The sequence below is a fragment of the Lichenostomus cassidix genome, chromosome 12 (genome assembly GCF_008360975.1).
Source record: "Lichenostomus cassidix isolate B80296 chromosome 12, HeHo_3.0, whole genome shotgun sequence".
Taxonomy (NCBI): Eukaryota; Metazoa; Chordata; class Aves; order Passeriformes; family Meliphagidae; genus Lichenostomus; species Lichenostomus cassidix.
The window spans coordinates 13,473,762-13,751,453 of NC_139493.1; the positions used below are offsets into that span (position 1 = coordinate 13,473,762).

The 277,692-nt window shown below is 46.2% G+C and overlaps 15 protein-coding genes and 2 long non-coding RNA genes across 35 annotated transcripts in view; 10 read left to right on the plus strand and 7 right to left on the minus strand.

Annotated features, from left to right (window-relative positions):
• Positions 1–13,080: 13,080 nt before the first annotated feature.
• On the plus strand, positions 13,081–42,573 carry DCP1A (decapping mRNA 1A). 3 transcript variants are annotated; one of them, XM_085072748.1, is made up of 10 exons: positions 13,081–13,261; positions 14,222–14,262; positions 16,107–16,234; positions 23,686–23,752; positions 27,135–27,273; positions 30,705–30,824; positions 34,127–34,894; positions 35,614–35,664; positions 36,948–37,166; positions 38,637–42,573. In XM_085072748.1, the coding sequence occupies exons 1-10, from the start codon at positions 13,127–13,129 to the stop codon at positions 38,715–38,717; spliced, it is 1,749 nt and encodes a 582-aa protein (XP_084928874.1). In that variant the 5' UTR covers positions 13,081–13,126; the 3' UTR covers positions 38,718–42,573. The 3 variants fall into 3 exon arrangements, with proteins under 3 accessions (XP_084928874.1, XP_084928872.1, XP_084928875.1); XM_085072746.1 differs by having other exon boundaries at positions 34,127–34,882; positions 35,599–35,664; XM_085072749.1 differs by lacking the exon at positions 35,614–35,664 and having other exon boundaries at positions 34,127–34,882.
• Positions 42,574–52,661: 10,088 nt separating this feature from the next.
• TKT (transketolase) lies at positions 52,662–75,828 on the plus strand. Its single transcript, XM_085072750.1, has 14 exons — positions 52,662–52,900; positions 57,628–57,745; positions 59,161–59,274; positions 59,927–60,024; positions 61,630–61,821; positions 62,638–62,756; positions 63,634–63,827; positions 64,359–64,523; positions 65,096–65,252; positions 69,708–69,838; positions 70,883–70,966; positions 71,145–71,238; positions 72,837–72,959; positions 74,530–75,828. Exons 1-14 carry the CDS (start codon positions 52,794–52,796, stop codon positions 74,715–74,717), a joined length of 1,884 nt encoding a protein of 627 aa, XP_084928876.1. The 5' UTR covers positions 52,662–52,793; the 3' UTR covers positions 74,718–75,828.
• On the minus strand, positions 64,968–89,150 carry TMEM40 (transmembrane protein 40). 8 transcript variants are annotated; one of them, XR_014854753.1, is made up of 17 exons: positions 87,590–87,960; positions 87,047–87,264; positions 84,448–84,504; positions 83,708–83,847; positions 82,971–83,124; positions 81,513–81,620; positions 80,964–81,017; positions 80,072–80,107; positions 78,969–79,001; positions 78,546–78,611; positions 78,197–78,268; positions 78,042–78,116; positions 77,300–77,362; positions 76,747–76,838; positions 72,516–72,600; positions 65,976–66,353; positions 64,968–65,617 (listed from the first exon to the last, which is right to left on the minus strand). XR_014854753.1 is itself a non-coding variant. In XM_085072753.1 (15 exons), the coding sequence occupies exons 4-15, from the start codon at positions 84,494–84,496 to the stop codon at positions 76,819–76,821; spliced, it is 870 nt and encodes a 289-aa protein (XP_084928879.1). In that variant the 5' UTR covers positions 84,497–84,504; positions 87,047–87,248; positions 87,590–87,644; positions 88,000–89,150; the 3' UTR covers positions 76,648–76,818. The 8 variants fall into 8 exon arrangements, 5 of the variants coding, with proteins under 5 accessions (XP_084928879.1, XP_084928878.1, XP_084928877.1 ...); XR_014854751.1 differs by having other exon boundaries at positions 65,976–66,364; XR_014854752.1 differs by having other exon boundaries at positions 65,976–66,364; positions 72,516–72,620.
• Positions 89,151–94,656: 5,506 nt separating this feature from the next.
• BRK1 (BRICK1 subunit of SCAR/WAVE actin nucleating complex) lies at positions 94,657–95,205 on the minus strand. Its single transcript, XM_085072759.1, has 3 exons — positions 95,048–95,205; positions 94,876–94,958; positions 94,657–94,799 (listed from the first exon to the last, which is right to left on the minus strand). The coding sequence occupies exons 1-3, from the start codon at positions 95,163–95,165 to the stop codon at positions 94,773–94,775; spliced, it is 228 nt and encodes a 75-aa protein (XP_084928885.1). The 5' UTR covers positions 95,166–95,205; the 3' UTR covers positions 94,657–94,772.
• FANCD2 (FA complementation group D2) lies at positions 95,206–129,095 on the minus strand. 2 transcript variants are annotated; one of them, XM_085072758.1, is made up of 44 exons: positions 129,075–129,095; positions 127,825–127,914; positions 127,558–127,692; positions 126,866–126,933; positions 126,042–126,145; positions 125,459–125,522; positions 124,640–124,692; positions 123,614–123,692; positions 122,801–122,925; positions 121,997–122,084; positions 120,924–121,028; positions 120,171–120,271; positions 119,573–119,681; positions 119,061–119,096; positions 118,549–118,692; positions 118,157–118,291; positions 117,725–117,856; positions 117,020–117,127; positions 115,066–115,175; positions 114,501–114,561; positions 113,687–113,812; positions 112,824–112,897; positions 112,599–112,739; positions 112,062–112,162; positions 111,641–111,756; positions 110,832–110,940; positions 110,169–110,267; positions 109,118–109,218; positions 108,766–108,912; positions 107,532–107,648; positions 106,559–106,687; positions 106,255–106,370; positions 104,638–104,751; positions 103,949–104,076; positions 102,532–102,631; positions 101,683–101,805; positions 100,844–100,937; positions 100,227–100,298; positions 99,343–99,381; positions 98,823–98,897; positions 98,566–98,640; positions 95,996–96,142; positions 95,389–95,481; positions 95,206–95,301 (listed from the first exon to the last, which is right to left on the minus strand). In XM_085072758.1, the coding sequence occupies exons 2-44, from the start codon at positions 127,889–127,891 to the stop codon at positions 95,224–95,226; spliced, it is 4,338 nt and encodes a 1,445-aa protein (XP_084928884.1). In that variant the 5' UTR covers positions 127,892–127,914; positions 129,075–129,095; the 3' UTR covers positions 95,206–95,223. The 2 variants fall into 2 exon arrangements, with proteins under 2 accessions (XP_084928884.1, XP_084928883.1); XM_085072757.1 differs by lacking the exon at positions 129,075–129,095 and adding an exon at positions 128,806–128,963.
• Positions 129,096–129,274: 179 nt separating this feature from the next.
• EMC3 (ER membrane protein complex subunit 3) lies at positions 129,275–134,022 on the plus strand. The gene is made up of 8 exons (XM_085072760.1): positions 129,275–129,511; positions 129,585–129,642; positions 130,398–130,491; positions 131,059–131,163; positions 131,861–131,942; positions 132,094–132,173; positions 132,751–132,833; positions 133,775–134,022. The coding sequence occupies exons 1-8, from the start codon at positions 129,357–129,359 to the stop codon at positions 133,901–133,903; spliced, it is 786 nt and encodes a 261-aa protein (XP_084928886.1). The 5' UTR covers positions 129,275–129,356; the 3' UTR covers positions 133,904–134,022.
• Positions 134,023–137,247: 3,225 nt separating this feature from the next.
• On the minus strand, positions 137,248–167,526 carry USP4 (ubiquitin specific peptidase 4). Of its 2 annotated transcripts, XM_085072761.1 has the most exons (22): positions 167,369–167,526; positions 167,089–167,246; positions 166,719–166,849; positions 163,140–163,266; positions 162,475–162,620; positions 162,221–162,282; positions 156,826–156,969; positions 156,079–156,196; positions 154,753–154,926; positions 153,978–154,136; positions 152,928–153,152; positions 151,278–151,361; positions 150,818–150,912; positions 142,616–142,807; positions 141,992–142,080; positions 140,833–141,048; positions 140,685–140,755; positions 140,244–140,359; positions 139,622–139,771; positions 138,835–138,938; positions 137,710–137,798; positions 137,248–137,588 (listed from the first exon to the last, which is right to left on the minus strand). In XM_085072761.1, the coding sequence occupies exons 1-22, from the start codon at positions 167,473–167,475 to the stop codon at positions 137,487–137,489; spliced, it is 2,859 nt and encodes a 952-aa protein (XP_084928887.1). In that variant the 5' UTR covers positions 167,476–167,526; the 3' UTR covers positions 137,248–137,486. The 2 variants fall into 2 exon arrangements, with proteins under 2 accessions (XP_084928887.1, XP_084928888.1); XM_085072762.1 differs by lacking the exon at positions 156,826–156,969.
• Positions 167,527–171,962: 4,436 nt separating this feature from the next.
• On the minus strand, positions 171,963–172,987 carry GPX1 (glutathione peroxidase 1). The gene is made up of 2 exons (XM_085072776.1): positions 172,694–172,987; positions 171,963–172,554 (listed from the first exon to the last, which is right to left on the minus strand). The coding sequence occupies exons 1-2, from the start codon at positions 172,943–172,945 to the stop codon at positions 172,204–172,206; spliced, it is 603 nt and encodes a 200-aa protein (XP_084928902.1). The 5' UTR covers positions 172,946–172,987; the 3' UTR covers positions 171,963–172,203.
• Positions 172,988–176,455: 3,468 nt separating this feature from the next.
• RHOA (ras homolog family member A) lies at positions 176,456–200,088 on the minus strand. Of its 2 annotated transcripts, XM_085072778.1 has the most exons (6): positions 199,934–200,016; positions 192,644–192,773; positions 182,835–182,992; positions 180,002–180,122; positions 178,620–178,750; positions 176,456–177,723 (listed from the first exon to the last, which is right to left on the minus strand). In XM_085072778.1, the coding sequence occupies exons 3-6, from the start codon at positions 182,988–182,990 to the stop codon at positions 177,550–177,552; spliced, it is 582 nt and encodes a 193-aa protein (XP_084928904.1). In that variant the 5' UTR covers positions 182,991–182,992; positions 192,644–192,773; positions 199,934–200,016; the 3' UTR covers positions 176,456–177,549. The 2 variants fall into 2 exon arrangements, with proteins under 2 accessions (XP_084928904.1, XP_084928903.1); XM_085072777.1 differs by lacking the exon at positions 192,644–192,773 and having other exon boundaries at positions 199,934–200,088.
• LOC146431751 (uncharacterized) lies at positions 182,990–188,537 on the plus strand. Its single transcript, XR_014854755.1, has 3 exons — positions 182,990–184,160; positions 187,851–188,010; positions 188,404–188,537. It is a non-coding gene; the product is annotated as an uncharacterized LOC146431751 (long non-coding RNA).
• Positions 200,089–213,439: 13,351 nt separating the features above from the next.
• TEX264 (testis expressed 264, ER-phagy receptor) lies at positions 213,440–253,393 on the plus strand. 4 transcript variants are annotated; one of them, XM_085072769.1, is made up of 6 exons: positions 213,440–213,547; positions 214,501–214,568; positions 215,721–216,012; positions 221,453–221,674; positions 245,473–245,644; positions 252,554–253,393. In XM_085072769.1, exons 3-6 carry the CDS (start codon positions 215,755–215,757, stop codon positions 252,865–252,867), a joined length of 966 nt encoding a protein of 321 aa, XP_084928895.1. In that variant the 5' UTR covers positions 213,440–213,547; positions 214,501–214,568; positions 215,721–215,754; the 3' UTR covers positions 252,868–253,393. The 4 variants fall into 4 exon arrangements, with proteins under 4 accessions (XP_084928895.1, XP_084928899.1, XP_084928896.1 ...); XM_085072773.1 differs by lacking the exon at positions 213,440–213,547 and adding an exon at positions 213,759–214,099; XM_085072770.1 differs by lacking the exon at positions 213,440–213,547 and adding an exon at positions 214,116–214,396.
• On the plus strand, positions 237,027–244,279 carry LOC146431753 (uncharacterized). The gene is made up of 2 exons (XR_014854756.1): positions 237,027–243,627; positions 243,829–244,279. It is a non-coding gene; the product is annotated as an uncharacterized LOC146431753 (long non-coding RNA).
• A 2,279-nt stretch (positions 253,394–255,672) lies between the features above and the next one.
• On the plus strand, positions 255,673–266,195 carry GRM2 (glutamate metabotropic receptor 2). The gene is made up of 6 exons (XM_085072763.1): positions 255,673–255,818; positions 258,614–259,234; positions 260,985–261,822; positions 262,494–263,557; positions 264,444–264,618; positions 265,070–266,195. Exons 2-6 carry the CDS (start codon positions 258,776–258,778, stop codon positions 265,141–265,143), a joined length of 2,610 nt encoding a protein of 869 aa, XP_084928889.1. The 5' UTR covers positions 255,673–255,818; positions 258,614–258,775; the 3' UTR covers positions 265,144–266,195.
• Positions 266,124–269,756, minus strand: RRP9 (ribosomal RNA processing 9, U3 small nucleolar RNA binding protein). Its single transcript, XM_085072767.1, has 15 exons — positions 269,646–269,756; positions 269,418–269,500; positions 269,135–269,253; positions 268,981–269,054; positions 268,824–268,865; positions 268,553–268,679; positions 268,232–268,356; positions 267,914–268,006; positions 267,715–267,815; positions 267,470–267,604; positions 267,247–267,309; positions 267,025–267,170; positions 266,850–266,929; positions 266,632–266,705; positions 266,124–266,537 (listed from the first exon to the last, which is right to left on the minus strand). The coding sequence occupies exons 1-15, from the start codon at positions 269,718–269,720 to the stop codon at positions 266,432–266,434; spliced, it is 1,443 nt and encodes a 480-aa protein (XP_084928893.1). The 5' UTR covers positions 269,721–269,756; the 3' UTR covers positions 266,124–266,431.
• A 1,690-nt stretch (positions 269,757–271,446) lies between these two features.
• Positions 271,447–273,796, plus strand: NAA80 (N-alpha-acetyltransferase 80, NatH catalytic subunit). Of its 2 annotated transcripts, none has more exons than XM_085072774.1 (2): positions 271,447–271,628; positions 273,069–273,796. In XM_085072774.1, exons 1-2 carry the CDS (start codon positions 271,622–271,624, stop codon positions 273,794–273,796), a joined length of 735 nt encoding a protein of 244 aa, XP_084928900.1. In that variant the 5' UTR covers positions 271,447–271,621. The 2 variants fall into 2 exon arrangements, with proteins under 2 accessions (XP_084928900.1, XP_084928901.1); XM_085072775.1 differs by lacking the exon at positions 271,447–271,628 and adding an exon at positions 271,753–272,195.
• Positions 273,797–274,989: 1,193 nt separating this feature from the next.
• HYAL3 (hyaluronidase 3) lies at positions 274,990–276,666 on the plus strand. Of its 2 annotated transcripts, XM_085072765.1 has the most exons (3): positions 274,990–275,895; positions 276,004–276,093; positions 276,245–276,666. In XM_085072765.1, the coding sequence occupies exons 1-3, from the start codon at positions 275,002–275,004 to the stop codon at positions 276,593–276,595; spliced, it is 1,335 nt and encodes a 444-aa protein (XP_084928891.1). In that variant the 5' UTR covers positions 274,990–275,001; the 3' UTR covers positions 276,596–276,666. The 2 variants fall into 2 exon arrangements, with proteins under 2 accessions (XP_084928891.1, XP_084928892.1); XM_085072766.1 differs by lacking the exon at positions 276,004–276,093 and having other exon boundaries at positions 275,002–275,895.
• A 315-nt stretch (positions 276,667–276,981) lies between these two features.
• The window catches only part of LSMEM2 (leucine rich single-pass membrane protein 2), a 2,809-nt gene continuing 2,098 nt past the window's right edge, over positions 276,982–277,692 (plus strand). For both annotated transcript variants that reach the window (XM_085072779.1, XM_085072780.1), the window contains exon 1: positions 276,982–277,123. In XM_085072779.1, the coding sequence (XP_084928905.1) occupies positions 277,102–277,123 (22 nt within the window). In that variant the 5' untranslated portion in view covers positions 276,982–277,101. The remainder of the gene's footprint in view (positions 277,124–277,692) is intronic.

Here is a 277,692-nt window from a genome sequence, read left to right on the forward strand (position 1 = left end):
TAGCATTACTAACCCCTTCTGCCTTGAAAATTGACTACTCCTTTAAATAAATTTTAAAAAACATTTTTATAGAACCATGGGATTCTGCTTCTCCTTTGTCTTTAAGACCAGCTTAGTTTTACCATTCATATGAAAAATGTTCTGAACTGACTCACAGTCAAAGCTGCTATAGCCCAAAGATGATCTGGTCTGTGCTGCCCAGGCTTTTGCAGACCCAGATTTTTGGTCTGAAACAAGAGGACAGTGCCATGTCAGTTGACACAGCAATTTCAACCTTGTTCTTTAACACATTTTGGTCCTGGTGTGAGTTAGTTGCCATCATTATGAAAAATTTATTTTCTGTGCTGTTTACTCCTTTTATATTCTAATACTGTTGGATGAAACAGCAAAACTTCCCTACCACAAACATCTCTAAAGAAGGGGCAGGTTTTTAGTCAAGGAAGAACTAACAGACAGCAAAATTTATCATTTAGGTCTCTGCCTATTGTATATGAATATCTAAATTGATAGTTTCTTTCTTTGTACCATACACATTTCAAAAAACGAAAGCTTCATGATTTAACAAAAATTTAAAACATGGCAGAAAATTCTATATGAAATTAAAATGTAAATTATTTCTTGAAATAGAAAATTGAGGGTTTGTAATTCTTTTCTATGACCACACCATGAAATACAGTCATATACATTTAAACTAGAGTTACCAGGTCCCCAGTTTTATTACAGTTGCTTGTAATGGGGGTGTCTTCAAATTAATCTGCAGCACATTAAACTATTCAGTATACAGAGACATGGAGTTAAAATTTGGTTTCCCTGAAAAAACTAAATAGCTGCAACAAATGAACTACAATACTGTGTAGAGTAATGTTTTAACACTTGTTAAAGTGCTGAGTTTTGAAGGAAGCATATGTTGGAAAGGAGTACCCAAAAACAGGATTGTGCTTCCTCCCCAGTCAGCAAATCCCAGCATTAAAACTGACTATCAGTAATACCTAGGAAATACCTGCGCATACTTTTTGTGTACTAAGATGTCTTAGATATGCTGCCAGAACTGGTCCTAACAAAACCGAGTGAGACCCAACCATCAAATCTAGTGATCTTCCATTTCCACAATTTATAGAGTAGTATGTTTTATATATCAAAACAGAAATCATCTGATAAGATATCAGAGTAACAAAAAGCCTCTGCTTTTTTTTTTTGATTTGCTGAGAAGAATGACTATGGTACAAAGCTTCTTTTTTCAAAATAACAGCTGCTTGTACCCTGCAGGAAAGAGAAGAAATTGGGCTTTTGGATTCCAGCAGGAGTTCAGCAAAAGGGATAAAGAGCTGGCAAATTTCAGAACGCTGCCTTAACACATACCTGCAACCAGGAGATCTCCTGTTTGTAAAACAACAGCAAAAATTTGGGGGGGCAGGAAGGTGTAATGGTCTGACTTGAACTGACAAATGAGGTGTTGATTCCAGACCATATGTATTGAATTCTCCCCCAGAAACCGAAAGAACAGTCACAGAGTCCATCTGCTCTCCGTGCTGCAGAATAAAGGCTCCTTTGCTCAGAGCACTCAGTGCAGCACATGTATGAGATTCAACTTCACCTTCCTGTGATTATCTTAGTACATTCCCCAGCAAGCCTGTCTTATCCACTTGACAGCTGCCGAGTGATGTGGGCAGAGGCAGTGCTGTCCCTGAGCCAGTGGCACGTTAATGGACAGCAGCACCGCACAAGATGTGACAGGGCAGCCGAGCACAAGGTTTATCTTGCATTTCCTCCGTACACTTCCCGAGCCACTGCACAAGTGTCAGCACTTAGTGGAGCTGATTCTCCCTATCTAAGCAGCCTTGCTAAGGCTATGACAGTGATTCCTGTTTGAAACGTTATTCTGCATTCCAAACCAGGCCAAGATTGCATTAACGGAGGAAGGAAAGGATAGTCAATAACTCCTCAGAAATTATGCCACATCCTCGCTTGAGGAATGACTGGATCTAACTCACTGAGCTCTGTGATCCAAGAGAAAGATGTGACAGAAAGGTTGGTAAGCAATTGAGAATATATGCCTGTATATCCTTGCATCTCTTTTGCCATTAAATACACCAAGTAATTAGTGCTTTGTTATAAAATACGGTTGAGGCTGCCTGAACAGTCTTGTAGTTATTTAATAAATTACTCAGCAAAAGAGTGAATTTAGCCAGGCGTCCACCGGTGAGGAGACTGCTAATTAACTGATATCCAGGCAGGCAGCAATTACCCTTCTCCTCCCAGACAAGAAGAATATCTCTATTCCAAATATGTGTTGGGTAAGAAGTAAGAGCTATAAAATATGTCTCTTTCAGTAGGAAGCAATTTGGAATGGCATAGCAATCAACCTAAAGATTTCAAATTATGTGAACTAAACACAAAACGAGATAAAATAAAGAATCTGTGCTTTACAAAGGGAGTGAACTGGCTTCAGAAATAAGTTTCCAGCTGGGACCAGATTGCAAATGCCTTTATTCACTCTGCAGGAGTGGTTATTCACGCGAACAGCCCCTGCAAAGCCAGGGAAACAAACTCACAGGAGCATGTAGTCGCAACTGTGAACACGGAGCTTGCCATCTGACCTCCAAAAGCAACAGAATCTTGTGATGCCTTTGCTGAAAATACCATAGGGACATTGGAGTTGTGTTTATTTTCCTCAGATATGATTTTACTGTCATTTCATGTATTATGCTCTGGAGGAAATTAGCTGATTTAACATTAATTTATGGAGAATTTTAATTCTTACACATTTGATCAATTTTTCAGACTGGTGTCTCAGCAACAGATTTGTTGCAAACAGGATGCTGGGATTTATCAGGCTTGCACTCGTTTTGGCTTTTTGGATGTCCAACCATAAGGCAGACTTGCCATGGCCACCTGGGGCTGAGGCTCTGCTGGTGGCACCCACCCACCTGCACATCACAGAAGTGTGGGCTCACAGGCAACCAAAAGACTCTCCACAGTCAGTAGGAATCAGGAATTCCTGGAAGAGTGTCCAAACAGCTCTGCATCCTCAGTTTAATGACCCACGAGGGAAGGGATGAATTTAGATTCGAGCTGTTCTGATTGCCAGAGTTTTACATAAAGGCTGAAAAAGAAATGTAAGAAGTACAGTTGGTGGCCTAAGGGGAAAATTTCAAAAGCACATATATGATTTAAGTGCCAAGCTGCAAGAAGCAGTTAGAGCTAATATCCAAAACTGGAATCCAAGCCTAGGACAAGAGGTGACCTGGCACCCAAAGGCCAGTGGTCAGGCTAAATACCAAAGGTCAAGAGCCCACACCAGAAACCAAGATACAAGCCAAAAGTTCGGACTGAAATAGGTCCTGGATGCAAGTAAAGGTCACAAAATTAGCATTTTCAAATAGCCACACACCTCAGCTAGTGAGTAGTCAGAGAACAAATTTAGATGCTCCCTTAAAGAGTACTGGGAGCATTCCCAAGCTGACCATTAGCCACCATGGCTGTGGACTTGCTGAAAAGGTCAGCCCAGCCACCAGTCCCTAGCAGCCACCACTGAGGTCAGTCTGAGTCATCCAGATCCAGGCTAAAGCTGGGAACAGCTCCCCTGGATTACATAGATGAAACCCATGACAGACACACACACACACCCGCTAAGTTTCCCATTGCAAAAATTAAGTTATGCAGATTTGCAAAGCTCCTCTCTGGCATAAGCTTGGTGGAAATGCAACCAAAGACAGTTCCAGATGAAATATGAGAAAAAAAATGGGCCCCAAAGAGACTACAGAAGCCTCAAAAATGCCTGAACTAACAGAATATCTTGTTACAGATCTACATTTCAGTTGCCTTTTTCCTCCATTACCTTATTGCTGATAATAAGAGAAGTCTATAAACAGGCCCTGCTGCTACTGCATCCCTTTGCCTATATACAGGTAAGCAAGACATTCTCCTCTGATCATTTTACAAGGTAAACATTTCCTAGTGTTAGCTGATTTTTAATGAGAAATGGGTAACAAAGGGGTCAAAAATAATCTTCTAATGTATAAATTAAAATAATAAATTCATCTTAATGTCCCATTATATGCCTCATTAGCACATCCTCTGGAGAACACTTGATGACTTTGGGAACATTTCAAGAACCAGTACAATGTTGCTTAAAACAACAATTAAGAGAAATCTTAAGTAATAATCTCAGTGAACAGTTTGCAAATAGCCCATATACCAGAATATGTTTTTGCAAATATTAATAATTCAATTCTGACTAGAGATGCAAATAAAAAATCAACTTAGAATATAGACAATTTCTTTATCTTCCTCTCTGATTTTTTTCAAGGCTATAAAGAAGTAAGGGGGATTGAAGTAAGTTTAATAAGTTTCTTTGTTCTGCTGACATGATGGTAATAAAATACACTTCTACAATCACCTTCACTGCTATACAATTATTTTTCCCTTTCTCAAAGTGTTTGACAAAGTGCCCTTATTCTGGCACCCATGCTTTCCTGGTAAAGCCATAGTTTCAGTTACCAGCTTTCACTTGCAATGGATTTCACTGAGTCTTTAATTGTTTAAACTCAAACAAATAGTTTAAACTCAAAACAAATAGTCACCCATCAAACCTCACAGCAGTTGGCTTGGTGCCACCAAGCCAAGGACAGCAGAAGTGTGACCACTAAAGAAGCACCATGAAGTAGGCTAGAGCCTATAAAAGGAATATCTGAGGCTGGATAAATGTAAAAATCCTGATATTACACAATATTAGGGGGGATTTTCTAAAGGAACAAGAATAACCCTTTTAACTTACGCATTCCCCACAGCTCTTTGTAAGCCAACAGCATTGCCTGGCTCTCATGTCACAAAGGCTCATGAGTCACATGAAGTGCTAAATCTTAGTTTACACAGCCTACTTGGCCAGCTCCCCACTACAGCTGGAATTTAAGATCAAATCCAAAAAAACCAAACACCAAAACAGAATATGATGGGACAATCTTACCAAAACCAACATCCACGTTATTTCCAGTCAAACAGTCCCCTTCCCACACAAACATACAACAAAGACATGCCTGGTTTTGTCTCTGAAGACCTTCCCTCAGCCTGAGCTCCCCTGCTACTCCTGTGTGGACACTCTTGCTACCGAGAGCAGGAGGAAGAGCCTTTCCCTCAGCTGCTCCCTCACTCCCTTTCCATGCACTGCAGGTGTACCATCAGCTCCCCCTCTGTACCCAGCTTGCCTCCTAGACATAACCACCACCTGATTATTTACATAATAAATCCATCGTGAAAACTGAGCTGATCAGAATTTTTCTTAATCCAGAAAAAAATGCCAGTTTTATCTCAGAGTCAAAACATTTTACTGAGGCAATTTTTTGTTCTGTCTTTTGGTAGGTGGTTTTGAGTATTTTTCTGTTAGGGTAAATGGTGGACTCTGGCTACGCCTGCCCTGTAGGACAGCTCATCACTTCTGGAACTCAATTCTCCTGGTTGACAGGTCTTTCCTGTCATGGAAGTGTCAAGCTTCATAAAAATGCCCCATCTCTGTCTGAGCAGTGTCAGGTGCACACAGGGACAGGGAAAGGCCAGCATGGCAAGCTTCACCTCCCCATCCCTGATTTCTGTGCCAGCTGTCAGCAGCCACAGATTGCACTCAGGGGCAGAGGAGGAGCTGGGCAGGCAGGCAGGCAGGCACTGTGTCACTCCGGGACTGCAGAGCCCAGCTCAACCTGCCAGCTCTGGAAGGCGTCACACCAGAAGGAAAAAGCAAGAGGAGATGTGGTCCTTCAGCTGTTTGTGCATATGTGCATTGTTTACACTGCAGCTCTCAAAGTCTGTTACATTTAATTGTTTTGAAAATCACATGGTTTGTACAGATTTTAGACAAGCTAGTAATTCTGAAAATGAGAAATAGCTGCACTGACCACGAGCGTCTTGAAAGAACCCATTAGAGCCTGTCATAAAAGCTGGAACTCAAGAGGTGTTGAAATAATTATTTCAGATTATTACAATCTATTGGAGAGATGTTCATCTGCTTGCCAATCCTTACCTGACAAAATATATCACCCCTACACAAGCTCTTTATATTTAGAATTTCCATGCACTAATTCCACATGAAAAGTAATTTTATCATGATACACCATTGGGAAAAAAAATATTGTATGAATGCAATGGATTATTCCAACACACAACACGTTAGTTCTTTTTTCCTTTGAAAACACACAAAAGTAGGAAACCTAATTTGTAGATTAATTTCTTAAGTTACATTTGTCTTCAAGATGAAAATACAGTAAATGTGTGTACAGAATATTTTGTAGGAAATAGCTGACTGCCATTTTTCTTTACACACATCACTGCACCCAACCCACTCAAAACTAATTAAATAAGATGCTGCTGCTTTTGTTCTTTAATAAGTCATTACTATCAGATCACTTATTTTCCAACACCAGGGTCAAGGGACATGAGGTACTAAAATTAAAAGGCTGCAACTGCACTTCCACCACAGCCCTTCAGGCCTGAGTTTCAGCCATGTCTTAGCTAAGCTCTGCTCTAGTTTGGTTGCAAATTTCCCCAGCGCTGTGTGTGAATGCCTTCCCCTTGAAACACCCTTCCTGTGCCACCCCTCACACCTCTTATGCACAGGGCTCCCCTGAGGATCTTCATCACACAATTTTATGGCTCTTTCCTGCGTGACTGCAGCAAAGGAGCTCTCCATCAGCTGGAATGCAGTTGGAGGGAAGAAGCCAAATAAGAGGTTAGGATCTCATCCAGTTTATCTCCTTAGTCATTATGCAATTGAGCTTCCCTTTTCACCAAGTATGGTGACTCCTTCCCACCTCTCCTGGCCTGCCTCCTTCACTCCTTGCAGGAAGGCCATCCAGAGAAGGTGCAGCTGCCTCAGAATTCGGTTTCAAAGCAGAAACACATTATGGATTCTTGACTGCACTGACAGAGGCAGAATTTAGCACACATCACACATTCAACCCATGTGGTTTATGCCACTGAACACTCCTGGACAAGATACCTCCTGGAGAAAGCTGCCAAAGCAAAGAGCAAGGGATCTGTGTGCTCACAGCAGGAATTAAGGGATGCTGTGCCCAGGCTCTCACTACACCTGTGCTTGTTCCTGTTTGCAGCTCAGCCCCAGCAGGAAGATGAGACCCACAGAAGGTGTTGGCTGACACTGAGGGGCTCCAGGACACCCACCCAGCCAGAGCAGAGATCCAACCCTGCTCCCTCGTCCGGGTGACAGCACCCAACACAGCTGCTGCCCTCACCTTCCAAGGAGGTTCTGTGATCCTCCAGCATCCCATCAGCCTTTCCCTGGATGAGTGAAATATCACCAGAATGCCTACTGCTTATATTGCTCCCCAAAAAGATATTTCAGTGAAATTTACAACGATGAGTAAATACAATGTACTCATTTTATGGCTGGGAAAATGAAGGTACAGAGAGCTGCAGTGGTTTAATAACTTTTGAAATTAATGCAGGTTTACATTCCCATTCCTCTGACACTAGAAAACCCAAGAAGCATCAGAAGCAGCCCAAACCACAGGGCTTTTTTATATTCTATTTGTTTCAGTCATGTCTGAAAAGCTCTAGAAGCTATTTACTCTCTGAATGGTGTTGCATCTTCCTTATTAGTAGGGTACCACATCAAGAAAAGCCTATTGAAAAATACACATTTGCTCATAAAAAATTAATCTAACCTATTTTTGAGATGATTGCTCCAATATGTGCATATTTTTCAAGAAGATAAAATATCTTAATTATTAAAATATTAAATGAAAAATAAAATACTGTAAAATAAAAATAATATTAATAAATATATTAAAATTAAATATTTTAAAGGAATCCTGACTTGCTATTTTACAGCAAGGCTTCAGAGATAAAGCAGCATAGAGACCTACATTTTAAAATTTATGTGACAGTCTCAGTATTTAAAGGGCCAGATATATGGAGGCATCAAAAGTGGCTCAGGAACAACAGGATGCTTTAAGAAGACAAAAATGTAAGTACACAACAATGCCATAAAGCTGACACAGTATGTTTAAGGCAGATAACCCAGTAATCAAAAATCAGCTGAGCTAAAAACTAACATGATTCTATTAAAGTAGCTTTCTCAAGGCTCAGGGTTACTACTATGATGCACAATCATTCCTGATGTACTTCTCAATTCTGCACAGAGCAGGACCTTGCTAATCTAATTTTTTTTTTTAACTGTACAAGGAGACCTAGGGGAACTGGCTATTCTGTTTGTGACAGTAATTGAATACTTTTTTCCTAATGTTATTAGAGCAATAAAACAGCAACTACACACAAAATGAAATAAGCATTTGAAAATCACTGATGGTGCACTTTTGCTACTGCAATACTTTGTCCAGTGAATATTTGCAATGGAGTTCATTTTCAGCAATGAAATTAGCACAGTCTAAGATATTCAACATCAGGCCTCGAGGCTACAGCCAGATAAAATACCCCAGAAGTGGCTAAAGATGTATGTTCAAAGCCTAATGTATTACATTAAGGACATCAATCACTAAAAGCTAGGCTGCACACCTGCATCTAATGAACTTACAGAGGTTGCCATCACTGAAAGGCTTGTATTCAAAAATAAGTTGTATTTAAATTTTTCTACAAATTTGCTCAAGAAAACCACATTGTTGGATATTATGCAAAATGCAGAGTCCCAGGAATAATGTTTTCTCTCTAGTTCTGGTTTATGTCAATGATAAACTTCTCTCTTTACTCTATCAGTAACAGACTATAACTAAGGGTGAACAGGATATAATTTTTGAGCTGAATCTCTATGCCCTAGTTAAAAAAAATCATTTTACCTGTCTAATTTCACTACCTACCTTTGTCAGAGAAGAGCTGTCATATTTTGATGCAAATTCCAGCAATTTACATGTTTCAAGCTGGCAGGCAATGTCTTCCTAGAAAAACTTGCACACCCTTCCACAATCTCCTGTGAAATGGCAAACCAGGTTAGAAAGATAGAGGAGATTGGATTACCTGTCTGCACCAGATCATTGTTTCTAGGAGATAATCCATAAATGATTAATCCTTCTAATGTTATTGAGCAATGTAAGGAGGGCTGCCTGTGACCTATTTCACCCTCTTACACTGTTGTGGTGGGAGCAGCTTTACTGTATAAATTGAATTGACTATTTTCATTCTCTTGTTTTTATCGAATTGTGACTGTAATTTAATGATTCTTCCACGTTTCTTTCAATATTATTTTAGCATGTCTTAGAAGGACCATAACTGTTGGTAACACTCATATCCAAAAGGTCAGTGGACACATAAATGGCTAACTTCTTTTTTTTGTCATTTTCCTTGTACTTTAATAAGTTATTTTATTTCAGAAAGTGCTGTTGTTTTTAATGCTTTTGTGCTTCACATTTTCCAGAACATTTTTCCAATTGTATAAGGAGAAAAAAAAGAAAAATTAAAGTCATCCATTCCTTTAAAGAACCATTACTGCAATTATTTAATGACAAAGAAATTTCTAGTTAAGTTCATACTTCAGAATTGCAACAGCTGAGATAATCAGATGCTATGCAAAATAGTTCTGTGGTATCTCTATTTTACACAGAGCATGGAAACAGGAAAAAAATCCCATACCTACAGCTGGTTAAGTCATTAGTCCCAGAATGATCTTCCTAAACCTTGCCACTTCCATGTGATGATCCTGCTAAACCTGGAGTCCCTTTACACATCACCCTATCCCATCAATTTTAATTGTTTAGATTTTCACTGTTGCCCTATAGTACTGCTAACATGTAGCAACTTAGAAAACTTTCCCCCGAAGGCTGAAAAAGATTTTGAACAGCTAAAAATAAATATCTGTCACCCTGAATATGCAACAAGGTACCTGTGGCTGCAACATTAGTGCAGAAAGAGCACACTGCAAGTTGGAGCTATTAGGAAAGGCTTGCTAATCCTAAGGCTTGGTACTGCTAAGGAGCAGAACAACTACCAGGAAAGGTAACTACACTATTTGAGCAGTTTATACCACGTTTATATAAATGAGGAAAATGCTCAAGTAATGCCACCTGTGAAAATAAAAGGATTTTTTTCAAACAAAATAGCAGCACCTGCAAAATTTTAGCATCTTTGCCCCTTGTTTTTTTAACTACTTGGAGAATTAGATTGCAAAATAGAAGTTCATTAAGTTATTAAGGAAGTTATCATCAGGACAATTTGACCTATCTAGAATAATTTTTTCCCCTACACCCAAAACAAAAAGTCTGTAGAATTACAGCCATTATCACTGAAATTTTGGGTATAGCTACCAATGCAATTACTAATCAATAGCCTAGAAATTGCCTGCTATTACAATTCAAGGAAAACATCTGCAAACAAACCAACAAGTGTGTCATTCACAAAACAGCTCATGAAACCAGGAATTTCTGGCAATTGTTTCAAGTGGAAAACTGCAAAGATAAAATACAAGCTCTGTGAGTCACTCAGATTTGCAGGAGCCTAACTCAGCCTGGAGTAATAACAGAAAATGCACTGACAGGGAGCACTGGCTGCACTTCTCCCTCATCTGAACTGTAGCAATAGATCATTTGCTGAGAGTTTTCAGCCAACAAGGGAAAAACAAAGGGACTGAAGAATGAAGACGTTTTCTGTAGGAAGTTTAAAGGAGTGACTGCAGCCCAAATAAGTCTGAAAATAAATAAGTAATCTACTGCATAAAAAGAGGGTCCAGAAAAAGTTCATATAACAGAACTGCCAACACCAGAGCAACAGAGAGACACAGCCATGGTGTCACAAGCAAATGGAAGAGTAAAAGAGGATCTTTATTACTTCATCTACCTTAATATTAACACATATTAAGTAGACAACAGTACTTAGGGTAATAAATTATCATATCCTGTCCTATAAAACCTTAGCAGAGTAACTGAACTATAAAACACAATGTTCTCTTCACTTGCTGAAACACAAATGGAATCTGTCCCACTCACAGAGAAAACATGGAAAGGGCATCGTGTGCATCATCCCACTTGTGCCTGGTTTTGTGCAAGGATGAGGAACAGAGAGTGAGAGATGAACATTTCCCCAGCACAGCTCCGAGGAGGACCAGGGAGATTTGCACCACTCAACACTCACAGCACAAGCCTGAGCAGCTACAACTTTCCAGTGTACCCTGAGTCACAGCCTGACTCTGCCTGGACACACACTTTGCTGTGCTTCAAGGCTGAGGAGGCAGCTGACAGGCCATGCATCATTCCTAACACAAAACATTTTATTCCAATGCAACAACGGTGAAGACGGGCAGGGAGAATAAATTCACTGAAATGCAGAACTGGAGATAGCAGATGAAGGAGGAAAACAATCCATAACCAGAAACTATCACTTCCCTTCCTTTTTTCCCTGCTCTTTGTGTTTAACTTTTAATTCAAGATGAAGCTAAGGAATTTTCACAAATGAGAAGATCTCATACAGGAGAAAGCTTTCTTTGCTAATATGTTTTTAAATTTGAAAGATACCTTTGCTTTACAGTAATCTTGCAGAAAGGAGCAAGGTGTTTGGCACAGATGTTTAAGATGCCATTTTAAACCAGCTCTTTAAAAAGGTTTTTGTCCTTTTCTTTCTGTTTCAATTGAGTTCTTAGAATGTTGCTGCTCTATAAAATAGTTTTCAAACTTTAATTCCCTCTTATTGTCTAATATAGACTATTAGTGAATAATGAGACATTTTACATCAAAGTACTTTTTGATATCAGAAGTATTGCTGTTTACTCTTTAAGGAAAACACTACTAGCAGAATCACTGAAAACCCAAATTTTATGGATTAGATTAGGCTCTCCTGTGACTAAACTATTAGAAGAACTTAAGACAATTTATGGAGCTGTAAGACATTCCATATGACTTTTATTGGGGTTTCTTACTGATGCTTAGGCCCTGAGATTCAGGGCGTGAGTTACCAGAATGAAGTTTTGTGTCTAGATTAGTTTTTTCTAAGAAATGCTTTTTTACTTTACACTAGAACTGTTTGACACCAAAACAGGTAAACTAATGTTCTGCCCCAAAAGCTTTACAGTTCAAAAAATTATATTATACAGGAACTTGATATTTCCACTTCTTGTCAGAAACATTTTTTATGGGACCACACAACTGCTGGATCCTTGTTCACAGTTTGTGCATTAAATGTCAGCCTTTGTGGGAGAGAACTGTACTGTAAAGCTGCATTAAAATCAGAAGTTTGTCCACCTGCAACACAGTACAACATGACCTGTGGAAATACAGAGCATAGCAGACATTCTTTAAATTCTCAGGAGGGTCAGGAGCTTGCCACAAACATGGTTTTGCTTAGAAATTGACAATCCCGGTTTTTTCCTGTCAGATTGCACAAAATGCTAGAAGGATGTTTGAACCTGAGTGATCTTAACTTGGAAGTAATTCATGCCTTGGTCCTGATGAATGTTCTGTACTTTCCTGCTCCTAAAATCCACCAATAATTGAAAAAAACTGTAGGATGCTCGATGCACTGCAAGTTACTATGTTCTTGTTCCAGCAAATGCAGATATGTACCATACAGCACTTCACACATGACAATTTACTGTCCTATGTGCCTTTACTTTACCCGAGAAACGTACCTGTGCGTGTTTATTACAGCTGGGAGTAATAGTTAGTGCCCAAATTCTTCTAAAATATTGCAAATTCCATATCCCCCTGCAGGCAGTGAAATACTCCTGTACCAGAAACTGACACACATGGGAGCAAACAGCATCACAAAGTGCTGGGAAACAATTCCCGAGCCTGTGACCCAGCCCATCGCACCTCATAAGACAGCCCGCAGTAACCTCCGGAGCTTTGCACTCCTAATGGAGTAAATAAATAATAGCAAGCTGCGCAGGCCAGCCCCCAGCCCGGCCCACTGCCCACAGCCCACGGGCCCCGCCAAGCACCCGCGGCCCTGCAGCTCGAGCACCGTGGCTGCGAGGGGGCAGAGCGGGGAGCGGGAAGGGGCTGCGGGCCCCGAGCGGAGCAGAGGGGACCCGGCAAAGAGCCGGGGAGCGCCCGGCGGGGCGGGGCGGCGGGCGGAACGGTAGGGGAGGGCCGGGCGATCCGGCCGGCGGCGGGGCCCGCAGCGCCGGTGCACCAGCGCGGGTGTCGCCGTTCCGCGGGCGGGGCTGCCCGGATCCAAGATGGAGGCGGCGGGCAGAGCGGGGCAGGAGATGAGCCTGGCGGCCCTGCGGCGGCACGACCCCTTCATCACCGGCATCGCCGACGTGACCGGCCAGGTCGCGCTCTACAGCTTCAGCCCCAAGGACAACGAGTGGGTGAGTGCGGCGGGGCGGGCCCGGCCGTGCCCGCGCTCCGGCAGCCGCCTGGCCCGGCGCGTCTGCACAGGGCCCGCGCGGGGCTGCGCTCGCCCAGGGGAAGTTTGGGGCTTGAGCGAGTTTGCCCCGCTTATGCCGAGGGAGAGGAGAGAGGAGGAGAGGAAGAGGAGGAGGTGGAGGTGGAGGAGAAGGGGTAGGGAGAGGAGGAGGAAGAGGGAGCGGAGATGAGGAAGAAGAGGCAGAGGCGAGGCCGAGTGTGCGCTCGGGGAGGCGGTGCCGTTCTCCCTCGGCCCGGGAGAGCGCTGGGGCTGGAGGCTGCTTTGGCTCCTGGTGGCCATTGACTTTTTCCCTTTTTTAATCGTACTTTGTTGTTGTCGCTCGTGCCTGTTGCAGAGAGCCCTAATTCATTAAGAGGGGGATTTAAGAGATGTTGGCGTTCGTCATTACATTAAACACAGTTTCGGTTCTCCCACTGAGCTATAAAAATGGGAGTGCGGGGAACTTCTTGTCTCGTGCAGTCCTGGAGCTGCACGGACTTTCTGCGCTGGGGGTGACGAGCCCGTGGTGAGGGTTGCTCTGGAAGCTGGAGTATGAAACAGAGCCATGGTCCATAGTTATATCGTGCTGTGCTGTCCTTGGAGTAACCGTAGAACACAGCCTGGCCGACATTTGGAGACTGCCCCATCAGACTCAGCATGGGAAGGTTGTGGGACACTGTATATCACATCTCTGGAAGCATGAGCAAAATCTTTTGAAAGTGGGTTTAACTTCCTAATCTTTCTAATTAAAAAAAAAAAAAAGGTAGTTTCTGAAAATAGGAGATGGTATTTTTAGACCTGTGATGTCAAACCATATGGTAAGATAAGGATGTTGTAAGTCTCTGTAATAAAAACACTATACAAAACCTGCATAACTGTGTGAACAAGCACATCCCTGAAGTGTATTTGTTGTCTTTTGCAGGAGAAAACTGACATAGAAGGGACCTTATTTGTGTATAAAAGGTAAGTGTTGGTTTGTTGTTTTGGGTTGTTTTTTGGGGGGAGGGGGAGATACAGTGGTGGTGATGTTTGTTTTCCTTCATTAAGAAAACAAACTCCAGATGGCTTCATGCAGAGCTTTCCTACTACTCATCATTACTTGCTTGTCCAGCTGCTAACTGCTGTGTATTCATTCAAAAAGAATAAAGTCTGCACCTGGGTAAATAACTCTATCAAAAGTCCCTAAAAGTACTGCAGGGAAAGCATAAAATTGAATGCTGTGTATGTACCCACATCAAAAACTAGTTTATGGAGCTTTTTTTGTTAATCCAGTAGCATTTGTTAGTGCATTGAGTTTATTAAATGCCAGGTTGCCCTTTGTCTCCTAAAATCCGTAAAGTTGATTATGAAAACAATAGATATGAGAAATTAAATCATCTGTTCTAATTTACTCCTGGAAAATGGCATAAATTTTTGTAAATGCATGAAGTTTCCCAAAAGCTGGAGATCTCACAGTGTCTGGCTTTGGTGGCTGTTTGATTTACTCATCAAAACTGTGAAAGAAATTTCCAATTCTCTAAGACGGGTAAAAGGGATGAGGAGGAGAACCAGCACATGAAATCAATCATGAGTTCAAGGTTTAAATTACAGGCAAATAAATCTAAATGAAATAACACTTCGTTGAAGGCAAGAAATAAAAATAATGCAGGCTTAATCCATCCTGAAGCAGACTGTCATAGCTTGGTCATTACAATATTTTATCCTGGCACTATGTGGGGATTTGAGTAACCAGTTCTGTTACTTTAGCTCCCAGCTTGGAAATACTTAGTGTAGGAAAGTGAACCAAACTTTAAAAAAAAAAAAAAAGGCAACTTGTTTGAAATCATCAAGGAGTTACACTGAAAGCAAGAAGCTTTCAGTGTAACTCCTTGATGATTTCAAACAAGTTCTGTTGGGTGCATTAAGAGACTAACTTGTGAAGGTAAGGGCTGTTTACCCTGTCCTTGCAAGCTCTTGACAGATTTTTGTTGTCTGTCATTAAGTAAAGGTGGCCACGTTGTTACAGAAATCTTAATATTTACAGCTGATTGTGTCTGATTTTTAGCCTACCTTCACTGTCTGCTCTTGTTGATTATACACCTGCTTACAGGCACAGCTGAGTGCTGACAGGACATTCATGCACCAAGAGCAAACAGATCTAAAACTATCTTGAACTTTCAATGCTTGTTCAGTGTTTCCTTTTTCCACCTGGTGTCCAGCAAAAATCTAGAAAATAAAAATTGCTTCACTAAGCAATACAATTCTGAATAATTTAATATGTACTCTCAGGACACTGAGTTAAGTCCTTATTTCCAGTCTCCCTTTAAGAAGAAATTGCTGTTTATGGTTCCCCCTGTAAGTGTATTTCATGCTATTTAAGACAGCAGCTCTTTTTTATTGTCATGTCTATCTACAGTAGGGTAATGCTGCTGTGTAAATGGTTTGGTTTTTCTCCTCTAATAAAAATATTCTAAATTGCCTCAAAACTGACTTATGTCAAGTATTGAGTACATTTGCATTTTAATGGTGGACCTGCCCTAGTTTTTTTGAATAGGTTTTTCAAAGGCATGTCTTTGATTCAGCAGTTTAACAGTGTAGAACTGTAATGTTAATCCTAATCCTGCTTTGAGGTAAGTGTAGTTTGAAATTGAAATTAGGTGGCATGCCAAGAAATGGCATAGAAGAGCAACTGTGAGAGTTTCAGCACTGCTAAAGCTTCACATAATAAAGCAGTGAAAATTTGAAGATGAATTCATAACTTGGTTTCAGAAAATTATTTATGTTGATGAAGGTATTAATCGTTGGTTTTGTTTTAATTGAAACAATAGGTCAGCTTCTCCTTACCATGGTTTTACGATAGTGAATCGACTGAATATGCACAATTTGGTTGAACCAGTAAATAAAGATTTGGAGTTTCAGCTCCATGAACCTTTTCTTCTCTACAGAAATGCTAGCTGTGAGTATAACTTTCTCTAATCCAAGTAAACTTCAGGTTCAGTTTTATAACCTAGGTCACTTCTGATTCCTGTGATGTCTGTTTCAAATATAATGAAATGGGGCAGGTTCCAGTGAAATATCTCATGTTTTCTGTTTACAATGTAAAATTTACTTAAATAGCTGTGCTATTATGTTATGAATAATATAATAATAAAAAGAGGATATAATACCAAAGTGCAATATTGCTCTGATCTTTTTAATTAATGATCTGATAGGTTTAATGTAAACATGTCTCCCTCCTGTCAGAATGTCCCCATGAGTTACAGATGGGAACACTGCTTTGGCTGTGCTTTGGTGTGCCTAATAGACCAGTCAAATGTTAATCCCTTCCTCTTCTCCCCTTGGAAGGCCTCTGGAATCTATAAGAAGTAGGATAGATTCCATCATGGTGACAAAGAACAGCTTAAGATGGAAAACGTCCAATGCAGTTAGTATGTCATTAGCTATTTTCTAAGGTGCTGCAAATAAACTGCAGATGTGTTTTTGTGTCCTCTGTTAGTGTTCACTTTGTTCAAATACAAGCTTAAAACCATTGAAAATGACATATAAGCTTTTTATTCCTTATAATTTCCACACCACTAATTCCCTTACATTTTGTATTAAATTGTTCTCTTTTGGATTACTTTCCTTACACAAGCTTTTCCAAATTTTCTGTCCTCCGAAAGAGTTAGAAAGCAAATTATATGGTTGAATTGTGTTAAAGCTGTTTGCCTCTATTTGCGTAGTATTTGTGAATCTGCAAGCAAATTTGGATTTGCAGACAAATTTCAACATGTGTATGTTTTATTTGTATGGTCAGATCAGGGGATTCTTGTCCAAGTTCTCTTCAAGCGGAAGGATCTCCACTTTCGCTCAGTTGCCTGCTGGCATGAGAAACCTTTGCATTTTTGGAACTAATTCAAATCAAAGCTTTAAGCCAGTGGTTAATGGAATGTGTATCTCCAAGGGCTTCATGTCGTGTGTCTCTAATGGCTTAAGGTGAAGTTCTTCTGAGAGCCCTTAATGACTGGAAAAGGCTGGACTGCTAGTTTGTGTAAGGAAAACTGCCTCTTACACAACCCTGTGTCTTGTAGAGTGAGTTTTATTGTGTCCTTGAAGAAATCTATTGTCATCGTTAGAAACTCTTTTTGAGTAAGTTGCCCTGTTAAGGTTGCTGAATGATTGAACTGTTGATTCTGTTTCCTTAGCTTATAGATGGGGGAAGGCTCAGACTACCTGGTAAAAGCCTAAAATCATTTTTGTTAATAGTGCTGTTTGGCAGAGACAAACATACTTTATTCCTCTGTAGTCAGCAACAAATAGAGATTTGTGCTTCCCTAGGGCATGGTAGAAACAGTAGAAGATGATCAAAGCAAAGTTATGTCACCACGTATTTGGGGAAGGTTCCATGTCAACAGTATTTAAAACTGAATGTGATGCTACTGTTTTACAAACTTCATGTTTTCACTTTGTTCTGGGATTCTGTCTTGACTTAAGAAGATCATAAGGCCAAGTCTGCTCCATGCAGCAGATCATAGCTCTGACATTTCTGTATTCAGCAGCACAAGAGCTGTTGTGAGGAGGGTGAGTAACCTACTCCAGTCAGTGCAGAGCCGCTAATGACTTATGTGAGCAACTTTGTAAGCAATCTACAAACATTATTTTTGCTTGGCTGGAGGCTGTAAGAATGATTTGCCTGTCATACTAGATCATAATACTTTGATGGGGTTTTACCATTCTTTTGTAGTTTGCTTTCTTGAAATACTCTTACTATGCAATTTAATTGTTGGTTTGCTGAATATCAGAGCATACTTTTTTAAGCTGTAGACATGAGATACTTTATCCATTTGCACAGAGGCATTTTCATACTCTTTAGACCAAGACTAGGTAATTGCCGTTTTATTCTCATGGGAAATTACTGGTTTTTACGGCTCTTGGGGCAAATCCTCCCATTTTTGCAGGGTGGAGCATGAAGGAAACTTCCATGGGCAGTCTGGAAGGAGAACAGACCAAGTGATGCAGTACCTTTCTTATATCTACCTTTTGATGTTCTCTGAGCAAAATGGAAGATGCTTGGGTCGATTTGTTATTCATTATTCTGTGAGGTTCCCCCCCTTCCAATCATATCTTTTTCATATTTCAGCTTTTAACAGGGAAATCTTTCCTCCCTCCAGAATTTTTGTTCTCAAAATTATTGTGCCCCAAAACTTGCACCATTTATTTGTGAGGCATAAGACCCTAAAGCAAAAATAAGAGAGTGTGACTAAGAAGCTGTGAGACATTACCACATGCAGTAGTAAATAAAAAGGAGGTATTCTTGTTTTCATTGTTACAAAGAATTAAAGAAAGCAGATATCTCCAAACATGAACAGATCAAAAAATCGCCAAATTGAAGAGATCATTTGACTTACTGTAACATATTTTAAATTTAGAATTACTCTTAAAAAGGTAAAAATTTTGAGATTATATTTCATACTTAATGTGATATTTATAATTTCTTAGTCTGGAATGTGTATTGCCAGGTATATTTGATCCTTGTTGAAGTCTCCCTCTGGACACATGCACATTCTTCAGAGTATTTGTTCATGAAACATTGAATCCCATTGACTTTCTTTTTTTTAAATTAATCTAACCTTGTTTTCTCTTGTCTGTGTTTTGTGAAAAGTATGTTAAACTGTTTTAAAAAACACATACAGTTCTGCCAGTAACAATAATAGTCCAATCTGAAGTTCAGTACTTCCTTTCAATGTGTAATGTGAGAATCTGGAGCTTTTGGCTAATAGTTTGCTTAATAATTGAGGAAAATTAGTCAAGGTTTTAAGCAATGGCAAACTTACCTCTTAAAGTCTGCAGGAAAGATTCTTCTGAGCCTTTCTCATTTATAACTTTTCCTTTGTATCGGTGATGTTGGTCTTGATTAAAAGGGTTTTTAATCCAAGCCAGTTCACTTGGGAGGTCAGGCAGGCTGATTTCCATGGTGCTGAAAAGGCAGATGTTGAGCATAAAAGTTGGATATTAAAATAAATGGTCCTTGTTTGGTGCAGGGTTTTCGTTTGTGGTGGTGTGGGTTTTTCCTTGCTTCTTATTCCTGTCCCCAGGGTAAGAGTTAGTAATACAAAAATAATGGATTTTGGAGAGGTTTGTACATTTAAGTGGAAAATGCAGTTACAAAGTGCTGTCTTCTGGGCTTGTTGTATTATTGATGAAAACAACTTGCAGCCAGAACAGCGAGAGTGAAATAAGTTGCATTAAAACTGTTTCAAAGAGCTCCTGACTGGTTTCAAAACTGGTAAGGAAAGTCTCGTTATCACACATGTTCCATTAAGTGTAACATATCTTTGTGATTGCTGGGGCTGCCTGGCTCTCCAGCAAGCACATTAACCCAGCAGTTTAGTCAGAGATAAGAAAGGAGCCTGTTCATCATATCTTCGTAGCAGAAGAAGCAATGGAAGCTGGGGAGGGGAGGAATGATTGAAAACTGTTGAGAAGTTCTAAAAATACATCGTTTGACCTGGAAGATGGCACTTTTAACTGCAAGAGGTTTTCTTCTGTGGTTCAGTGTAAAGCAGCAGTCCCTCTCCTTCCATGTATACTGCCAGATGGCAGTTTGTTAAAAGTGTTCCTGAGCTGGGATGCTGTTTGCCACCTGCTGAATTACTCCATGCTCTTCCTTGTGGGATTGTGCTGTGAGCTGTATTTGTGAAGTGGCCTTAAATATTCAAAACAATAGGAAAGGAAGGAACTTTTTTCATTCATTGTAATAGTTGATAAATCTATGTGGCAGGCTAATATCTACACTGGGGGAATAAATATGAGGAATGACAGTGAAGATGATACTAGAGCTGACTGAGGAGAGGTGGCATTTCAGCTGACATTGCTACTAGAAGAAATACGAGCTTTAAGAGAGAGCTTTATGTCACTTTGCCTTAAACTCTATTTGAAGTGTAAAATTATGCATATATGTGCTTTTCTTTATGGGAGTGAGATCCGGTTATTTTCCGGTTGTTTTCCATGATTACATTAGAGGAGGGGGTTCAAAATACAAGTCCTTTTCTTTCAAGAGTTTGAAAGACTCCACTTCCAGTCGCTCTGCTTCATTTTAAGGCAACATCTGAATTGTTCTGGAGGCTCTGTAAAATAAAACTTTTCTCTCCCTTCTACCAGCTCTTCCAGATAGTTAAGGGAACTTTTAAACAAATCGTCTCTTTGAATGAGTTGAAGATGTATTTGCACGAATAGCTAAACTGCCTCAGGGAAGGGAGTTGACAGTATCTGGAAATCCAAAACTGGCAGTGCTGATGAGTGCATGTGCACTTCCTGTGGCACACAGTTCCATTTTAACAGTTTTGCCTTCCTGTGTCCCAAGTTTCTTGTGCTCTCTCTTACACTCAGATGGCCTTCTGCGAAGCTGATGCAGAGACAGGATCAAGGAGCTGGTCTGTACTAAAATGTAGCCAGCAGACATAAGGGAGAGGGGCCACTTGGGCTACAATGGGTTAACAAAGTTGTGGGAATGTGAGGGTGGAGACACTGCCTCTTGCTTCTTACTTAAAATGAGAGCTGAAGTGAAACTACAGCTTGGGAATGCAGCTTCAATTTTACGTTGCCAAAGAGTGAGGCTTCTGTCTCGCAGTGGCACTTGGCTATTCCCACTCTTAATCCAGATTATAGAAGAGTCCAAGACCTTCCTTTTGGTATTATTCAGCTGTTAGGCTTGAGCAGGAAGTCTTTGATAATCCTTCTGTTCTCTCAAAATCTCTTTGGTTTTCCGTTTCAACTTTAATCAGATTTTAGTGATTGATCCAGACAAGTTTGGAGAGAAGTGTTGTGTGTTTAGAAAAATATTTATGGATCATCATTTCTAACAAAAATTATGATCATCATTTCTAACAGAAATTAAATCTGTCAGAGAAGAACATAAATTAAGATAATGGATGACTTCTTTGAGTTTTATGAAACCTGATTTGTCTGGGGTGTGGGTTACTCATTACTTCAGGGGTGTCAAAATATAGTGTGAATCCAGTTGAAAAATTTGCTTCTGATAATTACAAACTGCTGTTACTTGATTAGTAAAGATGCTGCCCAGCATTCAGTGTAAAAAAGCTAGATGGAAAAAGGAGTCACTTAATTCAGTAGCTTCTGTTGGATGACTCTTGAAACAGCTGCAGTAGAAAGTTGCCATCAGACATAAATATTCAGCCAATGTTTATGCTGGCAACAGCAAAAAAAACATGTATTTAAAAGGAGAGTTGGTAAGAACCAACTCTCTCTTTGCTATAAGGATGTTCATAATTGAAGCTGCATGCATATAGAAAGTATAGTGTATATATCAGAAAATGTATATCAAGTAGTAGTAGTAATGCTGTTGGGACACACACACTTCTGGGGCAAGGGAGCTGAACTGGCAGTACATGAGTCTTCTTTCCAAGAGGAAAGTAAACATTGCAGCCTGTTGGACTGTAGATACATTCATGCTCAAGTTAGTTTGTAATCTGCTTTGTGTCTTTGTAATGTTAATGTTTTGCAGTGACTCCCTGCGATTGCTTGCCAGTAGTACAAAGTGGAAAAAGGCCTGATACTCTACACCAAACTGAGATTTGGATCTACTTGTGGTCTTGTCTAGGCCTGTTCCTGGCAGAATTGAGTGTGACTTTTATCATTTGTCCCATTAAGATATTATTATAAGTTCCTTATCTTCATTTCTTCAGCAAGTATGCTTTTGAAGCAGCTTTCTCCTCTTGGCAGTTTGTCTGATAATAAAGTCAGAGAAGGGAAAGAGCTTTTCTTCAGTGCTAAAATATGAACTGCTTCTTTAGTTCATGTAACAAACTGGAAACATTTGTAGGTTTCTATGCAGCAGAAAATCCAGTTGTATTAAACTGTAAATTTTAATAAAAGCATTTCATAAGCACTGACTACATGTATGAAATGCATTTTTATTGGCTTATATCTTTTGTGCATTGATTTCTTTGTGACTTGAAAAGCTTTGTTGCCTGTTACTTAAACTGGAACTTCTAAAGAAATAAACACCCAAATTAATACAGCTGCTATTTAATAAAAGAAAAGGAAGCCAAGAATTTCAGTTTGTCACAGGATATTTTAGAAATGAGGTGTGTGAAGAGACTTCTTGAGGATTTTGACCCAGCAAAGTACACCAGGGATAAGTTGAAGGGCCAGAGAAAGTTTGGTAAATAATTGCCTTCTTTGCCATGGCTTGACATAGTTTTGAGTGGGCTTTGATTGAGGTTTTTGAGTATTTTGAGAAGGAAAAAAATGAGTAAAGAAAGAAAAGGATTTCACTGTGAAATAAAAATCTACCTCTAACTGGAAAAAGTTGTGTAATTTTTTTAATGTTCCTTTCCTTCACTTAAAGTCATGTATTTATAATCAGTGATTTTAGCTACATATAAACATTTACATGAACTGTAGTATAAGGATGACTTTTAAAAGGTTGAAAGCATCTTTTTCAGAAATTGAATACTTTAATGGTAACACTTGTAAAGTGTCGAAGTGCTTTTGACGTTCTTGTATTTAATGCATTGACATTTCATAGGTGAACTAAGATTTGTAATAATCTGCCTTGTGGGTTGGATTCAGTACAATTCTGAGAAGAGTTGTGGAGCTCTGTGGTGTTGGTGCAGCTGTGAGGGCAGTGAGGAGCCGAGCTGTGTGTGGGTGAAGGATTGTGCTCCTTGGAAGGATTGCTGGCGAAGGAGCAGCTCAGGGCACTACTGGCAGTTTCTCCCTCTGATGGAGGCTCTTTAGCCCATGGTTGAGCTCCAACTCTGCAGACTTTCAATGGAATTTTACTTCCTCTGAAAGCCAGAATGAGGCTGAGTTTCTTGCTGAGCTGGAACCCTTTTGCTCTCATTGCTTTGTCCTTGATACCTTCAAAGAGCAGGGGTCACTAGGAGTCTAGTTTTAAGCTGTTCCATGAATGTGACAGTGTGATGGGAGCTTTGGTACTGTTTCCTTCTGGAGAGGGAACCTTCCAGAGAGGCTCTGACTGAACTGTCATACTGGAATTCACCATTTATCTTCAAATTTGACAAATTTAAAAATCTGGGCTTTTTTAAAACTTGTTCCTTGGCCTAGTTTAAAATAGTAAAATCAGTAATGCAAAAAAGGAGGTTGCAACTGTAGTGAAAAGGCATCTGCTGGTTAAAACTTCATTTTCCTGCCACTTTTATTTATAAACAGTATCAAGATTTTGTAGTTCTTGCATTTAATCTGACTGAAGTTGTATTTATGTTTGCACATGTGCTATTTCCGATTACTTTATAAATAGGAGGTGGTGACACACAATATTCCAGTGAAATTGATGGAAATTCATATGTTGCAGATTTAATGGACTACTGGGTTTTTGCTATTGATTTAAGCTCTTGTTTTCTTCTTTTTGTCTTACTCTTGCTTTTTTTTCTTGTGTTCTAGTGTCAATTTATAGTATTTGGTTTTACGACAAGAACGACTGTCACAGAATAGCAAAACTCATGGCTAAGTAAGTACTGGGGCCTTATTATTCTGCAAGCTTTTTATGCAATACAGAAAAAAACTGAACTTACTGAATGTGTGTGGGTTTTCTCACTCTCCTGAAATGGAGGAATACAACATTCTTGCTTTTACCAGGTTTTTTACTAGTGAAAATGATAGTTTTGTTTTTAAAAAAAAGACTGCAGCATTAAAATTTTCAGTTAAGTGATTAAAAAAATAGTTGAACTATTAGTTGGCATTTTCCAAAGAAAGTGGTCTTGTCACTGCAGCACAAATGATGGGCTACAGATACTTCAGAAATCTTTAAAAGTGTGATCAGGTAACAGACCAGTCTAGCCATGGCACAGCACTCTGTAAAGCACATTTTTTTTTTTGCTGGATTGCAATATTTACATTTTCTTCCAAGAGCATTAAGTTTGTTCCACAGTTTTTTGTCTTTGGGGTGGAAATTTGGATTTGCATCCTTTTGTTTAGGTGGGGATTTTCTTAATCACTGAGAGGAAAGAGTGCTGCCTTTATAGTACCTCAGTGCTTTAAAAACATAACCATAAAAGGTTTCAAGGAGATTTGCATTCTCTTCCCTGCGTTTGACTTGACCTTATTGTGCCAGACTGAGTTAACAAGATTGCAGGCCATCCATTTATATTTTGGTGGCTTATCTTTGAAAAGAAAAGTAAATTAGGCTTTGTAATCACAGACTTCACTTCTCACGTTCTCTCCCTCCCCCTGCCCTTCTGTGAGGTTGTGCCAGGTATGTTTTCAATGCTATAACTGCAGATATTCTTCAACAAACTGTCACAGCAGCTACTGTGTCCCTGAAGGAATGTGTGCCTCTTCCACTATCTGATATAATGGAAAGAAACAGCAGGCCTTGCTTAAAAAAGATTTAATCCTGGATTGCACACAGAGCATGCTCAGTGTACAGATTTGCATCAGTTGATTTTTTTTCCCCAGGAAAGGTATTTAGGTATTTGATTTACAGAAATATTTTTTGTTTCTCTCCTTTTTTTTTATAATCCTAGAATTTTCTGAAATGAAAAAATTTCATGGGAGTCATCAAACTCCTGATTTCAGAAACAGTTAATTTGTGTCAAGTTAAGACAATTGATTGAGGGATGACCTTTCTAAAAGAAGTAGGACAGAAACTGAAGCACTTCAAATATTTAGGAAAACTATTGCGTTCCAACCTATAAGTTTCTAGGGGGGATTATTTTTAGCTTAGTTTATAAGCTTGTTTTACCCTGTTTCGACAGTCAGACCCAAAGTGGCTCCTGAGATACAGGCAGCAGGCTAGAACTGGGAAAGTATCTCAGTTCTGGGGATAGAGTTTCACATTTCATTCCAGCTCCACCATCTAAATGTAACCTGCACAAGACAGAACGTGGAGTTTGAGGTATTAGACAATTACTTAGATGAGATCGTAATTTGTTATTCTTCAAAAACATAAATTTTGTAAAGGTAACAAACACTTCATAATGAATAAGAGAACCGTCATGAACTGGTTTTCAGAAATTCTTGTGAAGCATTTCTGTGAAATGGATGCACTCCTTGAAGATGTTTTGCTATGAGATCAATGAGTATTGTTTTCATGGAAGGATGTTTTATTGAAACCTTCTGGGCCAACTAATCACAGCAGAAGGAGGGTCTCAAGAGTGAAGCCTTTGCTTTGCCTGCCAGGCAGCACATGTGTGACTTCAGTTGCCCAGAATCTGCCCTTTAACTGAAGTGTTTCTTTTTTCTTATACAGTTGTGCTGGCACTTAAAATCTCAGCAAAGTATTCTGATTTTCTTACCTTGGTCTTTCTCATCACTAGTTTTGGGGTTGAGTTTGGACAGGTCCTAAGCCAGGACTGGGTGACTGTGTGAGGTGCTAGAACAAAATGTTCTCTCTGGGTGTCACCATAGAAACATTTGTGGAGTATTGAGCTGCTTCATCCAAATGAGCACTGCTGCAGTTCGTGGAAATTGTCAGGGTTACATTGGCTTCCCTATTGTGAGTTACCTTTGCAGGTGACTGCTGTTACAGAGAAGGCTGAAAATAATCAGAAGCTGGTTAAATTACCACTTGTATGATTAAAAATTCTGAAAGCAACATTGACTTGTTAAAAGCCAAATCTAACCCTTTTTCAACTAAACACAACTAAACTCCAGTGAAGTGAAGAAGCTCGGTTGCTAGAAAACTGGCAAAAAGCTTCCAAAACTTGAACTAGTTTTTTCCTCAGAAATGTTAACATAGAGGTGCATATAAATAATTACAGTCTATAAAATCTCAAGTTTGTCCTGAATCCTAACTGACCCAAAGAAACTGGAGGTTGGAATGATTGGCACTTTCTGTGATTGTTGTGATGGCACCTCTTGACTCCCCCCTCAGCCATCAGTTCCACAGCATGAGAGTTCTCAAGTGACATGCCAGCTCCAGAGCTCTGCCCTGTTTACAGTGCTTGTTTTTTCTTAACATATTTGATTAATGCAGGCTTAAAAAAGAAGGGATTACAGGCTGGTGTGTGTTTATTTCAAGAGGATAAGCTTTAGCGCATTGCACAGCCATGTATATCTTGTGAACTGCATATGGATTAGGAGTATATGCTGCTTTTACTTTTATTAATGAAATGTCCCAGGTACACATCATCTTCTTGCATTTCTTGCCTGTCCTTCAAATTGAAGGTTTTGGATACTTGAGGCAGGCAGGGGTGGAGTAGAAGTGGTGAATGAACCATAGAAACCAGAGGCCAGAGGAAATGCAGGTAATTGGAATGACTACAGGTCAGCTTGAGAAGGAAATGGTTTGCTGTTCTTTCTGGAGCCTTAGGTGGGGGTGTGAGGGGTAACTTGCTCTAAGTCCTCTTGCAGACTGACTCCAGAGACATCTGGTGTGAGCCAGCTCTCTTTCTTTCCCACTGTCTCTGTTTGTTGCATAATGGGAGGCCTCATCCTAAACGAGAACTGTTTGGTAATAGATTTTGTTAAATGACATGGCTTCAGTTGTCTAAATATGGAAAAATGCATGTTAAGAAGCAAAGAGTAAAAAATGTATCTTAGTCTATGGTATAATACATGTGCTTTTTGTGTATCACATGCTTGGATGTCCACATATTTCATTGTAAAAAATGTCTAAACATGAGAGATTTACAGAAGTAGTGTTTACTGTGGGCAAATTTTAGTACAGTGCTCTGTGAATGGGAGATGAATTGTACAGACCATTTGACAATTTGACTTGTATAAACCTTTTAGCAAATGAAAACTTGTGTAACTTTTGTCAGCTATGTGTTAGGCTTTTATTCAGGCAGAAAAATGGGTTAATGTGCTGGGAGTACATTTTTCTTTACTGCTTTTTGCAAGATGTTAACTCTAGTTAAATTTTAAATCCTGTTTCTCCTTTCCTGTTACAGAGTGGTTGAACAAGAAGCTCAGAGGTCGCAGCAAGTTTCCCAGGACAGAAAAAGTCCCAGCAGAACCAATGGCTGCAATGAAAACAGGCCCATTGACATCCTGGAAATGCTTAGTAAAGCCAAGGATGAATATGAACGAGTAAGTAAATGTCTCTTCTCTGGAAATGAGTTTTTAGCACATCAGCTGTGCTTTTTTTAAACTCTGCAATAGTTCCACCAGCCTTGTTCTCAGGCTGATGTGTTGTTCCCTCCCTCAGGAACACTGTACTAGAAAGCATTCTCTGATTTCAGGCAAGATGGACTGAATCCTGATTATGTAGTCCGACTTGAAATGTAGCAGAGTAGACCCGTTTTACAATGATTTCTCATGCTGTGAGAAAGTTTTGTCTCTGGGAGTAGCAAATAAAAATTGTACTCAACAGCATCTGTCTCTTCTTAGTCTCAAAAGATGTCTTGTGGTATTAGAGACTGTCACTCAGTACATTTGTAGACTCTATGAAGCATATTTCTTAACAGCTGTAGACTAAATGTAACAGTACTGTTCCCTTGTCTTTCTGTTCCCCAGTTTATTACTTCTGTCTTATCTACTGTTTCTCCTTCTAATAAGTTAATTCATCGCAGAAGGAAAAGTCTGTTATCCTTTGCCAATGCAAAATTTACAAGGTTACATAATGAGGAATGTTAGTTCTCTTAGGAAAGAATTACTTTATGTAGTGAGGACCAAATTCCTACGTGCAGGATGAATGTAAAGGTAATGTGTGGGAGATCCAAAAACGGAAACAAAGATTCTGAACACGCCTCTTCCCCAGTGTAATAATGCAGGAGTGTGCCATAGTAAAGCAATGTGTGAGTATTGCACTGCAGAGTCGTGGTGTGGTTTCTGTGGCTGTGCTGGTGGGAGAAGAGTGAGCACATTAGCACAGTTTTGATTCCTTCCAGGAGTTGCTTGTGCAGCAGAGTTCCTTTGAGTACTTGGGATTTGAGGCATTGTGGGATTCTAGATGGTTACAGTACAATGTGGGACGAGGAGAAAAGAGTAAACATGTGGATTAAACCTTGTATGAGCCAATTTAACCTGTCACTTTCTGATGTACCATGAGGTCAGGTCCATGTGACAAACAATGGAGTATCTTTGACCCAGGCTAGATACTAATTTCTGGAAATCAGTCATATGTTCTTTCAATGCTTCAAAATATAGATAAAAAAATTAATTTTGACTATGTGTGTTATCCAGTGCTATTTGGGGGGAAGGTGTCTCTGTATGAAGGCCAGCACTGTGGAAGTAGCACAAATGCATCAAATGCTTTTGTGAGATCACAGAAGCAAATGTCAAAACCTGCATGATTCCTCTTTCAATGGTGCATCAATTTAGACAGATTAGAAGAAATTGAAGTTTTTTTGGAAAGAAGAGAAAAAAAAAACCACACAACAGGAATGCACTGTTTTGGTAGTGCCCTCCTGGGTGGATTGAAGCCTTTTTCCCTCTTTGTCCTTGCAGTATTGGATAATACACATTTCCAGCAGAGAGCTCATAAAGTGACTTGGGATATTCCAGCTTCTCTTCTAATTTTCAGATCTTTTTCATGTGAGAGTACTGAAAAGCTTTTGCTAGGAACAAAGTTCCTAAACATGATGGATGAAGCTCTGTAGACAAGTAAAATTGTGATAAACAGGAACTGGTATGTAAATATTTTAGTGGACAGTCAACATCTGTGGTGCCAATAATACTGCAGGGAAATAGGCAGAGCATGGGCTACAGCAGAACTGCTTTAAAACTGGGGGAGTTGTATCTTCATTTCTTGTTGGGGTGTGTGTGTGTTTTTCTTGATACTTTTAGAATGCCAGTGAAACTGAATAATTACTTCATTTCCTTTTTATATGTACATGAACTGTAAATGAACCTGTTCATGGTGATCCCAGTAGAGCCTGCTGTGATTGTAGTTGTGTACAGTTGTCAGAAAAGCAGAATTGAACAGTGTTGGTCATGTTTCAATGTTGGTCATGTTTCAAGCAAACTTCCTGGGAGAACGTTCTGTTGACCAGCTTAGCTTTAGCAACAAAACCCTGGCACATTAATTTTTGAACTCCTTGTAGTGAAGGCAAGCCAGTGTTAACATGATGAAGTAACCAACTTGTTTGGAAGATGGCTTCTTGGGAGACCTTTCCTGTCTTAATTTTTGTTTAATAATTTCATGGCACTTGGTAATTATGCATGAATTTGTATTTAGGACCAGAAAGTACTTATCTGCCTGGTACATTCCAGATGGATCATACAGTAATCCTTATATGCAGCCCACATGAGATTGGCAGAGTGTCAGCATGAGAAGGGGGCAGAGGGAGTGAAAAAGAGATTTATGAAGGTCTGAGTGATTTAATCTAGGATTCCAAATCAGCTTAATCCTTCAAGTACACACTACATCAAGCCCATATGTGAAAATGAATGAACTCTGAGATTTTATTTTTTTTTTAATGAAGTGAATGAATGCTTTTTATAGTGTAGTTTTGTGTGTGTATTTCAGTAGGAGCAGGGAAACATAGTGCAGCTTATCCTCTAGTGAAAACTCTGCCTTTCCTGATTTTATAACAAAAAGGCCTCCAGCATTTCAGGCACAAAGAGTTTTGACCTTCAAGTTAGTGACTAAAAGTCAGAAAGATGGGAGAGTGTGCTTCTCTCCTCTGCCTTAAATCACAATATATATTGATTGATTTTGTATTTATTGCCTTCAGTTAGAATTTGAAAACAAAAGAATAAAGCTCAGACTGCTTTTTAATCTGTTGCTAAAAAGTTTAACTCATATTTTACTGCTTTGGATTAGATACCATAGAAATCATCATGTGTTGTGCCAATGGTTCAGTTCTACCATATGCATAAGGTACAGTTTACACATTGAAAGCTGGATTATTCTGCAGTCTCGGTTCTTTCACTGTTGATTTTGACTGTAATACAATATCTCTATTTGTTTATTTTTATGTTTATTAAGGATGAAAATCAACTCAATCTGTAATGTACTGTGTTACAGTGCGACTCTCTCGCCTGGCTTTTTCTTGGTCACAGAAAACCAAACTAACACCTGAAAATAAATGTATATGGTTGGTTAAATCTGGTAGAAATAAGTGAGTGACATGCTCTCTTTCCAGTGACTTAGAGTGATTTCTGACAGGATTTTTTTTTTCTAAGCAGTTCTAGCTTAAGTTCCTGATTTAATGAAGTGTAGCAAACTTCTCTGTTAGCAGCCAATGCAGATACAGGATGTGAAAAGCCCACCTTTTCTTTATTATAATTTATTATTGCAATATAATATAATTAATATCATTTTCTTTCTTGGTGAAAAAGTATAAAGCCAGTTTTATTTGTTTTTCTTATAATAATAAAGAGTAAAATCTTTATGACTGCATACCAAGTTCTGGATGTCTTGGTATGGTTCTTATTTCTTAAGATTTGTGAATTCCGTAGTGTCTTACAAAAATCAGTGCTTTGTACATGATCTGTATTTTGGTCCAAGTGCTCGGGTAAATGTGGACTAAAACTCACATATTTATATTAATTTTTTTCTTTTTTTTTTCCCTCAGAATCAGATTAGTGACCTAAGTATTATATCAAGTTCTGGAGTGCAACAAAATTCAAATCCTCCAAAGCCAGAAAGCACAGAGCCTTCAGAACAAAAGCCTTCATTACAAGTGCAAGAGCAGGTATGTTTCATCCAACCCTAAATGAACTTTGGATACCAACTTTGTTTTGGTACTTTTTCTTAGGATGCTTTCAGTGTTTTTTCCTCTTATTATCACTTTAAATTTAAAACTTAATGAGTTTGAAGACTTTTAAGATCCTAAATTCTGTCTTTTGACTTAGCATTTTAAAAATAAGAAGCTATGTCCACTCTGCTGTGAATATCCAGGTATGCTTAAATGGACCAACTTGGCTTCTGGAAGAAGTCAGACCTTGGTAAGGTGTGGGATGACTTGGAGAGACAGGGAAGCAAGGAAAGAGGACTGTGCCCTGGTGGTCTGGTCTTCCACTCAGGAGCTCAAACCCTGATGCTGTGTCTCAGACATTTACTGATTTGCCTGTGCTGCCTCCAAGCCTACAGCTGTGTTCCTGCACAAGGATGCTGTGGCTTCATACGAGATTTTTTAGAGATAATTTAGAAAGAAAAGTAGGTAAATTGTGCAGTAACTGAATTCCCTGTAGCACCTAAGTGCCGTGGGCCTGCTTGCAGTGCCACCCAGTGGGCACGGGACGAGCAGTGCTGGTGCTCCTTGGAAATGCCCCATGGAAAACTCTTCTCCCTGCCATGGTTCACTGGGGTGTTTCTGGTGCAATAAATCACCTTGTGAGAAATGAAACACCCTAGGAAGATGTGGGCAACCCTGCACTTAGTACTTGCAAACCAAATACTTAGTTTGGAGGAGTAGTAGTAGTTTCTAGTTCAGGTTAGGGCTGGGACTGGGCAGCAGGAATCTGGTGTAGGGGTGGGGTAATAACAGTTAATGAATTCAAATGAGGACTGGGGAGTTTGCTGGGATTATTTGCAATCACAGCCCCTCCAGCACCTCAGCAGCACCTCTGTTTCTAGGTCACTGATGGAGTGACCCCTGGCACCAGCTCTGCTTGCTGCATGCCAGGTCTGGAGACCTGGCACCAGGGTTGCCTGAGGCTTTGCTTTCAAAGCACATATTTTCTTTGGGTCACTCCATGTAGTCTGTACAAAATCAGCTGGAATGCTCCACCTGACAGTGCATGGAATTGCAGAACAGGAATCAAATAACTAGTGAAGGAAAAACTGGAAAGATAAGATTCTAACTAATTGCTCTGAGGTAATTAAAGGGAAAGTCGATTTATAGAACATGTAAAATGTCATATTTTTAATTTTGTTGAGCTATTTAATGGCTGCAGAGATACTGGAAAAAATTAATTGGGTAACAGAAGTGATAATTCTGTGAAGCCAGTTAACGGGGTTCAGATATATCTGAAATGTGTTGGTTCTGAGCCACATTTTTAGTAACATGGACAAGTGTGAGACTACTGGAAAAACATTCCATTTCAACTATAAAAGTACATTTTTCATCTAATTAAAACAGATGACCAGTGAAAGCAAAAAATAGTGTGCATATGATAAGTACAGTGAGATTCCTGAATTCCCTCCAAAATGTCACACTTGCATGTTGATTAACTTCATCTCATGCTAAAGATACCACACATTTGGGAATAAAAATAAATGCCTTCTCTATGATATTGTGCAGTTAAATTTTGTATCTTGGCAATTCAAAATTAAAATCAGTTGTATCATCAAATGCTTTTGTACCAGCAAAACTGACCCAGAACACTGGTACTGAGCCATGAATTAGCAGAGCTGGGACTATAAAGTTCAACTTACCTGAAGTCATTTCTGGAGAAACACTCTGAGCAGCAGCAGTCTGTTCCTATTAAATAGTGATCTTGTGGCCTTTTTGCAGCCATTGCTGATAAAGGTCTTCATAAATACACTGAGTTGATGATATCCTCAAAGTACACCTAAACCAAGGTAGAGAGCAAGACAAGGCAAAAGAAGTGTTGTATATTTCATGCTGGAAACTTAAGTTGATGTTTTAGACTATCCAGACTGACTTGGAGTGAGCATGGTAGAGATTTCAGTTTATTGTTTGACTGTTGTAATGTATTAATAAAGGAAAACTAGTCAATTAATCATACTAAAGTGAACAGCTGAGTTCAAAATTATTTGGAACAGTGATTTTTCTCTTAATGGAATCTTCGTGGTTGAAGGATGGGTCTCCAGAACAGTAAGATCAGTGGAAAAAAGTAAAAACAACTTTCTAGGAAAAGATTCCTAACAAAATTAACAATGTTTATAAACTGTAGAATGTGCCAGCCCCAAAATGAAAGGGTGCCAGACTTTAACTAGCCAAAATAGAATAACAGTGACAGTAGAGAGGAGTAACCTGGACAAAAGACAGTGTGACTTAAAGCTCAAGGTTTTTTTGTTGGGCTATTTGAGTGGCACCAGTACTGCTGTGCCTTGGCTGCTGTTCTCTGTGCTAGGGATTCAGAGCCAGCAGAGCAATGTCATGGTACAGTAGTTGTCATTGTGAAGTAGCATCTTTGTTTAGACATACCATCAGAATACACTGGAATTGTGCTGCAGGCCATTCAGTCTTCTGAACAGAATGTTGTATTTCAGTCCATCTGTTTTACATAACTTCTGGTCCTGTGCAACCTCAAAAAAAAAAAAAAAAAAAAGGAAAATTTTCAGATTGCTGGTGTTAATAGCTGTTTCTTTTCTCTTTAGTGAAACACATTTTAAAATATTTTCAGAAAAATATTAAGAAGATGATGTCCTTAAAATTGTATTTTTCCAGCAATGTCAGTGGTGTAGACTAGATGTATATTTTTGGTAGAGTTTAAAGGACTGGTAGATGTAACTGTGTATCTATAAACTCTTTTCAAGGAGATAAATATATATATGTTTACATTTATATAAACTCTCTTACCTATTGTAACATCTAGTGCATTTTTAATGAAAAGGATGAGGAAAACTGTCTAGGCATGTATTGCTTGTTCAGTTGTGCGGCTCCTGGTTTCTATGTTCCTTTCCCATCCTAAGGCCATTTAATTATTTCCAACTCTGTAAATACTGTTCAACGTGTATGTTTTCCCCTCTCACTTCCCCAAAGTGCCTTGGGTGGTTAGGGCTGATAGATGATGGCAGGTGCTATGTTCCTGACAGAATCCATAGCCTTCCCCCTTCCTGACTGCGAGTGTACAGACTGTCCTGAGAAGGCTGTAAAGAAAAACCATACATAGTTAGGATGTTCCTTGTAAATTAAATTAATTTCAAAATTCCTGTAAATAAGGCACACTTGATACCCAAACTGTATTTTACATGCATTTGACCTAGTTGTCTCTCATAGTTTCCTTGAATTTGTAATAGACTGTGTGAGCTGCACAGTGCTGTGTATAGCTCTTAACTGAATACTTCCCTCTCCCTTCTTTTTAGCCATTTCAGTCAAGACAGAAGCATCTGACTTTGGAGGAACTGTTTGGAACCTCTGTACAAAAGGAACAGCCTGCAGCTCCATATCCCAATCCAGAGAGAATGGAGAAGCTGCAGACAGACACATCTGCCAGAGAGCAGCACAGTTTGCTTTTGCCTTTTTCCTTTGACCAGTCACCAGTAATGCAACAATCCCTGGGGAAATCTGAAAGTCCGAGCGTTAAAACCAGTGCCAATCAGCAGGACTGTTTAACACCTATAATAATACCTCCAGCTTCAGTTTCCCAGCCTGATATGAAAAATGTTTCAAGCTATTCAGTTCGTTTAAGCCCTGTTCTTAATTCAGCCTCTACAATGGAAGCTGCCCCTGCTCAGATGCTTCCTGGCCTCAAACAAAGCAACAGTATAATGCAAGTTATGCAGCAAGCTGCCAAGCCCATATCCCCACTGGTGAATCAGCCGCCATCTGAAGTGAACCACGCTCCACAGAATCTAATGGCTGGCCAAAGCCAGCTCATAGCACCCCTGACAGCAGCAAACACAGGGACTGTCTCAAATGCCTCTCATACAAGTGTTGATCTTCTCCAGAAACTCAGGTTGACCCCACAGCATGACCAAACACAACAGCAGTCTCTCACTAAGACTCCCTTAACACCAAACATCTCTGCCTCAGTTGGCCAACTTGCAACACCAGAAAGCTTCAAAGAATCTCACAGTAAACCATCAGCCCTGAACAGCAAGATAATCTCTCCCCTTCAGGTATTCTGTGCGCTTTAATATCCATGAAGCTTTAGACTCTTTTTAAACTTCATGTATTTTTCCCTTGACAAATGTGCTGTTATGTATTAGCCATTGGAAGATAATGAAAGGCTTCCACTGTGTGATATTGATTGAATGACTAAGTTAGAAATCCAGTTCCGTTTGCTTTATGTCATTAGCATCTGCTGTCAGTGACAGACCTCGCTGTAGAGGAGCAGGTTTTTCAAACTGGTGCTGCTAGTGGGTGAATAAGTCCTACAGAATTAATCTGTGTCAGAAAAGTACTGCTCAGAGCTGGTGATCTGAGAGGGGACAGAAGGTTACAGGCTGAGCAGTGTGATGAGAGTTGATGTGGTGGAAGTCTAGCCTGTATGTTAATTGAAAATATATAATTAACAATTTCCTTTTTCTGATTATTTTGCTTTGAGTGTTTTGTACTACTTCAATTTTGACCCCCTTCTGATGGGGCTACCTGTGGGTTACGCTGAGATGGCTTTATAGGTTTGCCATCATATTGAAAGCATAAAACATAAATTCAGATTTTCCCTCTTTTTCCAGCTTCCCATCGATTATATCAGTTTTACAAAATTTATCAAATTCCGTCTAAAATCTGTTAGAATTTGCATTTTTGTGGCTTCCTTAAAAATAGAGAAGCACCACTAGAAATGGAGCTGTGGATGGTAACTTATGAATTTTGCTTTTTTTTTTTAACTTAGACTGTACAACAAAACAAGGAATCAGAAGTATTTCCACAGCCGAAAACTTTGTCTAAAGCAAGTCAAGTAAGTGGATAAGTACCTCTGCTGATTGTTCATTGGTTTTCTTAGAAAGGGGGGAAAAAAAACCAGCCGTGGTACACAGTTGGTATCTCAAGTAGTCACTGCCCACTGACCATATTGAAGGAGCTGTTAGGAAGCAGAAAGCTCTACTGGAGGAAGGGGCATTCTGTCAATGCACTGCTCTTGTACAGTCCATCTTATTGTTGGTTTAATGCGGAAGTGAGAACACAATTTTGGATTTGCAGCCCTGCACTGAACTTGCACTGTTTGAACTGTGCTTTTTTATGTTGTCAGCAAGCAGTACTAATGCCATAATATTGTGGTAAGGTCTATTAGCCTTGGCCCAACCTTAAGCACCTCAGAGGCTTAAAATGCAACCCTTGCCTTACTGTTTCTCAGTTTTCCTGAGATACGTTGTATTTTATGGAAACATCCCAAGCAGAAAAAATTGAGGATGGAGGAAATAAAGAGTAACGAGCATTTGTTACTGCAAAACTTGTAATAGCAAGTTTTAGTCATCAAAAAACAGATTTAAGATTCTTAGAACTGCCTTGAGTAACAGTTTAAAATAATGTCAATTTTTAGTTTCAGGTTGCAGTTACAAAATAACTGGTAATAGTCAAGTGTTCAATAATTGGCTTTAATTACCCTTTTGCTATGTATTCATTTTAGGACACCATCTCTATTTTAATTCTACTTTTCCCTTATGCACCCATTCCTTTTTCAGATTTCTTGCCTCATTCTTGTCAAACTTGCTCTCCATGAAAGCAATTTTAGTAACATGCCCAGATCTGATTGTAAAGGCAATAAAAAAGGCCCTACTTAAAGTAAAATGCTGTTTTAGCTACTGGCCTGCTATAAGATAAGCTCTACAGTCTATTCATGACCCAATTAGTAAATAATTACCTAATTAAAAGCATTTTATGTGGATTTGGGAATTTTAAGAAACGTGCATGATGTACAGTAAACCGTTGGTTTAAACATTGTCTTCAGGTGAAATCCCTAGCTGTGAGTCTTCACAGTTTTGACTACAAGAAAATCAGTTTGCTAGTTCTGCTGGTGTTGATGTTATACACACATTAACTTTAGAAGGCTTTGGAGGGAGAAGTACTATTGATACTAATCTTCATAGGTAGATATTTCTTAAGAGCAGCTATTCTGTAATATCTGACTGAATAATTGTGGCTACAATTTATTTCATTTTCTTCTTGCTCATGTCTCTAGCCTTTACAGCATCATTCATTCTTTCTGAACACAGTGGTTATTAATTTTCTGTTCTTTTAAAGGTTGCACCTCCACAGTTTGTTACAGCCACAACGACAGTAACGCCTTCAGTGCTCTTGTCTCCAAGTGTGTTTCAGCAATCAGCTACAAAAGCTACTGAAGTAGAGAATAAAGCTAGTTCTTCTTCGCCTTTAACACTTGGAACAACAGAAATTCAGACTACACCTCCTACTGTTCTCAGTAGGTCTCAGCTTCAAGAAGCATTGATACATCTAATAAAGGTACTGTATACAGAGCTCAGTTTCTGAGGGATGGGGTTCCAAGCACAGAAGGCAGCACTGACAAATTCTGGACCCCTATAACTCCTTTTGCCCTGAAAGATTACAAAAGATGTTCTTTTCTGTGGGAAGGGGCAGGTAACTCCACAGTGTACACAGAGTATGGCACAGCTTGCTCCTTTTGGTTGAGGTATGGAGGACTTAGAAGAACAGAGTACCTGGGATGTGTCCTTTCACATCCATATGAATTTGTAGACAAGTGAGGAGTAACTTGCACTAGTAGAAGCTGGTATGGGGGGGAGTTGATTTTGCTGTCTTTGTAAGTGTTCCACTTCCCCAAGGAAAGCTTTCCTGTTTTCAGTTTCCTGGAACCTGTCCTCATCTATACTTTTAGTATGTTTCTTTGAAATGGAAATTGCAAAGTTTTAGCTCTGCTATTTCTAGGGACTAAAAAGTTCACTTGAATCAAATCTGTGATGTTGGGAGCAGCTGTGCATTGAGATTATTTTGACCTCTAATGTCAAGGTGAAGTTGTCATGAATGACAAACACGTCTTTCTTAGCTCAGTATTCTCTTGCTCTCCATGCTGGTATTAGTAGAGCTTATACCCAAAATGCAAGTATAAAAATAACAAACAGTATCTCCCCAGTGACCAAGTTGTTAGGACCAAAAAAGGTCATTACCAGATCCCATTGTTAGGTTGCTTGATTTATCTGTTCCATTTTACATAACCTGTTCTTCTACTGGTGTGTATGGGTTTTCTAATTAAAGACTTAAACTAATCCTGGAACTGAGCTCACAGGGAGCTGACAGGGATACGTGTCTCCAGTCTTTAGAGAGAGAGAGCTGAATGAAGACTAAAATAGGCATATCCTGCAGCATGGGAGTATTCACACAGCACTCTAAGCAGGATACCAATTGCTGTTCAGATCTTGTAAAGAGAATATTGCACCCTCAAGCTAATTCATTAGGTGCCAGTTTTGTAAACTTGTCATTTGAAGGAATTAGACTCAAGAAATATCTCTAAATATTGTCCATAGATTAAACCAATTAAGTTCCCAGTCGTGCTTTGACATGAGAATTCTTGTAGAGCACACTGCAATCCCATTCAGGCTGGTCTGCCTGACAAACAACATCACATCTGACACTCAGGCAGCCTTGATTTGGGAGCCTGTATACAGAATGGGATTCTTTGTGTCTAAGACTATGGTTTGGACTCTGGAGGGAAGCAAAATGTGGCCAAGCCTGTTTGTTTGAGCATCCACAGTGGCTGGTGGTATCTTTAGCTCCTGACCAGCTTCGTGGTTCACAGCACATGTGTGTTCCAAAAGCACCTCTTGTGCAGGCACACAGCTTGTTCCCCTAACAGCTGGCACTGGAAGGAATCCGTGTCACAACTTAAGTGGCATAAAATTAAACTTTTTTTTGCATCTCTTTACTGATGTTTCTAATGTGTTTCTTTTTATCCTGCAGAATGATTCCCGTTTTCTCAGCACTATCCATGAAGTCTACTTGCAAGTCCTAACGAAGAGTACAGACAACATTAAGCTATAATTGAAGCTGAATCTACTTAAAATATGTTCATTTTAGAAACAATTAAGCCTCATCTATAAAACTAATATTTTTGTAAAAGAATATTTAGTTTTCAATGTCTTGAATTTGAACCTGTTAGGAAAGATTATTCCTTAAATACTTATGAAAGTAATGTTCTCAGAAGTGATCTAGGTTTTCACTGTGATCATCACCAGCAAACCTTTTTTTTATTGGGGAGAGGACTTAAGTTGCATTTGAGCTCTCATTAGCATTAAGTGAATGTGCAGATGTTTGCTCTGGCTCTCATTCCTGGCTGTGTTCACTGTTCAAGGGTTACAGACTCAAAACTATTTCAACCAGCAAATGCACAGTATAGTACACTATTGCACACCAGAACAAAATTCACTTGTAGAAACCTAGTTCCAGTTTGAAAGACTAAGGAAAAAATGAGAGCAAAATGCCTTGTGATTAAGCTGGCAGGTGTGGGGAAGGAAAGGTTCTGGAAGCCAGGCCATTGGAGCTAAATCTTTGACAAAAATCTGAAAATGTGATTTGCTCTATATATTGACAGTCTCTAGCTAATGCATGTAAATTCATCCTTGCAGTATTTAATTAATCTTACCTTGTTTCTGCATTGCTGACATAAAACACTTATCCAAGTGAATAAGGCCATTTTCTCTTAAAAGGCAACATTTGAAATATGCAAAATCTTCTCAGTGATTGTACCTTTTGTTTTAAGCAACAAATTGGTTGCATGTTGAAGTTCTCATTTTAAATTTATAGTTAGGAGACCACCACTGGAAGACCCTCTTCCTGTTCAACACTATATCATAAAATTTAAATATTTTGTTCCCTTTTAGTGTAAGGATGGACCACATCATAGTTGGCTTTCATTCCTCAGTTGTGTTGGAAGTGCAGTGTTGAAAACTATGCAGATGGGAAACAAATGCATACTTTTCTTCTGTTGCCCTCCCCCCAGATTACTAGTGCACACTTCATAGTCTGAAGTTTATCTAATTAAAATGTTACTGCTTTCTAGACGTGATTTTGTACGTCACTATTCACTGAGAATTTAACTGGGTACTTCCCCATTTGAAATCTGAAAATTTTGAATTCTACTTTCTTATGCTGCTGTGTTGGTTTACCTAGGGTTGTATTTATTTCTTAAAGGCATGCAAAGGTAGTTTGACTTCAGGTCCCAACCATCTCCAGCAATAGTAGTTTTAAAAGATGCTTTTTCAGTAGAAAAGAGTTGGGTTATTGAGTAAAAAGATAATCTGTAGCAAGTTATGATGCACTGCTTCAATCTTTTCCCTCAAGCACTATTGAAATATGAAGAAAAATATTGTTTGGCTCCTTACAACAAATATGTATGTATAGATATCCTAAGGATTAATTAATGTTGACATAGTCAAGGTGCATGGCCATTTCATTGGAAACTAGTAATTGAGCTTTAATTGTGACTTGTTCACAAATCCAGATGTTTTAGATACAACAAATATGTACATTTTTATGTATTTTATTTGATCTATTTTAGGTTTTCTCCTAGCTTTTTAGTGAAAAGTGTATTTTTTTTAGCACTACCTGCCTTCTGAAAAGCTCTTCTCAGCCTTTTGAGTTCAGTGTTTCCAGTTAAAATATATACTGTATTGTTAGAAAAATGTGCAAGATTCAGGGAAAGATGCTAATGTCATGTGTATTCATCAAGAAGTGTATTGGATTTAATGGTAGCATTTGAATTCAGCAATATAAACTCAGCCTTGTTAAGGAAGATAGGAGCTTCTTCCATAAAATCTGGAGTTACAATACTGTGTATGCACATAAACAGTGAGACTCAGATCAGTGGTCTAAACTAATTTTGTGTTGGGCATTTTAGGAGAAGTTTCACTAAAAGGGACAAACCAGTGAGCATTTTCTCTGAACAAAAGTAGACAGTCTAAACCAAATAGAGAGTTGCTCTTCTCTGGATTTAGCAAAGACAGAATCCATAACTTCACAGTTCTCGTGGACAGCTTCTGGTTTCTTCAAAGAAAGATTTGATAAAAGTTTGTAAGAATAGAAATGTTGGAAGCTGATAGTGCACATTGGTACTGTTTGCTAAATACAGTCATATCCAAAGATCTGTAGAAATGATAGGAAGGAGTTGTATTTTGAGTTCTTCAGCCATATACTAAAGTAATACTGCTTTGAATATCCTTAACTTGTGAGGGTTCCTGGACTGCTGGAAACAAGCAGTTCTTCTCTTTGGTTTTGTAGTGCCCTGCTAGCAATAGGTTGTTGGTTTACTTCCCTGCCCAGACTTTCAGAATGAGTTGGCAGAGAACCAGAGTTGAAATCATAGTGTCCACAGCAAACTTTACACTTTGAAGACGTGCATGTGTTTGTTCCACCTTCTGTGTGTGACCAAGTGACACAGGATCCATCCTGGGTGTCATCCCCCACTGCAGAGGTGTGACAAGTGCCAGGGGAGTGGCTTTAACAGATAAACTCCTTTAACTAAAAGCTCATTGTAAAACACAAGCTCAATTACAGTGTAAAATTTGAATATTTTTAAATTGTGGACTGTATATTTAAAAACTTCTTTTTCCCTAATTTTTTTTAATTTTTATCTAAGTTTGAAATTACCAGCTTCTTGAAGTGTTTGATTCATGTTATCTGCATGTAGGGATAACCAGTGTGTAGCAATTTGCCAGGGGCATCACAGGAAATGATTGTGACTATTTTCAAGTGATTTTTTTTTTAACTACTGTCTTAATGGGGATTTTTTTCTATTCTTTCTGGGAATCAAAAGATTATTAGTTCAGACTTCCCAAATTAATTCTTACCTAAGCATGTGTTTTGTGGCTCACGTTAAGTTACTTTAGGTTTGAGTTTGAATTTTCACATTTTCCCTAATCAGACAGTTTTAAAACATACAGGTGTGGAATTGTTCAGGAAAATCAAAATTCTCAGTTTTGTAGTTAGACTTTATCTGTTGTTACTTAACAATGCAAAGTTTATATGAAAGGTGCCTAACAGCTATTAACTTTAGAAGCAGAATATCTTTCCAAAATAAGATTTGCAGAAAGAGTGATTTAAAAAAATTGATTCATCCTGATTTAATATGAAATGTGTAATTCTGTGTATAAATACTCAATATTACATTTAAACACTGCTGGATGTATCTTTTTCGCTTGTATTTCTAATTGCTTCATTTTGGTTTATTTCTGAAACCCATTATGCCATGTGTAGTCACTGATAGAATTTCTGAAATGTTTTGGAAAGCAAGCTTGAATTTGAGACTTCTTGGTTTTTAAAAGTATTCTAAGCAAATCAGCCACCTTTTTGCCAGGTCTTTGGGTTGCTTTGTACAGCATATCTTAACAAGAGGAATGTGTGCAATATCTATCACCTCATTTTTGTCTGGCAATGTTACAAAAATGTTAAGATGCAATATCTTCTTTCAGTTCAAGTTGGAAAAATTGCAGTATCTCTGATTTGGTGGTGTATTTATTTTTATCTATTCAGTGTATGAGCATATGGTTAGTTAGGTTTTTTTATGTACATTATGTGCTTTTAGTAACTTCTGAGTTTCATCACTTCTGCGTATGCACCAGTTGTAGCCATTTGCATGTTCTTTCAATATGAAGACCACGGGGAAGGGGGGCTTCAGGAAAGATTCCTGGAAACCGGAATAGTTGTAAGTCAATAAATGTAGATACTGCATCATTAACGTTTTTGGTATGGTGTGGGATTTGTAGCACCTATGTATGTTTGCAGTTACTAAGTTATTGCATAAATGTTTAAGAATGAGCATTTTTTCATCCAAAATTTTGTATGTTTGCAAATATATTTTTGTAATAAAACTTCAAAACAAATGTTTCAGCACCTCCTAAAATATTGTGATGTTTCCTTTTATTTCTAGAGTTCTGTTAGCCTACTGAAAGGTTTAATTTTTATTTAGGGTTACTATTTCCCAGAAAAGAAACTCAAATTCCTTACTCCATTCTGGGGTTAGAACCAAATTGCATTGGTGTGCTAAGAAAATACAACCTGAGTGCTTGAAGGACAGTGGGGAAGAGCCTCTGTCACTTTGAACAGCCTTTACAAGGTCCTCTGTTGCTGTCAACAGCCTTCTGGTTTGAATTTGATAAACAAATACATTTCCTCTCACATTAAGAAATGCAGCTGCAATTTCACTGGCTTGTAAGTACAGCTCTAGCTGGGTTTAGTGCCTGTCCGTATCACTTTTTTGTGGTATCCCCTTTAATCCATCTAGATACAGCATTTGGTTCTCAATCTAGTGTTGATTTTTGATCCAAGACATTGGAAATTGCACTTGTCCTCTTACCGTATCTGATTGCTATCATGCAACTGATTGATCCAGATTTCACAAAGTAAAACAGGGAAGCTGATGAGGAAGAAAAACACAGAAATTGATCTTGAAATTAGAACAAAACCTTATGCCTAAATTCCTTAATCTTAGCTGTATGCTTATTCCTATTCTAACTACCCATAGGAGATGGTGATCACAGGGCAGATGAAATGTCAAGGGAGGCCACTGGAGAATGCCATTTGTTCCTCTAATGGTTCATATTGGACTGATTCCTGTACTATGTCCAGAAGGAGATTCTTCTAATGGAAGACTGCTATACAAAACAGGTACAGAGGTCATGGATCTACTGTTAGCTAATTGAAAAAAGTGGAAACAGCTTAGAATCAAACTTCAAATTCTGGAATGTAGATTTAAATTCTGTTTTAGGTGTGTTGCCTGTCTGGTCAACATCAATAATATTTTTGTCATTCTCAGTGCCATTAATCTGTTTGTCTTCTCTGGATCCAGGTATTCCTCTTTACTGTTACTACATTAAGTGCTCTCCTTTGGTTTGGGAATAAGGTAATACTTCCAAATTTCTATGTGTACCTCCAGCTAAAGCAGGCATGCGGACCAAAATCTCTTTGGCTTTTTCTTTCTTGATCCTGTGTGCTCTACAGTCATGCTTTTTGAAAGTGCATGAGAGCATAAAGTCAATCCCTGCTGTGATGGTGATATGTACTGAATAGAATCAGGGCATAAGCATTAGGCTTCCTAAAGCTCATCCTCTAAAATTCAAATTTTATTTGCAGGCTTGCAGAATGAAATACCACAATAAGTTGTAGCTCATGTTCGTGGGCCAAATTAATTGAAGTCAGTGGACTCATGGTTGGTAAGGGTTCAACTACACTTCCTTGTCACTACAGAAGATACTGGGGTGTGTTGATATTAACACAGAGAGTAAGAAATTGTCATTTATACAGTCTTTCTTCATTTGTTAATAGGATGCCTTGAAGTCGCTAAATAGTCTTTATTATGCCTGAGGTAAATTTCAGTTTAATTTTCTAATCAAACTATTAGAAATTATAATGTATGTTATCAAATGATATTTCCAGTGCCCAGTAGTGGAATTTTTTCACCTATCCTGAAGCAACTTCAAGTGTGAATCAGCTGGTTTCTGTCTTTTCAGATTTTGATGGAGGGATTTACTTTTGATGACCTACTAATTTAGGAGAATTGAACTTCTGTGATAGACCTGCAAGTTAAAATACAGCCATGAACTGTAAAGCTCGTCCTTGACAGTTGTGCAACAATTTTTCACTTCCTTTTCATATGACACTCCTAATTAGGATCAAAAAAGCATTGAGAAAAAAGGGCATTGAAGAGAGATTTTTATCAGTCGCTGCATTTTTGAAAGAGCACTTGCAATAAAACAAGAGGAAAAGGACCACTGAATAGAAGATTCCTGAGAAGAAAACAAGGGAAGGAATAGCAAAAGAGCTTAAGTAAATATGAAAGGGGATATTGTAGAGAGGCAAGTATGGCCGGTAAAGGTATTTCCTGAAACACAGAATAATTTAAGTTACAGTTTTATTTCTGTATTGCCTCATGTCTTCAGGTATTCTCAAAGCTCAAATGCAGATTGCCTGTAAGAACTCAAAGTATTTTGGGGCGTGTTCAAAAAATGACAGGGTAGACATGATTTCCTTGCTCTAATTCTTCAGGTCTGCTGTGGAGTTTTTTAACCTCTGGTGATGAAGCAGCACAGTGGAGTTGGCTGGTTTGCAGCAGTCCCTGATTTTTGCTTGGTGGTCTCCCACTGCAGTTTAAAATCTGCTACATAGAACAAGGCTGCTCATACCTAGCTGCCTTTTGTCTTTCATTTCAAATAGACCTTTAAAAATATTTCTACCAGAATCCATTCTTTAAAATTCAGGAAGGTTCATTTTGCAAAATCAACCTTGGGAAATAAAACCACAAAAGAGTAAGCTTTATATGCTGGCTGAAATGAAAGCACTTGCCCTTAGGCCTTTCGTGGAAACACACAGGGATGTGATGTAAATGCATAAGTTTTACTTTTTTTTCTCCTCATAAATAAGTCAAGAAGCTTTTAAGAGTATCTACAGAGCAAAGATCACCCAGTCTGTCTCCTGTATACAAAGCGCTATGTTGGTCTTATTTTAGAAAGCATATGACTTGCACATCCTGGTCTTACTTCTTGTGGTTCAGAAGAGGGGTGGGAGAGGCTTAGCAGGTTATCCAGCTTTCTCATGTAGGTTTGAGATTTATGGATGATGCTAAGTGCCTTCTCTGGTTTATGTTTTAAGCATCAAACAAATCAGCTTCCGTCCTCTGGGGACATGGTTCTCCCACGTAACAAAACTGCTGCAAAGGAAGTTTCTGTCATCTTAAACTCACCACAAGAATTGAGGTACAAGGGTGCAGTTAAATCCAGCAAGATCTGGATGTGCACCGAGTCTGTTGTGGTTTACAGCAAGCTCTGCTCCTGATGTGATCAGGATAGAAGGCACAGGGTGCCCATTATAAAGAGAGATCTCTACTTTTCAGTGGTTTATTTTTAACAGGAAAATTCTGTTACAAGAGAAGCTTTTACAGAAAACCCAAAGGTTTGGTTAGAAACACATGCAGTACTTTTAATAAGAGTTTGAAAATAAATTCATATTCTACAGATATGAAGATAGCTGTCTGAGGGAAACTGCTGTAATAAGAGACACATGCAAGTAATGTAGATTCATGATTTGTAGTGCCTGGGCCTGTGATGTAGCTTTATTTGTAACTTCTTTTTAGAAAATACACCTGATCTTATTACTGCTCCTATACCTGTTCTCGTGCAGTACATATAATTTCTTACAATTACTGATAATGTGCTCCACAGACGTCAGAGATTTTTTTTTCATTTTTCTTTTTTTCCTTAAATTCATTAGCAGCTAAATAATGTTATTACTGAAGATGAGCTGAACAATCTGTTCCATGTCTAACTGAAATCACTGTGGTTTTGCATGAAGAAGGATGTGCTGGTGGTGCATAATGGCCTGCATAATGAGAGAATGCTCTGGCATCAATCCATTTCATCCATTCTTGAATTATTTCCTTCTTGAAGGGCTTCTAATGCAGCTCTTCTTTCAAAGGACAAGAATAGTCAAAGCCTGTTGTGTTGCAGAGGTCAGGCTGAAGAAAATTCTTTTTCACTTACTTTCCTATGCATTAGAGCACAAATAAATCCTGCTTTATTTGGTCATTATAGCTCTCATATACCTTCTTTCTAAACGTGCACACCCTATGAAAGCATTGCTGTTTGGGAGATTTCTCTTCACAAGTTATCATCAATAACTTTATTCTTTTAATTTTGCCAAATTCAGTTAACTGAATACAGATTTTCATTTAAACAAAGGCTAAAGAGACTAATAAATTCTGAGCTTGTTTGAAGAGTGTTATGGAACTTGAGTTAAGAATCAAAAAGGGAAAGCAAACATGGTGAAGTAGCTGTGGAACATCTATGTATTCAGTAGGCCTTTTGAGCATAGATGCAGGCAAATGCATCAAACTCCTACTGCATAAGTAGTTCATATTTATCTTAACATAAGATGAAGAAATTACAAGTGAGATTATAAATTTAGTTTTGTAAATATTATTATTAATTGGTTATACTAAGCCAATTATTACTAAGCCCCAAAATACTGCAATGTTAGCATTACAAACTTTGATTTAAATACTGTAAGTTTCTTGCACTGTTATCAGAAATACTTCCCTAAATATCATCAAACAGCCCAAAATCAGTCACTGTGAGTTCCTTTTAACTGTGTGAGACATAAAATGCTTTGTTTTTTCTCTGGCAGGCTACATGTTAGACATAAAAAAGTCTCATTGTATAAGACTTGTCTCAAGTTATTTGGTTTAATCTGAACTTTTTTGTGTACCATGAAATTGTCATAATACTTTGGAAACTTTCCAACTTTTGGGTTGGGTCTGGTTTGTTTTTTTTTTTTAGTAAATGACATTTTTATTTAGAGTCAATATAAAAAATACTATGGTTTAAAATTATTTTTATCAAACATTTGTCTGCCTTTAACTCAAGAACTGTCTGCTCTGTTATGAAGTTTCCATACACGTTTTTCTTTTTGCAGACTACTTTGTCAGCTGAGGAGAAGGTTTTAGTTGAGTTGAACTATGAATCTATTCTGTTTGTACGTATCTTTTTCTTGTATCTTGCTCTTACTGAACTTCAAAGGTGGATGGATTTCCCTTCTGGATGTTTCTGGATCAGGTGCTGCATAAGAACCTTGCACTTTCCAGGTTGCTGGTTATAGCTGTTTGTAGTCTGCGTAGCACACACTGCTGTTCTATGGCAACTAAAGGATGTTGAGAGTGTTTTTCATGCTCCAGTGGGAACTGCAGAGCTGATCATTATTTCACAGCCTACTGAATATTCTTTTCACAAGGTGTTTACTTGAGTGTGCATTTGTGCTTATCTAAAACTACTTTCTATCACTGATGAAGGAACAGAATTTATTTGGAGTAAGATGTGACAGTAAGGATTGAATCTCAGGAAAATTTGCAGCAACAGATTCAGTCTGACAATGTACTGCATTCCCATCCACCAGGCTACAAGGATTGGAATTCCACCACAATTCTGCATTGAGTGGAATCTCACTTCTCATTTTTAAGGTACTTTGCAAATGAAATTAAACCCTGTGCCGTACATGGAAATGTTCAGGACTAGCAGGGTTACAATCCAGGACAGCAGTGACTGGCAATTCCAGTTCAGTTTGGAATCCATAGAGTGCTCAAGCTGCAAATGCACAGCCTGTTGGTCTCCTCCCACACCTCCACGCATTTTCTTTACTCGCTTGTGTTTGGATTTTGTAGTAATGAGCTCTTACTAGACTTGGGAATCTTTTGAGAACAGTTTTTAAGGCAAAATTGGGTACGTAGCCCCATTGTAGCTAATTGGCCTGAATTCCAGCACTGCTGAGTGCATGCAGCTCCTGCTGTGGTAAACAGGGTTGCATGTACTTATGTCAGCAATGCATTTTTGCAGTATCTCAGCAAATGTCAGTCATAGCTGAGCTTTCATGCTTCTGCTGCACATAATGGCCTGACACTGAAACGTGGAGGAAGGGATGGAAAAATCCAGTTATCCTGTGTATGTATTTAATAAGCTGTTTAGTCTAGTAGTTCATACTGAAGCTAACAAGATGTGATTGTATGTTCTGAAGCAAGACTGTTTGTCCATACATTTGCATCCTTGTTTTAATCACATTGTATGTGGTTTCAGAGGCAAGTCTCAGGAATGCGGAAGAAATGTTGACTGTTGTATGCAATGTATACCATGACTTCAGCTATTGCTTTACAGTCCATCACACTTGGTCAGAGTTGCAGAAATAACACGCCTCTTCAGTAGATCAAAGTGCAGGCACTGACACAAGGTGGAATTTCATCCTGTGAATGCTTGAGCTGCTGTTTTAACAACACAATACCACAGTAAGCACTCGGTGATGCAGCGCAAGGATTCAGGGAACAGAGGGGGAGTTGTGGGCAGTGATCTCCCAGTGCCATTATCTAAGCTAAGGATATCTAAAGTCTTTTTACCATTCAGACAACAATGGAGGAAAGAAAAGAAGTTGTGACCTATAGTAATACTGGACTGATCCAAATCATCCCCATTATTTTCTTACAGGAGGGAAACAAGAAAGCACTGTTATGTCCAGCCTGAGAAGGCACTTGCTAAGATTGCTGTTGCCAGTACACTTAGGAGACAGTTTGTGAGGGAGCCATCCTTACAAGGAACATTCAAGAGCACATGTTCACTGTAATCACAGAGACATGACCACAGGCCTTACTCTTCAGCCAAAGAATGGAATCAGCCTGGGCCAACAAAGTCAAAAGCACAGCTGTGATCTGGCCAGTTTATATTTTAAAGAGCTGTGAGAAAACAAAGGACATTGACAAAGGAGCAGGGAGTGAGCAAACTCTATTTTAGTTGACTGTCATCTCACTTTGCCACTACCAATGATACATGCAGAGAAGAACTGCAATAGCTTGGCAATGCTGACCTCTTAATCACACTGTATAGTCAGAAAACAGGGAGGAAAATTAATCCAGTAGAAGCAAAAACTTAGTGTAGAAATTACTTCATTGTTTTCATGATGCCTGCTTCCATTTTGATATTTTTCTCCTGTGTTTGTAAATACAACCAGCCATTCAGAAAGAGGAAGTAGCCATATCTCTAAAATAAGCTTTTTGTGTCCTGATGTGAATGTATTTAAGAAGTTTTTTGAAATTTATTTTCTGCAGCTGAAATTGGGTGCACAGCCATGTTTTCTTAATATATGTGTGGTCAATACAAAATACTGTGGAGTTTGGCATGATAAACATTATTTCACTTACACTTGGCCTCCTTTGAAGAATTTACTTTATGCACCTCTTCTAAACCACAGATTAGGGAAGACCAAATTATTCTGCCTAACCTCACTCAACTGACATGGATAACCCCATGTCAGTGAGATGATGGTTGAGCCAAATGTCAACATCTGTCTAAAGAACAGTGTTTAAACAGCAGCAGGGGATAGAAAAATTGTCATTCCCTTCCCTAGCACAGCCAGTATTTTAACAACTGCTCTCAAATCAGTAAGCACAGTACAGAGCTCAAGCTCATAAATGATGCTGTGCTGCTAAAATGGTTCTGTGGCTTCAACTGCATCAGCAGGTAGGAGATTCCAGTTGAGCAGGTCTATGGAGCACATGAGAAAGTGCAGAGGACTCCCCATCTGCACTATAAGGGAGTTTGAATTCTGCTCCAGACTAGCTCTCGTCTGTCCTGTTGGACTGAATACTCACTAATGGCTGGGATGTATTGGCTGTTTTCTTGGGCTAAATCTTCTGTTTCATCTTTATTTCAAAGGAATCCAGTTCATGAGCTCTGGGACTGCCCAGAGAAAGCCAGAGCACAGCGAGCAAGGAACAATCAGGAAACTTGATCCAGAACAGTACTCATGGCTCAAGCCGCTTTAGTCTTACCTTCTGACCATATGGCTGCAAACAGAATCAAGTGTGTTGTTGCCTTGAGAACAGCTGACAGGTTGTGGAAAGGATGCAAGCATTGACAGAAGAGGAAAAGTGCAAAGTGCTCAGAGAAGTTGGTAACCATCACTCTAGAAGATTAATCTGATTTTAAGCCTATTTGAGGCTATGGCACAGCCAGATCCCAAGCAAGATATTTGCTGGTGTGTAGCATACGTAAGGTTCAGTTAAGGATCTTTTACAGGGAACCTAGGTCGGAATTTACTGTTATTTCACCAACAGTTGGGGTAGATTTTATAGTTTAAAATCTGCAAAGGAAGAGACAAGATCAGTATTTATCTTGCAGATGCTACTTGCAACTCTTGAGATCTTTCTTACTCCCCTACTGACAATACACCTTTGGGCATCAGAACTCCAGGAGGACAAAAGTCCATATATTGTTGAACCAAAGAGGATTTTAACAGGAATATCGTGGGGAAACTGCTGTTCAGAATGGCTGTTGTTTTTCTCCACCACATCTTTCTATGCCTTGAGAGGAGACCTGCACAGTGATCCTAGAAGTTCATTAATACCCTCATTTTTGGCCCTCTGCTCTGCCACTGAAAGCTCTTGGCATTACAGCCCATGTCTTTAGATTTGAGGCTTATGTGATTTTCATCAGGCTCTTCCATATCCCTGGATTTTATTTTCCATATCATTTCAAAGTGTATTACTGAAATTAAAATATTTGGGTAACTAGTTGTGGAGGGCAAAAAAATGTAGTTTGCCTTCCCAATTATTTGAAGGTCAAATATATACTGGAGCAGAGCAAATGGCAGTTGCAGCAGTTAACCTTTGTATAGTGCTCTCCAGAACAACCTCCGCACTTTGCTACTGTCAAGTCTGGTTGTTTGGCTCTATTTTTTCCTTCCTGGCATATTTCCAGTCTAGTTTTTCTTCTGAAGATTTTTATTAAAAGGATTTTCTAAAACACAACTGATGAAACAGTTTAAGAAAGCAGTTAAGCTAAGGGAGTGGTGTCTGCCTTTATTTCTTCTCATAAATTGGTTAGTCTATGGAAAAAAAGTTTTATCTTACCTTGCTAAGAGTTTCACATGTTACTTCCTGCTGGTAGTTTGCCAAGTGAGCATAGCTGAATGCTCTGTACACGGAGCTGGTTTCCTTTGTTTCTGAAACCCAAAGTGTGCAGAGTCTTGAAGGTGTAGGTTTTTTTATGTGAGTGGTTCAGTGTCTTCTGGAACTAGATGATGATAGCATTAGTTCACTACACGTAACTGTGATACAACACAATACAGTTTCTAGGACAAACTACCAATGGACTGAACACTGAAATACAGGGGTGCAGTGCAGGAATACGAGGCTTCATGAGCAAGATCTGAAGTATTTTAGAATCATAGACTCATCAAGGTTGGAAGATACTTTTAAGATCGTCAATTCCAACCTTCACTCTAGCACTACAACATTTTTTTGTCACTGTTGTCTGATTAACCTTTTTTTTTGCTTCTAGATTTTGCCTTCTAGTGCCACATTTGTTCTAGAACAAATATTAAATATTTTACTTGCCTAGTTAAGTCTGTAGCTTTAATATCATAGTGCTCAGAATTGTTACAGAAAATGTATTGGCTGATTGATGGCTGGTGAAGTCAATATTTTATGCAAAAGTCTCTGTATTCACCACATTCTTTAACATATATTATGGAAATATGAATTATTTCCTGACAGGAAGCCACACGGGGCAAATCTGCTACTGTTTCTCCCGACAGCGTGAAGAAACTCGGTTACTGTTACACTGTGGGATGCTGTAACATTCTTCTAGAGACAGTAACAGGCTGGGGTGGAGACGCTCAGCACCAGCTTTATGGAGCAGGGGTTGACTCAAACATGTGGAGGGAGGTGAATCTGCCCCTTTACTCATCCCTAGTGAGGCACATCTGCAGTTCTGTGTCCAGTTCTGGGCTCCTCGGTACAAGAAAGACAAGGAGCCACTGGAGAGCTGCAGTGGAGGCCACGAAGGTGAGCGGTCTGGAGCATCTCTTATGAGGAGAGACTGGGGGAGCTGGGCCTGTTTATTCTGGACAATACTGAGAGGATCTCATTAGTATGTATAAACACCTCAAAGATAGGTGCCAAGAGGATGGTGCCTGATTCTTTTCAGTGGTGCCCAGCAACAGGATCAGGAGCAATGGCCGAAATTAAAACACACGAAATTCCACCTCAGCATGAGGGAGAACTTCTTGATGTCGACAGGGGCAGAGCAGCCGCCCAGGGAGGTTGTGGAGTGTCCCTCTCCGCAGACATTCCAAACCCACCCGGACCCTTTCCTGTGTCACCTGCTCTGGGTGACCCTGCCATGGCAGCGGGGTTGGACTGGGTGGTCTCCAGAGCTCCCTTCCAGCCTTGACATTCTGTGAGTCCCTGATCTGTGGCGAAAAGGGGAGCGCGGCTCCCTCGCCCTCACGCCGCCCCAGCGCGCGCCGCCTCACCCCTCACTGCAGAAATGGCGCCGGCGGGAGGAGCCGGTGCCGCCGCGGGGCCATGCAGAGCCCAGAGCGCCCCGCCCGTGGGCGGCAGCGGGGAGGTGGCCGCGCCTCTCTCCGCCCCATCCTTTTTCTCCCCGCCCCGGGTTCTTCCCTCCGCCCCCGCGCTCGGCCCCGGTGAGCCGCGCCGCCGCAGCCGTCGCGAAACCCAGCCACACACCAGGTCCAGCCGCCGCCGCCGCCGCCCGAGCCCCGCAGCCGCTGCGGCCCTCCCGCGTCGCCCACATGGAGGATTACCACAAGCCCGACCAGCAGACGCTGCAGGCGCTGAAGGACACGGCCAACCGGCTCCGCATCAGCTCCATCAAGGCCACGACCGCGGCCGGCTCCGGGTGAGTGAGGGAGGTGGGCGGGCAGTGCCCCAGCCCCGGCCGCACACCGGAGCCGCGCTCCCAGCACCACGGTGCTGGGAGGGGCCGTGCCGAGCTCCCGCTGCCCGGAGACGCTCCGGTGCCACGGGGACAGAGCCCCCGGTCCCAGGGTCCGCTTCCCGCCCGCGGAGCGGAATGCTGCGGAGCCGGCCGTGCCGGCCGCGGGAGCGCTGGGGCGGCGTGCGCGGGGCTGGGGAGCGGGCAGGGGCGATCCGAGCGGAGCCCGACAGCCGCAGGGCTGATGGATGCGGCGGTGGCACGTGTGGAAATGGCGGCCGGGGGCTCCGCGGGCAGAGCCCGCCCGGGCCGGGCCACGTCGGTCGCCGGTGCCGGCGGGTGTTGTGACTGCGAGAGAGGCCGGGAATGCTAAGTTGGTGCAGGACTGGAAACCAAAGAATTTGTGCCCGAGGCGCAAGCGGCTTCTTTTTCATTGCGTGCCCGTCAGTTGGAACTAATTCTGCACAGAATTTCAAGTGAGCCCAAGTGGGATTATCTGTGCAATGCCCGCAGTCTCCAATGGGCAGTTTATTCAGGCCTCTGGACAGGATTTAGTGTGGGCTCTGATGTGTGCAGATTCCAGGGTTATCCTTTCTTTGATCGTGTTTTACCTATGGAAAAAAATCTCTGCAAACAATCCACTCTTAGTCATGTAAAATTAAAGCCTTTTTTTCTTTTTCTGCTTGACTAATATATGAATGTTTCCATATAAAGTGCTGGCCTTTTTTTTTACATGTATCCCATCTTGTTGTAATTTCCTCCTTTCAATCTCTTTGAAACTGGCTGCAGTGTTTAAAAAAAATCTGAAGGAGTCCCTCGAATGCTGAGGTTTGTGTGAAGGAGGATGGCAATTCAAAGCTTCTTTGAATTGCCTTATAGTCCCCACCCTGTGCCTGGCATGAGCTGCCTCACATGGCTCTCAAAGCTGAACTTTACTCGTTCCGTTTGCAGAAAGCAAATGAAAGTGCTGCTGTAGTTCTTCCTGTGAAAGGGGGTGTTGGACGCGGGAAACCTCCCAGCAAGTCAGAGCAGGGCTTTTTTACAAATGCGTGTCTGGTTTGGTCCAGTCTGGAGAGAGGAGTATGGGATGCCCAACAATTGTTCTTTTAGTTACTGCTTTGCTTCAGAGTTACAGTGTACAGTAACAAGTCTGTGTGAAAGTGTAAATTTAAATCGTGCTTTGTAGAGCTTGGGCTTCTGTGTTCAGCTTCCAGTATGTATTTTAAGCAGGCCACAGGGGTGGTATGATATCAGTTGTCTTATTGACAGATAAAACTAATTCTCTGTTTTGTCTGATGTGCTGTTAAAGAATAAGGATCCTGCTACAGCCTCTGTTTCTCTTCCGTGGTCCATGAAATTTACCAGGAAAACTCATGCAGTCACTGTAGTGAAGAAGAGACAGTAAAAGTAGTTGTACACAAGCTTTTTGTTCCCTGGTTCATGTGTGCAACAATTCTTCTTGCACAAAGGCATTTCATTAATCCCTCTGGTTTATTCTGCCACTGGAGTTGTGTAGTCTGAAATTATTACACAATCTGATAACGAGCAGATTATGAAAGATGGGCTCTTGAGGGAAGATTCTGTTGACAAGTTATATATTTTCTTAATAAGATTTAGTTGCTGAGATGATGGTGTGGTAATGTGCCCAAAAGACATTCAGTCTGTTGCAGAGTTAGGCAAAGCAAGTACATTTCTAAGGCAGCTGTGCATTATGAATATGTTTTCCAAAAACTGAGACAGTATGCTTTGCTTAAATTGCTGGTGTGCACTGAGAATGGGAAAAGATGTTTGAATGCAAGTTAAATTTAAATAGAAGCTTACAGTTAATTAAAAAAGTGAAATGTCATGCTTGCTATGACTTTGTTAAACAAATAAGTGTTTCTTTAAAGGTGTAGTTTGTAAAAGCTGAAGGAAGTACTTGCAATAAAAGCACTTCAGAGAAAACGGGACCTGCGTACTACTTTAAAGGAAGTAATTCCTGTGAACTGTGGCATGTATTGCAACACAAGTGGTGCTGTGGTAGATATGACACACCAGTTCTTGCAGTCTTTACTTGTTCCACCTTTTGTTAAAGAAAATACAGCCTTTGCCTGGACAAGAGCTAAGTCAGTCTGATCCTGAAGTTGCTCAAACACATCACTTTGAGTACTTTACCAGCTGGAGTGGAAAAATTCAGTGAACTGTAAAAAAATTTTGTGTTCAAAATTACTTACGTGGGCAAAAAATATGATTAAGTTAGTCGTAAAGATTGACCATACTTGCTTTGGGGTGTGGAAGAGCTTTTTCTTTTAGATAAGTGGTGCAGGCATTTCCATTGGAATGGGTGGAGTCTCTTCTGTAGCTAATAAATTTCTGTAGTTTTGAAACAGTGTCTTGGCTTCCTAGGGTCGGATGGATACATTGTTAAAAGTGGAAGTTGCAAGAGTTTCTTAAGAGGCAGTTAAGTTTCATAACAGGTGGCGTGGTCACTTGCTGCAGATTATTTTTTCTTCAACATTTTTGGGTTTGACTCAGTGTTCCATTTTAGCTTTCTACCACTGTCCTTTCAAGTGGAAATGTGTGGCCACATGTAGATGGGACATGTATCAATTGATGCAGAGTCATAAAAAAACCCCACAAAACTAACTTGGAGTAGTCATTTTACCCTTACTTTGTGTTGATCCAGGATTTTGGTGTTCTGGTGTACTTTGGTTTGGTTTCCTACTGAAGGACTGTATTGCAACGTTAAGGCTTTTTCGTTATTTCTGATAGTAGAAATTAATTTAATTAACCTGTAGGTTTAACAAGATCTTTTTTTTTCCAATTTTCAGGTAATTTATTAAATTTTTCTACTTTTTTTTATTTCCACACGCTACCATTTTAGGTGGTTTAAAACTTTTTTAATCAAGACCAGGAGTTCATAGAAGTATGGTTAAGTATAAAGTTAATAAAATTAAAGGAATGAAAGCTTTAAACAAGCATGTAAGGCTTATTGATTAACTCAAATACATAAATATTTACTAATATGTTTGAACCATGGTTTAAAGCTAATTCTCTTGGTTCCCTGTGTGTGAGTACTTACTAAGGGATGGACACTAACCATAATTTGTATTTTGCTAGTGTTTTGCATGTTTTTATTCTCTTATTACAGTTATGTTGGGGATGTTGGGAGGGAAAGTTTATTACTATCAAAAGAAAATATTCTGATTAAAGTTCTAGTGAAAGTGTTGTCTAATCCTAACATGCATGGTAAATGTACATGTGGGAAACAAAAGTGACACTTTCATAGTCAGTTTGTCCTGTTTTACAAATAGGATGAAATATTTCAAGAATATCCTGCTGAAGATGAAAAATAAATGTTTTTAGAAAAGAAAATTAGATTAAACTGCATTTTCAACCTTCTTACTGTTTATCATCCACTTTCCCGTACTTCAGTAGCAATGGCTGATGTCAAAAATGATGCTGTTTACACCAGTAAAATCTGAAAAATATTATTTTCCACACTCAATAAAGGTTTTTAAAGAGCCTCCTTACCCTTTTTAAGCATTATGGCAAGGGAAAAGCCAAGGCTGGTACTCCCAAGTGGTCAAGTAGTGCCACCCCTTCCAGGTGCATAAGAACTACAGTGATCATTATTTAAATTACAGTAGCGTGGTTAAATAAAAGTAATTCTGTGCCCTTCTATTTCACTTCAAATTAAATATATACCTTGTCATGGAATAACTCTGTATTTGCCACTTGCAAATACCCCTTTCACATAACTTTATATTCACTTGTTGGTACCTTATGGCACAGTTGCCTCTGAAATGGGCTGGTGTACTCCTAAGGAAGATTATAGTTAAAGTATGAATTCATGCTGCTGTGAAGAATGTTCCAGATGTTATCCCAGATAGTTCAATGGGAGAGATTATCCCAGATACTTAAAAATGTTTGATAAACCAACTCGTACAATATTTCAAACTCATAAGGATGTAAATGTAGAAAATGTTTGTTCCTCTCTTAGCCAGAGATTAAGCAATTTAGTATTTTATAACGTGTATCTGGGTGTTTACTGGAGACAGTAAATTTCCATATCCAGTTTTAGTAGAGGATGAAAACAAGAATTGCATTATTGAATGCCCTTTTTAGAAAACAGAATTATTATTCTGTCAGCTCTAATGTGGTACAATGAAATGGTTCCTAAGTTATACAATTATAAATGTTCCAGAACTTTCTGCAAAAGTCAATCTTGCACTACCAATCCCTGCCTGTGCATCAGAGCCGAAACAAGTCCTGACGCCACACTTTTAATTCCTCCACTCAGTGAGTGGCTCCAGTACTGTGGAAAGCTGTCCTTGTTTCCTCTGCATTGGTGTGAATTTCTGCCGCCAGATAAATCAGTGGAGTCTGATTTCAGGCCCAGACTGATACTGCTGTGCTTCAGTCACCCCTTCAGGTGGTGGTCCTTGGCATGGAGGAGGAGGGAGAGCTCCAGAAGATAAGTCCTTGAGCTGTCAGCAGGGTCTGCCTTGAACATCCACTCCAACTAGATCTGAGGCTCCCTTTGTCTCAGAATACAAACTGGGGTAATGGCAGAGGGGTGGGTTATCAAACACTTCAGATTTGTGTATTTTAATGCTGAGGAGTTGGGGTCTGGTAAAGTTATATTTTAAAGATACAGTCCTGAGCAAACAATAACACAAGTGGTAATCTTGGGTCTTCTTGACTTGTAGCCACCCTACATCATGTTGCAGTGCAGCAGAGATTATGTCTGTGCTGTTTTTCCATACCATGAGGTACAAAGTGCAAGACCCCAGAAACGCCAGCAATGACCGGTTTGTTCTTTCAAAGGTAAATAAATAAGAACTGTTTTGCTGTCCTGTTGCAGTCTGCTAGCAAAGAGCTGCCTCTCTGTAGATGAAATTGACTTGTGGCTCACATACAGTTGCATCTGCACAAAAGGCTGTTGGAAATATTTGAGAGCCTGGAATTTGTCTGATTCAGAAAGACAAAAGATGGCTGAATTAAGTTGTTGCATAACTTAAAAATAGTTTAAAAGGGTCTGTATAATGTGTCTTGATAAGTCTTAACTTCGCTATGTTAACTTGTTTTAATGTTAAATAATAAATGTTATTAAATAATTATTATTATTTATTATTAATGTTAAATAATAAATGTTAAATAATAAGTGTTATAAATTGTCTATAAAATCCATCAGGATAAAATAAGACTTGTTTTATTTTGGCATAACTAAACCTCATTTTCTAACAAGGCAGTTGCAGCTGGCTTTTATGCTCCCTTGTTAAATGCAGCCCTGCTGTTCTGCCTGCAGCCACATCACAGTGGGCACTAACTCCTGCCAGCTTCTCAGGGAGCATTACATGAAACAGGGCAGGTTAGTGAGTAGTTTGTAGTTTGCATTCCTATAGTGCCAGTATGATATTAAAGTCAGTGCTACTTCTAAAGACAGTGTGGGTCAGAAAACACTTCAACCCCAATCTGTGCTGGCTATTAGGTGTTTCCATCCCCTTTTACATGGTGCCCTTGCAAATTACAGGGACATTTTGTTCATATGACATAAAGGCAGGTGAAGGGCCTTCAGAAAACATAATGATGTAAAACATGTCAGATGAAGTGCTCCAGTGAGGCAGATTTCACCTTTGAGTCAGAATTCCTCAGGTGGTGGCTCACAGTAGTGCTGTGTAGCCCATGGACTATGTATGTCCTTGTGCTGGATATAACTGTTGCCCTTTCTGGTGGCCATCCTGAAAGAAGGACTTGAGTGAGAAGCAAACAGTTGATGCTGAGGTGGTGAAGCACTGAGAGTCACTTCCTCATGTTTCCTTTAGTTCTCTAATTAATCAGGGTTTCTGTCCAGAGTTGCTAAATGGCTTCAAACTTCTGCATGCTCTTTTGACTCCTGATGACTCCAGGAGTGGAAGATGACTGCTCCACAAAGGTCTGAGTGTAGTAAGCTTAAAACTTTGCCCATTGTCACTCACTGCATGCAACCCTGAGTACAGATGAAGGAAGTTCTAATGAGACAACACTTGCTCATCCTTCTGGGGTGCTCTAAGGAGGGAAGTGGAGAACTTGGAAACAAGTATCAGTGTGAATGTGTGCATTGTAAAACTGTTTTATAACTCAGTGGCTTCCTAATGGGCACGAGAACCTGATTTCAGAGTTTGTCAGTGTTGTAGAGTTTTGTCTTGATACTTGGGAATTGTGAAACTTGTGCTTTTTTTAAAACTTCTGTTTTTCTCTAGGGTCATGCAGCACCAATTTTATATTCTGTTTGGGCAGAGGCTGGCTTTCTACAAGAAGCAGAATTACTGAACTTGAGGAAAATTGATTCTGTCCTAGAAGGACACCCAGTGCCAGTGAGTGCTCATAATCTTTGATACAAAATTATGTTTTCCGTGGAACAATAAGCGCATGTATTTCACAACACTTTTGGTTGCCAGCTGTACAGTACAGGAAAGATAAAGACTTCTTAGAAGGATGATGGCATTTATGGCTTCACAGCTGAATTTGAATTTGAACTGTGTTTGAATGCGCATGTAAAAATTACCTTTATTGTAGTGAAGCTCCTCTACAGTCCTGCATGCCAATGTTTTCCATTTTTAAAAAGTTTTATGTGAAGTTCCATACAGGCCTCACTTGTCCATTAAGCAGCTTTGAGGTATTTCAGGAGTTTATATCCAGTCTGGTCACCTCATTGGTCTTTCCATTCCCAGCCAGTTGTTTCAATCCATTCTTTTTTACACAAAAGCATCAATTCTTAACTGTTGCCATCTGAAGCACAGCTGAGAAATTCCATTCGCTCTCAGAGAGCCCAGTTAGCCTGTGACAGTCATCATGAAGGTAACCTGCATTGCAAGGAAATCAGGGATTCAAGGCAAGATTTAGAGGGACTTGCATATTGTTATGGCTGAGAAGCTGCATTTTGGTGTATGTTGAACCATCTTCTAGCACTGGAAATCACTTCCTCTTTTCTTAACTGTAAAATAATTGTAATCTTTTTATTCTCAGAGACAAGCATTCACTGATGTGGCTACTGGATCCCTTGGGCAGGGTCTTGGTGCTGCTTGTGGAATGGCATACACTGGCAAATTCTTTGACAGAGCCAGGTAATTCCATCTTCATATTTCATTATTATAGGCAGTGAATGGGAAAATTTTGTTAAAATAAATTAGATAGATTAATTCTCCTTTATTCTATTCTCCATTCCCAAATCTTATTTCAAATTCAGGTTTTAAATGATAGATAATTACAAAGCTGTTGCCAGTCAATCTACCAAGGGTTTAAAGGTTAGCAAGAATTAGTGTATATGTTTCTTTTGTAACCTGACAGCATTGCAAGCTGAAGTTCCTGAACAGAGAAGACAGTGAGTTGTTGGAGGAGCCTCTAACTTCCAGAGAGTAATTGATACCCACTTTGAGACTGGATGTGTTCCTTTAGATGGAAGGTGCAAGCTGGAGATGTCTGTTCGAAGTCAGGTGACAAATAATGGAGAAAGTTGGATAAGGAACTATTATGGTCAATAATAGCATAATTAAATCATAAAGTAGGGCTCCAAAATGTTATCAGAAAGGCATTCAACTCCACAGAGACAAAAATGACTGCTCCTGCCATTTGTTTTGTGCACAAGAAGATGTCTAAAGGCAAATCTGTATGAGGAGGAAAATAGCCTGATGTAGCTGATATATTTTATCTGACAGTTCTAGTCCATTTGAGCATAGGCTGCCCAGTTAATGTGTCCTACACTTCACTAGCTTGAAATCATTTCTGTGAAAGATGACTTGCTGATTTTAATTGAGTTTAGCAGATGCTACGTGTGGAAAAAATGTAACCAGTGCTTACATGACAAAAGGAAAAGGTGGTCTTGCGTGCAGCACTGGGGAGCAGCTTAAGTGCAAGGAGTTCAGATTTAGCTAAAGGCAGGTAGGAATCAGATCAAAAGTCTGTTATATTTTAATGTTTAGTAAAAAAAATAATCACTGACAGCTGTCTTGAGTATCTCATTTTATAATTATGTATTTAAAGGCTAATTTACTATTCTTTTTTTAATTTTAGTGGGTAATAAACATTTACAAAGTTCTGTCATCCAGAAAAAGAGTGGTGATAGAAGACAAATGCTGTGGCTGGATTTGGTAGAGATGAGGCAGTACTCCTGCTGAGGTTTACCTAAATAAAAGGCTTCAGGGGTTGGAGAAATAGTCTGCAAAGTCATATCGTGTTGGTTATCCTTTTCCTGAACTCTGAATTTGTTATGCAGCATGCTTTAATCCATAGCTGAGCTCATCCACAATTTAGAGTTTCCTGAAATTAATTCCTGTTGGTTGTCCTTTCAGAGGGTATATAGGAGGAAGGAGGAAGCAGAGGTAACCATCCCTGCATTGTGCAGGATCTTGCTGAGTCACAGTGACAGTGTTCAATGGGCCTGTTCAGTCAAGCCTTGCATGGGAGGCTTAAGACTTGATTTTTTTGAGACAAAGGTTTGGAAAGGAGTGCAGTATTTCTCATCTTATTTTTTAATGTGTAACAGCTCAGAACTATTTTAATTTGATTTGTCTAAGGTGATGTAACTTTATCTGAGGTGAATGCATTGAACAATGGGAATTGAGCTCGGGACAGAAAAATTAAGTGAATTCTTACTATGAATTATTAGAGGAGTTTCAATTTAATAGTGCTTACATCAAACCTAATTTATTTTCTTTTTTAATTTCTTCTAGCTATCGAGTGTACTGTCTGCTTGGAGATGGAGAGTTATCTGAAGGCTCTGTTTGGGAGGCAATGGCCTTTGCTGGCTTTTACAAGCTTGATAATCTTGTTGCTATATTTGATATTAATCGTCTTGGACAAAGTGACCCTGCTCCTCTGCAGCATCACGTTGAAATCTACCAGAAACGCTGTGAGGCCTTTGGGTATGTGAGTGGGAGAAGTTCAGGATAATCTCTCATTTGAAAATGTATGTTTTACTTGCTTCTCAGAATTGTTCAAATGAGCTTTCAACTCTAAAGGATTTCATCACCAAGGAAGATGGTCTTTCATAATGCCTGATATTGGTCGACTTTATGGCTGTAGCAGGAATATTTAAAGTGGCAGAATTTGTTGTTTTTATGGAAAAATAAGGGCTGCTTACTCAGATAAATCTGTTAGGGGTCTTAAAACTGTTTTTATCACATTAAATTCAGATTCTATAACTGTGACCACATGTCCTGTCATAGCAAGTAGATCAGAAAAAAACAGCATGAAAAGCATTACTTGTAAAAGAATTCTTCGTATATTTGCTTTCATTTAGTCTAATATTTCTATGCAGATGCAAAGTCCATGCTAAAAAATTGTCAGATACAATAGAAGCCAAATTATGCCAGAGTGTTGGGTTTTTTTAATCAACTTCTATTGTCAGTTTTCATCTTATTTCTAGACATTTGATTTACTCTTGTGATTAAAAATGGCCATTATGTCTAAAGAAATGTAGCATAACTTAGTTTTCTGTGGGCTGTGAATTTTGCTTGTAGCTGTTGATCCCTCTGACTCATTTTGCATTACAAAAAAGCAGCTGTGCTATTTTTCTATGGTCTCAAATAAATGCTAGTTCATGTTTCTGGCATACTTCGGGTCCCTTAAAAAGACACTGCACTGGAATGAAGTTAGTATTTGTTATTGTTATTGCTGACTACCAGAGAGTGTCACATGCTAAAACCCTTTAGAAACAGTTGATCTGTTTGTGTTCTTAGCTGGCATGCCATCATCGTGGATGGACACAGTGTGGAGGAGCTTTGCAAAGCCTTTGGCCAGGCCAAACATCAGCCAACAGCCATCATTGCAAAGACTTTTAAAGGCAAAGGCATATCAGGTAATAAAACAACTACTGCTTTGGATACATGTGTATATGGTGTGTACATAGTGCTGCAATAAAGGTACCTACACATCTGAGCAATAGCAAGCAGAAAATCTTTCAACCTCTGTACCTCTCACCAACATTATTGCTGAGAAAATTGGTTTGGTCCTATCAAGTGAGATGTGTGCCAGCTATGGAGTGTTGTATCCATGGAATGGAGTAAATGCACACTCAGCGTGTCAAGGGTTGCCATGATTCCCTTTAGCTACAGCTTTTATCAGCACTCTGTGAGCTTGCCTTTCTGACCAGATAAATATTAGTAACAGCAGTGAATGTCTTCATTCCTTTTCATTGAGTAAGCAAGCAAAGTTCATTGTTTGCAGTGACTTAGGGAAAAGCAGCATATCAGCCAGGGAGGTGATTTGGCTGTTAGTGCCAGGTGCACAGATAAGTCATCAGAAGCTATTAAAATAAACCTGTAAAACGTCAGGTCTTGTTTGAATTGGACACCTTGGTTAACTGTTGTTTCCAACTTAGCTGAGTTTGTTTAAATAGAACTAACTTAAAATCTCATGGCAAATGTTCACGCTGGTTTACTGGTTGCTTAGGGACCAGGTCTGTTAGGTGCCTATTTACAAACAATTTCAGTAGAAGATGCTGGGATTTTGTCACAAGTTTGGAATATATGTAATTTGATTATTCCTTTTTTTTTTTTTTGTTTAAATATGCCTGTCTTAATACAGTTGAATACAACTGTTTAAGGAATTTCTTCCTTGGAAGACAATACTAGACTGTCATACTCCACTGCATTTTTATCTGGGTAAAATCTGCAGCTAAAAACCTAAATTGTTTTTATACTTTTCTTACTTGTAATGTGATTTTAAATACACAGGTGTTGAAGATAAGGAAAGCTGGCATGGAAAGCCCCTTCCGAAAAATATGGCTGAACAAGTCATTCAGGAAATAGATGACAGAATCCAAAATAAGAAAAAGCTTTCTCCAGCCCTTCCAGAAGAGGACGCACCAATAGTAAATATTAGAAACATTAAGATGCCATCTCCACCAACTTACAAAGTGGGAGAAAAGGTATTCCCTTCTTTTTCACTGTTTGTCAGGTATTTCCAAGTGCAAGAATGTTTAACTGGATGGCAGGAGGTTTTGTGTTATCCCTTGCCACAGTTTCAACTACCCACCTCTTCTCAGTAGGCAGACACCTATTTCTGTGGTGTGGCACAGACAATCAACTCGCTGGGTATCAAAAGGGTGTATTAAAATACTAAGATTCAAATAATTCTTCTTCATTTCATGATCAATATAAATTTTTCTAAAGTACTTTATGTGCATTTGAAATTGAAGAAAATACTTGAGGTTCAGTGAATTTCCATGACTGGAAAGCAAAGTTTTAAACATTTTCCTATCTGGATTGCTGGGGAGTTGCCCGTTTCAGCATAGATGTATTTCCGAATGCTTCATTGTGAGTTTGTTTACTCTCCTGTGTGTCACTGCTCTTATATGTACTTTTGATACTGCTATCATTTGAAAACAATAAAATAGGAAGAAAACAGAGCCTCTAGAAGCAGCAAGTAACAGCAGTCCTGCTGTGTTTTCCTTTTGCAGTGGGCCACCCGCAAAGCTTACGGGGTTGCACTTGCAAAACTGGGCCACGCTAATGATCGAGTGATTGCTCTGGATGGTGACACAAAGAACTCCACCTTCTCAGAGCTCTTCAAGAAGGAGCATCCCAACCGCTTCATTGAGTGCTACATTGCTGAGCAGAACATGGTAACTGCTCCCTTGGGCTTATTCTAAGATTAGTGTAACCATGCAGTGTGAATCCCCTTAGAGTGGGGGTCTAATACCTGCTTTTCAAAGAAATGTATGCAGTAATTGTAGCAATAACCAATTTAGGAATATTGTTCTGATTTTCCTCTTGCTGAAGAAGGGCCCCTTTAGTAAATACCAGTCCAAATAACACAGGTTCATCCATTCCTGCTTAGTTATGATGATTTTCGTCTGCTGGAGATAGCAAGACCGTATCAGTTGGACTGACAATGGAAGCCTTTGATTCAGGAGAAGAAAGAGGGGTATAAGTCTTAAAAATCTGTGAATGGTTGCTTGAAGCAGATAAAGAAAATAAGCTGCCAGTAAGAATCAACAATAACAGCTGACAGTGAGAGTGAGTTGCCTCCTTCCTTGTTTGGAAACACCAGCAATTAGACGCAGGACTGAACAGAGATTTTTAATCTGCATTCAGAACGTCTTGCTAAATTTTTAATGCAAGTCCCGCTGATGATGTCCTGGAAACAACTGATAGATGAGGAATTCACTGTCCTTATCCAATCTCCCCCTTTCAGGTGAGCGTTGCAGTTGGTTGTGCCACTCGTGACAGAACCGTTGCTTTTGTCAGCACCTTTGCTACCTTCTTCACGCGGGCGTTCGACCAGATCCGCATGGCTGCCATCTCTGACAGCAACATCAACCTCTGCGGCTCTCACTGCGGGGTTTCCATCGGTAAGGGCACTCACAGCTTCCTTAGCAGCACTTCCCATCCACTTAGTGATAAGTGTCCAGCAGTCAAACACATTCTGCACTGTGGAGGCAAGCTGTGCTATAGCTGGGGTGGTGTAACAGTGGCAGCATTGATAGGAGGAAGTCCTATTTGCATATCCACTTTTGTGAGACACATCATTGTATTCAGAAAGAATGACAAAAATTTCAAGCTGTCATCTTTTTTCTTCTTTGGCCTGATGAAAATAGGACTTTTTCCTACTAGCTTTTCTACTGTACAAGTAAAGACTGATATGAAGGGATTGGACTGAAACTTAGTTTCAGGTTTAGGAGTTTATGTTCCATTTCATCTTTGCAGTTGATGTCTTCTGTGGAGAGAATAGTCATGTGATTACTGTACCTTTGTTTCCCAATCTCTAAAGTGAGAAAATAATGACACTGTTCTTGCACAGATGATCTCACCCATCAATCTCAAAAACACTTTGGAGATCACACATTTGAAATAACTAATTAAACTTATCTCAGTGTTTTTTACTACTGAAATTGTTGATGTAGTGATTAAAAAAAAAATCCAAAAACTCTTAAGTACTGATGAAACAGGAACTGTGAAGCTGTTACATAATTCAGAAAATTGAATCATAGAAACGTTTGGCTTGGAAAGGACCTTAAGGGTCATCTCATTCCAGCATCTCCCACTAGACCAGATAGCTCAAAGGCAGGACTTACCCTTGGTTGTCTTGAATCACCTCCCTGACCTGCATGTGCCTTAGTACAGCTTCTAGGAGGATCTGTTCCAGGATCTTCCCAGGCACAGGGTGGTAGTTGGTAGTTCCCAGGATCCTCTCTTTTTCTCTTTTTAAAACTGGGTGCAGTGTTTCCCTTTTTCCAGTCACCAGGGACTCTACCTGGTACTGCTGTGACTTTCCATGGAGAGTGTCTTGGCAGCTACATCAGCCAATTCCCTCGGGACTCTGGGATGCATCTCGTCAGCTCCCATAGACTCTTGTATGTTGTGGTTCCTCAGGAGGTCACTAACTTGATCTGTTGTGGTTTAATCCCAGCTGGCAACCAAGTAACATCCAGCCACTCACATGCTCCCTGTCCCTGCAGTGAAACTGGGAGGAGAGTAAGAAAAAAATATGTGAGTTAAGAACAGTTCAATAAATGAAACTAAGTAAAACATACTACCACTAATAATAATTGTAATTATAAAAACAAACTCCAAGTAAAACAAGCACAATACAATTTCTCGTCGCCCTCTGACCAATGCCAAGCCTGTCCCTGAACTGTGGTCAGCCCATTTCAGCCAACTTCCCCCCAGTTCATATGCTGAGGTCTGGAATATCCCTGTGGCTGGCTTGGGTCAGCTGTCTGGGCTATGGTCCCTCCCAGCTTTTTTTGTCCATATCCTCACTGGCAGAGCCTGAGGACACTGAAAAGTCCTTGGCTTAGGATAACACCACACAGTGACAACCAAAACATCAGTGTGTTATCAACAGTATTCTCATCCTAAATCCAAAACATACCACTGTACCAGCTAAGAGAAAAATTAACTATCCCAGCCAAACCCAGGATATCTTACAGCAGAAGGAGCTTTGCTCCCCCAGGCCCTGTCCTGCAGTCCATCCACCCAAGAGGTGTGGGAAGAGGGTTTGCCAGTGGAGACCAAGGCAGCAAAGCCAGGACATCTCAGACCAATTGGCTGAGCCCTCATCAGCAGAGCCTTCTCTGGTCTTGGCTTCCCACCATGACTGCTTGGAACACGTCAGATCATATTGGGGTTGACTTTGGTTTGAAGCAGGAAGAGAATTTTATTTTTTTAATCTGAAATGCATAGACATGACCCATGAAAACAGGAACAGACTTGCATACATACAAGAAAGAAAATGCAAGTAGACATTCATGCTTGAAAAACTAGTAGGTATTTCCAGGGAAAATGAAAGAGAGGGAGAGCTGACAGGGATAGTAAATTAAGGCTCTCCGCATACATCAGTTTTTCAGTTGATTAAATTGTTTTGGCTGGCAGTAAGGTTTGAAGAAGAGTTGGATTATTTTTTTTAAACAAAATTGTTCATTTGACCTGTAATATTGGTAAAGATTTAAAGATGCTGCATAAACATGTGTAGTCTCATCCCAAACCTCAAACTTAAATTGTTTATAGAGTATTCTGGAACAGAGACTGTAAGTAGAGTGTATCAGATAATGGCTTTTGTATGTAATTAAGGGAGGGATTCTATTACAAGCCTCTTTTCTTATTAAAAGCAGTCCTTCCACCTTCAGACTTCTAGCAAGCAGTGTGTTGGTGCAAAAGCCAATTAGGTTTGGTCTTTGCTCATTTAAGAAGATAAAACTTCTTTGGCTTCCCCGAATTGTCTCCTAGAACTACACTTCCAAGTTTCAATTTTCAGCACATGAAGTGTTCTGCTGGGAGCTGTGACTGTGAAGTGCAGACTTGGATTTATAAAGTTGTTTGAGGTACAAATCTCATTCAAGCCTCAACTTGACTTTCAAAAAAGAATTTCAACCCAAAGTTTTGCAACTTATATAAAGAGTTAAAAAGAAAGTTATTCAGAGAAATCCTTTAGCAGTTAAAAAATTCAATTTTAAATTGAAGGGTATGAATGAAGCATACTTCCTGTTAGAACTTTGAGCTTGCATGGAATTCCAAATTTGCATGGAATTCAGAATCCAGTCTGGATCTGTGGTGAAAAGTGAAGTTTTATGTATGCAGTTCTAGGTAGACCTGGGCTTCTGCTGCAATGAAATTTGGACCCATTAAATTTATGAGAAATAGCTATCACAATGACCTTCTGAACTTGTACTAAGTTCACTCATAGACCAGTAGTTACTGACGGACAAAAACATTAAATACGTTTCAAGGTCATAAGAGAGTAATGGGAAAATTTGTATTTTTCAAACTAAACATAGGAAAAGCAATCAGTGTACATGTGTCAAAAAAAGCAATATCAATTGTTTAGTCTGTTTTATATCCTAGACATTTGCTACTGTTCATATTAAGCACTTCTTTTATTAAGCTATAAATGCACCTTATGTAGACGTAATTGAGAATTATACTCTCATTCGATCTGTGATACTCCAAAACCATATAAAATGGGATTTTCATAAAGATCAGGGACCAATTTCAACTTGGTGCTAGTCTGCAAGTTACTTTGAATTGAATTGAATTGAATGGCTATGAATGCTGGTGGTATTGATACCACCACAGCAAAAGCAGGACAAGTATGAGTAACTTTCCACCTTCGATAAGATTCAGATTCAGGATATTAAAATTTTCACCTAATAATTTTATTCTTCATAATTTCGCTTTTGTTCCATGTCTTCATCATGTGGGTGCATGTTAGGAAAGGAAAATGCCCACTGGGATCCCTCTCATTCACAGTGCACACATTTAGAAACTGTGATGTTGAGAGGTCTTTTTCATGCCATGACTGAAAGCCAAGATATTCTCTCTTCTTAGTCGGTGCTTACTTTATTAGTAATGTGCAGTGGCAGAGTTCAATGATTGATCTCTTTAATGTGTTTAAAGTTCTTCAGAATTTTGTGCTGCTCTTAGGAAAATATTCTCCTCCTTCCTCGTGAACTCGTCCTTCTTGAATAACAGGTAGCGGGTGCATGTGGGAAGGCTCTTTGCCCTGCTGCTGCAGGCTGTGACATGAATGGATTCAGAACTCTGTGCATGGTTGGTTTGGAACAGCGCCATTCCCAAAGCTCCGTTACATAAGGTCACTGGGGGCGGGGGGGTGTTGTGGTGGTTGTTTCTTTAACCATGGAAAATCATGGCATCCAGCACGTGTCCTGGCTAACGATTCTTTTTCATAGATCTGCAGTTTATGCCATGAGGCGCTTGAGTTGTTAAATTAACAACACAGATGCCCTACTGCTCCCTAAAAGACCTTTTTACGGTATTAAAAAATACATACATACCCTTCATTTAAACTTGAAATGAGCTGAAGAATTTGAGAGTAGTTGTATCAATTGCACTCTCCATTTCTGATGGGACACATGCAATTCTCCTTTCCCATTTCCAGCAGTTTAAATCTGGAGGAACACTTACTAACAAGTATAAATTTTGCCTCAGTACATGTAAATCTGAAGATGCTCAAATATCTTGTGACCCTCTTTCTCTATCTGTACCCTTCCTATTTGGTTGTATTCTTTTTGTGTTGTTTTATTGTTATAGTTTATTTCCTACTTTTTCTTTTTAATCCCAGTTCTCTTTCTTTTTAGTCTCTTTCTATCCTTATTTACTGTTTAGATGGTTCCAAGTTTAAGGAGAAGATGATTCTTTTCTCAAGCAGGTAGACTTGCATGTCGTGTGTGTGCCTGATTTTATATTTTTCTCTTTTTTGCCTGGTTTACATTGAACCTCACTGCTATATTGAGTGATTGTCAAAAATGTTCACTTGTTCTTGTATAACTCTGCTTTAACTCTTTCAGGTGAGGATGGGCCGTCTCAGATGGGACTGGAGGATCTGTGCATGTTCCGGGCTATTCCAAACTCCACTGTGTTTTACCCCAGTGATGCTGTAGCCACTGAAAAAGCAGTGGAAATAGCTGCCAACACCAAGGTTTGCATCACAGTATTTCTGGGCCAGAGAATAATTCTGTCTTTTGTACTACTCTTGTTGCTTCTGGCATGTTTCTTGCATGTCTCTACCCACACAAATTCTTCCTGAGGCTCCAGCGTGGCAGTGGGATGTTTTCATTGCAAGGAAAGGTTGCAGACATTCTGTCCAACCTGGTGTGGAATGAACAGTCTGCAGTGCTGTGGGCCAAATTTGGGGAGATGTAAATGATTACACAGCAAGTGCAGTTTGAATCTATATTGACTCAAAGTATAACTCCCTTAGGTCTTTAGCAAACCTAAAAGTGCTCTCCTAGTACAATATCAAAATTGAAGCTGGACATGGAAAGATAAATTTATATTGAGGATTTTGACCATCTCCTTGATAGATACTTCCGTTGGCTGCCATGGGAGGGTTTTTTGAGAAAGGAGCAAATTATTTGAAAAATTTCAGTCTTGCTACTACAATCTTGCTGCAGAAATTTGGTGTGTAATAAATGTGATGCATGGTTTGTGGGAAAAAAGATGGGAGATGGGGAAAGGAGTGTGAAGAAGAGATTTAAGTACGAGTTTGCTACTTCTTCTGGAAAGGCTTCTGAACATTACTTGATGGAAAGCATTTTTTCTTGCTTTCAGGCCAGCATTTCTTCTTTAATTTAAAATTGACAGAGTAAAATTTGCACACATATGGTAGGGCTCTAATTAAGAGTCTAATTAACTCAAGTAGGATTCTCCATTTCCACAAGAGAGCAAAAGAGAAATAAACATCTTGCAATCAGAAAGGGAACTTTAAGTTCTTTAAGTTATCAGTGTGCTTTAAGAGGAGGTGAAGTGTTTTGTACTGTTTGGAGCAACCAGCTGCCACAAAGGATTAATGGGAATTGGTGACGTAGAGAGAGTTTACCTATAAAAGCCAGGGGTAACACAGAAGGGTGAACACCAGACAAATAGAAAAAGTCATTTTGCTGTATTTTTTCCATACAGTTTACCAACTAGAATGTCAACACCTTTCTGTTTTCCTAACTTCTAACGTTTACTTCGGAAACAGGGCATTTGTTTCATCAGAACCAGTCGTCCTGAAAACCCTGTCATTTACAACAACAATGAGGACTTCCATATTGGACAGGCAAAGGTAAATGCTGCACAAATAAATAGAATTAGAAAAAAAAAGCAGTGTTCCTTTTGTAAAAACCCTTTTCCCTCTAAAGTAATGCAATGCCAAAGATTTGATCTTTTCATTAAAGCTCTAGAACTGTAAAAAAACCCAGTAAGATTTAGTGTTAAAAATACATGGACATGTTTTCTTGCAGGTGATTTTGAAGAGTAAGGATGACCAAGTGACTGTGATTGGAGCAGCAGTCACTCTGCATGAAGCACTGGCTGCAGCAGAGCAGCTGAGAAAAGGTGGGCCTTTTTTCTTTTTTGTCACTTTACACAGAAAAAAAGATCAATACCAGTCAGCCTAACTGCTCACCCTTTGTACTGGTAAACATTAATTACACTGTTCAGACAGCTAGTCAGTCACCTTTTAGCTGATACAGTACAATACAGCATGTAGCTGGCAGCCTAATGGAGGAGGTTTTAGTTGGCTTAGCAGCATTAGTAGCCATGAAAATTGCCAAATGGATCAGATCAAGGTCTCCTTAGAATTGCTGATCCACGATAGTGCCCTGTGGGCAGAGGTTTTGGGACGATGTGTGAGAAGCAGGAGTGGCACCTGGTCTGGGTAGGCCAGCTACAGCACAATCACCTGCAAACAGGCTGGGGCGAGGTTCCAAACCACAGCCTGTCACCTGTGTGCCTGTGGGCACTCAGCCCTGGGTCAGGCTCACTGCTAGCCTGGCTTCCTTTCTATGTACGAGCTCTGAACTAGCGTGGGAGTGGCACAGTTCTGTGGCAGTGCTCAAGTCACTGACATCTCACAGCAATAATCCTTCAATGAAATAAAAGAAAGAAACCATCAAAAACCCATCTGTGAGTCAGCGGCTTGTGCCCAGGAAGAGATTACAAACAGCAGGAGATAATACAGTAATGCTGCCTGTGGCTTATGGGGAGCTTTGTGTGCAGTATCTGGGTGGACTGATATTTTGTCATGACCTTGGGTCACCAGGCATAGAACATTTTGAAAGTTGTATTTTCAGAACCACTATTATTTTCCTACATTTACCACACTTCACAATGCTCTGCTAGTCTTGAAGTGCGAGTAATCACCTCTGGAGAGATAATCCCATGGTGCAGAGGCAGTGTCTAATACCCAAAATGTATTGACAACTAAAGAGCCCTCAGTCACAAATCAGACAATAGGACCTCTTCATGTGTAGGAGTGTTCAGCCAGGCAGGATCAGAGACAACCTCACGTAATTGCTATTCTTCACAAACAATTGCCATTCATGTTCAGCTCTGATGAGCCATCTGGACCTGCCTTGTGAGGGCTGGGCAGATTCTGGGTTTGCTGCCAACCAGCCTTAAGGGTGCCCTGATAGGGCTGGGCAGTTCAGACAGGCACACCTGAGAGTGCGCAGCCCGCAATTAAAAAAAGAATTCAAAATGCCTCCAGAGCAAAGAATCAGATGGAAATTGCACTTGGCTTGACAATAAAGGTAAAATAAAGGTCTGGGAAAAAAATTACAATTGACAATCTGAATAGGGAGGATTTTCTGGTGACTGGATTCTGCTCTTACCTGGGGAAAGCCATTTAGATGACTGTTTTGCTGATGGGTGCTCCTCGTAACCTTGAGTCACTCATCCAAGCCTCCTCCATCATGTCTGTGAATGAATGAATATCACTATTCCACAAGGTACATGGAGAAAGAATACATACAAAAATTAGGGCTGGCTGGGTTCTGTGGTAGATAAGCCATAGGTACAGGTACCTGGGAGTTTGTGTGGGCAGTTCTCATAATGCCCACCATTGCCTGAAGACCACAGCCATTGCCTGTACCACTGGCATTGTCTTGCATGTTGCAATTCATTGTTGCAAATTATTTCATTTATTTATGCAGAAAAACTCTACATCCGTGTGATTGATCCCTTCACTATAAAGCCCCTGGATAAGAAGACAATACTTGAAAATGCAAGAGCAACCAAGGGGAGAATCATCACTGTTGAGGACCACTACCATGAAGGTGAGCAGGGTCTGGGAGGTCACAGCCCTCAGGAAGCTCCCAGCTTCTGACCTGACAGAGCAGTATGAGACCTGATGCTGTCATTCCATTACAGCAAAAGGGAGATTTCAGTCTTTTTTGTTGCCGTTAGGATTAGAAGGTGACACCGAGGGTTGAAAGTTTCCTAAGGTGTAATGGGTTAATCAGGACTGCCTTTCTCATTAACTTGGCCTTGTGTGCCCTTTGTGTGCTTGGTCTGAGTGAAGTCTGGATTCATTTGTGCCTAGTGAAATTGTAAATTCCTTCCGCACTGCAGGGCTTCTGCACAGTGTTCTCTGAATGTCTGTACAGCAGCTGCTCTGCAGGTGTGAAACTGCAAGAGAGACCATTGCTGCACAGGTTTCTTAAGTATTCCAGGTGTCCAAAAGCTTGGCCCCAGGTTGTTTGAAATCAAATGGTTTTGACAGTTTCCACAGTTGCTCTAGGATAAATTCCTCTCCTCTTCTCCACTATCATAGATACCTACTAACAGAAATCAGTAGACATAGTTATGAGAATATTATCCTAATTTAAGGTGAGCATCACTCCTGCCAGGTACCTGAAGTGAGCTAGTTCTACTGTAAGTGCTGGATACACCATACTTTTGTTCCAGACTATGGATGGTGATAGATCACTGAACCTCATCATTTTCTAGCTTAATGTCCAACCCTGGATGAGTATTTTACTGCAGGTTTGCAAGATGTCAGAGTCTTAACTCTGAGGTGCTGAACAGGGGCTTTGTGCTGGCATGGTGCTTTCTGGTACAGGCAGGGCAGGTGTCTGTGCATCAGAACCCTGAGTGCATTGCAGGCCCCATCACACTGATCTCACCAGCTGCATCCACACAGATGCCTCTGGCTGGAAGTTGTTTGGTTAAATCCCACCATGCCTGGAGCTGTGGGCAGCCTTGTGATCCTGAACACACTCTGGCTGAAGGGTAGCACTAAGGTGCCTCTTCTATCAGGTTTCACAGCACATGCTTTTGACACAAGTCCTGTTTTCTTCTTCCTTAATACTTCTGCTTCCAGTGTCTCTCCTGCCTCCATGCAGTTCCTGTTGCATCCTTAGTCCCTGTGACTGATAGTGAGTCAGAGCTGAGCTCTGAGCAAAGGTTGTGAATACATTACATAACCCAGAGAGATGCCCAGCAGCACGTACATGCACTGTGAAAAGACGGAGCTCTGAAGTGCTGCTGAGATTGGTTGGAATTTCAGCATGTTAAGTACACTTGTAAATGCTCTTCAGTCTAAGAGTATTTTTAAACCTGGTTCCTGGTGACTGATGCCAAGGTGGTGAGAGTTTGCTGACAGTCCTGTACCCTTGAGAGGCAGGTGTCTCCTGCAGCCTGCTTGTCCTCAGAATGCCTTTGATAGAGGGCAAGGTTTTCATTTCACAGTTGGCCAAGTCAGACACATGTGATTTGTGTTTTCCTAAGTCTGGGAATGAAGGCTGTAAGTTGCAGGGCCCTTTGCTCAGACACACACACACACAGTGTGGATGTGCAATCCATGTGGGATACCCGATCAGTGCCATGTCTGCCCTCTCTCCACAGGTGGCATTGGTGAAGCCGTGTGTGCCGCTGTGATGGGCGAGCCCGGTGTCACCGTCAGTCGCCTGGCTGTGTCCCACGTGCCCCGCAGCGGGAAGCCAGCTGAGCTGCTGAGGATGTTTGGCATTGACAAGGATGCCATCATGCAGGCGGTGAGGGCGGCCGTGTCCAAATCCAGGAACGCGGAGTAGTGCGGAGCATCTTGTGCTGTGTAACGGAAGAGCTGCGTTCGGAGAGGTCAAGGCAGGCAAAGGTGCTTTATGTAGAGAGTTCTAATAAAAATACCAGCTTAAAAAACCTTCTGGGGTTTAATCTTGTTTTCTCTGTGGCACTCGGTGTACTGAGGTAATACCTGAATGTTTTCAGTCCCTCCTCTCTGCATTGCCCCCAGCCTTTTAAAACCCAAAGGCAAGGAGGAAGTACCCAATGTGCTGGGTGATGCTGAAGTGGAATGAGATGTTCCAGGTCCTGGGGAACCAATGAGGAGATGGGGGCCAGCAGAGCCGTGGGCTCAGGTAGGACATGCTGAATGGTAGTGCAGAGAGCACAAGCTCAGTGAAAGAAGTTGAGACTCTTCATAGGAAATTGTAGCTTTGAGTGTTGGGGTGATGCTGAGATGGACTAAAAAAGGATCTGGAAGAGGAGCAGGAAATTCCATGTACCCAAGACGATGCTGATGCTCAACATGTAAGTTGCTTTTTCTTTGAGAATTGACTTTTCTCATGTGACCTGCTCGAAGTGGCTGAGCTGTTCATCTCGCATGGTGGGATGCACTAGGTGACTTTTTAAATGTTTTGCTTATTTTACCCTTAAGCAGTTTCTGTTTAAATTAAAAATTCATTGTTGACTGCAGAGTACCAAATTTGAAACATTAAGTATTGAAACAAGATTCACATCCTGACTGTTCCACAAATTGCCTTTCAGAAAGACATTAGACAGCAGAGGACACTAAAAGAGCCCTTTTCCTCAGAGCATGGTGACTGCGTATTTTCAGTTCACCCAAAAGCCATTTGCCACTAACTTGGCTACAGTGGTGTGAGCGAGACTTTATTTGCAGAATAACACAAAATATACAGTATTTTGGGATGATGAAATATTTCTACAAAGACATGTAAATACTACCATGTAAATGAGAATATAAATACTATGAAATAACTTGTATTCATCCTTCTTGCACAATTCAGCCCTTGAGGGATTGGGTGGCAGCTGTGCTGTGTTGGTGCAGGCCTGAGTGTAACTGTTGGTGTTTCTGGCAGTGCAGCTGGAACTGCAGGCAAGAGTGATCAACACTAGTGCTTCAAATTAAGTACAACAAGAAGGTAACCTTTCTAATTTTCTGAGCAAGGCTTGAAATTTTTCCTGTAAAACTCTAAGCTGTTTGAGTTTACACCTTTCAGATTTACATTTCCTTACAAGTCCATGTTTATGGCTTTTTCTGTTCAGCTGGTTGCCTTCACCATTCTGTGGGTATGAAGGCCTCATAAAATTTAACTAAAGTTTTAATACCCCCTTTTGTTGCAGTCTTCCTCTGATTGCATTAGCCCTGCATCCTTGTAATGCGTAACACATCCCTATAAAATGAAAGGAATGTCAAAGTTCCACGTTTATTTTACTCAAAGAAAGAAAAAGATTGGGGGAATGAGTCAAACAGAGCACTTTGTTTTTCCCCTGAAAAAAGATGAAATTTGCTGTTGTAAATAATCTCATTACTGCAGCACTCTGTCAGTGCATGTTACATCTCCCCAGCTCTCCTCGGGTGAAACCGCTGCCCGCCCACTGTTCCGAGTTCTGCCACAATCAATTCATCAGCCCAGCGCCAGCACTGCCAGGGCTCAGCTGGGAGAGCAGCACTGCCTCTGTCTGCTCTGGGCAGCACAGGGAGAGGGGGAGGAGGTGGCCAGAATTCCTTCAGAAACATCCAGAACCAGCACAGGACAATATTGGTCTGTTGTTGATTTTGGTACACCACAGGCAGACTAGCATGGTTTGTTACAAATGAGTGATGCACCATAACAGGGCTGCATAGGAAAGGGAAGGTGAATGTGTTTATATTTAAATGGAATTAAACACAAAGCTATATCTCAGTGTCTTCCAAGCTCTGACGAGCCACAAACCACCCTGTAAACCACTTTCAGGTTTATTTTTGAGGGAAAGGAGTGATGTTTTTCAGAGGTTTCCCATGTCAGTATTTTACATTGGTCATGTGGTTGGTAGGTTCACCTCATAAAGCAGTTCCTTTAGTACTGGAAATTTGGACAGCCAGGTTTGGGGAACTCTCCTGAAATACTCCTCCTAGGCAACTTTCCTCACACCTGTGGGATGAAGAAAAAGACAGCTGTCAGGACTGCTGTGTTCAGATTGTGCTGTATCCATGCAGCTTTCCAATATTCTTCATATTTTGGGTCCATAAACATGGATAAACACGAGCCCAGAGTCTGTCTGAAGACCCAACAAGTGAAGCCTCCCTTCACTCCTTGAGTTTATATTTAAGCTATGGAATTCTTATGCAGACACACACTACTAGGAAATAGTACCCCATACAGGGTAAAGTATTAAAAATGTGAAAATGTTCTGCCACAGGGAAAAAGTCAAGACTGATTCATTTTTAAACTCCAGCAGCTGTAATGAACTGTAGTAAAATATTCCTTTTTTTAATAAGGCAGTAAGATTGAAAAGTGTTATTTAAATGAGTTGGTCTTAATTCTTGACCAAACCAAAGTACCCAGGAAGGTCCAGGGAAGACAGATGCTGTCAGTCAAAAGAGCACTATTACCTCTTAGCCTGAATCTGTCAATCAGAGGAACAAAGCTGTCAAGGACACTCCGAATCCGGTACACTGTGAAAACAGACGTGTAAGATAAGCAACATAAAACATTTTAAAAAAAATAGGAAAATGGCAAAATCCAAACACTGACACTTGTTTAAACAAGCACACCTACAATATCATTAATAACAAAGATCAGACTGAGTCATGAGAGAACCATCCATAACCTCCCACCAGGTTAACATGAGATTACAGAGGAGACAAGTCCTTGGTTGGGGAGCCATAACTTGCCGCTTGTGGCAGCTCTCCTACGCCATCCCTAGGGATTTCCAAAATGCCCAGGTTTTACCACTTCCAGTATCTGCTGCCACCCAAGTTCTGCCCCAAGCTCCTCCTCAGTCCCAGGGGACTGCATGGCAGCCAGAATGCACAGCATCTTATCTAGTGTATCTGGGAAGACAGGCCTTGCTGCTAAAATTACTCGTTGTCATGGCAACGCAGCATTCGGCCATTGCTGCAGAAAGAGGTGACTCAGGGTCTTGTGATCATTGAGCAGGAAAAATGAGTCAACCTCTCCCTTCAGCAGCACTAAGGCTGCTTGTCTGCAGCCCCCCTGTAACTGGGAGAGGTCGGGGGAGAGTTATGTGGTGAGTTATGGAAACTTGACCCCCAGTTGGGTTTATGGCCCTGTGGTGGCTGTGTGACCTTGTCCTTAGTGCAGGGACAGAGCTGCTGCTGTAGGGACACTTACCTAGACCAAAGTATATCCCAGTGGTTTCCAGGGAAGCAAAGGTGATTAAACCAATCCCAAGAGAAATAGTCCAGTCTAAGGCAACAAAATAAACGTTAGCTTTGTTCATTTTTCTAGAATGCAACAATTTATCCTTCTATTGAATCTTGCCTTACCTTTGTGGTAGTAGTAGCAAACTAGTAAAGCTCCAATTGCAAAGCAAAGAATGACAAAATGAAAGAATTCATCTGAAATTGAGAGGGAAGATTAGATCACAACTGCAGCCATGGACCTTCCAAATCCACCTTTAGGTACAGAGTACCACACAGGGAATGAAATCAATTTCCCTGAGATGTGTCATGCACTAGGCTCAACATGAGAAGCCTTGATTTTCATCAAGAAGCCTTGATGCACTTCAACAAAGTACTCATGTTGAAAAAATAAGGGTTTTTTTGAACCAGAGGTCTTATTCTTGGACTAAGGTTCAACAGGTTTGACATCAGTTTGATTTAATAAATCAATTACCATCCTTCCGTATGCCCATCCACCGTACTGTCCACTGAGGGGGGCGAGTGCTCTCCTTCTCATATGCTACAAAAAAGAGATGTCTTTTATGGCCACAGAACTGTGAAATTAAGGAATTTAAAGTATGAATGATCTATAGATAAAGAACTCAGCAGAACATCAGTTCATAACTGGCAAGTGTCTGTCCTGTATTACTCTACTACCTAAGTGCAGCAGTCCCAACTGTAACTTTCTTTCATGGAATGACTTGCACAGGATTTCTTCTATTAAAGCAGTCCATGTTAATACCTGTTTTCAACCTTCTGCTTTTTGATTAGACAATCTCTAGGTATCAAGGAGCTTCTATTGCCCTCATCACTAAGCAAAACTAAGTCCTGAAAGAGCATCCACAAGATAAATTTTGGTTTGCATGTTTGTACTCACCATCTAAATCTGAATCTTCTCTTCTGGCAATCTCTGAAAAGCAATATAGTTTTGTTATTTCTGATGGAAAAAATACAAATACAGAGCTTCCCACAATACTCAGCACTAACAAGCATAGCAAGTAACCACCTATCTGCAACAAAAACTGGGGTGAGTAGTAGAGAGGCCAAACACTAAGTGGGAAAGTACCATGACCCTTTCTGCATCTGCCAATGTGAGGAGAATATGGCACTGCAATGGATCCCTCTGCCCTGGTGTTCTGTGTAGCTCCCTGGGGATAGGTAACTCAAAAACCTCCCCAGGGGATTATGCTGCAATTTATATCCTCTCCACTGCACAGAACAGAAGTGGCTGAGCACATGTCCTCTCAAAAGGCTGCTCCCACTGGGCTGTTTGCCTCTCCTAATTCATCCTGTGGCCTTGGCCTGGGCACAGGAGGGATGAGCTCAGTAATGCAATTAAGCCATTGGCAATTTCCTGCTATGGGCTCTTTACAAACATTCTAGGGCTATGCAGCCATGCCTGGTGGGAGGAAATCTGCCTTCAGACTGCCAGTCTGTGCAAGCCTCTTGGCTGGCACTGCTGCTCTGTTGCCTGACATCTGGCTTTCACCTGGAACCTCCTGCTGGGAATGCTGTCGAGCTAAGGCAGGAATGCATTCAGAGCCAAGCATCAGTGCTTTCAGAAATCAGGTTTCAGGTCCCTCCCAGCCTTGCATCCCTGTTCAACAGGAGACAGAGGGCTTCAGGGAATGCTGAAAACTGCCTCTAGCTTTTTTGGCAAAGACTGAACAAAAGACTTGCCCAACAGAACTGCTGGGTTTTCCCCTAAAAAGGATGGTAACTGCTTGTGAGAACCTGGCAGGCCTACAAAAATGGGTTAATCTGCTAGAACACCTTGTACAAATAATCTGCTGTCAGTCAGCCACTGCTACATCCTTGCAACAGAATGTCTGTACTGTGCTCAGCTCCAGCACCAGGCTAACTGGAAACCAAGGGATTTACAGCCAGGGAGTTATTTTTTAATGTATCAGCAGGTCAGAAAGAAGATACTGTAATTATAGTCATCCTTCTAGCAGGATGAGGTGAGCTGGAAGCACTTACCTGAATCTCTGTAGGGAACCATCTCTGCTGGTATTCCTAAAACATGACACAGAGATGAGGTGAGTTAATACCTGCAGTGAGTGTGTGTGTCTGGTGCCAGTGCCAGCCCATGCAACTCCCTGAAATCAGTGCAGGCGTGTAACAGACACAAGGAAGAGAACAACTCTAACTACTTAGAGTGGCTCTGCTGGGGACTATGCAGTCAAAAAGTGGGAAAATACTGAATTATTACCCCCCTATATTCCATCTCTCTAAGTATCTGGAATCAGGTAAAATCAGACTCCTGTGAGACAGATTAGATCTCCTAATGTCAATTTAAATGAGTTGCTCTTACATCTGGGCCGAGCTCACTTTAAGACATTAATTAAAATATTAAATCTTTAATTTTTTTACATCTGTAGCTCTATAGCTATCTCTGTCCATTGACACAGTACATTTTCGTCATCTGCATTGTACTTATTTTCCATTTTTCCTTTGGGAGGAAAGGAAAAGCCACAGGAAAAAGGTGGTCCTTACTGATGATCTTCACTCAGTGCTGTGGGCTGACTGCAGACCCTGTGAGTAGAGGCTGTGACAGATGTTTTCAGAACCCTTTTGCTGCATTTCAGTGGCAGCTGTGCAGACCCAAGCAGCAGGACTCCTCCCACAACAGCAGATTTAGCTGCTCTTCTGGCTCAACTCAAATCCCAGGGCATGGCCGAGTGTCAGCATTAGTTGAGATTCACCTTGCAAGAAATGGCTTTCCTACAGCCAAATTCTGACTTGTCATTCTTCTACACATTTTCATATACCTTTGTTCAATAGCCAAATCAAAGAATACAAAAAATTGTCCTTTTTTGGTTTATACTGGTTGCCTCTAGTAAAAGCCAATACTGTTGTCACTTTGTCCTACCTCCAAGTAACTGGCCTTCAGACTTCTGTCTTCCTAAATTTTCCTCATCACTGTCTGGATAAGAGAAAGTGTTTGTTCATCAGAGTAAAGAAAAATGTGCTAGCAGCATCAGAAACAACAGCACTGTAGTTGTTTGCTCATAATATAATACTGAGCAAACATGACTGAAGGTACAAATCAAGGCTTTGAAATGCAAGGACCACTACTGGCTGCTTTTGCCTCATGGCTCTCTTCAAAGATGGCTGAATAGGTGAAACCCAGCAAAATCTGAAGTTGGGTAAAGGGGTGTAGTCAGAATTTATTATCTTTTATTTGGGGAAGGAATATTACAGCAGACTTCTACGTTTCTGAAACCAGCTTCCACAACAGCTACTATTTTGCTGATAATGAATCAAGAACTGATGATTTTCTATGTTCTCTGTTTTGTACAATTTCTTACTTTATTCAGAGCTGTGCCGCTGCATTGCTGCACATCTCCTATGTCAATCCTTACAAGCATGCAGTTAGACTAAATTATGTATCAGGGAAAATAAAATAAATCCCCTTTACCTTGTGTATCTTCATCCATGGACTCATGGGATGACTTTTCAGACTTTTTTTCCTCTTCTGAAAATACAAAATTCCTTTCCCATCTCTTCAGGAGTTTCAATTTTTCATCTTTTCATAAAGAGAGAAAAAACATTAGCAATGACTGCATTTTCTCTCTTTTACAATTACAGGTCTCACAAGGCTTTATTAAAGGTTGCCTAACAGGAAATCAGACCCTTTGTCTAATTTCAGCTGGTTTTTGCACACAAAGGGTAGTACAAAGCATCAAATGAAAGCATCATACACACTACAGTTTAGACTTTCTTAAATGGTTGTGGCAGATACCTAAAGTTTCATATTCTGCCATTTAATTATTCATAATGTTACCCCTGTGCAAATTCCCACTCCCTGAAGCAGCAGCAGCTGCAGCTGAACGATGGAGAGGATTGCTCACCCTGCCCTGGGCTACTTCTGCCAGAGCTCCCTGTGCCAATGCCGCGGCTGCAGCTCCCTCTCGTGGCACAGCAGCACAGCCCGGTCTTGGCGAGGCACCTGCCGGGTTTGACTCGGCCCAGGATGCAAAGTGTTCCTGGCTCGTGTGGCCACACCAGCTCCACACCCAGCGCTGTGCTCAGGGCTGGGGCTCTGAGCATCACATCAGGAGGTGCAGGATTTGGGCGCAGGCAGGTAGATGGGATCCCTTCCAACCAACATTCCTACTTTGACAGATGACCAAAACTGGGCTGTGCTGAGGGCTGGGAGGTCTCTCCCCTTCAGGAACGTGTCTAATCAAGGCAGAAGCAGGAAGAGGATGTCCTTGAGGGTCCCCAGTTAAATTCAGGGTCATTTAAAGTGAGTTCTGTCATCTATTAAAGACATTTAATGACTACAGACACTGTGAAACTGCCCTTAGTTTCTTACTGAACAACCAGGCAAATAAGTTTGTTTGTATTTTGTTGCCAGGTCCAGCAACCTGAGTGCCATGCTCTATCCCTTCCTTTTGGTTTTACTGTATGTGCTGCTAGGGCCATTTGCAAAAATATTCTCAGTGGCTCAGCTCTGACTTCTTACCACTGTGAGAGCTCAGAGGGGTCATGCCTGGCTGGATAACTGTCCATGCAAAAAAGTGTCCTAGGTGCCATGAATCCAGCCATATGAAAAACCTGAAGCACCAAGTCAGAGGAAACTTTCTCAAGTCAGAGAAATTTCTTTAGCAGCATCATCCCAGGACATCCTCTCTCCCTAAACACAGGTGGTTTTTTTGCCCAGAAGCCAAGTCAAACTACAGTAAAATACTAACTTTGGCTCCTATTACCACCCTACCTAATTGCCTTTTCTGAGCAGTACTTCCAGACATTTCAGTTGTTCACTAACAATCACTTCCAAGCACATACCTGAGTTTTCAAGCTGCTGTCAAGTCCCACTGGCACTGCAGTAATTTTAACAAAAACAGCTGACAGGAAGACAAGTAGGACTCACCCTTTCCCTTGGAGCTGGGCAGCTGCCTGTACCCAGATGGGTTGGATGTCTTCAGCAAGAGGTATAGAAGAACCATTGCCCTGACCCCTTTCTTCTCTATGGCTTTTAGGCAGGCAGCACAGCCTCCAGGGAGGACATCACAACTGTCGAGGAGCTGAAAAGAATGTAAGCAAATAGCAAATAATCTTTCCAATAAAACACAGCCTGTAAAAGCACACCCTGATGTGCAAATGAGGGTATCTCACCCTGTGGGAAATGTAACCCTCTGCCCCTACTATACAAGGGGGAAACTGGGGACAAAAAGTAATGCCAGAGATGGGAAGAGAATGTAAATTCCATTCAACAACTCAGAGCAGAGCTATCAACTGGGAAAAACAGCATGGTGGGCAATAGTTAACTATTCAGAGAGCTGGAGAAATACATCTATAGGGTCTGAAAATGGACACGCAATTGCTGCAGTATCTTACAGGAAAATGTCACTAACAGTAGTCGTGCCTGGAACACAGTGATCTGAACTGGTCCTGAGGAATTTATACAAAGCCAGTTATTCTTGCACATGGAGAGCAATGAAGTAAAAAGCAGTGGCCTGAACTTTATTTATCTGAGCGCCCTGTTACACCTTTTAATATATTTCAGCATATCAGATAATGGCACTGTATGTTCTCTCTCCCCAGATTATAGTAGAAAAATAGAAAAGTATCTGCATAACAAGGATATGTGTTTCTTTAGTAACTTACATTGTTCTTTTCTTCAGTGTTCAGGACAGGTGGGTCAGTGGCGGCCAAGCATTTTACAAGTGAGTCCCAGAAGGACTGGTTCGTTTTCTCATGATTTTCCAAGTACTTGGCATCAGCAGCAAAAACCCTCTGGAAAATGTCTGTGAGGAAAACAAGCCTGTCACTGTGCAGCAGTATAGGAGGGTTGCATGGCAGTGTTCCTGTGGTGCTCCGTGTACGTGTGGTGACAGACACCAAGCTCTAACACATTGCCCAATACCAGCACACAGGAGAGAGTGGTGCTGTATTGTATAAAGCACCTCAATCTGCCACAAAACAGCAGAAAAATTCAAACAGTCCATACAAATTACTGATACCTCTGTGATGCTGCTGTCTCAGTTGGAGAAGCATGGGAAGTTCCCAAAGTATTCCTAGATATTTAACAGGTACTTATTCTGACCACGCTGTTTTACAGACAGGCACAAAGACCCCTTTGGAGCTGGATACCAGGGCAAGATTGTTCATCAGGCATTTAATGCACAGCAAAATCTCCTTTATGTATCTAAATTCCCACTTGCATGTGTGTCTAAGAGGAGCCTGTAGAAGAGCTGGGAATTGACTGCTGGTCTCTCTTTTAAAAGCAAGGAGATGGACAGGGTGTGTTTTCAGAGGAAATAAGTTTCATTGACTCATTCCCACCCTGGCAAACACTGCTGTGTAGTGTGCATGAGCCAAAGCTTTGATCTCTGTGCTCCCCTCACCTTGCTGTTCTTCAGTAAGATCTGGGATGGGGACATCCAAGTTCTCCATTGCTGAGCCTGTTTGAAAGGGGAGAAAAAGCACATTTAGAATCAGGTCACTGACCTTCCTGGTTTCTGTCTTTGATTTTCTGCAAACACAGCGTCTCTCACTGCCTTTCAGTTTTGAAATCACTTTTCTGTTTCACATCATGATTCATTTACCCTTCTGGGACCCAATTCTTGATTCCTCTGAGTGAGTCCTATTGGCCTTTGGTTATTAGGAAAGAACAAAAGCCTGATCATCATGAGTAAAGCAAAAAGAAGTCAGACTTGATCATTCACATTGTTGTTTTGTAAAGCTACCACAGTGTCTAATTAACTATTTACCACAGATGTGAGTAAACTAATAGGCCCTGTTCCATTCATGAAACAGAACAATTATCCTGTACCTCTAAGATCCTAATACTTAAAATGTATCAGCCAGAAAAAATAGCAGAAATACTTCCTAGGAAAGTCCCGCAACACTTTGAATTCTTGTCTCACAGAAGACTTTGATGCTTCAACATCTGCTCTTCTGAAGTTGCCATGAAAAGGAACCTTCTATTAACTTTAGCTTTATGAATTACAAATTTTAAAATGCTGACCCCAGACTAATTACTGGTATTTGCCACAGAAACAAGCATTCTGACATCTCCAAAATCCAACATTTCCTTTTGTTTGGATAAACTCACCACAGAAGTTTTGGGCTGCTGCTAGAATACTCTGATGGTGCACATTTTGAGGTGGCTGTGATTCTGAACTGTTGCCTCTGCCTACCATGGTCAAGGCATCTTGCACTGATGCATCTCCCCTCATGCAACACTGCAACTAACCCACAGTTGTACTGAGAGATGCAAAAGAAGGTTTTTGGGGAGCCTGAATCACAGTTTCCACTATGCAGGATGCAATAGGAAAACAGTTTCTACAGCCACACTTTTTCTTCCAACATGACTTTTGGATCCATTCAACAAAACACTTCCAATCAAGCAGTTTGAAAACTAGGTATATCTTTTAAATTTTCCAGAGAAAAACCTGTGGCAGATAATCCCTTTCCCTGACTTACATCCAGCCTTTGCTGCTGTGGCTGTGGCAGCAGCCCTGTGGGAGCTGTGAGCCTGTGAGCAGCCGATAGGGAACACAGGAAATGCATCTGTCCCCTCTGCTGGGTAAGTTGATGTTGAAATGTAGGAACCCAGCTCACCACACCCTGGACAGACTTGTTCTTGGCCACTCAATAAAGAATGTCAGTCGTATGCATTTATCTATCTCCAGCTATGGTTTTTTGCCTTTTTCAGTCTCTTTGTTGCCTTCCTGTTTGCTCAACTTAGACCTTGCAATAGTTGCATGTTTAAGCTAAATCCTTTAGGCCTCTGGACTGCACAGTAGAAATACCAGACCTAAAAGAACAAAAGTACTTTAAATACAAACACTTTTTTTTTTTACTGATTAATTCAATTTCAAAAATACTTTATAAATATCCAGATATTTCACTGTTGAGTGAAACCCAGGAGGTTTGTCTTTGGAGTTCCTAATACCTAGTGAAGGCCACTATCAGTGGCATCTTAAGGCAGATTGCTCTTCCCCTGACAGGAACCTGTCACAGCAGCTGCCCTATCCCAGCTTTGCATCATCCCAACGACAAAGAGAGCAGATGGGCACTGCCCAACCTGTCCTGCCACACTCACAGGAAGAGCAGATTCAACACTGAAGGCAGAGCAGACACTGCCATCCTCATCCTCATCTGCTAATGGCTGATTTACTTTAAAACTGCTTATTTGCTGGCCCATGTGCCCAGACTGCTCAGCTGTTCCAGCAACAGAAACACAGTTGCCTTATGCACTTTTGTATCCCGCTGTGGTAAGACCTGATTGCCACAGGAGGATGCAGGAGCAATCAGCATCTGCTCCCATCTCCCTTTCTGTGCCTCCAGCACAGCTCAGCCCAGTCAGTCACCAAGATTTACATAACCAAGGAAGCTGGGTACCTAATTTCTCTTAGACTGCGCACAATTAATTCCCCTGTGGCTCTTCTGGAAAGAAAATCAGATCTAAACAAAGGATAAGTATAGGTGCTTAATTATTGTATGTTTTAAAAGTGACTTAGTTGATTATACCTCATGAGAGATCATGATGAGAATGATGATATATAGGCATTTCAGCTTAGCCATGAGCTCACTGGGCAATGACATGAACAGCAGACCTCACCTTGCTTTCCCCACAGTAAATCAGAATTTAATTGCAGTGAGGTCTTTTTAACATGTTAGAATAAAATTTGTGCACAATCAGATTTAGAAAGTGAGGCTAACAACATCCATACACAATATTTTGTAAAGCTGATGAAATATATCTGACGGAAACTGCTCAATGAGATAACAAAAAAAATTAAAATAAAGTAAAATAAGATCATTTTGGCTTCAAGACAAAACTCAGACAATCCTAAACCTGTTCCCTTTGAAACTACTTTTACCCTTCATTTTAAGTTATATGCTGACACCTAATCTTGCTAAATTTTATTTTAAACATTGTCCCTCAATGCCCTTCTCTTAAACCAAACCAAAGCAAACCAAGTTCTTAAAGCACACCTGCAACTCTTAGGTTGGTCCTAGCAGCTGGTTCCACAGGAAGACGTCCTGGAGGGCTGTAGCTGTGGTGAAAGCTGAGTTTCTTCCAGTGAGAAAACAAAAAGTGATCCACACCAGCTCGGTTTGAAACTGTTCCTGCTCCAGTCTCCTTGAGTTGTGCCACCAGTGAGGTAACAATTCTTCTACCCTTCCGCTTGCCTTCCTGTTGTCAAATATAGCTGAAACGTGACACAGAAGCAGCAAAACTCAGACTTTTCACTCTCCTTGAACACAGGCGTGTAGAGAGACCCAGGAAGTGCATGTCACCACAGGGAGGGCAGCTCCCAGGCTCACTCTGACCAGCCCCATGGGGGTGAGCAGGGAGCAGGCACAGCCCATCCACTCCTTGCCGCAGCTCCAGCACTTCCTTCCCCTCCTGGCTTTCACAGCAAGCCCAGACACAGTGGCTGCACTGCTGCCAGCCTCACACCTGTAAGCCCAGGGGGGTTTGCTTTCTGTTTTCCAGCTCTGCCATAAACATTTACATGCAGCATTTGAAATTACCTGGTTTGTGTTTCTCTTTTCATGCCATGTGCCTCTCTGTGGTCATTGCAAAGCTCTGAAAGAAGAAAATTAGCTCATCAGAAGCCAGAAAAGTTCATGCTTGTAGTTTGAGTAAAATTAAAGCAAACAAATCTTTTTCTGTCCATAAAGTGCAAGGTTTGCTGTAAGGATTCCAGAGAGGAAAAAAATATTTAGAAGATGAGGAAGTTAAGTCAAAAAGACTCAAGTCAAGAAGAGAGGTTATAGGGAAGTCCTGTAACCCCACAGCAGCAGAACCCTTTTTTGTACAGTGGTTTGATGTCTCAGACAACAACCAACAAGCCAGCGGTGTACCAAGAGCCAGCACACAGCCCCAAAACACCCTCAAGGCTTGACCCCAAGAAGCTCCTGAACCCCTCCCCAGCACTCACCTGCAAGGCTGTATGGTGGTTCAGAATGCCAGGTCAGGGATCCTAGTGCCAGCCCTGGCTCATGCTGGTGGGTGGGTGGGAAGGCGTCGGGGCTGGGGCCTCACGTGGCCTCCCCTGACTCACAGGGTGAGCGGTGGCAGCTCCATGTCATCCTCTGGCTACTGAGGTCACACTCCAGGTGTGTGTTCCCATGTCCCCAAGATCTGGGGAAGGTAGCCAAGGGCCAATTCTGCTGGTGTGGAGAGGAGCTGGGCAGCTCCCAGCCTGCCTCAGGCACTGATGGCCCTCAGCAGCCCCAAATAGCCAGGACCCTCACTCCTGCCTGTGACTGCTCCAGCACAGCCCCTGCTCAGGCTGGAGCCCCAGGGCTGCTTGTTTGGCGTCCCCATGACATGAGTGGGGCACTGGGGATGCAGAATCCACTCTGAGGGGAGAGACCTGGGCTTGAGCAGGGACACCACAATGGAGGTTTAGAAGCCCAAGCATGCTGCCTTCATGCTCAGGTCAAGCCAGGGAGGCAGAGGTGGAATGCCTGTACAGCTGTGTCAGTGACAGGAAAAGAAAAGGTGCCCTGCCCTCCACCCCACCTGTCCCCAGCAGCCACTGAGAGTGCTGGCAAAACAAAGCCTCTGGCTCTGCTCATCCTATATCCACTGTAAGCTCATCAGTGCTCCCCTCCAGCCTTTCTCAGCCACCTCTGACACACATCACTTCTCCAGCACAATAGTTATCTGGAGCCACCCCAGGGCTATTTGCTGTTCAGGGCAGCTCTGCTTCACTGGCAGGTGATGGTTTTTGACTCAGCCAGCCTTTAGAAGGCAACATGAGAGAAGGAAAGGAGGGGGCAGACCCCTCCAGTACACCAGAGCAGAAGGCAGCAGACATTGGTCACCTGAAAATGTGTGTGAAGAGTGACAGCCAGGGTCAAAGGAGACTCCCTGGGACATTCCAATGGCACAGTGGCTATTGATTACACAAGGTGTGGTCATGTAAGTCATTTGTCAAATGTTGGTGCCCCAGGAGGGGTTGTATACCCTCCCTCTGCCCTCCTCACTTCTGCATCCTCTGATGCTTCTGGAGAGATTGAGACACAGGTAAAACAAGTTATACTTCATGTAGCAGCTGTGCATGGATCTTTCTTTTCCAGTTTATTTGGAGTTTTTGGTATTTTTTCAGAGTTGGGGTTTTTGGTATTTTTTCAGAGGAGGGAAGGATTGGGTTTTGGGCTTTTTTGTGTTCCCCTACTTTTCTACAAGGGCCTTGTCCCACCTACCCTGACATTTTTAATTACATGTAACACTGAACACTTAGCACAGGTAACCCTCTGTATATGCTGCTGGGAAGAATTTTATCTAATGAATTAGAAACCTTTATCATGTATTCCGTGTGTTTACTTGGCCTTTATTTGGGAACTGTCCTCTGAGAGATTTAGGAGAATGGTGGTTTATTCATTGTATGCTGGGAAAATTGCTTCCAGGAGGAGTTTAAAGAGGTGAGACACAGGCAGAGAAGCTCTTATGCTTGACACTAATTGGGTACAGTGTGTGTATGATTTGTCACACAGGCAGGTTGCATGAGAAATGTAGAAATACTCCAAAGTGAGTGTAGGAGGGGCCCAGTGATGGTACATGGAGTAGTAATTGCTCATTAAGTCATCACATTTCTGACAGATTAAAACATTCCCATGTCACCTCTTGCCCTACCCCGACTTTTATCCAATGCGTTGGTTAAGTTAGTCCCTCCTGTAAATTTACTTAGTTGCTACTTATTTTCCTTTAAATAAAGTCTGCTTCAACAATTGTTGTGAGCCTCGGAAGCACAGGTAACTGCGGGGGGATTATGCCTGTCAGCTGCAATTTGCAGGCTACAGGTAGTTTACAGCTACCTTTCTGGATTTAAACTAAGAGTTTTGATAGAGAAGAAAAAGCAACAAGCAGTGAGTCCAACCCACTCCCTAACCCCAGACCAGTAAGACCCTGTTATGCTGAAATCATAAGAAAGCAGCTGTTTGCCTTTGGCTGGGAGGAACCCTGAGGTTTAGCCTTGAAAGCTTTTGTGGAATCATGAGAGTGGACCATGTCATACCTTACTAAGATCTTCAATTTTTTTCTCATTCTGTACCCTTCCATGAAATTACTTGCCATAATAAATAATTCATTTTATTAGTATTTAAATTAACCCAGCAAAATTTTTGCTAAAGACAGTTAAATTTAAGAACTAGGCCTGTTTGAGCAGGCTAAATCAAAGGCCAGGATGTATCAGTCACTTCCTGGAGTATTACTGACCTCCTCAGGCACTGTTATCAACAGCTCATCAGGCTGAAGAGTGAGTGATTCCAGTACTGAGACAAGCACAAGATCCCCTCCCTTACTGGCTACAGGTAATGATGGAAATGTTCCCTCATTATGGGAGCTCCCCTTTATTACGGTCAGCACATTGCAGGCTCACAAATGGGCTCTGAGGGATGCAGCTCTGCAAGACAGGGGTGAATGGCCTCAGGGGCATTGGCTGCTGGTCCAATTTAGCTACAAGAGCAGTTTTCCAGTTACAGTCTGGCTGCTGAAGCCAAGGCCCATCAACAGGATAGATAGTGCAGCCCCAACACAAAGCACAAGGCCATAAAGAGCAGGCTGCTGGCTGCCAGAGAAGTAGGGAACAGTGAGCTGTCCTCAGCCCCCAGCCTGGCTGAGCCAAATGCTGCAGCAAGCACAGAGATCAGCATGTAGTCTGAGGATACTTTCCCCACCCACTGCCCTGACTGGAGAACTGCTTCCAGGAGCAACCTGCGAAAAAACCTGCTCTCAGTATCTACTCCTCTCTTCTTCCCAGTTCTCCCAGTTCCCTGGGGTCCCTTCTCATCTGGTCTTCTGGTCTAGCAATAAAGCTGGAAGTGCCTCACGGAAGCAGAGCCACAGGCAGGAGAGCACACATGGTCCCTGGGAAGCACAAAGAGCCCAAGGGACAATTCCCTGCTTCAGCTGATCCTCCCTCTTGATCAAAGCCCTTTTCCTCAGCGCTTTGAAGTACACAGGCAATGCCAAGGATTTCGATATTTAATCCAGACATTTTGTGAGATGGGTTGGGTCCTAGAACCCATTTTGTAACCCTCTGAGCAAGGCAGGCTGAGACTTGTCCCCCCACCGCGATGTCAGCAGTGTGCTTGCCAAGAGTTGGCAAGGCCAGGTAGCAGAAAAGCCCACAGCGATAACGAGGCACAGGTTGGTTACCTGGTGGGGTTACCTGTTGACATAGGGGCAACACAGAGAGAGTTATAGAGAAGGGCTGGAGCTAGGCCAGCAGCTCTGTGCAGCACTGAGCAAACTAGCTGGAGAATCCCCCAGCCAAGGCAAACCTCAGATCTACCACAGGTCTGACTTTGAACTCAGCAGGACTCAGTTTGATCTATCTGTTGTTTCCCCAGGATATTATTCTCAAACTTTTGATTTAGGACATACCAGTGATAATGCTCTCCCCCCCAAAAAAAGGGTTCTGTTGACTACTGGCTTCACATTTCTGTGATATGAAAACACACAGGCTGTGTCAGACTGCAGAGAAAGATGGATGGGGAAGGTGAGTGGAAAGGTGAGCTCATGGTACATCCATCCTAAAGCTTTTATGTGCTCTAGGGCCAAGTCACAGATCCTCACACTCTACAGATCTCACAGCAGTACTGCTGGCAGCTTTTGGAAATTGTATGGAAAATCTCAGTGAATCTGGAGCCCTCCCATACTCCTGTGACCTTCCCATCTCACTGACCTGGGGAGAAGTAGTAATACCAGGCTGGCAGGGCCAATCTTCTCTTTGTGAGACAACTACTCGAGTGACATCCACTGCTGTCAGTGCCTTGGCATCAGGATGTAAGCAGACACCATCTTCTGGGATCTTTAAAATTCAGCCTTGCAAAGCTCTTAGGGTCAAAGTGCAACTCTCCCTCAACAACTCAGCTGTGTCCTAACATGCTCCTCTGTCCAGATCACCTCAACTCACTGAATTATCAGGTTCAATCTCCTGCAACATAAAGGGGATGAAGATACATTTTACTTTAAAATCATTTCCTAAAATCAAAGCTCTGCTTGCAGTAAGCACTGAGAGAGCCCAAAGCACATTTATTAAAAGCTAGAACTATTTGAAGAGTCTGGTCCAATCCATTAATCTTAAAATATGTGCTTTGGATCAGACTACAACTTTTTTGGGCTATGCAAAGCTTGAATCAAGCTCTAGCGCCCTCTTCTGCTGACACCACACAAAGGGTGATGCCAACACACCTTGTCTCCCACCCAGGATCAAAACACTGCATGCTCATTCCCAAACCTCAGAGCCTCTAATGAGGACTGGTGCACTGCTCCAGATGAGGCCTGGCTGCCTGTTCAGCAGGTAGTGGGGATTACAAGCCCATTGTGTGTCATTTGAGAGTGCAAACCCTTCTCAAGCTACTGTCTGGCTCAGGCTCTCTAGGTCAATTCTGGCACCTTCTCAAGGGGCTTCAAACCAGCTTCTCTGCAGCTCAGGCTCTGGGAAAAGGTCTCACACCACCAAAAGGTCTCTGCTGACCACAAGCAGAGGACCCAGGCCTCTCAGGACATGAAGACAGCATGCTGGGAGGACATAGAGGACACTGCCATCTCCTGCTACATTAAATGTGTGGTGGGAAGAACAGCACCACTAACACGCCACATAAATCAGTCTTCTAAATTAGAATACACAAATCCACTCCAGAAAAGTTTAATGTAGATTCCTGGGGCATCATATTCTGAAAATAAACAACCAAAAACCAAAATACAGTACAAAGAAAAAAAAGGCAAACAGAATTCCCCAGTATTTAAAATAATGAAATGTATCAAAGCTCAATCTATTACAAGGCTGCACACCACAGCAGCTGCTGGAAGAAGCAGTACCAGCCTGAGGACCAGGAGGCTTCTCCACCTCCCAGAGATAACCTGGAATTAGCAGCACCAGAAAGCCTGGTTCCTGAGGGAACTTGTAAGACTCCTTGAAAGAAAAAGGGCAGAACTCTGTACTACAGTGAGCTCCCCAGCATCCCTGCTGGGACATGAACTGTGAACTGTGCTGAAGCTGTGTGAGAGCACATATCCTGGGACAAGTGGTACCTTCCGGCAGATCCCACCAACAGGTGGCTAAACCTACTGCTTTGTGAAATCCTGGTATCAGAGGAAAAAGAGCCATTACAACAGCCAGTCAGGAGACCAGGAAGGGATTTGAGGCACACCACACTGTTGATGGGAACAGAAACAAGCAATGTTTTCTGGGAATGTAGCTGGGAACAGAACAAGCAATGTAGCTGGGAACAGAAACAAGCAGTGGATCTCCAGTTAAGAGGTCAGCCTAGTACAGCCCCAGCCACAGGGATGTCTGTGGTACCCTGTCTCCCATTCAGTCTTTGGGTTGAACAACTCTAGCACAATTTAGGCAAGAACCTCTTGTGGTCTCTGCCTCACACCCCTCCCATCCAAAGCAGGGAAGCAGGGCCAATATCAAAATCAGATCAGTTCAGTTCGGGTAAGTACTAAGTTATCTCCAAGGATGGAGATCTCAAGACCCCACTCCAGCACATCCACAGTAAGCAGTGCATGGGCCATGGCAGTACTTTTGATGTACCCACCTGGGCTACAGAGCAGCCACCTTGGAGCCAAGAGAGAGCTACTTTCCCTCCATCTATCAATGTAGCATGACAGCACTCTAATTTGGTATCAGCCCTACACCTAAGTGCAGTGATCCACGGCCGTTCCACTCCACTGCAGGGCTGTTACAAAGCACTTATTTCCACAGGTACTATGCTCCAAAAGCAGCCAAGCCTCCCTGATGTGCAGCCCAACCTGACAGTAACCACTACAAGCGCTGAGGGAAAGGCTGGAGAAACACTTAAACAATAGAAAACACAGAGATTCCTATGGAGAACAAAACTGTGAGCTTCGAGGAAGACCTATGTCAACAAGGAACCAGCTGATGTCAGACAGCTTCAAAAATATAATGAACATAAGTAACCCAGGTGCTTAGTAAACACTGCAGGCATGACACTGCCCTCATGTAAAAGCTAAGATTATAGCTGGAAAATATACCAAGACATTTGAAGCTTGCTGGGAAGCAATAAAACCTTTGCTGAGATCAACTCCATGGACTCCCCAACAAACGCTAAAATATGAGCAGTGTATCTGCAGATCTAGATGCCCACTGGAAAAACTGAGATAAACAGAGGAGTGGTGGTAAGGGCTGAGAGACTTCCTTCTCCTTGCCACTTGCCTCGCAGAGAGGAGGATAAGCACCTCTTCCCGGGTGCTGGCAAAGGGCCCTCTCCTGTGGCATGTGCACCACACCAAGTGAGCCTGCTGTCCCAACACTGCCCTGACATGTGCACATGTGAAGGCTGAGACACCCTCCAGACCATAGGGATCACCAGATGTTCTGCTGTGATCCCAGTAGGAGCATAAAGCACCCCAAAGGCTGGTCAGGTGCCTCCAGGAGCTGACAACAGCCTGGCCCGCGGCCCCTGTGGCACAGCCCCCACGCGTGGGGAGGAACGTGTGCCCAAACCCCGTGGGTCAGGCAGATGGAAGGGCAGGCTCTGGACATCCAGGACGGTGGCAGGGAGCCGGGCATCCCGCGGCCCGGCCCCAGGCAGGCAGGCAGAGAGCAGGCAGGGCAGGAGCACAGCGGTTTATTGGCAACACGAGCAGAGGCGGCGGCGGTGGCGGCGGGCCCCGAGCGGAGTGTGGGGCGTCGGTGCTCCGGCGGCGGGGGCCGGGGCCGCCCCGGGCCTATGTCAGCGTCTCCCCCTTGGTGACCTACGGGAAAAGGAAAGGCCTCAGCCAGGGCCGCCCCGGGCCCGGCCCGCACCCAGCTAACCGCCCCGCTGCTCACCCGGGCCTCGATGTACTCGATCCTCCGCTCCAGCGCCGTCAGCTTCTCGTTCAGGGTGGCCAGCCGGGACCGGCACGACATGTCTGCGGGGAGGCGGCAGTGAGACACGGCGGGCCCCCTCACGGCCCGGCCCGGCCCGCCCGCAGCCCCCACCGCCGCCCCGCGCCCTCACCGAAGGAGTTGAGGAAGTCCGCGATCTTCTTGATGGAGCTGGTGATCACCTCGATGTACTCGCGGTTGGCCCAGTCCTGGTGGATCTCCCGCTGTACCGGGTCCTCCTGCACCGACATGGCCGCCGCCGCCGCCGCGCCTGCGCGGGACCAGCGCCCCGCCCGCCCGCCCGCCGCCTCAGGGCCGCACCGCCTCAGGGCCGGGCCTGGCCCCGCCGCGCTCCTCGCTGCCGTCCGTGTCGCTGCCGCTCGCCTCCTGCGGGACACACCGCCGTCAGTGCTGCAGCGCCATCCCCGCCCTCCCCCGCCTTCGGGAGGCGCAGCCCGGCGGCCCCTGAAATACCTCCTCAGCGGGACCCTCCGCCGAGTCCTCTTCGTCCTCCTCGTCCTCATCAGAGCCCCTCTCCTCGGAAGCCTGAGTCAGAATCTCTTCTCCCTACGTTGAATGGGAAAGACCTGTACTGAGTGTATGTGATGTGGCCAAAGCATCCCAGGGTGGGATGGAAGAAAAGGGCATTTTGTTGCCTTCTTAAATAAAAAGTTTTAGAGGAAAAAAAAAAATTGAAGTTTTAACTGTCCTGCTTCTACAGTGAAAGATGAAGAGCCAGAACTGGCTTCTTTTAAAGCCACACATGAAAGTGTTTGAAGCTGTTCAAGTGCCCTTTATCTCTTCCTTCTTGTGCATGTACAAAGAATCTTCTGTACCTGTTCATTACAATCAAACATGACCCCTCAGTGCAAGAACCTAGAGATGCAGATCCTTAATCTTGAAATAAAATGCTTCTTTCTCCTGCACTGTTAGTACAAACCATTACTGTACTACAGTCACACTGAATTTGGCCTTTTAGCTATACCCACACCCAAGGGGAGGAGAGTTACAGTTACCTGGACAACATGAGCATTGTCCTCTCCCAGATTTTAATTGCCCCAGGTAGGGCAGTGATTCTCACCTGAAGATCCCGATTTTTGAGGATGCCGACCCAGAAGGCCTCCTGGCAGTGGTTGAATGCCAGCATTGCCTTCACTCGGTACACAAATTGTTCCAGGGACTTCTTCAACAAAGGCACATGGTTGGTCAGTCCAATGTCTTGATGAATCTATGAAACAGTAAAATGTGATGAGGACTGATTCTTGCCTGAGCATTCTGGCTGTTTAAAAGCCATCTATTACCAGGTGGGATGGACATGATCTCCACAGAACTTGCCCAGATTACATCACTTTTTGGTCAAATTATAGCTATTGTTAAAAAATAAAGCTCAGATCAGTATTTTGTCTAAAATGATCCCTTGCAACAATCCAAACATCTATATTCACCCTGATTAAAAAAGAAACCTCAGTTTCTGTCATGAGCTCTAGAGAGAGACTAGTAACTACTGTCTGAATTCCCAAACCCAGGAAAGAAAATGAGAAAGGTGTTGAATATACCACTTCCACAATTTTTTTCTTGCTCAGTGCCTCATCCAATTCCTTTACATGGAATGTGTGTTCACTCTAATTTCCAAAGCCAGCTTCTCTGGACCAAAGAAGCACTGGCTTTTGGAGAACTAGGGCAGGAGGGAACAGATGGAGTTGCTGTAAGCAAAAACCACCAGAGGAAGGGCAGCTATGCCAGGTATCATATGAGATTTAGCTCTGGGTGAGCATCTCCTCCTGCTAGGCTCCAATCTGCAGTACAGAACAGTCATTGCTAAACCAGAAAATCTGTCAACCTGCCAGAACCTGCACAATTATTTTGTACATAAGTATTTTCTCTTTCATGAAAATACTTTGTAATCTTCTGGAACTAAGACGCTCTCATTAGCTATACTCTGAATTCAGGTCACCTGCATTTCTTGGAAGAGTTCTACATGTCTGGGCAGAGGGACACTGCTTTCCTTCAAGTTCTGCCAGCAGGCAATGGGGTAACTGATTACCAACAGAAAGCTGTTCTCTAGCCTGTGTAATAACAGGCAGGACCTAGCAATCATCAGCACTAATCAGAACCAAATCAACAAAACCCTTACTAATGACACAATCAACACTCACAGTGTTCCCTGGGCCCTGGAACCTGCCCAACTGTTTGCAGGCAGTTTGAAGATTCAACAAAGCACTGGCAAAAATCTGTCTCCAGAAACTGTCCTTGCACCCAGGGTTAGATACATAAACAGAAGAGAGGCTTGGTATGAAAGAGGAAATTACAAATACTTAGGAAATGATAGGTGAAACTGATTGCGTTCGCCTGCTGTGTAATGCTCTTTGAAGACACATGTATTGCGGGAGAATGACAAAATCTGAGGTTGCACTGCACCAGGGTCAGCAAGCATCCATGAGGTTTGTAATAAAGTGAAATCAAGGTTGGTTTAACACATGTTGGTGTCAACTCCTCTTCAAACAAGTATGGAGCATTCATTGCATACATTTACTTGCCCCAGATTCAGTTTCTGCCTTCTCATTCTTGCAAAATAGTTTGGCACAGAGATCTAGTCAGATTGCAGCAGGCACCAGAGCAGTGGTAGAACATGGGTGTTCACTAATTGCAGCTCTGTGCTAACAAGGGACTATGAGACACAGCACTTGAAAATCATCAAGTGCAAAGACAAACATGATGTGAAAAGCTGCAATGCTGTTATCCTGCTTACAAGGTGAATTGTGAGTTTAGAGTGGGTATGAGTATTTCACTTTCAAGCACGACTTGTTAGCATTGTCAGGGTTTGTGCCAGCTTCTAATTCTCACCCTGTGCTGAGAGTTGCAACAGCATGTTCTGATCTTCAGCTAAATTTCTCTGCTCCTGATGCCAGCTCTGGCTTAAGTAGGTAGCAGATCTGGCTTAGCTCTCCCTTCAACTACTTTGGCAAAGCTCCCTTCTTAGACAAGTGTCTGTAAATCTTTAGGAGCTGGGAACAGATCAGCACACATGAAGTTCTGTCTTCTCCTGACTGACTGTCTCTTGCAACAAGCACTATCTGTCCACACTGTAAGCAAAGTGCTAATTCTCTCCCTCCCTGCTGCCCCAAGGCTCCTACAGAGACAGGCGGACTTACCACCCTCGCCCTTCCTTCTCCCTTTGCCCTTACCAACATAAGAACATAAAAGCCATCTCAAGAGGACTTTGATCAGGGCTTTTCCCCATCCACCTCTTGTTGCTGACTCTTCTGACTCACAAGACTGTTCATCTTTGGCAAAGCTTCTTTCCTATATTACCAATCTGGCATCTGTACTTTGTTCAAGGTCTCTAAGGTCTTAGCTTGCGTCCTCAGAAACACCCCCTTACAGATGCCAACAAACAAAGATGTCCAAAGCTCTGTCCTAAAAAATATTACGCCAACCTGATCTGACATCCAAGTCAGCCATTTCCAGAATAAATGCTACAACTTTTGGGCCATTAAACAAGGCTACTTCACCTTCTCTCAGAGTTTTTGCTTGTACAGGCTCTGCTGGAAGCATGCAAGTAGAGCCTGCCTATGCCCTGGAAAAGTAGTGGAAGGGAAACAACACCATTCTTAGGACAGGAGTTTGTGCTGCAGCTGGAACAGATCTTACCTTGGAATGGCCACACATGTGATGAAGTTGTCTGGTACTCAGCTGCAAGGTTTTCAGCAAACTCTGCACATCATCCTACAATAAATAAGTAGACCAGCAAATCATTCTCAAAGGACCTTTCCATAAGGGAAACAATATTAAAACAGCATTAGTCCTAGCAATCCTTTCAAAGGGTTATGGGATAGAGGTAAGATATGTGTATGTAGGAAGTATCAGTCATGCAACTGGCTGCAGCCAGTTCTTGTCCCCAGGATTACCGTGTGCTTTTTAAAGCTGTGGTCCAGGAGAGGCATGGCAAGCTTCAGAAATGCTTCTACAAAGAGGCGGCCGTACTAGAAAAGAGTGATAAATATATCAGAAAGCAAATTTAAACTCCTTCTCAAAGAACCATCACAGTCAGATGAGATAATGATACATTCTTCTAAGCTACCCCAGAGACTGTTCTTGCTTAGAAAAAGATTATATTCATGTGAAGGCTGTAGTGGAATATACAGGATCAGTAAAGGGTCCCCCTTTAATCACTGCAAAGAGAGGCTAGAAGGACAAGGTCTCATCATTGTACACATCCCTGGTTTTATCCACAAGGCATCTGAGAACAAAACTGAACTAAATGAAACATGTTAGAATCACTATACATATATATGTATAGCAAGGTATAAGGAACACAGTATCTGCTTCTTCCAGAGAATCTAGTAACCACTACACTGCCCTGAAGGCAATGATTCAAGAAAGCTGCTACTTAAACTCTTTCTCCAGTTATTTTGAACTCTTGCTTACCTTCAGGCAGATACTGAGTACAGGCCTGCTGTCAAATACCTACATGGACAAGGAAAAAAGAGTCAGATCAGTCTACAAGTCTAAAGAAAACCATGCAAGCACAACTAAAAACAGCCCTTCATGGCACACCCTCGTGAAGGTGTGAACGCTGCTCTAAGGCAACATCCATTCTCAAGTTTCAGCAGGGAACACCACATAAGCACATGAACTGTAGTGGAAGGTGGAAGCACTTGGCAGGATTACTGTTTGGGAGTCTAAGGTTCACCTTTGCAGATGGCACAAAATTATCTCAATGAGTCTAAAGTTCTTAACAGTTTGGGACCCAAGAGACCCAAGCCCAGCTGATGGGCAAGTAACCATATAATGGACAAAGCAAAACTGAGATGGGCAAAATAACACAAAGGTACCCTGGTGCTGCCATGGACTAAATTGAACTGTGGACAAAAGTGAACTAAACAGTCCAACTCTACCCTTTGTGCTCTCAAAAGGCACCCGGAGCACAGGTAGGGCCTCCAGTGAATGCTACTGTATAAAAAAAAAACCTGGAATTGAAAAACCTAGGCTTGCCAATTATCACTTCAGATATATAAAAATAAACAGTGATGATCATCCAAAGAAAGGGGAAAAGTGCAGCTGTACCTATCACTTTGTACCCCAAACAGCATCACACTCACAGACACTGAATGAACCTGCTCCAAAACTGACAGGAAGGAATATTCCATCCATTGGGACCAGGCACAGATTATAACTGGCTTTATTTACCATCTTCAGGTTGTTCCACTAGTGAGTCACACTTCACATTTTTCCCCAATGCTCATGAGTCTGGGCACACCAAGCTTTGCTGGAATTTGAAGGTAAAGGCAGAACAACAACCAGAACCTCACCTTGACCAAGTTAACGAGGATGTGGAAATTCCGCACAGCAATGTTCCAGCGCAGCAGCTTCTCCAGCTGCACCTATGGGATGCAAGGGGACAATAACTCAAGATGGTGCATTTCCTCTCACCTTGCTGGAGGTGCTTTCAGCATTTGCTGCATCCAAAGCATTGTTGTTGTTGTTGAAGACAGAGGAACAAAGCTTCACCACAAGCATATTTATCACAGCAGAAACACTTCATGACAATTCCAGCCTGATCAGTGGCTTAAAGTGCTAGGAGTTAATTCACTTCCTTGCTCTCAAAGCAGCTCTCTGTTGCAAAATAATGTTGTGCTCCCACACAGGTATGCAGACCAACTGCACATTTTAGTATTTTGCTGATTAATGCTTATTTTCTGGTAACAGCTTCTGCTGGATTTACTAGATTTTTGACATGGTACAAATCAGGAAAAAAAGATGCTACTTATATGTTACCCTGTATATCAATGTTGGCTGATGAATGAAGGTGTCTGTATTTCCTAGTCAAAGTTCAGAAGTAAATTCCTTTCCAATTAATACATCTTTATTGTACTGTCCAGTTTAACTTTTCTTCCCCTCAAAGAGTCTAGTGCATTTATTTTCCTACCTCACTTGAGTCTGATGGTTTCCCAGCTGGGATGCTTTTCACTGAACTCTCCAGCTGAGCCATCATTACTCTGAAGAAAACTGGGAATGTCTGCCTGTGGAGAAAATGAACAAACAAAGTTAGCTCTGAGCATTCTGGTAGCCTGTTTGTCACCAGAATGATGCGGAAAACTAGAGGTTACCCAGCTGGGCATCCTTCTTAGAGGAAATCACAGGAGATTGGCTCTAGGACTCACAAACTTGTCTAGCCCAGCCCAATTGTCCCAACAGATGGAGACTCCTTGGAAGTCACTACCACTTTCTCAGCATGAACCACACTTATAGCCCTGGAAGTGCACAGTGAAAGGTTTGCAGCTCTCAGCCTAAGATGATTTTGGAAGTTTCAGAGTGCAGGAGCTTTGGTCATCCCTGTTTCCAAATTCCTGTGCCAGGGGCAGAAGCTCTGTGAGTGTGTTTTTGCACACTGCATACGAGCCCAGATTTCCTACAGCCACCCCACGCCTCTGAGGCTGACTTTGAGAGTGCTTTGTACCACCACAGTAGCACAGAAAGAGACAACACACCTGATGACAGACAGCAGTTCATTCTCCAGTTAAAATAGCTCACAGCAATAAACTCAATGTCATTTTAAGTACAGGACATTCCACTTTGGCAGAAAGCTACCATGTGCTACCCTGTTGCATAGTGCCAAAACAATGTTTACAAGTGTCCAGAGTAGCTACCACAGTATCAACGTGAAACCACAATGGACCACTAAATAAGAAAACAAAACATTTAAAAGCAGAAATTGCCATTATACATATAATAGAATCCCAAGTTTCTATTGCTATTGTTAATTACCTGCTTAGTGTAGGATAAGTAGAAGAACATCCATCTTTGGCAGAGTTCATCAGTTCAGAAACACCAACACTGGAGATTTCCTCTATGGCTTTCAGGATGTTATCTGTGTGCTCCAGGTAGACACTAAATCCAAAACCAGCATTGTTGATCAGTAGATATTAAGCAGAATAACACAAGAAGGTCTTGAATGCTACCTAACCTCCAGCATGTGGCCTCAAACTGCCAAGCTCTTCCCTGCCAAAGGAAATTACATGCACAAACCCCAAAGCAATACTTAGAACTGTCTCAGTGATGTCAGTAAAAGCTACCATGATCTGAAACATACATGGATTCAGTATTTCCTCATTCTTGTATTTTGGAAGGACAGGCTGGGAAGAGGATGAAATGGAATTGACCTTTATGAGGGAGAACACCCAACCAGTATGGGTGGCATTGAAATGGATGTCTGCTATAGGCCACCTGGATCAGGAACAGGCCAAAAAAGCATTCTTCAGACAGCCAGGAGTATCCCCATATTGCAGGCTCTGATCCTCATGGGGGACTAACCACCATGATTCCCTGCAGGAAGAACAGCCCAGCAGGCCACAGGCAATCCAGGAGTCTCCTGGAGGGCATTGATGAGAACTTCCTGACAAGTGACAGAGGACCTGATGAGGAAAGGTGCTCAGCTTGACCTCACACTTCAAACAAAGAGAGAAATTATGCTTTAGAAACAGTGTAGAAACAGGGCTTTAAGCCAAGCTGTGAAACCATGAGGGTTATGATTCAGAGGGGGCATTCCTCTGCAGCAACAGTAATCATTAGAAAAAGAGTGTCTTGGCATGCCTGAGGGAATGGCTTGAGCCTTACCAGAGCAGGGTGTGCAGGGCACTGTTGAACTGGCTGCCCTTCTCTCGCTCTCCACTGGGCTTCAACCAGGACTGGCAGAGGAATTGCTTGGCTAGCGAAGCTGGGAAACATAAGGAATAACTTAATGAAAGAAGAATCAAAAAACATTTTCTTCTTCCATATAGAATCAGGATGTTCACATGATTTTTTGAAAGATCACAATCTCACTACCTCTCACGTGCCTGAGCTTTCTAAGTCAGAATGCATTGTCCCTAAAAAGCTGAAAGGGCCCAAGGACTCATATTGTGATAACAAAATATGTGCACATCCAGCATGTTCCTGGTCTGGAATACCTGTTCACATCAGAACCATAATCCACCTCTAGCCATTTCTGCCTGACAAATTTACATTAAACCTTATTTGTTTGGTAGCTCCTACAGTGTGCCATGTGTTTGTTTTTAATTAGGCCATATGCAACCCTTAGGGTATCCTTTTCTAGAAATGGAATTCCAATAACAAGTGACTTGGCCTTTTGGCCACTATACAAATAAATGTGAAAAGACAAGTTTAAAGTTTACAAATTTCTGACATCACAACTGCTAACAAACCTACTTGTCTCTTGCAACAATGTTTAAAATCATGAAATGATTAGTTAAAATAGGTTTTTAACCTGCCACACTCAGTCAACAGTTCTCCCATTGTGGGACTGTTTTAATACTAAAATAGTCTCAAAGGAGGGAATTTACAATTCTGCGTGGCTATGGGGGGGCTAGAGAAGGACAAATTCTATAGGTGTCTTAGTATGACAAGGAATGGCTGAGAGAGGCAACTGACTGGACTCTTTATTTCAGTGTGTGCTGAAGTGGAGACCAAGTAGTTTTCTTGTATATTCCCTATTGTCTGACCCTTACCTGCTGTTTATCATACATAATGGGTCCTAATTCATGAGAGGAACTTTAATTGAAAACATTTGTGGCATGGATTAAGAATTTACAAGTTTTCCTCTCTGTGCCCTGGAGTAACAGCTGTTATTTGCAGCTCATTTCCATAAATTTTGGAAATGAGCTGTCACAGATATCTGTACTTACAGAAGGAAGTTACAGCAGATTAAGCATATGATCAATCACCTCCATAACCAGTGATTAAAATGGTTCCAATATTGAATAACAGGTTTGTGCTTAGATCTTTTTTAAAAGTTGTGAAGCTCTGATTTTTAAAAACACCAGCTGAGAGAGCTGGAGTCTGCCTATCTGCATGTGACTGAGACACAGCAGAACAAATACCAAAGAGGTTCCAATATATTTAGAGCTGCTCCCTTTATTAATGGCTAGGACTGTTCACCCAGTGAGACTACCAGGATGTGAAAGGGAAATCTGCCCTTAAAAGGCAAAAGACCACACAAAAATTCATCTGAGATGAGTGACTCTTCACACATTACCCATTTTCTCCTTCTTCCAGCCAGAAATGGGCTTCTCAGCAACTACAATCAGGAGCTGAGTGAGGATGTAGGCACAGTGGAAGCTGGGAACACTCTGCTGGAAATTCAGGAGGTACTGGAAACTCTCACTGGAGATGACAGGAAAGAGAGAAGGTAAAAAGACTGTAGGCAGGGTAATCTCTCAGACACACATAAATAAAAATGAAGCATTAGAGCATCTCAGATCCAAGGTCTCCCTATCCCAGTGTTTTGTCTCTCTCAGTGCCCTTCTGAAGAAGGGGTGGTCAGCCACTAACATGTAAGAATTCAGTCACTGAGAAACTTCCCACAAGCCCCAGCCAATCTAAGTCTAGCAAGAGCTTAATATACTGCTTTTGCCTAGTATACCTGTAAGCAACTTAACTCTCCAGAACACAGTCATTCCTTCTGTGAATCCTACTAATCTACTTTTCTCAAAGAGCATACAAACAAATCAGATCCACAGATTCATGCATATTTTACACTTTGTATTTTTTACTCCTCTTCATAAGGTTTGACTACACTGCCATTCAATTAAATACAAAGCTGTTTGAAATGTGTGTGGTCTCTGTGAGAACTCCCAAACACACATTTACCCATAATATCTACCCAAAATGGGGAAAATTCCTTGAAAGTTGTCCATGTCAAACCTTGTGAAATACTGATTATACCTTATCAGTTCCTCAAGAAGAAGAAACTCTGTCTCTCCTGGCTTTAGCCTGTCTGCAAGCACCTGGAGAGCTGACCTCAGCAAATCAGTATTTTCAGGCTGAGAAAAACCATTCCTGAGGGGGGAAAAATCCAGTTCATCATCAGACTAGAAGAAAAGAGGTATCAGATACAAATGCATATCTAAGCATAGTTTGCAAGATGAAAAATAGAGAAGCTGGATACTCAAGAAGAGTCCTGCAATATGGAAATTATAAAGGCACACAAAAAAGTGAAAACTCAACAGGAATGGAAAGCCTTGAGCACAAACAATATTAACTTTTCAGTTAGCCTGTAGATCTAGCTTGGTGAGGAGAGGCCATTTTCCCTAAGTGGAGGTCCATATATACTAAGCCAATGCTATGCAGACCTGAAAAAGAGGATGTATAATGACAGTTGCTGTGCAAATGCAGTTATCATGGCTGGTCACCTCTTGAACAACAGGCAGGAGCCTAACAGGGTGGGGGAAATTGTAGAGATCTTCATATTTCTTTGAACTCCCAATGTCTGTGAGGATATATGTAGTAGAAATGCTCAAATACATATAATTTCTAATTCTATAGACTGAACATGGGGACTTGATAATGGCAATGCTCAAGTGCACCTGTAACACACAGGTTAATTAACAATTGGTAATATAAGAGGCCTTGACTCATTATATGTAAAAGGAGCTGTAATTTGTTGAATTTTACTGGCTGGACAGCTCACCCCAATATATCTGCCTGACCTACAGCAAAACAGAATTATTTTACACTGGACAGCATAACTGATCTTGAGCTGCCTGTTACAACATGGACCAGGTTCGTAGATTTACAATATAGAGGGGCTCAGGAACAAGCAACATTCACACTGGCTAAAGAGAAAATGACAAATCTGGGAATAGTCAGGACTGTGGGCCTTGAGGTTCCAGTAGAAGCCAACAGGAGAGGCAGACCTCAGACCTCCCTTTTTATGCAGTTGCTACTGTTTATGAAGTACAACAAAGGTAAAATGCTTTCCTCACGCAAATCTAAATTGGGGTTTAGAAAGAAACTTTTATGATACTATCCTGGATTATATAAGCAGATGCAGAAGTCTGCAGGCTGCACAAGCATTTCTGAGTTGGACATTCATGAATCCACTTTGAATGCATCAGCAGCACTGCCTCTTGGCCAATGAAAGACATTAATCCTTTCCCACTGGCAAAAGAAATTCTTCCATCACTCAGGATTCAAGCAGTAATAATTTTAGCAAAGGATGAGGGGAAGGAAATGGGAAAGGATTGATAAGAAATTCCAAGATCCCTAGGCAGAATGGAAGTTGCAAAGTGCCAGTATGCCTCTTATATGCTGGTCTTGACCCAAAAGCCCATTGGCTAAATTCTATCCACTTCAGTGCTTCATCACCTACAGCTTTAGCACAGCTCAGAATCAGGCAATGAAGCCAGGCTTAACTAAGAAGTTTTTAGAGTCTCCACCCACTACAGCAGGTTGTTTTACATGGCTCACAGGCCTTTGGCAGGGTACAAACACTTTAAAGAAACAAGAAGAGGAAGCAATAACTGGGCTTTCCTTATACAAGTACTTTACTTTTAAACTCACCAAGCAAATAAGGAGCGAAAAGTTAGTAGCAGCTGTTGGTAGCAAGAGGACATCAGCTGATGCTCCTGGATGTTCACTCCTGATTCATCTTCTGCACCCTGATTTTGTACAGCTTCCTTTAATACAGAACAAATGATTTATTAAACCCTATTCCAAAGGAAGATAATGGCCCAAGAATCCATTTCCATAAATTCCACATTTAGAAAACCAGAACACAGTGTGACTCTTTTTCCCCCAAAAATGAAAAATGTCTTTACAGGAGACAAAATTCAATAGCTTTTGGTCAAAATTGCTGCCCACTGACCTGGAAGTAGTTGTGCATGTTCTCCATGTGCTTACACATTGGCTTTAGTAGATCAACTACATGCATAGCAACTTCCTTGGGGGATCTCTGACACAGATGGGAAAAGCCAATATCCTTGTTGCCTCTTTCCTGCAGCAAATCCAAAAGATTAAAGTTGCTTCATCAGCCCTTCTTGAGAATAATTGCTACATCATAGATTGCTGCCAAGCAGTGCAATTCCTGATGTCATGCAGGGTCAGGTAGGGTCACAGGGTAGCAAAGTTGGCTTCTGCTGAATAAGCACCACCAACTCAGACAAGTGGATAACATTTGACTAAAACTGATGTGACACTCAGCTCTCTTAGGTTGGAAAAGATTTTTAAGATCAGAGAATCCAACCCTTAACTCAAACACTAAGAGAAGGCAGTCTCTGCATGTGGGAATTAAGATGGGTAGAAAAAAAAGAAGAAAGAACAATGAATATTATGGAGCCCATCAGGTTGCAGTGAATTTCTCAGTTTAATGCAGTGGGACATGCATTTACTTTTCACCTAAGGGCATCAGCAAGGAGTCCCTGTACTCAGGAGGGGTTTCTAAAGCAGAAAAAGCAGAGACATGGATGCAGCAGCTTCTGCTGGCTGCTGAAGCCATCTGGCCTGACTAACCTGGGCTGCTTCTTGAACAACAGCATAGCCAGTCTTCCCAGGGAGGGCTAGGAAAAGGGTCATTAGAGTTTTGAGGCTACAAGAGTCCCTGAGTTAAATACCCTTTCCTGAGACATGCAGAGAACCAGATGCTGCAAACACTTCAAGTAAGAGCAGTGTACACGTCTCTTTTGAAAGAGCAAGTGCTGCTCTGACCCACAGCTGGGTGTCACACTTCCATTCAACTGTTAAATGAAAATAATTCTGAAAACCATTTCTCGGGAAAGACTGATGTGCTCTGATGTGCTCTGCCTCAGCCCAAGCCTGGACCCATTGCCTGCTGTACTTGCCTTTGGAAAGGGCACCCTCCTTGTGGAGCCCAAGGGCAGCACATGTTCCAGCTTCCAGCACAGATCATCCAGAAGGAAGCAAAGCTCAGCAGGCCCCAGCTGCACAACTTCACGAGCCTGCAATTAAAAGAACAGTCAATCCCAGGACCCAGCTGTAACTGTAGTGCCTCCAAAGCTCAAGTTCACCCCCTCTGTTTCCAGTTATGCCTCCTGGATTAGTTAACCTCAGGAGGGACTTATTTGGTAGATGCTTGGTTTTATGGCTCCCCCACAGCAGGTATGGGACACTAGTTCTGGTTACTCTAAGTACAAAGCCATCCTGATGCTCTAAACATAGCTGAGGCAATGTCAGTACAACTTAACTACTGAGAAACAACAGATTCAGATACTTTGACATTGAAAATAAGCTCCTAAGGATAAAAAGAGGTTTTAAGCCCAGACAGTCACAAAATTCACCAACTGAATAATGGTCAAGAAGTAATTTGAAATAATGCCACATAGTCCAAGAGACTTGTCAAACAGTCTTCCAGTTGGTCTGTGACCTGCATGCACAGAGACAGCTGTCCTGCAAGGGCAGACCAGGCTGTGCTCCAGCCTGCCATGGCCTTTTCACATTTTATGCATTTACTGTAGCCTGAAAATGAGACTCCAGATGGACTCAGCCTGTCTACAAAGAGGGTAACAAAATTAGGCACTTCTGTTTTCCACAGCCATAGCAATGCAGCTTTATACAAACTCTCAGATAATACATAGGACCCTGCTCACTAAGAGCACCTCCATGACACCAGCCCCACATTTGTGCTGTTTATGATGCCTTAGGACACTTATCTTTTTGCAACACAGGCTTCACTGAGATGTCATAGGTTCTTTCTGATAGGTAATATTTAGCATATGTAACACCCTGTAGCTCACCTGTGCTCAGTATTAAAGCCCCTTTCTTTCCTTTAGGTCTATACATGTTATACAGTATCTTTCTCCTTTTGTGCAGTATTTACATTAGGTTGTTTTTAACCTTATTACCTGACATGTCAGCTCTTCTCAGGAAGAGCACTTTTTCTCAGTGCCTTGAAGTACTTGGTGTCAAAAGCTTTCTGAGTCCCCAGCTCACATTCCTGGACCAACACAGCTTAACACCAACCTGCTGTGCACTTCATTGGAGCAGAGAGGTCCAAGGCTTCTGAGAGAGGCCATTACACAAAGCCTCATCATTGTGGGTTTAGGCTGTTCCACTCACCTCTGTGTGCATCTCTGTGTCCAGTACAGACTTTGTGAGCAGCCCACAGTGCAGCACAGTGAACACCTCAAGGTCCAGCTCTCGGAAATACGGGCGATAGCTCTGCAGCTGTGCCAGAGGATTTCCTGCCTCTCTGTCAGCACCAGTCTGAAAAGGAAATGGCAGGAGGGTGGCCTCTGCAGGGACAATTTTCAAAATTCTGATGGGAAGCAGGTGCCAGAAAGCAGAATTGAACCACTTGACTGTGATTAACTTTGGAATGAGCAACTCCTCTCTCAAAGCTTTTATTTATGCCTCTATTGCATCTTCCCTAGTGTGTCTTCCTTGCAAATCCCCAGGGATATACACCTACCTTGTCCAGCTCAGAATCAAGCTGGTTTCCCTCAGAACTGTCCTCTGCTTGAGAACGATCTGCAGAGCCAGCTTTGCTGCCATCAGCCTTCTTTTTCCTTCCTTAAACAGAAAAGCATCTTCAGAATCAAAGGTTACACTGTGCTCAGCACTAGACAGCACCTGCAGCCAGGCACAGGCTGTACTTTAATGAACACTAAGAAAGCATGGAGAATGCACAGGTCCATAGATGAAGTGCTCCTTCAAAACAGTATCTAAAGTGATGGATCCTCCTCTTGTCTGCAGAAACACAGACAAAACTTCCCTTCTGCCTCAATCACTCTTACATGACAGGCCCAGACCCTGCACAATGGGTTTGGCACAGGAGGGAAAGGCTTTCTGCTCTGTGGCATCCTGCAGTTGTTCTCATTGAAAGGAATTTGAATTTTTGTCCACTTTGGCTTAAGGCAGACATGTTCCCAGGAAATGCTAACCCAAACTAGAAATAAATCTAAATCTAGAAACAGAACTAGAGATAGGAAGAACAAAGCAAGTCTGCTTCAGCTTGAAAACTGAAAGGCAAGTTCTGTGTCTTCTCTGTGGGAGCTAGCAATGGGGAAGAATGAAGGAAAAATTTCCTTGTGCAGCAGAGCCATGACAAGGTTCCCAAGAAATTGGTTAGGTACAACCTAAAGCTCAGGGCTTTGCAAGGCAGATCAAGACACAGATTTAGTTCCAGATGATTCCATCTGGAAACCCATCAAAGAAAGAACTTAGTGATGCAAAAAGTACTTTGACAGGTGAAAGCAATCAATGAAAGCCCTGGATTTTCACAGTTAAATGCTATGCATCAGCTTTCCCATGGAGACAGACCATCCAACACCTGTTTGGTGTAGGATATTTTTCCATCTCCACTTCATCTGCAAAAAGAGTTGATGAAGTAAAATTTCAAGCTAGACAGACTTTGCCAAGAATTTAGTGCTTTAGGCACACATAAGTGCAATGGCTGCAGTACAATCTGCCAGTCAACCCCCATCACATCTATTTGCATAAGCATTTTAAATTTTCTTTACCACTCCTTTTTCTGGCTGGACCAGCAGCATTAATGGATGGTACTGCCTCTGGGGCTTCAGAGTCAAAGGTAGCTGGTGGTGGGACATAGCCAGGGGTTGCTGAAAGAGCCAAAATGTAGAACTTGTGTTAGTTCAGCTCCTGAATGACAACATACAGGCCAGACATGTATCTAAAAAAAGTATCACATATTTCACTGTCCTGGTGAAAGTGTGGAGTCTGTGCCTGTGAGACAAGGGTAAAAGTTTGTGTGTCTGCTAATAAGCAGTGAGCTGGAATAGCTGGTGAGTAGGGGATCAGTGGAGCATATTAGAGGGTCTGGGATCTGGGCAGGCTATTGGGAGATGGACAAGGTGTGTCAATACTTTGCAGATCTGAAAAAGTTCACATGCTTGTGACTCTAGACTGTGTTATTTGTATGCTCCTCACAGAGGAAGTGATTGAGAAGGGCAGTTTGGACTTGGACAAATTAAAAGTCTGTCACAATTATACAATGTATAATTTATACAATAATTTATACAATTATAGCTGTCCATGCACAAACTTCTAGGCCACTGTAAAAACACAGTGTGTGTTACCATATGCTTCCTCCATTGATATCTAAGACAATCCCTTTCACTTCACAGTTGGTACAGGCCCAGAATGTACAAATGTTTCATGCTCACCTGCCAAGCATTTCCCCAGCACATTCTGCAGCTCTGTGATGTTTTGTAATCGAGTTAAAACTTTCCCCTTCATCTCAGCATCCTGTTGCTGGCAGAAAGCATTTACAACCTAGAGATACAAACCAAACTCACTGAATTAGGGAGATTTGTACCCACTTTGCAACTCTTTTCTGAATAACATTCTCAAGTCCTGAATAAGCACACAACACAGCACAAGTGGCCTGTGTGACCAGGTTCAGACTGCATGAACAAAGCTCTTCAGAAGCCCATAAGAACATGGATATAATTGGTGCAATCGATAAAAAACAATACAGCAACACCTATAGATAAAATATTAATTGAAGAGGAATTAGCAGACAGCACGTTGTCAGGTTCTGTGATACCTGTGGCTCTGGAGACCCCTTGGCACTTCCCAGATCTGCCAGGAAAAAGGTAGTCCTGGGAGATGAGGAGGACTGGGAATGTGCCAACTCCGCCCTTCTTGTGCTATCAGAATAACCCCAGCAGGGAACAATCCCAACCATTGATGTTAGCAAATATATGATCCAAATCTGCACAAAGGCACTGCATTTTACCCTTCTGTCAGCTCACAGAGGTACAGAACAAAGAGTTCAGAGCATCCCCAAGAAGAAATTCTACAGATTTTCTGGCAGTAGGGCACAACCTTTCTGTTAGGTAACAAAGACCATAGTAAAAGACCACAATATTCCCTCCCCTCTAGCTTCCCCTCTTCCTGGCTGACCAACCTCTACTCTCCTAGCCTTCCCTCATCCCTCCACTCCAGAACCTGCTGACAAAGATCTACTCACTTCACGAAACCAGTTGAGAGCATAGAACAGGAGTGAGCACAGAAATTCACGTTCCTGCTTGGATAGAGAGTCCAGCTTCCCTTCAACCTCCAGGTCAGTCAGGTACAGGGGACAACCTGGCACAGAACAAGAAAAATACAGGTTGGACTGTGTGCTACCCATGCTTTGGTCTTTGCATGGACAAGGCCTCTTACCAAAGCCTGTATCAATTCCAATGGATTTTTGGAGTAAGGCCCATCAGCCACTCCTTCCCCAGACAGAGCAACTATCTCCCCTGCCTCCCTTCCACTTTGTCGGCACAAAGCATCTCAGCCTCCTTCACAAACTGTACAATTCTTCCTGCAGCTGCAGGAAATCTGTGCAGATCTGGGACAGGAACAAGGCAGGCAGCCAGGCTCTATAAAAAGTCCATTTCCCATACCTAGTAAGGCATCAATCTCCTCCAGGCTTCCACTGTTTTGCTCTGCAGTGTAGAGCCTCAGCAGCCGGAAACAGGGTGACAGACACATTGGTGACACTACCCTAGGGGGAAAAAAAGAAATGGAGTGGGTCCTATCCATATATCTCCAGAATACCTATCACTTTTCCATTATGTCCTGTGTCCTCCCCAGGCCACCTTGCCCATGTCTTCTATTTTGCTTCTTGCAAGTCCCAGCAACGTAGAGCAGAAATGCACTATGTGGATTAGAAAGAAACCCTCACAAATTAATAACTGGTGTTTGCCAGTTTTCTGGAAAAGCGTATAAGGGCATAAAAACGGCTGTAATGGACAAAAAATGGGGTCAGATTTATTTCTGGTAGAAATCAAATTCTGAAATATATCTAACATCAAGAGGAGGAAAAGAACACTGGAAACTGATAAATTCTCTGCCCAGCTCCTTATTAGGCACATAAAGTGCTCCAAATGAAAACAATTCCTTTACCTTTGCAGTCATCCCACAGCTAAGTGTCAAAGTACCTTTTACTTTGGTTACTTGCTTCAGCAGTGAGCCTGCCAAGCTCACTCTGTGACACCAATGGTAAGAGGTTAATGGCAATTGCTCCCTGACTTTCATCTTCATCCAGATTATACAAGGACTTCACTGGGAACAAGAATGACCTGCAAGGAATGACAAAGTCTTGCTGGCAATCTCAGTTCTCAGTGACAAAACCATTACCAATGCTTTATCTGTGATTAACATACCCTTGCACTGTGGGGCTGAGATCCACCACGAAGTCACTGGGAAAGTCCTCCACCAAACTCTTCCCAAATTCATCCTAATAAGAAAGGAAAAAAAAACTTGCTCAGCAAAGGGGCTCAGGGAAAAAAGCTCCTACAGCAGCAGTGGAAAATGCAGAAGATAAGGCCAAGCAAAATATCCTGGAACTGTCACAGCAATGAAGCTCCACTGCCTGCGAAGAGAGCCAAGGCCTGCCTTTAGAGATAGAGCCAGGAAACATTGCTAAGTGTGCACAAGCAATTTCTTCCCTGCTCTTTGGATGTGGGCTTGACTACAAGTTGCAGAGTGATGTAGAGAGGCACAGCAGCTGGCTGGAAGAGGAAAGCAGCCCACATGTAAAAGGAGATCCCAGCAGAAGAAAGAGCTGCCTAGTGGCCTTCACAAACCTCCACCTATCACCATAAATACCATTTATTTATTACCATAAATGACTGTGGCTCTTCAAAGTCCTTAGGGATCAGATAGCCTTAACAGTCTGACCCACAAACCAATTTCAATACTAAGTTTAAAGTTCTTTCTATTTTTGTCTATGAATAGGAACAGCATGCTCTGAAATGTCACTTCATTTCCTTTAAAAGACTTCCCTGCTATTGTATAAAAATTCACATAAAAGAAGCTGTTAAAGCACAATGGGGAATCTGCCACAATCAAAAAAAGCCAAGAGAGATGAATGAGGATCTTGTATCTGACCAATCTCTCGCAGAACAAAAAGAGTTCTCAGACTGGAGTGAAATCTTCAGATTGACTGTCCTGCCAATGCTTGAAAAATATCATTTTTCTGAAGAATTCACGCAAGTGACAAGGTTCAAACTGCTCCGCAGCATACCAGAAGCTTCAAGTCCAAATTGCCCTTCTGCTTCTCAATCAAACTGGCAAATTCATCATAGTACAGAGCCAAGACCTCTGGTGTTTGCTCACAACAGAAGCCCACAAGGTCCAGCAGGGTAGACAGCTGAAAGGAGAAAAAACAGTGCAGAAATAAGTAAGATAATGGATCCAAGTCAAGCTTCTACCTTAAGTCCTTTTTACATTAATTTATCCTGAGGCTTATTTAAAGCTTCATCTCTAGAGTAACAACCTATGGTGAATGTTCTTGAAAAGACACAGTTTTAAGAAGGAACATGGGCCTTCCAGTGTCCTGGCCCAGCTCTACCATGAAATAACACAAGAGTCTGCCCAGGAACACCCTTAAATAGTGCCAGTAGAGAAGGCTCTTCAACAGAAGCTAAGGAAAAAGGCTGCTAGGCCAACTCTGAGCAGCAGAAATAGTTTCTCTGGATGGCCTGAAAGGCACAGCTATCAAAGCTGAGAGGATGGCCATGGTCATCTTTGGCTCACTGAAGCTGATTGTCCTGCTTCTTTCCTTTGTATTTGAAATAATAACTGGAGAGAAGACTTTCACTAAATGGCTGCAGTGCTGCTTATCCTGGTCTAGCAGAGGCAATGCCAGCGGGTGCCTTTGTTTCTCCAAACCCATTTTTAATAGACTCTTGGCTCTGAAGCCAATGTACAAGAGTCCCAGGCTCAGGAAAGCTAACTCCCAGACCCACTGGGAGTTATTTCAGTTAAGACTGCATTCACCCCTCTTTGCTGACCATATCCTCCTTGTCTCCCACACTGCCCCAGTTCTTGGTACTCACCTGCCCATCACGCTCACTGTTCAGCTCAGGTCTCTCCAGTGAACCACCATCTCCTTCATTCCTGGAAGGAATTGATAACCTTACTGGTGTGGCACAAGACTCAGGAGATGGCAAAACCCATCATACACACAAGGTTCTCTCTCCAGAAAGTGGAGAATTATGCATGAAAAAGATTTCTTTGGAACAGATTAGGAAAAGACCTGGTGCTGTTTGGAACTTCTCTTTTAGATTTCCCTGGATTCAAACATGGGGCACCTAAGGTTATTCAGCCTAGAGTCAGGAGCTGATTTACAGTCAGTCCACCAGTGTTCAATGTTTTTCCAAGCGCTGATGCTGGTCAAGGCATCCACAAATAGGCATTACCAAGGAATTTGGGATGCCTTTGAGACTAGCAGCACTGAACAGGCTGGAACATCAAACACTGCAGTCTGCAGAGGAGAGTTTTACATTCTTGCATTTGCCCAAGATGTGCATGAACTCAAAGGCAATGCCCTCCTGTTTTTGTTTCCCTCCAGGCCTGAACTGAAAGCCATGTTAAATTCATCTTTGCTACATTTTCTCTCACCTTTTTAATGCCATGCTGCCTATCATGGAAACAGCACCAATAATACCCATTTGCTTGTGGTTGGGAACTGTGCTGGAGAGCCATTTCCTGATCACCATGTGCATATCATCCTGAAAAGAGAGATAGACCATGTCCCCACAGAGGTACTTGTGTGCAGCACTCACAGTTCTATTGGCATCTTCACTTAATGTCACCTGCAAGGGCTACAGGGGGACAGGTTATTGGGGTTACAGCTTTGCTTAAAGAATGCACATTCTAACATTTCCTTTATTATGAAAATACTGGTCACAGCTCCAAATAAGGCTGCAAACAGCATTAAAAGTGATTTGCTTTGACTTTGCTCTAACTACTACAGGGAGTTGGTCCAACCTATAATTAATAGATGATTATATTAAAAAAAATAGCAGATGCTCTTGGAGCCTCTCATACCCAAACAGCAGCTGCAGAGCTGCACTTCAAAACACTGCCAGCTTCAGGAGGCTGAGGGATGGAGCAGTTTGTAGTGAAGGTCCAAAGACAAACTGTGCAGTCCAAGGACAAAAGCTTGATCCTCCTGTAGAGATTCTCATGTCTAAGAGGCATTGGTTTAGCAGTACAGTTAGAGAAGGCAAAGAGGAGGTTGGCTCTCAGGATACTGATTTCTTTGGTGACCTACCCACCCCTGGAGTCTTTGGTATCACTGAGGATAGTCAAACTGCCAACCTTGGATCTCCACAGTTACAAACTCTCAGCTCAAAATAAATTCTAGACACTCCTCCCCTTCTTTTCACAACTTCTGAGGGTGACAGGCAGAACATCCTGATGGCAAATCCTCCTGAACTACAAATCACATTGCGTGTTGCCAAGGCAATTTTCACAAGTTGCACGTAAGAAATTTTCGGGTGGGAGGCAGGGAAATCACTGAGGAAAGTAGTTCAGAAAGGAGCTAAACCTGCCATACAACTGGAAATTTTGGCAGTCAAGAGCTCAAATTTAACAGCATGAGTAGGAAGGCCCAAAATGACTACAGACATGTTGTCTTACATGCCACAGACCAATCAGGAGAGGAGGAGCAGTTTTCCTTTATAGTCTCAAGTTAGCATGTGCAAATACACCCACAACTACAAGCTATGCAGGGACTCAAAGAAAGACAAATAGTCCTAATTTCTAAGAGCTGAACATTATGAACAGGAAGATTTTAAACCCAGACATCTCTGTTGTGAAATAAATATCTTTGAATTATTTCTATATCTGCTATGCTTGAGGATTCAGAAATCCAGACAAAGGTATCAAATACCACCACTGTTATGGTGCAACCAAGTCACACAAAGTATCCTGTACAAGGTGGATTTAGACAGACCAGGTCTGACAATTTCTCATGTTTAAACCAGAGGTACAAGGGGTGTGAAGTCTACCACTTCACAGTAGAGTCCTCTGCTCTGTGAAGTTCAGTTGTTCTCAGAAGAGAGTCTTTGTTGTCTCTGGTGTACAGAATCTGGCTGAATCAATACAAATATCTTGGGGAAAAAGCTGAACTGTGCTTTCTGAAGGCTTCCAAGTGATGGAGAAACAGAGCTGCTCAAGGAGGCAGCTGAATTTACGCTTTTGCAAGGCTTCGAGGCTCCGCTAGACAAAGCAACAGTCAACATGACACCATGCTGGTGACAGTCCCACTTTGACTGGGACTACCATCAGTCCCCTTCCAACAACATGTCTAACAACTCTGCCTTTCTCAGATGTGCAAGAGGAGAGCACCTTTCTGGAAAGATGAGAAGCACATAATCACTGTGAAAAGCCTTTGACATCAGGGTGGGGGGAAAGTCTGGACCTGCAAGGTGGCTTGCAGCCACTTGGGGAGAAGAGAATTTTAAGCTGAAGGACATCCTGACATCAATCACTGTTCATGGATGAGGCCAGTATTTAGTTAACCTAGCAGAAGAACCAAGGCACAACTTTCTGTTGTGTTTCTGCTTACCTGAATGTAGCTCCCTTCTTGCCTCTGGCTGAATGCTAATGTGCTGAGGATGTAGAAGAGCTTCCGGATCTGGCATGGATTCAGTTTCTGTGTGGAGTCTAAAATGGTCTGTAAGACAAGCCACAAATTAGCTCAAATTATCAAGAATCCCTTTCCATAGTCTCAAAAACATTAATTATAACCTTATGGAAGACAATTAACTTTACCTTTTTTGTACATGCATGAAAAGGCTACATTCAAATTAAACAAACATAAATGCCCAACTATTGCTCTGGCCTTAATTACGGCAATTCATTTTATCAGAGGCTAAATGGGAAGAACAATTTGGCTACCATAAGCCTTTTAGGAGTGCTCAGGACAAGTGACAGCTGTCTATTTTCTATCACAGGTTTGGTCAGAGGATTCAAAGTATTTGTCAATCAAGTAATTAAGAAAGTAATTTCTATTTAACAATCAACCAACTAAACAGCAAAAAGTACACAGCTTTCCCACAGTGTATAATTAAATCAGAGGGTCCACTGACACCAAGGGAGCACCAAAATGTCAGAGAGGTATGAGAATACCCACACCCACCCTCTTCAAGGGCTCTTACACACAGGGTATCCTTAAACTACAAACCACCACAGATAGGGGAGTGTTCAAGGCAAGTACTGCTACATGCATGCTTTGCTATTTACTTTTGGAAATGCTCAGAAATACACATACCTTCACAAAGGTGGCATAGCGCATCAGCAGGGATGTGTGCTGCACCACCAAATCCGTGAGCACATCCAGAGAAATGTCCAGTTCTGTCTCACTTCCACTGCACACATGAGTCACCAAAGCAGTCACAACCTCCTAAGGAAAAAGCCCCCAGAGGAACCACAGTGAAATATCTACAGAAAAATGTCTGCCTTGCTCTGCTCATGTGAACTAAGTTGATCAAATAAAGGTAATCACAGCAGTCTCTGTGCTTGAGTCACTTGCTACCAGTCTTGCTGTGATTGTTCCCCATCTTCTTCTTGGCCTAGTCTTTGGCACAGACCTCTCTCCAGAGGCTTCCAACTGCCTGAAACCCTGTCCCCTAAAGGATCATGACATACACTCTAGAACGAAGTGCAAATCCAAATAAAACAGCTGCCATCCATCACATTGTACCTGCTGGCAGTAAGAGTCAAAGGCTGCAAAAGCTTGTTTGTACATGCAGCTGCCAAAGGAGACCACAGCTGGGTGTGCTGAGTGCAGAAACGTCTGAGCAAGGGCTAGGATTGAAGGGAAGAAGTCTTTGATAACCTGAAATACAAACACCATGAAAGAGATTATTGTTGCTTGTTTTCAACACATGCAATGCTAAGGAAAGTTCAACTCCAAAAAACCACATGACAGTTACAACAGAGGACATGTGCCTTGGGACACTGATTTGGACCAAAAAATTAAAAAACAGAAGTACATGTACACAACTGGAAAAGTATAAATAATGCAGCACAGGGCTAAATCATCATCTGACAAGATCTTTGAGAGATAAAAGAGTCAGCAGGGTCAGCACTGACCGTTGAATGGTTTTGGAAGGCATTCTGCATTAGCTGTTCTGGCATGCAGCCCAATCGGATTTTGCTCCTCAAGACCTTCTCAGCTTGCTTCCTGTTCCTGGTGTTTGTAGAATGGATTAGCAGCAAAACAATCAGATCCAGAACCTTTTAGAGGAAATAACCATCACTCATTATGCTGAAATATTAAACAGTCCAGATAACTCCAAGTCTAAACTGAGAAGAAAAAGAGAGCTCAAAAAGTCCCAACAGTCACAACTGCAGAAAAATCTTATGAGTTCAACAGGACAGAACTAAAGCAGGATAACTCTGTCCCTTGACGTTAGGAAAGGATGAACGAAGAGTTACAAACAAAATGGATGGTTGTTATACTCAGAACAAGTCCAATACCAAAAGAAATACCCATGAAACATCACTGGCAGTGTCTGCTCCAACTACAAAAACGCCTTAATCCACAACCATGAAGAAAGCCCTTGAGAAACCAGGAGAGGACATTCCCAGAGCAGAAGTATTACCTTATGGTCGGATGCAGATGTGCTGTTCTCAATAGCCTGAGAGGAGAAAAAAAACCAAACAAGCAGACTGTTAAGCTGCAGTACAACAATATATTCCAAAACCAAATCAAAAAAGGTAGACACCAAAAGTCTGTGACACCCTGCTCACAGATTCCTCTACAACAGGTCATATCAGGATTCAGAAAGAAACTAAGGTATTGAGCAATGAAAGGCTGAGGACAAGACAGTCTCATGGTGTACACTGAAATGCAATTTAAAATTAAATTTAGCCTAATACCAGCTGATACTGATTTCTAGCAGGACATTTTCAAGTACCATAAGGCTTCACACAGCTCAATCTCAATATATGGATATACATTTTTCCTCTCTTGAAGAATGAAGTCTGTATCAGTAAACTGAAGGGCTAACATTTGTCTTTTAATATCACATTTGATTACAAGAAAGGATCAGGCTCAAGCTCAACCAAAGAGCCCAAATAAATAAGGAAACAGGGACTGAAGCATGTATCTTACCTTAATCCATGCTTCAGAGACATCTTTCTGAAATCTCACAGCTAACTTGATCACATCAAAAAGTAGCTTCACACAATTCTGGCTGGTGGTTACTTGGCTCAGTGAAGAACTGCAAATGATCAGAAAGTAGGAAACTTAGTCCCTGCTAATACTGTCACAAAAGGAACAAGGCAGCCCAGAAGTCACAGCAGTTACTTAAAGCAGCCATTTTCCAGAGGGAATGCACTGGCAAGGATAGGGAGTGTCACAAGAGGGTAGAAACAGAGGTTCCAGAATCAATGGAAAACATACTGGAGGGAACTTACAACAGAAGAACTGGCAGCAACAATATTACCAATGAAGTTGCTTATCCCTGTGCAGACATGGATGCAGATGGCTCAAAAGGAACTACATCCATGGCAGGGGAAGCTGGCTGGGCAAGGGCTGACAATTGTATTGTATTAGGAGCAAGCAGGAAGGAATAAAGGTGTCCATGCCTTTCCACAGGATAAATTAGGCTCATGTATGTAGCCAATTGTGCCAGAGAGACCAGAAAAGGAAGACTAAGTCCTCTTGTCCCATCCTACCTTTGGAGAATCAGGTAAACCTGTTTAAGTACCTGGCCTGGACTTGGCTTTTAATCTTCTTCTGGGAACTCTGCATCTGCAGGGGCAGAACACACGATGACAGATCCAAGCTCTTACGAAGATCGGAAATCACCTGTAAAGTACAAATCCATGCACAAATCACTGTGACAAACAAGGGAAGAACAGTAAAAACCTGAGGAAAAGAAAACAATTTCCCATAATAACCCTAAAATTACAAACCAAAACCCTCATATTTGTAAAGATCCATAAGTACTTAATCATCTCCAAATTTAATTTTTTTTAACTTAGAAAATGAACCAGCAAAGCTTTTCTCCTCACCTGTCATGTCATCATGTTGCAGATGCATACAGAATGACGTTTTTTAGAGCTACTCTAAAATTCCCACCTATATCTGCCTTTTGCTGCTGTGAACTATTTTTATTCTGCTTAGCAGCTGAGCAAGATATATGACAGCCCAGGAGAAGTTTACCAATCTGACAGCTGTTGAATTGCAGTGTACCAGCAGAGAGTGGCTTCCATGTTATAGGCACACTTTTTTTACAGGGATCTCCCTGAAAGGTTTGGGCAGATCACAAACCTCATCTGGCTTAGGCTGAGGCTTCCTCAACATATGAAAAAAGTGTGTTTGATATTTCAGCCAGGTTGGCTTTGATTTCTGGCAATATTAAACTTTCATGAAAACATTAAAGACATACAGCTCTGTGTGAAGCAACTTCTGTCTGTTAAAACACACACTGGTCTTCATTATGAAAAAAATACTGTACCTCTACTGCATCTGCTGCCTTGACGTTTTGGAGGATGAATTTTATCACTACAGGCAAATCTTCCAGTTTTACAGAAGGCACAATGGTCATGGCAGACTGTCGCACCTGAGGAGAGAGCAACACTCCATCAGCTGGAAGACTACAGTGCACAGATACAGTTATGTTAGTGGGAAGGAATCCTTGGAGACTTATAGTCCAGCTTTCTTCTCAGAGCAGGAATATTGTCAGTACTAGATCAGACTCACCTTGGCTTTGCTAAGTCTTGAAGATATCCAAGGATGGAGGAAATCTCCAATTCCTGCCACCTCTGATAATTTATGCCAATGCTGTAGACCCCAATATGTTTTTCCAAATGTCCAACCTGAACCTCCTATTATGGCCACGGCTCCTTATCACTCTTCACCAAAAAGAGCTTGGTGAAGAGTGATAAGGATCATTTTTTCACTGGTTTCAAGAAGGAAAACCGTGGAGGATTTGTAGCCTGTTATGCAGCACCAGCCTTTTGGGATTATGTAAAACACTATTTAATGCACTCAATTGAACCAATTTTGTTTTATTCATAACAAGCCCAACTCCAAGAAGTGCAGCAATACAGCATGTCAACAAGACACAAGACACATCATCATCTCTTCCCCTTTATCAGCATTCTGCAGAGAAAACCTATTTAATTATTTAATCACCAATCTGCCATTACTTAAAATATAACAGTCTAGTCTGGTCACTGTACTTCAAAAAGATTAAATATTGACAAGAAGTAGGTTTAAGACAGGTAGTAAAAACTTACTGCAGCAGGACAAAGTGTTTCTGCATTTGCTAAAACAGCTGTGATTGAAATTTCTGAATGCATACTGTAACAGCCAAAAAACTTCTCTCTGCTTTTCACTGAACCCCTCATGCATGTTTCAAAAACCAGCTTTAGCTTCTGACCTCTTTCGAATTTCATGAGCTCAGGACTTTTGAAGGTCTACATAAATCAGATTTAGCAAAATACTTGGAATGAAGAAAGAGTTTCCAGCTCTCATGTTGCTAAGGAGGGGCTGGGGTCTGCTGAAGTGGTCCGCAAAAGCTCTCACCTCAGCCACAAGTTCTGCGTCAAGATCCAGACGAGAAAGGGCATCCAGGATTGGAACTGTCAGCCGTCTGCCCTGCTTTAGCAAGCAGCTGATACACATAGAAAAGAAAACAAATAGTCCTCAACAAAACCAAGAATGTATCTTTAGTGTATTGTATGATTCCAGTAGTTTTTGTGGTCACTGCAAAAAAACTCTGAAACTGACAACAACATATGCCACTGGCATTATGGAAAATTTGTTCCCTAAATTATTACTTCTCACATAAGAACTGCACCTGTCTTTAACATCCTCATAGACTTTCCCAAAATTCATCTAATCATTCTTGGCTGACATCTCAGTTTCTTATAAACTTTCCCTAGCAAGAAGTTCTTCTTGAATTGTGTTAGTTGAAAAACACATCACAAAACATTGTATCATTAGGTTCCTGGTAACTCTATATATGCTCCCTAATTCATTACAACAGACGGAGGGAATATTTAACTGCATTCTCCCTGTGCTGTATCCAGGTAGTCAGGAGTTTAATAATTGTTTAGATAAAAGCAGTTTTGGAGCATTGTCTAAACTCAATGTCTTTGGCTAGATTGCCTGTGCTCTCTTTAAGAGCATAACAGCATCAATGGAATGTCCTAAGCCAGTGCTAGATGTCCCCAAATGTTGCAGTTAACAGGAACACACTGCTGTCCTAACAATTCAGTCAATCCCAGACCGACCTGCATTAATGCACCTTGTCCTTTTCTGCTAAGTGCAAGAGGGAAAAAAACCAAACCAAACCAAAACAAGCCCTCCCAACCAAATCATCTATACCTGAGCTCTCTGGCAACCTCACTTTGCTGGGAATCCTCCAGGATCTCAGGTAAACTGGTGATAATATCGTGCTGAATTGGTACTGGAGAGACACTAACCATCTGCATTAACTTTTTGACCAGATCCTGCAGACAAGAGAAGCATTGGTGAAATGCACAAATCTCACCTCAAGCAAGCATAACATCAGCCCAACAACAATATTATGCATCTAAGATCACTCAATGCAACATCTGCCTGGATGTCAACTGTCTCTTAACTCATTGTCCTGCTGAAGTCATGAAGCAGAGCATAGACTTTTGTGGAACAAGAGTATTTTACAGGTGAGATATAATAATCTTGGTAAGCAAGGGAAACTGGGAAACACAAAAAGCTTCCCAGTGCTTAGTACTCCAGTAGAGAGTAACCCACAGAGACTGATTTAGGGAAAGAAGGGAAAAAATCACCAGAGCAGGAACAGAAAATTCATTCCCACTTGTTTGCAAATATCCAGTACCTTGTTAAAATTAAACAAGAGGGGATTGAAACTTCCTGCTAGCAAAAGCATTAAAATGAGGTCAACCATGTAAATACACACGCACAGGTATAAATTTATATAAAAGAAGACTTGGAGCAAGGAAAGAAGAAAAATAGTAAAAAAGTTCAGAAGTCACTCAAGGCAAGCATAATGAAACAGAAAAAAATTCAATCTTCTTCAATATATGAATACAAAAACATCAGTTCTCATCAGCACAATAATGCATCTAATCCCATCTGACAGGCATTCCAGAAGTTCTTTGGAAAAACCATCCATGTGATTGCACCTCTGGTACCCACCTGGCTGTCAAGAAGCCTGTCAAGCCACTTAAACTGATTGACAATGAGCCGGGGGAAATTTGTTCCAAAGGTGCCCACACTGAAAGAGCAGAAAATGACACAAGGGTTAGTCACATCTACAGACTCAAAAGCTTTGCTGCTGGTGAGCAAGACCAACTAACGCCATTCTTAACTGGTCATTAATACATAGAAAAAAATTCACTCTTCTTAGTTTGATAGGAGACAAGTGTAACAACATCTATTTTTCAGTATTCCCAAAGGATTCACAGCACAGTTAACAGCTTATCATTTTTACATCCAAGAGCCTTTAGAATTCTTGGGTGGAGACAGTTCAGACCTTGTGACTGTCTATGTAAAAGTTTTCAGTTTTAAGATTTCAGTATGAGACAATTTCTTGGACTACAGCTCTGTGCAGCATTTGTATCCTGTATTCCAGCATTGGAACAAAAACTGCAGCAGGAACAGCCTCAGCTTCTTTCTGCCCCTTGGCTTGCCCCACTAACTCTGTAGTGAGCATACAGGGCACAGGAAGAAGACATTAAGTGGTCAAGTCTTTGCCTGTGTTACACCTCAAGATCTCTCACCCCACTATGGTGTTCTACATTCAAAACCCAACAGATGCTCTTTCAACTTTCCTTGTTTGAACACAATCTGCATTTTTAAAAAGGAGATCTGTTTGCATCTCACAGCCTCCTGAAACTCTGCCAGCAGCCACTTCCATCTTTTTTTAAAATAATGAGACACTCCATAGTCCCTCTGCTGAAATAATTCCTAAGCTTGTGTCAGTAACTGCAAAAAGCACAATGTCTGCATTTCATCTCCCAGAAATTTGTCTTCTGCTTTATGCACTCACAAATTTAAGGTCATGGTAACTCACAGATAATTTTACATAGGTATGAAGAAGAAACCCACGTCAGTGCAAACTGCCATTCAGGTAAATCTGAAGTAACAGTTAAAGTCAAACAGCTGGTAATTGCTCCAAAAGAAATTTAATTTCAAGGCAGGTGGAAGCCAGTTTACACTCACACGTCAAAAAAGAATTCAGGAATCTTTTCCAACAACAGAGTTATGACAGCAGGCTAAAAGAAAGGCAAAAAGACAGTGTTAGGATGATTTATGGTTTGTGCTGTTATATTGCCCCCAAAACTGACCTTTCACAAGAGGTGAAATATACACCTTGAAAGGATCAATAAAAGTATTTCCTGTACAAGAAATCTCTTGCCTAATGCCAGAAAGGAGGCACACAGCCTGAGAAGTGAAAACCACCAGTGCAGAGGGTGGTATAAACTATCCACATAACCCAACAGAATCAGGCAGGATGTACACTTCCCCTGGGTCAACAAACCTCTCTTTCTCAGACCCAGCTGAGCTGCTTTTCACCACACAGGAAACTAAAGCATCAACTTTAGATATTGAAAAACAGTGCCCAGTTCTACCACTTAAAAAAAAAACCAAACAAAACAAAAAACATTCTCCACAGTGGAAGTGGTTCTATCTCATCAGAATTTCCCAAGGTTGACCTGAGCCATATTTCTCATTCTGCCCCGTTCACCTTTGAGAAGAGTCTGGCTCTATGTTCCCTACACCTTGCAACCAGATTTTTGAAGACCACAAAATTTTCCCTAATCTCTTAAGACTGAAAAAAACCCAGTTCCCTGTCTCTGCTTGTCTGCATGTGCCTCAGGCCCTGAGCATCTTTGTGTCCCTACAGAAACAACAATCTGGACACTATTCCAGATGCAGCCTCACCTGCCTCAAAACCAGTTCTATTAATCCTTTATTTACATATGCAAAATGTTCCCCACAATCAAACCCATTGTAAAAAGCAAGCTAAGGTGCCCCTACCTGTAAGATCTTAATCCCAAGAAGCAGTTTAATGAGGCTTTCACAATATGAATGCACCAGATTCCTGCAAGATGAAAGATTCCACCTTAGCTAGGTCAAAAGCATGTTAGGAGAACAGGCTGTAGCTCTTTCCATTACTGTTTTTTTAAAAAACTACATACCATGACTTAAGGTAACACATGGTAATCACAGACACATACAAAGAGATTTAAAACCACACTTTAGCTCTGAACCAGCTCACTCTCTACAAGACGAGAAATGTGAAAGTCTGTGGTAAAGCTGTATCTCCTGGGAAAAAAATAACTCAAAGAGGAATTGACCTTCACCAGCCCTGTAAATTTTTTTTCACGATATTTGGTTCTTGACATAAAATGCCACGGAGTCCAATGTGTGCCATGAGCAGAGAGTAAATTCTGTGACTTAACATCCTAAACTCACTGCTATTAAAAAGCAATGTACTACACCAGCCATCCTGCCTTGTTGTGCAGCAGCTGGAGCCTTTCCCTCCACTCTGGTCAATGTTACAGCACATTACTAGAGACTAGCTCTGACTGAAGGGGAAGGCAAAATAGATTTTCTTCACCTTGACCCTTCAGTCCGTACAGGAGTACATGGCAAGAGACAGTTCTTGAACTGGTTCCTATCCTTGATGTGAGACTCCAGGCCACTGATGAACTGCTTCACAACCTGCAAAGCACAGAGAAGTTATCAACCCTCAAGGAACACCCCCAGTCAACTGCTATCCTTCAGGATGCATTTTGCAAACAGAAGATAAGCTAACCAGGAAAAGCTAACCAGGGAACTGCAGACAGAAACTGTGATGGAAGGAATGCTGGATAATAAATGAATGCTAATCTAGACCATTTCTGAAAGGAAACACTGACTGCTCTACAAAATAACTCTAAAGCAAGAGTCCCACATTTTACTTTGATTTTAAAAGGCTTTGTCTTTCTTCTTCTTCAGCTGAGCCAGCAACCTTTAATGTGACAAGAGCTGCACCCAAAAAACATTTGCAGTCAAATCACTGGCCTCAGGACTTTCACCCTGGACTTGCTGACTGGAGAGGAGCACCACATCGTGGCAGTTTTAATGCTGCCAGCTCCCACCCAACACAAAACCAAAACCAGCTTCCACCAGAAAGATCTGCAAGTGATTTTTCTCCTCTAAGAGTCTCTGTCTGTTGAATAATATTGCCCACAAAAATTACTTTGACGGTCAGAAGGACAGTGGGACCAAAAGGCTGGAACAGCAACACTGAGAGAACTTGAAATTTTTGACCACAGAAATACAAGATAAGTTGCTATGTTCCACACTTTTGAATGGGACTAGCAGGGACAGGCAGCCGCATTTGCATCTTTTGCTACTCAGCAAACAGCTTTAAAGGTGGCTCCTGCCAAAGTTACTTACGCCTGGGTAAGTAGGGTGCTTCTCCAGGGCCAGGCAGAGCTTCTTCTGGAAAGCCATTTGATCAACAGCTAAGGATAAAGTTTACAAAGAAAATAAAGAACCAGATTGTGATGTTATATTCTATCAGTATAACATCACAACAGCTACACCAAGTATGAGCTCTCAAGCCCATCCACCAATATTTTTGCATTTGCTCCATTGAAAAGTCCTGTTAGCAAAAGCCTGAGTGGAATCAGCACTTGTGCTTTCTCCAGTCAGGGCTAAGAGCAGCTTGACAGCATTGAAAAGGCTCAACACAGGAGCTCCTGAAGGCCTTGTCTGAGCTGAAAGGCAACAATGACATGTTTTTTTCCTGTTTCAGAGCTCCTGCCTCTGTAATTCAATACTGTAATCACAGATGCCATCTAATATTTTTCCATATACCTCCAATAATCTTTCAGAAGTCTTTAGAGTTAACAGGTATGCACCTAAAAAGCTGGTATAATGAGTTTAGGTGATGCACTGAATTCAGCATGAACAAAAAGTATATGACAAATAAGAGGCCAGATAGAGGTTTGCTTGAATTTTGGAACAACCTGGCTCAACCTGGCTCAAGCATTTTTGTCCTGCAAGTGAAAGAGGTCTTTATTTTGTACCAGCCATCTTTGCAGGTTTTCAGCTAAAAGCAGGAAAAGCAAGTGTTAAACTCATACCTATTTCATTCTGTCCCTCCCCAGCTTTCAGCACAACTCCTGATGTCCTAAGAAGCTCTTCAAAGACTCCCTCATTCTCCAATCCACAGAGGGCAGAGGCATTTTCCTTATCAGAAATCCGTGACTTCTTAGTTTCTGAGAAAACAAGACATGCTCTATCAAATACACAAGAAATCGAGTCAATAATCAGTATTATCAAAACCACCTGGGAGCTGTTGCCTCTATCAGTCAGTCTCCACCCCAGTAAGATGATACCCAAGCACCTACTTGGCAAGTCTGTCTTGCAGCTGTCTCCAGAACCATCTACATTCGACAATTTCCTTTTTGAAAACATGGTAACAAAACCTTTGTTGTAGCCTATAAAATGCAAGAAAAATACATGTATTTAATTAATCTCTTTTCTAAGCAAATCTACAATGTATTAGTGAATAGCAAAAGGAAACACAACAGAAATTGAGTGCTCAAAGAATGACAGATTGTGTGGGTAACCAGTATGACACCACATTTTTCTGCCGTGCATGTTAAAATCGTATTTAAATAGTGCAACACCTCACCTTTGCTAAAATTCAGTTCCTCTAAAAAAAGCCTGGCCTTTCATTCAGACATCAGGCAAATTAAACGGCAAATTAAAGCGAGCAACTATGAGCACTCAGACTGGATCCACTGATGTAAACTCAAGACCCTCTAAACTCCTCTGTAGATCTCATGAGCCCAACCACATTAACTGATCCTGTTCATGTCCCTAATCAGGTATAATGGCAAGTGAAGCCTGTCAGCACAAACCTCCATCTAACACATCCTCTTTTGTGGGGTGGCAATGATTGAAATGAAAAAATAAATCTTGACTCACCTTTAAAACTTAAAGGTTATTAAGAAAAATTGTGTGAGCATTCCACACTGAAGTTCAACTGCTTGGCAGAGGCTAGTAAAATGAGTCACTTAAAATAACAGCATGGAAGTGGAACAATTGAAAAACAAAAGTGCAGTGAGCCTTTCACGGCTGTTTTAGGCATACAAGCATCAGAAAGGCAGGTGCCAAGAGGATGTTGCCAGACTCTCTTCAGTGGTGCCCAGTGACAAGACAAAGAGAAATGGCCATAAACTAAAACACAGGAAGTTTCACCTCAACATGAGCAAAAAGCTCTTTAGGTTGCGGATGACAGGGCACTGGAAGAGCAGCCCAGGGAGGTGGTGGAGTGTTCAGCTCCGCAGACGTTCCAAACCCACCCGGACGCGTTCCTGTGTCACCTGCTCTGGGTGACCCTGCCATGGCAGAGGGGTTGGACTGGGTGATCTCCAGCGGTTCCTTCCAAACCTAACAATACTGTGACTCTGTTCCGGGTGCGAGGAGCAGCCTGACAGCACAGCCAAGCGCGCTGAGCCGCCGCCGGAGAGCCAACTCTTCATCGCACCTACTGCCAAAAGCTGCAGAGAGCCTGAGGCGGCCATTTACCCTTCCTCAGCTCAGCTCAGCTCAGCTCAGCTCAGCTCCGCCCCCCTCACCTGAGCCCCCTCACCTGAGCTGAGCCCACCTCCCGTCCCCTCCGGGCAGGGCACAGCACAGCAGGCCAGGCCAGGCCAGGCCAAAGCAGGACAGGACAGGACACCCCGCTGTCCCTCACCGTCTCTCCCGCCGTTTCTCTCACGGCGATCCCGCCGCTCGCGCTCGAGTTTCCCGCCAGCAGCGCGCGCTGACGCCGTTCCGCCGGCGGCGGAAGGGCCGCTCCCGGAAGCGGAAGCGCGGCGTGCGGCGGCGGCCCGGTGTCGGCCGGAGCCGGGCCCGAGGCGGCAGCGCCGCGATGAGCGAGCCCGAGCTGCTGCTGGACTCCAACATCCGGCTATGGGTCGTGCTGCCCATCGTCTTCATCACGTTCTTCGTGGGCATGATCCGGCACTACGTGTCCATCCTGCTGCAGAGCGACAAGCGCCTCACGCAGGAGCAGGTGTCCGACAGGTCAGGCCCGCCTCACCCCGCGCGCCCCCGCCTCCCCGGCCCGGCCCGCTAACGCCGCGTGTCTCTCTTCCAGCCAAGTCCTGATCCGGAGCAGAGTCCTTCGGGAAAATGGAAAATACATTCCAAAGCAGGTAGGGAGCCGCGCGGGTGGGCTTTCCCAAGAGGATGAGTGGGGAAGGAGCACAAAGCGCGGCAGTGCCGCGGCAGGAGCAGCGCCCGCACGGGCCCGCGGGGTTGGACACTGCCGGCTCGGCCCTGGGCCAGGGCAGTCTCCAGCAGTGCAGACCCTTAGGAATGCAGGACACAGGACCGCTCTATATGTCTTTTCTCTGGCATTTATATGAGCTGCCACTGCTTGGTGTTTTAACTGCATGCTGGCACGAGGCGTGCCTCCAGTATTTGTATGTTTCCTATCTACCCGCAATCACACAGGGATGTAATGCAAGCTTGGGATAACGAGGTGGTCATACAATGTCAGCTGAAATGTTTACTAAACTAAAAATCCACTGCTCATGGTGGCTCTGTTGGTACCAAATGTGTATTTTGTGAAATCCAGAGGTCAGCTGGGAGAGTGAAAATGTTCCATGAGTCTGTATTGCTCAACCAGCACAAAGAATTTGCACAAAGCACTAAAAGCTCTTTTATTTATTATGGGCTTTTCTTCAGAGAATTCTTATAATTATTTTTAAAATTTCAAAAAGCCAGAGGTCTGGTACTCTGAATGCAGAAAAAATTGAGGAGCTTTAGAACACAGGGGCAGTGAGGCACCTATCCAAGAAAGATGTGTTGTGAAAGAACTCCTAAGATGTCTGAATGTCTGAGCAAGAAGTAATGCTTCTGTCTTTTTACTTCTTATGGTGTTGGCATTGCCTTTTTCTGTTTTCAGTCTTTCCTGTCCCGGAAATATTTTTTTAATAACCCTGAGGATGGATTTTTTAAGAAAACAAAAAGAAAGGTAGTGCCTCCTTCACCAATGACAGGTATGTTAAGGTACCATAACTGCAGCCTGGTAGAAAAAGCTGTCACTGTCTGTGAGGGTGGAAGTGAATCAGCTTTGCAGGGAGTGTGAGGAAGGGAGTGGGACTGTTCAGCTGGGTATTGGGGGTAGCAGGGAGTGAGATCTCTCTCTTGAGTAACTCTCTTCAGTAAGACATTAGGTAACTTCATGTTGCTTAACTTCAGCCTTGAGCTGCTTGCAGCATCTCATGAGACCTGACCTCCTCAGGGTAGCCAGGAGTGGGAAGTCCTGCTCTCACTCATTTCCTTTTGCCAGTGTTTTGCTCCAGCTCCTACAGGATCTTCTCCAAAGCAATTTAATTTAACTAACATATATAGCAAAATAGTAATTTGTTGTCCTGCTTCTACCCAGATCCGCTCATAGAGGGATCAAGCAAGTTCAGAGGTCTGGGGCAAGGGATGGGGTCAGACACAGCACAGAACACCCCTGTGGTCTCATGTAGTTTCTTAATCAAACTTGCTAACATGAAATGACTTGTTTCCCTTTATTGTGATATGCTGCTACTTCACATCCAGTCTGTGATTTGCAGATCCTACCATGCTGACAGATATGATGAAAGGGAATGTAACCAATGTTCTGCCTATGATCCTCATCGGTGGTTGGATCAACATGACATTTTCAGGATTTGTCACAAGTAAGTGTCTGGAATAACGGATTTGGCTGTGTTTCTGATGATGACCTTGAGGGTCTGGGCTGCATCAGAGATTTGCTCCTCAACCTGAGAGCAGTCAGTTAGAAGCAACATAAATGTGGCTTGTGGCACTGCTGCTCTTCACTCCATGAACTGCCCAGATTTGCTTGTCCCATTGCAAAGAGGGGGGAGAATTGTTTTCAGAGTATTGGACATGGTCTCAAAGAAAATAGCTCATGTACTCAGGAACAACTGTAATGACAAAACAAGTATTTTATTAAAACTGCCTAAACTTCTGGTTGATACAGTGGATTTTCCTCTGAATCTGTCCAGGGAGTTGGTTCCTGTGTAACGTGGAGTGTACACATCAAAAATACTTAACTTAAATTCATAGTTCAGGGTGGGGGTGTGTTTCTTTACTGTTTATGTGGTAACTGCTGCTTTAACAAGAGACACTCCCCTTCATAGTCACTGAAGTAATACCTATGAGGGTTTGGGTCATCTGATTGTTTCAGAAAGTCTCTTCATATTAAAATGAATACTACAGCTTTTTCAAAAATCCAAGTTAACTTGTTATTGTATGCATTGCACTTAGACTACATTAGATGTAATAAAGGAACTACCTGCTCACTTTGCCATGTGCTTTGCAGTCATGCAGTGTCACTGTGTGAAACTGGGCTTTCTTTTCTTTATCCTGCAGCAAAGGTCCCGTTTCCTCTGACGCTGCGTTTTAAGCCAATGTTGCAGCAGGGAATTGAGCTGCTCACTTTAGATGCGTCCTGGTAAGCCCCTGTCCTCAGCTAGCAAGGTCCAGTTCCCACTTGGAAAATGTTGAGTGTGTTAATAACCCTTGGATGGTCTGTATGTACTGCTGGAATGAGGTCATGAGCCAGCTTTGAACTGACAACAACTGTGCTTGTTCTGATTTGTCAGGGTGAGCTCTGCTTCCTGGTACTTCTTGAATGTGTTTGGACTCCGAAGCATTTATACTCTCATCCTGGGCCAAGATAATGGTAAGACACTTGTCATTTCTGGGAACTGGCTTCTCCTTCCGTGGGATGTCTTCTGAGGGAGGCTGGGGAGATTTCTAAGTTTGCAGCCCAAAAGCTCTCTCATTTCTGTGAGGTTACTTACTCTCCACTGGGCTAGGTTTGACATCACTTGCAGCAAGTACCCAAATTTTCTGCACCAGCCATTGGCTCCTAAACTTCCATGGCTGTTAGCCCATGCTTTCTTTGCCATCAAATCAGAGTGCAAAAGTTTTGTGCTCGGGCTTATTTTATTTCTAGCAAGTATTGGTTTCAAGGAAAACTGCAAAGATTTCTTAATGTTACATGTGGGGCAGGACAGGTGTGTATTGGGAATGTAAAAAACTATTTTCCTCAATTCTTGTGCGTATTTTATGTAAATCTGGCTAGGATGTAGCAGGTGGCAGCAAGATGTCTTGTGAAGACTCCTGGCACAGTAGTACTGCATTCTGAGTGTTGCTGCAACATTCCCATCTATAGCTAAAAACCAGCCCAGTGGCACTGTGCTCCAGGGAATGCTCTTCAGTGACACAGAAATCAACCTCTCCTTTCTCATTTGTAGCTGCAGATCAGTCCAGGGTGATGCAAGAACAAATGACAGGGGCAGCAATGGCCATGCCAGCAGATACTAACAAAGCATTTAAGGTACAGTATTCCCACCTGCATTCCTGTTTGTGTGAGCAAGCAGGGTCGTAGGCTGCATGTAACTCGTCCTCTCCCTGTGTCAAGTAAGGGAATTGCTCTTGATTCCTGTTCCTAAAATTAGAACTGACAGCTTACAAAGGCTGTGGGAGTTGCTCTGGGTCTGGCAGAGCTTGAATACTCTAAAGTAAACCTGACAGATCAGTCATTCCTGGTACAAAGGCTGAATTTACGTCCCATCCTCTGCTTTTGTTGAGGAAGGTTTTTTTTTTTTACCTTGAGGTATAGTTCCAAAGTAGAAGCTGGCTCCCCAAAAGTTGTGTTAATGCTGCAGTTGAGCACAAGTCCAGCAGGCACCTGATGGAACTTGGGTAGGAAAATCAAGTGAGTCAGTTCAGCAGAAAATCCATCAGGATTTGACTGTTTTGAAGTTCTAAAGCCCTTTCCATAGGCACTTGCTTGTCAGATGGCCTCTGCCTTTTACAGCCCAGGTTTACTCAGGAAGGACAGTCCTGGTTTCTGTTTTTATGTACTGTAGAAGAGGTTTAGCCACACATAGCCTGCTGCCTGGGAAGCTGGGATGGTCTGCTCCTGCAGTTTCTTGTTTTCAGTAACCTCCCTGGTTAAAAATTCCACCCAGGCAGAGAGGCTCAGCCAGGGAAGAGGATGGCTGCAGTTGGCAGTGGTGCTGCAGCAGTAGCTGTTCTGTCACAGTCAGCACTGAGGTGCAATTCCAGCCAGTACTGACTCCACTTCCACCCAGTACTGGCTCTCCACAGCACTTCTGCCATAAACCACTGATTTCAGAGAGTTACCAGGATTGCCAGGTTTTTAATAGAAATTGGTGTTTATTGCCGTTTTTAAAGCAAGCAGTGCTGTGTGTAGTTCTTGTCTAACTAATCCTATGTTGCTTTCCCCTCTTCTACTGTTCACTGCCAATGCAGACTGAATGGGAAGCCTTAGAACTGACAGATCATCAGTGGGCCTTAGAAGATGTAGAAGAAGAGCTCATGGCAAAAGACCTCCATTTTGAAGGCATGTTTAAGGAAGAACTTCAGACCTCCATCTTCTGAATTTGAAAATATGCTTTTGTCTCTTCTTGTAAAAGTTATTTGAAAAGAAATCTGTTATCTAAAACTATATAATGTATTTTAGCAAGGCTGAGAATAAAAGAAAAACATCATGTTCAGAACTGCAGTGCCCTCACTTTGATTTGAGCCCAAGGACACACACACACTATTTCCTCATTAATTTAATCCTTCCCAAGTCCATTTGTAAGCACCTGAGTGCCCACACAGCCCCTCCTGCCTGCCACATGCACAGCAGGGTGTTGCCCAAGGGTGCCTAGCTGTTATTTACTGGGCCACGTGGGGATAATAAATGCTTTAAGCTGTCCCTTTGACTATCTTCTTGCACTGTAGAGAACAGGGAGTAACTGTTCCTGGCTTGTCCTGCAAAAGCTCCTTAGACCTCCTCCCTAGGGACAAGTCCCAACCTGGGAAAATTCTTCCTAAACCCAGAGTATGGAAGCTCTTCCCTACTCTGTGGCTGGTTTTTTCTTTTTTCCTCTTCTTTATTCTGAGCACCATTCTCAAGGGGAAAATACACATCCTCTTCAAAGCAGGAGCTGAGCCAGAACTGTGACACAACCTGTTTTCTGTCCTCATGAAGTCTTCCCAGTGAACAGGAAAGCTGCCCCTTTGTTTTTCCTTCTTCCCACGATGGGTTTCACACCATGCTTTGGAGGTCAGCCCTTCACAGCAAAGCTCACCAGCTGCTCTACAATAAGGCTCATTAACCCTCAGGAGCTCCAGCTGAGATCAAGCTCCTCTGCTCTTACACTGTAATTGTGGCATGAAGACTTCAAACCTTCTTTCAACGGTTTCACAGCCCACCTTGGCCTGCAAGATTGGGACAATCCCCCACACAGGCCCATTGCACTTCCTCAGCTTTTTCCAGCCTCCTCTCACAAATGGGTTTGGTTGCTTGGGGAGGAAATTAAGATTGCAGGACAGTTATCTCAGTGGTACAATCACAGGCAGCCCTGATACCCCTGGAGAAAATTGACAGAAGGAAGACCAGAACCTCTGAGGGATCTGCAGAGGAAGAGGAAGGATGAAACCATAGCTGAGGCTACCCGGTGCCACAAAAAGACAAGGACAGCTTTGCTAGAGCACCAGGTAGCAGCAACCCAGCTCTGCAGGTGAGAAATGGCAACCCTGGAGCAAACAACCCTCAGCTGTGCAGAGCTGTGCCCTCAACAGCTGATTTTCTCCCAGTTCCCACTAGCTCTGCAGGCCTCACCTTCCCCCCCAGCCCAAACTACTCCTGGACCACCAGGCATCCCCACAACCAGCAGTCTTAGGCCACATAATGAAAGCTGAAAATACAACAGAACCCAATTTCAGTGCAAACCACTCTTTAATTTTTCTCTTTGTACAACAGAGCCAGCCACTTACAAAGTGCTAGTCTAAAAAACAGTCTGGTATTACAGCACACACACACCAGCCGAAGCCCAGCAGCTCAGAGGCAGAGAAAGCAGAGCTGGGCCACTCGTTCTGCAGTACAACAGAGTCTGTTCAGCATCTGAGATTGAGCCCCACAAATGCATTTCTCGGTGTCAGCACAGGTAGGGAGGCAAGGAGGAGAACAAAGGCTATTTCAGATTGATTTCTCTTTTAAAAAGGTCTTTTACTGCTCTCCCTTTCCTCTATTCCCCATTTTGGAATGCCCACATGACTTACTTTCAGGGTAAAACAAACAAAAAAATGCTGATTAGAGTAATTTCAGTGCAGTGCTACAGCTTAAAAATTGCCTTTTGCATGCTCCCCTCAGTAATAAGGAAAAAAATTACAATATTAAGAGTTGCAAAAATAAAACTGAATGGCAGAAGCAACTAAGCAATTGTGATCTCAAAATTCAAATTTTAATGCTTTAAAAGCAAAATTCCACAAAGAATCACACCAGTAGCATGCTGGCTAGAGATAATGCTCCCTCCTCCTCTCCATCACCTGCCAGTGCCATGGCAAAGTGATGCCTGGTGCTGCCCTCTCAGGGTACAGAGACAGGCACACTACAATTTCCTACAGGGCCTCCTGCCTGGAGCTGAGCTGGCAAGTTTGGAGTTAAATGGATGAGTGTTGCTGACCACAAGATGTGATGGTCAGCACTGAAGCCACAGCAAGCATATATTCCAAGGGGAACAAAAAGCACAGTGATGGCCAGTCTCAGCCTTTCATTCTGCCAACACACTTGGATCCTAGAAGGAAAAGCCCTCCTGTTTGGTTCACTACCTTGAGCTAGATTTTTCCCTAAAAAATACAGGCTAAAGCTCTAGAATTTTTTCCCATTTTTCACATGGAAGACCAGTTCTCCACTGAGACTCATAAGAGTGTCTTCTCAAGAAGAAAGCTGGACTTGAGTCCTAAAAGCAACACAGACAGTAAGACAGAGGGAAGAGCATTTGCCAGTTGTGACAAAAGGATGGCAAAAGGATGGAGCAGAACCATTGAGCAGCACAGGCAAACAGGACCTGGGAAGGGACTATCACACCTGAAGCCCCACAGGGAGTGATCAGGGGATATAAATGGCATCACTCAAGGGAGGAGGAGGGCTGAAAGAAAGAGCAGTCCAAAAAAAACAAAAGTTGCAAGAGAAAAGGCTGAAAACTCACAATCCATTGCACTGGGCTGTCAACCCTATAGGTGACAGCTCTGGGGACACAGTGCTGAGCTTGGCTGGAGACATAAATGAGCAAAAAAGGATAAAAATGCTGTCACTGCACAAACCATAGGAGAAATGCAGGCGGCAGAAAAGTGCTTACAGAGCAGCCTGGAAGTGAGGGGTGTAGGAGATGGAAAGGACAAGAAATCATCACTGTTATGGATAGTATTTTCTCTGCAGAAGAACAGGTGCCAGAGCAGCTGTATCCTGCATCTCCATGGGGATCAGCCTGCACATATGCCATACCATAGGCAGGTATGATTCACTTCTGGCCGAGATTCCTGCATCACTGGATTCAGTGTTTACATGAAAAATGCTGAGTCAAAACTGCCCAGGAGAGCCTCAAACACATCAGTGAAAAGGATGCAAGCAAGAGAAACATTTGTTGCTTTGCCAGGAGACCAAGGTACAATGGCAGAAACTGCAACAGACCAGATGTACAAAGATTTGAACTGAGCTCCAGAAAGGGTGCAGGAGGCCTCCCTGACACAGGCAGGGCCCAACAGCAACACCAGAGTTGGCAGGAAGCCCCAATGCCGATTCACAGAATCGTACCCACCATTCTCCTCCACGAGCCCCTGCAAGGCTCAGCTGTGCCTGGCGTCCAGCTCAGGCTGTCCTCTCCCAACCCCAGCTATAACCCTCAGCCCAAGAACCACAGCCCCAACCCCTGCCTCTAGCCACACAGCTCAGCCAGATTTTAAAAAGAACTTTATTGAAGCTCCAATATATATTATTTTTGGCCTCTAAATACCCAAGTGTCAGCACCTATTCCTGGCTCTTCAGTGCTATTCTGTAACCCCCAGCACTGAATCTTTCAGTGCTTGATTTTCTGCTTGACCCCTACAGAAGGAAGAAAAATTTTCAGGCGCCTCAGGCATTGCTTTTACAAGAGCAACCACTACCATGGTGGCAGAGTGCTGGAGGTGGTGCTTAGTTGGTGTCCATGCCATCACACTCTTCTTGGGGAGGCGAGGGGGCAGAATGTTCCTCGCTGTTTCGGCGCTGATAAAACAGCACATATGCGGCTTTTGTCTACCAAACAAAAAGAAAACCCATCTGAAACCATCCACACAGCTTGGCTGGAATTTCATGCCCAAAGCAGGGAACCACACTTTCACCATTGACTTGGAACAGCCTCAAGCCAAATACTCACCACTATTTGGTCTTCTGAAGCCACCGAGACGCTGCTGTCGTCAAAGTAGTACCACTTGTCATTCACCTTGTTCTTTGCATAGGCAGTGTCTGTCAGGGAACAAACTGCAGCTCAGCATCCAGGGAGAGTCAGCAGGGAATACACACCTGGGACACTTGGAATTCCAACTGCTTGTGCATGGGAGGCCAGGAGCCAGCTTTGGCATTCCCTGCCCTGAGCCTAGTTAACCAGCATAAATATCTACAACACGCCAGCTGGCCCAGCTAGTCTAGGACCAGGTTCCATGTACCAGGCTTATCCCTGACAGCTGAGATACACAGAAAAGAAATGGAAAAAAAATAACAGGCTTTGTTCACTGCCCTTGAGTAAGAGCTTTCCCAAACACACACAGCTTAAGATGGTGCATTTTCACTTGAAAGAGAAGTTTTCTGCCAATGATGGATTTGATCTAGTGCTTGTAAGAGTCCTCACTCAAGAAGCAAGTTAGAAGTCCCTCAAAGTCTCTTCCAGCTAAAACTTCTCTGACTGTGATCTCCAAACTAAGAACATGTGTCCCTCCAGGAGTTTATCATCCCCTCATGGTAAATCGCTTCTGAGTGGTTCTACAAGTGTCACCTCAGCAGAGATCTGCACAGACACCTGGTACAGGGAACTCACCCACAGACACTGCAGCAAATCCAGTGACAGAAAACACAGACTCATCATGTATCAAACTTGTATACAAGTGGCTTTTTCTCCTGATGAAATGACATTTTCCCAATGTCAGTCCTTATCAGTGCAAAGGTGGAGACATTCTACTGTCAGCCCGTGTTGCAATTTCAGATTCAGCATTGAAAAATCTTGACTCCACTCATAAACTGGGGAACACCATCACATGAACTACTAACTAATGACTACTAACTCGGGTCCCACAGGCATCAGTCAGACCTCAGGCCAAAGTGCTGCTACCTACCTGCCCTCCCAATCCTAAGAGGATCCCAATATGACACTCACCTGCACACAGGTCAGTTTTGGACCACAAACCCTTGGTGAGGGCTATTGCAGGTGTCCCAAAGCACACAGCCCTCCCATGAACCCTCTGCCCATATTTCCTTGCACACAAAGGACACAGCAGCAGTTACTCACAGTGGCCCACTCCCATGGCTCCATAGTGATTGGAAACTGCAATGAGGTCATACACGTATGAACCAGCTCTTGGGTCACAGACAAACTCGGACATGTTCAAACCCCTGGAAGGAAACCCAAAAGTATCAGTGCACCAGTAAGCAGCACTTTTTAGGAAGTGAAGCACGGCACCAATGAAGCAGCAGTGCTGCTCCGCTGCTCAGGGGCCAGGTGTTGTTAGTGTGAAGACCAGACTTGTTACCCCTCCCACACAGGGCAGGTCCTGGCAAACACACCAAGCACTGCCAGAAGGTTTAGAGGGAGGTGTTGAATAAAACAGTTTGGAGTGTCCCTGTGTAGGTAGGCATGAAGAGTGAGATAGGAGTAGTAAGGGATATGCTTCATCCCACAGCAGGATGCTGGCAACCAGAAGCAGAGGGACAAGGCAGGCTTTCATCTTGTACTTGTGGAATACTCAGTACTACAAGTGCAGCTCTGCCCAAAAAAATTGCTAGAATTGCTACAGAAGTTCCCTTGATTGAATCACATGGGCTTAATTTCATTTCAGAAGAAACAGTACCTGCCAGTAATTAATACTCTTTGAGATGTATAAAGGTGATTACTATTAACAAAAACCATCCCCCAAGAAACTAAGCATCTCAACTCATGCCTGCTTTCCAGCTGTTCAAACCCAGAAAACACCTGTTCCAGTTACAGTTTTAACAAGCCCACCCAACGGAAACATCAGAAGTACATTTTTCTTGACCGAGTTCTTTAAGCTCTTCCTAGCTCAAGGGAAGAATCCTACCTGATGGGGAATTCCACAACAGTGTCAAGTTTATCCCTCCAGTATCTGCTGTATGAGAACCGTTTTAAGTGTACCACCAAAATCCTGGGCAAAGACCACAAGTCAAACTTCTTTGTGGCCTGCTGATGTTTCTTACAGTTAGGGCAGTACCTGAGGAAAGAGTAACAAGCAAGGAAATCAATGACTGCATTAAAAGAAAAGCTTCTGGCCCTTCCAATTAAGATGCCTCAGTAGCACAAGCACAGTTCCTGCCTTACACAAGGCACACTGCCTCAGAGAATTCCAAACTCCAACTTGCTTTCACTTCATAGGCAAAATGTCCTATGGCAAGGATGTTAACTGCACATTGTACAAAAACTAACCTTTAAAAATAGCCTGATTGTTGGAAGCTACGTTCCCACTGACACTTTTTTCCTTAAATATAGGTGGGAAACAAATACTTTTTATTAACCCATGTCCACAGCCTATTGAGTCAATGACTTAATACAGATCTGATAGACTTCTCAAAGATGAGGACAAAAGGACAGACCTGGGAAATTGTAAGAATCCCATGACAAATCATATGAACTCAAACAGTTATGGCATTTTATGGTAAATATAGCAGGCAGGCAGAGGTTCTTACCAAGGGTCATGTTCACCAAGTGTTTCCATAGTTGTGAAGAGCTCTATGCAGTCTCTGAGGGCTACTACAGCCTTCTTCTTCTGTGGTTGTAGCATGCTTCCATGTTTTTCAAATGCCTAGTGAAAGAGATGGGTGCTTTACTCAATTTCATGTACTCTGTAATCCTTGACATCACAAAATTACATGCCTACCTTTTCACACCGCCTATTTCTGCCCCCCTTCCCCACCAAGACAATTATCTCTAGCTTCAAGCCACACCTTTCTTGTGTTAAAATAGTCCATAAAAGAAAGTATGTCCTCACTTAGATTTGGGGCTTTTAAGTAAAAACAGATTATTCTGTTACAAAATATGACCCATCAGAACACTGTTTACTGTCACCTTTTAAATACCATGCAAGTTTACACACAGATTACATTAGTATGAAAAGAGCATATTACAACCTGTGCCTCTTGTTCATCATAAAGTAGCCTCCGTGTCTCAGAATCCCAGTCAATAGCAACTGCAGAAAAAGCTACAAGAAAGAAGAAACATTTACTGCATGGGTGTAAAAAGAAGGAAGAGAAAAAAAACCAGCAAGAAAATAATTACCATTCAGTTTTAAGATTTTTCCTTCAACAATGGAGTTTATCTCTGAGGTCCCAGAAGAATTCACAAGGCTAAAAGTGAAATGCTGTTTCTTGCAAGGCTGCAGGTCTCTTGCTGACTCCACCTGCATGCAACCCTCAGAGGGGCAGGGATCAACTTCTGTCAGCTTTTCCTTGCCTTCCTCTCCACCATCCTGATGTTCCATCTCTTCAATGTCACCTGGAAAAAATTCAAAACATGGACAATATTACAGGGCTTCAGTGAAAGTTTAGCCAGATACCTCCCATGGACAGCTGTCTGCATCAGCCTGCACAACAAACACCAATTATGCAGAAAGCAATGATAAGGCACACTGAAAAAGAAACCTCTGCTTGTTAACCAACTCCATCTTAAGCTGCAATTTTCCCTTTAGTAGATGCCACTTAATGTGCTGGATTCCATATCTTGGAATCAGGCATGATGGAGTGCAGTAGGTTACCAATGACACCTTCTGACAGCACACCCTAAAAAGCAAACCCAAGAGAGAATGAGCAAGGCTGCAGCTGGGTGTCTTCACAGACAGGAATGTGTAAATCGCCAGGAAAGTTATTTCCATTCTTAGGGGAAAATTGGCAGGTTTTTTCCGCATTTAACTTATTCCAGCTGTTACCTTCAGGGTTACACAAATTAATAACTTCAAACAGGAAAGGGAAACACAGATTTGCCATCAGCATTAAAAGCTTCCTAGTGGTCATCTAGCCTAGCAATGAAATTGTGATACTATGTCCTCCAACAGAAAGTACCACTTTATTTCTCCACACTCTGTCTTTGTGATCTAACAGGCCTGTTTTCATCACCAAAAGGCGTATCAGGAAGAATTGCCTCTGGAGGGAGGCACCTGAATGCTCCCAAGTAAGCAAGGACATCCCTAACACTGGTCAGGATGAAAGCACACCACACCTTGTTCTCCAGCTGCTGCTTAAGCACATCTGATCTCCCTAGGAAGGAAATGGTGTACAAGATTCCCCCTGTATCACACAGATGTCCAGCACAATAGCATGGTTTAATCATGGGGGAGAAACAATCTGCTAGAGCTTAAGCCAACTACACACAGCACAAACCAAATGCTATTAGAAAGCTTCAAGTGCTGAAAAGCTTCCAGCAAATTTTGAAAGAGCTTTACCTTCAACCACACCATTGGAGCCATTGCAGGTTCCTTTGTCTGGGCAAGGTGGAGAGTATTCTTCTGCCAGAGGGAGTTTCACGTAGCGGCTGAAGAGAAAGGATACGTTTATCACACAACCATACTGCAAGCTGTTCATCAGAACAGCAGTATCCCCCTCTACCAACAGCTCTTGCTGCCCAATCCCCCCCAGCAAACCAGAATCCATCCTGAACAGCACCATTTACATCACAGAACCAAGAGCTCTCAGAATAAGTCAAACAACAGTTCCCTAAGTCTCTGCTCTCACTGCTTGTTCCAAGTATACTGGCTGTATATTGAAAAGGCAAAAATAAGTTATGGTGGCCCCATCTGTGAGCCCTGAAATCATGCCCACAGTTCTACTCCTGACTCCTTTTGCAAGGCTGAGCCAGCAATATCTGTTACAAAGCCCAAAAAAACAGGACCTTGAAATGTCCCTGGGGCCTCCAGACACTAATGAAATGCAAATCCTGGTTTATACAACCCACACAAATCAAGAAAAATTCTCCCTGTTAACAACGATTCAGTAATCCTATTACAATGTAATTGAATAAGCAACCTCTAGAGCTTGGCATAGGATTCAAAGGTACAGCCATGACTTACCTGATCTGCTCCAAAACCACACTGTACAGGTGATCCACAGTGAGCTTGTGTTTGGGCACAGATATTAGCAGTGGCTGCCCAAAGAGCACAGTCCCTGAAGTATTGCTGGATTGCCTCATTGTCTTTTCCCGAAAGTAAATGGAGAGAGTAACATACTCCGAGCCATCCTCACTTGGCTTGCAAACTTCATACCTGTTCAAAAGACAGGCATTTCCATGGGTTATTGCTGCTGCCAAGAGTACCAGGTAGGACCAACATGAACTCAGTCCAGCAACTCCAACAGGCACAGAAGGGTTGTACTGTCCTCATGTTACAGAGCAGTTTCCTGAACACTCCCCACAGCTCACAGTGGCACAAGATACACATCTGCCACCAACTCAACTGCCACCTTCCTTCTGCCTTTATTCCTAATTCAAATCCCTATTACCAATCACCTCCCAAGACACTACCCTGACAACTACACAGTGCTTCAATTAGTGAAAAATACTAAATGTACTTTGAAATCTCTCTGACAATGTCCCCCCTGGAGAAAGATATCCTCTTGATACCTTGGGTCTTGCATTCTCCAGCCTCTCAAACAGTTTTATGGCCCAAGCTCACATCACAGAGCAGTTAATGTTTCATAAAACCAAGAGTTTGGAAACATGTGCTTCACAGAAAAATCCAAGGGCAGTAAACAAACAAGAAAAATTCTGGAAGACAACAAACAGCCTGGGAGAACAGTGAGGAGACTGAGATGCAGCTTGTGCCCTGGGTGAAACAGCAAATGAGATATTTGCAGCTGTCAGAGGCAAAAGAAATCACGTGGTCCAACACTATCACACTGTTTACTTCAGGGCTATTCATTACAAAAGACTCATTTTCAGGGATGCCAAGTCACACTGCTCTCTAATTTGGTTAGTCACCTGTCCCAGATTTATCTTAAAACTGAAAGAGAAAGAAAGATTTCACAAAAGATGTCACTACACATAATGACCAAGACCACAATCACACATCTGAATGCACCAATCTCCTACCAATTCTCTTACATTAGACAAGCCACCTCCCTTCTTTCAAGAGATGAGAAACATTTTTCATGCCTGTGTTCAGAGTAGGGAGAAGAATGTATTTCAGAGCTGTCATTCTGCTTCATCCTACTTAAAACAAAAAAGGATCCCAGCTTGGGGCTTGGACTGAGTCAGTAGAGCACATGAAGGAAAGCATCCTTCCAAAGATGCCAGCCCACCAAGAACACAAGACTTCAGAGTCAGCATAAGAGAATCCAACGCCAGCAGCTCTTGGGGTTTTCTAGCCTGTCAATGCTGTTCAGCTGACACTAGCACTGCATACAGTTCACACTCCAAAAGTTTCCCGAGAAACAGCACAACAAAGGTGAACTTATTTCACTTAGGACTTTTTAAACTACAAAAGGCCATACTCAGTCCCAGAACACAACCTGTGACTAATGCCAGGTCCTATGAAACCCTTAAACTGGATTCCTGTTACACAGATCAGTGCATGACACTCCTGTGACTGCATCTCATACCACCTACACTGTGCTCTGCAAGCAGCAATTAATGAAGCCACATTTACACTCCACCCTCACGCAACTGAATGGAGCCCTACCCATGAGATAGGACAGATGGGACAGAAAGAAAAGGCTATTCCCACAGCCAGGAGTCATCCATCACAAACAGCCAGCATGCAGCACTCCATAACACTCTGCAGAGAGCATCTCACACACTTCTCACCACAACACAACAAATCTGGTTACTCAAGTGTCCCTCTACCCACTCCACCTCAGAACACCTTTTTTTACATACGAGTCCTACAAGAAAACATATCAGAATCAAGAACTATCATTTTTATTATCTCCCAAGCAACAACTATTTCTTGGAAAAAAGAACCAAACCCAAAGTAGTTTATGTATAGTGTAAGGAAGGCTGTAGAGCTGATACTGGAAATTGCTGGACAATACACCCTAATTCTGTATATTACAAGTTATTTGAAAAAAATAGAACATGAAGATGATGCTACTCCAGACTACACAACACAGTTTTAGAAGTCAGAAACATTAGCTCAGCTGCTAGCACACTTCTAGATACTGGCTGGTTGCCTTCATAATTCATGACAACTCAGAAAAGTGTCTGAAAACCGGTAAGCTAAAGGGTAGGACTTGACCAGTCTTTATCAGCATTATTAAGGTTCAGGTCTGTGGTTTCAACTCAGAAAGGAGGCAGTGAGTAATGAGATAACTTTTCTTCCACTGCATAGTGAAGTTAAGCAAGTGCACAGAAGGATGGAAAGCTATGAAGGACCAGAGCTACATAAAAGGACACTGAAAGAAAAAATACTCTGAGCTAAAACCAGGCTAATATGTCAGTTGTATGTTATTGAAACATTCCCTCACAGGTGCCAGGATCTATGATATTAACTCCAGCTGCAAAACACTATGCAGATCGTAAGTCAATCTACAGCAAAAACCAAGAAGTCTATTTTGAAAGAGAATGGAGAAGGGCAGGGAAAAATGCCACTGCAGAAGCTGCCAAACAGATCTGCCTAAATGGGGTTACTGCTGCACACCAACCCAGAGATGCTGCTGGGAAAATACAGGAGGGTCAAAAGTACACAATAAGAATAAACACAGAATTGGAAAAAAACTGGGAGAAACTGCTGCGCATATTCCGATCTCTTCTAGGAAGTGGAGATACTCCTAATGTGTTTACTTTCATAATACCAGAACACACACAAACAAGTAAACTGAGATAAGACACTGCAAATGTCACTTTCTTAGACAATGGACAGCTTGCCCTGTAGAACCTGGTCAAAGGATTTTGCCAGGCTTGCAGAGGAATAAGATTAAAAACAATGAGGGAATCCACACAGAAAGTTTAAAGAAAACTTAAATAAATACAAGCTCTTTTCAGAAAGGATGCAAACCCTCATTTCAAACGAGAAAACCTCAATTTTAGCAAGAGTGAACAAACATCATAGATCAGTCTGCTACATAGAACTCACACATTTCAAATGTTTCATATAAAGCTACTGGACTAGCTGGCCTGCTGACATCATTAACTCAGTTCAGTAATTGCTGTAGCCTCAGTCACATTAACAAACCTGACATCTCTGCAGCCAGGGATGTTTTTTCAAGACCATGAACTCATCTAAATGTAATACACAGCATGTTGTAAGAGAAGGCAGAAAACATGGCATGTATGGCAAACTGAATAGATCCTAATCAAATATGCACACTTTGATAGGTTAAAGGTGACCTGCAAATCAATTTGTGAAACTTTTCTCAACATAAACAATAAATGTTATGTAATATGCCCCATTAGCCAGGCTAAGAGAACAGGGGTATCTAGTTTATCCATCAGAACATTCTTCTTCTTAGTTCCCAAGAACTAGAGAAGAAATACTAAGAGTAATACCCCTGAAATGGGCTGTGGAGTTTGTTTTCACGTGGTACTTACCTGAGCCCTTGTAGGCCGGCTCCAAGCTCCAGCAGGATCCCTGGTGATGGGATATCACCAGCATGGTGCATGTGTGGGAGTTACATTGGAGCGGGAGCCGGAGGTCCTAGTGGGGCTGGGCTTCCCAGAACCTGAGGAAAAGAAATAGCAAGTGTTTGGGTCATGTGCTGAATGCTGTGCTCTGCTTAGCCTGGGCAATGAGAGCATTCAGCACGAACACTGAACTACTGTCATCAAATTGATTTGCAGACCACCTTTACAGGAGTGATTTCTGATCATTTGCCACGGACCTCCCTGTCCTTCCACAGAACAACATGCTTGGAGAGAATCCTTTCAAAGGCTGGGAGAAGTGGGATACTCCCACCACTCTCTGGCTGCCACTGCCCTTACACGTTGGATCAGTGATCTTGTTTCAAGGATTCTACTAACCCCCTCCCTTTCTGCATCTCAGCTCTTCTCTGATGCTAAATATTAACACATCTTGCACCAGGACCACCTGACAGTTCCAAGCCTGTCAAGATGAGAAAGAGATGAGTGCAAAGCCTTGTGAAAGAACAGGCTTGGAGAATTTCAGACCCAATTCTCCTCCCCTTTCATGTGATTTGGAGAAGAAAATGAACAGTTTTGTCCTCTTATGTTAAAGGTGCCAGGCTCATTTTGGGATGCATCTCAGTTATGGTAATGTCACCTAAATAACAAGAAGCCCAGTAGTATTTGCATTTCTTCTTTTTGAGGTTTTACTATCAGAGATCACAACAGGTAACATAATACACTAGAAGAGCTGATGAACCAGAAACTGAGCAGCTCAGAGGGAAAATGTATCTTACACTTCTAGAGCACATCTTTGTTTTCCATACTGCAATCCATTCATCTCAAGTTCCAAATGAAGTGCAATTCTCACGTGCTTCCTCACTCCCCCACATGCAGCATTCCCCACTACTTTAGTAGCACATTAAAATTCACGGTATACATCTCAAGATGTCCAAGATGCCCAGCAAAAACCAGAAGGCTGAATGTGTCTTCTCCCATTATGCTACAGGGAAAACAGGGAAAAAACCCCACAGATTTTCCCACCACTGAAATAACCCAAAAAAGGTGCAAGCTCAATACTCCTTATGTCCAACATACTGCACATTTAACCAACAGCAGAATCTGGACTACAATATCTGTGTCTGCAGACCATATCTTCTGTCAAGCAAATACTCCTGTCAAGCAAATGCCAAGGCCCATTCCAGCTGCTTTATTCCTAATGCAATACACGGTGAGAGCTCAGTGACATTTCCAACCAAAGTACTTCAGGGAAATCCATGATCTGCTCAGTAACAAATCAATAGATTTGAACCAAAAGTTGACAACAGAAATTGGTCTCAAAAGCAAGACACCAGTGCAAAAGTATTGACTTTAGATTTTTTTTTTTTAAATCACAGCCCTGCTGGAGCACAGATCTCCTGAAGTGTTGGAGTTTTTGAATTTTGAATTGAGATGTGAGTTGCCAGCTGGCCAGTGCACAATACAATAAAATCAGAAGTCTGTCAAACCACAGGGGTAGTGTTGTCACAGGCGGGTCTGGCTACTGCTCTCAGCAAAGCAAACCTGCAGAAACATTGTAAAACACTGACATTTATATTTAAAGTTTTCAATCCTGAGACAATTTAAGATGATGCTAAGAAACATACAGAAGGCAAGAACTGGCAGTTTAAGTTACAACCAGATCCTAAAGCTTCAGACCCACTGGAACAACCGATTTCTGTTACAGGAGACAGCCCCAAAGGTGATCACAGGTGGAAGATCTGCTGGACTCTGAGCAATGGTGTTTAGAGGACAATGAGAGAGAAGAACAACAGAACCATTGGATGGCAGCTGCTCATGAACTCAAGAGCCCCGGGGCTTTGTATGCCCCTGTCACTGCCCACTCATTCTCTGGATTCTCAGAGTCCAGCAAACAACCATAAATGATAGCTAACACAACCTTGGTTTGCTTCTGCCAGTGAAGGGAGGAGTGCTTTTCAGGTGAGGAAACTGTTACACCTTTAAAAAGATTATTTAAACGGAAGGGTTTGGTCTTCAGTTAATCACAGCTTCCCTCAGAATTCACTCAGTGTAGCTATCACGAAGAACAAAAGAAAAGGCCTGTGAGCTCACCCCAATTCAAAGACCAGGCAACAAAATGCTTCAGAAAAAGACCTCAAAGATCAATAGGAACCACTGAGCCATCTGTAATTTCAAAATGTAATTCTGGGGAATGCACGCATATGTTTTGGGGAAATACACATGAGAAGTATCTATTTCTGACTAGGCTGTACTGATTTAACTCTATTTAGGGTAGAGTTTGCCCTTTGTTTTCTAATCAGTATCTGGTATAAATGTAATGCAAACACACAAACAAACGTGAGCGTGATTTATTGAATCTTTTTTAGGTTATTTATTTCAATTGTGAATTTTGCGTGAGAATACTGTGACTGTAAAACCCTACACTGTTGTACTTTCTAATAATAGGCATCTGTTCCCCTTCATTAACTGATACAAAGACAGTTTTCTTTCAGGAACAGGAGAGTGATGCATCACTGTGTAACCAGTGATACATCCCACAGCTCCATCACCAGTACAGGAGCATCTTTTCCAAGCTGAACATTTCATGGACTATGCAGACATACAGAGCATCCTTCAAGTCATAAGCAGCAAGTCTTTTCCTGTCACTTCTCTGAAGAATTTGCCTTAATTTAAGAGGAAGAAATGCTTTTTAGTAACTCTTCTTTATTGACTTTGAGGAAATAAAATATTTCTCAACATTTCAAGTGGAAAGAAGCTTGTTCTGTAAAGGTGGAAGATTCTGAAAGACTTAATTTTTTTTAATATTTATTCCTCCATTTAATAAACATTGAGATATTTGTCTGTAATCTAAGAATTTAAATAAATTCCTGAAATATCAGAAACTCCTGAAGTTATTGGCAGCAGCAATCTGAACAAACAACCACCACACTCCCCAGCCACGCATCACATAGCACCTGCAGGAGGGCAGCAAGCCCTGATCTGCCACATCACTAGCCATAACTTCTGCCAAAACACAACAGCTTGAGCAGCACTTGAGAAGTTCCTGTGTAACTGTAAAATCATCCTTTCTGGAAGAAGCAGAAGGCAAAGATGCACATCCATGACTACACCTAACAGAAAACACATTTTGAAGCTGGCAGAAAAAAAAACAATAGATAGAAACAGAATGGAATTCAAGAACCTTCACACTATTACCATTTCCTGAATGATTTAATTAAATCTTAGAACACCTAACAGCAGATTTTTTATATACAGACAAGGCAGGTAGATCGTCCACGCTGAAAGTAATTATGCATTTTAAAGAACTTTTCCTCTTTATGAACAAGTGTTTCTCTGCTGGGTTTTTGAGACAAGACTTCCTTTCAACAAAAGAATGCTGAGTTTTAGCTGTAGTTAAAATAATACTTTACATATCTTTTTCCTGGCATCATCACCCATTAAAGGGACTTTGAGCAGCTTTTTCCTAATTCTTGCCCTGGTGCTTGGCTGCTTGCTCTTGCCCCTCAGTGCTGAAAAGATCTTGGAGGGTGTACATGGAAAAACAGGATTTGCAAAACTTCCTGCTACCTCTCCTCTTCCTTGGAAGGCTATTTTTAACCCGGGTCAGTTCCCTCACTGTGACTCACAGCAGCACCTCATTTACAGTTGCCCTGCACATGAAGTGGCAATTTCAAAGGAAAATACACTTGGAACTGCAGTTGAGCCAGTGCTTTCCCCACACCTCAGAGCAGACCTGATTCAGACACAGTTGTTTTCCATGGAGGGGTTTACAGTGTTATCCCTGTATGAAAGCAGGGCTTTTTTTGCAATTACCACTGTAGTATCAGTCTTCTTGTTTATAAAATGCTTTACCTGTTACAGAGACAAGACAGACTTACAAACTAACACTCCACAACACTCTCCCAGCACGACAAAAGAGCACCAGTATGTCACAGAATCCCACCCAGTGAAAGGTTCACACGGCACCAGAGGATGTTACTGCAGGTCTTCACACCCACCCAACAATTTCACAGCAGCAATATTCTTGCACTGGAATGTTCTCACATTTCAGCTGCAATAGAAGAATACAACTTTTTCTCTCCTCACAAGATTCCAGAGGTGACTGGAAATATCTCACCCACCACACGTAGAACATCAAGCGCAACCAAATCGTCAGCTTTGCTCAAGTCCCTCACAACCACAGTTTAGATACAGTGTTTAGCACCTATCAAGAGTCTGTGAAGAACCCCCAGTCATGGTTATCTGGGTGGTCTAACAACCATGATGGATTTTGGAAAGGCAGAGTACCACAGCATAGACTTCACGCTATCCTAGCAACAGCTCCAAGGCTTTTGGCTGATTTGGAAAACATAAGAACAAGCTTGAGTGAAACTAAAAATGCCAGTGAGAGCATAACTGTAACCCAGACATAATTATGTCTGAAAGAGGCTTGCAGGAAGTTCTAAACTGCAGAACACAGACCAAACTAAAAGTTCATTATGACCCAAGGGTCATGACCTCCTGTGTTAGGAAAATACCTACTGAACACTGCACATGCTGATCCGCTGGTAGGAGCAGTGCTGCATGACTGCTAAGTCATGCAAAAGGTCTACAGGAAGCTTAGGTTTTGGGAGGTGACAGGAATTGGGTTTTAGAACCTGAAACCAAAGCAAATGTTTTGCAGTATTCTTCACATGTGGCATTCTTCCACTTTACTCACACAAAGATGTCGTCTTTTGGCATGATATGATTTAAACCTTCATCCATTTGGAAGATTTTGTGGAATCGGTGATTATACACATCTGTCACCACCATCTAGAACAGCAAGTGATATTGGCAAAGTGATTATAATAAAAGCTTACATAAATCTAGGCAAACTACCTTTAAATTTAACCAAGTTTCTTCTAATTCTCTCACAATTTTCGAAACACCAACACCAGTTGTACTTAATTTTTCTGTCCCTTTTGCTAAACCTCTCTACTACAATGGAACTATCAGAACAAACACAGACTGTTTCATGCATCTTTTTAATTTTACAAGCAAAGAACAGCATTTTAACTTGTTACAGTTTTGCCACTAGCCCACTAAATTCAGCTTATCATCCATATAAAAGTTAGGCCACCAAAATGCTTCAAGAAGAACAAGCATTTATCAAAATTACTGTCTGCATTTATCCTTACGTTTTCTGCAGGAACACCAGAGAGTTTGGAAAGTGATTCACACAGATCCAAGATGGCCCCCATCATTGGCACCACAACCCGATACTAGAAACAAAGATAACATTATGCTTACACCAGGGAAAATAAACCCATGCAAGGCAGAGAGCAAGAAAATGGAAAAAAAAATCTTAAAACTCTTAAATCTTTAATTTGTAGGAGTTCTGCTGAAGTTAAGGTCATAACCACATACTTCAAGGTCTTCTGGATCTCAGCTTTACCTTACAAAGCAGGGATTTGGAGGGAATGAAAGCCTTGAACAGCTGGCCTTCTGCTGTGATCAGGCTCAGCAGTAGTAAAACCCAGAAAAAAAATAATCACCAGACATAGCAGCTTGCTCAGAACATAAAATTGTTTTTTCTTTTTGTATTAAAAAACATCTTACAGCTATTCTTTTTGATGCTGCTAAAGGTCAAGGCAAAAACCTTGATAGACATGGAAATACTGCCAATCAGTCCCTCCAAAACTGCATTGGGGCATCCAAGTCACTCTACTTGGGTGCCCCAGCTTGTGCTTCTCTGACATGTGGCAAGCACAAGGCTAATTTAGGGATGTGTGTGTCCATTTGAAAATGAAGTGTGGGGCAAATTTAAAACAAGTCTACTGAGGAGGCTAAAAAAGCAAACATGTAATTTTTCTTTTTTTTTCCCCAAGAGGAATTGTTTTTCAACTCTGTTTGAAATTCAGAGACATTACCCATTCAGGACCACAGAACCATAGAATATGCTGAGTTGGAAGGGACCCACAAGGATCACCAAGCCCAACTCCTGGCCTTGCACAGGACACCCCAAGAATCCCACCATGTGCCTGAGAGCATTGCCCCAACATTCCCTGAACTCTGTCAGCCTTGGTGCTGTGACCATTGCCCTGGGGAGTCTGTAAAAGTGCTCAATCACCCTCTGGGTGAAAAACCTTTTCCTGATATCCAACCTAAACCTCCTCCGACTCAGCTTGAGGCCATTCACTCCCTTGGGTCCTGTCCCTGGTCACAACAGTGAACAGATCAGTACCTGCCTCTCTGCTTGCCTTTGTGAGGGTGTTGAAAACCACAATGAGGTCTCCCCTCAGTCTCCTCCAGGCTGAACAAATCCAGTGATATCATAGAGCTTCCCCTCCAGACCCTTCACCGTTCTCTCATGGCTCTCTTTGGACAGATAGATTAATGTCTTTTTTATATTGTGATGACCTAAACTGCCCCCAGCAGTGCAGTGCAGAGCAGTGCAGAGCAGAGTGGGGCAGTCCCATCCTTTGACAGGCTGGAGATGCTATGCCTGGTGCACCCCTGGACACAATATAAGTTATACCTTTATATTTTCCAAGGTAACACAAGGTAAACATCACAGTGTAAACACTCTGCTGCTTTCAGAAAGCAGCACATCACACAGGTCATCTCACTACAGGAAGCCACTTCCAGCAGACCATGACCCTAGTTTCACAACCTGAGAGTTTACAAAGTCACTCGATTCCATATCCCAGATTTTTCCTTAAAAAATCCTAACTACCTCACTCAAAGGTGGACATCAATGTCCTTTAGATTACTTTAAGAGTCTCAGCTTTAAACCTAAAAGAAGAACTCAGATGACTTAAAGAATTTGTGTCTTCAACATGCCTCACCTGGACAGGTCTGCGCTGTGGGTCTGCATATACCAGGGTAACTTCCATGAGACGATCCCTCCTCAAGGGCAGCGGGAGAGTTAAGTAACAGAAGGGATCAAAGGTCACAGAAACTTTAGAGCATTTGGGACAAACAAGGGTAGACTTGAAAAGACCATGAAAAATGTCCACAATGATGGAATCATTCCTCAGCCTATGATTCTCCCACGCTTCTTTTGCCACCTCCTATAAAAATAATTAAAAAAAATATATTAGAAGTTATTTCTTGCAAAGATTTCTACAGCATGGTGAGCACCAGGATCAGAGAACTTGGAAAATTGATAGTGATGGGTCAACTTCACAGGAAAGGGGCTCTATCAGTTTGTCCAGCATAACACACTGGGATTTCTTCCCAGTGAAATTAAGGCCTTGATCAAATCAAATTTAATCTATCTGTTTGAGCTGAGTTTGATCAAGTATTCCTTGGTGCACACAATGCCAGAGGCATGAATGGAGCTGAGGGGACCATGACAGGGTCACATGCTGCTCTTCAGGACAACCAGGTATGTTCCACTCTCCATGACAAATAGCCTGCTGCCCCCTGATTTGGAAAGGCAACTGCAGTTACAGCTTCCAATAAAAAAGTAAAGAGAGTTTTCTTCTTGGGAAATGAAGGCCATGTTTCCAAAGAAAGTCTAAAAGAAGACAAATTACAAGCCCTTGAAGACTTTCACAAGACAACTTTTAAACTCCTTATCAAAGGGCATCTGGTAACTGGCATTTCTTTATTTAGTACAATCAGAGGCTGCTCTTAGCTTGAGACTTTTAATCTGAGGAAGAAAACTGAGCACATTAGGCCTCTATCAGGAAAAACTCATAAGAGAATTACTTTTTTCTATTTAGATAGAGTGCCACAAGGTATGACAGGGTTCTCCTGTGCCAGGGACACTGCACTGTAGGAAGGGTGCTTGCGTGGCCTGTGAGCAGGAAGGCCAGGAAGTGTCCCAGAATCCAAATATAAACACCCTGGGAAGCACCACCTGCCCTATCCTCAAGTAAAGGGCACCATACCGAGTCAGGTCTGCCATTGGCATCCTTCAGCTCCAAGTAGGGCTTCTTCTTCACTCTGTTTAAATCCTCATGCAAGCCATCTAGGAGAAAAGCCAAGAGCTCCTGGGAATCCTGCTGCTGGTATCCTGAAAACTGAGGAGCAAATCGCCCAACCTGTGTCTGAAACACAAAGGCAACAGTGAGGGTCTAAAAAACACTCAGGTCACAGCTTTTGCAGAGATCAGCTCCCCACTACCTTCTGCTGGCTGTAGGCCATTGTGAACTGGATGCTAATGCAGGAAACAGTGACAGAAAAATTTTCCCAGCTACTTTCAGTATTTCAGCTGAAAGCAGCTCTTCACACTGAAGCAATGAGAACATTACACCAATAAAACAACATTCTAGACAAGGGGATGCATTTTGCTCTTCACTTTGTAATTTAATGGTCTAGATTTGTAACTTGCACACCTCTTCTCACTGACCAAAGCTCACAGCTGGCAATTCATATGACCTTGCCTAGTTTTGCAGCAAAGATCATTCTGATTCATCTGTAAATACCTCTCAGGCTAGGAGGTCATTTACTAAGTAACATTAAACAGCAGTAACCAACTCTAAGGAATGACACTGTTCAGTGGCAAATTCCTTCCTATACCTCAAAAAGCATTTATACAAAACATGAAACACTGGAGCAATTCTGTCCTTTCTGCCTTCGTAACATCAAAATATGTGGCAGGCACATTAGCTTTCACTGTTTCTTCTGTCCCAGAGCTGTGCTACAGGAACATGACACACTTACTTTAAACATACGTGGGGCCACGTGAGACTGTCTCCCAGACCACATCTGTTTAATGAGATCTGCATAGGCTTCTGCTATTTCTCCCCTCATCCCCAGTGGGTTGTTCTGATTTATTTCAGCCTCATATTTATCTTCCAGGAAATAGTCAGTCAGAGGAGGAGTATTACTCAGGCACTGAAAAAGCGTTAAGAAAATTAATTTATGGCACAGAACAATACATGCATGTGACAATGAAACAACAAAACCAACTTTCACATCAGAACATGTACCAAGTTAACAAGACTGGTAAGAATTAAGAACATGTTTAGTAAAACAAACAAAACAAATTAAGGCAGAAATTTGCATTTGAAAGATTCGTATCTAGAAAATTAAAGCCTAATGGTAAATATAAGAAAGAAAGTAGTTGGTCCTTAACATGACTGGCTTGCATGATAAATTAAGATTGAAGTATGTCTGAGTTAAGACACTTTGACAATAAAAAAATAAAGTTGTCTCAACTAAGTCCAAGAAAACAAAGTGGCTTAAGGTTACCATGATGCAACTAAAAATAAAGTCATATTAAACAAAAAGCAGGGCAACCCAAGTTTATTGTGGTGTCCTGAATACCACATGCATAATGCATTACAGTTATTTTAAGACGTGTTCCAGATTTCAAAGCCATCCCAGAGTAACTGAAGTCATTTCACAGTACTGGTACCACATTAGAAGTTTGTCCATTCCTTAAATCAAAGTTCATACAATTTGTCTTACATTTTTTTTTAACTTCTTAGCAAAAAACTACCCCTAACAAGTTTCTGCATTCTTTAAAATGAACAAAATAATCCTGAGAAATTAAGTTTAAAAGTAGCTTTGCATTACTGTTTCAATCTTAACCAACTGCACAATGACCCTGAACCCCTCCTGTGGCTTTTCACACTCTTAATTTTTCAAGAATCTTTAACATAGGCCCAGAACTGCATGCAGTGACCAGCTCATGTCACCTCTGCAGCCCACACAAGTCAAAACATCCTCCACGCCAGCCCATTTTTGGCAGGGCACACCATTGGGACCTTATGTTACAGTCAGGCATCTGTTTAACACAATTTTCCCCTGGCCATTTCAGATGCCACATATTTCAGATTCAGTCCCCAATACTGTTGTATCTTTTATAGTATTAACGCGCTAAACATAAGGCAAACTAAACATGAACTGATTTTTTGGTCTGGTTTTTTTAGGTGTAGTCTCCTCAAAGAATCACATTAAAATATTCTTTTCATTTGACATTTTAATCCACAATATCTATGAGACTGGTATTTAACTCTAATGAGGGCTCTTTCTAATTCTTACCTGTAATGCAGAATTCATGAAGCAGGTGTTTCCAAGGTTACTGAGTCCACAGAGTCCAGGCTGTGACAGGGAAGCACTGTCTCTGCAGTTGTAAGAGTTACAAACAAATCCAGAACCTCTGGAAAAAAAGACAATACAGTGAACTCCACAATGAGTTTGTCGTGTCTCAGTACTACTTAAAAGTCACATTAAATACAAGTCAGAAAACTGTTTACTGAATTTTTTTAATCAGGCTACCTGTTTCTGCTGCTTCATAGGGGCTAATACTGAATACCAGAAACATGAAGTACACGTGCTAACTTTGGAAACATTAATCCTTACAAAGGCTATTATTAATTTATGTCTCATTACACATTCATTTCCTCTGTCTGTAAGTACACAGCACATCAGCCTAATGCAGCAAGAGTCTATATAATACACTTCAAGAAATAGTAAGAAAATTATGATCTGTACCTGGAAAGGCTTCTATCACAACGGAAGAAAAAGAAAAGAATATAATCCCTTCCCTCATGCCCCGAGTCACCTCAAAAATCAGGCAGTTAGTAAGCTCTGGAACATGCACTATTTTGCAAGTGAGCAAGGAACAGCAGAAGGCAGTGGTTTCAAAAAGCAAACTCTGATAAACAGGTACCCAAGAGTAACAGAACTCCTCTAGGGCACCATCACACTCCTTCTCTATATAGGCAAGGATGCATGGGATCACTCACACAAAGGGTGATGAAACAAAAAGAACATTCCTGCTCTTACCCCCTGCCCAGGTGGGAGCTGTTCAGTCCATAGGAGTTACTGCTATCACCGTTAGTAATGACAGAAGTGGCAGACACTGAGGAATAAGAACTTGCTGATGATTTTGAAGAGGTAGTAAAGTTTCTGCTAGTTGCAGTGCTTGATCTGGGAGAAAGGAAAAAGAAGTAGAAACAGTGCTACTACTTTTTTTATCCCCAGCCCCACCTCCCACAAAACTCCAAGGACTTGCCGAGTTACAGTTAGTTACCCCACACAGAATTTACTGCTTTCATCTGTTTGATCACACTTCCAAACACTTGTCTGGAACAGAAACATCAGGAAAAAAGCACCAGAAATAGGAGCAACAATCATTACTTAAAGGCATCTGTGTTCCAGACAGAAATAAGTAGAAATTCAGACAGTGTAAGTGAGAGGGAAGCAAGCTTTAATTTTATGAGTAAACCACCTTGAAATAAGCAAGCAAAAACCCCCAAACCTTAAGACCACAAAGCACTCTACCTGCATTAAAAAGTGACCAGGTCAATGCTTCCCTACCTGAAACTCAGAGCATCTATTCAAACACAACATTCATCAGGAAGAAGATAACCAACAAGGCACTAAAATTCAACAGTGTCCTGTCATAGCTCAATAAAAAAAAAAGCAAAACCACAAGATAGCATTACATTAAAGTAGTAAGCTCAAATAAATTATTGTGACACTAATTAATTTCCCTTTAGTAGGAGTTGACTGTGATTTGGTTTAATCTCTCAATCCCAAATATACACACAAAACTGAAAGCAAAAAGGTGCAGAACACCAACAGCCACACAACAGTGGCTACTACTCCCAAAGCAGAGCAGAGAGCCAGCAGAGGACAGGGCCCTCAAGCTTCAGCTTGCCCATTTTTTTTTAATGTGGCCCTCATCTGGAAATGATACAAACTAAAATGCATATTTACAGTTCATATGGTACTAAAAAAATGTGCTGGAAAACCTCTGTGGGGCAAAAACTATAAGACAATGAACAAGCCATAATGGCCATGACAAGGCAGAATAGCTGGACAGCCTGAACAGTTTGGAAATGTAATAGCAGCAAAATAAATACAGAAGTAAACAACAGGAGCTTCCAGATGAAATTGGAAAAACCCCCTAACAGTCAAACCCTGAGGCATGCTAAAACAGCCCACCAGCCAGCACAACAAAAATACTATACTAAAAAGTACCCTAGAAAGAATGAGCTCTACCTAAATAACTAAGATAACCATTTCTGGGACAATCCACAACATTCTGTCATTACATGTTGGAGGTGGAACTTCAAGACTACCTGGACACCAAAGTAAGATCAATGAGAGAACAGAAGCTCTAGACTAAACAACAATTATCAGACTCATGCTCATGTGTGTGTGTTTCAAGGGTCAAGAATAAAATAATTTATCTAACAACAGCATGTAAATCCATTAGGAACACATTTTAAAGGTTTGATATAGTGAATTACCTAGAAGCAAAAGGGAGCAATCTAGAAAATGCTAGACTTGAAAACTGAGCATCTCTGCTTAACACATTTGATCTCTCAGAGAACAGAGAAACTCAGAAAATCATATGAACAAAATCTATTGGTGAAAAAGGAAAAGGAAAACAATGTCCTAAGGGATTTCAAGATTTCCAATAGAAGCATAAAGACAGTGTTTCATCAAGAGCCACATGGCAACCAAAGAGTTCCAAGTACTTCAACAGCATCCTACACAAACAACAACAACAAAAAAAAAGCTAAGAACTACAGAAGAAGATAAAAAACGGATCAGAAAGCAAAAGTAAGACGCAAGTCACAGAATGGGGAAAAGTCTACCTACAAAGTCATCCAGGATCTTGAGCGAATTCCTGCTACAAAACTGAGAAGGTTCATGTAAGTAGCAAAACAAGAGAGGCTAACAGCTTTCCATGTGAAAAATCAAATACGCTTGGTAAGATAAAAAATTCTACATATTCCTACATTTTACATGTTACTCATCTATGTGTAATAACTGAAGAAAGGATTTACCAAGAACAGCTGCTTCCTCTCATTTCACAAGATGCTCACCAAGGTAGCCATTAATTCCAGGTGAAGGGCACAGAGAGCAGCTAAGAAAAACATTTTTCTCTGAAAGCTTCCCACTTTTTAAGCCTTTGTTGGAAAGCTATTGTTAATGACCCCACAGTACTGCAGAGTCCCAAGAAGATTGCCTCATTTGCACACAGACGTGTCAACAGAAGACCTGGATGCCAAGTGTTTATCCTCAATGCCACAAAAAGGGTTTCTGTGAAATGTGCAGACTTTGGTCAAAGGCATCTGCCCCCTCCACTGCCATCTCTCAAAGTATGTGACTTCTGCTCCCTCAGTAATGGAGGCCCCAAGACCTTGCTCTGAAGTAAGAGAATAAAGTTACTTCTTCTTTGAAATCTGTGACTTGGAGCCTTCCAAAATGTTCTGGCATATTCAGCAGGTTACCACTGAAACATAACTTCATCTTTACAATACTGAAGCACACTGCCCCCATCTACAGGTAAAGTCAGCTGCTTCATGTCTTGCTACAAAATCTGTCAAAAACCCACACAAATGACAAGTGAGGAGAAATCTGGAGATTTACAGGATGAAGAGGACAAAATCAGATCAATCTGAATCCATATGGCTGTTAAATAAAAAAACCTCCTAAGCTAAACAACTTGATAAAATCTTGTAAAAGGTTTTCAAGTGGTTAAAAGACAAAGACAGAAAAAGCATCTCAATTCAGTTGAGGCCACCTTCAGAGTAGAGTCAGTCCTCCTCCCTTAAACAACCAATAATAAAATAGCCATTTTGTGACAAAAAAAATTTTGTCAGAGCAAGCTAATCAGGGATTTCCATTTAATTGACAAAGCAGAGGCCATCATAGATGCTCATTTAGAAAGATCTTACATGCAAAAGCCTCGATAACTTATGTTACATCCTCAGTGCTCCTCTTCAAGCCTGGCATCTGCTGCAAACTCCAGCATGTCAAAGTCATGGAATAAAGATCTGCACACAAAATATTTAGTCCAGTTGCTGAAGGGGTCCTCTGAAATCACACAGTGTCAGCACACAGTGCCATGAGTAAACAGAGCAGCTGGAGGAGTAAACAGCAGGAAAATTCTAGCTCCAACCAAAGAACCAAAAGGTATTTTACTGCTGAATATTGCAAAGGGAGACAGAGAATTACCAGCACCTTCACTCTAGTTTTGAAATACAATACCTGACAGAAAAGGTGTTATTTTTATAGATCTAACACAATTTCTTGCTTGTTTTTGCTAAAAAAATTATATCCAGGATTAAAAAAAAATGTGTACTAGTGCTGAAATGGAATTCTTCTAACTCAGGACTTTATTTTGGGAGTCTTGTAAGTAACAATTCAAGAGTACTAAGTTCCACAAAGTCATTGATATTATCTCCCTTCAGAAACAAAGTATGCCTCTAATTTTGGAATTCCTAGAATTATAATCCAGTCTCTCTCCTGAAACCTTGTCTAGAAGTAAAAGCAGTTTCAAACTACAGCAAGAAGGAAGTATTTTGTCCTTTAGGGAGCAGCTAACTAATGAACAGCAGTGGCCAAGCATAGGCTGAACGCACCACCCAAGGACTGCTGTGGAGTTTAAGAGCATTTCTCCTGTAAAATGTCAGCCAGATTGATGGCTCAGGAAACACAAGGATGGCTGCCAAACGTGTGGAAAAGCTATTTCCCCTGGTAGGGGGCCAGTGCCTCTGACAAGCAGCAAATGGTGGGGAAAAATCCTGATGACACAGAACCCACCCATCCCATAGTCACTTTGCACACACGCTCTAAGAGGAGGAAGGATATGAAGTCCCAGCTTTCCAGAACCTCTTCTGGCACTTGAGCAGTGATGCAGGTGCACACCATTTCTCTATCAACAGCAGAGAGCTCTATATCCTGTTAGGTTTATGTCATCAAAACTCTAAATTCAAGAAAAACTCTCTCATATGCTTTCAGTATTATCGTGATGCAGCCCAGAAAAAGAACTCCAAATACTATGTTCCCCATGTATTTACTGCAGCTGAGAAACAGAACACTGAAGCAAAAGTCTTCCTGAGACAGGATGAAGCACAAGACAAAGAACAAAAGAACAGATAATCCTGTACGTATCACTTAATACAATTCTTTCAGCCACTGTTATCAGCATCAAGTCAAACAATTTCACAAGTTTCATGTTACAATAAGCAAGTATTTTTGTCATTAGAAAATATTAACTACCAATACCAACTTTCATTTATGTATCACTAAAGGTTATATCGAAGTCTTTACATATCAGACTAGCTGCTGACAAAGGACAGTTCTGAGGCCTGAGAATGCTACATGGCTCCTTTTTAGCTTTACTTCATGTGAAACAAACAGTTATGATCTGGTCTTGCACAGCTGCCTCTCCCATAGACTGTCAACCAGGTACATGATATGAATGTTGCTTTCCACATGATACTTCTACAGGAAGTTCACTGTAATTCCACAGGCATTCTCCTGATTCATTTACACAGTATGACCTCTCAAAGTATTGTTTCAAAACAGGTTTCACTGACCTATCTGATCAATTCTTCAAGTTTAACACTAGTGTATCTTGATTTCAAATGAGATCACTTGGCAGCAAGTTCTGTAAGTTAACTGTATTGTACAGAAGAGCATTTGCTTTATCAATATCAACTCTGATGGCCCTTGGGATGGAACCAAGTAGGCCATCAGGCAGGTACAGTCATCAAATTCTGCTCTCTGCAGTAGGACCTGACATAAGCAGTTCCTTATCACTGCAAACAACTTCCATTCTACACCATTCACTCTATGCACTCAGTATTTCACCAAGCCCTGCAATTACCCATCTCTTCTCCAAATCAGACAGCACTGAGAGAATCGGTGCCATATTTACAGGCTTCTATAATTGGCTCTGGTGGCAAGGGGGGTTGGTCAGCTATTTCTACACCCTTTTTAAGGGGGAACTACCAGAACTCTGAGCATTCACCACTGGCAGGTTTGGAAATACACTTCAAGATCCTTTGTGTTCCACAGCAGTTAAAGACAGATTATTTGTTTCACCGTGCAGTGTGCAGACATAGCTTTTTAAGTAGACTAGTTCAACGCAAATAGCACTTTTGTCTCCTAAGCACTACAGAAACCCTAAGCTATTTAATCCTCACACAACCTGTATGAAATAGGCTTTAAAACACACTCTTGCTAAGACAAGAAACCAGCAGCAGGACAACTGAAAAATATTCATATTTGAGATTTTCTCTCCTTCAAAAAAACCAAAACAAAGCAAGCCACAACAGCCAGTGATAACCAGGCTTTCACAGAGAACATATGGTCACTAAAGCCTAGCAAACAAGCTGCACAAAGTAACAGAAACCTTTAGAACATGCTTGCTTACTTTGCCAGGCAATGCTGTCCAGGCCACGTGCCATCTTCATTTTTCACTTCTATTAAAACAACCTGAAAGAGAGTGCAGGTAATAAAGGTAACTGCAAGTCTGTCACACATTTTGCAAAAGCATTAGCTAATCCCATTGTCAATGTTTGCTCAAAGTACATAAAAGCAAGTGAAAAAAAATACACATCAGCAAAAGCACTACATGAGACAAAAAAAAAAAAAAAAAAAAAAGAGAGAAAAAGTTATGCCCCTTACCTGACCCTGATAGAGTCCTGCATCTTGCACTGTGCTATCCAGCTTGCTGAGCTGCTCATAAGTGTTACTCATGTACCTGTTCCATAGCCTGGTTTCCTTCTCAGCTGGGATATTAAATAGTTTTCTCATTTCCTTCTCAATGGTAGCTGTTCAGGAGGAAAAAAAAAACACCAAAATTCTGAAAACATGAGTACTTTGGAAAAAACATTAAGACATTCATTCAGCAAGGAGGTACATCATTTATCCTTCAAGATCCTTCAAGCAGAAAACATACTAAGGAAGTTATAATTGTTCATATAGTTTGTCTACTATTTAGTCTGAAAGAATGAAAAACTTCTGTTTTCAGTCATATATTTGCCTGTCAAGCCCTCAAACCAATAACATGCAGAACACACTGAGAACTTTCTGCCCAAAGGCCAACTTCTCTTCATCAGATAACACAGGTTCAAGTTTTCAGTCACTACTATCAAGTTACCCATAAAGATGCTTTTTTCAGTTTAGTGATGTTCATACAGGACAGCTGACATCATTTTTACATGAGAAAAACATAGCAATGAGAGAGAGAGAAAAGTCAGATTTACTCCAGTCTGGAGGTTCTGGAGGGCATGGATTATCTATTGAGACAGCCTCAGAGCACAACTTCATCTATTAAGAGAACAACTTACCAACAGTATCCGCCTTGCTGAAGTGGCAGCTGATGACATTGTCAGGATCACTGCTCTCACACAGCTTCAGCTCCAGGAGATAAACCTCAACCTTATAGTGCTTCACAAACAGCCCATACTCCACCACCTGCACACAGAAAACAAAGCAACACAAAGCTGCAACACTGAGCAATCTTCTGAGGTACACAGCTCCAAATAATGTAAGCCTTTTGGAGTATTGAGAGTCAAGCCATAATCTGAACACTGACTTGCTCCTAGATTCAGTCACCAGCTTGTTGGGGGTTTTTGTTTGGTTTTTAAAACATAGGAAATCCCAGTGCTTTCCTTCCACAGTGCAAAGTTCCAAAGGCCCATCATCACAGTTGAACTGACAATGTCAGCTAATTACCCATGAAAAATATTTGATCACACAGAGTATTCTACAAAAAAAAATTATCTTCTGCCTCTAGTCTTTGGCTAAAGTTTACATGAAGAAAGAAACAAGCCTGGAACACTGCAGCAAAATCTTTTCTATCGGAAGAGAGCAAACGAAAGCATTAATTATTTTTCTGCATGGTACACAGAATCTGCCTCATTACTCTCTCCTTGCAAGAACAGGAAAGTACCTCTGAAGTTGTTTTGATGACACTGCTTTATTTCAGAGTACTTTTCAAATCAATTTTGCTTTTGAGAGAATATTTCAGTAGGTACATTTACCCATGCCACTAGCTTCCAGCATAGTTTTAAAAGGTTTCCCTAAGACTGGACACCACTCTTCACTTACAGATCTTAAAACACATTATGCCAGAAAGAAAAGCACATTTCACAGGCCAGTTATGAGACAACTGCAATGTAACAGGAGTAAATAAGAAAAAAAAGAAAACCCCACACCTCAATTCTCTCCAGAGTTCTTAGCAGCTACAAAGCCTCTGAAATTGAGACCATATTTCATTATGAAAAAGCTGGCATAATTTTTAAGAGCTACAGTGTTTGAGAGGCATTTAGACAATGCCCTTAATTTGTTTTAACTTTCAGTCAGCCCTGAATTGGTCAGGCAGTTGGACTGTATGATTAAGTCCCTTCCAACTGAAATATTCCATTCTATTCATGTGACACCAGACTTGGTATGATCTACACCTAACATTTTACAGAAAAAACTACACAGATTTGGACAGAAACACAGAGTTAAGACCTAGACTTATAGTGACAATTCCACTAAGTTATGCTTCCATCTTCTGAGGGTTGTTGCTTTTAGAAGGTTGCATTAGATATGCAATGTGCTTTAAAGGTAAATAATTAACAAACACATTCGGAAACATCTTCAGCATTTTGCTTTTACAAGAGAAAGCAATACTCCCTGTTTAAACAGCTTCTTGACAGGCAGAGTAGACTTCTCTTTAAGAAAGCAAAAAAACCAAATCAAAAGTTCTCCTTTTTTTTTTTTTTTTTCCAGAATGTCACTAAACATGACTTCCTGTTCTCCAGTATTCTGTAGTTAGAAACAAATAAATAAGAGCCATATTCAGAAATGAAAGAACTCTTTCCAAGAAGTTCCTGATCAGACCATTGTGTCCATTAGGATGGAGGAATGGAGTCTCCTAATCACCTGCAGATGTCTTTTAAACAGCGTCTGACCAACTTCCTTGTTCTCTGCCAAAGTACAACTCAGGTCATGCCATTGGACAGCAACCTCAGCACAACTCAGCTGCTGAGGAAGCACACATACACCTTCCAGTGGGACTCTATAGATGACTGCCCAAAAGTATGTTTTGAGACTATCAAAAGAAACCTGAACCACAAATAAATCTAATCTAATCCTCCCGTGCTTGTCTCTGATCATCAGACACAGAGATGGAAGAAATATCATCTTTTAAAACCATAAAGATGCCTGAAAATTGCTTCCCAGATCCTACTTTTATGGACATTTTAATGTATGAATTACAGTTGATCTATCTTTAGGAAAAGGCTTAAAGCATTCAAGGACCACAAGTTTAAATGCTTGACTTTTAATGGCATCTGGGGAATACTGTAACCAGATCCAGCCCACGTTCTACTCAGGTGTAGCACTGGAGCTTCTGTGGCTCACTGACCCACCCTGGATTTTAGTAAGAGGCTATTACATCCCAAAAACCTACTATTCTGCTATATTTCAGCATCTCCTTAAATATAAAAACCCACTTCAGTTACCAGGTTAAGTACAAGCTGACAGTTTCACAGCAATTCAAAACTTTAAAAACTTACTCTCAACTGGACCAGAACAACTTGGCATGTTGTGTCTGCAAACCAGCATGAGCTCTGAGCTCTACCTACCCCCTTGGTAATTACAGCATTGAAAGCAACATCAGACACACCAAGAAAAGAAGGCTCACGCTGTTAACTCCAAGTGTTTCCCCAACAGCTGCCAAATCTCTTGCCAACTTCCAATTTTTTCAGAAAAGGGAGTGTGCAATTACATGCCAGGTTTTGTGAAAGCAATGAGTGAGTCCATGAAGGAAAGCTTCTTCACTTGGAGAGGCACTGATCAGTAACAGTTCCAGTTCTCCCTCTCAGCACAGACTTGCAATTCCTCAAGAAGTTACATGTTTGTCTAAAACCACATCTCCTTTACATGCTGTAATTATTTTCTCCTCCCCTACTTCTTGCTTACACAGGAGTTCTGTCTACTCAATTGAGTGAACCTGAGGTCACCTGGCATCCTGGGTTCACTCACCAGACATCAGAATTTCTTACTACATACAATCTCTAGCCCACACTGAATGACAACATTCCAGCACCACAGATCAGCACAAGAGAGGGATCTTACTTCCCTTCTGGTGCAACACTTTCCCAGGTCTTGCACACCTTACTTATGACACAGTGCTACTTAAATGATATTAAGTCCATACATTATATGAACATTTGATGTAGTGATTAGTCTTTTAATGGACCCCACAGACTGGCACTGCTCAATTTAGTCAGTGTAAAAGCCTAAGACTAAAATAAAAAGCCTTTTACCTATAAACACATTTCCAGAGAAAGAAAAGCAACTTGCCAATTTCATCTTCAAGAACACATTGTATACCCAGAATGAAGACATGACTGTATTTGCCAACCAAAAATAAGGCTTACAGGACAAAACCACATATCCAGCTCTTTACAAAGATTTTAGAATCATACAATTTTGGAAGAGAAAACAAGAATCACCTTATATTCCAGAGGAAACCCCTAAGCCATCTGTACTAAAAGACCCTTTATTCAAACGCCTCATTCTGTCCTCGAATATCTACAAGTTTGACTAACAACTTACACTTGCCAACAAAATACAAAGTATTCCATGCAATATAAAAGCACTGTACTGGGTCCAAAGACTCATAATCAGATCAAGGTTCAGGGTTCTCACCCCAAATAAACCATCAACTCAGAACCCCTGAACATTCGGGCATTTCAACTAAAATACAGTTAAGTTGTTCTTTCAGACAAGGCAAAAAGACCTTACATTATTATCTCCAAAGAGTTGCTGAAAATCCTGTCCTAGCTGACATCTGGCAAAATAAACCGTCTGTTTGATGGGGATGAAGAAATGAAACTAGGATGAGCAGAAGTTGATTCAGCCACACTTACTTTCCTCACAATAGGCTGCTGCCCGTCTATGCAGCCATACCACGCTACTAGTTTGTTCCAGGCTTCGGTGGGCACCAGCACGTAATCCAGCTCATCAATCAGGTGTTCTTTTAAACTCTGAGTTTCTGGATCTAAAAGGGAGACAGACGGCAGAGAGTACGGCATGTAACAGCATCTTTTCTTCTCCAGACCCACACACCGACTGCCGGGACAGCAGGAAACGCCAGGGCAGGCAGAGCCCGGCCAGTCCCCTCACGGACAGGGCGGTGCGGCCGCGTGCCCCCTCAGCACTCGGCTTCGAAAGCGAAAGCAGCGCGGGGAAGTTCCGCAGCCCAGCCCGAGCCGCGGCCCCGCTGCCCGCAGCACTCACCGCCGAACAGGCCCGAGTTGTCGATGGGCCCCGGGAACAGGCCCGCGTTGTCGACGGGGCCCGGAAACAGGTTGGGATCGCCGGCGCCGAACATGTCCCAGCTGTCGAAGCCCACATATTTCTTCCACTGTTTGAACCACCGGCTCTCCACCAGGTACCTGCAACACACGGCACCGCCCGGCGCGGCCCCTCAGCGGCGGCGCGGCCCGGCCCGGCCCGCGGGCCCCGCCGCCCGGAGGGAAGAGGGACGGGGAGGGAGGGGAGGCGCGGGTATGCTCACCAGGACTCGCCGGGCCGGAGGGCCGTGGCGAGGAGCGGCCCCAGCTCCGCCCGCTGCTCCGCCGGGTCCGGCCGGGCCCGTTCCCCGCCGGCCGCGGCCGCCGCCATGTCCGTGCGCGAGACCCGGCGCGGGCGGAGGTCGGAGCGCGCGCGAGCGCGCGGGCGGGCACGCGCCGGGAGAGTGGGAGGGACCCGCCCCGCCCGCGCGCGCTCATGACGGGGTGGGCGGGGCCGCGCGCGCCCTGGCGGCGGCCGCCATCTTGCGGCGGCACCGTGAGGGCGCTCGGGCGGGGTCGGTACCTGCCGCCCTGAGCGTCCTCCCCGGGCCTGGCCGGGAGCTGGGGCCACTGCAGGGAGACCCCGGGGAGCAGGACGACTCACCCCCGCGGGAATGGACCTCGTCCCCGAGAGGGCTTCGTGGTCGAGAGGGCTCCCGGGGCGGCCTCTTGAAGTCCTCAAATAAAAACACTTCTGCCAACACTCTGATCTTTTCTGCCTCTGTGGCAGCAGCAGCCCAGCCTTCCCCAAACCTGCTAGGGTGGCTGGTGACAGCCTATTGCTCTGACCTCCACACGCTCCTTTCTCATCAAGAATCTTGTCCCTGAACTATGATGCAATCAAGATCAGGCTGAAACCTTTAGTTCTCCATAAATATTTTATATTTCTCTGTCCCAGGGCAACCTCTGACAAAACAGGTGGCAAAAGCATTTGGCTGGACTGTGGTTTCAGTTTTAGGCCTCCATTTTCTCATGTGGAGCTCGCTGGTCAGGGTGCTGGACTTCAAATTGTTATGGGAATAAATGGGAATAACAGATGTGTGTGACTGACTGGGGAGTGCTCAGGAGTTTGGAATTGTCTCGGGAGAGAACTGCTCAAGGAGAGCATTGACCCCTCGAGTAGCATCTCCTGTGCTGTTCAGGGAGCCTGTGCTTGAGAAGGGAGGGAACTGGGAAAGGATTCAAATGATGATTCAGACTTAAAAACCTGCCTTAAACTGATGCACCAAAGAAATCCCTTTACCTTATGTCAAAAAAAGGCAGGAGTGATGGGAGAGTGCCGTGACTGCCTGTGCCAGGAGCATTCTGGCAGCACCATGGGCAGGTGGGCTCTGCATGATAAAAGCCTTTTTTTCTTCCTGACAGCAGGACAAGTCCATTCAGTTAACATTGAAAGGACCATTTTTGACTTCCATTCTGGGGAGTACTGTAACCAGAGTTGAGTGTTGTAACTTCAGTTTTTCTCAGAGGGCAGGGCCCCTTTCGGCTCTAACACACCCTATTATGGCAAGGCTGGATATGTTTTTAAAATGAGTCAGCTATTCTGAGATAGTCCTTGTGTGGCTGACCTCACTCTGCTAATGAATTCCCAACTCCTGGTAGAAAGTGTGGTAAACAATTAAATGGTTTAATTCAGGCCTTTCTGATTCAGTACAAGGAAATTACATTGTTACAGTTTCACTGTAGACAGGGGTGTCTGTGTTCTCCTGACTCCTCAAGCACTTTCCTTTCAGCCATTGACTTCTGGCCCTGGTTTCCAGCTCATCCCAGCAGGTGTGAAAGTGGCACTGACAAGAGCAAAGCCCCCTCAAGTACCACAGGGCTGGAGGCAGGTGTTCCTCACCTGCCTTATGATGACAATGATCAAACTGACTGAAAGCTGTCAAGGAGAAAGGGAAGTTAAATAGCTGAAAGAACCTTGCATAGGCTGAGTAAGAAAGGTCTCAGACTCCAGCTGATGACACTTCTGTTGAATAGACACTTCTGAACACCACATCTCATCAGCCAGGATTTCAGCAGATAGTCCAGGGTTTGGTGGGCAGAACATTAGGGAATCTGGGAGAGGGAGATAGGGCCAGGAAGGATAATTTTTCTTGGAACTAGTTAACACTCCTGGCAGCTTCAAATATTTGAACTTGTTTAAAGATTTAAGAAGTTGGCAGCAACTATCAACAGTTAAAGAGGGGAAGAAGTAAATCACTGGGAGTGGGGAGAAGTGAGGGACAAATACTTTCTAGAAAGGAGAGCATATATGGAACTTTTATGTGCAGAAGAATGGAAAAGCAGGAACACTAATAGAGGGATTAAGTGTTTGCAATTAAAGTGCAGAAGTAGGAAAAAATAGTGTAGGAGTGTAGATGTGACAGACAGGAGATGTTGAAAGGACAACATCCTCAAGCCACAGAAGCATCCAGTTGTGCTAAAGTAGTATTTATTTTAAGGTTTCCCTTTGAGTCAGTCTGTTTCTCTCTGGAATTACAGAAATTACAGAAACAGAACAGGGCTGGTTTATAATCCCTGAAGAATAGCCTGGGATTCTTCATGTCTCACCTCAGCACAGAGCTGCTGCCTGTGGTGAAACATTTACCTCCTCTCATCATGACACCAGCCAGGGTTTGGCTGTGGGGTCATGTGTGGATGGCACTCACCACTGTCCCTGTGACTGCCAGAGGGTCCAGCCTGCACCCTCTGTGCCACAGCCCACTGGACCATGGAGCCAGCTACTCCAGGGAATGCTGAAACGAGACCAGGAATAACAAGGCTGGACAGCTTTCAGCCCTGCTGCAGAGTTCCTGCTGGTGTGCTTGCACTGGGATTGTTCGTTTTCCTGCTGGCATGGTTCATCTTTGTCCTGGAATCACGTCACTGTACTGCTTCTGGCACGGCTGGAGCTGTTGCTTTGTTTTTCTGCGAGCATGGCCAAAGCAGACAGAAGGTAAATAAATCCCCTGGCCATTGGCACAGAATAAGCACAGTGCAAGGTGCCTTTCTGACCAGCAGGATTAGTGAGAGACTTTTTGTCAGGGTGGGACAGCAGCAGGTGTTGGGGTCTGCTCCCTGTGGCTGTGGGGTTTGGCCAGAGCCAGAGGCTGGAACAAAGGAGGCCCCACTCAAACAGCTCAAGCTTGGTGACTCAGGAATGAGGAAGTGCCAAAGCTCGTGTTGAGAAAGATTTTTCAGTACCCCGAGTTCCTGCTGCTCATGATCCTCCACATAATTCAACATCCTGCATTAATGGGGGAAGTAGATCTAACTGGGAAAATAATCCCCTACACCCTGCATCATCTGCTGCAAAGCTTAAATAGCTGCTGAAAACATCCTGTTTTTCTGTTTTTTTCTATGAAGCTGTGCTGTGATTTAAGAAATAGCCCTGTGAGGATTGTGCAATCTGTGTTCAAAGCTCAATGACTCAGGCGTAGCAGCAAGCAGGGCGGTGCTGGCTGGGGGATTTACCCAGTCTCTCCTCAACCTTGAGGGATCCTTGGACATAGGTACAGTAACAAAGCAACTGTGAATTTGTGAAATGAGAAGCTGCAAACAGGAAAAAAATACCCTCAAATCCCTAGCATTTTTATTAGGAAAGCAGTGCACTAATGCTTGAAAGTGTTACGCCTTCCCTTGGAGAGCCCAAGTTTCTAGTCTGGATTAGGATTCCTCAATCCCACACCAAGTTTATACTCAATACTATGAGGCCTTGTGAGTAGTGGCCTGTAATGAAAATGTGCTCACAGAGCATTTAAGGACTGAAAATTTTCCTGTAGGAGTTGAGCTACTGGGCAGGAGGTCAGGTGAAATTTGGCTCAGGCTCATGATTTCCCATAGGAAACCAATCCTAATTCCAACCATTTAGCAGCAGCCTGTAAAACCAGGATTGCTGAGCAGGGACAATATGTCAGAATTACTATTGAATTATAGAATCATTAAGATTGGGAAAGACCTCTAGGATCATAGGGTACAATTGTAGTAACTCTCATGAAGTACTTCTCAGCTCCACGGTTGGCAGGAGTCAAAAAACTGTTAGGGAAGAAGTGGAAAAAAAAAGAAAATATTTTCTGGCACACCTGCACTTGGGAGTGCCACATGCAATCCCTGTGCCCAAAGGGCAACAAGGACACTCTGAGGCAAGGCACAGTTTCCGCAGGACAAGTGGTTGAATGGGGTAGTGTTGCACTGGGAGCACGAACAGACTGGTTTGTCATGTGATTCCTGTGTTGTGAGGTGCTGGGGATGCACAAAGGTGCTTCGGGCCTCCTGCAGGACTGGGCAAATACACAGGGATCTGTGTTGGGCCACCACTGATGCAAAATGGGGTAGAGCCAGGACACAGCTAAGCCGGTGATGGGGCAGTGGCTGCGGGACAAGGGCGGGGACAGTGGATGTTGTTCCTAATCTAGGTCCCCCAGGCTGCAGGATCGCTCATCTCCCTGCCCCAGCAGTTATTAACCTGTTGTGGCCTGTTGCTGATAGCCACACTGGGAGTTCATCAGGCAGTGTAAAATCACCCCCTGGTCATGTGCCAGCATGTTCTCTCTTCAGAGAAGCCTTAAGGGAGGTCCAGTGAGCAATGGGGCAAGCTCTGTCTGTTCCCTGCCACCCTCCTGCTTTGCCAGGCTCGTTTCACGTGGGGCAGGACACCCTACTGACTGACAGCTTGCAGAGCTCCCGCCCTTGGTTTAGTTCAGCCTGACTGCACAGCAGCACTCGAGTGCTCCAAGTGTGCCCCTGTGAACACCCACATGGGCTGATGAACAGGTAACACACCCACCATATTCTACCCAACTCACCCACATTTATCAAGCCACAGCCTTAAAGAAAATACACATTTTTCATTTTTTTTATTCAGAGAATCACAGTAAGCTACTGAGACTCACAGCTGCTTGCCCTGGCATACCTTCCCAAACATTCCCGTGCAACTTTTGAAAACATCAAGCACACTTCAAGGATTTGGAAGATGTACCATCATAAGCAAAACCTACACGAGACATTGGGATTTCTGCCTGAGCAGCAGCTCCCTGCGAGAAAAAGAGGCAGGTGCGCAGCAAGGGGACAGGGCAGAGATCTAGCGAACCTTCTGCAGAAGCAACTCAATGTCGTCCTGGATCTTGATGGTTTCGAAATTCCGGCTGTAGCGTTTGAAGGGCACGCCGTCGGGGCCGATGAGGAACTTCTCGAAGTTCCAAGCGATGTCGTTGCGGCAGACGGGGGACCAGATGATGTACTGCGGGTTGGTCATCAGCGAGGAGGGATCGTCGTGCGGGAAGGGCAACGCCTCTTTCAGGAAAGTGAAGAAGGGGTGCGCGTTCTTCCCGTTCACCTCGCACTTCTCGAACAAGGTAAAATTGGGCTTGAAGCCGTTGCCAGGACGAACGTGCTCGAGCATGGGACGGATCTCTTCGTTGGTGCCATTTTCCTAACGAAACAAACGTAAACACGTCCCGAGCACGGCTCGTGAGAGTTCGGCCGGGGTGGGCGGCTTCCCAGCCCGCTCCCCAGCCCCGCTCCCCAGCCCGCTCCCCAGCCCCGCTCCCCGCTCCCGCCGCTCGCCCTACCTGGTGGCCGAACTGGTTGCAGGGGAAGCCGAGGACCTGGAGCCCGCGGGGGCCGTAGCGCTGCTGCAGCTCGTTGAGCTGCAGGTAGTCGCGCCTGGTCGTGCCTCAGAGCGACGCCACATTGACCACCAGCAGCACCTTGCCGTCCAGCGAGCCCAGCGACAGCGGCTCCGCCGCACCCAGCGGCTTCGCCGAGAACGCCGCTAGCCCCGCCAGCGCCGCCGCACGCCCACCCGCTGCCGCCGCCGCCATGGTTCGCAATGCCGGGGGAATCGCCCCGCTCCCGCCGCCGCCGCGCTCCGCCCGCCCCGGCCCGCCTGACCCGCCTCCGGCCCCGCCCCGAGCCACCGCTCCCCAGCAGCGCTGCCCCGCCCGGCCATCCCCCCTGCCCGGCCCGCCCGCTTTTCCCGGGTTTGGCGGGGCGCGGAGGGTCGGCCCGGGCCGGCTCTGAAGGGCTCGGGGGCCTTTGATGAGTGAAATGCGCAGAGCGGGGTGGTTTTAAAATCCACAGCTAGCAGGGAAGTATCAGCGATCCTCGGAAGCGCTGTGGAAGAGCAGTAAAACAGAGTGGTCCCAGGAGTTCCAACTTTCGTAGTGACACGACCACCCGTGTCCAGGGGTGACACAGTGTGGCACAAAGGCTGCAGCATCCTCCGAGGACACCACTGCCATCGAGCATGGCTTTGGGGAGAGAAACACGTTCAGCTTGTGCATCAGGAAGAGGAACGGGAGGGGCCCAAAAAAGAGGGGCAACAAATTCCCTTCTTCAGAATCCTTCTATAATTTTTCCACTTCTTTGAGGCTGGTAAAGTCTACACACAGGGTTACAGCTTAGTATAGCCTCACTAGATAAAGAGAAGGATGCTCCTTCTTCAACTTCAGGGGTTGCTTTTCCCCATCCTTGTCTTTTCCATTTTTTGCGTAACTGCTTCAGTCTGTTTTCAGGAGTGTTACATCATGCAGCATTGACTGCTCTTTTCCCCACGGATTCAAGGCAGCCCTAAGTGAACTGGGCCGTTTCTTGTGCTTACACCAAGCAAGTGGCCTGGCTGTCCCCCGACAGGTCTTTGTGAACCACTACCCTCCCCCAGAGCATCCTGTGAAGAGGCAGGTCGGGGTCAGGCCTTGTGGCCATGTCCATGGGTTGGACCAGCAGGGACTGTGGAGCAGCACAGCCCGGCAGGAACAAAGAGCCAGGGCCTCAACTCCAGTGCAGCTCCCAGGGGAAGCAGGGAGCCCCTGCTGAGGCTCCTGCCAGCATCTGCGCCAAGTGAGCTTCATTCACAACAGCCCAAGGTCAGACAGCTGCTTATCAGCCCTGGCGCCCAGCCAAGGCAGCCTGGGCCCCTGCGCGGGGGATGCGCTCAGCCCCCCCTTGCTGTCTGCTCTCTTTCATGCTTGGGAGCAAGGACTTGTCACGAAATGCCAGCTGTCACTAACAGGCACCACATAATGCTCCCTCTCTGGTCTGAGTGCCCAGGTGACTGCAGGATCTGGGGGGTTTGCTTTGAACCACTCTTGGCACCTGCCCCAATGACTGGGAACTGGAATAGTTCCGGTTCCCGGCTGTGGCAAATTTTGGGGACTTGCCTGATTATCTTGAGTCTTTGGGGACCTGCAGTGTGTTGCAGCAGTGATGGCAGGAGCCATGACAAGTGTCCTGAGAGAGATCGGAGCTGGAAAACGGCTGATGAGCAGAGGCACATGATCCATGTTTGCTCTTGAATAAACTGACGGTTACAATCGGCACAGACTCCTCCTCACCCGCCCCTGGGCACAGCAAGCCACAGTTCCTGAAGAAGAGGAATTTCCCTTCAGGGCAGGGCCACATCTCTGCCGCCACTTTTGACCTCAGACTCGCACCTTCAGTCTTTTGTCTGGTCCCAGAGACTCCCTACTCTGAAGTAGGGGAGTTTACTTCTGGAGCCCTGCCCTTTCCAGAGAAGCACAGGCTAGGGCTTTCCCTTCCTCGATGAGCAAGTTTTAAGGGCACAGAATGAACTTCCTTGTTGACTCAGAGCTTGTGCCTGGACACATTCTGTGCAGCTGGCTGAACTGAGATCCGGAGGAGTGCCAGGAGCTCCAGGGGGACTAGATGGATTCAGGAGACCCCTTTTGAGGTGTGTGACAAGTGACAGTTGCCCTACAAGGTAAAAAAACCGCTGTTTAACAGCAACAGCAGTGAGTAATCACAAAGGCCACAAAACCACACCCTCTGGCCTCCTGCTTACGCAATCTCCCCACTGCTGGTACTGAACTCCCTCCCCTGCCCAGGGGACTGGCACTTGGCTCCTAGTTTTCTCCTGCCTCTTCCACAGCTCCTTGCCTGCCTGGATCACTCTCCATTAGTGCGGAACTTTCATTTCCCAGGTCAGGTCTGGCCATCTGTGTCCTCAACTCAGTTGCAGCCAGAGCAAATGTGGCTTCCAGAGGTGACAGATGTGGCAGGAACCCAGAGGGAGCCAGGCTGCCAATCCTCAAAGGCAGGAAAGCTGAGGACTGATAACTGAGATGATGCTGTAGGTCAGCAAAAGCTTAGAGTCAAACTGGGCTAACAGTCAATGCTGGGCTGAAGAACAGCAGCAGATACACAGCCACAGGTTCTGAGGAACAGCCAACCTGACTGCCAACCCCTGTAAGAGCTGTTCTGTAACTGTGGCCATAGCAAACTGCAACCTCACATCCCTGCAAGACTGAAACCCCCGATTTACTCAACTGCAACATTCCCCCAAAAAAGGGAACTGCAAATGAGCAACTAAACTTGTCAACAGGGCAGCAAATGAAATCCTCCCAGGCAGCCCCACCATGGCAGGTGAGAACTTCCTGCTATGTTTAACCCAGTCACCCTGCAGGGTGTTAGACAAGCACCCAAGGAGGAAAGGGTGGGGTGGTTGACACCACGGGGCTCATCAGACACTTCACTCTGGATGTCTGTGGCTGAAGAGGAAGGACAAGCACCAGAGGTACTGGGCACTCCTATGGTTGGCTCTGTTTCTCCTTTGCTGCAGGAAAAGCAATCAGGAATTGTCCAAAAAAAGAAAAAAAAAGTGACACGGGTGTTTTGTAGGCCATTATAGGATATAGCCAGGTGCTCAGACATGGACTGTCATCAGCAAGTGGCCTCCCTCCTGCCCAGCCCGGCATGGAGGCTCTCAGCTTGGCAGCAGCTGCTGTAAATATCAGCATGAGCATGGAGATACCCACTGCTATTCCCTGTCCTTTCCTCCCTACGAGCAGCACAATCTGCTCTCCAGCATGGGTGCAGCACAGGACCCACACCTCGAGCCCAGCCCGTGCTGCAGGGCTTGAAGGCATCCCTCATGGAGTGCCATGGCAAACACCCTGCCACGTGCAACCTCTGCCGCTGCTGCAAACCATCACATGCTCCCACAGCAACACTGCCTCTATCTGCTCCTCCCTTCCTCCTGCACAGCCTCCTCCTGCTCCTCGAGTCCCATGCTCAGGACTGACAAATCCAACTCAACTGATGAACTCTCATCTCGTCTGAATATCAAAAGCTCCTGGGAAGCTTTGCTGCTCACTGCAGGAGCCAGGGGAGATATTGCACCTCTGCTCTGCTGCAGTGTTTGGAAACCACCATGAGCAGCAGGTGGGTACCTCTTGCTGGGAAATAAATATAAGTATTAAAGCACTTGCAACTGCTCAGCAAATCCTCTCTCAGCTTTATCAAAAATGGTGTTTCTAATTCAGGCTGTCAGATGCTGGGACAAAAACCCAGAGTGAGGAATACAGACACCAGGATACAGGGAGCTTAGAAAACTGCCTTTATTCTATTAGTTCTTGGAAAAATGAAAATACAGAAAGAGTTTAGTTGGCTGCAGAACAGCAAGAAGTTCACAGGTTAGGAGTCTGATCACTACATGGTAACCAAACTTACACAAAAAGTTTCTTTTTTTTTTTAAAGTTTTGAAACTGGGTCCAGCAATGAATTTAAGGCAACTGAACAGTTCAGAAGCTTTGAGTGTGAGCAGGCTGTCTTTTCTCATCCCTACAGCATGTCATGGAAAAAACTCCTCCTGGGTGTGCAGACCACTCAAATCATTCAAATGGGTCAGACTCTTACAAATGAACAGGGGAAGAGGATCAGCTGCTTTCCATCGGACTTTATTTTCAAATACAGTTTCTTAAAAAACCCAGAACACCTTAACGCAGAGGTTACAAGTAACAGTATTAGGAAATCCAATTATACAAAAAATACTACATCTAAGCTGGGGTAAATAGATTTATTTTTGGTAACATACATTTAAACTGGCACTAATTACACAGTAACTAAAAGGTAACTAACATGAAACCACAGAACCCTCACTTTTCCTTAGCTGAATGGGACTTGGTCATTTCAGAGTGATCACATTTTTCAAACTAATGTTTTACACCACCAAGCCATGAAAATCAGATCTTCCTAAATGTGATAGCACTGAAGCTACGCTCGATTCCATACAGCCATGTAACGGTTGTACTCAATTAGAATAGGACGTTAGTTATAAAGTAGTTACAGACCAATCCTCTGTGTTGACAGCTTTTTCTCTTTCTAGAGAGAAGAAAGAAGATAGAGAATTGTCTTCAATTAGCGCCTGGCATATCCTGTGAGTGCAGAAAAGGTTTGTTAGAGGAATGTTGAGGTTAACCTTGGGTGCACAGATGAATTTGATGCAGATTGTTATAAAAATCATGGTTGGCTTCTAAATACTGGTAGCAAGATGACTCGATTTTTAAATCTCTTAAGTAAATTATAGATAATGAAAAAGGCCAGTAATCATACACTAAGATTAATAAACAGCACTTCAAAATTACTCAAGTGCAGGGTGCTGCTTTGGCCATCTTCCTGTGGCCACGCTTTATAAGAGAAGGCACCCGGACTTTTTCTTGCCACGCCGGGCTTGCAAAGCAGCTCTAGTGGCCATTTCAAACACCTCCCTCACACCGTCTTTGGTCTTTGCCGAACACTCCATGTACCCGAATGCACCAATGCGGTTTGCCATATCCCGGCCTTCCTCGGGTTTGACAGGCTCCTGGAACAGCACAGAAGCAACAGGTGAGAACAAGCCAAACCCACGCTGCTCTTCCCCTTCCCACCCAGCTTCCCAACAAATGCAAAGGAATTTCTGGATTAAATGCACATAATGAATTGGTTAGTCAAAAATCCAATGCCAGAAGACACCATCGGTTTTGTGACATCTCTCAGCTTGAAGGCTGCAAGACTCTTGGAAACTTAAGCGATTGCTTATTTCTCATGAAACATTTATGCAATTCTTTGCTACCATTGCAAAAAAGCCTATGAACAAATTCCCAAATTAATGCCTCAGTCTTTGGTTTTATACAAAGAGTATGTATATTATACATTATGTCCTTATGTATCAATATGTATCATAATTTCAAATATTATGCTACAGGTGCAAAAATTCTGGGACAGAGCAGAGCATCTGCAGTCCCATACCCAAGCTGGAGGTTTCAGGCTCAATTTGAAAATGAAACCTGGCTCAAGAATGAGCTACAGCACCTGTGGTTATTACCTCAGAACACCCACCAATAAAAGTGTTTGCTTTCACATCCTGAACACATCAAACAAAAAGCCAGCTCCAGAGTGCATGCACTGATGTGCTGATATATCCTAATCAATTCCTTTCTACCTCAGGGATCCGTCTTCCAAGCACGGAGAGCAGCTGACTGTAAGTAACCCAATACAGCCATTTTCATGGCTGAGTATGCCTTTTTCTAGAAGTAAATCTCCAGACATGAGAACCCCCACTCAGTTAAAGGCAATAGATACTCCCTGGTGTCTGCCAAGGGTAGGTGTTGATCACACAGCCCACAGAAGCTGGCAGCCAGCTGTGGGTGCCTGTTTAATGCTCTGCTACAGCCACCACACACTTCTGCTATTTATTGTAAGACTCTGAAAGGAACCTGCCTGCTTCATTTTGGCCAGCTCTCGTCTTGTGTGCTCATCATTCCTCAGGTCCTTCTTGTTTCCTACCAAGATGATAGGCACGTTGGGGCAGAAATGCTTCACCTCTGGGGTCCACTTTTCTGGGATGTTTTCTGGAAAAAAACATAAATAGAGGTATGACTGTACAAAACCCCACTTCTGAGGAGAGTTTTATTGTAAAGCTTCTACATGCTGCCTGAGTCATTGTAGCTTGATAATCCACACTGATGCCCTTTTTTCTATTCTTCATAAGGAAGCAAATAGACCTGTTGTGGTGTTACCAAAAAAAAGACAAACCTGTCCATATTAATTTGAAGGCTGAAGGACATGTAACATCTTGAGTTCTCTCAACAGCTACCTGACAAGGGTTAGCATAAGGCACTTCGAAGAACAGCATGCAGACAATCTGGAGTAGAAAGTTATGGAATATTTTGCTTCAAGAGAAACATTTTATTTATCTCCAGAAGCTAGAGATGGGCACAACACTGAGGCCTAAGTTTTAACCTCACTTCTGTATATAAAGTAACACCAAACAACTCGTCTCAGCTCTCCTCTTACTGAATCAGAAATATTCAACATACTAATTACAGATACACAGAAGCAAAGGCTTGGGGTAAGTAATTTCCAATCTGCCATTTCTCCCTACATGCAGCAAATGAATTTGTTCTCATATACAAGAAACCTCCTCCTCACATCCCGACATGACTTTATCTTTTTAGTGAAAGGTGGACTTGACAGCTTTTGAAAGCAAAACCTTGACAAATTCTATATAGCAGGAAGTGCTGAACAGCCTAAAACATCTGGCTTTGCTTTCAGAAGCTCTTAAGACATTTGAGATTCACCAGTGGATGTACCTGCAGGCTGCATAAACCCCCTTTTATCTTCATGAAATTCCACTGGCTTTTGAAGAGACATTCACTATTATGTATTATGGCATATTTTCTTGCTTGAAAGAACAACTTAGACAAGGTTTTTGAAGCCAGTTTTTGCGCTGCAGCCAAAACATAAATTCTGCAGCTGCACCTGGAGTGCTCAGGTGTGCTGGCCTCTAGGTGCTACACACTTGAAAAGCTGTCTGGCAGTTTACTGCTCTCAGGGACCCTGGCACCCAGATACTGGTGAATAGGAAGGGAGGAGTGGGAAGAGAACTTTTACAATCTGGCTGAACACAGGGTGCTGCTGCAGGTCTTATGATGCTCAGTGTTGCTGGAGAACTCCCTAAAGTCTGAAAACTGTACACTCAAACCAGCACCAATTGTGAAACTAGGAAACCTCCCATGGGAAAATATATTCTACAGTGCAATTTTCAAGGGGAATATATTGATATAGAGAAGTGGTTCTGATTCAGTTAGTGATCTACTCACCTAAACTATCAGGACTATCAATTGAAAAACACATAAGTATAACATCAGTATCTGGATAAGAAAGCGGTCTAAGTCGATCGTAATCTTCCTGTCCTGCTGTATCCCACAAAGCCAACTCAACCTGCAAAATGAAGACAAGGAGTTAGTCAGATCACCAGGGAAGTTCTGATTCACAAGCCAGGAACTCTAAAGAAGTGAATAAAATATTTCAGTCAATACCACTCAAAAGGAGGATACTACAAGTTCTCCTTTTGACATGAGAACTATTAGAAATTTCACATTCTGTAACTCCAAAAATTAACCTATTGCTGCTTATGAGTCTTTACACCTATGACCACTGTCAATTCTCTAAAAGGACATAAAAGCTACCAGCAGAAAAGCATGACAAGAATCAAAGGGAATTAGCTCCAAAGGGCTGGGAATCTCTCTGACAGGAATCCCAGAAATACCAGGTTTCAGTGAAAGTGGACTAAGTATATGCTTTTTAGGATTATGCATGTTTTCAGTGGGTTTACAGCTGGAACCTGTAGAGACTAAAAAATATCAAGATTGTACTTATTTGTGCACAAATTTAACAAAACTGGTTTGTGTGTAAAGATTCTTGCTACTAAGAAGCAAGTAAAGTACTTAATGTTCCAAATATTTCTACTTTTGCTGGAGCTAGGGGAGAATACCCCAACAAGATTGTTTAAAACTGTAGAAGGAATAGCCAACATTTAAAACAAAGAACTTTAAAAAAGGATAATCAAGCTCTTTAGGTATGTTCTTGCTTGAGATTCTCTGATGAGTCTGCCTTCAGAACGCAGTGGGTTCCTTCTTTAAACTCTTACATTCAAAAATTCCAGGAAATAAATCCACAGCAGCTCAGATAAAAGATGGGCAGAACTGGAAGCCAAACGTGAGCCCACATGTGCAATGCAACTGTCTGTTTAAATTGTGAAGAGACAAAGCCTTAAGTTGCACACATATACTAAAATAATCTGCATTTCTGTCAGAAATACTCCTCCTCTCAGTCACCTCTGTAGTTGCAAATGTGAATTCTGTGGCAAACGTTCTTATTTTTACAGAGATGTTTGTTGATGGCTCCCTCATATGACACTGGAATCGGTTCCTAAAAACCATCTCCTACCATCACCTCTTTGCTTTCCTGTGACTCCTGGACATTTCTGGTAATGCTTTTCTAGGAAAATAAAGGTAAGTGGCTGTCAAACAGAAGAGACTTAAGCATTGCTCTACTACAAACTTTTGTAATCAAATTTTGTGAATACCAAGAGCTTAGGTAAAATATATTCTCTAGTTACAAAAATAAAATGCAGCTGATACTGCTCAAGCTGCTCATGCTGTTTTTCTTTAGCTACTGGCTGCACATAGCTGATAGGGCATGACTCCCTGTTCACTCACTCAGAGATGCAGAGATTCAGGCAGAAGAGAATGAGGAAGTTTGACTTGGTGATGAGAGAAATGGATATTGCACATATTTCAAACAATAGTCCTTAGAGTCTAAGATACAATACAGAAACTGCAGAACCCATCACTTGAGGGGTAAAACGTTCTAATATTAGTCTAAATTTTCTTTTACTGATTCACATTATGGGAGAGAAGAACTCTTTTTAGACTCAAATAGCATGAACTATCATGACTAAACCCACAAATAAGCCATCCCTGCAACAGCAGGAAATTAAATTTAACATAAACTCCAAACCTAGCTCAAAAACCTCTTTTTCTCCAATCAGGACCAAAAGTAAGCGATTTCAATCCATCAGTCACTGCATCTGAACTAGAATGGACTGAAAAATGTTCTGGCTGTACCTGAACCCAGAGTAAAGGCAACGTCACAGCCAGGGACAAAACAGGAAAGCTCAGCACCATCAACACCAAAATCTGCCACATGCTTGACCTGCAGTCCCACAGCATCGAGTCAGCTCTGTGTGGTTACAGTACCCAAACAGACACAGACCACGGCTGCCTGAGAGGGTTTGTAAATAGCTGAGCTTTCAAGGTGCAAAGTTTCTGCTTTGTGTGCTTCTGGAGTATCCTGGAAAGTGACAATTTTACACATCACCCAGCACCTTGCTGACAGTAGTGCAGCAGGCAACCTACCCAGGGATCAGAGAGCAGCCCACAGCTGCCTCTTGGAGCAAGTGTCTGGCATGTTTGCTTGTCTGATCAACAAAAGGACCAAAGAAATCCCACAGATTAAAAACTGACTTTCAAAATATTTATAACTAAAAGGAAGTATTTTAATGATTAATTTACTGAAGTACAAACTAAAGCTGAAGTTCAGTGAGATGTGGCTACACTTGGCTGCTAAGAATTGTGTTCCTTCAGACAAGCAGGACAGATGATGCTGATGTACACTACAAAAATCAACCCCCTTGATCAACCTGTCTGTCATCTGTTCTCAGAGGGATCCTCCATGTTGCCAGGAGTGGGAAATCAAACCTCTCCAGGAAATAGCCTTTGTTAATTACAATACCAGGTTCCTAACAAAGGAGGGTTTCCATTCCAAAGACCAGTAGCCCCATGACCTCAGCATGTCTTTGCATTGCTCTATCCCCTCCCACCTGCTGCAACATTCTGCTCAGACTGACAGCATGGCTTTTAGAACCTCAGCTTGTGTAAGGTTAGAAGCACCTTCTTAAACAGACACTGGATATGAGCACATTCTAGCAAGGCCAGTATTTTTTTCCACAGGAACATCATATTTAAAAATATATTTACAACATAAGCACTAAGCACATGTGCTAACCACGTATTAAAGAAGTGTGGAAATCTCCATGTGATTCTGAAGAAACACCAGCTCCTTCTGGCTCTTAGAGAAGGGTTCACATACCTGCTTTCCATCCACTTCAATATCTGCTACGTAATTTTCAAAGACGGTGGGAACATACACTTCAGGGAACTGGTCTTTGCTAAATACAATCAGCAGACAGGTCTTTCCACAGGCACCATCTCCCACTATAACCAGCTTTTTTCGAATGGCTGCCATAGCTGAAAAACAAAATGATGACTTGTTAATTCAAATGCTACAGCTTTTAACAGATGCTAATAATTAATAACCACTGAGTGTTCAATTAATAAGAACTTTCAAATTGAGTCTACATGTCCATTAGAGAAACAGACAGATATCTGGACTTGGGTGAGTTCAGATTCCCATCCTTTTAAGAAAAAACACGCCCCAACAATTATCAACACCCTGGTGAGCCCACCAAGTGTAAGAATAATAGAAAGGAGAGGAGATGTGCCTGGTTTACCATTTACTGATCTATTCTAAAGCCTAAGACAGGAGCACCCAGAGATAACAAGTGAGTGAGCAGCACTGTCCCAGGGTAATCATAGACCAGATGTTTCAATTTAAGGGCAGTAACATTTTCTTATCACACTGAGTTGTCTTAACTACAAAGTGCCAGTCAGCTGGACTGAGAAGCACCTGCTGCCACGTCAGAGCACCAACAGAAGGATCTCAAAGTAACCAGTTCCTCAGATTACAACCACCACTCTGCAAGGGATTTTGGCAGGACACATCTCACTGCTCAACCCGCCCTCCTGGGCATCGCTGCTACCACGTTAATAGAGCCTGCTGTCAGCCTGCAGTAAGTAAAGGGGAAACCCTGAGATGGTCCACGCAGATCTCTGCTATGCAATGTGTTGATCAGTACCAGGACCATACAAATCCATGACCTGCTCATAAGCAACTCAAAAAGGCAGTACAAAGGCTTGAAAAGGTTAAAGGAAAGCCTGGAGTCAGGGTGGGGCCGAAGGAGATGGTTGTTTTGGATCTGGCAAAGCAAACAAAACCAGCACTATATATGTGCCTGCTCTCTTCTTTCTTTTCTCCAGGAATTTATTTGTGACCAATGCAGGAATAAGCCAGAGATTCAGGGAGTGACCTGGCTACAAGGGAGTGCAATGTGGACAGAACCATAACTGCTTTCTTCTCCATAACATAAAGGCACTCCAGGGGAAGCCGCTTAGTCATCCCATGAAGCTTCCTGGAAATGGAGCAAACAGCAACGCCACCACAATACCTATGACTGCATGACCAAAATACCACAGAGGGAGCAGCCCTGTGAGTTAATTTTTGCCATGACAAACCCAGAACAAAGTTCTATGATGACCAGGGCTGCTAGCAAGGGGAGAAGGCCTCAAAGAAGCACAGGTGAGATTTAAAGGACACAGCAAAAATATTTTATCCTTTTCAACTCTTCTCTTGACTCATGAAATTAACTAACAAGGTAAAACTACCATCTAAAAGCAGCCTTTGGTACTATTAGGTAGTGAAGAAGCAGTGGATATTACAGAGATGCTGTACTTCTGCTTCAGGTACAGAGAAGGACCATTTCAACCCACCAAGCAGCAAGGGTCAAGGACAGCTTTGTCCAACACCACTGCTCAAGTGATCCCAATCTACCTCCAAAGTGAGTTTCCTTCACCTTCTGAATATATATGTACATAAGTTATTTACCTTAGGATAGTAAGGTATTGAGATTTGGAGTTATTTTTATTTTTGTGGAAGGTTTTAAATGATCCAAGCCTTATAGAAGTTTCCTTTCCATAGTTTTAGATGGTTTTGAATACTTTCTAGCAATGGTAGTATTTGAATTTTACAGAACTGGAAATGATCTGTCCTCTGTACCAAGTCATGATCAACTACTTATAACTTCTATTTAATGTCAGTTTTGGCTAATTTGCCCAAGTCCTACCAAACCTCTGAAGTCATCTACTCTTGTGCTCCACCATATTTACTATGAGAAAACTTCCCTCAGTGTGTACCCTTGCCCTTCGTTGATGTAGTATAAGCCCATTACTGTTTATGCTGTTTTTCATGGCCATAAGGAAATAGATTATTCCCTTTCCCAGTGCAGTTGAGAATACATGCCTTCATTTAGTCTTCTCTTCAGGCAAAACAATGCCAGTTTATTCAAGCCTTCTCTGTAAATCATATTTCCTAGACTTTCCCATTTCTCCCTTCTGGGCAGAGTCCAATTGGCACAAATTTACCAAAGCGTGGAGCCCAAAAGCTGAATCCAGTATTTCTCTTAGGGCTCTGTGAACAGTGCCCAGAGCTGAAGGATTATGTCACTGATCTTCCAGGATACCCTGCTGCTTAAACACCAGTCTGGAATTATGTGTCTTTTTCTTTCTTCTTACCCTCCCCAGAAGACAACATTGTTGATACATTCAGCTTTTAATTCCTGATAATTTCCAGATTTTTTTTTCATTCCGATGGCTATACGGTGAATAGTTCTCTCTTCACACAGCTGAATATCCACTGCCAGGCTCTTACTTATCATTCCACTGACTGATGTTTTATTCTACCTTCAGGTTCCAGCTCTGTCCTCCAGCTTAATCACAGTCTGCCAGATGCAAGTTTAATAGTAATGATTCCCAGATAATTATCTAGGCCATTGATGAAACCGCCCTGGAGACACAGTAGGCGGCTGACGGAATGGGATAACTTGTCCTTCCTTGCTATCCTCCCTCCTTCTCCCTTCTGCACTAGCAGCTGGGACTGGCCCATGATCCCCTGAGCTACCTGCTCACCCACGGTAGGTGACCTTTTCACATCACCTATGGGTAACTGTATTTTTCAATGGATTATCAGATCAACTCTTCCTTTATCTTCCTCTAAATACTTCTGCCACACAGATTATTTTTTAAGTGTTCCTTGCCAGTTAGATTTTATGCCTTGGCCTTCTACATACTTGTGCCTAAGGTCTACATGGAAACTACAGTTGTGCAAAAAAAACCCCAAACCCACCATTTAATGTTTTACAAATCCTTCCCTAAAAAAAGCTTGAAAAATGTATGGATATATATAAAAACTATTTCAGAAGCTTTATCTCCTCAGTATCTTTTTTCTGAGAAAGGCCTATTATTAAAGTCTTTGCCTGAATGTTTTCTGAAATCATTGTTGACATCATTTGGACCCAAGATGCCCTTCAGCAGTGTGTGCTCAACCACTTCCTTCCCACTGCTCAGGACCCACCCCATGAGGCTCTCAGCTCACTGAGCTCTGTGCAGGACAGTCACCAGGACACATCAAACCTGCTGAACAGTCCCTTCCATCTAGCACATTGAAAATCTAGGGAATTAAAATTCTCTCATCACCAACTTCAAGAGGATACTTCTGGACTGTCACAAAAAGCCTCAATCACATTATCTTTTTTTGGGTGACCTATGGCATCCTCTTATTTTTTTACTTTAGTTTTACCTTCCACAGCATTACCACAGAACAATTTCTTCTGGAACAAGTGTGTTGTATAAAATTCAATTCAGGAGGCAAAGATCACCACTTACAACTTCCAACTTTCAGAAGCAGCCCAGTTTATAAATGCTGGGTAGATACAGATGCCTCAGGATGTCAGCTCTGATCATGAGATAGACACCTCCATCTCCCTCAGAAGGAAGTCACCGAACATCAAAACCACTTCTTTCTACTGATCATTATCAATGAACCATAAAATGGTTTGCCTTGGAAGGGACCTTCAAGAGCCTATCATTCCAACCCCCTGCCATGGGCAGGGACACCTTCCACTAGACCAGGTTGCTCAAAATCTCATCCAACCTTGAACGTTTCCCAATTTAGGAATTCCTTGAATTTCCTAATTTAGAGGATTCAGTGTACAGATCAGCATCTTTCAGCTAGTTATTTTTAGATAAAATAAATACATTCCTCTCCAGTGGGCAGCTGTAAGGGGTTATCAGGTCTGGCAAAGACTCAGAAAAGCAACATCGTGGTAGCACAATAGAGAAAAAAATGGATTGTTAGAATGGAGCTACATCTTAGTGGTACATGTCACAAGGACAACACTAACAGCATTCACAACAGTCGTGTCTTTCTGCTGCATTTTGACATGCTTTGGTTTTCTTAATCAAGTATTCTGAAACATGGAAAAACATCAGAGTTTTTCATACCAGCAGTATGTGGGAATCAGAGCACTTTGCTGGCTTAAACAGTTTTATTTAAGATGCACGTTACACACAATTTAGTATTTGCTGCAGCAATGCTTTTCACCAGTAACTACATGTCTACATTTAGACCTAAAAAACCTCTAAGAATTACCTAAGAGGGTATAACAAATAGACCAAATCCAAGCTACTACTACCTCACTGTAACTTAACACAAGTACTACACATTCAGCCTCTTACACAACACACAGAACAGGGGGAGCCCAATAAACCCAGAAAACTGCTGGAACTGCATCACTGATGATGCACGCAAAACACTGAGCAAGAAATATTTTATCCCAATTAGTGCAGTAGAATAGCTGCAGTGATCTTCTAGGAGAATCTGTGCTGTCTTCTGCAGCAAGGCAACAGATCTGCAATTTTTCCTACTTTTAAATGAACCACTCCTACCACCTTTGCATTTATAGGATTCTCAAAACCAGCTAGTCTGCTCGATTCAAAGTGGAAACTCTCACAACATGACTCAAGTGACTCATCCAAATGGAAGAGATTCAATTATGACATTTCCTCAGCCTAGGCCAGTGTCTTTCACAGGTATTACAGGAGCTTTAGACATCATTTACTCAATCCCACTAACATCACAGGAGGTTACAACACAAGGAGCTCCTGTTTGCCGAGTTGCCACACTAATATCCTTGTTACAGGAGGCTGCTGTTTCTAAGTGCAGTGACTCTCCAAGACTACTGCAGCATAAAGCCCTGCTTGTTAAGGGAATCCACCAAATACTCCAGAAGAATTAGAAATGGGGAAAATATTTTTCCCCATGTTTTAAACATACTCCCCCAAAGTATTACTGTGTACTGCAAGGGAATTTGCCTCTTCAGCATGCTATTTATTTTTCCAAGGAACAACTTTTCCAGTGCCTCCTTTCCTGCAGGTCCCAAGGCCACACAGCATGAGTGAGGGTTGTGGACACACTGTTCACATTCTGAAGTTGGGTAAGCTGGCAACAAACATGCCAGGTTTGTCTGTCTTGCTCTGGATCTCATCCTGGAGAAAGTAATTGATGGAAGAAACAGCCCTTTACCCTCACACAGGTATCACAACTATATTTAATTTCAATTGCCAGTTAGCTACTAGGAACTTTATGTGGCCTGCTATGCTATATGGGTAGATCCTTTGCATAATGCACAATTTTGTAAAAAAGAAATAATTTCTGGATTATTGCATGTCAGCAAGAATTCAGCAGAAGCAATTCAGAAGCAGTTTAGCATGCAGTAAGGATGCTGGGGTGGGGGAAACAACCTTTAAATCCTTTCCCACCTAATCTTGCTGAAGTCTCTAAAACCAAAATGTTGGAAGGTAAAGGTCTTGAAATCTTAGAAAGACTGCCTTGCTGCTGACTCCTCCACACAGCACTAAAGCAGTTTGCTGCTGAGTGAATTACAGCCTGGCACTCTTCTCACTTGCTTCACTTCCCCTTCATTCAGTCAGGCCTGCCCTGGGCAGCAGGAGGAACAAGAGCCAGGCTGAGGGACCAGAAGACGAAACCCTACTCAAGTGTCCCCCACCCAGACCAGTGAGGCCCTGCCCTCTACCTACCACAGGGGAGAACTGACTCTGTCCCAGTCCCACAACTACCTCTGCCTCAGTATCTGCATTTACTCTTAAAATATACTCACTTTTGTTCAAGTCTGAGAGGGAGGTAGAAAGAGTTTTCCCAAAAACTCCAGAGATGAAGCATGGATAAGCAGACTTGTCCCACAGTTTTCTTCTGGCCATCTAGCAAGGTCTGGCATCAAAACTGAGAACCAGCAAAGCAGTTTGGAGTCCAAAGCTGATCAGTCCAGAAGCAAATAGGTCTGATTTTAGAGCAGCTGTGTACAGCCAGTGAAGAAAGAGGCTGAACACAGAGCATCTGTGTGGGTGAAGTGCTCCAAAGACCATGACCAGGGAATGGGGAGGGGTCAGGCAAACAGGCCAGGAGGAGGATGGCTGAAGGACGGAACTGCTCCTCTAGAGCAGAATCCAGGATTCCCACATCTGCCAACTGCAGGCAAGCATCTCAACCTTCTCCTCCACTAAAGACCCAATGGAAAATGTCAGCAACTACATATTCTGTAATCTTTTTTCGCTGCTCACTTCTTATTAGTGAAACCTTATATAAACAAACATCAGAAACACTGCAGCTTGCTGCTGAAAAGCTAATCCTGCTATCTTATATCAGCTTCCTTCAGCATCTGTAAGCCTATGTGTGCTACCATGCCATTTTCCTCCACATAACTAACACAGAATGGCCCTGCTCTTACATAGCAATAGTTGTGAAGTAAAAAAACCTATGACCCCAATTCACCTCTTCAAGAAGCAAACAGCCTTGGGACTGTAATAAAAGTAAGAAAAAGATTAAGGAAATACGTGATTCAATCACATAAAGGGGTCAGATAAAACCCACGTTACTGCTATAGGGGTTCTAAAAGATCCTGGAAGAAGTACATACCCCAAAATATGCTGCAAGTGACCACTTATTTATTGTCTGGACTCATTTGTACAGCCACACTGACAGTAACGCCAGACATGCTCTGAACTCATAATGATCTGTTCTTTTGACACCATGAATGACCTGAAATCAAGCATTACTGGGGTAGAAACTCAGTTCAGTTCCAAGTCATCGGAATAAAAACACTAAAAACATGAATGTGGTCACCTCTATCAAGAGGGCAGTCAATACATTTCATTGTAATGATTGAAATTTTCTTAATTCTGTGCAAGTTTGCCCATGGACACATGCACTCATAAACCAAAAAGCTACATTATTTAATGTGTTGCTAACATGGCCTTTGAGAAACAGCTATATTTATTCCTTACTGCAGCCAGTACATAAAGCAGTTTGACAGTACTGCAAAATAGACCTATTTCTAACTACAGCACTATGTGGGAGCAGTTGGTGAGAAACAGCTATCTGCTGGGGTTTTTTGGGAGGGTTACATATGAAATCTAACACTTGAAAAAGGTTCCAAAGCTGGCAAAGCACAGGGCAGGCTACTGATGTTGCACATTAAATTTAATCCACTGAGAAATGGAAATTTTGTTTTAAGACAGAAGTACAATTGAAAAACAGACACAGACAGTCAGCATAGTATCCAATGGGATTAAACACTGAACACAGGTCCTTTGGGAAGGTCTTTGGACAGGGCAAGCTGAGCCTTCAGCTTTCTGATAACAGTTCATTCAGCCTGTGTCAACTAGGCTCAAGTCTGGCGTGTTTTACTAGTTTTAAAAAAGTGCCTTGCAAACAGAGCTGTACATTTCCCTTTAAATTGGAAGCAGTGTAACTGTGTTCACCTCCAGCTAATAAACCTCCCCAGATCTCAGCTAACTCCACAAATAACCAGCTCAAGCCTCTTTGTACCACATCACCAGAACTGAGAACAGGGTCAGCTTAACTGCATTAGGTCTTAGCAACACTGGTTGCCAGCCCCAGGGAACTGTAATGACTGATTAATATTATACAGTCATGAAGAGTTATCCAAAAGTACACAACAGGTGTCTAACAGGCATGGGAATACAGTGCATCTTCTTTAAGGACACAGTGTGTTGTTCATGCTGCCTCTGCAATGGCTATGATGGGGAAAGAGATTCTTCATGCAGTCTAAAGCCTGCCAGTGCAATGTTTTGGAGGAAACCTGAATCAGCCATCAGCACTAGATCCGTGTTGAGTGTCATGCGGACACAGTACGTCTAATCCGAGATATCATGTGAAGTCTCAAAGTAGGATTCATCCTATCAAATTACAGCCTTTGCCCTTGCTTTCCTCTTCAGGGTAAATCCTGTATCGCAGCACACAATTCAACTTCCTCTCAGAGAAGGAAATTGCTTTGGATTCTAATAAATTTTCTTGATTTTTAACCACTGCAGGAAAGAGCAAAACATTTTGCTTTGCTCTCCTTCCCTGTACAGAGCACCTGCCCATGCTTTACAGGAATGATGCCTCAGCACTGCCAAGTGCCCCCAGGAACATTCAAACTACCTTTTGTTAAAACACCCAAACCATGATCTGTGCAACCCTCTACACCCAGCACTGTGTCCCACAAGCAGCTCCAACACTGACACTGACCACTGGACCAACACGATCCTGCACCTAAACTTACATCTAGAGACTCACAGACCATCTGTTACTACAGGTCTTTGATTTAGGCCTCCACCTCAGCGCCTGGCATTCCAGATAAGCTCAGGACTGGGTTCCGGCGCTGAAGGAGAAGAGGAAAAATGAACAAGAAGCTTCCCTCTGTATGCTCTCCAGCCTCCAGCTCAGGAGCTTCTTGGGTCAGATGTGGTTTCCATGAATTTGGCAACCTCAAACAGATTTCTCCTCCACGAGCTTGTCCAGACTCCCTTTGAACCCATGTAAACTTCCAGAACATACAACATCCTGTTGGAGGGAGTTCCCACATCTTAATCACACATTGTGTAAAGCCACTTCCTTCAAATTCAAGATTGTCCCTATTAGTTTCTTTTACTGCCTTCTAAGTCCGAAATGGAAAGGGAGTGAACAATTTGCCTCACTCACCCTCTTACTGCTGCTCATGCAGCAGCACTTCCAGACTGAAGCATCCTAACACAGGGCTGGTTGATTTTTTTTTAATTACCTTGACACTTTTGACAGTAGTGACTGTCTACTCCCAGTGTAAGGAGTAACAAAGTAGAGGTGTCATGGTGAAGTGCTTCAGCCAGGAGGTCCCTTGAGAGCCCAGCAGCACAGTACTGCGTACCTTCCCATCCCGCACTGTCCACCACAGCTCCAAGCGCCCCAGGGCTGCTGCAGCACAGCTCCAGGAGCAGAAGCCTTAAATCCATTCACACAGTATCAGAGAACCACACCCTAAGCTGCGTTTCAAGTGCAAACAAGCCACAGCTTGGTCATTCCCCAGTACGGTTTTCACCCTGTGCATTAACTCAAGTGCAGACCATCCTAACGTTAAAACAGCGGTAACAGAGAATCCCATACCATGCTCCTCACTCCAGCAGTCAATTACATTTTCTGCATTACCCTGAGATTTTCCTTGTAATTTTCTCACTTCTTCTGCTAATTTCTCATTACTGGCATTTTGCATTTCTTCATGTGACCACTAAGAAACACAGCCCAAGAGTCCAACTATATCATGCTCTCCCTTACACACAGACTCACTTGAGCCTCCCCTTGCCTTTTACAGCTGCCCTCTTTCTATTAAATTTAATATGAACCATATTGATTTTGTTCTGGGTTAGTTTCTCACTGAAAATGACATGCAATTACTGTCAAGTGCTAACTGAAGGCTAAGATGAACACTTGCACTTAAGAACCAAACTAAAACAATTAACACCACTTGTTTCTATTTCCCCCAGTCAAGGCTGAGTGACATTGCCTTAAGTCTTTCCTGAACACTTTGTTACTTATTCCATTATTGTACCTGGGATTGATGTCTTAGTCTGATGGGATTATAATCATTAAGACTGTCCTACTTCTCTTTATTATTACTGCATATTAGCATGCTTTCAAACTCAAACTGCTGCAGTATGTAAAGAGCTTTCTGGAAAAAAAAAATTACATAAACTACCTCCATTTTCTGGCCAGACAGCTTCAGAGCAAAGATACATATCAAAACAGAGGTGTCAATTACCAAATTTGGACAGATTAGGTGTGCAGTATCATTCAACCTTTTTTTTTTTAACTTAATGAAATAATCAGAATACCTGATTACACGGAAGTTCCCTGTGTATAGACAAATAACTGCCAAAAGATAGGAAATCAGGCAGAAGGAAATGTTCAGTGCTCTCAGAAAAACACCCGTGGAACCTGCACAGCTCAACATTCATAAATGACCTGAAGAAAAATAGTAATACAACAAAATTTACTGATGATGTCAAGATGTACTGGTAATAAAGGCAAGGGCTAACTGTGATGGATTTCAGAAATTTAACAGGCTCTGTGTCTAGGCAATAAAATTTGAAAGAGATAAATGTGAAGTGATACGCAAGGTAAAAACCAGATTCAACTTCCTATATGAAATGCTGGACTGGGAGCTGATCACTGCCACTCAAGGACAGCATTTAAAGTTTATACAGTTAATTCCTTTAAAATACAAGCTCAATACTCCAAAGTGCTACAGTTGTAAAGATTTCAATATTAAGAACTAGGAGAAAAGGAACAAACCAGAAACCATTAAGATGATGTTGGAATCCATCGCATGACTGCATCTTCTGATGTGTGCAGCTGTGATCCTCCCCATGTCAAAAGGCTATAAAGGAACTGGAAATGACTCAGAGCGGGGCACACGGATGATTAAACTACACAACAGTGACCATATGAGGAACAACTCCAGCAGAACTGGAAAAAGGACAGTCTGGAAGAGAAGCAACCATGGAAGAAAACAAGTGGATACTTCTCTGAGTCCCTAAGGAGAGGTGAGGAAAGCTGGGGCCTGAAACACAAACAAGGGCACAGGAGATGCCAGCTTGAAAGCAAAGGCAGGCAGGCCTCCCAGCAGGACACATGGCAAGGCCTCACCACATTTCAACTTTTTAGATCCATAATTTCATAGTCATTTGAGCTCCTTTTTCCTCCCAGTTACTTTCCATGATTTTGAGCTTCTGGTTTCTATGTTCAGTTACTACTTTTCTCTTATTTCATCTGTAGGGCTTTCTTGCACTGTTTTTTAAGTGTGAACAAAACAGATGCCTTCATTTCCTTTCCAAGCCAGGTTATTTAATTCACATTCAACACTTGGTAGGGGAAAAATACTGTAAAAGAAGGTTCCTGAAAGATCTTTTTAAAGCATATTTAAGTCAAAACTTTTAAAAACTAAACCAGCAATATGCGCAAGCAAAACTCTGTCTTAACATTGTACACGTGCATCCTGTTTTTTAATGCCAAACTTAGCAGGGTCCTTCTGCAAAATTCACCCCTATACTGTTCACCTCCCTATTGCTATATAATTAGTAAATTAACACCATTTCAGAAGCCAGGGAAGAAGACTAATTTAAGCATTTCTCCCTTGTCTTCCTCTGAAGAAAGATATCCCTCTCCAAGGCTGAAGGCAAAGTTTGGATTTTGGGGGCAAAAAGCAGGATTTTGTCCTCAGGATCTGTGGCTGCCACTGCTGTCGTTCCCCCCTCATGTAACATTATTGCTCACTTGTCCCCACTGACTCCATCTCTGCTATCTGTAGGCACAAAGACTTACGAGAGCACTTCTCTTACGCAATACCGAGTCCCAAGATTACTCCGCGCAAAATGAGATTAGGGCTTAATATTGAGGTAATTATAGTAGATCTGTGGATTTCCATGCGTGTGTGATCTGCAAAACGCTTTGCATTTGGGCCAGTTTTTTTTTGGTGTCCTCTCTTCCCAGACACCTGCCACATGTCAGATGGGATGTGGGGCACCTCAGGCTCAGCAAGGCAGGCTCTGTTTGGGCAAGGTGGCTCTGTCTTCAGGCACTGGCAGCAAAGCACATAGGAACAAGAAAAACTAACACTAACTTTACCGGACAACCATCTTCTTAGACCCACAACTGACACTCACCTGTGCTCCTTCCTCCTCTTCTCCCACCACAAGACATGTGTTGAAACTGCACTGGTTCAGATCAAACACCCAGCAAGCCCAACACTGCCTGACATATGCAGGTATCTCAGACAGAGTAAAAAGAAAGAGCAAATGCATTGATACCTCTGCAAGTGTATTTTCTCAGTTGCCAGCTTGTGGGTATTTTTTTTTATTCTTTGTGCCCAACAGCCCATCTGACAGCATTTTCTCCTGTGATTTCATCTGTTTGGTTCTGAAGCCACGTAAATCGTTGTCATTCAAAGCACTCTGTGGCGCTGCATTCTGCGGTCTCAGTGCAGACTCAGGGAGAGGCACCATCGGTTTTGATCTAGACCAGACTGTGCTCAGTCATGTCTCTGACAAGCTGAAGAGTTCAAATCTTTTTAAGCATCCCTTGTATGGAATCCATTCCTTATCTCTGATCACTCTTTTCAGCCTCATCTTTGCTTTTCCAGTTGCAATGTATCTCAAAGCACATCTTTCTTTGTGCCAACCCACTGTAATCAGTGTATTGAGGACTAGGAGCCATGATGCTATCCCTGTTTTCTTTTTTTTATTCCTTTCCCAAAGCCCCTCATACGAGCTTATATGATCACTGTTGAACACTAAAGTTCCATTTTCACAGAATTATGGCAAGCTCTTCCTTTTAGGTGGCAATAATTAACTTTCACCCCATCAGTGCATAAACAAATTAAGATAACCCCCCTGCTTTGTATTTATCTGTAACAAATTTCATTTGGCATTTGCTGCCTGTAATTCAGTGTCAGAAGGACAAGCTGCAGTTCTTCCTAATCAGCTCTTGTCTTTTCTTCCCTTCCTCCTCAACACCTGTCTCACCAAATCACTTATGACTATGTGAACAGTAGAGGAGTAACACAGATCCTCCTTCTTCTATTGTCCCAAACTTCCCTTCTCTGTGCTTCTCAAGTCATTCAAAACCTTCAGGAGATATGAGCTGTACCATTTCCTTTGCAAAAGCCACACTGCCTTTTTGCTACTGGAAGTCCTTAGTCCATCTGGCTACCTCTCTTTTTGTCTTTTATTTTTTAAAATGGCACTGAACTGTGATACCCTGCTGAACTATCTTTAAGAACTGCTACCACATAAATCCTCTTCCATTTTTCTGGCTCTGAGGTATTGAGAAGTTACACTGTAATTAGTAATTCGGTCATTTCAGGCCTGAGTTTCCTTTGGAACCCTTGGGCAAGCACCATCTGGTCTTGGCATCTTGTAACTGTATTTATCACTTTGCTCTATAAATTACTTTGCTGACAATTCAAGCAGAGACAGATCTTCCAATGAATCCTGTTCTCCATAAAGAGAGTATCTGGCACAGGAACCTCTCTGGACTCCTGGACTCCTCCACAGGAAACAGGAATGCACATAAGTCATCTAACTTTCTGCTCATGGCTTCATCATCAAATATTTCTTTCACTTCTTCATCTATTGGCCCTCCAGAATCTAGCACCTTTCTTGTTTCTGAAGAACTTGGAATTTTTTTTTTTTTTTTTTTTTTTTTGCTATTAGTATGATGTTTCTTAGAGTCTCTCTCGCTGGTCCTTGTATTTTTCATTTGACTTGCCAGAGTTCACGTTCTTATTTACTTTTCTGGTCAACTTCATGACTTAAACTTTCTGAAGGCTGAATTCTTATTTCTAATGCTTTCTTTATCCCAAACTGCATGCTCATTCTCATCTGTCAACATTCCACAGTATAATTTAAAATCATCCCAACAACATTTTCAATTTCAAGTGCAGAAGCCTAGTTCTGCTGTGGTTTACATGGAACCCAGCCTTTCCAAACAGCTCTTGGTCTGAGGTTCAAAGAATGAGCCAATTCACTTGGTCAGCACCCAGTCAAGATCCCACCAAGAGGCCTTCTCACTTCACACAGTTTCAACAGAGCAGACAGGAGGTGAAGAATAAAGGGCTTCCAGGTGTAAAATATAAGAAAAAATGAAATGTTAGCTAAGAATGCAAACAGAGATAACTGGTACTTGGATAGCTGCTAGCTCTTTCAAACCACTGATACGTGCCAAGACAACCTCCCTTAAAATTGTGAAGATCAGGAGAAGGAATCCCTTTGTACACATCCACACTAGTGACCTGCTCCAAATGTGACAGTTCAGGCCAGGTGAGACAGAACTATTTATGGTTGCAAAGCACTGCTAATTAACTGAGTAAAGAGACTGAATTGAGCCCTGTTTCTGATTAAAAAACAACAATAAAAAAAGCAAGCAGAAAACCCACAACTGTCAGAGCCTGAGGAAAGCAAAACCTCATATTTGGTGTACTGCCCAATTTTACTGGGTATACTTGTGACTCTCCATCTGTTCCTTTTATAAAGGACCTGGTCATGAAAGGTGGTCAGAGAAAGACAGCAAACCTTCTTCTGATTAGTTTAATTAAATTATTCACTTAGGAAGGACTGGCTGTTAGTTGTGTGGACGGCAAATATCTGAATTAAAAAGTGGTCTAGATATCTTAGTTCAACTTTTATAGTATCAAATGTCCTTCCCAAATGAAAATACCATGATAGGAAAAGGACAGAAAAGAGGATGGATAGGGCACTGTCACTCTACCAACCCTAATTAGCTTTTGGCACTTCATTCACAGTTCAGAATGAGATCCTATAAAGACCAGAAGGCACCCAGACACTGAACAGTGGTGTAAAAGCAGTAGTAACTTAACCAGTGTACCACAGACAGTATTTTGGGATATTTTTGCTTATTTTTGAGATGAACCCAAAAGTAATAAGCAACTACCTCTTTCTATTTAGCTACCCACTATTTATAGTAGGAGAGGCATTACACCAAAAGGCAAGGAGCAGAGGATTTTCATCATGCATTCATGTGTGTGCAAGTGCATAGCTGTACCCTGGGAATGAAGGTCAGCTGTCATTTGGTGCATTTATTTTGCACTGCACTGTTCTGTATTACAGAGTTTCACCCTTATTATGTGTTTTACTAGGACAAGTCCATCATGGATTAATTTAAGATTTCAAGGGCACTCTGGCTGTACTTTATCAACATGCTAACTTCCTCAAACTCACCCATTACACTTCTCCTCCATGTTAGTTAAAACTGCATTTAAAGATACATTATAAGGCAACAGAGCAGAACATGAGAGTTAATACACATGAGACAGACCAGATTTAGTATAAAAGATAAAAGATGGTGTTTGAGTAGAGAACTGGAAAGAACCTGATGATACTACAGCAGCAGAGAATAAAATGTTAGAGAAACAGAGAAGGTACACTTGGTTAATGAAGATGTATTAGGGTCAAGGTAAGAAACGTCTAGGGCACAGCAGATCACAGATACGGTGTGAAGAAGACCCCACAGGGTTCTGAGCAATGTAAATATATTTATAGAAAAAGGTTAAGTGTAAAAACTAGAAAAACCAAGAGTTACTATCAAAAGAATGAGGAAAGATGACGATACGTTCAAGACCCCTACAAAACATTTCCATTTGGAATTTGCTTATCTGAAGAGACATCACCAGTCCTACATCCTGGTGGCGGTTAAGATCATTTAGGATGTTTTTACTGTCAATTCCTGGCTCAGAGAACTCCCCGCCTCTGGCGCTCGGCTGCTGTGGCACTCAGCCAGAGCGTGAGCTTGGTGAACAACGAGGGATAACATGAGAGCTGCTCAGCTGAGCTTTGCTGTGACTGAATTTATTTGGCCCCTTGTGTGAAGGTGCATTCATGTCTTGAAAAATTATTTTAAAAACCCCCGTGTATTCTAGTGTTAAATGATACAAATCACCCATTCAAATTAATTTATGTCAAACATTTATGCTGAATGTGCTGTTAAACATTCCAGTGAACTAATTAAAGTGAAATAAGGCTAATGTTTTTCCTTTTTTAAACATGCAGCCTTGGTCCAAATCAGTGCCAGAACGAGCTATATATATTTGAAAGAGAAATGCCAGTGCTGTGTGGCTGCAGACCTGTGTAAGGCCAGAACAGGGCAGGAGGAAAGCACATAGATGTATTTGAAGAGCCTTAAACAGAAAGCAAATCTTTTCATAAACAATTTTTTCAGGGAGGGAAAGACTTCATATTTCCATGCTGGGAAAAAAATCCCCAAATAAAGCCATCAGAGAATCTAACAGTTTTAATCACAAAACACATTTAGGGCACATAAAATTAACTTTTGAGATTTCTGAGATAAAAAGAGGAATAATAGAAGTTTGCTTCTGGAAGAAGTTTGCCATTTCAAAGTCACACAGACGACAGAACTGACACTTAGCCTAAGCTCTGGGGAAAAAAAGGGCAACAACAAACTCAACATTCCCTAGGGAGGCCTTGAGGTTTAATTTTCTCCAAATCCTGTATCACACAGAGAAAGGGTGGGTGGGAACCACTGCTCATGAAGAGTTCCCTGCAACAAACAGGTGAACTGTACCAGAAGAGAAACAAAAGCTGGATATGAGGCAGCAACTAAAAACAAACAAACCCCCGCTCCAGACACCTCTTAAAGGGATATCAAAGTAGTTGTGGTCTCATTCGACTAGGAACAATACTTCATCCTGAGTGTCTGTAATAGCTGACTCTATAAACCTCTGGGAGAAGTTTTTGGGTCTTATTTTTAAGATATACACAACTGAAGCAGTCTCAAGGTTCCTCTCGCCCTCGAAGAAATTGGTTTCCTGGCAGAAAAGGTTTATGCAGGGTGTAGTTTAATGCTGAGCAGTTCTGAGCCCAGGTAAGGCTGTCGGGGCACAGGACTCCCTCCGGTCGTGTCAAACCACCCCCGGCGATTCCCCGGCCTGCTGCAGCCGCCCCACCAAAAAACACCGCCCAAACTTTCCAGTTTCGCTCCACAGGCCGATTCCTCCCCAAGCCGAAAGTTCACCGGCGCACAAATGCCCGGCAAGCCGTGGTCAGGCGGCCCGGCACGGCCCCGTGCGCCGCGGGAGGCCCGGGACGACCCCCGGCTGCGACCCCCGGTGCGGGCGGGGCGCGGCCCGGCGGGGGTGACGTCACACAACAAGCTGCCACTCACCGGGGCACCCCCGGTGCCGCCCGTGTCACCCCGCGGGGCCGGGGGGCAGCACGGCCTCCGCCTCGCTCCGCGCCGCCCACGGCCGGGCGGTGGCACCGGGTCCCGGGCGGGGCGCGGGCGGCTCCGGCGGGGGAGCCCCGGGGCCGCGCCCCTTCCTCCCCTCCCCCGCTCCCGCCGCCCGGAAAAGGCCCCGTTACCGACCCCGGGAACTCGCGGAGGGGCCGCCCCCACCAGCCCTCCCGTTTTGTGCGCGGCGGTGGCGGCGAGAGACCCGGCCGGGCCCGGCCGCCCCCGCCCGCAGGCCGCGGGCTCCCGGCGGGGGCGGGCGGGCCCCACCCGGCGACGGCGGCGGGAAGGGAGAAAGGGAGAAGAGAAGCCGGCGATACGATCCCCCGTGCCCCCCGGTCGGCGGGAAGCCCCCCCGGTACCTGCGGCCTGCGCTGGTCCGGCTCCCGCCGCCTCCTGCTCCACAGGCCCGAGCGCGAGCGGCGGCGGCGGCGGAAACGGGCGGGGCGGGGCGGGCCGTGCGCGCTCCCGGCCCCGCGCGCGGCGCGTTCCCGAACCACCCCGCCCGGCCGCGCGAGCCCGCCCGCCTCGCGGCCAATCGGCGCGGCCGCGCGCGGGGGCTGCCGGGAAGGGCCGCTATAAAAGCGCCGGTGCTATTTACGCCGCGCGGGTTGGGCAGCGGCAGTGTTGGAGTGACTGAGGGCTGTGGGGTTGTTTCTGCCGGCCTGAGGGAGCCGCCGGGTTCCTTGCGGCTTCGCCAGTGCCTGTCCCTTGGGGAGCTGTTGGTGTTGGGCACGGCCTCTCCGCACCAACTGGGGGAAAGGCGGCCGTGGAGGAAACTTTCATCGCGATGCCCCGTTTGCCTAAGGGTCATTCAGTTCCCCGTTTCTTCCCGTAGAGCCACACCTCGAGTCCTGTGTCAAGTTCTGGGCCTCTCAGTTCAGGAAGGACATTGTGCTGGAGCGGGTCCAGAGGAGGGCAACGAAGCTGATGAAGGGTCTGGAGCACAAGTCCTGTGAGGAGCAGCTGGGGGTGTTTAGCCTGGAGAAAAGGAGGCTGGGGGTGACCTTGTCACCGTGCACAGCTCCTGGACAGTTGTAGCCAGGTGGGACTCGGCCTCCCAGATAACTGAGACGATGTAATCTTAAACTGCACTGTGGGAGGCTCGTGTGGGACATTAGGAAGAATTTTTTCACAGAAAGGATGTGTTGGAATGGGCTGCCCAGTGCGATGTGGAGTCACTGTCCCTGGAGGTGTTTGAGGAAAGGCTGCCTGTGGCACTCAGTGCCATGGTCTGGGTGGTAACGGGGAGTTCAGTCATAGGTTGGATTTGATGATCTCAGAGGCCTTTTGCAACCTGATTATTTCTGTTAGAGGTGGCTGGTGTGTGGGGACAGTGGTATCAAGGTGCCTCGTTGGCCTCTTTACTGCAGTGGAGCAGGTGAGCTCTGCTCATAGCAGGAGCTGAGCAGAGCTATTGGAGCTGGAAGAAGCTTTGTGGCTCACAGGCAGCACAGGGTAGGGGCTTAAAGGGTTGGACTCACTGCCACGTGTTGCTGCCAGCATCTCCTGAGCATATCTGTAGTGAGCCTGATGGCAAGGATTGCCCTCATCCCAGCATGCAGAGCCCTGTGGTTGATGCAGTATGCCCTGGAGGAAGGGTACTACTGCTTCATTGTTTCCTTCCTTGCCCACTTGAGAAGGTTCAACAAGTGGAACTGGCCTCAGGGAGCCCAGGGGGGCATCACTGCAAAGGGAATGTGTGTATAGAGAGAGCTGATGACAAACAGCCTCTGCTGTCTCTCAGGGTTCCCTTCTGAACAGGCACAGGAGCCTTTAGCTGGCATTTGAGGATGGTCTGTTTAACCTGGGCACTGTAGCAGAAACTGGTGCTGTGCCAGTTCTGGTGTATGATGTCAGGTGTTTCTCCCCATTCCCTTATTTGACAACATTTGCATTGCCAGCTAACTTTAGCCTTACCTTTTCATGGACTACTCTGGTGCCTGAAGAGGGAAGGAGCTGCTTAGCCCCTCTCAGTCAGCAGGTCCCTGGGACTGGCTTGCTCAGTAAAGCATTGCAAGGAAGGTAACTTTTTCTTAATCAAGCAAACACTTGATACTATCTGGTAAATGGTTTTTACAGCTTGGTACCAGTTCTTGGTGGGTGACTGACAGTGTGCCCATGAGCAGAGGCCCATGGTAGATGGCAGGTAGTTTGTTCTGTGGCTGACCAGTACACCTCCACCTCTGACACTGAGACAGAAGTTCATTTGCCTGAAGTCCACAGGGAAATTACCTATGGTTTGCACGCTGGCTTGGTGGGGCTTGAACCAGAAATCAGTTATTTCTAGGCCATAGGTTCTTTTCATAATTGTTTTTTTATTACTGTTTGATAGAGATCCTGTGGCCTATTATGTTTTTTCATGATCCATTGGGAAATCTAGCCTTTGTTTACAAAACACTGTCAGGTGTTTTGATCACTCTGTGTGTCTGCATGCTTCCTTTTCCTAGCAGAAGCTCCTTGCCCAAGGGAGAGCACTCATTGAATTTGGATGGGTCCTGCTCTCTCAGGTGGGCACTGTTTGGGCATGAAAGTACTTCAGGAGCTGATTTTTCCCAATTTGGTGAATAAGTAGCTTTTAAGGGATTCAAAGCTTTGATTTTAATCAAGGTAGCTAACAAGCTCTACTGCCAGCAATGAGGCTCCTCGGTCGAACTCTGTAAATCACACCTTCTGAAGGTGTCTGTAGTGTCAACTTGCCACATTCTCCTGTCTCATGTGTGTCATTGTTCAAAACAGTCTTCATCCTGACTTACATGATGGCCAGAACCCCAGTAGGTTTTCTGCTTCAAGGGTGAGTGCTGCAGAAGTGCAGCTCTTCTCATGACGTGTGGAGACTTTGTTTATGAGCTAAAGCAACGTATTCAGAAACAATTAGTTTGGTTGTAAAAGTCAGTCAGTCACTCCCTCCCTCTCCCTCCCTCTTCCTCCCTGCAATTTATTTTTTGCTAAGATAAGGGCCCATACAGAGGAAAAAATGCTTTATTACCGGAATAGCTAAAAAGACCCTGAATTTCTTTGGCTGATATTTTTATTGCAGAGATACCTTTTGCAATCAATTCCACTTAAGTCAGACAATCTTCCAAGTGTGTTTACAGCTATCAGAAAAAAAAACCCCAAGAAGTGAGAAGAAATAATAGGAAGCTAAAAAGTAGGTCTTTTTTCCTTTGGGGAATGTACTGTGGGTTATATTTTTGATGAATCTGTACACTTGACTGAAGAGTAAAGGTAGTTTCTGGGCCAGGAAACTGAGAGTTTCCTTCAAACACCACAGCACTGACATGATTTAGTAAAAGTCCTCCCATAACTTACCTGTTAGTTAATTGCATCCTAATTTACTTTTAAAAGTCTTGTCTGAAGCTGGGAATAGTATCTAGAAATGTTTGCCAACCAAACATGATGGTATGTCAATGTTTTCTTTGTTCTAGAGCTATAAGCTGAGCAGTGTAAAGCATCTGTCTACCACAGTAAAAATGTGGGTTTGTGTATGGTATAAAAAAAAAAAAAAGGGGCAAAAAAACCAAAACACAAAAATCCCCAACTTACCCTTCCCAGCTGATTTGGCTATTCAGCTCCTAACATCGATAACTTTTACCTGAACCCAGACAGCTCAAATTCATAAAGGAAGAAAATTAGCAGGTCAAGCCAAATATGCCAAATGTCTTTTCTGTTTCCTCATATGTGGCCTAATTAAGCAAATGGGAGCTCTCCCAATGGTGCTAATATTAAAAAAAAAAAAGGAAAGCCAGCAGAGTCCAAACCAAAAGGAGGCCTATTTCTTCCATGTAGGACATCAGTCTTCCTCTCTGCCTAGTCTACACCACATTTAGGCCAAGCACAGGCTTTGATGAAGTTAGTTTTTGATCTGCCTCACAGATAAAGAATCCTGAAGGGCAAGTCACCTGCCTGAAGTCCTAGAGGAAGTGGCCACCTTGAAAGTCAGTCCTTCAGCCTCCTCCTTTCCTCTTGCTGTAGCAATTACCTCACTTGTGTCTGTCCATGGGTGGTAGTTTGCAGCTGGGTGTTTTGTTGATGTGTTGCTGTCATGATAGCTCTGACGAAAGGGAGAATTCCAGTGCTCTGGATAGGATTTTCAAAGAAGAGAGAACTGCCTATTCATACAGATAGGGAAATCCAAAGCCTTAGATATGCAGAGGGTGAGCAGGAGCTCCTAAAATTTGCTGGCCTCTAGTCTAACACAGGCTTTTAGCTGTAGTTGGAGAAAGGATGCCTGCAAGCCCTAGCTCAGTGCAGCTGAAGTGTCTGACACAGGCTTGGGTTTGTCTGGGGCACAGGCACCTGTAAGGTGGCATTGGTCAGGCTTCCCTGCTGCAGGACTGCAGGAGAATAAAGCAGCTCTGTGTTCCCACTAAGAAAATCCTAGGTGTGGAAAGCCTCAAGGCTCAGAGGAACAATGGTCTTCCAAGAACTCTGGGTCTCCAAGCTTATCCTCTGCCTCCATGGATGCAGCAAGCACTCTTTAAAATCCTACAGCAAGACTCTCAGAAACCTCTGTGCTGTGTTCCCTGTCCAAGTGTGGGTTCCTCCTGGTCTCCTAATGTGAAGGTGATTTAGTGCCTGAAAAGAAAGTTTATCTTGCATCCTTACCTGGGAATGTGTATCCAGGAGGCTGTCCCTCTCAGAGACCCTGGCTGGCTCTTGGGCACAAGATCTCCAGACTGCAGTGACTTGCACAAGCTCATCCCTTAATCCTAGTGTGACCCACCTTCCTGTCTTCCACAAATAAGGCGCAAGCAGCTCCTCCTGCAGTTCTGAAAACCTTTCCTATTTTCACTATCATCTTGTTGCAAGTAATTTATTTTTCTACACAATTCTTTTAGCTGTATCTCAGTTGAAAGCTAGATTATTTAGTTTTATTTCACACCAACACAGCAGCTTTGCTTTAAGCTTGTACATGGCATTTGGCTGGCTTTAAGTGAGCAATAGCTGCTGTGACAAGAAAATGCAATGGCAGTAAGTTTACTTCGTGGTGTGTTCAGAGAGACTTAATTATATTAAAAACCCTATCAGAAAAATGTAATTTGACTAATAGGCAGCAAGCAAGGTCAGTGAAGTTCAGTTTATGTCCAAACACAAAATTATTCCATAACTCTGAGTTCTGAGTGGGAAGGACAGACAGACCTACCTCCAGTATTGCCTGAGCAGGACAGTGCCTGTGCTCTGCAGCCTTCCTGCTGTCTGCTGCTGCATCCTGGAGAAGCCAAAGCAGAGAAGGACCACAGCAGGACACCTGGCATGTGCTGACACAGCTGGAGGGGGAAGGAAGTCCTGGCCATGCCCTGCTGCTGTGTAAGTCTCCCCCTGATCAGTTGCAGCAGAGCAGGATGAGAACTGAAGCTTTAGCAGCATTGGTTGCATTTGGCTAGGGTTCCTGTACCACCGGGAAACTATTCTGGAGACTTCCTCTGCCTGCATTCAAAAAATGGGAGAAAATTCATAATATCCTCAGTTATTAAAGTCCCCTGCTGTAAGGGACACTCGGACAGACTTTTAGGCCGCTTTTAATACTTTCTGACAGAGGAGGGAGCTGTCAGCTCAGCTTTGAGCTGCTCAGCAGGCAGAGGTGCCCACCTGGGAGCTGGCTAAGCTGTCCAAGCAGCCCACTGAAGGGACACGTTCAGCTTGACTTGCAGGAGATGGAAGCTAATTTGAAAGTGCTTAAATCTTTCGCTTTAAGTGGAGTGTTTGTGTCTGTGTACAATGAAAACCACACTCATTAGTCTGCAGGGACAGTGGGAGCTGTGGGAAGCTGTTTGGAGGTGGAACATTTGGCACTGGGAAATTGAACTTCTTGTTGCTGTAGCAATTGTACCTCCATTGTACTAAAAGTCCTCAAAAAGCAGGACACCTACCTGCCAGTGTCCAGAGCCAGAGCACCCTCTTCTGTGCCACAGCAACACAAGCAGCCCTTTTATCTGGGAGACCTGCCAGGCAGCAGAAACAGCTAAGTTAAACTGGTCTGAGGTTGACTCAAGCCAACGTGGACTGGTCTGAAGTGGAATAACAACCTGATTCTATCTGCTGTTTCTCCTGGTACAACCCGTCAGCAGCCTTCCTGCCTCAGCCAGTGGCAGTGTTGTGAGGTATGGCTTAATTACTACTCTGAAATAAAAATAATTTCTTCATTAGGTGTTGCTTTACAGCTGCATCAGTCATCTTCTGTCCAGCTGCTAGTGGCAGAGCTCCAAGTGGGCTGAATGGGGCTGGTTTGGCAGGTATATGGAGTGGTGGTTGTTGGAGTGTGCAGCTGGGCAGAACAGGGCTGAGTCAGAAGCTCTCAGTGACGTTGCTAAATTCAGTTTGCCACAAAGATCTTTTTCTCCTTCATACTGGAGCTGTCTTTATGCAGTCTTTCTGCCTTCAGAACCGTGGCTCAGCCCCAGTTCCTGCGAGTCACACATTCATTTGTTGGCTGCTGGAAAAAGGGGAGTGAGAAAATGTAGTGTCTGTGTTATATGTTTGGGGACTGGTTTGCTCTGTGTTTGTCCTCTGGCAGCAGTTAGGTGACAAAGATTGAAAGCACGTCTCCCCACCCAGGGTATTGTGCTTTATTTCTCAAGCCACGGAGATAATCCCTGTCAGATGGCTTCATTTTAAATTGTAGTGAGACCCCAAACTGATGATTTAGGAGCACGCACTGTCTTTGTTGTGGTTCTGGGTTTGGTGTGTTGCTTTGTGCTCAAGAAAGATGGATTGTTACTCAGCCAAGGCTAAATGTGGAGGTAATACCAAATGTATGAAATGGAATCTCTTCCTAGCCCCAGTCAGTCCTCCAATCCCAAATTCCTTTTTCCCCCAGGAACTGGTGCTAGAAACCAGCAGCCTTTCCTCTGCCTCAGTCAATGCACCAGCATCAGCTTAGTGCTAATGCTCTGAGCTGGTCTGCATTAATAGCAAAGCTTGTGTGTCTTGTACAGCAGAGACTGACTCACATCAGCTCACTTGATCACTTATTCCAGGAAAAGTAACACTCAAATTTGCCAGAGAACTGTCCCTGACATACGGAAATGTTTGTGAATTCAAAGCTTCTGCAACTCAGAATGACAATTTCTGAACGTTTTTCTCTAAAATTGTTCATACTGGAATGTGAGGATTATACAAAAAGCCTTGGTAGACTCTTCAATTTGAGAGGAGTTTAAAATTGATCAGCTGGATCAACAGGAGTCTTTGTTCCAGGTAACTCAGACTAATGTAGAGTTGCAGAAAAACCAAGGCATAAACTTGGGACTTAAACTCAATTTCATGCAGAGGTTTTTTTAACAATATTTTAGCCTCAATAACCCAGGAAAGGGCTCTATCGATCTGGAAAATATGGCTTTTCTCAGTGAGAAACTTAATGCAGTCCTTTTATGTTGATTTTGTGTTTCTCTTTTTTTGGACAAGAGGTAAGAGGTGCAGGAGCAAACACTGCAAAGGCATAAAACTTCCTCGCTTGTATGGGAGGAGCAGAGGTTTTGTAGTTAAATGGGAAAAAGGTTTGCTTTTAGGCTTCTGGGTTTTGGCACAAGCCCCTGTGGGATGTGTGTGATTGGCCTTCCCCAGCTTCTGAACAGAGTTACATTTCTTAATGAAAATAGGACATTTGCTGGTACTGAAGTAAACAGAGAAAAATGTAGGGGAAATGCCCAGGGCAAGGGGGGGGCCAAACTGGGTGTGATGTGTGCTGGATGGCTGTGAGTTAACTGCTACAGCTGGGTACCTCCTTTTAATTTACTTAGGCCATATCCCAGGGCTGAAGACTGTCCTGCTCTCTCAAAACTTCCAAGTGATTCTGCAAGGGTTGCTTAGATGTGGCTGACAGGCAGCAGGACCAGAACCGCCTAATAAACTTATAAAATCTTGGGATATTGATTTACCTGCAAAAACAAAAACACCCCAACATAAGCAAAGTTGAGCCAAAATAACATTTTGTTATCTGGGGATTCACCTCAGCTGTTTCTGACACTGTGCTGGTGGTAGTGCTCTGCACTCAAAATTCAGATGCAGTTCGTATTTGGTGTGATAGCAGAATAAACTGCAGGATTAAAAACATTCCTGGATCTCCCTTTAAATGGTTTCCCTTCTCGCTATGGCATACTTGGCATCCCTGGGAATGGGATTTGCACTTCTGTGCTCTGTTGCTGCAAAGTGAAGCCTATGGCAGTGACACTTGGAGAAGACAAAGGAGGCCATGTTGAGGTGGAATAATGTCAGAAATCACCGGTGTTTAATAGCTTTTACTAAGAATGGTGTGTCTACTACAGCATGAGGTAGTAGGAAAAGAAAGGGAAATATAAGAGTATAAATAATCAGGGTTTCTGAAACTCCTTTTGGAAGCCCTCCCCCTCCTCAGATTTGCAGCAGCTCCTCACAGATTTTCTGTAGTTGGAAGAGTCTCATGAAGTATTTTTGCAAGACAGTTTTTTTGCCAGGAAGGAGATGAAAATCTTAAACCAAAAATGTCTTTTGACTTTAAATTTGGAGTTGCTGTTGCAAAGTAATTCTTTAGAGAGCTGCCAGAAAGGTTTTTAAAAGCACTATTTATATATGTGCATTAAAAACAGGAGTATAACATGGCTATGAGAAATTAATTTTTTGGTTTTGAAGCTAGCAATTAAGGTTGGAACAAACGTTCCTGCTTGTTGTTCCTTCTGCAGTCACTCTTGTAAAACTAAAGGAGAACCATTGACATGAAAGCTCTGTTGGTGTCATTACCGCTGGGCTGCTTTGCTTTGTGGAGTGTCAGACTCTGGTTAGAATGACATTGTGTAAGGCTCTTAAAATCCTGCTGAGATTCCTGAAGCCTGTTAGGGGATCCCTCATTAAAATTCTGGAAGACAGTCTAAATTGTCACTTGCTGTAGAGAATGAGCTTGTTGACAAGACCACATTAAACCCAGCAGTTTTTGCAAGCACAGTTTGCAAACCCAGAGAGATGGAGCGTGGTGTGATCCTGATTCCCTTCTTGTTTCTGGATGGAAAATGGAAAAACACTCTGGGTAAACTAGCTCATGTTTTCAGCAAGAAAAACACCCTAAACTCAATCTAGACTTTGTGTACAAGAGAGGAGGTAAAAAAAAAAAAAAAAAGACAGGAAGGCCTGGTTTGTTGATGTGTATTCTTCTGTAGCTCACAGACAATGTAAAATAATCCTCAGGGTAAAGAAGGAAGTACACAGTTGCTGCTAAGGCCATGCAAGTTGAAGGCATGTCACAGGAGGAGAAATAAGAGGGATATTTCAATGCAAATATCCCTATAAAATACATTTTTCACCCAAAAAAGACCTGTGTGTGTGAGAGAGAGAGATACACTGCTGTAGGAGGTACAAATATTCCCAGCATGGGCAAAGGGAGATAGTGTCCTCTGGATCAAACACAGGTGTCTGTGAGAAGCATTGCTACTACCAATGTGAGAACAGATCCTTCTGAGCACTGTCCCCTGCCTGGCACCATGGGAAGAATTTGGCCAGACCTGTTTGGTCATGAGTCAAAGTCGTGCACCCAAGTTCCAAGTGACTGGAGCTATAAACAGCTTAAAATTATTTTCAGGGAAGTTCAAAGATGAATAATGCATCTCCTCAGGCTTGTAAGTGATCTTTTATTCACAGAAAATCAAAGCAGTGTACAAATGTAGTTGCTGGCCTTGGGGAGGGGAGTCTGAATGACTGCTTGTCATTCACAGTAGCTACCAGAGGTGAAGTGTCATCTGAAAGGAAGAGATGAAAGCTCCATTGCAATTTGTTAAATAAAAACTACCTCAGTGTCTTGCTAAATAGCTGATAATCAGAGGTGCAGAATTCCAATCTGCTGTTTAGGGCTTTGATAGCTAAATGAGGAGCTCATAGGCTACAACCTACAGAAGTTTTTCTTCTGTAACTTTATGGACGTTTGCTTGTAGTATCCATGGAAATTCCCCATGGTAGAATTACTTGTCCTGCCACTCTGTGTCTTGGCACTACTGGGTGTTTTGCCTGTCACTGCCATCCATTCTGTTTGGTATGGTTGTTAGTTTTGTTTTAGCCACTGTTAACAACAGTGGGTGTTAACACTGGGTGTTACAGCACCCAGGTTTGTGTGGCTCAGGACTGGGATCCAAGCACAAGGTGAGAATCCAGATTTGACCCTTCTGGTTTCCAAAGGCAGGAAATAGGAAAGGTTATGTGTCTGTCTGAAAAGTTCCTTCATAACTTAAAAACTGCATTTAATTATGAGACCATTTTTGCTAATACATCCTGGGGGGGAAATAGTTTGCTGTTTAGCATTTGTGACCTGAATAGAGACTTAACCATAAGAATAATTTGCATATTTCTTAACACTTTAAAGTTTGTCTGGAAAGAGGTACCTGCCTTTTCTTACTCTATAACACTGAAATTTTTATTCCTGTCATGAGAAAGAAACATTCCTGTTCTGCAGTGGGAAATGAATTTAAATCTGAGGGCAGACAAATGGATCAATAGTTAATCCTTCAATGCATCTCCTCTTTTGTGTTAGCAGAGGCACCAGAAGGTCAAGGGCTGAAGAGCTGCCAAGCACCTCATGCCATTTGCCTTTCACAGGCCTGGCCCTCATGGGATGCCAGGTTGTATGTGAGCCCTTCCTGGTCTCATATTGAGGTTTTCCCATCGACAGCAGCTGCATTTCAATACATGAATAATGTTTCAGAAAATGTATTGATCGTACAAGAAGCTCCACGTTGGCAAATATTAAAATTTTATGTGTCAAAAATTTTAGTACTGGGTGATGGGAAGTGGAGTCCATTATGCAGAGGGGTAAACCTGTGCTGTCTTGTGTAGCCTTTGTGAATGAGCCCCAGAGAGCCTCCTGCTCCCAGCACCACTAACCCTGTGCTTAGGGAGGCCAGTGGCCAAAACCTTACTGATTTAAATCTGATTTAGTAAGCCAAAACCTTACTGATTTAAACCAGCCATAGCCTGGTCCTGGCACACTGGAGCATCACCCAAATAGCCCTTTGTGCCCTCACTCTGTCAACAAAGCCTAGTCCTGCCCTCTGCCAGCACAGTCCCAGCCCTTTACAGTGTCTTTCCTCTGGATAGGACCTGCCAGATGAGCATTTCCATGTGCCTGTGCTGCCTTCCTTCCAAATTTTCCTACAACCGATGGTCTCCCTTGGTTGCAAGGGACCAAGTGCTGGTCTTGGTTCATCAACAGTAATGCAGACCTGCTGTTATGGGCAGCCAGGAAGGATTTGGGAGTGGAGGCTGTCTGTGTCTGTGCTGATGGAAATTCCCCAGGGCTGTGTGATCTGTTCTGGCCTCTTGCCTGCCCCTCTTGGGAGGGTATTGCCAGGCAGAGTTAGTCAGAGCTGTTCGTGCTTTGCAATGTTCCCAAGGTGATCAGTATCCTTATGTCTATTTGCTTACTGGGCACCTGAAGTGACCTTTGCAAAGCTCAGCTCACCTTGTCCAGCAGGTAAAGGCAACTAAGGCAGGACAACAAAGTATCTTGTCCTGGAGCAGAGGATGGAGGCTCCAGCAGGCGTGAGCAAAACTGGGAAGCCAAGGACTGGGCCAAGGCTGAGCTGAGTATCCCAGTACAGGTACCCTGCTGAGACAATGTGGAGTATTGGAGGAATGAGATGAGGTGACTGCCCTGTTGAGCATCATTTCTGCCTGCTAATGCTGGCATTAAGCTGGAGTCCCTCCATACAGAGGCTAAAGTAGATGGAGAAATGTTGGCTGAAGCTGGAGCGGTGGGGCAGCTTGCCCACATCTGCTTCTGCTCATAACCCACCTCCGCTTCTGACTGCCACTTAGAGAGAATTCAAATGAGAATGGGCTGATCTGCATCCCCTCTTAGAGATGTAGGGGCCTAGGGCCCACACAAATCTGCTGAGACCAATTGTCTGCCATAGTCTGACACACAGGACCTGCTGGAGAGCACATTTTACATCTAACTCACCTCTTCTGGATGTACTGGTTCAGAGTGAAGGCATGAAGCTCTTAAATGAGACCCAGATTTTAGTGTTTGCTGTTGTAATGGAGAAATGTATGTGTTATGTACTAAATGTGTGCAGATTTAAAGAACTTTATGTCTGGAGGAAGGAGAAGTGTCTGAAGGCCAGAGCTGGCAGCTACAGGGCTTTTGAGTTCTGTTCCTCTTCTTGCCAGTGATTCACTACATGGCTCCAGGCAAGACACGTAACCAAGCTAGAATATTTTCTTCCAGCTGCAAAAGAGTTATAAGGGCAAATACAAGGAGGGCCTCTGAGGTTTAACTAATTCCAGTTTATGGAAAGCCTTGAGATCCTCACTAGGAAGCTGCTCGAGAAAGGCAAGTATTGCAGTATTTCACACTGCTGTTCGTAAATAAGCACATTGGTGAAAAGCAGTGGCTGGACTCCCTCTGCAAACAGAAAAAAAAACCCCAAACCAAACCCAAAACCCTGATGAAGGGGGTTGGTATGTAGGGAAATGGATGTGAAACCACAGCAGGACAGGCAGCAGCAAACTCCACTGCTCCTTTTTGCTGCATCTGGAGGTGGCTCATGTACCAACATAGAGCAAACTTTCCCTGCTAGGAGGGTTGAAGAGGCTGAAGAAAGCTCAGAGGTGCTTTTATGCATTGGGAAGAAAAGGAGGATGGCACTGTGCTTGACCCCATTCCATGAAAAGAAATGGGGACTGGAGGAGTTGTCTGAGAAAAGCAGCAAAGGCTGTGGGCTGAGCACTGGTGTTCTGTGGTGCTGCCATACTCCATGAAAGAGATGCAGGATTGGGCACAGTCCCAAAGCTACTAGGACTGTGGAGCTGCCTTGTGACAGGAGTTGTTTGAGCTCATCAGAGCTTGGGGTGGTGAGTGGTGCATGAGGTGACTGTGCTCCTGACAGCTCCTGTGCTGGCTGGAGCTTTGTGGGCCTCCAGCAGCCAGTTAATGCAGTTCCCCTCTGGGTGACAAAGCCCAGGTGATGAAAAAGCAAGCAGTTGGTCTCCGGCCAGTGGTGGGAAATGTCCCACGCCTGCACTGGGTTGAGGGAAGGCCAAACAAGTGAAGTACCTCTGGCCAAACATTCTTTTTAGCTCTCCTGGTGCTCCCCTTTTTGGGCAGTGCTGAGATGTCTGGCTGGTTTTCCTTCCAGCTGGGCAGTGGGAAAGCCCGAACTCAGGAAGAAGCCAAGATGTTTCTGCCAGTTTGCGACAGCCCCAGTGATGGAACCCGTGAGTGGCTGCTCAAACCCCTCTCTGCGTTTGTTGGGAAGGGCTTGGGTGCTGCAGAGCAGCTCTGCCCACTGCCCCGACCGGCCAGGCCTGGCCGTGCGGTCAGGGCCGTGACGCTCGGCTGGTGCAGGGTGGCACCGGCTTGTCCAGCGCCCGAGGGAAGGGGCCCATGACTGGAGGCCCGGCTGTTATGGAGCCCGAGGCTCAGGTCAGCCACCAGGGATGCGTGCCGGGATTCCGCAGCCCCAGCAGGCTGCAGGACACGGCGTTGTTTATCGCTCGGGACCAGCAGTGCCCTGGAGGGCGAGCGGGCTGGGAGGGAGAGGAGAACCGCTGCAGGGGTCTGGGAGCCCTGCATCCACAGCCGCCCTGCATCCACAGCCCTCCTGCTCGGCGCAGGGAGGGGCTCCCGCGCTGTGGGCTGCAGGGCTGGGCGGCTGCAGGGCCGGGCGGCCGGGGAGGCGTTGGGAAGGGTCGGGAAGCAGCAGGGAGCTGAGTGGAGCCCCGCGGAGCCGCGGGAGGGACTTGAACCCGTGACTACCCGGAGGCCGAGCGCTGCCGCTTCCCGCCCGCCAGGGGGCGCTCTCCCCGCGGGGCGTTGCCGCGTCGCCCTCAGGGAAGCGCGAGCCCTGGGGTGCCCCGCCCAGGCTCCGCCCCGCCGGAAACCACGCCCCGTTGGCATCGCGGCCCTGCGCCCCGCCCAGCCCGCCGGCTCCGCCCCCAAGCCCCGCGCGCAGCCGCCCCCTGGCGGCGGGGCGGGGCGGCGCCGGGATCGCTCCGGGCCGGCCGCACCGGGAGCCCCGGTGAGAGCGTGGGGGATGCCCGGGGACCCCGTCCGGGGACCCCGCCCGGCACCGCGGCGAGGGCGGCTCTGCGGGGATCCGCGGGGCCCTGCAGGCAGCGCCGCGCCGGTCCGGTCCCCCCAGGCCGCGGCCTGCTTGGAGCCGGAGGGCGCCGGCCGTGTCCCGCAGCGCTCCGGCGGTGGGCACGCCCGTGGCGGGGGCTGCACCGGTGCCGGTGCGAAGGGCGCTGCCGGCGGGGCCCAGGGCTGCGGCTCCCGGCAGGCAGGCCGGGCTGCGGGGCTGCTCGGGGCAGACCCCCACCCTCCGCCGGGCACGGGCACCGGGAGGGTCGACATCCCGGCCGGAAAGGGGAGGTGACATCCCCGGCCCGTGGGGAGGGCTGGGGGGAACCGGCAGTGCCTGCCAGTGCCGGCGGGGAACGAGCCACGGGAACCGGGAAGAGCAGCCCAAAATACCCTGCGCTCCTCTGGGGCGGCTGCCATCGGGGCCCTGGGGCTGGGTGTGGGGCTGGCAGCTCGGGGGAATCACCGGAGCCGTGATTGGAAGTGCCAGGTCTGTGTTGGTTACAGGGAGGAGCTGAGGCGCTGCGGGAGCGGGTGTATCCCTCGGGAGCTCTCTGCTGCCAGGGCACCCGGGAGCAGCTCCGGGTGCGGCTCAGGTGTCCCCGGGGACGGCCGGGCTGGGGCACACCAGCAGAGGCAGGACATCGTCCTCTTTCACCGTTCCTTTCCCATTTCCATGGTTCTTGGTGTCCGTGCGTTCAGCCGCAGAGTTCTGGGAAGAAATCTTGGCCTGTGTGGTCCTGCAGAAGGAGGTTCTCCTCGGGGCACACCCTCCTTTGGGAAGCAGGTCCGAGGTGACCGGGTGCCTTTTGGCTGCTCTACCGCAGCTGTTTTGCTTTTGGTCCCGTGAGTTTGAGAGGAAGCAATGATACTTATTTTTTCCTGCTGCAGCGCCACAGATCCCGCGCCCCTGTGGATCAGATGTCTTGAAGCGTTTCTGGGCTGAGCTGGTTTTTCAGGTGAGTGGGGTCATGGTGTGAGATGGTGCCCAGCCCAGGAGTGTGGCCCCCGGTTTGGGCTCAGCAGGGCTTAGTTTTGCCATATCTCTGCTTGCTGGGCTCGAGCAGAGCGGAGCCGCCTGCGCTTCCTACCAGGATGTGGCTTTTCTCTTGTAAAGCTGTGCGAACAAGCAGCAGCCTCAGTGAACGACTCTTTGTGGACAAAGTGTGTTTATAATACACAGAGGTAAAGGTGGATTGTTTACTTCAGCACTCACTTCCAAACCTACTTTCCGTGAACGTCCCAGGGGAGCATCGCAACCATTCCCTGTGACCAGAGCTGTGTTTCAAGGGAATATAAAACACAAACAACTCTCCTGAAATGGTTTGGGTTGCAACTCCCCAGAGTTGTTGCTCTTAGTGGGTGAAAACAAGCAGGAGGCATTCACTAGGCTGCTGTGTCCCACAGTCAGCACAAGAGAAAAAATGCCAAACAAAACAGGAAGCCTTTGTTGAAGTTATAAAAACTCTTTTAGTTTTAAAAAAAGCCATCTAAAAGGAATACCAGTAATTCATTGTACCTGAGTGTGTTGGGAATGTTTTTTCTAGCTGGGTCCTCAGCTTCCTCTGAGCCTCTCTGAGTGCTTGGATCTGGATCTGAACTGGTGTGATCCTCATTTGGGTCATTGCAGGAAGCTCTGGGCTTCTGGATTTATTGACAGAGGGGGTGCACTGGTTACAGTGAGCCTGATACCTACAAATGATAAATTATTTTATTATGATTCCCTGATCCTTAGCCCAGTGCTGGGTATCTGTTATCTCTTGCGTGGTGCAGGCTCCCAGGGTGGTTTTTCTTCTGTCCTGGATGCAAAACTGGATTTGAGCAGTTTTGAGGAGATGGAGATGATGCCTCTCTGTCCTCCCTTCAAAACCATCTCATTCCCAAGTGGCGCTGAAGCAATATAATTTGTACCTGGTGACCAATTGGAGCAGGCTGATGCAATGTGGGACTAATATACAGGAGGCTTCTGGGGGGTTTCCACTATATTAAGCTTGACATGTAAGAATTGGAAGAGAGTGCATTTTGCTGCAAATAAATCACTTTAGAAAGCAGTTCTTTGTCTGAGTGGTAGCTTGACTGCCCTTCTTTTTCTTCTCTGCTCTTGCTGCTAGTGCCTCAGGAACCGTGGTGCACCAGGTGTCCATCATGACTGACTGGGTGCTGCTGGGGCTGATCGCAGCGCTGGTCGTGCTGCTGCTGCTGACCATCTTCGGTTTCGTCGTCTACTCGGGGCTCTTCACCGAGGTGGTTGTGAGTGCTGGCTCCCCCCCTGTCGGCAACATGACACTGGCCTACAAGTTCAGGGTGGGCCCGTATGGAGAATCCGGGCAGCTCTTCACGGATGGCTGCAGCATCTCCTCTAAGCTCTGCTCCATCGGTGTCTACTATGACAACCCTCACACGGTAAGGTGTGCCCAGCGAGGCCAGCAGGCTCTTGTGGTCAGCACCAGGGTTCCCAGCTCGGGATACTCCCTACTTGTGTTTCAGGCACGTGCAGCTCATCCTCTGTAGGTGAGCACTGGGGTTCACAAGATCTCCCAGTTATGCAGAGGACCCTCTGTGGGGAAAGGCACCAGAAAGCAGATGGCATTTTGCATAATCCTGACTGAAAGGCATTGGGCAAGCAAAGCTTGCTGTCTCCTGATAGCCTCTGCCGAACAGGGTATCAGCAGGATAACAGTTCTGGTTATGGAACAGAGACCAGTGTTCATGACCCCGAGGTGAGGCATTCCTTGGTATGTTTTCTGGAAGTGCAGCCAAGGCTCCTTCTGGGCTTGCAGCTCTGTGGTTGAAAGCAGATGGTCTCTTCAGCTCTGTCTGTTCTCATCCATACTCCTTCTCTTGTTTCTAGTGCTCTCATGTGTTATGTGCTTCCCTGTAGTTCTTCCATCCCCTGAGAGTTCTAACTGAAACCTCAGGTGCTGCGTGCTGAGGGCTCCTGTCTGATGAAACAGTTGCTCCATGATGCTCCTCAGGCTGAGAGGTGAGCAGAAAGCACGCTGCCTGATGGCTGCCAGCCAGAGCCCAGTACTCCATGGGAACAGTTAAAGGCAAGGAACAAACAGAAGTGCATCAGAACCTGCTGGGGGGTTGGAACCTGACTGCTGATTCTGAGTGACTCTGGTGTTTCCAAATAATGGCATGTGGACATTTGTCTGGGGCAGACAGCCTGGCTCCCTGGTAATTCCCCAGTAGCTAGAGTGACCGTGGAGGAATCCGTGGGGAGGAGGGACAACAGAGTGGCCAGCAGCTGTGTGTGTGTGCTTGGGCACGTGTGTTGGGGGCTGGTGTGGGGCACAGTGCTTGGGCTGATAGCTCTCACCCAGCGCTTCTGCTCTGGGGGTGGCTGGTCCTGTTTTAGAAACTTTGTTTTGTTGCTTGCAAGATGGTACTCCCAAGGATTGGACCTGCTTTGAGGGAAGAACTCGTCCATGAAAACATAGTGCTGAGTGAGCTGTGACAGGAAGATACTGGAGGTGAGAAAGCACTGAGCTTGGATGTGCACAGTGGAGCCTGGTGTGCTCAGCCACCTTGTGTCCTTGTATCCTGTGATGCCCTGACTTGTCTCTGTGTACCTGGATCATGGGAGGCAGAGAAAATGCAGAGAAGTGCCTCTTCTTGGCCTGGGAAGGACGAGGGCAAAGATGACTTCTCTCCTTAGGATGAGCTGGGCAAAGGCAGGGTTTGAGTAGGCGTGCTTGGACACTTTTGTCTGGAGGAAGTGCCATGTTTGGAGCAGGAGCCATCGGGAGTGCCTAGGGGTGCCAGGGCCCCTGTAGCCGTTTCACTGCCACTAATTTGTGTCCTTGTATTGAGGTCCTCACCTGGAACTGAGAATCCTGATGCTGCTGCTTGTTCCGCTGTGGTCTCTGGACACATTGGAAGGCAGTCAATGTTGTGGGGAGGGCTCAGTGTCCATTCCCAGTGCTGTCCTGCTCCAGGGATGTGATGTGCACACGCCTGTGGTCGCCCTGCAGCCTTTCAGCTGACTTTGGTCAAGGATATTGTGCCTTGGCTCTTTGTTTGCCAAAGTAAACAGCCAGGCTAGTAAAAGCCTGGGCTAGTAAAAGCCTGTGCTGCTGAGGCCCACAGATACTGATAAGGATATTTGTGTTAACCCCTGCCCTGGCTGGCACAGGGAATGCTTTCCCTGGTAGCACCAGGTGAGGCTAGGAAGGAGTAACTCCTACCTGACTGTGAAAATTTGGGCTGTCAGAGCAGGATCAAACTGCCTCCCCTTTCATGTCTTGTTTTTTTTCTCCTCGTCCTGCACCTGCTGTATCTCTGCCTTCACCCTGTGGCTGGAGCAGGCAGTGGGGCTGCAGGCCTTGTCTCTGGTGGCCATGCAGGGTTTTGGAAGCCAACTGTTCCTCCTTGTGGCAAGAGAATAATGTGCCCTCCAAGGCTTGGCAGGCAGCCCTACGGACCTTGCCCTTCTCTGGAAGGGTTGCCTTTGCTCATGACATTGGGCAGGTGACATTGGCCTGAGTTTCCTGTCTCTGTAGCCGCTGTGGTGGCTGGGACACAGTGGGGTCATGCAGTGTGTAGCTGCAGTGTCTACAGCTCTGCGTGAGGACAGGAACCTCCCCTTGCCTGCCATCCATGAGCACTGTGTCAGAGCTGGTGTGCTGGGGCAGCTGGGATTCTGATGGGACCTTCCATGGGCTCATCTGTGGCTCCTGAAGTGATTACCACAGAGATCTGCATCTCACCGACAGGCAAGTCAGGCCAGGCAGGGTAATAGGAGTGAGAATGTGTTTGAGCAGATGGTTCTCTTGCCTCTGGGCAGGTGAAGAAAGGGCCAGCTGTGGCTTGGTCTCTTGGCTGGAGACTGCAGCGCTCATACCTGACGTGCTGGCTCAGGTGAAGAGCACCCCAGCCCATGGGGCTCCCTGTGTGCTCCTATCCACTGAGTCATGATGGCATGGGAGATGGTGTGCACTGCTGGCTCCACCTTCCTGGACATTCTGCAGGGTGGGATCAGTCACCCAGGTTGCCTTTCCCCTGAGAGGAAGAGATGACCTCCTCCTCTTCCTTGTCATTCTCAGTACTCTCCTGACCTCTGGCAGAGCTGGCCCACCCAGAGCTGGCCGCTTGCCACGGATGTTGACGTCTCCAAAAATAGACCTTTTGTCATCAGGCAGCAGAATGTGCTGGCTACGTCCCGCGGTGTCACTGGCAGAGTGCTGGCAGGCTCTGGCCAGACAGCCACCCCCAGCCACAGCTCCTGGGGGGTTTGGTGCCCATAGCTCCTGGGGGGTTTGGTGCCCACAGTGCTGGGGCAGGAAGGGGCTGGTGACCAGCAAGTGCCATGTGGCAGTTACTGTTCTGGTGGTCAAAGGAAACTCTGGCTAGGAAAGAGGATGGGAATGGTGAGCTGGAAGAGCATCAGCCATGTGCTGGCTCTCAGGTTGGAGAGGGTCTGGTGAGAGCCCCATGGCCTGGAACATGTTGGCTGTCTCAGGGTCATGCCAGGCCTCAGGGCAGCCATTGCCACCAGCATCCCTGGAGCTCCCTGCTGACTCTTGGCTCTCCAGCATTCACACAAGGATGCTGCCAAACCCCTGCCAGCAATGTTTCATGTGTTTTAATGGACAAGATTAATATTAATTTCGACTTTTTTTTTCTTTTTCCTTTTTATTTAATATTTAGCAGCCCAGAGGACTTCTCCCTCCTTTTCCCACCTCTGGCAGGAACAAAAATAACTTCTCATCAAGGACTGGATGTGGCGGGCGGGTTTGTGTTCAGCTCCAGCCAAGCTCTTGCTCACGTATAGCTGTGGGCACGTGCCAGGGCATTTTGCCTGCAGTCCACGTGCTCAGCGACCAGCCCATGCCAAAGTGTTGGGTGGATGAGGCCAAAACACTCTGTGAATGGAGAAATGGGTTTTGTTCCAATCAGCAAAGCTGCTGGATAGGTTAACTAATAATTTCCAGAACTTCTCTGTCAGGATGCTTGGGGGAACAGAGGCTTTGATCAGCACCTGCCAACTGGAAAAGACAAAGGTGTACAGGGAAGGCTGGTTTTAAGTGGAGTATTTGCTTGCTTCCTGCTTTCTTCCCTTGAGATGGGTTTTGCCAACTTCGGGGAAAAGGCAAATCTGCCTTTTTGCTGCCCTTGAGAAAGTGCCTGTGGGGCTACATGCTATGAAAAGGAAAGGTAGAAGGAGAAGGGAGGAAGCAAACCCGCCTTGCCTAGCATTGCTGCCCACTCCAGCAGCTCTGGTCCTTCTGACAGTTGCTCCAGGGCTGGAGTTGAACTGTGTTTGCTCAGGACATAAATGGAGATTGAATGTTTAAAGGAATTTAATTTAGATTTCCATATCTACTTGTTTAATCTGGCTCTTTTCCCATGGATGCCTTTTACGGCTGCCTCTTGCTGTCTTTGGGGTGGATCTGCTTCTCCTTTCCTGCCCAGAGTGGTGATGGATACTGGGCACAGCCCTGGCTGCAGCTCCCTCTTGCAGCGCAGGAGGGCAAGAGTGAGCCATGAGACATGTCCCCAGCCTGATGGATGCTGTTCCACAGGCTGCTTTCTTCCTTCCATCTATATCTGCTCGTGTTCCCCCTCCGGAATGGTCCTGCCGTGCGACATCAGAAGGTGTTTAAGGGAAAGGCAGGGCAAGGAGTGCGGAGAGAGTAGTTACACTGCAGGAGGAAGCTTTGCTGAGCTTTAGTGCAGCAAAGTTTGGGATGAGATCAGGGAGCACAGATCTCCTTGTGGGGTTGCATGGGGATGGGAAGTGGTAACACACTGGCCTTGGAACACACAGACCCTCTCTGCTTCACATCGTCCCTGGCAGAGCTTTGTGACACCTTTGTGCACTCAGGTTGTAGCAGGGGAAGTGGTTGGGTTCTCCTTCCCCCTCCCACACTGCTGCCCAGGGTCTTGGGTAAGCTTGAATTCAAGTGGTGGGAATCTGTTAAAAAACAGAAATGGAAGCTGTGGCCTGGGTCAGCATTGGTGTGGAGATGGTTGGAGTCCCATGGACCATAACTGTGCAGGTAGCAGAGCCTTGAGCCCTCCTCTTGCTGAGCTGGGAGCTCTGCACTCCCTGTCTTAATTGGAGACAACCCAAATCTGTAAAGAGAGTATGTTTTAGGTCTTGCATTTTTTGGGGGTTCAGGATAGAAGTAATTGTGTTTCTCTTCATGTTACTACAAAAAGCTTGGTGACTGCATGCAAGTCTTACCTGCCGCAGTTTTCCCACCCCTAAAATTGCCATACTGAGTGTGCTTACTTTGGAAGGACCCAGCAGCCTCTGGATTTCTTTCCAGCTTGGTGCTGGTGGCCTGTGCTGGTAGGTGGCATGTCCAAATGGCTGCCAGGTGACCTCCTTGGGGGTGGGCAGAGACAAACTGGGCAAACTGTAGTCACATCTCCCAGCCCCCTCCCTGAGCTGCAAGGGTGTCCTGCAGAAGGGAATGGTGGTGAGCACTTCCATCACACTTCCACATCACAGTGGTGAGCACTTCCACATCACAGTCGTGTCTCTGATGTGGCATCAGAAGAGGTACTTCCTGCAGTGACTCACCTGTGACAGGTTTGGGTGAGCGGCTGGATGGGGTTTAGCTCTTCTCTGCTGCAAGTCCCTACCCTCCAAGGAGAGGTGCAGCACCTTCCCCACTGGTCTGTGCATTTTGGCTGGGAGGAGTGTAGATAATTTAGGCCTGGATCAGCCTGGGTTAGGACTGGGCACCTGCTTTGGTGTGCCTGACCATGCTGGGCCATTGCTTTTAGTGGTTTATGGTCGTCCCCTGCCTCCATGCTCTGCAGGTTGAGGTTTTGGCCAGTTTGAAGTGTCTCTCTCTTCTGACACTGTCTGTCTGTCCCCTTCACTCAGGTGTCTCCAGAGAAGTGCCGCTTTGCCATAGGCCGCATCCTGAGCGAGGGAGACGAGAAGCCATCAGAAGAGCAAATCAAACGGTTCCAGAAGTATGGCTTTAAGATCTTCAGCTTCCCTGCTCCCAGCCACGTGGTCATGGCGACCTTCCCATTCACTACGCCGTTGTCCATCCATCTGGCAGTCAACCGTGTCCACCCAGCCCTTGACACTTACATCAAGGTAAGCAAGTGTGGCATGAAGAGCATTGCATGTGTTCGGTGGGCTGTCAGAGGCTTCTCTTCCTGACAGCTGATGGGGCTGCTCTGATGTATCATCTCTTGATGTCTTCCCTTGGGCACTACCATCAAGATCGCCTGCTTTTGCAAGCTGGCAGGTAGTTTCCCAGCAGGGATGTCCTTCCATTCGCTCAGTAGGCGCAGGGGTGTCTTTTCTGCTGTTTTGTGTTTACGAGAAGCAAGTTCTCATCTAATGACTTGCTGCTTTTCTCCTTAACGGAGAGATAAAAGCTGATTTTCCCCTTGAGTCTCTTTCTTGTTGTTAGGATCTGGCAGGTATGTGCCCTTCGGTGTAATGCTTTGTGCCATGGAACTTCTGTTTTGAGTGCCAGCCTCAGCAGTGAGGCACCTGTCTTTTTCAGGGACAGGGAGAGAAGTTAGAAACTTTCTGGCCTGTAGGCTTATGAAAACTTTGTTTCAAGCAATACATTGAAATTTGTCACCCTTGGCCCTGTCTGTGCAGCAGGCTGCTGTGGACTGTGTTTGCCCTTGCCCCTGAGTGGCCACCCCTGCCGCTTGTGGTCTTTTTGAAGCCAGCTCTGCTGCCTTGCTCTGGCTGCCAGAGCAGCTGTGGCAAGGGTGTTCCCAAGCAGGACATCTGACACAGACACCTCCAGATGCAGGCTTTCCAGAGAGCGAGGAAGGTCCTGGCCAGCTGGTTGATGGAGGGAAGGGACTGTCCTTCCCAGTGGGGGAGGATGCTGTGGAGGGGCTGGTGCTCAGCCCTTGGCTTATCTGACTGTCGAGTTCTGACGCTTTCGTTTGTTCGTGTTGAAACACACTATTTATAAACTTGCTTTTCCTGGCAAAACTCCCAGCCTTGTGGGGGAATCGTGTGAATCCCTCCAGCCTGCGCTGTGCTGCAGGATGGCTGCCTGGGTGCCAGCCCTGGAACTTCAGCTGGGGACTCTTTGCCGACCCTCTTGTCCACCCCGGCCTCAGGGAGCTGCCCACTGGTACTGGCGGAAGATGACATTAGGGCTGACACCACCACTGCTCCTTCCCCCAGTTTTGGAGAGCAGAACCAGTTCTCATCCTCTCACTCCATCCTCTGTGTTGCCTCCTGGAGCTGTGCCGGCTGTTTTCTTGCGGGGGCGTCGGGCACTGCTGCCAGCCCTGTGGCGGATACGCGGGCGTGCAGGGAGGGGGCTGGCACGGGCGGGAGCATCAGGTTGGCCACGGGAGTGCTCGGAGACACCGGGCTGACGCTGCCTGAGCTGGGGAAAGGTCCCGGCAGCGCATCTGTCGCATGAGAGATGGAGTTGTTAGAGCTAAAAAGGGAGCCACGGGTTGTTCTGGGAGCACCTGGCAGCATTTAATGGGAGCGGCCGATTTTGAATTTAAGTGGCTGAAATCATACGGAAACACAGCACCCACAGCCTCATGCAGAGGGAGGGGACACATTTTGATCTCTGTCCCAGTGCCAGCAGCACATGGGTCAGGGTGACTGTGTCTGTCCAAATGTAATGGCGCCGTGCCCATCTGGCACTGACTGTGGGGACACAGGCAGGGAGGCGGTGGGTTTGCCATGGTGGGTAGGGTAGGGGAGTGGGTGCTGCTGCTCCCCACACACTACACTGTGGGGATGACCTGCCTTTCTCCAGTGTGGCATGGGGATCTTAGAAGGCTGTTTGCAGCAGTGCCAGCAGCATCCCTGCTGCTTCTCCTGCATCGTTGCCACTTCTCCCTCAGGCTGGACTGCCTGCACCTCTGGGGCTCTGCTGGCACTTCCCAGGGTGGAGGGATGGGGAGAGAAGGGATAAACTTTCGTGGAAACAGGTGACCTGTGCCCGCTCGGTGGTGGGAATGGGGGTTGCCATGGAGACAGCTTCTCCAAATAGCATCCTTCATCCCACCCCCGGAGCCCAGCTCCCTTAAGCAACCCGAGAGAGCAGCGAGACAGATTTGCTTTATTTATTTATTTATTTATTTCCTGTGTGCCTGCTTTGGGAAGGGTGCTTTTAATGAGAGCTGGGGGTCAGGTCTGCCAAGAGCAGGTCCTCCACAGCCCTTGCATCCCAGCAGCCATGGGAACAAAGCAGGTGGGATGGCAAAAGCCATGAGGCATGAAAGGGGACTCAATGGCAGGGATGAAACACTGGCTTCCATGGAGAGAGGGTATTAGCTGAAGTGGAGGGAGGATGACATGGCTGCCTAGTTCTAGAAAGAAGGTGTGCAAGAGCAGGGGGTGGAGAGGGAGCTGAAGGAGGCAGGAAGAGGGTTGCAAGGTGGGGAGGGAGGGTGGAGAAAGCTTTGGAGATGCTGAAAAATAGAGAAGAGGAATGGGAGGAGAAGGGGACTGGAGGGGAGCAGGTAGAGCAAAGGAGTTGAGGGTTTGGTGTCCAGCTGAGGGAACAGGACATCAAGAGGTGGTGGGGAAGTCTGGGGCAGAGTTGAAAGAAGCCTTACCACAGCTGGCACTCCAGTGGCCTTCCCACAGCATCCCCTGAGTTTAACTTGGGGCCATCTAGTCCCGAAGGTTGGTGGATGTGGATGAGACATTTGGCTCCCTCTGGGCTTGCTGGTACTGTGCAGAAGTTACCAGGAATGCTTGTGGCTCCTGTTCCCTGAGCAGTGAGGGTTCAGTCGTGCTGGCTCTCAGCAGTCTGGACTTTGTATTTTCCAGTCTGCTGCTGCTGCTTTGGAGGGACAGGAAAAGTTAAAAACAAATTTATAACAATAATTAAAAAAAAAGAAATAGCATGACAGTCTCCTTTCATTGAGGATGGAAGGGAGATGGGCTGGGATGGAGCAGGAGGTCTCATGTCCAGGCTGCCCTTGCAGCATACATCTTTTGCCCCCTGGCACTTGTGAGCTCAGGAGTTGGCATTTCTGTGAGATTTTGGGTGCAGGCATGGCTTTTGGGAGCTGTGAGGAAATGGCTGCTGCCATCCTTGGTAGGTAAGAGGATATCCTTCCCCTGGGATGGCAGGTTGGCAGTGACTTACTGGCTAGAATCTGCTTCTGAGGCACCCAGGAGAGACTGCTGGCTTGTTACTCTGAACAAGAGTTATTTAGGGCATAGACTGGGATTATTTAGTGTCCCTTGAAAGCATTTCTTCCCTAATAACCTCTGATGTTGCTTCTTCCTGCCTCCAGGCAGGTATGCTCCGTTTTCCTGGGGGTGCACTCCTGTCCCATGACACAGCAGCCTGTCAGACCTGGCACTCCGAACTCCTGGGACCAAAGGAGAAAGCTCTTCTCTGGTGGGGACCCTTTCTGACAGCTCTGGGAGTGGGTTATTCCCCTGTAACCTCCTGCCATTTCAAGGAGTGTTTCTTCTGGTTTAGGTATAATGAGCTCTCTGTGGTGATGCTCCTGCATCGCTCTGCATCCATTCTGGCTTCTAGTGGGCACTGCCAGCTGGGTGGGCTTAGACCTCCTAGCTGCTGGTCTCCTCTGGCAGCTGGAGAAGTGGCTAATTGCATTCAAGGCACAGCTGACAGGTATATCCCACTGCAGCCCTAGAAGTGCCTGGTTCAACATGGCGTCTTTCTGTCGTTTTTTTGGGTCAGTTTTTGTGCTCTCTTCAGCCAAGGAGGATGTGGAAGTGGAGGGATGCTGGTATCATCCTGAATGCCTTGCACCCTCCAGAGCAGCAGCTGACTGACCTCAAACTGTGACTCTGCCTGACTTGGAAAACTGGGGTTTTATCTCTTTAGATGGTCTTGTAAATGTTTCCTCCAACTTCAGCAAAACTCCCAACTTTTTTCTTTCCCCTGGGCTCTGTAATCACAAGTTTCTGACTTCCATGGGCTTGTGAATCACTCCTTTACAGTGCAAATCTCGGGCAGCAGTGGCTGGCATGGACTCTGTGATGCCAGGAAAGATTTGGGAGACTATCAGGTTAGCTCCTGCCTGACAGAGGCTGTCATGTTCCTCCACACCTCGACTCCCCATAAAAGGAGCTCGACAAGGTGCTAGAATGACATGGCTTGTTCCCATTTACAGGCAGGAAAACATGTTATTCCTTTGACCATTAGCTTGGAGCAAACTTTGCTCCCCTTGTCAGCTATGGCAGTTTAGGATGTGATCACCTCTTGCCTCTCTCTTTGCTAAGCTAAATACACAAAGCTTGTAAAGTTGCCACATTTTCCAATGTTTTCCATATTTTCTGACCTTAATTTCTGATTTCTTTTTTGGACCTGTTTTCGACTTAGAAAGTTCTGTGACTTGTCAGTAGCTCAAACAGCTGCTTTATTTCAGCGATGGTCATGTTGCTGCGGCACATGAATCTCTGGTGGAGATCTTTTCCCCTGCCGTAGACCCCCCAGTCCTGGGTTTGTTCTGAGCCAGCTTATAGCAACTTCAAACACGTGCCTCTGCCCTTTGATGGAGTTGTAATTTCTCGATTAAAGATGGGAAATTATGCCAAGTCCTACGTCTTCTCTGAGCTTGATTGAATGGCACGAGTGCTGGTTTGTTTATCAGTCAAGCCTGCCCTTCCCACAAAAATAAATCATGTTTGCCAACAGGATCTGACAGCTGTAAGCAAGTGTTGGTTGGCATTAATTATGTCAATCTCCTTTGCTTCCTGGTGATCTGGTCCAGTTGCAGCCATCTGTATATTTTACCTTGGCTCAGTATTTGCCTGACCAGTCTGTGCTTGCTCAAGTCAGCTATTTACCCATTGAATGTTGGCAGGTACAGGCTGCTGTCTCTCCCGGGACTTTTTAGCATCTCCAGCTGGCCAGAGATCACCCTTTGACATGTGGACAGCTTGTCAGCGGGGACTCCAGCATGTTAAAATGTGTGTTATCTGGGCTTGCGAGCCATGTGTTCTATCTTGTCATGGAAGAACAAACACTTCACCCGCATCCTCTGCCCATATCGTCTGACTTTGTCCTAAATTCAGTGCAGAAATACTCAGTGAACACTCCTCCCTTCTCACGGGTGCTGCTGAGGTTTCCCCTAGCTGACCTATCCAGGATCTGTGCCATCCTTCGGACTCTCCTCCCCTACCTAGTGCCCCAAACAGCTCTGTAACATGGATGTCTTTTTGTCTGGGGGAAACTGGGAGCCTGAGTAGTCCTTTATGGCAGCTGGGCCTCAGTGCCCTTGTGAGGCTGCACCTCATCTTTCCTCTCTGTCTCTCCTACCCTCACTGCTGAGCTACTGCCTTTGCTCAGATCTGTTGAAAATCCTTTTCTTCCAGCTGTTTAAAATGAAGGTCTGTGGAGCTGCGTTCCCATCCCAGGTGGTTTATGTTTTAAAGGCCATCTTTTTGCTTGGCTGTGTTGGGAGGCTGGGGGTTGGGAGCTGATAAAACATTTGCAGAAAGGGCTCAATTATTGGGATGTTTTTCCACTTAGATTCTTTCTCCTGGATGATTGAGTTTATTTATTTCGGGCTCTGTGCATGAAGCATTTTTAAATGCCAGCTTGTCGTGTGTGAGCAGTTCAGGCTTCAGTCTGCACGTGCGAGAGAGCTGATCACAGTGGCAGCTTCAGCCAATCAGCTCCCGCCTGAATTTTCCTCCAGAGGTCTAGGAATTACTAACAGATGCCCAGCCCTGTGTTCCTCAGCCATAGCTTCATTTGTCCTCATGAACTCCTTTGCTCTCCTGCAAGCTGTGGGGATGAGAGGCTGAAGACCACTGCCCGAGGTGGAGCCCTTGCTGACCCAGGGCCACTCAAAGTCATATATCCATCTCTTCAGGGAGGAGGAGGAACAGGATGCCTTTATCCAGAACTTATCACCACCAGGCTGTGACTTTGCTGCCCTCAGTGTCTCATCATATAGGTCTGGCAAGACTCATCCAGTTGACATTCTTCCACTTTGCATCAGTTGGTCACCCTGCAGAATATGCCAGTGGTTTTCTGGGAAATAGAGCCCTTGATCCTTCTCCTGCCTTTTTCCCATGCCCCAAGGTGACTCAATCAATTGAGGGAATCAATTTCCTTAAAGAGGGTGCTGGGGAGAGGGGTGGTGGCTTAACTGCGTGGTTGGGTGGGATGACCTTCAATTCAAGCCCATATACACTTGGGTATAGGTCTGTAGATTTCCCAGGAAGACAGGAGGTTACCTGATGCTTCTGGTAAGCAATCCTCACACATCAAATAATAACAAGGAAAAAAGTCCTAGAGTCGTAGAGGATTTGATGTGTCCATCTTGTATTGATGGCAGGGATGAGACCAGAACTGACAGTGTGACAGGCTGCTGGGCCCTGGGCTGGCAGGCATTTGGAGTAAGGATACAGACTCCAGGGAAAGTGTTTTGGGAGCCTGTACATGGTCCCATGACAGGCTGCAGGTTGTGTCATGTGTGCTTCGGGTGCTGTGCACAGACCATTCCTTGTTGCCCACCAGCCTGGTTGATGCTGAGGACAAGCACCTGAGTGGCTTGGTCAGCAGTGCTGGAGAACACCCTTGGCTGGTGTGTGCTATCTGCCAGGAGCCAGTGGATCTTGTGCTGGGCAGGAGGAGCAGGCAAGGAGTGGGCACTGTGGTGCTCCAGCTCCATCCTGTCCGAAAGGTGACATGCAACGGCAGGAAGCAGAGAGAGACCCCGAGGTGTCTGTGCCTTTGCAGGCACGTTCATCTCTCGCTGACCTGCACTGACAGCTGGTTTTCAGTGGGCTCTCTGCAGCGAGGCTGCACGCTCGCTGCTGGTTGGCACCCCCCAGCTGGATGTCACATCACATCAGTTTGCACGTTTGCGGCGACTTTTAGTTATTAAATATTTTTAGTGACAAAACCATCCAAAGATGTTTCAGTCCTGCGAGTGTGAGTGACCTCGCCTTCGGCATGGAGCGGGCAGGAGAGGACAGGATGCCATGAAGTCAGGCTGGGAGCTGAGCCAGGTGGAAGGCAGTTTTGTTGGGCAATGTCATTTAACACCGTGGGGACCTTTGGAGCGGGGTGGGCTCGTGCAGCAGAGCAGGTCCGTTTAACCTGTGTCTGCAGGGAACGCGCTCCTCCTGCGCGGCTAATGGAACATATGGGGATCCAGGGCTCTGCGTCATGTCTCCTGCCACTCGCAGCAGGCATCCCCACTTTCCCGTTTCCCCAGAGGAATTTGGCAGCCCCAGGCCACCACTCATCTGTTGTCAACTTCTCCCTGGTCCTTGCAGGCAGTGAATTAACACTGGCTGTGCTTCATGCATAGTGCTGACAAGACTGACCTGTGCCAGGCACACCAGTGTGCACCAGTCAGTGTGTGCTGGTTTCCCAGCCTGTGCTGGTGCCGTTCCTGCTGCTCTGCTGCCTTGTGCCTGCACACCCCTTTCCTCTTGCAAGCAAACTGCAGCTTCTGTTTTGGCTCTACAATTCGGCTCTTGCATGGAGACATGTGTGAAACTGCAGCTCTTGACAGTGTTGCTGCTTTGAGCAGAAAAGGTATGCTGACCAGCTTTGAGCTTTGGTAGTTACAAAAGCTCTTTCTCTGCCTCTGCAGCTTGTGGCATGTGTGAAATCACCCGGGTTTTCCTCAACTATTTGTTGACTCTGTGCAAGAGTCTGTCCTAGCAGCAGGCAGGGGAGTCCTGGTTCCAGGGAAGCAGCTGGTGTGGGTTGCAGGCTCCTGCCACTGTGGCCTCCCAGTTCTAATTGATAACAGAATGGGAACAGACCAGGTTGGAGGGACCTGGAAAGAGAGTCTGGTACAACCTTTCGTGGGAAAGGGAGCATGGTATCTAGAACCCAATTGCATCTTGAAAGCCTTGGGTGATGGGGTCTCCACCACATCCCTGGGGAGGCTGTTCCAGCCAGCAGTTCAGCCCCAGGTCTCTGCCACAGTGGATGCTTTCCTGTGACATTCAGCATTTCGACCCTATTGCCATCCCACCCTCCTTTTTCAGGAGTATTTCCAAAGGTAGCTCCTGGAAGAAGAGGGAACTTCAAGTGCCTGCCCTCCCATGCAGGCCAAACCATGTGGGCATCCTTGATGGCCCAACAGCCAAAAGCCTGGACTGGTATTGGCTGTCAGTCAGTGGTCCTGCCTGGGGGCACTTTCATCGCAGGAGGGAGTAGGAAGTCACCTCACCCTCGCAACTGCTGCTTTGGAAAGCTGGAAGAGCAGCCTTGTAATGACTTTCCCAACCTTGCAAAATTATCACAGAGATGAACGTTCTCAGACAAAAGAGTTGCTTCCATCTCTCCTTTGCAGTGAGGATTAATGATCACAGAGAAGCTGGGGATATTTCATACAGCTGTCCACGGAAGACAAAGAACTGAAATGGTTGGCCTTGGGCAAGGAGGGAGAGTAAAACACTACAGTGCTCTTCTGTCAGATCTCTTTATCAACGATCTGTACGTATGCTCTCCCCAGATGTATTTATAGAGAATCCCAGAGGATGCAGTCAGTTCAAAAGGTTTCCTTTGTCAGGCACTGGAAATGCGTCCAGCTCTTTCCAGCAGCGACAGTGTCCCAAACCTTGGGGTCTTCCCTTCTTGACAGCTAGTCAATTAATTCAAGGATGAGATTGATCTGCTTCTCCACAATTATTTTAGCTGGGTCCTAATGAGTTTGGTCTGGACAGGTTCTTCCCACAGCCCTCTGAGCCAGACCTTGCCAGCTGTGCCAGGCTTAAGAAACAGCAAAGTGAACCCGATCAAATGTGAAACAGCTTCATAGAAACATTGCTCTTTTCTGACAAATGCTGTTGGCCCAGTTTCCCTGGCTGTGAAGCTCCCGCTTTGAAACCTGTGGAGCAGGCAGATAATACATTTGAAAGCAGTGGCAGTTTTACCTCCAGAAAAGGGACTATTGTGCTATGACTAACTTGCACTTTTCCGATTCTAGTTAGGTAGAAAATGATAGGAAAGGTCCCACTTTGGGAAGGGCAGGAGAGTGAAAACATATCTTCTCTGCACCAAGTCAAAATATGGATGGATGGATGAGTCGTGAGGTTGGGTGGTGATCGGATCACAGGGATGAAAGAACAAAATCAGTTCTTGTTCCTCCTCACGCCTGGAGCATGTGTGCTGTAGGCAGGGCACAGCTTTGGGGCTGCACTGGTGGCTGGGGCACCAGTGAGGTGGCCCAGCCCAGCTGTTTGCTCTGAAGCAAAGGGTCACACTGAAAGTCCCTTGGGGTCTCTTTGTTTGACAGGGAGATATATATACACACACAAACTCCTGTCATCTCTGCCTGCCTGCAGCAGCTGCTGCCCTGTGGATGCTGTTTGAGTTGCTGCTGCTGTGTGCAGGTGCCTCTGGGCAGAGGCAGCAGGCTGGAGGTACCCAGAGCAGTCAGTTCTCATGACTGTGACAGGTGTGGAGGTGTGTGGTGCTGCTCACATCTTGAGGAGGCTTTCATGGGCTCAGCATGCCCTTTTCCCCTCTCTGTGCTGTTGCCTTGTGGCTGTCGCTCTGCCCACACCCGCAGGGACTCACAGCCTTGGGGAGCAGGTGCAGGGTTGGAGAGATGCAGTGGTTCAGTACAGACCTGCATACAGCCAGCACATCCCATCCTGCTTTGAGGAGCAAACACCCACTGCCTATTTATTGTCAGGACAACTTGGGTTGTCCCAACAGGCTATGGAAAATCATGCTGCCAAATCCTGGCCCTCAGAAGTTCTCTGGATTTACCGGGACTGGGTTCATCATTATGGTGTCCAGCTGCCTCAGCTGTTGCAGGGCTCCAGGGCAGCTTGCAGACTGGTCTGTGAGCTGCTTGAAAAAGAGGAAGGTAGAGCTGTGCTTAATTATTGGCTTGGCAGGTTTTTGGAGAGTGTCTGTGAGCCCTCAGTTCCAGGAGTCCTTTTGTGCATTTTTTTCCCAGCATGTGGTAGTTTATTCCAGCCTATGCTTCAGCCATACCAGGGAAAATCAGAGCCTTTAATAGAAATGTTGGCAGTTTGTAACTCTACCACCCATGCCTGGGGCTGGCAGGGATTACTCCAGGTTAGAACTACCCTGAGGCAGCTGATGGAGGTCTGCAGCATGGCAGGGATGTCCAGGCTTCCTGTACTGCTTCCCCTGCTCCATCCTGAGCGAGCACCAAGTCATGGCAATTGTCTTTGCCTTCGTGGTCAGTATGCTGGGTGTGTCATCTGTCTCTCCAGTTGCATGGCAGCAAGGAAAGGTGTTTGTTCCTCTGCCATCAGACCACAGTGGGCAGAGGGGGCCAAGCTCCCTGGTAAGCGTGAGCCACTGCTTGTCTCTGTTACCCTTGAGCTGATTTCGCTCAGGATCTGGTGCAGTGCCCAGTGTTGGTAAGAGATGGAAGGTACCCATTATCCTTAAGAGTGGATCAGCATGTGATGGACCAGTGCCTCTAGTCCAACCCATTTCTTTGTCCCCAGCCCACCCAACATTGACCTTTTGTGGGCTCCTCAATGCTGTAGTGAGTGGGAGGAGGCAGAGGCTCATGCCTGGCTTGAGCAGATGCATTTCTGCTGGGTTTGTTGAAGATAAGCTCTCCCTTAGGTAGGGTGCCCCTGCCGTGCCAGGTCTGCTAGGCTGGATCTGTAGTCTGAAAAAGGATGTGCTTCCAGCATGGAGGAGAGGAACAAACATTCCTAAGAGGGAAGATGATGATGGTGAGTCACCTCTCCAGGGTACCAGAGAGAAACTGGTGCTGACTGGGAGCAGAGCCTCGATACAGCTTCTGGGGCAGAATCAGCCTCCTCTGGCACTGGGATGGCAAAAGAGAGACACTGGGGCCACGAAATGAAGTCACTGGTGAGGCTTGTGTTATGCTTGTCTTCCAGGCCACTGACATCTGAATTTTGCATGGCTGCTTCCTCCTAAAGCTCAGCGAGGCTCTGCTGATCTGAGGCTGAGCTCCAAATTAAATGACACCAAACAGCGCAGCTTTACATTTCAAAGGCTCAGAGCAGAAGGATGCCTGGGACTTTCTGTCGCTATGGAGTAATTGGGATGATTTTTTTTATTTTGGCAGCTTGTACAATGACCACCGAGTGCTTGCTCTACAGACAGATAGTTTTACCTGCATCTTCTGGTAATGTGAGGAATTGTAACAACTCTGTAGGGATGAAGAGGGGTGACAGAGCTGAGTACAGTGGGGAGAGCAAGTTAGTAACTGCTCTGCATCCCTGCCTCTGGCTGCTTATCAGAGTGGTATCTTGTGGATGGGCACATTTGTATTGCAGAACCCCTGGAAATTTCTGCTTCTGTTCCTCCATTCCACACACCACCAACCAGAAAATCTCCTGGTACATTTAAAGTTGCTACAGTGTCTCTTTCCCTTATCTTAACAGCTCTGTGGGACAGACCCTAAGGCAAAGGTGCTGCTTGAAGGTCAAAGATGGAACTCTAAGGCAGCTGGGAGAGTGGTTGGTCTGGGAGCCCCAGTCCCAGCATGGCACTGGGGGCTGTTGCCATTCAAATGAAACCTGAAGGGGTGTCCTGGCCCTGGAGGATGAAGAGTATGTGCCATGGCTGATCGCAGAGTGGCCCTGTCTGCAGCTGCCTGTTGGCTTGATGTATTTGCTGATGGGCTCTGTTCCCATTCTGTAAGGTTTTAAGGTGCTCTAGGAAGGCTACAGGGAAGGAAACCATGGCCTCATTCCCACTGTGGACACCTGCATTTTTTCCTTGCTACTGGATGGCTGGTTATTCTCATCTGCTCTGGGGTTTATTTCTGCCTGGAGCTGATGGCAGGTCTTTGACACGCAGGAAGGTAGATATCTATCATCTGCTGGGGCCAGCTGCTCTGCTCTTCACGCTGTGCGGATTCACAGCTTGGGGTAAAGTCCTCCCAACGATTCAGTAACCAGACCATGAGTTGGCAAAAGCTTATCAAGAGGTCAGTGTGGAGAAAGACGTGCTTAGGTACTTCTCTGCTGAGCAGTTCAGGAATGAGCAAAGCAGAAGTGGCTGCTGTGGCTGCAGGAGCTGCCAGATGTTGTGGGCTTGCAGTGGAGGAGCACAGCCATCTACTCCTCTCTGTTTTTGCGTCTTCCCGTCTTCCTTCTCCAGTCTCACATGCATCTCTTGGTGCCAAGTTCACTTGGCCTGCCCAGGTCCTGCCACCCCAAGAAGCAACTGCTGGTGGCAACTGCCACCAGTTCCCTTGCAAAGCTGTGTCTCCTGGTGGGGGCTATTTTAGGACCCATAGCATTGGCTCAGCTCTGGCTTTCTGCTGTGCCCTGGGGCACAGGATCAGTGTCCAAATCCCTACCGTCTTGCTGTCCAAAACCCAGCAGCCTTCCTGGGACAGAGCTGCAGCAGGCAGAGTACACTTCCTGCCCATGGGAAGCTGCAGCTGCTTGGGGAGGGGCAGATGGGGATAGAGGCGCAGATATGCATCTCTAAAGTCCTCCCCATTCTCCAGGTACCCAGAGTTTGAGGGGGAACATCAGCACTGGGAAGAGGAGGGATGTCCTCCAGGTCTCAGGGAACTAATGAGAATCTGGGGCAGCCCTGATGGCTGCACCTTTGGCTGATGTGCTGCTGTCAATGGTGTTACACAGGGCTGTGTATGGTTTGGGGTACCTGAGAGGGCAGAGCAGTAGTGCAGATGGGGAGTTTGCCCCCCAGGAGGGAAAGATCTGGAAAGCTGAGTGGCATGATGCATCTCTGGAGTGGTACCAGCTCATGGAACACATCTGGGAACATATGGGATCCTTGTGGAAGGGCACAGTCAGGCTGGGCTCTGTCCTTGCCTAACTGCTCGGATTTCTCCTCCTGACTGATCTGCACAGTCGAACTCATGATCTTGTGCTGGCAGAGGAGCAGTTGCCAGACTGCAAAGGTCGCTGAAAGCAGCTGCTCCCCTCCCCTGCTGCCTCTGTTGCCGGCAGAAGAGCCTGGCTTTGTAGGCACTCGGCTTGTGTCCCTGCTGTCACCACCAGCCATTGGCTCCCCGCATGCCGTGCACACCACGGCAGCTACTCAGCAGGCTCTCTCCTCTCCAGACGAAGGTAATGAGCCCCCTGGGACCTGTGCTGGGTCCCTGGTGGGCCGGGGAGGAGGAGGAGGAGGAGGAGGTGAGAGCTGCTGCAGAGGAAAGGCAGCCTCACCTCACCGTGCCCACTCACAGCAGGGCAGATGCAGAAGTCAGCCAGCACGTGCACCCGCCAAAATGGCATATCCTGGCTCGATGACACCAGGAACTGTCCCTGATGAATCTAGTGCCGCTGGTTCCCCTCCCTTACCCCTGCTCACCTCCCCTGCATTCCCAGCTCCTCCCGCATTGCAGGCAGCCTGCCCGGCTGTGCCGTGTGCTCCGTGCCCGCCAGCGCTGTCTGTGCACTGGGGATTTCCTCGGGCGAGTCGTTACTGCCGGCGGCTGCGGTGGCTGCAGGCTCGGGGGGCTTCATTAGCTGAGCTCACCGCGGGGAGTTGTCATCACGCAGGGGCCCACCAGGGTTGCTGGCTCTTTGCCCTTTGCCAGCATTTTGGGGAAGAGAGGTGCAAGCTCTTGGATGTGGGGGTTTGAAGGTGGCTTTCCTGGAAGCCCGTAGGGAAATGCCTCTTGTTCATTTATAAACATTCAGGAAGGAACTTGTCTTGGGCTTGCTTTTAAAACCTGGGTTTATCTGTTCCTGGGGCAAGAGAAGGAGGAGCAGGACGGGCAAGGGAAGAAGGAGCAGGAGGAGCAGTGAACCAAAGGTGACCAGTGGCCCAGGGGTGTCTGCCCTACCGCAGGGAGCCTGGTTGGGATCCCTGTCACCCAAGTCAAGCCTGAGCTCAGGGTTTCCCTGAGCAGGAGCTCAGACAATCATTCTCCACTGTTGGCTGCACTTAGCTGATAGCTTGGAAGATCCTCCTGTCCTGAAAGCTTGCTTTCTGACATCAGATTTGCCAACGTGTTGTACTTGAGATGTGCTTATGGATGTCGTGATCATCTCTCCTATTCCTCCTCAGCAAACCAGGCTGAAACCCACTTGATCTTCCTCTTTGGATCTTCCTTGCCTTCCAAATGAGGCCAATAAGCCTGACAGTAAGTCCCCGTGGGTGGAGAGGGAAGGACTATTTTGTCTGGGAATCAGGCGGTTGCATCGCAGCTTTGCCCTGGGCTGCTGGTGGCTTTATCTGTGCAAGTTCAGCGAGGTTAGGTTCTTCAACTTCCCTTTTTGGCTTTCTCAGCTGTGAAGGGATGGTGTGAGGCTGAGCTTAGCTCATCGTGAAATATATTCCATGAAGCCTGGGAACTGGGGGCGTTGCAGAAAGACAAGGTTGTTCAAGGAGGTAGGAAGGGACGGGGAGGGTATTTATTCTACTCCTCCATTTTTCTCCTGGGGCCATTAATGTGACATATGTCCTGAGTTTGTCCTGGTGGCTGACAGGCTGTGGAAGAACAACTAGAGAGGCCTGCAATCCAAAGAGTAAGAGGAAAGGGTTGAGATTTGGAAGGGGGAGCTCAGACCTTGGCTCAGGAGACTTGAGAGCCCCATATGCTGTGGGCACCAGGCACTGCTGCTCTTGCTCCATTTCTGTTGCTTTGGCTTTGCTGCAAGGGGATTTCATTACAGGACTCATTGCAGGTGAGGATGTATGTGAGAAGGCTGCAAACCACAAGCATCCAGCTTGTCTGGACATTCCTGCTGCAGAAGGGCAAATACTCTGGTGAATGGAGAGAAAGCCATCAGGGTGAGTTGGGAATGTCCAGTTGGATGAGGAACTCTCCAAATTATCTATGGAAGATCTGTCCCCACAAGAGTCTTGTGCCAGGGTGGAGCAGGTCACACTTGGTTAGGACTTAACTCTCCCTGTGAGCAACATGACAAAGACACAAGTTTCAAAGAGGTTCTTTTTACCTGTGTGGTATCCCATATAGGGTGTGAGGCTGCAGTGCAGTGGGCTGCCTGTCTGAGGCAGGACAGCGGGAAACCGTCTTGGATGATGATCCCTTTCCTGAAAGGCCCTGCCTTGACAGGAGACAGAGAAATTGCCACAGCTGCTGCTCCTGGCAGCCTTGCCAAGGCAATAGAGCAGGCAAAGCAATTTAGCATTGCTCCAGTCATCTGTGATGGCAGAGATCATTGCATCAACCCCTTCAGCATTGTGATTAATGCTGAAGAAGCATCCTGTGAGGGCTGGGAGGAGAGCATTGGTCCCTGGAGATCTGCTCTCTGAATCAGATGCAGCCCTCTCCAGCTGTGGTCCTCCCACAGCCTTGTCCGCCTGCTTTTGTGTGCAGCTGTTGACCCCTGTGCTCACATAGTGATGGACTTCCTAGGGACTGGGACAGAAACCCAGGACTGGTTTCTCAGGGGAGGAGAGATTATGTGGATTTGCACAGATTCCTTGTTTTATGATGAAAATCCAGTGTTCGAGCTTTCAGAATGGTTAAAACCAAAGTCCCCTTCAGAGATCTTGTATGTGGCTGTCATGGGGAAGGAGGAGGAGAGAATGGGATGTGGTGGGGTCGGGTAGGAGGAAGAGTGTGAGAACATACAGTGGAGCTCTGGGAAACTGGTGAGTACCATCTCCCCAGCTGGCTTTGCTTATCCATGGTGGGTACAGAAGCAAGGCAGAACTTGAGGAAGTGGAAAGCACTGAGTCTTTAGGAAAATTAGTGGGTTTTGATGCGAAAGTTTCTTCCATTTCTGAAACTTTCTGCTCCAGGACTAATTACTACCAAATAACCATAACACCAGGGGGGACCCAAGCCCCATGAATTGTGTTTGTTTGCACCATCTGCTCTTTACTCTGCAGGTGACATTCCCGTGGTTAGGGGCAGTATGATACATCCCTGGAAGCACATGGACTAATGTACCTGAGCATGTCTGGGCTGGCAGTTTTGTCCAAGGCTTGTCCTAGCCCCATGCTGGGGGCTCTGATTGCCTGTGGCTACTTTCTGAAAGGTTTTATCTCGCTGGGACTTGCTACCTGGCTCATCTCTGAAGATGATGGTTGCTTCTTTGTGTGCTGCAGGATTTCTCTTGCAGCTCAAGTGGGTGCTGGAAAAGGAGAAAGTCCAGACTGTGTCAGGGCCTTTAACGAGGCAGGGCTGGAGCTTATTCCCTTTTGTTGGAGAACAGGATGGAATCTCCCTCCCAGGGAGGAGAACAGTGTTTGTGACTCTGACAGCAGCTGCCAGCCATGACCTGGGAGCCTGTGCATGGTCCCTTCCAGCCCTCTTAGGGCACTTGGATCTCCTGAACCCACCAACCCCTCCGGGCTCATTCCTTTATCTCTGTTTGTCCGTGCCTGGCAGCTGCCACTCTGCAGCTCCTGCCCTGGAGGAGCCATGGGAGCAGCTGGGTGATTTGGCCCAGGGAAGCGCAGGCGGGCAAGGTGTAAATTGCATGGCGGGCTGCCTTCACTGAGGTGAAAATGAAAAACTCTCCCAGCTATCAAGCCCGGTGTTTCACGGCTCCCACGGTCCAAACACACTCCCACTCCCTCTCACCGCTGCGGAGAGGATCTCGGGGGCTGGTTTTCTTCTGCCTGTCCCGAAGCCATGGCACTGCCACGTCAGCAGGGCGGTGTGTCCTGGTTGCAGGCAGAACGGGGGCCTGCCGTGGGAAGGGGGAAGTGTGCTGAGGGCAGGCAGGGATGCTGATGGCGTGGGAGGTGCTAATTGCCAGGCTCTGTATTCTGCTACCTGAAGGATTTGTTATCCTTTGGTGAGACTTTGTTTTCCGCTGCCATAGTGCTGGTGGTGCCGCTCGTTTTTCCTGCTGGCTGATGGAAACGGCCTTTTCTTGATTGCAATAATATCACCTTCTGTTTCTGAAACACCTCGCAGCCCAGAGGATTTGAAAGTAAAGTGCACGTGTGTGGGAGCAGTCTCACCACCTCTGAAATGTGAGTTTCTCCAGGCTGGGAAGCAGCAGCTGTTCCGCAGCCCTTGGCAGCCTGGTGCTGGCAGCTGTGCCGTGTGCTGGAGCTGGCTCTGGCTGCCGTCGCTCCAGCAGGAAGGGCCTGCCCAGCTCCACGTGCACCCTGCTGGAGCTGCAGGCTGAGATGTTGGGGTTTCCTTGGTGCTTGAGGTATTACTGGTGTAAAGCATCTGCTTGCCTTTCCCTCCAACAATCTGTCCTCCTTTCTGCCCAACCATCTCTTGGGCTGATGGCTCTTCGCCCCGTGCCTGGTTGACTTCTGCTCCTTGCTGGGCAGCCTGGGGCACCCAGGCTTCCTCCCTGTCTCCCATTGTCAGGCTGCAGCTCATCAGGGAGGGCCCGAGTCAGTGTAGGGTTTGGAAGACATCTTCAAAGGTCATTTAGTCCAGACCCCTGTTGTGGGCAGGGACTTTTCCTAGAGCAGGTTGCCTAAAGCACCATCCAGCCTGGCCTTGAACACCTGGCCATGTCCAGAGATGGCATATCCACAGCTTCTCTGGGCAACCTGTTCCAGTGCCTAATAACCTTCATCACAAGGCATTTGTTCCTTATTTCCAGTCTAACCTGCTGGCTTTTGCTTTAAAACCACTGCCCTTTGCCCTGTCACCACAAGCCCTGGTAAAAGGTCTCCATCTCTTACAAGCACACTTTAGGACTCCTCAGAGCCTTCTCTTCTCTGGGCTGAACAACCCTAGCGCTCTCAGCCTGGGTCCATAGCACTGTTGGTTCCAGCCCTTGGCCTGTTTCTGTGGCCTCCTCTGGACATGCCGTGATGTGTTCATGATTGTGTTATGCTGGGGACCCCAGAGCTGCAGGTGATACTCTGGGTGGGGTCTCACAAGAGCAGAGCTGAGGAGGAACATCCCCCTCAGGCTGCTGTCAATGCTGCTTCTAGTGCAGCCCAGGAGATGCGTTGCCCAGGGAGGAAGGGCTGCCTCTATATTTTTTCTTTCGTCAGCTCAGATGGGTGACTTGGGGTGGTGTTTCACCTCAAGCTGCTGTCTGAGCAAAGAGGAATGGAAACAGGGACATTCCCAGTCTGGGCCTGGGACAGAGGGATGGCTCAGCAAGGAGTTTGTCCCCTGACTGAACTGTGAGAATGCCGAAGGGAGCTGGATGCTGTGCAAACTGAATTGCAAAGCCTCTCAGGACTACCTAGCGCCCGTGTTCTAAGATAAGCGGGAATGACACACCGAGCGTGGAGCGTGTGAGGAAGCGAGGAGGATGTGGCACACAGCGCGCTCCCCCCAGTCTTAGCTTGTGGCTCAGTTTCAGGTTTTAATTTTAGCAACTGATTTAGGGCCGTTCAGCTCCACGCAGTTTTGTTGTTCCTTTAAAATCCCTGGGACTGAAGCGTCCGACCCCATCACTGAGAGAGGGAGAGGACGGATGCCTCCAGCTGGAAGGAAGGTGTGGGGGAGTTGTGTTGTCTGAGCAGGCAGGAGTTGCTGGCGTGTGAGGACAGGGCTGGTGGGTTGCCTGGGGGTCACCCCACACTGTGCCAGGTGCCAGCTGACTTGCTGGCACTACCGAGCAGCCCGAGTGCTGGCAGCACAGGTGGGGGGAGGCTCATGGCAGTGAGAGTGTGGTGATGCCCTGGCTGTCTGGGGGCAATGCTGATGAGCCCCCCAACAGGAAACAATCCCCAACAATGGCCACAAGCCCCCTGTGTGTTCTTACCCACCATCTGTTCCTTCTTCTGGTGTGGCAGCATAATAAATGGAAGGGACTAACTACTACTGCCTATGGAAAAACCCCTCGTGGTTGGTGTTGCTCCAGTGTCAGAGCAAGACGTGGATGGAGACAACTCCATGTGCCCGAAACCCTTCTGCTTCCCTGCAATGGTAGCAGCACATCCTGTCACAGTAAGAGCAGGGGTGCCAAAGTGATGTTGAGACAATCCCTGTTAATAGCCCACAGCTTCTCCTTGAGTCTGGGCCCTGCTGGCCAGATGTGGGCTGTGGGTCCATTGGTGTCTCTGGGAAGTTGTTCTCTCAGTTGGCACTGTTGGAGAGCAGTTGATGTTTAGGCTGGACCCTGCTCTGTCTGCTTTCCCAGTGGCTCTGGGCTGGCTCCAGCCTGCCCCAGTTTTGCAGCAGTGCCCAGTGGCAGATTCCTGGAGGGTTTGTCTCTGGCTGGCGGCCGGGAGGGCGACTCAGGGCTGCCTGGTTTCCCTAGGGCAGGAGAGGGTTTGCATCTGCCAGGTGACCCATTGCTTGCTCCCCGTTACTTTCTCAGTCCAGGCTGCAGTTTACCGGCATGTTTTTCACATGTTGCAGGCAGAAGGTCCTCTAGCAGGGCTGGGTGACAGGCACAAACAATGGCTGTGTTCCTATGGCACACAGGTGGCTGGGGCATGAGGTAGACATCTCTGCAGTGGAGCCAGGAGCTGCTGGGAGGCATGAAGAGCTCAGCTTCCAGCTCTGCACCAGCAGGAAGCTTGGTGGTGGCATGAAAAACCTCTCCCCAACTGCTCCTACAGCATCAATCCTGAAACAGGGACCCAGCGGGCTGGTGTGGCATAGCCATCACCTTGTGAACCGTGCCAGGAGGTCACTGTAAGGAGTCAAGAGTGACAGAGAGCTTGTGGCCAGAAGTGGGGTGAGGACAGCAGCTGCCTTCTCACTGCCTTCCTGGCAACCCTAGAAGTGTTCTGGGTTCAGCTGGAGCCTGATTGCCAGCATGCCCATGCATGGCGAGGATCCAGAGAGCATCTACAGGGCTCGTTTGCGGTGTCCTAACAAGATGAATTCTTGCAGCAGTGGGAGATGAAGCAGATCCTGTTGGTGACATTTGAACTCCTGAGCAGATGAGCCTGACAGAGTGACAAAGCCAGTCCCCAGAGTGCCCCAGCTCACCTTCTGTTTCCCAGCAGGTGCTGAGGGCTGATGTGTGATGTGAGCACCCCGCCACCTCCTTCTGCCTTTGCACAATTCTGCTGGGATTTTAATGACTGCAGGTCCTGTCTCAGACACCTTGTCATGTGCCTTGTAGCCCTGGGACTGCTCTTGTGTTCAGCCAGGAAAGGGGGGGCATCTTCCTTATGGGAGGCTGTGCCCAAGCCAGATCATGGGCAGACATTGTGACCTTTTGGACAAGCAGGGGGAGGAAAATTTGTGCTGACAAATAGGTGGCACCTCCTGCTGCTGGGGAGCGTCTCCCAAAATGCCATTCAGTGCATGATTCTGTTGTCCTTTCTGATGCATGAGGCTAGGGGATGCTCCATTCTTACAGGGATGAGAGCAACCTGGAGGAAGTCCTACTGTCAGTATGTGGTGGTAGGTGATTTGGAACCTGAGGTTAAAGATTGGGCGAGGTGCTGTTCCATCTGGGAAAGAGGAGTGCAAGAGTCTTCCCTTACATAACACTTTGCTCCCAAGAAGGTGGTGAGAAGCACCCCACCACGTTCCTCAGATGGGCTGAGAAGGAGTTGGCTTCATGGGAAGCAGTGGGTCTGACATAGCAGGAGGATGCTGGAGCTTCTGTGCCTGTCAGGACTGAACTTGTGGACTGTGGATGCATTTGCCTTTGCTCTGTGTGTGTAGATGGGCTGCATGGATTATGTGCAATGAATCCCATGTTTCAGGTGCCTGGAGGAGGGTCCTGGATAAAATCATCTCTGCACGCTGCGCTGTTGCCTCCATCTTTGCTGACCGTAGGAAGGGAGAGCTCCTGGCAGAAGCTGAGGAGGGAGATGGCACCACACGACCTTGCAAAGGGACAAATCCCCTTCCCTGCCCCACTTACTGGTCCTGCTGTCACAGCAGCAGCCTGACACTGACAGTGTCCCACTGTTCACCTCTCGCTGAGCTCCTCCACCCGTGTGAGACTGCATTGGATTTGACTGGAGGGCTCTGCCTTGCAAACTCCACGTTCCCCTTGCTGCTCCATCTGTTGGCTTGGCGGCACAGCCAGCCAGGGGCTCCCTCCTCAGTGGCAGTGCTGCACTGCCTGTTGAGCCTCTCTGTTGTTTTGCCATGCTGTTGAGCCTTTGCTAATTCGCTTCCGTCCCACACCTTTGCCTTTGGACTCTGCTCTCCAGTCTCTCTGGTTGTTTCTTTTCACTGCAGTTCTTCTCTCTGCTGGGATAATCCCAAACTCACTGTGTCACCAGCCTCTTGGTTGCACTTCGCTGCACTGTTCTTGCCTGGCCTTTGCCTGCTTCCTAATCTCCTTTGGTATGATCACAAGGCTGATCTCCCACCCACTGTGGATGATCCCCTTATCCAGTTCCGTTGTCATGGCTCCCCACCTCATTGCCTCTGCCATTTCTCAAATCCTTATGCAGCCTCGTCCCTTTGTCCCAGGCTGGACAGCATTCCCAGCTGAAACTTCCCTGCTCCTTCTTGGGGATGTTGTCCTCTCCTCAGCCCACCTGCCAGTGTTGAGCTCTGCAGCAACCCTGCCAGAAGCTGGGTTTTTCTGGAAAGAAACACAGAAGCAGAGGCCAGCTCACTAGCCTGGCTTCCAACTTAATTTGTACAGGTGTAAATTAGCACCCCCAAGCTCTGATTTTCCTCCATTTCATTTTTGGAAAAATCCTGTATGCATTGGGAAGAAATCTAGTATTGTGGCTGTCCCTAATGAGGCAGGCTTGGATGTTGACAGTGAGTGTCCAGCCAGTTCAGTGTGGTCCCACCTACTTGGTCCCCAGCCATGGGCTTTGGCTTCAGGACCCCTGGGCTCTTCTGGCTTCAGGGACACAGAGCTGCTTCCCACCCTGGCAGGGTGGAACATCCTTGTCTCTCTTATAGGATAATCTTGAGTGTGAAGCAGCATTTGGCTCTGGAGCCAGTCCAGAAACCTTCTCTTCATTCAGGTGTGTGTTTTTATTCCTTAAAAAGCCAAGATTCCCACATTTTATGTGGCTGGAGGGGGTGTTGTTTGTGCTTTGGGAGTGTCATTAATATGTCTGTGTAATTGGAAGTTGTAGCAACTTAGAGTACGTCGTAGGGAGAGGGTATGTCCCAGATCCACTCTTTTGGAACCTCAGGATGGGCTTTGGAAAGTCACCTTGGGATGTCTTGGCGGCCAGACTGGACCCCTGAGGATTTAGACTGGTTGGACACCTCGCATGAAGTTAATGAAGGTCTCTTTGCTCTAAGATCCGATGAGTTGTCCTTGTCTGCATGAAGTGCTGGAGGGCCAGCTGGATTTATCCAAAAAAACCCTGCAGATCCTGGAGATACCCATCTCTGGTGTGTGTTGCAGTAACCTAAAATAACGAGCCGAGCTGGAGGTTGGCGGATGGGCTTGTGGTTGGTAGAGCAAGGGGCAGAGCGGCGGGGAGGGCTCTTGTCTGCTTTGTTGCTGAAAAAGCAGGAGTGATATGAGCCGCCTCTGCTCTGCTGCTAAAAACGGCCCAGCTTGTTTTTATTTAATACAGTTTTGATCTGCAGGCCTCAGTGTTTCACCTGCCCGCGAGTGGGAACTCCAAACTCCAAGAGTCTTAGAAGCCCTCCTGCGTCCCTGCGTGTCCCTGCTGCAGTGGGATAGGGAACGTGGTTCCTCCTTGGCTGGAGGAGAAACCACTGAAATTCAGACTGGAGGGCACTGGGATGGACGGGTGCAGCTTCTGCTGGGGTCATGTTTCTGCTGCTGTGGTGTTTCTGGGTAAACTGGGGCTCTGCATTGCCAGCTCCTGCAGGCTTTCCCAGGAAAATGGACCTGAAAACTGCTCATGTGGGATTTCTGCCTGTATTCCTTGTGCAGCATCCTGGCAGCATGGAGGTGGCTCTCCAGGTGGTCCTACTGCCAGCTCTGGGGAGAGGGTCAATGTTGGCTCATGTCTGTTGTGGGTCCTGCCTGGTACCAGCATGTGTCTAGGAAATATATGATTCTTAAATCACATTAATTAATCACATTAATTAGTGATTCTTAAATCACATTCAGCCCATCCCCAGGGCTGAAGCAGGTCAGGCTTTTGTAAGGTCATGATTGATGTGTCCATAGAGCTTATTCTTGGCACAGGGCCAGCTCTGGCTATGGAGAGCCCCAGAAGGATGGGGACCCTGCTGGAGGATGTGTGAAGAAGCCACACGAGCAGGCCATGACAGAGGAGAATTGTTGAGGCAGGGAGGAAGATCATTGGGTCAGGCAAGAGTATAATCAGGGCAAGAGGGAGGAAGAGAATAGCTGGGGCAGGGAGGAGGAGGAGGATAATCAGGGTGGTTGCAGGGTTAAATAAGAGCTGTCAGTGATTTGAAAAGGGGGAAGAAAGAAAAAGAAAACCCGCTGAAGAGATACTCTCCTTTCTCACCCGGCTTGTAATCAGCCGCCCCCTCTGCCAGTGAGCAGCTGGCAGGCGGGCGGGTGAGGAGGGGGTGGCAAGAGGGGTCCAGCTGCTCCTCAGCCCGGCCTCAGCACCCCAAGAGTCCCCATAGCCTTGCCTCAGCTTGGGCTGCATGGCCAGGGGGGGACATGCCCATGTCATGGGTCCGTGACAGCCTGGGAGTCTGAGGTCTTGAAGAGCACTGCCAGGGGGAGGTGGGGTGAGGAAAAGGAGGAGGGGGACTTGTCTGAAATGCCAGGGATTCATCTCCCACTCCCCCTGCCCTCGCCATTCTGAAAGGAGCTGCTTGAGCTGTTGGCTCTGGATTAAATTAATTAGCAGAGTAGTGCTACGCCTGCTCGTGGGGCCGTGCTGCTCATGGGGCTCTGCTGCTCATGGGGCTGTGCTGCTGGGAGGAACCAGAAATCTGGCAGCTCTGTGTCAAGTAGTTGCCTGGCTCCTCAAAACCCCTTGCTCTAGCGCAAAATGAGCACATCAAAACCAAGGCTGAGCTGGGGGTCTTCAGCATCTCCTCCTGGAGAAGAGCTGGCTGCTTACCTCCAGGGCCAAACCTGTCTGCCTGGTACGTGGGACTGGTGTGATAGGGAAAGCAGCACTATGGTTTTCATGGTTTAGGGATGGCACCCTCTGCTCCTCATTGGGCCTCCTCATCTGTGGGCAAAGAGGGCCAGTCTGACACAGCCAGGCTGGCAGGTCAACGTGGTGGGGGGTGAGGACACATCCCTGCCCATGGTTGTCTTGTGTCTTCCAGGAGAGGAAGCTGTGTGCCCACCCCCGGATCGAGATCTACAAGCAGGACCGCATCTACTTCGTGTGTCCCCTTGCCCGCCAAGGAGACTTCTATGTGCCTGAAATGAAAGAGCTGGAGAGGAAGAGCAGGGCTGCTGCAGCTGTGGCCGAGGATGCCCAGACAGACATCACAGGTATCTGTGGCTTGCACACGGGCTCCATCTTCGATCAGCATCAGCCCTCACAGAGGTGGGGTCCTGGTGTCCCCTGTCCTGCTGCCTGCACTGTCAGAGAGGGACTGTGCCCACCTGGTGCCCAACCACCAACTCTCAGCACACCTTTTCCCCTCACCTTGCTCTGATCCCCAAGGATCTTGTCCCCAGGGTGTCATGCCATGCCTTGGGGAGCACCCAGGAGCCCCCGAACTTTTGAGACAAGGGCCAGGCTGCCACTGAGCCACTGGCCCACTGTTGTCAGTACAGAGCTGGATCTCACAGCTTTTAGTTGCAGCTGGGCTTGTTTTTCTCTTTGTCATACACATCTTCCTTGATCTCATCTTCATCTGTTACATATTGGGATTGCAAAGAGCTTAAATACCAGGTTGCTGTAGCTGGTGGTGGAGTTGCCTGAGAGCATCTGCTCAGCAAGATTTGTTGGAGCCTGGATGTATTCATACAGGAAGGGACCACAATGGCTGTAGGCGCAGAACAGCAGTGCTATAGTAACCCAAAATGCTAGTTGCCCACATGCTCCCGTGCCTGTGAGATGTGGGAGCCAGCTACCCAAGCTTTCCTGGTCTGGACAGCACACTCAAGCTGGCTGCTGGCAGGGGCAGCTGCCTCCCCCTGCCCCAGAGGTCTCCCATGCTTGTGTAATGGGCATGAAAAAACCATGAGGGCTGTGCTCGCCTCCCGGGCACTCGGGTCATTTGCTTTAACACATCTTCAGGTTTGGGTCGCTTTAATTCTTAATCACATAAAAGCAAACCTGGGAATTGCTTTCTGGGAGCTCTGTCCATTTAGTGCTGCAATGAAGAGTCTAATTGGAGCTGTTTGCCAGTGCTTCCAGGTCCCGTGTTTGCACGGTGCTCACTCGGCTCTTCTCCTCTTTGTCTGCCTTGTGTCAGGGTGGCTGCTGGGGGCACCAGCCCAGCTGAGCTAGAAGTGCCCCAAAGCCTACCTGCTCTGACATCTTCCTATGGTTGCCTCTTGGTTTTTGGTGAGGAATGGCAGGATCCATGGGAGCAAAAGCAGCTTGAGGGTGGTGCCTTCAAGTAGCTGCATGTGCTCCTTTCTGCCCTGCTCGGGGAGGAGCACAATACTGCAGCACAGCCAAGGATGCTCGGAGCAGCCACTGCCCTGTGCCCCTGCTGTCTCGGTGCTTTCCCTGGGATGCCACTGCCAGCATGCCCACAGTGGGGGAGTACCCTGCCCTGCTGGAAGAAAATGACGTTGAACTTTCTTTCAGAAAGCAAATGATGTTGGACTTTCTCACCCTGGGCCGAGCTATCCAGCAGCAGCCCTGGGCCAGCTCCTCCACCACCCCTCCCCTTCCAGGAATGTAGATGAGCTTTTGTCAGTGCAATCTGATGCAGTGCCATCTGCTGAGTCTGCAGAAAACCAACTTAAAATAATAATAACTGAGAGGTTGGCCCTGCTTGCGAGACTAAAGAGTTGGGCTTGGATGTTGCACTGTGATTGTCACTGCTGAGCACAGTGGCAGAATCACATCTGATGGGGTATCACATCCTTGCTCTGGCTGCTGGGGAGGACCAAGGATGTGGCAAGCCTCCGAGTGGCTTGTGCAGTTTCTGCCTGAGGGTTTTGGTGGTCCCAAGAAGATGACACCTTATGGATTGATACTGGTCCTCCTTTCCCAACAATTTTATATGCTGTGGTCTGTGTAACCACCTCTGAGTTGGGAAAAGAGAAACTTCTTTTCCCATCATTTTTATCCTTCTTCACTGGGCAGTCCCTCAAGAAGTAAGCTTCAGGTAGTCACAGCCCCTTCAACAGGCATGATGGACATGAGATCTTGATGACCCAGCAGATCCTGGAATGTCTGGGACAGTATTCAAGCTTTCCTCTGCCAGTTGGAGAGTGGGCACAGCAATATCCCCATCTGCCTGTCATCGCGATCCTCCCTCAACCCCAGTTGCATGGATTTAGGTTACACCTTGATCCTCCTCAGCTTTGAGGGGATGTTTCAAGTGGTCCTGCCCTGATGGAGGCTCAGACAGTGCTCCTGGGAGAGTGGGGGAGGACGGCAGTCCCTGATGGTCGCTGTCATCTCCTCCTGAGCTGCACAAATCCAGGTGTTGGGCTTTGATACCCTGTTGCCTCAATAGGTGAGTGGAGACTGGGAAGGTGCTGAGCCCCATTTCCTCTCCCAAAGGCAGCCAAGGGTGCTCTGTGCACAGATGCTTTGGGCTCTCACTCCTGATGTGGCAGCAGATGAAGCCCCCTCTTTCCCCATCCTAAAATACTGAGATAAGAGCATTGAGTGCGACTTCAGAGTGGGCATCATGTTTAGTAACACTCTGTGTGGACACAGCACCTCTCAGTCACAGCTCATGAAACTCCACACCAGCAGCTGGATTATGCTTTCCTTGAATTAAAGACTTGAGAAGTTCCAAGTGGAAGGTGTTGCCATTTCTCCTCACCTGTCATTGTGGCTGGTGCCAGACGGTACCAAGTGAATTGAAAGTGTAAGAAAAGCTTGGATTTGTTTTCTCGAGCCTCCTGACCTTGGAGCACATCTCTCCATTTAGCCTGTCACCTGCTGTCCTTGCTCCTGAGCTCACCTTGCAAGGTGCTGGGTGCCTGCGGCTGTGAGCGAAGCCAATGGCCACAAAGGCTGTGGGACATGATTCAGGGTCTCTGCTTTCTGCTGCTGCTCTGCACAGAGCAGGCTGCTGGCAGCTCTGCTGAGGACAGACACACTCATCACACAAGGAAGGGGCCGGGGGCTGTGGCTACCTCTGCACCAATTCCGTCCCTTCTTCGCCATCGTCAGGGTCATCGGAAAGACAGGAAGCATTTTAGGAAGGCGGCTGATGGGTCTCCAGGGGCCCAGTGTCAATCACGATTAGTTGTTTTGTGCTTAATTATTTTCTGGGGCTTTGGCATCAGCATGGCGCTCAGCGGGTCCTCGCTCCCGGCTCCCTCCCAGCGTCGCGCTCTGCAGTGTGACCCTGCTGCTGCGCATGGAAGGTGAAAGCAAACAAAAGCAGCCTCTCCACACGGGCTTGCTGGCATAAAAACAGATGGTTCCTGAGCACGTGGCTCTGCCCAGAGTCTCAGGTGCTCGTTTTCCTGGAGCAGAGTCTGTCCCACAGCATTTAGGTACAACTGATGGCATCATGCGCTGAGCCCCAGTGCCACAGAGGGGCAGCTTTCCTGATGTGTTTTGCCTCATCCCTGCTTGCTTCCATCCTCCAAAGAGCCCTGCCTGTTTCTGCATCCTTCTACATCCTGGGAAGGGCCCTGGCCCCTCTCCTGGTGGCTTGTGTATAATCTTCAGCAAGCACAGAGGAGCTGTGCCCCCTGGCAGCACTCTGTATTTAGAGGCAATGAATATTTGATGGAACAAGGGGAAGGAAAGGGCCTGGGAGCACCAGGAGTGGAACACTGCTCGGGCATCAGTGTGGCACAGGGGTGATGCAGGAGGAGAGCCCACTCTCATTCTGGATTTGGGAATGCCAGTACCTGTTATGGCATAGGGCTGAACTGTCTGGGGGAACCAGCTCCCCACTAGGCTCATTGGCAGTGTGGGGTGAGTGGTTCCCATTGCACCCATCCCTGGCTAGTCTCTTGGAGCCTGCTGCTTGCTATCTCTTCTTCCTAGGTGGCCCTGGCCTTTGGAGGACTCCTCAACACCCTGGCATGGCTTCACCCCAGGCTGTGCCTCTGTTTCCCAAAGGCAAACTTCCTGGGTTCCGTGTTCCTACTGAGTGAAAGTGCAGTGGGATGGCTATACCATCCTTGGGGAAGCAAGGTCAAAGGCAAGTTTCAACAGGATGGCTGTTATCTTGTTATGTGCCAGAGGGAAAAGCTATACTGGATCAATGGGTGTTGGACTGGTTCCTGGTGTAGGGACCAGCCTTGGGCAGGTGGATGCAAGGAATGGGCAGTGGTTCATGGGACGACCAAACAAGGTGTGTGGAGAAGGATGGACAAATGGGTTTAACACCTGCTGGAAGCCTATGCCTGTGAGATGAGAGCTGAATCCCTGCTTGGCTGTCCAACAGGGCTTTGGTCACCCTCTTGGAGCCCCTTGCCCTACCTTCCTGGCCTCCCTGGGCTGTGTTAGGACAGCTGGGTGTTCCTGCCACATTCCCTGTCAGAGATGACCCCACATGGCCCCTGGCAGCACCAGCTCTGCCCACCCCAGACATTTATCCTGGCCAGGCTGTGTGGCCATGCCAGAGCTGGCCTTTTCCTGTGCCGAGGAGAGCAAGGCTGCCAAAATGGGCAAATTTGCCAGCTGAGGCTGCTCGAACATCATCAGAAGTGACAGAGCAGTGACAAAGTGCCTGGCTGAAGGGAAACAGGACTCAATTTATTGTCGCCCTTGGAGTGAGGGAAAGGAAGGTGGCTAGGAGAGTGAGGCTGCAGTGCTTTCCCACGGTGGTGGCTTGGAGCAGTGTGTAGGTCAGCTTCATCCCTGTCTTTTTCTTCCTGAACTGCTGCTCCTCTCCTCGGGAGCTTCTTTGCTTTGTGTCATGGGGTTACATGACAGCTTCTGAGCTGAAATGGCCCCTGGGGTGCCAAGGGAGGGGTGATGAGCAGGCAGGGCACTGCTTGGGGGCTTGGTGTCACTCCTGTCCTAGGTCTTAGAGGGACACAAGATGACCACGAGTGATGTGAGCTGTCATGAATCCACGGTGGGAACGTGTCTATGTCACCTCAGGCCACCAATTTGGCCAAATCAGATTATTTATTTTTTTGAGATGCTCACTAAAGACCTCACAAACCCTTAGTTGTCTTCAAGACTCAGTCTGCACCCCTTCATCAACCACAGCTCTCTGTCTTCCCAGAGGCTCCCCGCTAACCCACTGCCCTGCCAAGGTCCTGTCAGGTGGGACAGCATCTCCCACCCTTCTGCCTCCCACTCAGTGGCTGCTGTCCCCTTCAGCGAACGCCTTGCTGCAGTGTGCAGAACATCCTTTTTAACTTAGAGTAAATGTAGTTTCCATGTCGAGGTGCTCCCTGATGCTGCAGGAAGGGCAGTGCATGTTAGTGGGCAGTAGTTCTTTCCTCCTTTCCATGAGAGGGGTCACCTGGCATCGCCTGGGGGATGGCCAAGGGCTCATCTTGTGCCAGCTGCCGAAAGGGTTGCCAGGGTGAGAGGGTGGGGGCTCAGGTTCCTTTCCAGGATGAAGCCAATATGCCATCCAGGTGGGATGAAACAGTGGGTGCACCGTGTCTGCAGATCTTTTCTGGCTACCCCTCATCCTGCTACCACTGCTCGGTCCTCTCGGAACAGCCGTCACTCAGCCGGCAGGACCGTGGGATGATGCTGCTCAGGAGGCAGAGGACTGCCATTTACAAGCAGTTCTGCTGGCAGCTGCCCAGGCCGGGAAGAAAAACAGCACAGAAAAAGGATTTAAGGATGTTGGGAAGGAAAGTTCCCTCCTTGGTGGGTCTCCTTCAGGAGATCAGTGGCTGCCACACAGCTGGAGGAGAGCAAGCAGCCCAGCCTTGGGCACCGTGGCTGCAGGAGCTGTTGGAGGTTGGAAATGCCTGTGAAAGCCCAAGGCAGCGCCATGCCAGCAGCTGAGGATGGGAGGATGGAGCTGCACCAGCAGGAGACAGTGTGGGGAAGAGGGCTCTCCCACCTAGGAGGGTGATGACTGCAGAGAGGCTCCCATTTGTCACTTCCCAGCCTTGTTGGTGGCAAGCCCCAGTGCTCCACGAGTGCTGCTGCTGAGTGGGGCTCCTCCAGGTTTCCCTCCTGGTGTGGGGCATGATCCTCAGCAGGGGCATCCAGCCCAGCATGGATGGAGGTGCTGGGAAATGACAGAGCCTAGTACTCACTTCCCACTGACACAAGGCAGGCAGGGAGATGGAGCAGAGAGGGCCATGATGGAAGGGCCAACCCAGTGTTTGCTGATGTATCATAATTAACAAGGTGGATCTGTGATGTCATAATTAACCATGTGAATCTGTGATGTCATAATTAACAATGATTAATGTTTAACAGGAGGGTTTTGTCTCCTGGCTGGTTGCTCTGGCAACAGCACCGAGCTGCTGGTCTCAATCTGACACGTTCCTCTCCTTGTCGGCTCCTTAATTGTGTTGTCGATCGAGCTAATGAGGCAGGGATCTGGGGAGGGGGTGGTGGGCAGAGGGGTCCACCCAGGCAGGCAGGGGCAGTCTCTGGGGGCTTGGTCATGAGATGGGATGTGGCTGGCAGCCAGGGCATGGTGGAGAAGCACAGAGTGAGCTGGATAGTCTCCCCCTATCCTCTGGCACCCCAAGACCTGTCTGCTGCTGCCCTGCCTATCTTCACAATGCTGCCAGAGCTGTCAGCTATGGGGGAGCCACGGAGGGAGCAGGAGCAGTCTGTCAGGTGCTGAAGGCACCAGGATGCCCTGTCATGAGGCTGGACATACACACCTGCCTCTGACAGCAGCACATCTGAGGATTTGCCCTTGTGCCATCATCCCCTTGGGTGCTTAAACAATGCTGCAGCTCCCCTTCACCCTCACAGCACGGTGTCCTTCCTGCTCCTTGTCTCATTCCTGGTGCCATGCCAGACGCAGGCATGCATTCTCCCTAAGGGAGGGCTTGCCAGGTCCTTGGTGTGTGCACGGAGAGCAGCTGTGGGGCCAGGATGTGGCCAGGAGGTCAGGGCATGGCTGGAAGCTGCTGGTTGGTTGTGCTGACTTGCGGGTTCCCAGTTTCAGGGAGCTGTTTGAGGTCAGCTCATTCTTGGCCTGGTCATGTCTCAAAGGCGTAGGAGGTGACAAGAGGTAGGAGCTGGTCTCCACTGTGGCCTGAGACCTCTGAGGCATCTGGCGGCTTTGAAGGCTGTGTCACCCCATCCCCATTGCCTCCTTCCCACAGCATTCACTCCTTCCCCTTCTCTCTCCATCCCAGGGGTCGACACCATGAGTGAGACAAGCTCTGTCAGCATGGAGGCCACAACTGACAGCAGAGACACCTCGGTGGCCACCTCCATCCTGCTGCCCTTCCCAGCCAGCCGTGGCCGGGAGGAGGCAGACAACCGCAGCGAGCACAGCTACAGCGAGTCGGGAGCCAGTGGCTCCTCCTTCGAGGAGCTGGACCTGGAGGTCGCTGGGGACGGGGAGGGAGCTCCTGGCCTGCTGCCTGATGTGGGCTATGCAGGCAACCAGGAGGTCACCGACAAGTGGACCAAGGAGCCCATTGCTGCTGAGAGAGGAGAGGAGTGAACAGAGACCTGTCTGCCTCACCTCCCACCGGGGTTTGAGTTACTGGGAACCAGTTGCCTTTCCCACCTCCTTCCTCTCCAGCCAAGAGATTTTGGTCGCTGATTCCCCCTGGGACCTACTCCCCCTCTTTGCTGAAAGGGTGTTTGACCATTTTGGGTGCCGGGAGGTGGGGGGACTTCTGTGGTGCTTGGTGGCGCAGGGTAGGTGCAGGCTGGGGGGACAGCAAAATGCATTTGCCGTTTGTGTGTGTCCAGGCACGTCGCAGATTCCTCGCAGGTGTCTCGGGGATGGTGGTGGATGGCAGAGATGTCCCCCCTCGTCTCTGCCAGTGCTCCTCTCACCCACAGCTTCTGTCTGCCACACCACCATGTTTTCTAGCACCAAAGAGCCGTGAGTTGGGTCGGTTGGGTTTGTTCCCCTCTTCTCTTCCCCTTGCTGAGCAATGGAAACATCGTGTGTAAACGTGGTCCTCCTGGCACTGCCACGGGCGCTTTGGGGTCTGTAATAAAGTGGATGCTTTTCCTCACTGCTGGCTGGTGCATTGCTGACTTGTCCTTTGGCTGATCACACCATCCTGCCCTGTGGTGGGGAGTGGGCTGTGGATGGGAGCTGCCCCCATGGCCCCCAGCTGAGCCAAGGAGCTGCCCAGGGGCTCTGCATCCCTGCTGCTGATGCTTTCTCCCTGCCTGGGCAACCCAGCAGGGCACGGGGTCTGTCCCCAGCTTGTCCAAGTTGCGGGGGAAGCAGGGAAGGAGGGGTCCCAGCTGCTGTGCTGAGCTGGGCAGGGCTGGAGGGAGGTGGTATGCCCGCTCCTCCTGGAAACCTGCAGAGAGCAAAACCAGTAAAGCCACGTCTTTGGGCTGCTGCTGGCCCCTCTGCTGTGGCAGGGGACACCAGCCTGCCTGCACTGTGCCTCCCTGATACCTGTCTGTCCTGCTGTTGTGGAATGCAGGCAGGGAGGGCTGCCTGTGCTGGTCCCAGTTCCCTGTCCCTCAGTTTGGGACAAGGGAGCAGCCTGGACATCATGGCCACAGTGCCATGGGGCAATGCCAAGTGCCAGAGCATCTGCTGAGTGCCCTTGGTACCTCCAGCAGCCCAGGGATTGTTTCCTGGTGGTCAGATGTGGCAGCCCAAAACTGGGACTTGGGGTGGGGTTGCCAGGGGTTGGGGAGGTCTGACTCTTTCTCCATGGTGGGAATGTGTCCTCCCTGGCTTGGAAAGGTCATGATTAGTCCTCAGCCAGTGATTGACATGAGATTGTTCATAAATATTTTGTGCTCTGAGTGATAAAATATTAAACTCCTCCAGCCCACATGGAAAAATATTGCTCTTCCCGGTGTTTATCTTTGTTGCTGGTTATTACAAAACTGCCAAGCCCCCTGAAATATTTATGCTTGGCTGAGGCTCCCAGGGGGTTGAAGCCAGGCAGTAGATAATAATGGTGCTCGTCCCCTAACCCCACTGAAGATGGGGACCAGGGGGGCTTTGCCATCATTCTCCTGCCGTCTGCAGCACTGGAGCAGCAGCTGGGACCATGCAGCCAGTGCCGAGGTGTGTGTGAGGCTAGAGCCAGGTCCCCATCTGGAAGCAGGACCAGCAGTGCCAGCATCCCTTGGCACAACACATCTCCAGTCCTCTGCAGTTCTCTGTCCACCCCAGCCCACAGTGGCAAGGTCCCCCAGCCCAGGCACCCTCCTCTCCCCAGTGTCCCACTCTGTGCCAAGTGTTGAAAGGAGGTGGGCCAGTGGGGTCTGGGGTCCTGCTGCTGTGGGACTCCTGCGGGGACCTTGCTATGGAAGTTTGGAGTTATCCCTCCCCAAACCAGGATTGCCGGGGGGAAGGAGTCCAGCAGAGTGCATCTGACTCACTGCAGTGCCCTTAACCCGCAGCCTGCAAGTGCAGCAGCTGGCAAGGGAGACACTGAGGAGCACGGTAGTGAGGTGGTTACTCGGGGTGGTGCCCCAGAAGCACCCCTGTCCCCTGTGTCATCCCCTGTCCCCTGTGTCATCCCCTGTCCCGTTCTACTCTCTGAGTGACGGAGCTCTGGGGATGAAGCAAGGCAGGATCCTGGACAGGCAAACAGCTCTAGAAAGAGTTTGGGCAAATGGTGGAGATCTGGAACACAACCCTGGCAGTGCCTCCGTTTTTGTATGGTCCAAAGCCTTCCCCAGCTTGGTGCTTGAGCTGACGGTGAGTGCTGGGGGCTGCGTGGAGTGCAGGCAGGCAGTGGGGTGATGCTGGGCACCTGGACTCCTCCCAAGGATTTGGGGAGAGGGGGGGCAGGCCAGGCAAAGGGGAAACAAACCCTGGGGCATCAGCTTGTGGCTGTGGAGCTTGAGCTGGAGCTGGGACCCCTGTCATGGGGCTGGGAATGAGCTGGGGGCTCTAGGGCCAGGGGAGCAGGTCCTGCCTGCTCTGTCTGTGTCCTGCCTCTGCCCAGCCTAGATCTGGCCATTCCTTGCCTGCATCTAGCCATGCCTTGCCTGTTTCTTGCCTGGATCTGGCTGTGTCCTGCCTTCTCTGGCCATGTCCTGCTTGTGTCCTGCCTGTGCTCTGCCTCAGTCTGGCCTGCTCTTGCCTGTATCTGGCTGTGTCTTGCATGTGTTCTGCCTTCTCTGTCCATGTCCTGCCCGTGTTCTGCCCGTTCCCTGCCTGGACCCGGCCATCTGCCCCCGACTTTGCCCCAATCCCGGCGGTGCCCTGCCCGGCTCAGCCGGTGCCGGAGCGAGCGGGGGGCAGTCGGGGCGGCCCCGGGGGTGCCGCTGCCCGCCGGACCGGGGCTGGACCGGGGCGGGGGCCGGGGCCGGGCCGGGCGGGGGGCGGAGCGGCTCCGCTCTGCTGGGGCTGGCGGAGTGTCAGAGGCGGTGGCGGGAGGCGGTGGCAGCCGCAGCTCCGAGACAGCCGCGGCACCGGCACCGGCACCGGCTCCCGGCACAGTCCGCCGGGCCCAGGTAAGGGCTGCGGTCCCACCCCGGCGCTCCCATAGCCGTCACCTCGGTTCGCGCCGTGCCCCGGCGCCGCTTCGCCATCTCCAGAGCCCCGGTGCCGGCTGACGAGCGGCACGGAGACCGGCGATCCCCCGCTGCCGTCGGGGCCGCGCCACGGCGGGGCTCGGCGAGCGGTGCCCGGTGCCGGGGCCCCCGGAGCTGCGGGACGAGAGCAGAGCACGGGCACGGGCACCGAGGGGCCGGGGATGCAAACGGTCAGGGTGGAACCGGGACTGCTCCCGCCGCTCCCCCTTGCCCGGCGCAAGACGCGGGGCTCCGGGAGAACGGCTTGCGGGTGCTCGACTCCCCGGTGCCCCGGTAACCCCGAGCCCCGCAGTGGGCACTCAGCGGGACCCGCCGCCGCAGCCGCCGGCCGGGGCTGCCCGCGACACCGGGGCTGGCAAGCGGGGTCACCGCCCGGCCCGGCGGAGAAAGACCCCCGCCGTTGCTGTTCCCCCCGGTCTCCTGTCCGTCTGTCCGGGCCGGGGCAGCCGGGGCTTTGCGGGGCTGTGAGTGCCGGGGCAGCCGCATCTCGGGGCGCGCTCGGGACGGGATGTGCGGCGGCCGCGGGGGCGCCGGGGGAGAGCCCCGGGGAGGTGCCTCGGCCCCGCGGGGCACCGGGGCTGGCAGCCCTCGTGCAGGGGAGAGGTGGGGGCTCCTGGCACAGCTCGATGGCGGTGGGACCTCTGGGACTTCCGCGGGAGGTGACGCTGCCCCTGCCCCCCCGCAGCACTGCCGCTCTCGCACACGCCCCAGGTGTCCCACAGCCCCAGGGGTGCTGGGGTCGGAGGGGTCAGGGCTCCTGGCAGGGGATGGAAAGTGCTCAGGGCACGGAGGAGACACGGCCCCTTCTCACCCACCCCACTCGCCATGCGTTCGGGCAGGGAGGCTGCCCGCAGTGACCGTCGGGCTGGACTCGGTTCTGCCCTACCCGGTGCTTCACTTCCCCAGATGTTCTCCAGAGGTTCCGGCGGGCTGTCATCCCCCCAGCACTAAGCCAGTTCAGCTGAGCAGCTGCGGGAATGACGGCAGCCCTGCTCACTGTCCATCGTGTCTTGCTGCCGGCTGGGTCATGGTTTGCCCTTCAGAGGAGCTTGGCCTGAAGGTGCCTTTCATCTGGTGGGTCCTGTCAGTTGCCCCAAGAGAGCTGGACCGCAGGAACCCGGGTTCCCAGTGCCACTGGACCCCTGTGCCAGCCTCAGCCTGCCACTGATGGGCTCCATCAATAATCCGTGTGCCTGTGGCCTCTTTCCTGCTTGCAGAAACCCCGGGACACTTAGAAGCATTTATTCCTGATATAAGGCAGGGACCCTTCGTTCTCATCTCCAAACTCCTTCACACTGCAGGGGTCAAGTAGGAGATGCCCTGAGACAGATGGGGACTCAACAGCAGCAGACAGCACCTGAGAATAGGCAGTTAGGGGCATAGAGGAGGAGGAGGAGGTCTGCATGTGTCACTGCACCCCATCCCATTACGCTCTGTGCCACACTGCTGCCCACATCCCCCTGGGCATCACCACCAGCTCCAGCTGCTTGCTGGAGGGGTCATCCAACACACTCGTCACCTGTCTGGGAGCAGCATGGGGGCATCAAGGAGTCCCCTGCTCCTGCTCGGGGAGAGCAGCCTCAATACTGGCTGCAGGGAGCTACAGGGGGGGGGCAGCACTCCCTGGCATCCCCCTTCCACCTCGTGTGCCCCCAAAAGCACTGCTGGGCTGTGGGAGAGCCCTGGTCCTGCCATGGCATTGGCAGCTTCCCATTCCAGAGCAGCCTGAGGCTTCTGGGCTGCCAAGGGGTCTCCTTCTCCTGTGGCCCCCGAAATGCCAGCCCCGTGGGATTTCAGCAGTCAGCTTCAAATGGGAAACAAATCTCTCCCGTGATTTGGGAAAAGACAACCAATCTCTGAGGGGACTGCATCTCCTGCCAAAACAAGGCCTGCCTGCTGCAAAAGCCTTTGATTCCCCCGCGCCTCCGTGCTTTCTGCAGAGGGAGTCAGCAAACCTGGCTCTTACTTTTACTGAAATCTCTGAATTTAGTATACAGGGAAGGAAGGGGCGGTGGTGAGAGAACAGACTCTCAAGCACCACGACTGCCAGAGCCCTGTGAGTTGCTGCATGAAGGTGAAGCCAGTGGCAAGTCCCTGCTCCAGCCCAGTGCCATGGACAGCCCTAGGGGCAGCAGCAGGGTGGGTGGGCTCCATGCCTATGGGGCGGGGATTAAAATACTAGGGGTGCTGGGGGCACGGTGGGCTCGTGGCTGGCTGCTTTTGGCAGTGCTCTTGGCAGGAGGTTGGGACCTGTCAGCACCCCTGTTGCTGCTGTGTGGGTTGGGGGCTCAGATTGGAGCCGGCCTTGGCTCTGTCTGCCCTGCACAGGCTCCCTATGCCAGGTGACATCCATGGCTCTTTCCCCCTCCATGTCCCCCTGAAGGCTGTTCTGCCCGGTGCTATCAGAGGGGCCAGCTCTGTGCCCACCCCTATGCCAGTGTGTCCCTGGGAGTGTTGTGGGGAGAGCGGTCCCTGTGCCACTCCTTGTCCCCTGGGGTCTCTCTCTTGTGTGTCCTGGGGGTTCTGGGTCACTGTGGGAGCTATTGCATCTGCTCATCTTGGCTTTCTGCAGGGGATTTCTTCCTAAGGGCATCCCAGGCGGGGGGCACAGGCAGGCTCATGCCCTTGCTCTCCCGTGCAGCACTGACTCTGCCCCTGCCCCTGTCTTGCCTTGCATCCTGCAAACCCAGCGGCTTTTCCCTTTGCTTTTCCAGGTGCCGAGGGCTCTGCTGGTGTGGCACGACCTCTGTCCCACCGACACCACGCTGTGCCACCCCCCACCACCCAATGCCTGGGGACTGCCTGCCCTCGCCTTGACGGGTGGCAGCGGGTGACACGGGGTGGTGTGGGTCCCCCGGGCAGCACCAGCACACCCCATGGCGGTCCCCTTGGCTGCCTGGCTGGGGCTGATGCACCTGGCCACCTGTCTGGCTGCTGGGCACGGCATGGCCGGCAAGAAGGAGATCAGCATGGATGGGGACCTGGTGATTGGGGGCCTTTTCCCTGTCCACGAGAAAGGAGTGGGGAGTGAAGACTGCGGCAAGATCAACGAGCACCGCGGCATCCAGCGCCTGGAGGCCATGCTCTTCGCCCTGGACGAGATCAACAAGGACGGGAGCATCCTGCCGGGGGTGAAGCTGGGTGCTCACATCCTCGACACCTGCTCCAAGGACACCTATGCCCTAGAGCAGTCCCTTGACTTTGTCCGTGCCTCCCTCACCAGGGTGGATGGCTCCGAGCACATCTGCCCTGATGGCTCCTACGCTGTCCACGATGATGTTCCCACTGCCATCACCGGCGTCATTGGGGGCTCCTACAGTGACGTTTCCATCCAGGTACTGCCCAGGCAAGAGGGGCTCAGATGGGGCTGGGGTTTGGCAGAAATGGGGGAGAGGGGTAAGACCTCGGCAGCAGTGCAGTGATGCTGCTGCCAGTGAGGCACAGGGAAGCTCTCTCATCCCTCATGGTGATGGTCTGCCCCTTTCTCCAGTGGGGAGGGAATGTCAGCCAGGCACCCAAGAAAGCCATCTCTCTGTGATTATGGGGTGTGTGCCCAGGGTTCCCTTGGGGGCTGTGAGAAGCCCCAGCACACCATAAACCACAGGAGTAAAGACGGTGGATCTGCCCCACATGGGGACAGGTGTTTATTCCTCTCCTGGGGTTGAGGTGACAAGCGCAGCTCCTCAGGCCAGCTCACGTCTACACGGTGACAGGCAGAGCAGAGCTCACCAGTGTGAGGTGGCACTGTCCCCTTTGCCCCCTCAGACCCCAGCCTGTGAGGTGCTGCAAGGCACATGCACCTCTGAGGGGATCAGCTATAAGAGCTGCCTGGTGGGGGTAGGGTGGACTCGGGGCCAGTGCCCCTGTGTTCCCAGTGATCCCACAGGAACAGGCACCTCAAGCCTCATATCTTGGCTGTCACCCTGGGTGGGGTGCATCTCAGTCCCCAAAACCACAGCTCTGTGGACCCAGGGGCCAGTTTCAGTGGGGAGAAGAGCATTCCCTGAGGATGTAGGCAGCCAGCAGGACCAGCTGAGTCACGGGGGTGGCTGGTGGGCCACACACTTGCTGAGATTTAATGAGTCCCCAGCGTGTGTCAGACTGTGTTGGGACCTCCCCGGGGTCCCAACATCCCCCAGCTGTGGGGTGGAAGAAGCTGGGACTGTGTGATGGCAGCAGCATCCCAGTCCAGCACTTGTCCCTTCCCTTTCTGGGATCCCAGCGTGTCCCCATGTCCCAACCCTGGGCAGGCAGGTGTCAGCAGGGGCAGAATGTGGGCCAGCTGGGGAGCACAAGGGGCACTGGTGGGGCATGGCAGGCTGGCAGCCCGCATGACAGTGAGGACAGCACTGTGCTCAGGGACATTCTTGCCATCAGGGGACTTGGTCGCCGAGATCATTTGTCCACGTTAATTAAGCCATGTCTCCTGCCTGGGGAGCAGTGAGATGTGGACAGGCTTGTCAGCCCCGCCAGCACACCCAAGCCCCGCTTCCTGCCCCCAGAGCCTGGGTTTTAACAGCCTCATTAGTGGGGCTTTTTTCCCCTTTGAAGATAACGAGGGCTTCTGCTGAGTGGCTGGAAGATGCCAGTCCTGCTGGAGCTCCCCGTGCCAGATGCGCAGGCGCTGGTCCTCTGACCCAGCTCTGCAGCATCCTCCAGCCTGCGGGGCGACTCTGCCCAGCTTCCAGCCCCCAGAATCCTTCACCCTGTGCTGTGGAGCTGCCAGCCATCCTGGCTTTCTCCTTGCCTTCAAGCATCTCCCACAGGTCACCTATGGCGGATTTGCTGCTTTTGTCCCCTCCCCAGCCCCAAATTTTGGAGGGGAGTGCTTGAAATACTAAAAATAAATTAAAAAAAAAAAGAAATTAGCATATCTGAGGGCTCAGGCACTCTGTGAATGTGCTGTCTGTTCTTCTCTGGTCCCTCTAACAGATCAGATCAGAATGTTCTGGGTCAGGATGGAATGCTCATGAACCCCATGCTTGGGAGCACTGTGCAACGCAGGGTATTGTGTGGGGGTCCCCTAATAAGAAAGTCTCTTGCTGGGCCATCTCTTCAGGCACTCACCTCTCCTCCTCCCTGCAGGTGGCCAACCTGCTACGGCTCTTCCAGATCCCACAGATCAGCTATGCCTCCACCAGTGCCAAGCTCAGTGACAAGTCCCGCTATGACTACTTCGCCCGCACTGTCCCACCAGACTTCTACCAAGCCAAAGCCATGGCGGAGATCCTCCGCTTCTTCAACTGGACCTACGTCTCCACTGTGGCCTCGGAGGGTGACTATGGGGAGACAGGGATCGAGGCCTTTGAGCAAGAAGCCCGCATGCGCAACATCTGCATCGCCACATCAGAGAAGGTGGGGCGCTCCATGAACAAGAAGACCTACGATGGGGTGGTCCGGGCTCTGCTGCAGAAGCCCAACGCCAGAGTGGTCGTGCTATTCACCCGAAGTGAAGATGCTCGGGAGCTGCTGGCGGCTGCCCAGAGAGCCAATGTGTCCTTCATGTGGGTGGCCAGTGACGGGTGGGGAGCCCTGGAGAGTGTGGTGGCCGGCAGCGAAGCAGTGGCAGAGGGAGCCATCACCATTGAGCTGGCAGCCTACCCCATTAAGGAGTTTGCTTCCTACTTCCGTAACCTCCACCCCTACAATAACAGCCGAAATCCCTGGTTTCGGGAGTTTTGGGAGCAGAAGTTTAGATGCAGCTTCCACACACAGGACTGTAGCCGTTATTCCCTCAAGACGGGCAAGTTTGAGCCAGAGTCCAAGATCACATTCGTGGTCAATGCAGTTTATGCCATGGCTCACTCTCTCCACAACATGCACCGGACATTGTGCCCCAACTCCACCAAGCTCTGTGATGCCATGAAGCCTGTCAATGGCAAGAGGTTTTACAAGGACTTTATACTCAATGTTAATTTTGATGGTGAGTCCAAAATGGAGGTAGGGTTTTGCTGACAAGCTGGAAAGGGATGGGTGGAGGAGAGGAAAGAAGGAGGCCCAAATTTGACCCAAGACCCTCCAATTCCTCCAGCCTGCCCGCACCCAGGGCTGTGATTGCCCTGAGGTGCCAACACACCCCCATCTTTCTTGGGAGGCAATCTAGGCCTTCTGTCCCCAGTGGAAAAGTGGAGAAGCTGGTCAGCAACTCCATCCTGATACAGCCAGGTGGGACCAGCCCCACAAGGGACCTTGAGAACATGGGTCCTTGCAAGTGTCATGATTTATTCACATTTCAGGGATACCCTTGATCAGGGACACCCTTGATCAGGGACCTATGTGGTTTGGGGTGAATTAGAAGTATATCCTTTGTGACTGGAGCTGAGCTTGACTACCAGATGTCACTGAAAGCCATGGGGACTGCACAATCCCCCTCTGCCCCTGGGGCTGACAGGCTCTCAGGCAGGTGAGGAGGTAGATCTCCACCTTTGCTTTCCTGCTCTTAATGTGTGCATAGGCAGCAAGGATGGGAGTGAAGGCAAGGAAACAGGTTGGACATGGTGAGATGTGACCCTTTGGATGAGCCCTGCCTCCAGGCCTGGAGGGAGTGTTCTCCTGCCCCGAGGCAGTGACTGTCTACCCTTCTCCTCCCTGCAGCTCCGTTCAAGCCAGCAGACACGGAGAGCGTAGTTCGATTTGACCGCTACGGCGACGGGATTGGGCGCTACAACATCTTTAACTACCACTACGTGGACGGGCGGTATCGGTACCAGAAAGTGGGCTACTGGGCAGAGGGGCTCATCCTCGACACTGGCCTCATCCCCTGGGCTGAGACCTCCATTCCCGTGTCCCAGTGCAGTGACCCCTGCAAGAAGAATGAGATCAAGAGCATGCAGCCCGGAGACATTTGCTGCTGGATCTGCATCCCCTGCCAGCCCTACGAGTACCTGCTGGATGAGTTCACCTGCATGGACTGTGGTCTTGGTTACTGGCCCAATGAGACCCTGAACGGCTGCTATGAGCTGCCCCAAGAGTACATCCGCTGGCAGGATGTCTGGGCCATCGGTCCCGTCACTATATCTTGCCTGGGTTTTATCTCCACCCTCTTCGTTATTGGAGTCTTCGTAAAGAACAATGACACCCCCATCGTCAAGGCCTCTGGAAGAGAGCTGTGCTACATTCTCCTGACTGGGGTCCTCATGTGCTACAGCATGACCTTCATCTTCATTGCGAAGCCCTCCACCGGGGTGTGCACGCTGCGGCGCCTGGGGCTGGGCACGTCCTTCGCCGTCTGCTACTCGGCCCTCTTGACCAAGACGAATCGCATCGCCAGGATCTTCAGCGGGGTGAAGGAGGGCGTCCAGCGCCCCCGGTTCATAAGCCCAACGTCACAGGTGGTCATCTGCATGGCCCTCATCTCTTGCCAGCTGATCATCGTCATCATCTGGCTGCTGGTGGAGACCCCTGGCACAGGCAAGGAGACTGAGCCTGACAAGAGGTACATTGTCACCCTCAAGTGCAACAACCGTGACTCCAACATGCTCATTTCACTTACCTACAATGTCCTCTTGATTGTCCTCTGCACGGTCTACGCCTTCAAGACACGGAAATGTCCCGAAAACTTCAACGAGGCCAAGTTCATTGGGTTCACTATGTACACCACCTGCATCATCTGGCTGGCCTTCCTGCCCATCTTCTACGTGACCTCCAGCGACTACCGTGTAAGAGCCTGAGCTCTGAGGGGGCTCTGACAGGGCTGGATCTAAGTGGCTCCGGAGATTTGGGCCCTGCAGGGTTTGAGGTTAGGAGTTGCATGGGCCTGGGGGTGAGTCTTCATCCACACACCTGGTGATGGTCACCTCTGCACTGGGTGGACCAGGGCCAGGACCAGGTGAAGGGTCCTGAAGGGCTGTGGCTGACAGGGCAATGAGTCCTGGAGAGACAATCTGCCCCGCTCCCTCCCTTGCTAGGGTGAGGATGGGAAATGGCCCTGAGACCTCCAGAGACCCCCCACAGCCAGACCATAGAGGAATGATAGCCTTCCTTCAGTCTGGTGACACAAAAGCATGATACAGCCCCTGGCTCATCCAGACACCCCACCACAGGGCATGAATGCCAACCTGGAGCCTGGGTTGCTGAGCAGTACCAGGAGCTAAGGAGCATGGGGACGCATCCTGCAGCACCTCAAGCCCCCTGGCACAGACAACCAAACATATTCTTGATGGGTCTTGAGGAGCTGGTGGGGGCAGCTGCAGCTGGGGGCTTCCAGAGAGGACCTGCACCCGCAGAGGGGGAGGCAGTGGGGGAGTGCAGGCTCTGGGCCCTGGACAGTGCCACAAAGCAGCACTTGGGCAGGGCTGGGGTTACTGCTCTGGGTGCTCTACTTTGCAGGGGCAGCTTGTCCCCATCAGGGCAGTGTCCATCCTCTGCCCATGGGTCTCCTGTGGGACCACCCTGACAGATGGAGGTGGGGTGGGGTGGGATATCCCTGCAGGGTGCAGCCTGTGCCCAGTGGGGCTGGCCAGTGCCACAGTACAGGCTTCATCCTGCCCTGCTTGGGGCAGAGGGCTGATGGGTGGAGCACCTGATGCCCACCCCTGTCTCCAGGTCCAGACCACCACCATGTGCATCTCGGTGAGCCTCAGCGGCACCGTGGTCCTTGGCTGCCTCTTCACCCCCAAGCTCCACATCATACTCTTCCAGCCGCAGAAGAACGTGGCCAGTCATCGTGTGGGCACCGCTCGGTTCAGTGTGGCAGCACCCAGCTCCAGCCAGTCCCATGGTGAGCACAGTGGGGTTGGGGATGGGCTGGGGCACAGCACTCCTTTCCTGGTGAGGGGGTGTGTGGGCACCCCAGCGTGGGTTCCTGAAGAAAAGTGGGATGCGGGGTAAGCCACAGCAAGAAATGGTGGGGAATGGAAGATGTGGCGTCCCCAGTGGCTCTTCCCCATCCTCTGCCCAATGCCTTATCTCCCAAGACAGCACAGCTGTCAGAGGGGTACTGCTCCTGGGGGACCATCATTGCTCTGAGGGGACGGGGCCACTCTCCACCCCAACCCAGAGCATTCAGCTGCCCCCAGGTGCCTGTCACTACCCCAGGCACTCTCCACTTTAGCCCCAGGGAATATGGCCATCCTGGGCACCCTCCACCTCAGGTCCCCAGCTGCCGTGGGATGCTGGGGGGTGCTGGTGCCAGACCCAAACCCAGCCCTGACTGCTGCCTTCCTGTCCAGGCTCAGCCTCGCCGTACGTGCCCACCGTGTGCAATGGCCGCGAGGTGGTGGACTCCACAACATCATCCTTGTGAAGGATGGGGGGCCAGGCTGTGGTGCTGCCACACGGCACCCCCACTGCTTCCCCAGGGAGAACGGTGCCCACAGCATGGCCCGCTGAGGTGCCAGATAGAGCCGGGAGGCTCAGTCCCTGCCCCAGCACGAGCTACACATCCCACATGTCGGGTCATGGTACGTGTCAACCTTCCCTTGCACTGAGCCACGTTACATGTACCCTGCCCTCCACCCCCTGCACTGAACCGTGGCAAACATCCTCACTCCCTGAGCTGAGCCACAGTGCACATCCCCTGGCCCTTGCACTGAGCCATGGCACACGTCCCTCTGCATCACCTGCACTGAGCCATTGAGCACCCACAACCCCTGCACTGAGCCATGAATGTTCCCCCATCCCTTGCACTGAGCCGTAGTGCACATCGCACGGACCTCGCACTGAGCTGTGGCACAAATACCCTCTCCTTGTCCCTTGCTCTGAGCCCTGGTGCACACCTGCCACCACCTGCACCCAGCCCAGGGGCACATCCCCTGCCCCTTGCCCCCAGTCCCAACACACAACTCGACTCCCTCTCTGAGACACGTTCCAACTCCTGCTTTTTGCTTGCGCCAGTCCATGCTGCACCTCCTGCTCCCTCCCTGTGCTGGCACACATTGCCCTCACCCCATTCACCCACCTGGCTTTCCCAGCGCCATGCCTTTCCCATCATCCCCTGTGCCAAACCTCACCCTTTCCCTGGCGCTTTGCAGTTTCACCTTTTCCTCCTGGTTTTGGCCCCAGAGAGCCACTGAGTGTGGCTGAGCTGGGCCCAAGCCCCCCAGCATTGTTTCCCTCACTCTGTGTGGCGCTTCTCATCCCTTTGTGGAAGACAGGGCAGGAGCAGGGGTGGACAAATGCCTGCTGCCCCCAGCCCCTGCTGAGCCCTGGGGGGGGGCCATTGGAGGCTCAGGGCAAGTAATAGGACCAAGGTATTTGAGCCCAACCAAGTTTTTAAGAGTAGACTTTTTCTGTGAACAAGAGTGTGATTATTTTTTTTTTTTTTGTAATTTATGTAAATAAAGTGGTTTTGGTGTTTTTGTTTTTTTTTACAAAATGGACTGTTCCAGAGCTCAGGTACAGGCAAACCTGAGAGAAGGGGACAGACCCTCGCAGAGGGCAGAGCCACATCAAGACATGGGGGCAAACAGGATCAGGGGCCATGTGACACCCCACTCACATCTTGCCGTCCCCAATGTGGTGGCTGCACCAATGATGAGGGGCACAGCTCCAGGGACAGAATGAGTTGCTCCAGTGGCTCCAGAGCCAGGGGTCTAGGAGCTGCCAGGGGATTCAGGGCCAGAAGCTGTGGTCTTCTGCTTCAGGGGGATGATGCAGATGCAGTTTTTGGCCTCTTTGATTCTCCACCACCGTCCGAGCCTGTGGATGAGAGAGATGGGGGTGTGTCCCTCCAACAAGACCCAGAAGAGAGAGATGCTGCACCCCCAGGCAACACCAGGGAGAGGGACAGTACCGGTGCTCCTGCCCGATGCCAGCCACCAGGAAGTCACCAGTTGCTGAGAACTTGAGGCTGTTGACAAAACCCACCTGGAAGGGAGACAGAGCAGGGTGAAGGGACAGGGCAGGGTGAGGGGCTCCCACAGCTTCCTCCTGCTGCTCAGGAAGGTGAGACCCTGCTGAGAGACCCTCCAGCCCAGCTCCAGCATTCCCAACCTGCCCATCCATCCATACCAAGGGGATGTCCCAGAGGTGCTCCAGCTTCCGAAATCCCTCACCACTCTTCCAGAGCTTCACACTGCCGCTGTGGGATCCTGGGGCACAGAGAGGAGACTGTCATACACCCTGACCTGGGGATGGGAGCAGGACACATTTCCCCCACAGGCTGCCAAAAGTAGCTGCCACACACCTGTTGCCAGGAGGTCACTGTTGCGCAGGGCGGCCACTGCTGAGATCCAGTACGGCTGCTCCAGGCCCTGGCCATCCTGCACACCGTGCGCCTGCCGAGCCAGCGCCAGAGGCTTCTTCTTTGTCAGCCCCCACAGGGCTACAGACCTGCAGGGAATGTGAGGGATGAGAGGGATGAGGGGCACCCTGCCCACCCCAGGCACCGTCCCGGCCCTGTGCTCACCCGTCATCAGCACCAGACACCATGTGCTCCTCGTTGATGAGCTGGATACAGTCAATGGAACCCCTGTGAAGAGAAAAGGCAACTGCCAGCAATTACAAGTGTGCTTTGGGATCCTGCTTAGGGGACAAGGGCTCTCTAGAGCATCAGCATCTCTGGGTGCTTCTGGTGATGCCTGGCACCCACACACCACCTGCCCAAAGTCCCCTCTTGCACCCAGACTTACTGGTGCCCAGAAAACACGAGCTGAGACTCCTCGGGGATCTTCCAGAGGCGCACGGTGCCGTCCCGTCCCCCTGCAGTCACACAGCACTCCCGGCTCAGGCTGTCCAGCCCTGTGATGACATCCTGGTGCCCGAACCTGCAGGAGGTGACACAAAGCTGTGGCAAACAAGGCACTCTGCCCCCTTGGCTTCCCAGGGCTGCTGGTGAAGCCCTTGGCAGGGTCAGTGGGATTCCTCCAGGTCTTACAAGGTCTCCACATATGCGTTCTCTGCCACGTCCCAGACCTTGACACAGCGGTCATGGGAAGCACTGTACAGCTGGTGTGTGCCCTTTCGGAAGGACAGGCCCTGTGGACAGACAGACAGACGTGGACATCAGTGAGGGATGCCAAGGGGGAAAACAGCTGCCTGGCCCCACAGGCATTGTGCCCGAGCTCCCAACTCACTGAGACGGCATCGCGGTGCCCTGTGAAGATGTGCAGGCGCTTGCAGGTGGCTGCATCCCAGATCATGATCAGCTTGTTTTTGTCTCCTGTAGCCTGGCAGACAGCAGGGGATGCATGAGACCTGCACCTTGGAGACCCACAGCCCACCCCTGCCTCCACTCCCACTCCACGGGCTTTGGGTATCCCAGGGACCCATTCCTGACCCAGCAGGGGGTAGGGGCTGTTTTAACCCAGCAAGGCACACCTGGGCATGACAGTGTACCCCCAGGACCCTGGGAGAACACTCCCCATGGCCATGTCTCCACCCTGTCCCCATACCAGGTACTTGCCGTCCGACGAGATGGCCATGCAAAGGACCTGGGATGCGTGCCCCATGTGCCGCTCCTCCGTGCCCTTCTTCCCCCCAGGCACCACGCACAGCCTCTTCCCACTGTCCACCTCCCCTGCAGGAAAGGCATTGCAGTCACCCTCTGAGAGCTTCCCACCACTCCTGAAAGTGCCCTCTGGGAGCTTCCCACAGAGCCTGAAATCATGCACAATCCAAGAACACCCAAAGGCCAAGCCACCTCAGTGGGCACCTAGGTCCCTGCAGGGTCTGGGTTGGGGAACAGCCAGTCATAGCCCCAGGTGAACACTTGCATTTGATGAGGGAGCCGTCCTTGGACGCAGAAAAAATGAATCTGTTATCGGGAGAGATGACTAGGCAGGTAACAGGCAGCTGGTGTCCCCGCAGCACACGGATGCTGGCTGGATCTGGAGGCTGTACCTGCAGGAAGAATAGCATGTTGAGCTGGGCTGCCTCGGACCCTTCCCCAGGGTCCCTTGGGAAGGGCCGTGGGGTGCTGGCCGTGCCTGAATGTCCCCCAAAGCTGGCACTTGCAGTCTGGCACCCCCAGCACTGGGCACTTACATCTTTGGCGACCAGGCGCTGCAGCCGGCCCTTCTGCTCCAGCTGGGGAAGAAGCGGGAGGTTCAGCAGAGGCGGCCCCAGTCCCGGTCCCCCAGGAAGGGGACTGAGCCCACCACCGGGACTGGGACCGAGAGGCCGCGCCTGCTCCCCCGCTCACCACGTCCTCCTTCAGCCGGTCGCCGATGAGATCCGCCGCCTCGAGTTCCTCCTCCTCCTCTGCCCGCTCTTCCTCTGCGGCGGGACAGTGCATGAGCTCCGGGCTCAGCGCCCGGGGCCGCCCCGCAGGGACACCGGGGCCGGGCGAGACTCACCGAGCTGGCGGAGCTCCTCCAGGTACTGCTTGGCCAAGCGCAGCTTCTTCTCCTGCGGCGTCTCCTCCACCTCCTCCTCTGCCGCCGCCGCCTCTCGCCGCCGCCGCCCCAACAACGGGCTGCAGGGACACCCGTCCGTGAGCCTCAATACCGGCACTCCGCAGGTACCGGCGTCCCCCCCGATAAACAGGCATCCCCCGGTCCGGCAACTCGCTCCGATACAGGCACCTCCCGGTATCGGCATCCCACTACGGTACCGGTACTCCCCGGGCCCAGCCCTTACCTCTCTGTCTCGGAGTCGCTAGACACTTCTTCGTCGGCGGGCCGACTGGCCGTCGCCCGAGGTCTCCCATCGGCGCCCGGTGCCTGCAGAACCAAATGAGGCGATCGACGGGACGAGACGGGACGGGAACGGGCGCAGCGAAAGCGCCACGGCGGTGACCCCGCCGGGGTAGCCCTTCCTCGCCCCCTCTCTCCCTCCATCCCCGGTCCGGTCGGGTCCGGCTCTTACCGCCGGCCGCGGCCGCCGCCGTCCCGCCGCCCCGCGCGGGGCCTTGGCCCTCCTGCCGCCCGCCGCCGCCGCCATGCTGCCGCCGCACGTGGGCCCCCCCGCCGCCCGCCGGGCCTAGGCCGCGCCCCCGACCGCGCCTACTGGCTGCGAGCGGCAGGATCCCGCCTCCTATTGGCCCTGCGGCACCGCCTCCCGGTTCCGGAAGGGAGCCCTGCCTCGCCCCGTCCGGCGGCCGCGCTGCCACTCGGCTGTGACGTCACATAAACGCCCCGCCCCGGCCATCGCCCCCTCCAGTGTTGGCCACGCCCCCTGCCGCTGGCCCCGCCCCTCCGGTCCCGGTGCCCCTGCTGGCCGGGGGGCTCCTGCTGCCGGGACTGGCCACCCCTGCCGGGGACCCGCACCCCGGGACCGGTTGTCAGAGCCCTAGGGCCCCCAGCATTGTCTCCTCTGCTCCTCACGGCCCTTACGGTCCAGTCCTTCAGCTGGCTGCTCCCCATGGTGACAGTTGCTGCTTCCCGAATCATGACCAACTCGTTCTGCCCCTCAGGGACCCTTAGCCAGCCCCCACTGCCGGGCATGGCCTCTGATCCCTCCTCCTTTGTGGAGTTCTTGGGACCCGTCCTTGCCTATGCTGGGGTAGTGTCTCTGTGTCTGGGACAAGGGATGCTCTAAAGAGCTAAAACCTACTTTTGTGCAGAAATTGTATTTAGCACAAACAATTTCTTTTCTCTTTGGCACAGGGGGAGTCAGGGAAAGACAGTGGGAACGCCCTGCATTGGTCTCTGTAAGGCAACAGGCTTAGGGAAAGCCTGTCCCAGCCCGTGCAGGAGGATGCACCAACTGGGGAGTGATGCTGCCCCCAGGCTCAGCACCCCAGGGCATGACAAGAGGAGTCACCCTCTCTGGCTGGAAGCCTTCTGGGCTACAAAGTTTTGGTCTGGGTAGCCCCAGATGGCTGTGGAGTCGTCACGCAGTCTGTGAGGCTGCAGGAACCCATGCCGGGGCAGTGCAGAGGGAGCTGGGTGGACAAGGAACACACATCCCCATCCATCTGGGCAGCAGGAGAAGAAAGGCAGCTGTGGTCATGGAGGGTAGCTCTCCTTAGGAACTGAGTAAGCTAGACTTCACGGGGACACATCTGAAGGGTCCAAACTTCACTGCCCAAAGGGCCGACCAGGTTGGGAATCCCTCCTTGGCTTCACTCGTGTCCTGGTCGCGCAGGTGAACGAGCAGCGGCAGCAGGCTGTCCTGCACCTCCTTCTTCATCATCTTCTTCGTGGTGCCCACCATGAGCCCCATCACGACTTGAAAGAGACGGATGGAGAGCTCCCGCATAATGTCAGTGTCACTGGGGAGGAGGGGAGGGCGTGAAGATGGATCTCCCCAAAACGGCCTTGCGCAGCCCTGCTCCAGATGGGAGCGGAGCGGCAGTGCAGGTCTGCCTAGCGGGGGTTGGTGTTCCTGGGACTGCGGCTAGAGAGGAAGGCCCTGCGGAGGGCTGGGCAGGTCCGGGTAGGGTGTGCCGCCGTCCTACCACGGCCCAGGCTCGGTGAGTCCCTGCGGGAGCTTGGGAGCAGCCCGGCTCGGCCAGGGCAGCGCGGGGCTCCGAGGCTGCGGACGGCGCGTCCTCCGGCCGCCAGAGGGCGCGGCGCGGCGCGGGGCGGGGCAGCGCGCAGGAAGTGACGGAGCGGCGGGGCCGATAACGGTACGGGCGGGACCGCGCTGGGGCAGGGCAGCGGGAACGGGAGACGGGCGGGAGAGGGGCTCGGGGGTGGGTCAGTGCGGGGGTCAGTGCTGGGGGCAGTGATGGACCAGTGCTGGGGTCTGTGATGGGTCACTGCTGGGGTCAGCGATGGGGTCAATGGTTGGTCAATGATGGGTCAATGCTGGGGTCAGTAACAGGGTCAATGATGGGATCAATGATGGGTTGGTGGGGGGGTCAGTGATGGGCCAGTGCTGGGGTCTGCGATGGGTCAATGATGGGTCAATGCTGGGGTCAACGATGGGGTCAATGGTTGGTCAATGATGGGTGAATGCTGGGGTCAACGATGGGTCAATGCTGGGGTCAGTAACAGGGTCAATGATGGGTTGGTGGGGGGGTCAGTGATGGGGTCTTTGATGGGCTCAGTGGTGGGGTCAGTGATGGGTAAGTGGTGGGGTCAGAGATGGGAATAAAGGCAGGTTAACGACAGGTCAGTAACGAGGTGAGTGTTGGGTCAGTGGTGGCCAGCGATGGTCAGCGGAGGGGTAGGTACCTCTGTTCGGGAGTGTAGCCGTGAGGTGGGAGCCTCTCTCGGCTGAGCGATGCCGTTTCGGTTTCTGCAGCACGTGTGGGTGCAGTGGGGTTTGGAGCAGTCGGGGTGCAGGCGGGGTGAGTGCCCTGTGGGGTGCAGCGTGGGAAGCGGGGGGTGGCGTGTGGGGCCCTGGACAGACGTGTCATTCACACCGGGGAAGCAGAACCAGGCGCTGTGGTTGGTCATGAGCCTGGGCTGCTTCCTGCCGGCTGCTGCACAGGCACCCGGGGCGAGGGAGCCGGCAGCAGCAGGCAGGGTGAGTGCGAGCAGGGTGAGCACTGGGAGGGTGGGTGAAGGCACGGTGAGTGCGAGCAGAGTGGGTGTCATCAGAGTGAGCACGGGGAAGGTGGGTGAAGGAGGGGTGAATGCAGGAAGGGTGGGTGGCAGGCAGGTGCTGTTGGAGTCCTGGTGTGGTTTTGCTGGGCAGATAGACGGAAACCATCACCCCATTCAGGATTGCTGGTGGGGTCTGGCCTTAGAAGGGGACAGTGCAGGCTGGACTGTGAGTCACGAGTCTTGGAGCTATGGGGTTGAGTTTGGGGGGCACCCTAGGGTGTGGGAGGGCAGGCTCAGTCCCTCGCCAACCCCCACAGGGGAAGTGGGGCAGTTTGCTCAATCCTAGTTAATAAACTGGCGTGGTGGTTCCTCCTGCCTTCTGCCTGTGGCTTCTCCTTTGCAAGGGGAACTGCCAGGCTGAGAGAGGGGACCCCATGGCTTTAGAATAGTGGTTTTCTGACCCCTCGGGGGCTGTTTGGGCTCCTCAGAACCCTGTCACTGGGGACATGTGTGATGAGCTAGCTGGTCTGACAGCTGCCCAGGTGTCAGGAGCTAGTGGCAGGGGCTGGGGAAGAGGCAAGGCCAACACTGTGCCTCTTGCCACTCTGCTTGTTTGACAGTGCCAGACCTGCCTGCAGGTCTCATGGCATGGATTCCTGGAGCTGGCACCAAGTGCCACTTCCTTGCCATGAATCTGTCATTTGACCTTGGACCTGCTGAACCTCCATGAGCTCATCTGCCTGTGCTGCCGGGGAGTCGCACCTGTGCTGGGGCCAGTGGCAGGCTGGGGGGAACACATGCATGGTCTGTGCCTCACTGCCTCTAAGCTGTGACCTGCTTGGTTTCCTGTCAGTGAGAAGAATGGGCTCCGTGTCAGAGGAGCTCAGCTTGGTCCCCTTGCACCAGAGGCCGGAGCTGCTGGAAGCCTGTGCCGAGCTGCTGGGCGAGGAGTGGGGGAAGAGCCGGGCGTCGCGGCTCCACGCGCTCCAGCGCTCCTCGGACGCCTTTCCTGCCTGCCTGCTGCTGCTGCGGCGCCGGGGCCCCAGCGAGACCCCCGCCACCCGGGAGGGGCCCTGCCAGCTCGTGGGCCACGTCCGACTCTCCCGCGTGGTCAGCCGTCCCCATGACCTCTTCGTGGAGAGCGTGGTGGTGGCCCGGGCACTGCGGGGCCAGGGCTATGGGCGGCGGCTGATGGAGGCCACTGAGCAGTGGGCTCGGGCCCGGGGCTTCAGCTGCCTACACCTCACCACCCACGACAAGCAGCATTTCTATGCCCACCTGGGCTTTGTCCTGGGTGAGCCGGTGCAGAACGTGGCCTTTGTCAGCCCTGCCATATCCTCCCAAGTGCTGCGGCTCTTCTCCGCTCCTCCTGGGGCTGCCACTGTCACCATCACCAGACCACGGGTACCTGCTGCCCCCCCGCCTCCCCTCCCGCCCATCACTGTCCCCCCACCACCTCCCCCACCGACTGTGATCTGGGCAAGGGGTGTCCTGGCTGAGAGCAGCCAGCAGAGCCTCCTGAAAACCCCACACCGTGATGCCAAAGGGCTCCCCATCTTCTGGATGAAGAAGGACATCTGAGAGGCTGGGGCCCTGAGCCAGTGATTAAAAGCAGTGCGGGTGGGAGCTGCCCGCCACAGCACTGCCTGACTGCCTGCCGTTCTTCAGGGCTGGCACCAGCTCCCCCAGCCTCCCCAGTTCACCCTGGCCCCATTGCTGGGTGGGGGTGCTGGAAGGGAGGTGGTGCCCATACCCTGCCCTTCTCGGGCACATTGCCTCCATTCCTGCTTGGCCCCAACTCGCTTGGGTGGGGCTCTGGGATCACCAGTGTGGTGGGGAGCCAGGCCCACCCCAGGCTCTGGGTTCAACAGTAGTCCCCAGGAGCGCTGTGCTCCTCCACTCGGGATTTGTTGTGTGGCAGCTGGGGCTGATGGCATGTGGTCGCCTCCAGCATGGGCACAGCTGTCCTTACTGAGCAGCCTGGGGAAACTGAGGCACAGGATGGCTGCGGGGTAGAGCATGGTGGTGGGGCTGCAGGGTTGGGTCCCCTGCACTGTGTGGCGAGGGGGGCAGGTGGCCAAAACCCCTAAGGCAGCTGGCGTCAGTGAGGGCCAGAGGCATTGGAGCGGGAAGGTCAGGGAGAGTGTCCGGCCTTGCAGTGAGGGATTAGCACTGCCCTTGCTGCATCACGCGGCCCCTGGGCCCGTTCCCTCCTAATCCCCTCATTCTGGGCAGCTGGCCAGTACCGGGCAGGGGCACCAGCCCCCTCTGGCCCTGCCTGGCTGTGAGGGACAGAGCTGCCCCTTTGGCCCCACCATGCCTCTTGCAGGGCCTGATCCCTCAGCAGGTCATCCAGCCTGGCTAGGCACTGTGCTGAAACGGGGACCAGGCAGTCACAGTGCCCCCACTACAGGCAGGACTGGGAGCCAGCAGGGAAACTGAGGCACCAGAGTCAGGTCAGTGGCTTGCAGTGCTACTCCAAAGCTGTGCCATGGCTGTGGTGGTGCAAGCAGGAGCTGAGCACCAGAGAGCAGCAGGCAGAAGTACCCACTGGCAGTGCTGAGGCAGGAGGGGTCTGAAAACCCCAAGTGTACCAAGTCCTGACAGGTTTTGGGATGGGCAGTGTGCCTGCAGGGCAGCCCAGCCCCTATGGCCAATCCTAGCCCACCATGGGCCAGGGTGGCAGTGCCTGCGTTGTTGGGGTGCCCACTTCATCCCACAGCCTCACCCCCATGGCTCTCCTTTCCCTGCAGGGTGCTGGGCCCACAGGCAACTGCTGAGGCGGGATGGTGCTGGTGCTGGCGCTATGGGTCTGCCTGGCACTGGGCATAGCCTGTGGAGAGAGCCCGGCCCCTGAGCCCCTGGCAGGCCAGCCCTTTGCCGTGGTGTGGAACGTCCCCACCGGCCGCTGCCAGCACCGCTTCGGCGTGGGGCTGCCCCTCAGTGACTACGGCATCGTGGAGAACCAGGGTGGCCACTTTGCTGGCCAGAACATCACCATCTTCTACAAGAACAAGTTTGGGTTGTACCCATACCTGTCGCAGCAGGGTGTCCCCCACAATGGGGGCATCCCCCAGCGCGTCCCCCTTGGCGCCCACCTGGACAGGGTGGCCGAGGACATCCGCCTCCTCCTGCGACCTGCTTTCCATGGCTTGGCTGTGGTGGACTGGGAGGAGTGGAGTCCCCTCTGGGCCCAAAACTGGGGGGCCAAAAAGATGTACCGCGCAGCCTCGGAGCAGTGGGTGCGGGACCAGCACGGCATCTTGCCGGCATGGCGGCAGCTCCGACTGGCACGGTCAGAGTTTGAGCAGGCAGCACAGGCTCTAATGGAGGAGACACTCCTGGTTGGCCGAACCCTGCGCCCCAGGGGGCTTTGGGGTTTCTACCGCTTCCCCGACTGCCTCAACAGCAACTGGGCCAAGGTGGCCAACTACACCGGGCAGTGCCAGCCGGCAGAGGTGCAGCGTAACAACCACCTGGGCTGGCTCTGGGCCGCTTCTTCTGCCCTCTACCCCAGCATCTACCTGTCTTCAGCGCTGCCACCCGCCCTGCGCCGCCGCTACGTGCACCACCGGCTGCGCGAGGCCCTGCGTGTGGCCGCCTTCGGGACCGAGGGCCTCCTGCCCGTGATCGCCTACTCCCGCCTCTCCTTCCGCCGCTCGCCCCGGTTTCTGGAGCTGGTAAGTGCTGTGGGGCTGGAGCTGGCTGCAGGTGTGCCAGGGGGTTCTGGTTGGCACAGGGACAGAGGCTGTGTCCCCAAAGCCTGGTGACATACCTGTTCCCGGCAGGCTGACCTGGTGCACACCATCGGGGAGAGCGTGGCGCTGGGAGCGGCTGGTCTCGTGCTCTGGGGAGACATGTCGTACTCCCGCTCGGCTGTGAGTATGGCCCTGTGCTGCTCTAGGGGCAGTGGGCAGCAGGAGGTGGCATGGGATGTATGGGATGGCCACATCCCCTGTACCCACCAGGGAGGGCTGGTCAGAGGGTCTCCAGTACCGAGGTGGCTTCTCACTGGTGCTTCATCCCCAGGAAAGCTGTGCCAGCCTGCGCCGCTACCTCGTGTCCACCCTGGGTCCCTACGTGGCCAACGTGACGGCAGCAGCCCGAGAGTGCAGCTACAGACAGTGCCACGGACACGGGCGCTGTGTGCGACGGCTGCCCCACGACCTGGGCAGCCTCCTGCACCTTGGCCCCGGTGCCAGCCCACTGGCTTCTTTCCGCTGCCACTGCTACCGTGGCTGGGCAGGTGAAGGCTGTACCCGGCGGGTCACCAGCCCTGCCACCTCCTGCCAGCTGTCCACCCATGCTCACAGCCTCTATGGGCACAAGGACCTCCCATCCTCTGACACCTGCCTGCCACAGGGCATGTGGGGCTGGTGACCAAGGCTGGGGACCACCACGGTCCCCTACTCCCTATGGTCTCATTAACTTAAATAAATTCTCCTGGCACACCTGGCATGGTCCTTGTGGGAAAATCTAGGGGGGGCTCTGTGGTGCCCTTAGGCTAGGCACAATTGCCATGGCTGCTGAGAGACAGCAGAGACCCCAGTTTGGCTCTGAATGGGTCCAACAGAGCCTCAGTTCTCCTGCATGGGCTCTGCCCTGATCCCATGGTGAGCTGGCAGCCCCCTTACCTTGGGAAAGGGGGCATGGGGCACTGGCACAACCCACTGTTCCTTTGCCACTGGCACTGTGCTGCCAGCAGGCCTGACCACGCCACCAGGCCCCCCTCCCCACAGCTATTTTTATCGCCCCCCAACCGTGTTTCTCACTGTCCTATTTTAAGCGGCGCAGTTGGCGCACTGGGAACCCAGTGCCCGGCTCCTGGGGGCCCTGCACCACCTCACTGCCCGCTCACACTGCCCGGGCGCAGGGCACAGGGAGCCATGCCCAGGGAGGCTGCAGAAGGTACACTGGGGAGTGGGCTGGGGGCTGGCAGGAGCTTTGGCACCCCGGGAGGGACTGGGTGGTGTGGGGCTGTGGGGTTGGGATGGAAGCAGCGGACAGATGGTGCCCTCTGCCATGGGGCTGTGGGCAGAGATGCCTGCCTGGGGAAGGAGGGGGTCCTGGAGTGCAGCAGGTGTAGGGCAGCAGAGTTTGGGGAGGGTTCAGGCAGCTGGCTGGCACAGCCCCCTGCACCAAACCTACGTGACCAGCTGTGATCCCCACCAGGGGGAAGTGGGTGCAGGGGTGATGTGGGTATCCATAGGGCAGCCCCCGGCCAAGGGCAGGGCCATGGGGAGGGTCTGAGGGGACCCTGGGTATCGGCTGAGGCTCCCCAGCCCTGATGCCTGCCAGCCCTGTGGATGACACACAGTCTGGACAGCAGCAGCATGGCGCCACGCTGCCCTGCGACACGCCACTGACCCCGGGAGGGATTGGGAGTGGGCATGGTGCCAGCCTGCCCTGCTCTCCCAAGGGCACAGTGCGTGGGCCCTACCCACTGCTTAAAAATACACAGACACCTAGGAAATAAT

Excerpts from the sequence above, each read along its gene's own strand:
- GRM2 (XM_085072763.1), top strand. The coding sequence starts at position 258,776 with ATGGCGGTCCCCTTGGCTGCCTGGCTGGGGCTGATGCACCTGGCCACC. Across the intron at positions 261,823-262,493 it reads ACTCAATGTTAATTTTGATG|CTCCGTTCAAGCCAGCAGAC; the intron begins GTGAGTCCAAAA and ends TCCTCCCTGCAG. Across the intron at positions 263,558-264,443 it reads TGACCTCCAGCGACTACCGT|GTCCAGACCACCACCATGTG; the intron begins GTAAGAGCCTGA and ends CCCTGTCTCCAG.
- FANCD2 (XM_085072757.1), bottom strand. The coding sequence starts at position 128,827 with ATGGCAGGGTCACCCAGAGCAG. Across the intron at positions 119,097-119,572 it reads TCTCTGAAGCATGGATTAAG|GCTATTGAGAACAGCACATC; the intron begins GTAAGATACATG and ends TTCTCCTCTCAG. Across the intron at positions 112,163-112,598 it reads GCAAGTAACCAAAGTAAAAG|GGTAGTGTCACCAATGTGTC; the intron begins GTACTTTGACAC and ends TTTTCCCCCTAG.
- EMC3 (XM_085072760.1), top strand. The coding sequence starts at position 129,357 with ATGAGCGAGCCCGAGCTGCTGCTGGACTCCAACATCCGGCTATGGGTC. Across the intron at positions 129,643-130,397 it reads GAAAATACATTCCAAAGCAG|TCTTTCCTGTCCCGGAAATA; the intron begins GTAGGGAGCCGC and ends TTCTGTTTTCAG. Across the intron at positions 132,834-133,774 it reads ATACTAACAAAGCATTTAAG|ACTGAATGGGAAGCCTTAGA; the intron begins GTACAGTATTCC and ends CTGCCAATGCAG.
- TMEM40 (XM_085072753.1), bottom strand. The coding sequence starts at position 84,496 with ATGGAGAACTTGGATGTCCCCATCCCAGATCTTACTGAAGAACAGCAA. Across the intron at positions 83,125-83,707 it reads ACACTGAAGAAAAGAACAAT|CTCCTCGACAGTTGTGATGT; the intron begins GTAAGTTACTAA and ends CATTCTTTTCAG. Across the intron at positions 76,839-77,299 it reads TGACAGATTCAGGCTAAGAG|GTGTGAGGAAAGTTGCCTAG; the intron begins GTAATAGTGCTC and ends TTCATCCCACAG.
- RRP9 (XM_085072767.1), bottom strand. The coding sequence starts at position 269,720 with ATGGCGGCGGCGGCGGGCGGCAGGAGGGCCAAGGCCCCGCGCGGGGCG. Across the intron at positions 267,816-267,913 it reads GGCACCGCGATGCCGTCTCA|GGCCTGTCCTTCCGAAAGGG; the intron begins GTGAGTTGGGAG and ends GTCTGTCCACAG. Across the intron at positions 267,171-267,246 it reads GTGTCTGGTGCTGATGACGG|GTCTGTAGCCCTGTGGGGGC; the intron begins GTGAGCACAGGG and ends CATTCCCTGCAG.
- TEX264 (XM_085072769.1), top strand. The coding sequence starts at position 215,755 with ATGACTGACTGGGTGCTGCTGGGGCTGATCGCAGCGCTGGTCGTGCTG. Across the intron at positions 221,675-245,472 it reads CCCTTGACACTTACATCAAG|GAGAGGAAGCTGTGTGCCCA; the intron begins GTAAGCAAGTGT and ends TGTGTCTTCCAG. Across the intron at positions 245,645-252,553 it reads TGCCCAGACAGACATCACAG|GGGTCGACACCATGAGTGAG; the intron begins GTATCTGTGGCT and ends TCTCCATCCCAG.
- HYAL3 (XM_085072765.1), top strand. The coding sequence starts at position 275,002 with ATGGTGCTGGTGCTGGCGCTATGGGTCTGCCTGGCACTGGGCATAGCC. Across the intron at positions 275,896-276,003 it reads CGCCCCGGTTTCTGGAGCTG|GCTGACCTGGTGCACACCAT; the intron begins GTAAGTGCTGTG and ends TGTTCCCGGCAG. Across the intron at positions 276,094-276,244 it reads TGTCGTACTCCCGCTCGGCT|GAAAGCTGTGCCAGCCTGCG; the intron begins GTGAGTATGGCC and ends CTTCATCCCCAG.
- BRK1 (XM_085072759.1), bottom strand. The coding sequence starts at position 95,165 with ATGTCGGTGCAGGAGGACCCGGTACAGCGGGAGATCCACCAGGACTGG. Across the intron at positions 94,959-95,047 it reads GGACTTCCTCAACTCCTTCG|ACATGTCGTGCCGGTCCCGG; the intron begins GTGAGGGCGCGG and ends GCCTCCCCGCAG. Across the intron at positions 94,800-94,875 it reads TCGAGTACATCGAGGCCCGG|GTCACCAAGGGGGAGACGCT; the intron begins GTGAGCAGCGGG and ends CTTTTCCCGTAG.
- TKT (XM_085072750.1), top strand. The coding sequence starts at position 52,794 with ATGGAGGATTACCACAAGCCCGACCAGCAGACGCTGCAGGCGCTGAAG. Across the intron at positions 65,253-69,707 it reads TCACTGCGGGGTTTCCATCG|GTGAGGATGGGCCGTCTCAG; the intron begins GTAAGGGCACTC and ends TAACTCTTTCAG. Across the intron at positions 71,239-72,836 it reads AGCAGAGCAGCTGAGAAAAG|AAAAACTCTACATCCGTGTG; the intron begins GTGGGCCTTTTT and ends TTATTTATGCAG.
- RHOA (XM_085072777.1), bottom strand. The coding sequence starts at position 182,990 with ATGGCAGCCATTCGAAAAAAGCTGGTTATAGTGGGAGATGGTGCCTGT. Across the intron at positions 180,123-182,834 it reads TTGAAGTGGATGGAAAGCAG|GTTGAGTTGGCTTTGTGGGA; the intron begins GTATGTGAACCC and ends TTCATTTTGCAG. Across the intron at positions 177,724-178,619 it reads AGCTGGCCAAAATGAAGCAG|GAGCCTGTCAAACCCGAGGA; the intron begins GCAGGTTCCTTT and ends GTGCTGTTCCAG.
- DCP1A (XM_085072746.1), top strand. The coding sequence starts at position 13,127 with ATGGAGGCGGCGGGCAGAGCGGGGCAGGAGATGAGCCTGGCGGCCCTG. Across the intron at positions 14,263-16,106 it reads ACCTTATTTGTGTATAAAAG|GTCAGCTTCTCCTTACCATG; the intron begins GTAAGTGTTGGT and ends TTGAAACAATAG. Across the intron at positions 27,274-30,704 it reads CCAAGGATGAATATGAACGA|AATCAGATTAGTGACCTAAG; the intron begins GTAAGTAAATGT and ends TTTTTCCCTCAG.
- USP4 (XM_085072761.1), bottom strand. The coding sequence starts at position 167,475 with ATGGCGGCGGCCGCGGCCGGCGGGGAACGGGCCCGGCCGGACCCGGCG. Across the intron at positions 163,267-166,718 it reads AGCAGCCTATTGTGAGGAAA|GTGGTGGAGTATGGGCTGTT; the intron begins GTAAGTGTGGCT and ends TTCTGTGTGCAG. Across the intron at positions 154,927-156,078 it reads TCATGAATTCTGCATTACAG|TGCCTGAGTAATACTCCTCC; the intron begins GTAAGAATTAGA and ends ACGCTTTTTCAG.